Raw genomic sequence first — 288,358 nt, 5'->3', positions numbered from 1 at the left:
TTTATCTTAAGTAATTGAATTTAATAATTTCTATACAGTTGATTTTTTTCTTGATTTAATTATTTAAATCAACAAAAGAAATTCAACCTTTAAATATACAAATTACTGAATTAAATGATTTGTCATTTACAATTAAATGCTTAAAGACAATTAAATATTCTGATGTCATACTTCACCTCTACCTCTGATCCGCGTTGATTCAAAAACTTTCCAGAAACATGTGGATCCGCGTTATAATCCGATAACAATAACGAGTGACGCTCCTCCTCCTCATTCCTGCCACATGACACCGAGACGTCGCTCCGTTGGTGGAGATGACCTAAAAGTCGTTCAATATCACAGAAATGGTAGCGACAGTGCGTGTCACCGAAAGGTCGCCAACCTCAGATTGCCAATCAGCCACGTCAGCGAGCGCTTAATGTCATCAGAGTAACCTTTCAGGGCTGATATGACACGATTCTCCAGCATCTCTCCATCACCGACCCTGACCTTTGTTGACACTTTGACAACGAGGAAGCCACAAATATCAGCGTTTGCCTCAGAAATTAGCACGCGGGCTAATAGGACGTTAAAAACCCGTGTTCCGTGCTAACTGCCGAGATAAACTTTAACCCTGGGAGAACGTCATGCCGGAGTTGTTAGAGCCCCAACATCTGGAGGACACGTTTTGCTGCTTATGAAGATGTAGTGAGCGGAGATTAGAAGGTGTCGCTGACATGTGCTCTGGGAGGAGAAGACGAGCAAGAGGGCTGTTGATGGAACGTGCCTGACCTGAGAGAGAGGGAGGCTGCGGTGACCAGGATTCCCCGGTGAGTCGAGGATCAGATGGACCGTCAGGAAATGAACTAACGTCCGATACATAATATTTCAGGGCAAAAAGGATTGACCTCTCCGGTGCCCTTTCAAAGTGAACACAAAGGTCGTGGGTAAGAAGAAATGCATGTGATGTTAAAGTTCTGTTCGGTAGTTATCTACGGTACGACGCAGCAAAACACTGATGAACTTTTAAACACAATTAAAAACTTGTACTATAGAGCAGAGAACATGTATTAAACTCTAGACTGGGGGGGGGCGGGAGTGAGCAAACCGGGGCCACAAAAGTAAAAACCATATGCTTAATAACTCAGATTTATTTTTGGATTGTTGGGAATTTAATGAAAGAAGAAAGTATATGATGCCATATTCTGACAATTCTAAACTTTCTCTGGGTTGTTTGTTTATTAAGAAAGAGAAATTAATGAATATATCAATCAATTGTTGCACCAGGGTGCCCCTATACGTGGATTTCATGATAGGTACAAATAAAGATGACATACTTACAACAATACAATATGAAACATCTTGCAGAATAGTGCCTGATATTAACTAGTTACCAGTAAATACAGTTTGAAATTTAAAAAAAGACTAAAACATGGAAATATGATCTTCTTGGATCTAGAAATATTAAAGCCCCTACCTACAAGTTTTAAAATAGCATTTCTGGCTCCTCCTGGTGTCGGGACTGTGTAACTGCAATGTTTTGTATTATGTCTGTCGCCACATTTTCTGCCAACATTTTTTTTTATAACAAAATGAGTAAAAAGGCTCTTGTGCTTCCATGTCTAGATTTAATTTCCAATTTACTTCAAATAGTCTCTAAGTACTTCAAATGTTCTATGGTTTCCAAACAAAGAACATCATTAAAATAACATAAAAAGTTACAATTGTTTAAAATCAAAGCAATCATATTTAAATAGACAATAAAAGAGGTCTTAGTGTTAAGTAAAGTTGCTTTAATCATAAAAAATGCTTTTTGTTTTAATGTTTTAACTTTCAGCAATTATTATTATTTTTTTATTTTTTTGTTATGCATTGAGTTTTGTCCAACCACCCCCTTTGTCAAGGTCTATGACCCTCTCACAAATTCTCTATGATGGTTTGTCGTTTATCAACGGATTTCCCAAATTATCAGACAAACATACCTGCGACCAGACTGTATACTTCAGATTAAATTTAATAAATGCTAACAAAAAATATGCAAACATATGCAAACATTGAAATATATCGTCGCTGGCTTTACATACGTTATATATGTAAACACTCATGTAACGCGTCGAATGCTAATGAAAGTCTCCAACAGAGAACATTTTGACTCTACCTGTTCTTCAATGTGCTTCGTCTCCACAAGAAATATGTTAATGCGATACTTAATCTAAGCAAATAGCTAGAAAACTATGCCGAGTGAGTGGCTGTGTGGGACGTTGATCCTTCAGGAAACTGGTAATAAGCTGATTCCATTCTGCTAGCAGCATTACGACTGGTAAAGCTAGTGAGACATCCCACTCATGTTTCTCCGAGGGGCCAATGTAATTCCTCTCGGTTTGTGTTTCCACACAAACTCTCCAAATGCAATATATCACACAATAAATGTCTCTTTGCATGTGTCTTTTAATGCCGTGTTTCCTTTTGGCGAAGCTTCCTTCCAGCGGTAATCTGCAGAGACTCATTTGGAGCATGTTTTGCATTCATTACTTCAAATGACTCCAAATCATCTGACTGTAAAATGATGATAAATTATCTTAGCCTTGAGTAGGAAGAGTTTACAGACTAACGTATCTTATGTGTTGCTTTTCTTCTTCAAAAGAAAGTGCGGTTCTAAGAAGAGGTAGTTCTTTGGAATCCTTTAGTGTTCTTGGACCGACTGACCTGCTATATTTAGACTCGTGAGAGACATGGAGAAGATATTTTCCTTCACATGATTTGGACCAGTTACATTCTCAAATAAATGTTTTGATCCAGATTGACAGAAGAGCAGGTGATCTCTCCTTCTCTTGTCGTGTCCTTGAGCAAGACACTTTACCCGGGTTGCTACTGATGGTGAGCTGGTATGTTGCATTGCAGCCTACTCCCATCGGTGTGTGATTGTGTATGTGAACATTGCTATTAGTTGCTTTAGAATAACGTGTCTGGTAATGATACATGTATCATCGACTTCCATAGTCCTGTAGTATCAAGACTGATTATTAGCCTGGTTTTAGCATTAGCTTGGTCCTGGTTTTAACTTTGTCTTGGCATTATCTTAGTTTTAGCCTTCACATTATTGGCCTTAATTACCTTTAGCTTTCATAAACTTGGCCTTGCGTATTATCTTAGTCTTGCCATTAGCTTGCTCTCGGCTTTTATCAATTCGCATTAGCTTATTCTTAGCATGGGCTAAGTTGTTTAATAGCTTGGCCTTTAACATGAGCATTGTCTTAGTATTAGCTTTGGCCTCAATCATTGAATGTCTTTTTTGTTTAGTCTTGTTTCTCTCAAAATGATGACCCTTGTCATGATTTTGTTCCTCAATGATGCTTGTCTTATCTACAGATAACCACGTTTAAGAGTCTCTTCTGGGTCAGGTACTTCGTCCTAGTCGTGCATTCACCGTAAAATTAATAAACCTGTTTGGCTTTTGAGCTTCCCGACATTTTCGTTAGAACCAACCAGCTGTATTAAAGATCAGGAATCTAATATAGTCTTAAGAATGAACTACACTTTGAAACACTTTGAATGCATGTTTTCTTTTTACATCTATAGAACATTAGACTAACCTTATCGTGGTTCATCCCGTGCTGACAGTCCAGCCTTTCCCCGCCTGCATGCTCTTGTCATTAGCATGCCTCTGAACTCTGCCTCGCTCCGAGTCTTCAGAACAGGTCTGATGAATTATTTCATCCTGTGCAGGGCTGACTTCAGGGCATACACATGTCGCCGCTTCCTCTTTGTCCGCCTAGAGTTCTTTCATATGGACCCGGGACGGACACCTGTTCCCATCCAACCTGGCTTGAGTGTCGGCTGCTAAAGTGTAAAGATTGACTTGTTAAGACCTGTTGAGATTTAAATATATAGTGTCTGAATATTCTATACGGTCACCATGACATTACTTTGAATAAAATTACCTTAGATTACAGAACATTGGCTTCATAGAATTATTCTTAAATGTTCCTCTCTAATTATTTTGACTTCTTCATCATGGTTGATTCGGAATTTAATAATTAATCTCTATTTTGTTTTCATATTTCTACACATTTTTTCCTTTATATAATTATTTATATATTTGAAAAATAAAGTTTTAAAGCAACATTTTATAACTTTTAATAACTGTCTACCATTTAAAACCCCAATTAGACCTATTTTAATTCAAGTTTTTAGTGTAATATCGTCATGATTTATTAACATATGATTTGTTATTTTGTTTACTATACTTTATCAAAGCAGATTCTTAAAATGATAACTTGGTACCTGTCAAAAGGAACACTCAAAAATATTCTAGGCCCAATGAACATAAATAAATATTATAAAATAAATCATTCAAAACTTAAAATGATTATAATAATCAAAGGTTAGATAATTAAAGGTTAAATATATATGATGGGATCTTAACAGAATTCACTGATAAAATGACTTGGATAAACTTGTGACTAATTTTTGGTTATAATTATTTTTCACTGCTTCCTCCAGCTTCTCCAGGGGTCTGCAGGTAGACATCTATGCATTAGGGAGTCACCGGGGCTGACATGTTGCCCCGGCTTAGCAACCCCTTTTTAGCTCCGCTCGTCACGCTGCAGTCGCACATCTGCACCCATATATCAGAGAATTTCCACAAAAACATTCCTGAGAGCACAGCGAAGGTGATTTGTGTGCCTTTCTCCTTTTTCTTTTTTATTAAAATTCATCTGCGATCTAACTGTTCGCCTCGGCCTTCTAAATCAGTCACCGGTCCGGGCCACAGACGTGCGCCGACATTAAAAGCCTGCACTTACGTTTTTCCCCGACACACCTTCTGTCTCTTTCATATGGTCTCTGTCGTCCCGGAGATCTTTTCAAAAGTGTTTAATAAATGTAATACAACCTATAAAGTGTTGAAGAAAGTCATCTAAACCAGAACCAGCTGGGGGCCGTTAAGGGCCACGGCTAATACGGGCCAACATGTGGCCGGCCACGCTGGCGGGTTCACTTTACGACCTTCTTTGCAGGTTCACTTGGAAAACATGACCACTCTCTTTATTTATGGCATGATCTTTTATCCCTAAATGTTTCGGTACCTGAGGAGAAGCTGTAAAAGAATTTTCAGTGATACAGGAATGTCTTATGTGATTTATCTGGCAAATGTTATTTTGCTTTACAGGTGAATATATACGTCGGTGTCAAATTAAAGATGGATATTATGAGCCCACTGTTGTGATAAAACATTTCTCCAAACCAGAAAATGATATGTTCTAATACACACACGTTGTGGCTCCATGTTTTTAGTAACTGTTAATGCAAAACATGAGGGAGAAGGCGCCGCAGATGCATTAAATGCTATCTGACTTGGGTTCTTGCTGGACCTAATATTTCACTAAGCCTCAGCAATTCATTCAGAGATGTACTCTAGATAAATGTAATAATCTCCGTTTGATGGATGGCCCAGCCGGGGCCCGGGGCCAGCGGTGTGTACATACTGCACTGGATGCAGCCGAATGATAAAAAACCAGGCACAGGCAGGTGTGTTTGGTTAAGATGCACTTGTCAAGTGGGGTGACGAGCATGTCTGTGTTCATTCAAGTGAACCTCTTATCTCAACCTCCTTGTCCCACTCCAGAGACAAAAGCACTCCCCGTGTTTGTGTGCTTTACCACTACAGACGCAGGCATCTACCTAACAACTGTGATCTGTTAAGATCAGGAAATGAATTCATTATTGTAAATATCAAAAGATCATCTTTTAAAGTAACATTTTTAGGTCTGCAGCATCCACTTGTCACAGATTCAAATGCAGATGCATTAATACATAAATAGAAAACTCAAAAGTCGTTTTTTAAAAGAATCATTTTAACGTCTAAATTCATGATCACTATTCATTATTCCACTTCAAATAACTACAATTCGTTTTCGTTGTGTTGTTTTCGCGTCATAATGTTAGCCATGGAATAGTTCTTGTTGTTGTGAATTAATATGGTTAATATTGTTAATTAATATGTGTGGCTTTTAACAATAACTAACACAAATAAATATTAATTCAAAAATTGCATAATGATATCCTCTTATATATCATACACGGGAAAACATTTGATACATAAATAGAAATAAAACGATTTATTATTGATTATTTCGTTCTGGTGTCGGATGTGACGTCAGAACCAGGAATTGTTTCGGAAGACGACAGCAATAGTTAGAACCGGAGTAATAACAAAAGCCTGAACTAATATGAGGAGTTGTGAACCAAAGACGCGTTTCCCCGGATGCCTTTTATGAAAACGGGGTTCGTTGGAGGGATGACTGTCAAAATGGCAGCGAGGTAAGTGTTTCGTCGGGTAGTTTTGCTCGGGGATGTTAGCTCAGAAGTTAGCCACACAGAGCTAACCTGCAGCTGCACTGACGGAAACAATGACTGAGATTTATCCGGAGCGAGGGCGTGCGTTTGTTTTTACTCACAATAAAAGTAGTTTATCGCTCAGACCGGCTTGACAGTTGTCACATGTGAACATTTGCAAAAATTTAGCCATTTATTTTCCTTTTCGACTCGTTTATCGACCCGTTAATCGCACTTTAAACCTGAAACGTCCCAATACAAATAGTATTTGTTTTCACTATGGCACTAAATTCCAATTGTATTTGATTCCATAATGCCACTAAATTCACAATTCCCATATATATACTTCTTGTCATTTTGATTTGTGAATGTTAACTCGCAGGGGTGTGGGAGCTGTCAATAAAATGTTCTGAACTTAATTGTGTTTGTATGTGACTCAATAATATCCTTTGAGTTGGCTCCACTCCCATGTTTAGAACCAGAACTCGACAATAGATTCATGTTTAGCAGTGTTATTAGGGAACCCTGCTGTCACTGCACTGACTCATTCTTTTATTTACCGACAATGGAAAATGTGTCACTGGTGCTAGTCATCGTTTATTGGCCTGGATGTGCTTTATTTCCAGCACATTAAGACATGATTTTTCTATGATGAATGCATTCATCTCCTTTCGAAAAAAATGCTCTATATCTCATCTCAAGTTCTTTTATGGCAAAGAAAAATCATTATCTGCTTTACAACAATAAACCTTTACTGGCAGCCATAACCGGAATGTTGAGTTTACTTTAGTAGATCATAAAGATAACCATTTATAGTTTCAGGCTCATGTCTGAGCAACATTTATATTCTAATGCAGTTTTAACTAATTGAAGTTATACCTATCATGACACATAAATAATTGTTTTTTCCTAAATTACTTATGGCAGGATGTCATTTTTAGAAGCACTTGTAAGGTAAGGTAAGGTAAAAATTGTTTTTTTCCAATAGCCACAGAAAATACAGCAATTTTTCATAAAAAATAAATAAAAATAAAATAAAAACAAGAACATCAAGAGAAAGAACAAGATGACACAATCTAAGTCTAAAGACAAATGTTTTATCTTGGGTTTTGTCAGGTGACCTTATTGTACGTGGGCATTCCTCTGTTTTTAATCAACCAGATATTTACACGGGAGTGTTTTCTCAGCTAGTATCGTGAGCACTCTTGTAAAGGGTGTTCAGCCCGGGTCGGTCATGTGGTGTGTTGGTCATGTGGTTGTTCTGAGACAGACACTGAGGCTCTTCTGCTTTATGCGATTTTCCAGATAACTCACCAGTGGCTTGGACACCACCGACTTGGACACGGGTGTGATGCTGGCTCGGTGTTATGCGGGAAGATGAGGACGACAAACTTCCGTGAAGAACCATGATTTGTTGTTCCGCTGCTTTGCATAAACGACCTGACAGCGTGAGTTATTAACCAGCGGGCGACCATGTCTCTGGCCGAGCAGTCTCAGAAGTGGTTTCCAACCCACGTCCAAGCCACGGTGCTTCAAGCGACTGGTTTGCAACCCAAAGGCAAGAACGGCACCAACGATGCCTACACGATCATCCAGCTGGGCAAGGAGAAGTATTCGACGTCCGTGGCGGAGAAGACGCTCAGCCCTGTCTGGAAAGAGGAAGCGTCGTTCGAGCTCCCCGGAATACTTCTGGAAGGAAACCCCGAGGTGTACGAGCTCTGCCTCATCGTCATGCACCGATCGCTAGTCGGGATGGACAAGTTTTTGGGTCAGAAGATCATCAACCTCAATCAAATATTTGATAACAAGGAAAGAAAGAAAGTAGAGTAAGTATTAATTTTCCCTAAACATTTAAATATAAGTAAAAACCCTGAGTCTATAACATCAAAAATGAACAATGTCCATCATGAAACCTGTTCAGTTCTGTCTCAGTTCATGAAGTTTCCTGGCTGTTCATATCTGCATGACTAGAATAACCACTGTTCCATTCAGACAGAGTGCATTCACTATTGTATTGATTGTTATTCGGTCACTGACCAACACCCAGCTTGTGTGGAAAGTTTTAACTGCAATAATTGTTGGAAACAAATTCCTTTCTGTTGTTTGCAACCCAGTTTTGTTTTTTATTTCAATATGAAAAAAACATTTTAATTAGAGTCAAGTTGGAAAAGGCTTGATAATGTCATTATTTTCTTATATAATTGACCAACAAATTAAAAAAAAATTGAATACAAGCTAAACAATTCAATATAAATATGATCTCAGAATTTATTCCCCCTGTGATGTAATGTTTGTACTTTTTTTCACTGTAGTGGTCAGAACCTGTGTTAGTGTTGATGTGAGGTCAAACCAGTTTTCAATGAGTCATTATTTTATCCTGGCTTATTACTGGTTATTAAAATAACGAGATTTATAGGGTTCCTATAACCAGTTTTTTAAGACGATAATTGATTTGAACGCCAAAGAAGCAGAAGTAAAGGTCAGTGCTTTGATCAACTATCATCAGTGTCCAGGCGTGGTTTCCCTCAAATTGTTTGTCAAATGTGTTAAAAATGTAAATCCTGAACTTTTGACGACAAATCAAAAAAGTGTTGACTAAATAACTGAGTTAGTTTTTAGAAGATAAAAGGAAGTGGAAAACGTTTCAGTGATTAAGTGGACTGTGTTATTGTCACAGTTGTTTTACTGGGTCACATCTGCAGACCTGATGACGATGAATCATGTTTACACTTTTCATGTTCCTTATTAGAGGAGGCGCTCTGGTATTTTATGATGATACAATGTCGTGGATTTCCCCCCAGTCACGATCAGAGCGACATTGAACACTTGCACTTTCACTTGAAAAGATAGTTTTGAACCACTTTGGTGGGAAGTATCCTCTGAGGTGACATGTGTAGAACCACACAAAAATGCAAACTTGTGTAGCTGGACCAACACGTCTAGTAGAAGTGACGAGTAGTCACTTCTTGGAAAACATTTGTGTTGTTTTAGGTGTGAATGGACTAAGAAATGATTGTTTGCTTTTACTTCTGTCTTGCATTCCTGAGTGAGTTTGAACAAGATAAGATGTTAGCGACAGTAAGAAACTTTCTTTTAAAAATAAATTCAGTTTCGTCTCAAGGCTGTGAGGTTGAAAATATAATGTGCTAATGACACTAAAACTGAGATTGTGCTTAAGAAGTGTTTTATTCCACCTTCAAAAACATGTCATCATTCTTATATTTGGAACTCTCAGTACAAAAGTAGGGAGTTATGTCAAACAAAAAACAAAAAATTACTTTTAAATATTATAGATTGATGTGTGATTGATGTTCTCTTATTATTGTCTTAGCACTAGTTTATATACCTGTAGTTTATATGTTCTCTTACTCCATGCACTCTAATTGACTCCTACTTTAACATATAAAGAGGTTAATTGATGTCTTTTAAATTGTTCATGTGACTGTTCAATTGTTTGTCTGTGTTTTTATTTGTTCAGGCTTTTCCTTGATTTTCTGGAACTCCTGTTGTGTTATCAGTTTTATCTTGACCTTTAAAGTATATACTTTATTGAATATTGTTTTGATTGTTAAAGCGCTTTGTGACCCTGGTCTGGAAAAGCGCTGTACAAATAAAAATGACTTACTTACTTACTTACTTATATGTGGATGCTGTGATGAATTTATGACTTGTCAGGGTAATCCATACGTGTCCTGAGTAGCTGGGACAGATTCACTTTCCCAATAAGAAAAATAGTAAAATGGTCTCTCCTCTGGAAGATGCCATGGCTATACATCCTTATATATATATATATATATATATATACAAATGGAGTTCTGTCATTCTGTGTAACAAAATATTTATTTTTGGTCCGAGCATGTTTGTCCGGTATAAAGTGTAGTAACGGGTGGTTTTTTTTACAGCAGTAACTTTGATCTTCTTGGCCTTTAGCTTGTTCATTATCTCATCTTATTTCACTTCCAGTATCTCAAGGTCTTGGTTTCACATGCCGAACGAACCGGCTAATGCTCTCTGGCTCATTCCCATACCGGCTAAAGGCCACAACCATGACACAGAGTCCACGCTGTTCACCACCAGCAATGTTTTTCGAAGCGACACGTCGAGGAGTCGAGGGCGTCCTGATATCCGAGCAGGCAGCCCATAATTATCTCACACCTGTGTTTGTTGACCGTGAGGAGTTTCCCAGCCATCCGGGGGCCGAGTGGGTACGAGCACAGTGAGGTTGTTCTTGGCCTTGAGAGGCACTCGGGTGCAGCGCCTGCTGCTCAGCGACGCCCGTTGCTGGCTGCTGATCAGACCCGTGCACCACTGGGGAGCTGGAGGCCCGTCACGACTACAACTCTGGGGTCACGGTTCATCCGATGTTTGAGTTTTATTTTACGGAACCTTTTAATACAGTGAAGACGCAAGCATGTTCAATGAACACCAAAAAAAAAACGTGTCTTTCATTTATTATGATTGAGTAAACTAAACTAAATTAAAACGATACCATTGGAGACAGTGGCAAGGATTTTGCTTCTTTTGTATTTGAAGTAAAGGCTTCATTAAACTCAAATAATACACTTGATAATACACATTATATCTGCTGTACAAAACTGTGTTTTTTATTTCATCTAATGTAGCTTGTTTTGCTGCATAGTTCTGTTCATAGTTACCTTTAAAATTCAAATAATTTGCCCCAAATTGGTTTAAAATTCTCTGTAAAATAAGAAGGTAGTTATTGTAAATGGCTTTGAGTTTATTATAAATACTCCTCTTGTTCAAAGGGAAATTGCTGGAATATTCCTGATTTGTCTTCGGTCTAATTGTTTGGCAACTGTTGTGTTTAAGCTTCTTAGGATTGAAAGAGGGATTGAAAGAAGCCAAAGGCTCCAACAACCTGCATTTCGTTTTTTTTGTCTCGCTCCCTGGAGCCGACTGATTTAATTCCATACCGGTTCCTGTGTGTGTGTAACCGAGATACTCGTCTCATCTGTTAAGAGTACAAATACTTTAAAATATGATGACATGAATGAGTTATTGTTATTGGTTGAATTTGCGGCGTCGATCCAACTGTTTTTCCAAGAGGGTGGTGACCAGTCATGGGGGGATAGGTCTCATTAGCATATATTTGAGCCATTGGATTGTCCTGCGACTTCACTTTGCAAATTCCCAATTGCTTGTCGTTGCATTTCCGAACAAAGCGGAGATTTGTGCAAATGCCACTTTATTTTGCTGAGAGTGAAAGCATAAATCCCATTACTTCCAGCTGAAAAAGCAGAGGTTATACAAATACAAACCCAGGAGACGGCCTGAGCCGCTCTATTATTCAGCAGCAGGCGATTTCTTACCTTGGGTTTGCACGGAATAATGTTTATCCCTGAATGATGGATCGTGTTCTCACTTGTGACGGAAAAAACGATTAAAGCTTCATTTGTGTTTCCCTTCTGGATTAGCTCGAAAACGAAGCTTGTACGCGGCGACAAGGAATCGGGGTTTGATTGATGCCGACGTATCGCCTCGTCTTGCGTTTATGTCGGAGTAGATTTTTTTTGTGAAACGCACAATAATCCTTCATTATTCCCTCTTAATGATGTTGTCGCTCCTCCTCGCAGCTGGTACGCGCTGGAGTCCAGACAAGTGAAGAAGAAGAAGGAACGAGGCCGCATCCAAGTCAGCATCCAGTTCATGAGGAACAACATGACGGCCAGCATGTTCGACCTGTCCATGAAGGAGAAGCCGCGCTCGCCGTTCTCCAAGCTGAAGGACAAGATGAAGGGTCGCAAGCACGACAGCGGCTACAGCGACACCTCTTCAGCCATCTTACCTCGCTCCGCCGTCTCCGAGTCGGATGCCAGCAACGAGCCGGCGGTACCAGAGACAAAAGCTCAGCCCGATGCCAAAGCCAAGAGACCTCTACTCGCCGGGGCTCACAAGCTCTCCGCTGCTCATTCCATGTCGGATCTCATCGGATCACACTTCAGACCCAAACTGGACTCCAGCAATTCCATCGACGAGAGGGGTGAGGGTTCATTTGGTATCAGTGCATTGTTGAAGCTCATCAAGAGGATATGTGGACGTGGCAGACATACCTCAAAAATCCTTGATGGGAAAATGTATTAAAAAATATTTTAAACATTTTATCCCTGCAGGATTCACACTAGTTATACATAAGAGTCTGAACAGAGCCCACAGTCCTGATCCACTTTTGGTGACTTTTGGCTCCTGTTCATTAAGCATTAACCAGCCACAAAAATTAAAATTAAAATCTACCCATTATTATGAAAGTATATCAATGTTGTTCCGATATTGCAATACTATTAATTTAGAATTTAAAATATTTAAAATTTAAATCTTTAATCTCTAATTGTTCCAGCATTGATTTTTCTTTGGGGAATAATTTAATTAGATAATATCTGTATTGAAAGATTTAATTTGTTTTTGTTTAATAATTGAATTATATATTTTGTATATTGAATGTTTCATTGAATTAAGAAGTTGAAATGATTTCACAATTAATGAGTTTGTTTTACACTTAAAGTTTAATAGTATATTATATATAATTCTAATAATTTAAAAGAATATATACTAAATTATTTTTTTTTAACTTTGTGGCCTGAATTAAATATTAAATGATGGTAAAATTGTCTTACCAGCTAATACTGTTCAATCCATCATCCACTATAATGAATTAAAAGTGCAAATGCTTCTTCATCGACACATGAGCTGCGATAAAAGGTAACCTTTTTGGTTTTAATTTTATTTTATTTCAGTTAAAAAATTCCACCTTTCAATATGGAAATGATTGAACTCAAAAAACAAATATATTCAATATATCATGTATTGAATTAAATTAATACAAAAAACTTTTCAATAACCAATAATTCAACCTTTTCTGACGGCACTGAAATACTTCCATACATTAAAAGTTACAAAACAAAAAAGTTCAAAGCCAGTTTATTCAACCTTCCGCAGGTTCTCTCAAAAAGTAATAAACGCTGAAATATGACGGAACGCTTAACGTGAAACAAATAACTTTTCGACTTTTAATATCGTACCTTCTCGAACCATGTGGCTGAGCAGCAGCTCTGATGAAACGCTTAAGCCTTTGACCTTTTTAAATGAATGTTCTTGACCTGACAAGGTCACCAGCAGATAATCATTCAAAATAACCATCAAATATTATTCCTCCCGCCTAATTGGAAGCTGATGTAATGCCCTTTTGTTTCATCCTCCCGGCTCCAGCTGGCCCTCACCGGCGTTCCCAGAGCGAGGTGCCAGGCTACCAGGACGGCGAGGCACACGGTGACCCCTTCACTGATATCAGTGACACCCTGCCACAGAAGTATGCCACGCTCCCACGCAACCACAACCCCTTCGAGGGGGAGCACGGGCAGCTGTGGGACCGGAAGGAGAAAAAGGAGAAGGTCAGCCTCCTGGAACGAGTGAAGGGGAAAAAGGAAGGGCGCAAGAGCAGCGACGGGGCGCGATCCGGCAGCTCCGGAGACCTGCGCTCGCCCAACCCCTTCAGCGGCGACTCGGCGGGTGATACCAACCCCTTCAGTTCCAACTACAAAACCAGGTACTTCATCCTGTCGCACTGTAAACACCGTCTCACAGTATAAATGGTTATAAACGTCCTCTATAGAGGGAGTTGGATGTAACACGAAGAGGCTACAAAACCGCACAACAGAACCTCTTATCTAAGTAGATAACCTTTCCTCGATAGACTGAAGTGACTCGGTCGATACACTTTGATACGCCGTGTGGCGGAGCGGTCCTGATGCGGTGCTGAAGCGAAGGCGCCCACTTTCATTCTGTCAGACACACTATTTTAGCTAGAAAAAGCTGTGAGAACATTAAACCAAATCTTTTTTTTAAAAAATTAAAGCACATTCAGTGCAATTGTAGAGTAAAATTGCATTTATTTTGTGAAAGTTTTTCATGACAAATGAAGAGAATCTACATAAAATAATAAATGGAAATGGAAATGTTGTCACGCCTTTCGGAGAAAGTTTAAGACATTTATATAATGAAATGTATTGCGGAAGCTAAAGGGCAAACAATTCACAAGGATGTCTAGGAAATGGGGGGAAAATGTGATTTTGCTCATTCTAATTTATTTAGAATTAAAAAAGTTATTCACGTTACGTATCATGTTTAACGTTTTGTTAAAAAGAAACGTATAAAAAGAAATATCTGATAAAAAGTCTCTCACGTAAAGTCTTAAGGGAAGTAATTTGTTGGTTCTAGAGAAAAGTTTGGGGCTCTGAACCCAAGTTAAAACTTTAAAACACATCATTTAAAAATGTTTCCCTCATTCTTTCTTTGATACTTATATCAAGATAAATAATAATGTTAGTTTTGATGTCTTTTCCTTCATAGCAAAATTAAAATATGGAATTATGTTTTTGCTTGGCAACCCTAGATGTTGTGGCCCCTTTGGAAATGTATATTCTTAACACTAGATTAAAGCACCAGAGGAGTTCTTCAAGACACCAAATACAAACTGAAATGCGCTCCGGCAAACTTTTGGGATGCCTCCTGGTTGAGTTAATATATCAAGTGAAGGAGATTCAGGAGCCGCGTCACCACTTTGGAAACTATCTCGCCGGCTCAAGACGCTGGTGATTGACGACGGCATCGTCGGTAAGCGGTCGCTGAAGATCATGAGCATGATAAGCAAAGCGCCTGCAAACACCATCTGGATGTGTGAAAAGTAAAGGAGAGGATTTTAATTTTTTTATCTAATCGCTAAGTTAGGAATTAGTCTGAAGATTGCATGTGAGTAATTACGCTTCACATTTAACTGATATCAGTTTTTAACCTGCAGCCAGAGAGATGATCTTGCAGCTACCGTCCAGTCCTCACTGCTTATGTATATAAGATATAACTTTTACTGTAGATTTCATTCCTCGACATCGTTCCTGAGTTATTGATGCACTTCCATCCATGTCCGTGGCCTGAGCTGCTTAAAGAGTTGATGAGCTTCGTTGCTGGTTTATCATCACGGAAGGTGTCATTAGAGGCTCTTTAGAGAGACTGAGCTTGATAACAAGGCCCTCTGAGCTGCCGTAATGAGATCCCGTGCACAGATAGACCACCCAATTAACCACTTATCTCCACAGGCTGTAGTCCATCATCCTCTCTGAGGCCTTCTTCTGCTCCTCTGTGGTCACTTATTTGACTTGCTGGAGGAACGTATCTGTTCAATGTAACTGTCAGAGTACAAATGTTATTCTTGTTTATCTTTGTAAGGTTCTTATCACGTTCTTATTCTCCTGCTCTTTTAATTTGAAAGCCTAGTTAAGCCTAGTTTATTGTTCACCTTTATTAGATGGTAATTAAGAAGTATAGCTTAGAAACTGTTTAGGAATTAGTATTTAGATAAGCAACATATCTGAAGAAATGGATATATTTAGATTAAGAATATTCCAGGAAATACATTTAGAAAGTATATTTAATTAAAAAAAATATTTCATTAAACATATTTAGAAATATATTCAAATAGAAACAATTATTCCAGGAAATATATTTAGAAAGTATATTTAGATTAAAAAATATATATATTTCATGGAACATATTTATAAAATATATTCAGATAGAAACAAATATTCCAGGAAATATATTTAGAAAGTATATTTAGATTTAAAAATATATATATTTCATGAAACATATTTATAAAATATATTTAGATAAAAACAAATATTCCAGGAAATATATTTAGAAAGATTATTTAGATTAGATAATATTTAATGAAACATATTTATAAAATATATTTAGATAAAAACAGATATTCAAGGAAATATATTCGGAAAGAATATTTAGATAAAAAAAAAATATATTTCATGGAGCATATTTATAAAATATATTTAGATAAAAACAAATATTCCAGGAAATATATTTAGAAAGATTATTTAGATTAGATCATATTTAATTAAACATATTTATAAAATATATTTAGATAAAAACAGATATTCAAGGAAATATATTAGGAAAGAATATTTAGATAAAAAAAATATATATTTCATGGAGCATATTTATAAAATATATTTAGATAAAAACAAATATTCCAGGAAATATATTTAGAAAGATTATTTAGATTAGATAATATTTAATGAAAAATATTTATAAAATATATTTAGATAAAAACAGATATTCAAGGAAATATATTAAGAAAGTATATTTAGATAAAAAATCATATTTCATGGAACATATTTATAAAATATATTTAGATAAAAACAAATATTCCAGGAAATATATTTAGAAAGATTATTTAGATTAGATAATATTTAATGAAACATATTTATAAAATATATTTAGATAAAAACAGATATTCAAGGAAATATATTAGGAAAGAATATTTAGATAAAAAATATATATATTTCATGGAGCATATTTATAAAATATATTTAGATAAAAACAAATATTCCAGGAAATATATTTAGAAAGATTATTTAGATTAGATGATATTTAATGAAACATATTTATAAAATATATTTAGATAAAAACAGATATTCAAGTAAATATATTAGGAAATAATATTTAGATAAAAACAAATATTTCATGAAAATATATATTTATTAAATATATTTAGATAGAATAAATCAGGAAATGTATTTAGAAAAAATACTTGGATAATACAATCTTGTTGTAAGATATAATATGAGACAAAGTTTGAGAATATTTCTAAATAAAAATGTTAAAAACTGGGAAAAAGAAGATATTTATTTTGATTAAAGTTTGAGTGATAAAAAAATAATTCATGTTCATTTTAGTAACAAAAACATGTTTAAATGTTTGTGCATTGTTTTGTCAAATAATTGTTCTTCAAGAGGATAAAATACATTCTCGTCTGTCTTGCCTCATGAAATAATCTTTGAAATCTTCTCAAAGGTCATGATGATGAAGTTCTGGAAAGTTCAGATCAAAGGTCGAGCGAACACCACGATCATTATTTAAAACTTTTAACTAGTGACGACTTCAATTAACGTCGTCTCCTTTTCTCCGTGCTTGTTTTTTGCAGTGACAGGAAGTCCAAAATGGAGGAGCTCACCTTCGGTCACAGGAAGAAAGACATCTTCGGCAAGAAAAAAGTAAGAATCACAGCTCGACTTCACCTTCCGTTCGTCAGGAGCGACGTAGGTGTCGGGTGCGTCCGGGGGCAAAACACATCAGGTCGAGGACAAACCTCCTACAGTTGCAGCTCTCGACTGTACTTCTTGTCAATTAAAGCTCTCCAACGGCTGACAACCTCGGCTCTTAAGTGACACGGCAGCTGCCGACACTGATCTCTGTGGCCTCGGCGAATTCAGATGCCACTCAACTAATTAGCAGCTGCGCACTCGGAGCCATCGCGGTCGTAATCTGAGGCGGCGTGAAGTCCGGGTCCGTGAGGTCGCTTACAGTGGTTAGTCTGTAATTGGTGGGTTTGTTTTTTTTTTGTTTTTTTTTGGTGATGAGTCTGAAAAGTTATTTATTTGTTCTTTTTCATACCCGGAGAAATCCTTTAATTGAGCGCTACAGCACGACGCCGGTATTTACCAGGAAGCAGCGGGCGCATTAGCACAAAGTGTGGCCTAAATGAGAAGAAGGACGCGGATAATGGCTTTCCTCACCTTTCTCTGTGGGTGTTGAGGGCTGTCGGTATATCCACACATGTGGCCCCCGCAGGGCGGAGCCTCGCAGAAATGGCAGCTCCCATTTCCTTCTGCTTCAAGGCCCTAATTAACCGCACGCGGGGATGTGTGGGGGGGGATCGCACTGAGAGATTTCAAAGGACCGAGCTTTAAGATTGTGGAAGCTGAGCTCATTAGAAACGGTAATGACACAAGTGGAGAATGCCAAGTGCACGTCTTATCTCCTCCTCACCACCGATCGCGGAAAAACGTCCGTCATTACTCTGGCAGTTCACGGTCATTTCCCGGGCCTTTGTCACCAGCCACTCGCCCGCCCGATTATCATGTGCGAGCGCGAGCAAGAGTCCCGACGCTGACCGGCGCTCGCAAGTCATCGGTCAGGACACGAGATCCTTGTCGCTTTCTCCGACACGAAAAAAAGTTGACTCGATTAAAGAGAAAAAGAACCATCAACAAAAATGTGACGGTTGTTATTATTTATGGAGAAAACCGAGAAATATTCCAATCGACTATAGTTTCCCTTTTTCCGTTATGATTTTATATTTTAAAATAATACTTCTTTCAGGTTCCCCCCCCCCCCCCAATTTTATTAACTTCTTGATGACTTTTTACGTCCTTCTTACCTTCTTGATTTGATTTAAACTCGGCAGTCATCTTTACTATGGAATTATATATTATAATTAATTTGATTTAATTAAATGTGTACAATTTAAATGTTTTTTATTGTCATTTTTTTAAGCACTTAGTATTTTTTTAATGTATTATTTAATTAAGTCATTTCTATATTGAAAGTCTAAATTTGCTTTCAATACATTGGAATATTTTCAAAAACTTTTAACACATTATTTGATTTTGTTTTATAAATTCTTTCTGAATTAAAGTTTTTTTTAATTCATATTTTGTAGCCTTATAAAAGCCCAATAAAAAATTGCTGCCACTTTTATACCAATATTTATTTTTATACATTTAATTTCTTATTATGAAAATGGACTTTTGAATTATTTTAATTCCAAATCAATCTCTATGTGTAAAAATATAATTCATTTTGAACATGTTAATTTAAGTTTTTAATATTCTAAAAAATTACAAAATGTTTTAAAATACTTAATATATATAATGCAAAGTTTGATGTTGAATTCAACCATTCATTGTTCCGATGGCACTGATTTCCTTCCATAGTCTGTAGTCTTGTTCGACAGAGTCAACATATACGTCCTTATTATAAACGAAACTTTTTAAAATCACAGCTGCTTTTACAACCCAGTTAACTTCCGACCTGCAATTAACCTCGGTTCGTTCTAACATCCAAAACATGTTGTTTATTTATATTTCATATACAGCTCTAATTGACGGGGACTGAATTGTTCCTGATGATGATTCGAGGACGTGACGTGGTCGGATCTGACGGCAAGAGATTTTTTAAAAAACTGTCAATTAGTTCTGACGAACGAGACGTTTTAGTCACGTTTAGCCGACACGTCTAATGAGCCCCGTCGTTTTCGACTCGACCCCCGGCTGTACGTTCTCGTGCACGCACCTGCGAGTCCAATGGAAGATGACGCGTGTCACCGTCTCTCGTCAGCAGGAGGTGGCGCCGGAGAGCGTGGCGGCGTACAGTAACCTGTCCTTCGAGGAGGTGGCGCAGGAGCTCATCCGACACAAGGAGATGATGAAGAGGAAGGAGGCTCACATCAAGGAGCTGGAGGACTACATCGACAACCTGCTGGTGCGGGTCATGGAGGAGACGCCCAGCATACTGCGGACGCCCTACGAGCCCAAAAAGAAGGCGGGTAAAATCTCTAAAAAGTAGAAGAAGTCAGACGCCACAGAAGTGGGGGTGTAATTACGAGACACATGACTGTCAGCTCTACTGTTTACACACCAGGAAGTCACACACAAGGTAGAAGGAAACAATTGGTTTCCTTCATGTAGATGCCGGTGCGGCTCCTATAGTGCTGAACCACAACAACTCTTGTGCCAAATGTAAATAGAGAGTCATGTCAGTATTTTCCCCCATCAGTGTATTTCCGAGCCTGACGGATCAAACTCTCTGCAGAACAACAAAAAAACATCTTAAAAAACAAATGTTTCTACAGTTAAGAAGCTGTTTGTTTCACTTTCTAAAACCCCATGAAGTATGGAAGGATGTAGAAAGCGTTGACTTTCTTTGCACTACACATTCACGTCGACGATCAAGTCGTAACACCGGTCGAAGAAAACACTGGCGAGCTACTTAAGATGAACAAATCATTCCGCTTATTGTTTACAATTTTTATTTAATGATTCTTTAAGACGATGATTTTTTCCGCAGTCTTCCACACAAGCATAAAAGCTCTTGTCATACATACCGCTTGTAAAGTCCTCGTTTACGCTTTAAAAAAAACAAAAACTTTTTGTTTTGTGGTACTACTCAAATTCCCCTTTAGGTACTTTATAACTGGTGTTTACTCTAATTGATCACACAGGTTTGTTTATTACAGTCTAACTGATGATCTTTATGTTTACTTGTATGTTGATTCCTACTATTCAAAGATGCAACCTAGTTTGATGACCTGTGATTTAATCTTCTTTTTTTTCACATTCGATCTTAAGTCTATGCTTTACTACGTTTTATTTTTTATTTTATTTATTAAAAAAAGGTCCCTTTTTTATCTCATGTAGGAAAAAGTTGTCCTTTATTTTAATTTCGATAGTTTTTCCCATTTTCCCATTGAAATGAAATATATTCAATATGTTTTTTCACATTTATGTCAACATTTATTCAGAAACGATGGCGAATAATGAAGATTTATTCAGCGACCTCCACTGCTGTTGTTGCATATTAGGAAGAAGTCGAACGATCAACTGGTAGAAAAATGTCTCCTGACTCTGTCAATCAAATCAAATTAGCAACACTATTTGTAAAGCTTAAAAGGTTTGAACCTTAACTCGCTGACATGTGATTCACTGCTTCTTGTTATCGTCGGAAACCCAAATGCACTAAAAAAGAGAAAGTTTATGTTACGATCTTTGTCGCCGAAAACCGGCGGCTCGGTTTGCTTTTCTCTTTCACGACAACACTGCCTTGGAAACTTTATGAAGTCAACAGTTGTTCTCTCCGTTGACGAGGACTGACAATCAAAACTGGAACCTCGTGATCTCACCTGAGCCGAACCATCGAGATTTGTTTCTAACAAACTCGCGAACTCTACGAATCGACTCATCTCCACGTCGCGAGAAAAAACACTGACTTTACCAACATTATTACAATTTTTGTTTGTGTGTCTTCCACTGGTCTTAACTTTATATCTTTTATTTAAGAAAAAAAAAAAAGGATGTTGCACACTGCGTTTATTTATACGACTAAATCCTGTTGCTGTCCAAACGAAACCAAATGTGGCGAGGTGGAGTGCTGCACCGCTTCAATAGAATGTTCGATCCAAAACCTTTTTTCATGAATGTATCATGAACACTTTCTATTCTTTTCTATTTTCTACAAATGTTTTTTTTTTGTACTTCAAAGCCAAAAGCTGGGTTGAATGTGTTCTGGAGATCACCGGTGAAGCCTGGTGAACCTTCTCCATCTTTCGAGGGCACTCACACACTTGCCACGTTTGGTACGGACCTTTGTACGTGAACGCCTTTCATCTTCCAACAGTGGGTTGGACTATTGATGGACAAACGTAATATTGCAATTTACAATATTGTGAATAATTCACTTTTTTTTTCCATTAGTTGAACATTTCTAGGAAAAAAAGGTACAAAATTGACCAGGGAGTCTTTTCACACAACGTTATAATAATGTTACAGTAAATTATTTAAAGTTAAAAATAATTTAACGAAGTTTTGACGGTGATAATCTGAGCGTTTACCTGTTGACATGAAATATAACTCACGTTTTAAAGGACCTTAATGAGCTGTAAATACACTGCTGTCTCCGCTGTCACACACACGTTTGTGATTGACGAACATTAACTGTGATTATTACATTTACACAGAGGATTTCTCACCTTCATCCAGAGCGCCCCCTGCAGCATCTGCCCGCAAGGTTTTCATAGCAACAAAAAAGATAAACGTCAAGCGACATTGAAAAGTGACAAGCGAATACTTCAAATTAATTAATTTAGTCTGTCACTTTTTTGTCTCTTAGCTTGATTGCTACTCGCGGAATTATAATTTGCTGCCTCCGTCGATGTCACACTGAAACGTCTAAATGGAAAAAAAGCATTTTTTCTAAATCATGTCACGATGGTAACCGTGGTGATCGTTTGCGTCCAATCCAGAGGAGCGATGAATATGCAGATGACTGAAGAGCTTAAAGGTAAAATTGTCATCGGGTTTTGTTTTTTGGAATAACGTAAAACAAACCGACATGTTTGATGGATCTTAAAACAGTCTGGGATCTCCTCCTTCTTGAATTAATGACACCATCTTAGATAGAAACAAATCCTTGGAAGCAGCAGCTTTATTTAGAGGAAACTTTTTCACTTGCCTGATTCAGGGAGTCATTGTCGAATGTTGACTCGATTTAGGGTAACCAGACGAGTGGTCCTGTCAAGATCGGAGGTGTTAATGTATGTTTGGGTTCTGGTCACGAGTGAGTGACCGACGGATGGTTTCAGAGGAGTGAGGTTTGTCTTTTGTGATGAGGATAGAGCTGAGCCAAAAGGAAACGCTCATAGCATTTTGCACACCTCAAGAGGCCGGTCGAGTTGACTCTTCTTGGAGGCCTTTTCTAACGGGGATGAGATCAGGACACGTGAGAAAGATTTTGTTCCTCACTTGGCCTGAAAACCAAAAGATCTTCGGCCTCTTTACACTGCTAACCTAAACCAGAACCCTGAATCTCTAACCAGATTAGTGGTAAGAGATAGATGGATACATTTTCTTTTAAGTCCGGGTCACGGCACCAGTTGTTAGGGTTTTGTTTTCCAAATGAGTTTTCTCTCTTGACTGACAAGTTACCCTAAATCTAATCGTTCTCCTAGGTCACTTGTCGCTTCAACTCGTTGCCTACTTCTCTTTGTCTCTTCCTCAAACGCTTCCTCAAGCTTTCGTGCTACTTTATGACGCTGAATTGTATAAAAACCCATATATGAAGAAGGTTCGGGGCGTTGCTTTTTTACAATCACATGCTGGTTTTGTTTAAGTTGCTGAATGTCAAGTGCCAACAGTGTTTTGTTCCTCCTCTCGTAGTCAAAAGGCACAATGAGCTTGTAAAGATCTTTTCAATAAAAATCTCTGTAAATTCAAGCTTCTGTCCATCATTTCCTTGCACCTTCAACGTCCTCCGCGGCTCAAACACTCTCGATTCGTGTCGAGCTTTTTTTTTGTTTCCCCCGCTCCTCAGATCCGCTCTTCCCTTTGTGTCGCAGATATTCCCAAGCTTCCCCGGGCAAATTAGGGAATCCTGCGACGAGCGAGTAGCAAGATCTCTTGTTCAAACTCCACTCTGATGGGAGCAGAAACACTTGTGTTGTTTACCTCCTGCTGCTTTTGTTGGTGGCTCTGCTTCGCCCGGAGCAGGTTAAGACACGACCTCTCGTCCTCTCACCTCCGTCTAATCCCCGAGGAGGAGACGAGCATCTGCCCTGCAGAACCACAGCCTTAATGGAGGAAGTGGTGGTTGGTTATCTGATGCTGCAGGTGAATTAATCGTCTGTGCCGGAGAGAATAATTGAGCTAAACGTTCCTAATTGCAGCAGAGTTAAATGACTGCTTTGTAGGCCTCTAGTGGAGAAGCTGCGAACTGCAACTGTCAATGAGGGAAATAAACAGTGTCACCACGAGTTATATTTAATCGTGTATTACTTATACTAATACTAATTTATATAACGTTTTCTTTCCCCGAAATACACATTAAGCTGACTTGATTTTTAAAATGAATAGAATATTAACTTCATTTGGTTCAGAAAGAGAAGCCTGTATAGTAATTAAAGTTCAATTATTTTAGCTATTATTTTACCATGACATAATGGGACTATGAAGAGTGAAATAAAAAAAATTAATTGCACAATTTCGTCTGATTATTATCATTGTTCATTTATATTTTATCTTGTTTATTTTCAAGCCTATTGTGAAGTAAAATAAATGGTGTGGTTTGTAATGGTTTTTTTATGTAAATGTTTTAATTTTTTTGGTTACTATTTAACAACTATCATTTTATTTTAAGTTTCAATTTGTAATTTTTAAATCTTTTATTCGATATTTCACTTTATAGTTTATACATTATTTAACCCTTGTGTTATCTCTATTGTTTTCAGGCCTACACAAGGGTTGAATACAAAATACATTTATTTCTTCAATCATATTTACAAACGTTGTCCATATATAGTTTAATACATGTTCATAGATTCATATGTATATGTATTTTTTTAAACTTAAAATATGTGCTTCAATCGTCTGATGTTTTGTACCAAATAAGGCGCTTTTGATAATTAAATTGAGAATTATAGAACATTTTGGATAAAGAAATAGGTTGTCTTTGCAGTGTGTCCGGACTCTCTTTTAGAAAAGGTGAAGAGGTCAAAAAGTTGGAAAAGACTGACATCGCCATGAAGGGAGAAAAAGAAGTCTGGGACTCTTCACTTACTTCAGTAGATGACCCCACGACCTTTGCTCTGGAAAGGGTAAGAATATGGATTATTTTAAATTGAATTACTTTGCTACCTTCATTTTTTTCCCCCCATTTTTTGAAACATTTCTAATGAATAACCAAAAAGGATTGTTTCCAGTATCTAACCTGGCCCTTTGGGAAACTGACGTATTGATTATCAACTTGACATTTAACTCTGGGATGTTCGATGACTCACCTCTGAGCTGCAGTACGACGATTAGTTCCAGGTAATAAGTTGCTGCTGCCATTACGAATATAAATAATGAAGGCGTCTTTGTCTCGGGTCGGGGGTGGGATTCACTCCGCTCGGTATCGTGATTAATTTTTCATCACCAGGGGTCAACTCATATTCTGCTCGTGGACACAAATAAGTGTGTAATTGGGCTTTATGTCGCCGTCACCTGTTGTATTCATAAGCTAATTGTGGCGTCACACGCTCCTCGTAGGATCGCCTTTCACAGCGTGGCACGCGTCACCCGAGCGGCCCCCGGCTTCACCTGCATTATATCATCCTGCTGTAATTTGAGGAAATATCCTGAAAATGTGTTGTGGTGCGAGGGGGGAGGGGGGGGCCACACGCGTGCCACGCCGGGGCCACCCCAGAGCTCACCTGTGTTCCCTTTAAATATGGATGGGCGTCATGGCAGGGATCAGTGTCGCCCAGCACGCGTCTGTGGCCGCCCCGGGCTGTCGTACGCAAACTTGAATGAGGAGGAACCGGGGCAGATGGACGAGGTGTTTGAAGGCTATTTGAGCAGCTGGCCTGAACTTGCTGCATGAACGAGGGCCAGATGTCAAGTTTAGAGTCCCCAGAGCTGCAGAACCACACCCTCCACTCCAGAGTCAGACTCTTTTGTTGGCTACTCTGAAAAGGTGCTGGACGTAAATCAGGTGTCAGACGGGGATGTCGTGTCGCGCTGTGGTATTGTCTACCTGTGATCGCTGCCACGCGTCGGCTATCAGGTGAACAAAGACAGATGACAAGTACGGCGGGGGACGCTACTTCACCTATCGCACATCGTGAGCGAATCTCACACCTGGATTTGATCACTGAATTACCACGTAAAAATGAACACACACTAGCTGGGGTAACTGAAGATCTAGGCAAAATATCAACAGTAAATCCTACACCGGATTATATAAATATATTTCAGTCATTGTTTCGGACCCTAAATGGGCCCGATTCCCACAGGATGATGTCCATATGCGGCCCCCGGGTTGCACTTTCGAGTTGTACTATAACAATAAAAACAAATGAAATTTGCAACATAAAAGCTATTGGTTATCCTAAATAAATTAAAAATCAATGCCATAGTTGATTTTAAAAACATCTTCTAGTAGAAACTACATCTAAAAAATATCTTTAAGACTGTATTGCCTGACTTGTAATGCAACTTTATGGTTACATTTTATAAAAAAAAATATTAAACTATATTTCAAAATTACTCACTGCTCCGTTTCATCGATGCCTGTCAATCACTTGAAGTCCCGCCCTATCCAATCCTATGATTGGCTGATTCTCCTAGCACTGCAAGTGCTACATCGATTATGCTTTTTACTTAGCCTTTTAAAAATATTTTTAAAAACATTTTAAAGGTAAGTTGAAGCTGCTGTTGTCGTAAAGTTACAAGTATCTTCGTAACTGTCGATAATTTTCTTAAATGTTCAAAACATTTAAACTAGTGTGAATTGCTAATAAAGCAGCTGCTAGCTAGCCGGGGTAGCTATTGATGTTGTTGCTAGCTTACTTTTGTATGTGCAAAATAATGTTTTGTAACTCGGTCATAAACATAGTATACACTTTAAAATGTATAGTATTCAATTATAATTTGCGCAGTTCATTATTTTGAATAATTACGAAGACGGACGTTAAGTGTCGGAAATGACGTAAAACTGACGTAAAACTGGACCACAAATCATCATGTATGGAGAGCTAAAATAAATAAATAAATAAATGAATAAACAGTAAATAATAAGATTAATAAGATGTATTACTGCCAGCTGCCCCTCTCCACGTTCCTGCATATACAATACAAAATAGAACAATTCATATTTTCAATACATAACAACAAATTGAGTGGAACGAGACAAGAATAAAAATCAACACATATTAAAGCTATTCTCCATAAAGTTATAATTTAATACAACAATTAATATATTGAACATATATAAAACGTACTTGACGTTAAAGAGTACACTATTAAAAATTAAGTTTGAAATGTTTTACAAATAAATTTAAGATTCATTTAAGATAAAATGAATAGTGTTAATCGATCACAGAAAGAAAACACAAAATGATTTAGATTGAATATTTGCAACGTTGTTATATGCATATTTTATACTTCTACTATACTAATTAAAGTATCACAACATGAATGATAATAATTAATAAATAAAAAGTATATCTTTTGGTCTCTGTTGTCAACTTCAGTTCCTATTAAAATGTTATTATATCTAAAAAAAAACAAACGTGAATTTCTCTAAGGAGATGAATAAAGTATCTATCTATCTATCTAACCAACATAAATCTTTTTTCAGAGGAACCTTTATTTCATTTTTTCCGAGCTCTTTCTATAATTATAATCCCTTCATTTGACGGCCTTCTTGCAGGTGGTGCTATTGGCCTGGTCTCCGGCTTCATTATCAGCAGCACGTGTCGACCTCTTATCACCTAAAAGCCCTGAAACACGAGAAGTCGAGAAACTACACGTCTGCATTTAGTAAATTTTAGCCTTTAATTGTCTCGCGCGTTTGCTCTCAGGCAGATTGCTCGGGTGTCGAGGATGTTGTTCTTCCAGTGTCGTAATTCATTCAGTCGGGAAATAGTTTGATTTGGAATTATCTCAGCGGGTATGTGTGCTCCGGACTAGCTGCTCTCTTCATCCGTGGTATTCAACCGGCAGATAGATCACATTAGAACGTTACTGCAATGGCTTAGTAAAGTCATGCTAAAAGGAGAGTAATACCGTCAATCAATCAGTCGTCTCCTCACTTCACAGCACAGGAGAGCGCCGCTGGAATGCTGCTAAGCTGCAGATGTACCAGCCAAATTACTCCAGAGGGGAATTACCAGACCATAAATCTAGACATCATGACTGTAGCCTGTTTCACGGTAAGAAGAGAAAAAAAAAGAATCATGCAACTTGTTTCCATTACTTCTGTCGAGAAACTTATCGCGGCGGACAGATCTAAACATGCTGGCATCTTAACGTGTCCCGCAATCATACACACATCAGGAGAAAACTGCCGTAAAAAGCCCCTCCAAGCCCTGACAGGCCCCTTCACGATGAATAATGTGTGACACGAGAAGTGCTAACAATCACCTTCACCATCTTTTTTACTTTTGAAAAGAGCTTAGTTATCATTAGCAACAAGCTCATCCAGGCTAAACAGAGATAAGTGCGTCTAAAGACTCGCACATTATTACATGTTTGTGTTGGGATCCCACAGTCAGAACAGACACTTGTTCATGTGTGCAATTATATAAGTAGCAGGCAAACAGACACGCAGTCTAGTCGACGCAACGCGGCAAAAAACCACCGGCCTTGGCAGCTCCGGCGCGTCATTATTGCTAATTAAGATGTATAAATATGGTGTCTGGCACTTTACTTGTCGTTCGCAATATCAAACGAGAAAAGCGCCAAGGTAGACAAGGTGAGTGCACGAGTGCCGGTGTAGTGTGTGCTCACCCTCTTCAGCTCCGCTGGCACACACTTGATTGATGCCTCCGGGTGCCAGCGGCTGAACAAGCCCAGGTTTTGAGGGGGAACGTTGTGTGTTTGGAGAGAGCTGGAGCAAAGTCTGCCAATGTCTTTGAGTGTCTGGCTCAACGGTCGCTCAGCCGCGGATTCACGCTCAGCTGAGATTTTTTAGCGATAATGGGGGAACATTTTTTTTTTTGTCTTCATCCAAATGAATATGTTTCACTTCCATTAATATCATCTGCAATAATTAATCGTCACATTGTATCCTTAAAGGAACTTAAGTGAAAAAAATAAAAATTAAATGAATCTTATGTAAGAATCATAAATTTTCAATCCAGGTCTTTTGTTCCTCCTGACAGATACCTGAAACAACTGAAGGGCTCCAGGGGCCAGAAACAAAATATTTTACAACTTTTAACAGGCTTCATCTGAAAGAATGTTAAAAACATAAAAACTCATTAAAATACAGGTTTTCTATTGCTCTATTTAAGTATTGAGAGTGTGTACTTCTGCTGCTGGCTCTTCTGTTTGGGCCACAACAAATGATGAACAAGTCATATTTGAATAAGAGTGAACACATTATTGATGTTTGTTCACCTGGTGAGAGTTGAACTAGTCTTCAGAAGACCCAAGAATATATATATATATATATACAAAAGCTGTCTTGCCTGCAGCGGAAGCTTCTACCTCTGAGGAAGATTAACAAATGAGGTAAACAGTTACTTCATTAACTGTTTGTTCAGGTCTCTTGTTGTTGGACTTGTCAGCCTGGGGTTCCTTTCAATGCTAGTTTTCTTTTGTTTGTCAGTCTTCAGGAGATGTTGAACTTCTTTTGACCACTTCAGATGTACATAAAGTTATAGAATATTTAAGGTTTCTAGAGTTCATTGGTATCAACACACCAAAAATCTTTGAAAATAAACAATGCTGTGGCATCTACATCTTAATTATATATATATTTTTTATTATTTGATGGTTAAAAGAATTATAACTTATTTATAAAAGGGTGAAATTGTGCAATAACTTTGTGTATGTTAATATCTTTTGATGCCTTTTTAAATAGACGTCAGTTTTTTTCATCCCATCACAAATGGTATTGAGTATCTTCCTGGATATCCAAATCGAGTTTGAAATTTTAGAACCCCGACAACCCTATATTGAAACCCACTTACTGTCAGCTTTCACGCAAACGTCTACTTCATGAATTCCAGTGCAAAAATAATGTCCAAACCTGAAAATGAAACATTTCAAATGTCATTAGTGGAGAGATACGCCATCACTGCATTGTGATGTTTTTACCATTAAAATTCCAAAGGAAGGATTACAACCATAACAACCTGTATTTGCTTTAAAAAAATAAAATAGTTTGACAGGGTTTATGACTCGCCCGACAACCCAAGTGTTGTCTAGTTATCCAAGAATGAAACCGCGTGAAACCGCCATGCTATTCTGTAATCATCGAGGTCCTTTGTGGATTTTTGTTGCTCCAGTTACCGCAGTCGTCCAGGATTCCAAATTAAACGTGTGTAGGTTGACCAGCTGTGACGACCGCAAAAAGGTGCGAAGCTTGAATTAGATTGAGATTCAGTTTGAAAGGAAAATCTTTCTCGTAGCAAATGCCAAACGGTTTGATTCTCCAGTTTACTGGAAATTACTTTGAGCTGCCGCTCCAAACCTGCACGAAGAGTCCAAAATCACAAGTCTATACTTCCCTGTACTTTCAAATATTATTAAATCTCCTCAGTGTTTTTGGAGTGTCTGATTGCTGGAGGACGACAAACCCAGTCCTCGACTCGACCTTGTTTTCCAAAAGCACCTTCTCAGTAGTATTGCATCGGAGACTAATTCAGACGCCTCGGTTTGTGTTTGGATTCGGGTGAAGTTCTGGTGCAGTCGTGGTGGAGCTTTGGCAGGTCCATGTGAGTTCACAGAGCTGCACTTAATTACGAGGGCCACGTTTTGACACACATAATATTATGCTGTCACTCCCTCAGAGGGATCATGTTGATGTTCTTCTGAGAAAGTTCCCTGCTGTCCATCAGTCTGTGCCGGATCTTCAGACACGTTTGATACAAGTGGATTAGAATCATAGCAGAAATGTTCTCAATGTGCTGGTGATGCGTGAGCTAAAGCCCTGGAAAGACAAACAGAGAGACATTACGGTAACAAACTATGACATATTTATATAAATAAATGTCTGATTTGTTGCAATTATGAAACTGTGGATTAACACCAGTGTGATGTTTACCTTGTAGGGGAGTTTGCATTTGACGTCAGTAAAGGGTTTTAATAGCAATACATAGCATTTCTAGAGAGATTACAAGACAACTGGAGGACTCGTGACTTGAATCATAGAGACACACAAAACACTCAGTGGGGTAAAAAGACACACCTGCTTTGTGACCACAATCTCACCACATTATTTCTATCTCAAGAATCTTCCATGACGTCTCTTTTTTTCATTCATGTAACTGAGAGCAGGTTGCAAGAGCAGCAGCTTAAGAAAGTAGGCCTGGACTCCCGGGTCAGCTGAGATCTTTAAATGTTTCCAGTGTGTCCTCGGTCTGTCCCGGGGCCTCCTCCTGGTTGTACCTCAGACCTTCTTAAATTAAAGTCACCTCAACTGGCTTCTCTACATTTGTAGGATCTACTTTGAGTCTCTTCCTGATCAATAGAAGTTCATGAGCAATGTCTCCAACTTGTTATTAAAGTGATAGTTCACCTACAATTAAATTCACTCGTTTTCTACTCACCCTTATGTCGACTAAGGGTTGTCATTATTTTTTAGACTAATCCCTTTAGAATTATCGGCAAAAATGTACGTCAAATTTAACGAACATATGTTGACTTCATCTAATGTCTGTCGTCGTATTGAAGCCTCGACTAAAAGCATTGTTCCGAAAGAAATGAAACAAGTCTATATATTTTAAGTTTGTAGTTGAAGTTACCTCATTGAAACACATGGCAAAATTTAGGCTGATGTCATCGAAGCTTCGGCTAAAAACAAGCTTAAAATATAGACTTTGTTTAATTTTTTCTGAACGATCCCTAATGGCGAGTATTCAATACAAAATGGATGTTACGGACGATTACCTCTTAAGCTAAGAATTTGGATCCCAAAATTTTGATGGACGAGTTGTTTTCACTTTGGTTAGGAAATGCTGTCATGAGAATTCAGTTGAATATTCAGATGTTTGGACCTCAGAAGACATTGATCTTCACTTTTCACAGACCCTGCACACATAATCTTCGTTATTATAAGTTTATATCACAGAATTATATTGTCATATTATATTTTTTATAAAATGTATAATCTGTGTTTTGCTAATGGTGGTTTTGGCTGTTACAACTTGGAATTATATGTGACTATAGTGTTTAGGAATATTCAATATTGAAGCATAATACATAATCTGTATATATTTTATTTTTCTCGTATATTTTGTCAACATTTTTGCAATTTAGTTTTGAATTAAATAGCCTGACAGCAACATGGTTCTAATAAGGCTCGATGTTCCTTTGGGTTTGGAGGGAATTTAGATCACTATTGATATGTATTTTGAATTTTTGTTCTTTGAAAAGGTTTCTCACACCAGAGATCCCAAACTTGCAGCCGATCATCACATCAAATGTAAGCATTTGTAGTTAAGTTGATTTGATTATATAGTTAAGATGGAATAAATAACAAATACAATTAAACAAAAATAGCCCAAATTCACGGGGAAACCACACAGAAATGAACAAGACATTAAAAAAAAAACGACATAAAATATGTTAAAGACGTACGTGAAAAAACTGATGTAAGACCCTCCAGTCTGCTTCCTAGTCCACAACAACTATACCCTGGTGGCCCCCAGGCCAGTTAAGTTTGAGACCCCTGCCTTACAATCTAAACACATAGAGAGATTAATTGTTGTCTCCAATTTGTCTTTAGGTCTTTGTTCATAAATTCAGGCTATTTGACGCCAACTACCTGAGACAGGCCTTTACTTTTAAGGATGAAGTTTCAAAAAAATGAATGAATGGATGAAATAAACTCTCGGAAAACATTCAAACTTAACTTAAACTACATTTTTAGACAAGAAGGTTAATTACTGTTGTCCATTTGACGAGAGTGAAGATATCGGGATGGGTGTTCCGTGGATGTGGTGGTCGGTCTGTGGTAGGATTTAAAAAACATGCAGTCTCCACTCTCGGAGCATTGAACCAGAACCAAGTGGAGTGAGGCCGGTGGGCAACAAGAGCGCCATTGTTCTTCACATTAATCAATCCGAGGAAGGGCAGGTAGCATTTCTGCAGCCCACCCCGTCCGCACACCCTGCCAACCTCCATGAATGAACTGCTTTTTTAGCTGGCAGCGATTGGCCATCGGAGCTCAGAGAGGATGTGTGTCTGTTTAATTAGTGTGATGAGCTCAGCGGAGTTTATGTGCAGTGTCGGACACCAGGTATTAACCCCTCCGGTTTGACCCCGCGAGGGGGGCGGCCGGCCTCAATCTTGACATCTTTTTCTTTTCACTCTTCTCGCTTTCCTTCACTTCATTACAGAAAGACAGATTAGACAGGGGGAAGCGGACCGCAAGAGGGGGAGCTGTGCCCCGACTTCAGCCCTTTTTTAACCAGAGCCTTTTTTCCAGAAGCTGGAGAATTATTACAGGAATGAAACATCGAATTATGCGGCACACAGCCTTATTACAGATGTGGTCAGCGGTGATGTATTCATCTCAAATCATAGCAAATAAATGAATGTTGGATATAAAGCGTTCATGTATATGTCAAAGTACAGATTGGAATCCAGTAGGATCTGGAATCCTACTAGTACAGATTGGAATTCCATGATTCAGTTTTTTTTTCCAAAATATTTTCATGTAATCCGAATTTCTCCTATTAGAATTGGAGATTGTCCTGGTAAATTCCCATTTGTCCTAGGATGGATTTGAATTCCAATATTCAGATCCCAATACAGCAGTAGGATTGCAATCTCTCCTAGTAGAGATTAGAATTCTCTAGTAGAATCTGGAATCCTTCTAGGACAGATTGGAATTCCAATATTCAGATTCAATTTCAGTAGTAGGACTCCAATCCTACTAGTAGGATTCCAGATCCTAGTGGATTCCAATCTGTACTGTGACATATACATGAATAAGGAAGACAATTTGCTGTTATATTATTTTTCCAGATTATAATCATTAAAAACGTGAGATCCTGAAAGATTGCAGATACCGATTATTACACATTAAGTGACCTACACATGCAGTGGTGGTACATGTACATGATTTATATCCTAAAGTTTAAGATGATACAATGATACCCTCAATCCATCTTTAACTGCCAATGAAAGATTGGTTCAAGGTAAAGAATCCCCAACTCAAAAAACCTCCTCAATATTTCTTATTTTGGAAACACTGACCTGTCGAGTCAACATACAGTGGAGGACTAGGACTTCATGTACTTATAATGTAAATATAATTTGTATTTAAAGTTCTTTCAAATGTAGAACAGCCATCAAGGCTTTGCCAGGATACATCAATATATATCCTTAAGTTGTTGGTTCAATGGCTAAGATGCCGCACAAATGTATAGAAGGTAAAATAAGAGAAGACGGCGTATAGAAGAGCATTTTTTCCAAAGAGAAGACTTCTCAAGGCATATTAAGATTATTCCCTTTCCCTAGCCACTTTTAGCACCACCTATGTTCACCCTAGATCTGTCGCACTACAACTATTTAAAGGGTAGGTAGTTTGTATTTTGGCTCAAAGCGATAAAGAAGGAATAATGAACTCCGTCACCTGGTGAACTGTGTGGTATATTTGTCTGTATGTGGTAACAACCATTGTCAGCAGTTACATTCTGATTGATCACCAAGACAAGTCTAGTTGTGAGACAACTGTATTCGCAGAACAAAACATCCTCGGCGTACAGTACTAGATGATGCTAACATCACCCAGGGGCGACGCTTGGTAATTCATTAAACCACAGCATTGTTTGCCCAACAGCTCCATCAGGCAATTAAAAACCATGAAACGATATGAGAACATTCATAGCATGAAAGACGCACTTTGCACAAAGGTAGAACAACCTCTTCGGGCGCTATTGAAGCTCAGGAGATCGTTGTTCAGATTATTAGCTTTTCTAGACTACGGAGAAAACACAGATGGGTCGCTTTTTTATCAGGTGGTTGATGTGAACATGGGCATCACTGCATTGAGGCTTTCTTGAAGAGATGTCTAAACTCCTGGAACAGAAACTGTTGTGCCTTAAGTAAGGTACATTATCTAAAGATAAAACAACTTTAAACCATCACTTCTTTATAAGCAACATTTCCTTGAGACAAAAAGTTTTCTGTGGTCAGAGTAGAGCTGATTGAAACAGTGTAGTAGGTTGGCATTTACAAAACAGATAAAAGTCTAAATCAGCCTTAAAAATCATTTGGTCTACAAGATAATAATGAAACACTATAATATTGTGGTATTTAATGGCTCAGAATTCTATCGAATTAAAATTTCCTCAGGTTGTTTTCATTTAAAAAAAGGCAATGACGGGTTTACATTTGTTGTTACAGTGATGTTATTTTTCTACGGCAGACAAACTTCAATACTTTGGAGGTACGTTATTAAAACACCCGTTCATTGCTTTTGTTGCCCCCTGAACTGTAACTGAAGATTGAGAGTATACTGTTTGTAACAACAATCTGTAATACACATGTTAATTGTAGGGTTTCCGTATCACAAATCTTTTTTTCTCTAACAAAATGTGCTGCAATCGACAACTATTACAATCTTATTATATATGTTGTATTGCCACACCTGTACCTCTTCAATGGAAATATTTTAAAAGTTGTTATTGTCTGAGAGGCTTCACTGTCTCTGAGCTGCTTCTTTCTAAATGGAAGTTTAAGCAGATTTGAATTCAAGCGCCCCCTCAAGTGTGATTCATTTATTAAAAATGATCTCTGTCATGCAGGGAGTCGGTAACAATGGCTAAAGTCACAGCATATCATCTTGTCTAAAGGCTGTGTTTGCCGCACCCCCCTCTGAAAACACTTATTAATTGGATTTAGATATTTGGAAAAATTATCTATTTAATGGGATTACTACTCGTATAATGATCTTATTTATGAGGGAAGGCAATCCAAGCTTTGGGGCGGCCTGATAGTGCATTTCCAGCTCTTTGGCAGTTAATGTTGTGTTACAAGGGAAGATAAAGTTGAAGTTGTAAACGAGCAGGTAAGTTAGATGCTGAAATGGAGCCGCCATGGTGGCGGGTCAGACGGGCTTGAGTGGCCACACTTGCATTCCTGAGGCCTGTCTGGACCGAAGGCTCAGACCTGCTGAACTCCTCACAAGTTCAAGGTAGACACGAGAAGGGAATGAGGAGAGATAGAAGCCCCCGCCTCTCCACTTTAGCAGCATAATGGCTCTTTCTTACATCTTTATCCACCTCGATATCTGGCTGGAGCTTTCACAGACTCTGTTTCGATTCACATGCCTGGAGGTAATGTCCTACCTCTGCTTGTCAAGTACAGTATTAAATGAAAAGGAGATACTGTTAAATGCAGCTTTGGCATGAATATTGGATAAAGTAGCACAAAGAGAAAAACCTTAACTTGTTTAAATGTGTTTTTGCCAAGACATTTAAGCTGCTGCGTGTTTCTCTGTGTGCAAGCTTTTCTTAAACGTCCTGAGCCACTAATGGAAAAAAAAAGTAAATATGTAAATACACGTCTCTCCTTAAAAACATTTCCATTTCAATGCAACATCTGATGCGTTTAAAAAAATAGACTCTAATCTTTTACTTTAAAAAGGATGTATTCTTAAATGAGATTATGCTAATAGAATGTCATTTGCATAAAACCAGTGGAAATATTAAACCAGATTAAATGTTTTGAATATTTAAGGGTTTTAGCCGTGCTGTTAGTCAACAAATATATTCATTCTCCAGCAGAATATTAGAGCTTAAATGTGACATTCAAAAAAGGCGAGCTGTGTTTTCCTGTTTATTAGCGGTCCATTTGTGGTCCATAGAGGCGAACTATTCCATCCACTCCTCCGTTGATTTAAGGAGCATTAGTCTCAGGTGAAGGGCCGACGACAATGTATGCCTTTCAGCCGGTGGTCTCCAAACAAGTGTTTTTATTGTCTCCCGAAATCTCATTTTCATCACCGTCAATTCACTGCACTGACTGCAAAGCGTTTGTTCTCACGTTCCAGATCAGTGCATGATACTTTCCTTCTAAAACGGTTCTTCACCGCACAACAAGATGGTCATTCCAGTTTTTCGGGAAGCTCAACAAACATCTGGGATGATAATCAAATGTTCACCTAAATGTATTTCACATCTTTTGTTTTTCCTCGTGAATCAGTTGCTGTTTATTTATACAGTATATTGTCAGTGTAATGGTGATATGGATTATTAGCTTAGAACCATTTTTCTTTTTAAATAACTTTTTCATTTTCTTCCAAGGAAAACATAAAAGTATTCTCTAAATTAATAAGCATGAAATGACTTTGCATTTCTTATTTACTCTGATTTTATTTGCATGGAATTATAGCAACATTTTGTTATTCTCAAACCTCTTTTTTTATCCAAATGACTCAATTACTGTACACGTTCATGGATGCTTGAGTGTGTGAGAGCTGTTAAATTCACAAGTCGACGCACCCACGAGCCTAAATAACCTGGATTGATGTGCGTGATCCGACCCCTGCAGTGAATCAAATGTGAGAACAGCACCGCAGCACTAATTCCTCGTGTACTACACACTGCCCCTTGTGGTGAACTGCGAGCTGAGTTGGCAGCCAGAATCCCACTCTGCCCCGAGGCTCACACATTTGTACACTCATTTATTTATTGCTTTATTTGAATTGCCTTGCTATTGTTAACTTTGGATGCGTTTTATTTCCCCCTCACTGCAATCCAGTCCAGGACCATATTTCTTTTCCATCTGGCACGAGGCCCGTCTGTGACAGCTCGCTGCTCCACACTCTAAATTATCATCACAATATGTTATGCGAAAATTCGCTCTCATAATCACAGGGTGAGGAAGATCCTGCATTAAATTAGTGAGAAACTTGACATTCCTCTTTCCCCTCATTGTAAATTTGAGAGGCTTTAATGGTCCGCAGATGTGTGTGTGTGTGTGTCTTATTTATCTCAGTGTTCTAAATAATTGCTTCAGGGGGTTACCTTGGATGCTTTCTTGGCCAAGCCTGACCCGAGCTCACGTTCTTTAATTGAAGCAACAATATAAGACACGTTTGCTATATTATGTGTTTTTTGAAGTTCCAATTTGGGTTGATATAGATTTATGACGTGCCAGCTAGTGAGGTCACTGCCCTATTAGAGATTTATGGCATGCCCACGAGGGTCCAGGAGTCAAGCTCAATAAATCAGAGCTCAGACTTTGATTGTGGAACAATAGACTGCAGTCCGATCCAATGATTCTCTCGCAAGAGTTTCGTTTCTTCTCAGATAATTTACTGTGCATTAGTTGCTAAATATTGCTGTTTTTACTTAGCGCTGAAGCTATTTAGGACGTTTATCTGCCTGAACAATGTCTGACTACATCTGAGCGTGTAGCAGGACTTGTGTGAAGCAGAAACAAATGTATTAACAAGTTACTGACTGGATTCATTAATCGTTCACAAATGTTTGGCTGTATATCAGGCATCTTTATAGTATTTAAAGCACTTTCCCTGTGGCCTACAACCTCTTTGCAAGTTTGCAATACTTACATGGCTCAACCAGAAAATAAAAAATAGATTTCTAAAATAATTTAAATTAACTGTCATTTGGTCTTTATGACTAAAATATTTCAAATAATAAGACCACCCATTTGAGCTACTAAATACTGAAACCTTTTTCTAAATGAGATCATTCTTGGTGTGATGTCCATGCTCACTTGTTCTGAACATTTAATTTCATCTTAAAGCAAACATAGGGACTGTTTTTATTTTTTGGCAGAAAGTTTTTTCTCCTTAAAACAAAACAATTTGAGTTTGTTACATTTATACGGTTAAAACACTGATAGTTTTCCCACAGTTCTTTTAGTTATATATATATTTAAAAATATTGAATTATATTTTTGGAACTGAGCATCAGATGTAGTCTACATTTTTTTGCATGTATTTTTAAATTGGTAAACTTTAGCACAATTTATTATACATGCAAAGAAATGCATCGAGGCTGTAAACTGTATTTTTTTTAAAAGAGAAAAGTAAGTAAGTTGGTAATTTATATTTGTAGAGTGCTTTTCCAGACCAGGGTCACAAAGCGCTTAAACAATCACAACAATACCCAATAAAATATATACTTAAAGTGTCAAGAAAACACAGAACAAAAGGCTACTTTAACAAACTTTGGGAATACAACTGTGGATATTACATGGTTTTGCTCAGAATAAAAATGTAAGTTACTCTTGACTTTTCGTAAAGCAAGTCTTTCCTTAAAGACTAACAGTCTCTCTCTTCCTGGTTAAGATGGACTGCGTTACCAGAAGAAGAAGTGAGAAAACTGTAGCTTGTCTTTGGGGATCATCCGGGCACATTAAACACTCATGATGACAGTAGTATTCAGCCAGTGATAGCATAAAAAAACCTGGAAGTGGGTTTATCGTTTTTTTTTTAAACATTTAATTTAAAGAAGGTTTGTTACCCCAGAATAAAGTATCCAGGATCATTGACCGCTTTTTTAAAACACCTTTCACGGTGGTCGTATTCGATCCCAGAATTCATTCATACACACATACGTTTGGATCCCGATGAAGAACATCCTTTTTTTGACAGGGTTTGATAGTGAATATTTTTATAAGTGAAGGACATGTCAGTGTTTTATTACATACAGGCTTACGATGCAGTTGTTTTCCCCCGTGAGTGGTGGGTGTAAGTGTTGTGTTCTGGTGGGCAGAGACAGTTAATGTCCCAGATCTCCAGTAAGAATAAAGTCATATTGTGAAGTGTGTGGGCTGATGTGCTTGGCAGTCAACCCTGACAAGTAGATTAGCTCTTACTGGGCCACCTCTGAATGGCATACGCACGACACAAGCCTTTCCAGTCGCTACGCTGCATATCAAATATCTAACGCCCAGCCGAAAGCAGATGAAAGCACATCACAACAGAAAGGAACCTGCCGTACGTGATGTGTCGTCTCTCCGACGCTTGCCTCGGTAAACAGAAGTCAAAAATTGGCATGTCTAAAAAGTGGGATGATGATTATAAATGTGACAGGCTGAAAACTAATTACAATTGTCTCACTGTGTTTCCCAATAATGCCTCCAACAGTTGCATAAAACTCATTTAAATCTTCCACAAGTCCAAATTTCAGTCTTGCTCTGAAGCCATTTGGCACATTTTCTTCAGTTTACATTTAGCGAGGATTAGCTGAAGAGCTGAAAATAATCACACCAGATGTCTGCTGCGGCGAGAAGAGCTGCTTCCCTGGTGGGCATTTTTTCGATTTTTTTTTACCGAGTTTGGAATCGTTTCTCAAGTGAATACATTCGCGAAGAGGCCGTGTTCACAATATCCATGACAGTGAGAGAAACAACAATGACTAAAAACGTGTCCGTTGTCATGTGTGCGAGTGAATGGTTTTATAGTCGTGTTAAAGAGACGACACGTCGCTTGACGGGTCAGACTTATGGAAACATAGTCTACAATAAACCAGCAATGACAGGTTTCATTTCAAAACCACATCTGTACGCGTCATAAACGCACTCATGTTGGCTCATAAATTCGGATGCCATTTGTAAAAGAATCTACGAATCTCAGCTGAGTGTTCGCCGGATTGATTTTTTTTATTTTTTTTTTTAGCTTTAATGAGCTCCAGTGGAATGCAGTGTCTCCCACATGTCTTGCTGTGGGCGGGGTCATCTTATTGCTGCCACATGTGGAGCGCCCAGTGACTCTTCCAGGCTTGTGTGGTCAGCCAGTTCAAAGCGACTGCTCATTTGTTATACAACTTTATGTAACAACGGGCCGATGCATCAGGAGGCAGAAACCCCTTCGGAGAGAGACCCCCAGAGCCGCGATTGGGTCGTAGCGATGCACTTGTGTGTTCGGGTCTCTCTCTCGCTCTCTCTCCGGCGGTGTTTTCTTGGATGTTTTGGGGGTGATTGCCGGTACTTGATCACTGTCAGTCTGCAGAGTGGTGCGCCGTGCCGCATATGGCAACGATCTGACATGGTAATCCGGACTGGAGGTTATGAGTGACTAGGTGTGGGCCCTGCAGATCACACCGAGTGCATCATTCTTCGCTCAAACAGGGTTGCGGTAGTCAGCAGTCGAGCCCCTGCTGGTAGTTGACAGGAATTCCCAGCAGGAGCCGGCCTCGCTAAATTCCCTCCATGCTGGTTTTATGTGCTCGAAAATCTTCACTTACGGAGCGGAAGACAGATTAATACAGTGTCAGGGCAGGTGTTGTGTTTCTACTCACTGTTGACCGAATCTCCTCCAACGACAAAAGGGTCTTGACCACAGTCTTCCCTGTACACACATCTGTACAACAGTCCCCACAGACTCTTTCGGGCTCCAGTAGATTGGTTCGGGGACCTGGTCCGCTGCATGCGCAGGCTTGCAGGTTCCAGTCGCAATAATCTCCTTTTTACCATTTAGAGACTAATTATGTAACATTACACCTGCCTCTGTGAGCCGCGGCTCTGGCACCGTTCGGTCCGAGTCGATTTGTAGCCCTCACTTCTCTTAGGGCTGGTTAGAGTTTCTTAATGAGATTAGCCCAAAGCCAAAATCTGCTTTGTGTCCCCCCCTGCTATATGGCGAGATACTGGATCAGCGGAATCAAAGCTAAGAGAGGGGGGGGATCATTGGAAGATGCAGTTAGCCGACCTCTTTTTCTGTCACCCCTCCAACCCCCCTGCGTGTGACTTGGACGGGATTCGCCGCTATCACACATGACATTGTGTGCAAGCTTTGCATAGGAAATATCTTTGTCTCCACGCCGTGTTTGCTCGCCGCCATTTTTCCGTGCTTTCCCCTTTATCTTGCCGTCCAGTTTATATTTGCTTTCGGATCAAACTTCTCAATAGTATTTTTTAGGGAATTGAGGACAGATGGGTTGCATGTTGGACGAAGGCTTGAAAAAAAAAAAGAAACAATTTCTGCCGTCTGGTAAATAAACTTGTCTAGCTGTGGTCGCTTCACCACTGTCTCATTGTGTTTATTAACGCAAATTATCGCACCGCAACTTCTGAAGACTTTGTTTGTCAGTAACACCCAAATATACAAGACAGAGCTGTAAAAAAGACACAATTCAGACATCAACGATGGAAGCCTTTTCTTCATCTAATTTACGAGACTCCTAATGTCCCTCTGACTCCGCAGCCAGACTGGAGATGATAAAAAAAAAAGCAGCAACGGAACCGGGACAGAAAACACACGCTCTCGCTCATGCTGGGATTATACACACTTTTACTAGAACATCAGTGCGTTGCAAACAGGTTCAAGCCAAAAAATTTCCCAGAGCAAAGAGGGGAACTTCTCAGCGAGAGATAAATATTTTGCCCACATGCTGGAGAGTATGATGTTGATTAAGAGAGTAAAGGTTAAGGTTAGGGAAGGGGCAGGGATTAGAACCGTGGACTTCATCTAGGGTTACCATAACAGCCCGACTGCTGGGACTAGTAATAACAACAGAAGTAATAATAATCACAGACTAATTGATTGAACCCCGTGGCTTCCTTGCGAGAGTCATATTTGTGAAGCTCCACTAAAGCGGCTGCCTCGGTTACTGCTATTGTTGTAATTTGTGCCAGTCAGACTCATTTATTTAGTCAAGCGGGGTATATATTTCCTTTCAGCAACACAATAAAACACAATCAAAATGTCATTTTTTTTTTTTTTTGCGCCATCTTTCTTCACCGGTATTATATTTGCTCCTGCTCCTGAGCGCCCGGTGTCTCCGCATGAGATCCTATCATTGCATTGTAGTTTGTTGAATTTACAAAGAGGCCTCGACGCCCTCGAGCAATATACACAGCCACAGAGAGCTATTTGGTCTGCGTCAGCGGAGTATCCTGTCATGGAGAGAAAATCCCGTTTGAAGTATGGCCCCCGTCTTTCACACTGACGATAATGCTCCTGGCTTTATCATGTCCTCCGTTGCAAAGCCCATGTCTTCTCTTTTGTCCGTCTCCCTCTCCCCCACTCCTGCACACCCCCTGGCTTTCCTCTTTTGTGTCATTCTCTATCACATTGCTTTCCGTTCACTGCAAGAAAAGTGGTCCAAAGCGTATCCCCCCTGGGGCATGCTGGGAAGTGTAGTTAGATTCAAGGTTGAGAGGTTTATGGGAGCCCGATCACAACAGAAAAACTTCGCACGGTCCAATATTGCGTTGTGTGGAGTCACGTTTGGATTCTTTTAAAAACGTTAGTATGAGCGACAAGATTCACAGTTAAAGTAAATTCAAAGGTAAATACTTAGCATTTTAAATTAGACACATTATTAGTATTCATTCAGCTCCAGCAGTTTCTAAATCCACAGCTTAAATGCAAATGCACTGCAGTCTTTTCCATCCATGGCTTTGTTGGCCTCTCAGAAAACCTTAAGCCGCTATCTTAAATGGGGGCCTCTCATGGCATATGCATGTGCAGTATCTTATCTGGTGAATATCACCATCATCCTCTAGGACATCAAATATTTAGACAGACCATACAAACAAAGAGAGCAGGCCCGAGCGGTGAACAAGCTTTTTTTTTTTGTGAAAACAATAAATTCGCCACCAGCCCTTCACTATTTTCATATTCAATGACTGGTGTGATCCATATGATCCCGACATAAAGAGGGTCTGTGAACCCTCTCTCTTAAACTGTAGCAGGCATATATTACCAGGCTTAGAGCTTGCCAAGCTCCATATCCCAAAATAGATTTCAACAATACTCTATGAGGATGCATTAAATAAATCTCTGCTCGGCTAATCCGTGGAACAGTTCACATTTTCGAGAGAGACACTCCGGAAGGACAAAAGCGAACGCTCTGCTCGCCGCGCCTTCATCTGGGGACAGACGCACATAAAGAGAGATATTTAGAGAAAAGGGAGGGGTTTTTGGAAGGAAAAGAATCCACCGCTAATGTGACAGAGTATTTAAAAAAAAAAAAAGCATCACTATGTGCTCTTGCACTGCAAAGCAGATTCTCTATCGCACCATATTTTTCTCTCCAGCAAGTGCAATAACTTAATCTCGAAGGCAGAATGTGGACAAGAGGGCCATTTCGGAACATGTTGTAGATAAATGTTAATCACATTAGCATTTCCCAGACTTCAGTAAATCTCCACAAATAGCCCGCTGAGGTTGATCCCCTCTTCTTTTTTTTTTTTGCCCATTGAGGCAAAATTACGTTTGATGAATCGCTCTTGCCACGCATGTAGGCTAATGAAAGCTTTACTCCTGGACCTCGCCAAACAAAGACTTCTCATTCCTCCACGTTTTTATAAAGAATTAAAACCTGTTCCATTTTAATTAATAGTTTAGCCGCTCCTGTGTGCTTAGATCCACATTATTATTATTTTATTTGGCTTGGAGTGTCGAGTTGATACTTGCCTTTTTGGCTTGGATGGAGTCGGTGGTGACGCCACAACAAGTTGTACCTGTAACAGTCCATGTCTATCATTTGTGAATTCCCATTTATTCTGGTCCCAGGTCAAAAAACGTGTTCATCAAATGTCAAGTACGTCTGTGTTCAACAGGGGAATGGGTTTGCGTTCATGGACGATCTGATGCAATAAAGTGCTTTTACGTTAACTGGGAAAATGCATAGTTCATATTTTGTTCATGGGACATATTAACTATTTTCAATTGTTAATTGAAAATAATGAATAAAAATAGAGGTATCAAAAATGTAATTGAAATGAACACATTAAAACTACCATACCTACATATTTATTTTTAATTTTACTGCATTTTAAATTTACTTATTTAACAATTCTACATTTTATAAGTGAAAGACCAAACAAAAAAAATCGTTATCCGAAAAAAATCTGTGCGTTGAACGGCGACTACAGGGTTTCCAAATGGTTTCAAACTCACTCCACGATCAAAGGTGGTTGAGCCATTTAGACATTTTTCTATTTCCAGGCTGTCAGAACAAATCTGTCCTGACACAGAGCAGACGCAGCAGTAGCGGCTCTTAAGCACTACTGGTGATTTCATACCAATTAGTGCAAATCGTGGATACTTAAGATTATTGCTTGTGAGTTAACAACACTGACACCTCCTTTTGAAAGTGACCCGCGTTGGGTTTTTTCCTCCCCTCTCCGCGGTACTTTAGGCAATCCATCCGCACAAGATGATGGTGGTCGGCCTTTAACCGGCATTGAAGTCAATTGTGATATCGTTGATATTTATGATATGAACTTCTAACTTAAGTTTTGGATTTGTATTGTTATTTTTTTATCTTTGGATGTGTATACATTTTAGCCTCTTTATTACTAACATTCTGTACAGATGTTCCAGTTCTTCATCAAACAATATTTGTGGGTACCTCTTAGACATTGGATTAGCAGAAGTTGAAACTGCATTAATATATAGTTAAGGTACTCAAGAAAAATCATTTTAAATCTCAGAGATTATTAAAAAAGGTTGTCCTTGGAAGTGTCTAGAAAGGATAAGATCAGAAGGTTTGGTGTCAGGAAGAGAAAGTGTTTTATCAAGAATGTTGGAGACAGATATTAAATGAAAAAGGTAATGGAGAGACACCAATAAGATAAGATAAGATGTGCGAACGATGACATGAATAGAATAGGCTAAAGATGCGAAAGAGGAATTAAAATAAATCTAGGTAGAGGACTCTGAATTGATGTGGAAACTCTCAATCAACATTGTTAATTTAATGCCTCTTATATAATAGCATTAGCTCTATACAGAATACAAGTGACTGTTTATAGTCTTAAAATCGATCTACATTAGTGCTGCTTAAGACATTGCATATTGTCTAAAACATAATATTGCTGTGATAAAGTTAAACAAATCTGAAAATGAAATGTATAACGGACTAATAATGTATGGTAATAACATTTTGACTAAAATTACTAATTTCAGGTCAGCCCAATTCAGTACGTTTTACAATCTTTAGATGGAGCCAAGTCTCAGTTAAAGGAATAGTCATGTACTAGGCTCAGGTATATGAATGTCTCCTGGGTGACCAAACTTGTGTTTTCTGAACATCTATGCCATGTAATTTCAGCTATTTTGTTATAGCAGGTGAGTACTTCAGTGTGTTTTTATACTGCTTTGCTGTAGGTCCATGATCATGCAGGTGTTTATCATTACTTCTTTTATATATATTATATTATACTTCATTTGTACCACCACCAATTCTTTCGATTCTGAGGAATAAACAATACGGTTTACTCTAAAGCTGGTAATAACTGTGCATAATTACACGTTATTGTCATATAACCTAGAAAAAGTAATTCATATATTTTCCAAGTAACATTGCTTTTACTCAATGGTCCTGACTATCCCTTGAAAAAAGGCGATGTGACTGGTGTGGGGACAAACAACCTCTTCCTGGTGCCCCTCATTTTAGGGCTTTGGCAGAATTGCTCTGGCATGAAGGAAAAAGCCACCGTCTCCATGGTGACAAGTCGCTTCACCCAGTACCAGCCAGGAATCAATGGGCTTAAGGAGGAAATATAGGAAGGAAATATAATGTTTTCGCTCTTCCCCGATCGTCTTGATGGTGAAAAACAACCCATACGTGTCAGGCTGTCTTCTTCTTCTTCTTCAGGAAAAAAGGACGAGTAGAATGAGCTGGTGAAAAAAGCTAATGGATGCCATTTTTGGCAGCGCGTCTCTCATTGAGGACGGATAGAGAGAGAGGCACTCCCAGAGGTATGGATGGTGCTGCTGTGATAGTTGTGAACTCTCCATGTGTTTATGTGGCAGCCAACAGCCTCCGGAAGGAGACTCAAGACATTCTCCACACCGTCTCACAGCGAGGACTGCCCCCCCTCAATTAAAAGAGTTAATTTGAAACCATAAGCTTGTCCTTAATTAAGAAGAGCTTAGAAATGAAATATCTGAAATGAGCTATAGTGACGACATATGCTTTCGCTTTGTTCTGACCGAGAGGGTTCCCCCCCCCCCCCCAGTTCTCCACCCACCCTGACGGGCTATATGTAGATGCCGGTCCGTGCGGCGCCGAGATACGCCGGAGAGAGAGCCGTAACCTCAGCAAAAATTTATATCATTTCCAAGCAAGTTTCAATTTCAAAGTGGATCTGCGGCTGGACTCCCACCACGCCTCGTCTCACTCCCGATTCCCAGTCTGTCTGCTCTCCGCATCCCGGGTGTCGGGGAAAGGATGAGAGAAGGAGGAGAGGGAGCGAGAGATTGCCGCGTTAAGTAAATAATTTGTATGATAATTCATTACAGCGCAGTCTTTTTCAACTTTAATTGGTCTAAATGAAGAGACATTTCACACCATTTAGATAAAAAAGAAAAAGGAGGCCAGCATAATGAAAAGGGGGCCTGCCTATCGGACTTCAGAGGTTTGCTCTAAATGAAAATGTAATTGCAGGCGGAATGGTACAAGAGGAGAGACCCGCGCCGCAGATCCGGGGGTATCTTCAGACAGCCGAGCAAAAGCTAATGACTGAGCAATTTGGAACATTTACTCACCCCAAAGACTCTCATTAAGTCAATCACAGGCTTAGCCGAGACCCACTCGCTGCGTCGGAGCCGGCCCCGCATTTATTCCAACATCAATCAGCAGGGGCCGGCTTTCTCTCCTTTCAGTAGCCATGAAAAAAAAAAAAAAACGCCCAAGTAATTTATTCGGGATCTTTGAGAGGATAATGGCCAATTATTTGTTTATAACACTGGTTAAATTTTCATTAGGCAGATTAATGGAATATCATGTACTGTCAACACTGGACCGAGGGGTGGTGTGTCAGAGATAAACGGCCAAACAGATGATGTCGCTCACTTAGGAAATTGGTTTTTCAGCACCTCTTTCCCTGCATATGAAAATTTAAAGGAGTCAAGCAGCACGTGCTGGAAAAAAAAAACCCTTCTTGGTCCACCGAATGTTTAGTCTCATGTCAAAAATGTGTTTTTGCCTTTTTAAATTTAAGATACGCTACAAATGTGTGGCCACTTCAGTCCGGCTCTTCAATTACACTTTTTTTTTTTTATCACTCACCACAGAGTCAAAGCATCTCAGTGGTGGACACTCACAGAAGTCGCTGTTTGAAATGATAATATTTTTTTCCAACTGAGTTTTTAATGTAACTGTGGAAGAGATAGCTTCGTGTGACTTCTTGGAGGACTTCAAGACACCTGTTAGTGACAGTTTGAAAGTGACGACTACAAGGTTGGATCGCTCACACCATGTGACGCGCTGGGATTGGACCAATAGAAGCTCTATGTTGAGTCGTACCTTCACTTTTAGCTCTTCTTTCTGGGAACATGAACGAGTACAGTAAGCCCTCCCTAAATCACGGGATATTTTACATTAGTGGAATAAATAATTGGACATTATGTTGTATTACCATTTAACAGATTGTGTGGCATATACTTATTTAATTATTTTGGATAGATGAGTCTTGACGCTGTCAAGTATGTTGTCTTTAAGCTTTATGATCCGTCAACGAGGCCCTCTTGGCATATAACATCGGCACAAGTGCCGAAGAAAGACACTCTTAGAGAGTAAGTAAGTAAGTAATTTGTATTTATATAGCGCTTTTCCAGACCAGGGTCACAAAGCGCGTAAACAATCAAAACAATATTCAATAAAGTATATACTTTAAAGGGCAAGATAACACTGAGAATAACACAGTGGTTCCAGAAAGTCAAGGAAAAGCCTGCACGAATAAAAATGTATTTAGATGTTTCTTGAAGGAGTCAGTAGACTATAGACCATAATATACTAAGGGCTACGAGGTAGTCAGGTACGAACTTCTGAATATATTTTGTTATGGCTGATATTCCTCTAACACGATAATCACAATAGTGACCCTCAAATAAATACCAATGGGGCAACACGATCAAACATAATACAATCTATGTAAAATACTTTTTGAAAAAGGATCAAGGGCTACTCATTTGGTGTTCGCAGGCTATCCGGTACCTCGTTGGTGAACCTAGCTATACACATTCAATATTGACAAGAGAACAAATCCCCGAATTCTACACAAGAGCGTTAAGTAGTGACTTAAAATATAACAAAAGCTAGATGAGAAAAGCTATCAAAGATAATAATGTTGTTTTCCTAGGTGTGTGCTGCCGTTTTACTGCTGTGTTACCACCGTCTTATAAGCACTCACTCAGATAGTTATCGCCAGTTCTAGAACACAAGGTCACAACCATTGTTGACCTATGTCTGTCACCAGTTCAATGGTTGATATCAATGTTGAAAAGATTTTGGCTCCAATCAATCCTGTTTGGAGAATCAAAGGATTTAAAACCAGTTTTTATCCACTGAAGCTCGGACACAAAGCCTATTGTCGGTCACACTATGACTTCCCCATCTTGCGACCAGGGCTCTAAGCGACTCCTCCGACAGCTTGAATCTCACTTTTACAGCATAAGGTGAATCTGTAAAAAGCCACATTACACACGGATTCACATACATGTCAAAGTGTTCCTCTGTCATTTCTTTCACCTTAAGCCTTTGCGTCACTTAATTTGGACTCCCGGATCCTAATCTGTGCAGCTAAGCGCCCCATTTGCCGCGCTATCGAAATAATCATCAGCTGAAGGAGGTTATCGTGAGCTCGGGCTATCTGTCGCCCCGTCCACCGGCAAGCCAGCAGGACACAAGGAGCGTTTAATTAGGCCGACTGCTCCTCGCCGGCGTGAAAGACTCTCCGGCCCTTTTGATTCCCCGCCGCTCGACCCAGCAGGAAGTGGTTGGTGATAATTGACACAGGATTTCCTTGTTAACCAGCGGCAGACTCTGTGGATTAAAGTGACAGAGATCTCCAGAAGAAAGTGGGGAGGAGATAAGGGGGAAGGGGAGAAAGGTGGCGTTGGGGAAGCAACTATTTACTGCTCTTGAGAAAACCAGGGAGGAAATAGCAATATCAGAGCGGTGCACGGTCCTGCCGTGAGATGTAGCTCCCACTTATCTTAGCCATTTCAGCTTGACTGATCAAAGATTGGCTTTTCCTTAAAATAACCTGAGCCCAAGGTTGAGTACATGTGTCCACACCACCTTTTTTTAGGGGGGGGCGAGGGTATGGGGGGGCGGCAAATTATCAGCTCTTTTCTATCTTCAATAGACCACAGCACGAGTGTTTGCTGAGGCGCTGCTGAGATAACTCCATTTCACTCGTACAATTGTACTCCATCATGGAATAAAGGGATATTTGCAAATGACGTAATTTTCCGCTTTGTACCGCTCGCTTCGACAGCCCGGACAAAAACATAATTGTTCGGAGAAGAGCGAGTCTGCAGTACGACGGAGACGGAGCTTTTCAGAAGGACGTAATCCACTTTATTTATTTCTAGATTTTCCTTTCTGCTTATCCAACTACACACAGCTTAACACAAGTGGCCATTGGAAGGTTTTTAACTGACAGAGAGCCACTGTTCCGCTTCTATCTTGGTCTTGTATCACCGCTCCATCACAGATGTTGCAAAAGAACTTCAAGAAAACTTATACAGGAGCAACTCGGAACTAAAACTCTCGACACATCATCTCATCCAGAGCTGCCCACCGTGACCCACACAGTGTGTTGTCTGGTCACTCTCAAGTGTTTCTTGAGAGCTTAATGGGGTGATGGCGAGCTTCCAGCAGTAGGATCGGGTCAAAATCAGGTCCACCACATAAATCAAGATGAAAATTCCTTTCTCTTCGTTTTCCCCCGATTCCAGTAGACTGGACACCACAGCTGTGTGTGCACGAGAGGAAGATGTTTATAGCATATTCTATGAATAATAAAACCTTAAGATGTCAGCAGGAGGCAAAAATGAAGTTCTGGACAATGTTTTGATAGTTGACTTCTGCGCTTAAAGTGGTTTAAGATAAAAGAAAACGCATGTGTTAAAAGCACAGAGGTCTCTAGTGGCATTTATGGTGCGACTCAGGATAACTATGACTTACCACTTGGCTGAGCAGGTCAGGTACAAAAGTCTGTAGCCAACCCACAGTAACGTGTGGTATTTAGATGCAGAATAACCAAAATATTAAGTGCAAAAACTCACTGTACACATCTCCTCATCTGAGCTTCCTCATAGGGGTGCTCTATCGTAACCTTGCTGAAATACACCAATATAGGGGCATTAACATGGCGCTGGGTCCTTGATTTCACCACAGAAATGACTGCTTTACAAGAAGAAGAGGAAGCTGAAGATTTGTTCACATTGAAAAGAAAAAGAAAGGTGGGAAAACAAACATACAACCTGTACATTCTCAAGAAAACAAGCCTAGATTTGTTATAAATGGTTTAATTACAACTAAGGTTTTACAGATAACCAGCTTGTAACTAGCTTTAGTGCACACTAATAATAATAATAATATTGTTTTGATTGTTTAAGTGCTTTGTGACCCTGGTCTGGAAAAGTGCTATACAAATAAAAATGACTTACTAATAAAAATAATATTATGATAATATCAGTGAATATTAATGAATTATTCTTATTACCCTTAAACAGTTACCTCTGCCAAGGAGGTTATGTTTTCTGCAATGTTGATTTCTTTGTAAACAGCACAGTTGAAAAAAGATGTTGGATTTTGGATATTTATGAAATTTTTAGGCATTGTCTGAAGTTTAAATTGTCTTAGGTAGGTTTTGAGTATGTGTTTCTTCTTCTCGTCTTGTAATATGTGTCTACCATATATATATATATAAATATAAATATATATGTATTAATGTGAGTATCTTTTTATTTCTTCGTTCACTAGCTTATAGATGACTTCTAAACAGTATCATATCGAACATAAATTGGCCACAGAGAAAGTAAAACTAAACTTCAGCAAACAAAATAGTTACTGTGGGTGTATTAGAGTGTGTCTTCAAGGACATTACTCTTGAGGTGACACGTGACAAGTAATGTTAACCCTTGTGTTATCTTAGGGTCAAAGTGACCCAGAGGCAACACAAGGTATACCTCAAATACATTTGTTTTTGGGCCTCTGGGTCACCCTGACCATGAGATAACACAAGGGTTAAAGAAGTTCTATAATGTATTGTTGAGTATTTGGTGTTCCAGGTTTTATTCCTGGACCAGTGAAAACTGAACTTGCTGAAGATAAATTAATTATTAGATAAATTATCTTAGGTAGGGTCTTGAGCTATTCCATAATTCCTTCCAAATTTAGGAAAGTTTTGTCGATCAAAAAGATATATAAATGAATAAGAGCAGTTCAAAAAAACTATCTTTATATTTTCTTCTGTTTTAAAAGCCATCACTTAAACTGCGTCATGATGAAGGATTAACGATAGGATTAACCAGTCCACTAGTTTTAGTCGACTACTACTGGAGAAAATACCAACTGTCTTGACTCAACACATTTTTTGATATATTTAAAAAAAGTATTTTTGATGTTGAAACCCAAATCTAAACTATTAATAAATATAGTATTATACAAAGAAAACAATTTATTTAGAGCTTCATATACATTGTTGCAGCACCAGACTTAAATATTAGTTCTCCTCCGAGCACCTACAACATTCCACTTGTACTCTCAACAAGTGTCCTCAGTTCTTCCCATCGCTGCAACAGCAAATGACAGGACGGGGTCGCACAAGGTGATGGACTGTACACAGGAAGAGGGTTCATAAACATGCTAATATCTGTGACAAAAACGCAGAACCTCCCAAAAAAGAGCTGCTTACAGATGTCCGGGGTGTATTGTGTGAACCGTTTCTTCTCCAACTCAAGTTGAATTAACTAAAGTTGACCACAGTTCAAAAGGTCACTGGTCAGATGAGAAGGTGTTTCTGAAGTCAACATAAGTGATTGATTTATTTAACACTAAATGAATGCAAACATGTCTGAAACATTTAAAATGACATCGGATATGTTGTCACTATGAATTTTTTGGCTGGATGCTCGGCAAAGTCTTGAAAACAAACAGCAGCGATGGAGGGTTCTTTCTCTGGAGAGCAGTTTGTTAGAGTAAACACAGAGCAATAAAGAGATGAGAGATCCACTGATACCAGCAGTGAAAATAAACTCAAACAGCACTTGTTGTAGTTTTCATTTACATTTTTTAACTCTTGTGATAGTTTTTTCATACTTCTGGTCCCACCCCTCCTGAAGTGTTGTCAAGTTTTATTGAGGTCATTTGTTCAACTCCAGACGTCAGTGGAGTCATTTGTGCAAGAAAGTTGCAGGTTTGATTCCAGCTTGAGGCAACACTCTAATATAGGTCCTCTTTAACCTTAGCTTTCGTTTGTTCCTCGTGTTCTCGTTTCCTCTCACAGAAGTTGATTGGGTGACGAGATTGTTCTTAATACCGCAGACATTACTTCCTGTTGTAAGTGTATACTTGACGAAAAGCAGTTTACCGGCGTGTCAGGGAGCTCTCCGGCGGCGGGAGAGGAAACAGAGAGCAGGGAGCGTGACCTCTCTCGGGCCAGAGCACCTTGGCCAAAGGATTAACCAAACAGCGTCCTCTGTCAAACACTCAGGAAATCAGAACCACATGCCCGAAGAGAGCCGTGCCGCTGCGCTTATTTGTTTTGGGCAAATTAATGGGGGCTAATTGATAATATCATTACATCACGGGAGGGGCATGCGGAAGGGCAAATCAAGGAATCCCTCCCATCCATCAATTTGGAATACCACAGATGCTGTTCCCAGTCCCAGTGGGAGATTAAGGCGCTCGCTGTTAACTAGCAGCAGACCTGAACACAACCTGTCAGGGAAAAAAAGAATCTTGTCATTGAAGTGTTTTTTTTAAGCTTTCAATTTAGATCTTTTAGCGTTTTTAGCATCTGTGTTGAAGTTTGAACATCAAGTACTAATGTGGGTTTAACTCAACTCAAATATTTGCGAGTGAGTTCAAAGTTTCCTAACCCGAAGGTAGTGCAAGACATAATGGGTTGCAATATTTTCCTCAACTTAAAACAACAACAAGACACATATTTACCAACACAAACACAAATTGGTGTTTTTGTTTGTTTAGTTACATTTCAAACATGTCTGAAGACGTGTGGAGTCAGTTAAACTTATATTTTAGATGAACAACCCCAAACTGACGCACACACTTGTCCGCACACAAACAAACAACAACAGTTTTTTTTAGCAAATATACTCATGGTCAAGATGACAAACAATAAATAACACACAATACCTCGACAAACACACATCTAGAAACGTGCATAGAGGCTCTCTTTAAGAGTACTAAATGAAGAACTGAGAAAACATTTGTACTTGTAATAATTTAAATATATAATTTGTAGAATTATGTAGTTACTGTGTAGCTTCTTTAAATGCTGATGAGTATTTGTTTCTTCTTCTCGTCTTGTAATGTGTGTCTGCGAAATAATAAACAAGCACCTACTCTGTATTAATGTGAGTATCTTTTTATTTCTTCGTTCACTAGCTTATAGATGACTTCTAAACAGTATCATATCGAACATAAATTGGCCACAGAGAAAGTAAAACTATACTACAGCAAACAAAATAGTTACTTTGGGTGTATTAGATTTTGTCTTCAAGGACATAACTCTTTAGGTGACACGTGACAAGTACTGTTAACCCTTGTGTTGTCTCAGGGTCAAGGTGACCCAGAGGCATCACAAGGGATACCTTAAACACATTTGTTTTTGGTCCTCTGGGTCACCCTGACCCTGAGATAACACAAGGGTTAAAGAAGTTTTGAAATGTATTGTTGAGTATTTGTTGTTCCAGGTTTTATACCTCGACCAGTGAAACTGAATTTGCTGAAGATACATTCATAAGCACCTGGCTTTCTTTTAATCTTGTCCTTCTGAAACTTTAAAACCTTTGCCAAGCTGCTCATTTACACCCATATTCTTATTTTTTAAATTTGGAAAATAACATATACCGTAGGTGTGAGCAAGAACTCCTTTTAAAAGAGATTTTTTCTTCTATAGTTGATTCATGGAACCAAATAGTAATCACCGAAACATGATCATCTTCTAACCTTGTCCTATTATCAACATTTCCTGATAGTTTTGAGTTATTTTCAAACAGGTTGAAACAGTGTCGGAGCCTCAGTGAGGGCCTCAAGTGCCTCACCGGTGATTTAGAGGCAACAAGTTCATTACACTTCCACGCATATCACTCCCTGTCACAGCAGCAGCGAGCATCCTTCCCTTTGGAAAAAGTTACGAGAAGAACCCCGGGGGGGCTGAACATGTCATTTACCATTCTTTAAGCTGGACCCTTGACCTGGAACTCTCCGGGGTCACCCCTTCATTTGTTTGTGTTCACTCTGCCGCTCACCAGGCACAACTTTCATGCTCCAGAACGGCGTAAGCCGCTTTGGGTTGCGTGTATCTGTGTAGGTTGCAGGGGTGGTGTGATGGCAAATGATTACAAACGTCGTCGTTCTCGCATAATTGGATCAAGCTGACTCAGAGCTTATTGAACAAGATCTCGCTTGTTTCAAGGCAGATGGATTAACAATTAAATTTGTTTGCTAATTCCGTGGAATACACCTTGAACAGAAAATAAGACGCATTAACTGGAATAAATTACAGTCTTCCCACAGGGAATATCATTAGCGGGAATTTCTACTCTCAGCCTCCCAAAAGACTTTGTCTTACTTTTCATCTCGTAAATGGGTGAAATGCCTTCACACACACTCGATGCTGTAATGAAGCATGTCGGGGTTGATATTTGCATTCAGCTAATCTTTTTTTTTTCTTTCTGGCAAAGCTTGTTATGAATGTGTTTGATTACTCTCTCACTGTTCTCGAGGGGCGGGTCCAAATATCAATGTGGGAAATGTCTTCGTTCATGAGATACAGACACACCAGGGACTGATGTCCATATTTCAGCTTTGTTAATACAGTTTTTTAGTGCCGTTTTTATCACTTTAATGTCACCATCGGGAATCCTGGCGTGTATTTACAAGCCTAGAAAAGGATTATTCTCAATTCACAGGCTAGCGCTACACATTCTAGGGCTTCATCTTTTTTTTCAGACAACATGTTTGTTTGAATCACAGTTGTCTCATTGGTTTGCTCTCATTTTTTGAAAGTCATGTGAATTGAACTTCTTTTGGCAGAGGTGCATGCTGTCTTGTCTTATCATCTTTCTGGCTGGCTTGAAAAAAGTGGAACTAACGTGTAGTAAAAACGAAAGAAAGTATATTCTTGTGTGAAAACCTTACATAATTCCGCTTCAAAATATAAAGTTACCATGCACGATGAACAAAGAGATCTCAATAGGGTTGCAACAGCTACTCAACAAAAAAACAACTACACAATCTGTTGCCAACAAATGAATCCGTGCATCATAGTCATAGCTTGGCCAATGAATGACAGGCGAAAAAAGGAAGAAAAAAAGTGAGCCAAACTTCTAAGGTTTGAGGGCATTTTTCTCTAAGCACCTCACAAAGAAAGCTAACAACACGCTCGATTTGTTAAGCAGATGTGGCATGTCAGTGAAGTGGCAACATGTCGGACATCTGGAAGGTACGTGCTCCGACACAATGGAGAGAAACAAGTGTATTAAAAAATAAAAAATGTCCATATGCGTCTTTTTTTTAAAGAAGAAAAAGCATCTCAAGATGACAGTCACTTCGTATTCTGATTAGTCGACCAAACGTGGATCATAATAATGGTTAGTTGTGGTCCTGGATCTAAGCAAGAGGTTTACGTCTTGTGACATTAATGTATCCTCTTGCACCTGATGGTATGCAAAGTTGAGTCTCCTTTTTTTGACGACAAAAAGAACAAGAAACCGACTTGAATACATGAGCTGTAAGACAATGATAACCACATTTGTGTCAACATGCACTACATATGTGTAAGAACATTCGTCAGCGTGATTTTAAAACCCTATGACGCACGGCTGCTCTGGAGTCAAACGTAGCCGGTCAACTGAGGAAATATGTGGGTTGAAATGGACGGTGTCAGCAGGATGTTTTACTGTGATGGTAAACACACCTGGTTAATATTAGCATCCTCCTAACTGTATACTTTACATTCCACACGTCACTTTTAATTTGATTTATCCCGCAGAGGTTAGCGGCGGATTAAAATAATACCGCTTTACCTCGGAGCGAATCAAAGATCTCTGATAACGGCGGATTGAGATAAATACGCAAAAATATTTTACAAATGATTTCGGTGCAAGGTCATTTTTCGGAGATAAGTGTAAGTGTTGCAATAATGTTGTGATCGTGATTTACAGACGACCTCTGGAGGTTTGTCATCTGTAAATGATTCCGGCTGAGGGACTGAGCCATTTCATGTGGCGAAGATCTTCAGAGAACTTTATTCATCGAGGCTGTTTGGAAATGGAACAGCTGCAGCAGTGGAAATAATTTATGTAGTGTGCGCTCATCTTTAGCCCACTTCTCCGTCAGACAGTCGCTGTGTAGAACGTCTTCATCCCGACATTTCAATACACAAGATAGAAATCTTTGTTCAGCCGAGACCGTTTGGACATGGCAGGACCGAGGCCGCAATAGGCAGCGGCTAATAAAACATTCCAAAATTAGTTTTGCCCTTCCCCCTCTCGGTGAACCTTGCTCCAACCCCGGACTCCTGAACCCACTTGTACATTTTAGTCCTCGATAATAAAGCAACATCTGCAGAACTTACAAATGCTTTAGCAGAGTTAATTGAGTAAATTGAAGCAAGCTGCACAGCGGTGCTGATCTATGATCCCCCGTTGAGGGCCCAGAAGGGAGACAACAGATTTACTGCACGGACAGTGGGCGGCCTTTTGTTCGGGTTCTGGTTCATGGGAAGTTTGAGGTCGGCCGGGATTAAAATATCTGAGGGAACAAATGGAGTAATTTGAGTGCGATATTAAGTGCTCTGCCAGTTTTAACGTGACTCCAGGTGTGATTTATTAGAATTTAAGCCCGTGTCCTTCCACTCACCTGCTTTTTTTAAAATGTAAATATACAACACGGTCGGTGCATTTAACCAGATATTGACTTTGTGGCGAGAACGATGTACTGACAGGTACTTTAGGTGTCTGAACGATGAGGCCAGTAATGGTAGTTTGACTGAGATGTATTGGAAGTTTTGGAAATGTTAATGTAGCTGATTTTCATTCAGTTAGTTTTTCTGTTAATTTTGTCTGTCAAAGTTTTTTCTTTGTTGTTACTTTATTGAACACTTGTGAATACAATTCAGTGAACGCATATTTGTTGTGTTTTTTTCATTGATGATGATTCAAATGATGTCATTATCGTCATCACCATCTTTTCTGTGTTGCTTTTTGTTGACTAAATATTTCGTTGTTATTTTGATTGACAACCTGATCCACTTCTCTAACATTTTAATGGCAAAATTATGTATAATATATCCATTAAAGGCGTGAGTTTTCGTCAGACGGTAGGGTTGACAAACTTCACGGAGAACACTGGTAAAAAAGAGTCATTGGATCTCAACCTATACTTGTTTTTCTGCATCAAACTGGGTCACCACAGACAACAATATCTCAAGATATTCAAGGTTTATTGAGACAAGATGTTGACGGCTTAAGCTATGCATTCAAATTTGTTGTTTGATTCTAGTTCGGAAGAACCATTACTCCAAAAATTAAACTTGATTGTGTCATCTCATCATTTTTAAATACTGTTTTTATAGTTAAAGCATAAGGCAGTTACAGCGGTAAATGGTTTTGTGTTTAATTAACTTCAACAAATATTTTAGCATAAGATACATTTTTGAGAATAAGTGTTTGTTTCCATTCAAAGGTGTGAGTGTTAAACTGTCATCGCCGTCAGGTTTCAAATAAAGGATTCTGAGGTTTTGTCATTTCAAACACAAAGTCATTGACAAAATAACATTTAAATAATCTGTACATTTGAATTGAAGAAGGTAAACATTCTTTGCAGAGAGTTATAGAAGCGGTGGATATTAAATCCTTTTTTTAAGTGCCTATAATTTATAGTCTTCAATGACTTTGACGTATCTTCATGTATGTAGTAGCATTATATGATTAAGTCATAGATCCTTGTAGATAAAGGTGGTGGGAAAACAAGTATTGTAGAAATCAAAGGAAAGTTTTTTTTTTTAAACCCCTGTGGAGGAAGGAAAACTGTGTGTAATCTCTTAAATATTTGTGTGTATAAAGAGCCAATCATTGTTGGACTATTTTCATCTCAAGGTGAACTGGGGATTTGAGTTATGCAGGTCAAGAGTTTGGTCCCTGGCCAAGTTCTTTTCCCAAAGAAAACCATCCAGGTGGTTTTTTGGCTGGTACTTCCACACACTGATTGTGTTAAATTGAGCATTAAAAGGAAACCACTCAAAGGCTGCAGTAAAACGCGAGTGGGAAGTGAGTGACATTAATGGCACTGTAAAGAGCAGGCGTGCTGATATTTAGTGAGGTGTAACATTTAGTGTTTATATCGCCACATAACCTCAATTAACCACGAGCTTAGATCACATTTTAGCCGAGTTTAAAGTTTCCCCTTCATGCCGTCCCGCTTTTATGACCTTTGAAGATTAGCAGTTGATTAGATTAGTAGTTGTGTAGTTAGTTGTCGTTGCTTAAAGCTTTGCCGGGCCCCGCTCTTTTAATCCGCTGCGCTTGAATGGGCTCACACTTTCAGTGGAGTGGGAGGCGACCACGTGACTCAGGAGGAGACAAAGACGGGGAGGATTTAAACGTGGATTTGAGTTTTGGAACAATGGGGTGATGGAGCAAATATGCCTTGATGGCTCAGGAGGCCTTCACCGTGCAACAAAGAGAGCTGCTAATTTCAGTGCAGCCTGAGCGTTCTTTGACGTCGCCGCCACCAAACAATGACTCACTCGACGTTAGCAGGGATTGATGAAAGTTATTTTTGTACTCTTAAACCTGTCTTTGTGGTGCGATTATTTTTGTTAGATTTATTAATATTTAAGTTGGTATTATTTAGTCATGTGGGGCCAATCAAGCTAATGTTTTTAGCAGGTTTTAATGTGGGCAGGAAGTAGGTAAATGATATTTGTAGAGTTTGTTTTTCACTGTGCATCATTTGCTCTCCTATGTACTCTGGTTTCCTCTCACAGTTAAACAACAAACAGAGGTTAACTAATGACTCTTGAATTGATTATAAGAGTGTTAGCTTTTCTGTCTATATTGTGGACAGGAGATCTGTCTATGGCAATGTGTGAAACTAGTGGATAATTCTGGCCTGCTAGCTTATTTTATTTGCCCCGCGAGAGATTTAAATGAATAGATAGACAGACAGACACAGTCAGGTGGTAAAATGCAACGTTCAAAACATCCATTATAATAATGATATCAGAATGATAACCTAACCTTGTTCAAGCTCAGCTGTTTCAGAGACTGTTTCATTTTAAATATCCACAATTAATCTGAAAACGTCCCAAAAAATCAAATGCAGTTGGACGAGAAATCAAAGAAAGAAGAGGAAGCAGATGTGCTTTGATACGTTTCTCGTGTTATGAGCTGGAGTTGATGTTGAACAAACCAAAAGAAATGCTTTAAAAGTTAGCGTTCGAGAAATAAAGCAGAGGCTGTTTGGACTACCTGTGAAAGGAGGGCCATTAAGTGGGAGTTGTTTGGTCACCGACATCAGCCATTTGTAACATTTTGTCCCCCAACTCTCGCCCCCAACTAGCTGGGACAGGCACGTAATGTATAGACAAAAGAGCGACAAACTTGCTCCAAGTGCTGTTTCACAACTAGATAAATACATGAAGCCTAACGAAACCAAACGGACCATCTGTCAAGACCACCGTTTGCTCTGTTGACGCACTGTTTTTTTATTTGTTGTTTGTTTGGGCAGTTTTGGCAGTTTTGCTCTTCTTTTAGTACACACAAACCTTTTGGTACATCACCCCCAAGTGTCTTGAGAAAAACAAACTTGTAAACATACATGGCTCAAGTGTAAAGAAATGCAATGTCTCAACTGCCTTTTTAAAAAGCACTTCCAACTCATTAAGAAATACTAGTTTTTTGAAAGGGAAGATATATTTTAATGCAGAAAAATACCACAATATTATGGACATCTTGTATCATAAATGGAACTATTACTTTTCTGTGTATTATGACACCGCAATTACCATGTTTAGTTTTTGGAAAAAGGTTTTTTATTACATTCTGAATTACATTCAAATACAACGTCCAGTTTTATACTGTGTAAATATGCCATTTATTTCTTGTTTGTACACTCAAATAAACAAAGCCTTTATTTGGACACTTGCGGAAAAGGTTGTGAAGCAGACACAACAGGATTTACACCGACTTCATTAAAAACCTGTAGAATCCCTGAGAAGAGATTTGGGTCCAGTCGGTGTGTGTGTGTGTGTGTGTGTGTGTGTGTGTGTGTGTGTGTGTGTGTGTGTGTGTGTGTGTGTGTGTGTGTGTGTGTGTGTGTGTGTGTGTGTGTGTGTGTGTGTGTGTGTGTGTGTGTGTGTGTGTGTGTGTGTGTGTGTGTGTAACGGAGCCTCCAGGTTTGCGTCGAAGACACAGATCCATTAAGGACACGAGTGCATCTACAGTCAAGCATGTCATTACGACGAGTCAATTCTTTTTGAACTGGGGAAAACGAGTCACGTGACCTTGAACCAAACGTTCACTTGACTGGTTCTGATGAAAAGGGTACATAAACATAAACAGCTGTTTTGTTTGGAAGAACTCTATCTCGGAGGGGAACGAACGAACGGGCGATAAGGAAACGGGAAGGTTTGGAATGGAGAATAATCGGAGTCGGTTGTGAGAGAATATTGCTCTAATTGCTGCTCCACTTGGAAGCTCCCACACACTCACACAGGCCCATCTGTCTAATGAGCACATTCACATGCACAAAATAAAGCATATGCTTTTATCGCCGCGGATGATTAAACATTTCATCCCGATCTGGCTCGCCTTCCCGAGCAGATCTTTTTTTTTTTTTTCATGTCGCGCGACGAAGCACACGCGTCTCCTCGATATGTCGCCCAAAAATACAAAAGACCACTTTCCCCGGTGCCAAACGAAAATCTTCTTCACGATGGGGACGCAAATAGTCACGGACGATAATTAGTCATGTTGCATCACGGAGCGCTTGCCAGCCAACGCCGTCTCATTCGAGCCTTTTTTTTTTTTTTTCTTCGCACCCGGGGCCGGGGCCAAAACGTTGGCAGGCGAGAGCCGTCCTCGCATCATACAGTAGAGTCAGAGAGCAGTGCGAGGGTCTCGCTGAGGAGAGAGAGGGGAGGTGGGAGGGGAGAGAAAATAGCAGGCCAAACTCGTTTTCCGCTTGATGGGTTAGCAGTAGAGAATGCGCCTTCACTAGGTAAATGATTAAGGGGGTGGGGGTGTGGGGGGTGGTCCTGGCCGCACTGCTATTATGCACTTCAAAGGTCTCCAAAGGCAGGTTAAATGAAAAGCAAATGTGTTGCCCCGCTGCTCAAATACCTCAAATGTTTTAGCAGGTGCAAGCAATGAAGAGGTGGGCTGTGCTGCACCTTGCTTGGGAACCCTGGATCCTCCTGTTGGGGGGGAGGGACTCATTGTGTAGGGAGACAGTCCCTGGGTCTGTGAGTGTCCGGGAGGTCCGGCTTCTGCTCAGTGTCCTCGGCACTCGGCGGAACACAAGTGATGTGTTTGTGACCTCTGACAACATGTGGAAGTCCATCTCAATAAACAGGAGAATCAGTGAAAAACTCACTTTAAAATAGGTTTATAGGTTTATTATTATATAAAATATTGATCGCTGATGTTAATTTGTTGATATTCAATTGCACAGTATCAATTTATGTATATATGTGTATATATATATATATATATATATATCATGGCTTATCATAGTCCCTTTATGGTTTATATTTTAAAATGTGAAAATGATTCTATTCTATACAATTTTCACATTGTTTGTTCATTTTTGTGTTGATATTTGAACTTCCCGCCGCTAAATGACAGCGATCTTTATCATAGCATACGCAACTAAAGGATCAATGAAATCCTGCTAAATCCCGATGATGACTGAGGACTAGAGGAGATAGTCGACTCAAGCAAGTTTTAAAGCCGATGTTATACATATTACATGTACGTATTTTTGTTTCAAAACTATTTGAAGCTATTACGACTTTGTCAACATTGATGCGGTTTGTAAAGTTCTTAACAATACCACTTTCCTTTTCCTACAGTATTACAATATATCGCAATGTATCTTGTTGGTGCCCCTGTATCGCGATATGTAGCAGGTACTTGCCAATACACACTAATAATGATAATTTCACTTATTTTGCGTCACAATTCAACAGATCCATGTTTTCGCTTTTTTTCTGAAAAACACATTTTTAGCTTATTGTCATGTTTAACTTCTCAAACTGAAGCAATTGTAGTGTAATGTAATAAAAAAAACAAGTAATTACATCCAGAAAAGGTGGTTTAATCTTGAATCTGCAGCTTCTTCTCAGAGGTGTTGAGGCCAATTAAGAAGAGCCGCAGTCATCAGATTGTGTGTCCTATTAGGGCTTCACACGGCGCTGTAATCACACTGTGTGTTTACAAGGATCCAACATTTACTGCCTTAATTGCAGAGTGATCTTTTTGTGAGCGCATGCAAATGAACGTCCCCCGATGTTGACGCTCCAAATGAATCCACTCGCGCTTCACCTGCTTCCATATCAGGCCCGGTTCTATTACATAATGGCAGTGATTACAGCAGGTCTCCTACCAGCCTCGCCGCGGTCATTATCACCTCCTCACATCATGTGCCGCACAACATGGCTGTATTCAGCGCAGTGTTAGGTCACGGCGCCGCTAATGCGGTGTAATTTCCTCATTATTATGCGCGTGAATGGAAGAGGTGTAAGTGCATGATGGGTTCGTTTGACGTACGACTCTTTCTCACGTCTTGATTGGACGGAGGAACAAAGAGAACAACGTTTTTTAAAAACCTTTTCTTAATAAGACTTGTGGTTTGTCTTCTGCTCGCTGTTGATGATATTTAGAATATAAATGAGACAAATAGAATATATATATTCTTTCATGCTTTATGTCTTTTATTTAGTCATCATAAGCCATATTTTATGTTTATGTTGTTATGCTTTTCCTTACATTCATTCTATGGATATTTATGGACTTTTTTTTCACATGTATTTATATTTTTAGCTTCAAGTTTATCGTATTTTTCATGAATAAAAATAACAACTGTTTTTTAACATATTTAATTGTTTTTATTTTTAATTTTGTATATATTTATTAATCTATTATTTCTAACATGCAGTTTTGTTTTTGTTGTTATTATGCAAGAGCAACTAATGTGTTGATTTAAAAATATGTTGGACTCTATTGTACTCATCAGTATGTATCTGTTTGTACAAAACTCTATTTTCATTGAAATATTTACATTATGATGTTAAGTCCCGCCCACTGAAAATACTGTTTTCTTGTTTACCCAAACCACACCCACTCTCCTGTGATTGGTCGATCATCAAAGTTCGTCACCGCTTTTCATCAATCCCGGAAGTTCTTACCTCCAGTGGACTCGTTGTATAAACAAAGCGGGGCGTGATTACAGCCGGCTGCAGGAGGAGTGAAGCCCATTATTACATCATAATGGGCTTCACTCTTGTAACCTCTTGTTCGCCGAGATTTCAGTAGTAATAGTAAATTGTGTTGCACAATATAGACTCATTTGGTTATGCAAGGTAAAACGACATAAATTGTACCTACACTAGAAAAACAATTATAAATATATTTATTAATAAATACATGTTTTGCATTTTTGTTGTAGGACGATCATTTTGACTTGATCATATATTTTAAAGTCGCTTCAGGATGAAAAAGTGTTAAGTAAGTGCAACAAAGTCATCCCTGAAAACAAAGTGCACAAAAGTGTGTAGTTCTTTTCATTTTCTGTTAAAAAAAATAAAATGTGTAAATGAGTGTGTACTTACTCCTTTGCACATTACACACCCAAATCTAATGTCACTGCATAAATATTTAAGAATGTATAATGTAACCATTATTGTGGTTCAGGCAGAACAAACCTCACTTCCTGTCACTGTGTGTGCAAATAATTCTTCATTTGACTGCATGTACGGCGCCGGATAATCCTCTCGACATTCTCACAGGCAGTCTTTCATTGGTATTGACATTCTTGATGCTACCTGGAGTGGATCCTGTGGAATGGAAGTGTAACCCTCACATGTCACACTTGCATATTTGCAAGTGAGATTTCTAGTGTCGTGCGGTTAAAAACCTTATCCGAAAATAACACTTATTGGCATTGTTGTTTTTGTGTTTTTTTCAAGTGTTGGCTCAGGAAACGCTGTTAAGAATGAAGACAATTTCAAAAAGCGACTGATGTTTCAGAATCTGTCGTCCTGAAACACACAATTTCTGGCTAATACTCGACTACGATTCCGGTGTGACGTGCAGTTTAGAGCGCCGGCTGTGATTTCATGCAGAAATGCATCTTCGCCATAGATGTTTTTATTCCGGGGTCAGGTTGAGCGCTTGTGTGGATAAGGCGGCACGAGGAATCTTGGCTTGTGCACTTATCTGGTGTGTGGCATGAGGGGAACTTCCCTCCCTCTTCCCCTCTATCTCCGGCACCAAACTTATCAAAATAATGTGCAGTAAGATCGTTTTTGGCTTTCGCCTGACAAACTGATATAAATTTCAATCTGACTCTGACAGAAGTTTTCATTTTGTCAAGAGTGCAGAAAGAGGCGGGTGTGTGTGTGTGTGTTTGTACGTGTGTGTGTTTATTGGTTAACCACATACACACACACCCACACATATTGAGAGTTAACATTTTTTAGTTTTTTTCAAACGGTAAACTGAAATATACATTTTAATTCAGGAGTACATCAATATATACCAAATATCGGTAAAATATATATAGTATAAATATATATGACGATCAAATTTTCCACAGTACTGTATCTATATTCAACAGCAGTGTATTGTTTTTTACAATCACAATAAAATATATATTTTATTCACGGTTTTGGATTCATATTTAACTTTTACAATTGTTATTTTGTGGTTAATATTTCAATAAAACTTGTGTAAAATGAAACAATTCAGATTTTTTTTATACAACTAACATGCAAATATTCTGTGTTGCAATAATACTTCCGGCTGCTATTCATTACGTCCTCTGCAGCTAAAGCAACAACTATATGTCGCGATGACTGAGGACAAGAGGATACAGTCGATCCCAGCAGCTTTTTGAAGTTACGTTTGGACATTTTTTGGTTTGAAAAAAAATAAAAAGCAGTTACGACTTCGTCCAGAGTCAAGTGGTCTGTAAATTGTCAAGAGTGAAGTACTTCTGCATATATTACAAATATATTCTTGTTCCTACAGTATCGCAATAAAACATCCGGCTGCTATTCATTACGCCTCTGCAGTTAAAGGAACAACTGAATATCGCGATGACTGAGGACAAGAGGATACAGTCGATCCCAGCAGCTTTTAGAAGTTAAGTTTGAACATTTTTTGGCTTCAAAACAAACGAAAGCAGTTACGACTTCGTCCAGAGTCAACTGGTCTGTAAATTGTCAAGTACTTCTGCATATATTACAAATATATTCCTGTTCCTACAGTACCGCAATAAAACTTCCGGCTGCTATTCATTACATCCTCTGCAGCTAAAGCAACAACTATATATCGTGATGACTGAGGACAAGAGGATACAGTTGATCCCAGCAGCTTTTAGAAGTAATGTTATATATATGGTATATTCTTGTTCCTACAGTATCGCAATAAAACTCAAAATGTTTTGTGATACGTATTGTATTCTTGCCGTCACTATCACTAGTTTAAATTGTTCCGTCCTGCAGGATTATTAAGATTATTCCTCTGGATTATTACTCCACATGTTTGGAACAATCTGTTGGTCTTTGGAAACTCCATCCTCCAAACCCTAGACCTCTTTAGCACCGCTCGTCTTGTCAGGTGTCCTCGGGTGCAGATATCAAGTCTCTGGATCGGGATGCCAATCACCAACGTGCCACCAGGTCCAGTTTGGCTCCGGCCTCAGGAATCTTGCACCCTCATTACACCTCGGCCACTCTAATTACAACCTGCTCAAGAGCTGTTATCCTACACCTGACGGTGACAATGACAGCGGCTCCTCTTAGGAGGCCCTGCATGGTTTTCTGGACGGAGGCGCAACACAACACCCTGTAAATAAATGACGGCTCTGAGAAAACTACGCGGCACGTACCAATTACCAACCCAACCTTGTGATCTGCCAGAGACTCGTCTGGTTCTGACTAAATAACATCGTGTTTTTGTGAGGCTCCCCCCATTCAGCGATGATGAAACCAGGCTTAATTCTTTCTGGCCTTCGCTTCATGGAGGAAGAAATCCATTTACACAACAGGCGGCGAATTCGCCAATGAATGTGTTGCACGGTGTCCTATCACACACACATTATTGTTTGAGATCCTGTGTTATGCTGACAAATCCCCTCGTGGCAGCAGTCACCTAAGCGTCTTCCATGAAAGGGATGTACATATTCCTCCACTTATTTCAGAATTTATTGTGCTCATCACTAATCCAAAGATGGGTTCCTCATGTAATACCCGCCATCTAATCATCCTTAGGACTGGGAGAGCTTGTTAAACAAGATCCTTGCAGACAGTAATTGTTTTGTCAATTGATCCCACGGAGCAGCGGAGATAGCTCACGGAGCAGGAGAGACGGCAGATCCTAATTTTAGACGATAACATTCTGAATTCTGTCAAATTAAAATAAAAAACGGCATAATCGACCATCTGCGCGAACACCTTGCTAGCTTAGACATTGTTTCCGGGCGAAGTTAAGCCGTGTGACAGCTTCTGTATGTCCCCCCGTCGCCATCTAAACATATTACACAGCATATGTATAAAAAAAAGTCCATATTAGGCCGCGGAGATCCTAAAAGGTTTACGACGACCATTAAGCGTCGTGAGAGGGAAGCTTAACGTGGCCGTGTCAAGATAACATGGAAGCATCCGTGTTGTTTTCACTGGCTGTCAGCACGGATTTTACACTGGCTGCAAGGAAACGGGGCACATGTGCTTAAGACTGTCGAGCACCGGCGAGGAGCCGCCGAAATAGAACGAGGGAGACAGATAGCTCTCCTGTCCAAAGAGATGATGAGGAAGAATAGAGCAGGGTGGATAATGTGACTGGAGTAGGGGGGATAATATTTTGTTTGAAACAGCAAATCTCTTCATTCATGCTGCTAGAGAGCTGGAACTAGGTGGAGCCACCGCTTACATCTGGTGGGGCCAAACGAGGGGAAGAAGGCGATGTTTAGGAAATGAACCACGGTGCACGGCGGGGTCACGGGTGACGGCAAGACCTTGCAGGGGTGCACCTGTCACAGTGGAGTCCAGAAGTATGAGGAAAAAATATGCCTCAGTGGTGCATTCTTTATCGAGCCGGAGATGACACCCACCAGAAACGTAATCTATAGGCAGATTGTGTTGCAGTGAAGTGCCGAGCTGGAATTTTTTTTGCGGGCGAAAAAAAAAATTGCCGGTCGGTGTTATCTGGCCCATCAGGCGTGCATCATAAAAGCTTTAGTAGGAAGATGAATAATCTCGCTCCAGCATGCCTCTCTTCTGCCGTCCCCCCCCTCCTCACGCCATAATCGTCAGAAGGCGAGCCAGCTTAGTCAACCCTGTGCTACGGGCCAGGATAATAATTGCTGTATTAATTGGTGTTGTCCAGGCTAGACAGAGGAGAAGAGATCCCACTGGGGCTAATAATTAATGTTTTTTACCCTTCACTTTTCTCTCCCGGAGCTCGGCGGCACCCACGCTCGCCGCTTTTCCAGCGCCATCGTTAAGAAGGTGCTTTCATACGTCGAGCGATTTGATGATCTCGCAGGACAGAGCTGAGAATAACAAGTGTCTCGTGCTACTTTTACACCTTATTTAAGGATCTAGTGTTTTGGTGTAGTTACATAAAAGCTGCTTGAATATAAATTTGTTTCTACGAGGGGTTGAGCTTGATTAAAAAAAAGTTGATCTAATCGTTCTAATGATTAATTCATCTCAGTAAATCACAATAGTATCTTTCACAAAAATAAATGTTGATAATGATGCAAATTCAATTAAAAACAAGAATACGTGTTTACTACTACTACTGTAATCGGTGAGGCAAGTGAAAAGATTTACCAGATGTCATGTAAACTTTGATCTTTCCCCAACGAAATAGGATTTAAGTCCATTAAGATCCATCTCACCAGTGGGTCTAATACAGTGTAAACTGCTGACACCACTTGCTCAAACCTAGAATGGGCCCAACAGGCTTGGCATGAAGGTGGTTATGGAAGATGTGACTTGGTGCCATTTAGTTGCGTAAAAATGATTCTTCACTACACTCTCTGTAATTTAGTTTGAAAAAGTAAGTACGTTTTGACGCGTAATATTGATTTCAAATGTCAAGAAGTTAAAGTATCTTGCGGTCTAATGTGGGTAAGATTGAGCTAAGACAGAAGATGAAGTCGTTGATCACCATGGTCATGGGTTCTTGGAGTGTCTTTCCTCGGCCAAGAGAGAATGAAAGTTCTGTCTTTTTTTTTTAATAATATTTGATTGTAAACAATTTGGTCGGTCATTGGTGAGGGAAATTAGAATCAGTATTTCTGTGCTTTTCGAAAGTGTACCACGAGTCCGAAACGAAAACTGTTTATACCAATATTATGAATCAAAATAGGTCAATAAGGGGTTTCAAATAGGTTTTCAATAAATGTTAATATCAGCTCGAGGAACAGATTCAAGCATTTTTAGTGGAGTTTGTTGGACAACCAGCTGATTCAAGAATTTTATGAAGCATTTCTTACACAAGCTCCTGTAACTGTGTATGTTGAGCCAGTTCTTAAATGTTAGTGCCGCCTGCTGTGCACTTGAAGTCTCCAATTAACGTCAAGAATGACATCTTAATAAGTTATTATTGGTTGAAAATCGCAATATGGTTGCGAGTCATTAGCTTGACGTTCTCTTGAAAAAAAAATTATTCCCAAGAGATATTTTGAGCTGTTTTTTCAATTTAATCAGTGAGATTTTTATGAGATTTTGGTTGCAGTTGGACCAGTATGTGAAATATAACTTCTTTGACTTGATTGATAACCAATAGGGATGCACCGTTCTGACTTTAGTGGTCCTGATACAAACACCGGGGCTTTGAGTATCAACCAGGCAAGTGTCAAGCTCTTTAAGTGAAGCACAAAAATGCCATAACAAAATATAAAGTATACAAATATTTACAGGATGGCAGACAGTATCGTGGTTCTAAATATTCAACAAGATGACGAACCCTCCCGAGTTTTGAACCACTTCTGGGACTCTCCGTCTAAATCAATAAGGACGCTTTACATATATATTTTTGACACTTTTATACGGTCGACTGGAAGATTCGCTCGTCTCTGCAGAAAGTCTCTGCCCTCAAAGTCAACTGCCTTTTTTTGTCTGGTGTTTGCTGCTCATGTTCTTTGGTGTAATACTTCTTCAGAGGCTTATTTGACTAGTATTTATGTGACTAATCCTTGAAACATCTGCACACTGCAGAGTAGCTGCTGTTAGCCGCCGATTTCTTTTGTCGATTCAACTTTTGAGAGGCTGTATCGGACCAAAACCAAGATTTGTGCATCCATTATAGCCAATGTTGATTTCCAGCCTGTCTCCTCAACTAAAGGTTACACTACTGATTGTTCTTTATCACTCAAAGTGTTTCACCAAAGTGTTCATTTGTATCTTTGAAAGCATCCTGACGAGCCTGTTGTTGTTTTGTTATCATCCTTGGCATTCATCTGCAAGCGTCAACAACTTTGTAATGAGGTCGGCCGACTTGTGCGTCACAATGTTTTGATCTACGATTTTTAAATAACGATGCTGTTCAACGACTGTAGGGGGAGCCGAGGAAACGAATACCGTGCGGATCCGAACACTTGTTAGTTATTATTTTGAGACAGAGGACGCTTACGTAATGAGGCTGAACCTAATGAGCTCATTAAGTCTGATATAATTAATGTCAAATTTTGAGTCATTAACAAGTCCGGCCAAATGTTGAGTCACAAAAGAGGTGCGTCTGCATTTTTTTTTTCCAAGCGTCTTTGTTCGTGGAAGCAGATGGCGGCGGCGTGGCTGCCCCTCCTGGTGCGAACCTCCTTCTTTTACAGTCGTCACAGTGACTCAGCCGGTGTGACGGGCCTGCCGGGGAAGAAGGGAACGAGGTTTCATGAAAGACACCCGGGAGCTCGGGGTTAGTTTCTTTAGCGCACCTTCAGGAAACGGATAATTACAGGCTGCGTTGGGCTCTGTAGCATCATGTCAGAAAGTACAGTGACTGCACATTACAGCATGTGTTCCATTTGTAAAGCGATGATTATACTCCATCATCCCTTTAATGACAGATATGGGGATTTTTTTTTTTTTTCAGATGGTATTTAACACAATTCTCAGTGTGGTGCCTCTGAGAAGATGGAGGCACCAATTTGGACGACGTTTAAAGGAAAAATCCCTCAATGGGAAGCCTGAGGCTTTTTTTTTTTTAACTCAAATAACTTTTAAATATTATCAATCGCCGATTAGTTTTTTTTACGTGTTTAATTCCTCTTTTTTTTTCCTTTTGGCTGAAAGGAGAGGAAATAACTGTCATTTTAAAGAGAGCCTCTCGTGAAAAGATTCACCCGTTAATTATATACTCTCCAGACATTTATGGCTCTTATTTGACAGATTTATGTTCCGGCTGCGACCAAACATCCTCTTTGTTGTTCCCCTAACCAAGCCTATTTACCACACACCATAATTATAGCTTCAGCCTTAATAAGCTCCAAACTGTGTGAAGAGAAAAAAACAAGTCCTCTGTAATAACGTGCACGGGGAATTGACCGCGTCACAGCTTGACTTTGTAAATGGGGATTAGGAGCGAGCGGCTAGTTAACGGGTCTGTTTGACCATCTGCTTTAATTACAGGTACGGACTCACTCGCCCGCGCGCCGCGGTATCATGCGAAGGTGCAAATTAGCTTCCATTAGAAGCAACAGGGCGTGCTCGCTCATCAACGTCCGCTGGCCTTTGACATCCATTAAAGCGTCTCATCAAAGCGCCATCAAGCCCGAAAAAAGCGCCGTCTGATATCATCGCAAATTGATTCTTTTTCTTTTTCTCAAAATTGATCCGTGAGAATGGCGCCCCCGCCGCCGTACGTGTGCGCACACGTAGAGCAGTGCGAGACAGAATGTTGCCACCATGGTTGGTATTTTTCAAAGTTTTAAAGTTTTATGAAGCCCGCGGGGCGAATTAAACAGCTGCATTCTTGACATAACGTGTTTCGCTCCCGACACCGGCAGTTAACTTAATAGGAGCCTTTTGCTTTGATTGCACGTCTTTCGTCGAGCTCGCCCCCCCAACGTTCTGTTTGCTTAGACGACTAAATTATTAGAGTATAAGTGTAGACTGATCATTTAGTTCAGCGTTGCAGGTTTCCCCCTTTTTTTTCACATCTGCACATCTGACACGTGGGAAGTCTGCGGTGTGACTTTTCCATCCTCGCCTCCTGACGAGACGCATCAGCTAATCAGCTCTCGACACACAGCGACCTCGCGTCGAAGGAAGGCCAAACTAGAGTTTTGCACCTAAATCAAGCGGTCATTAGCGCAGGAACAGATGTCTTCCCTTCCAGGACCTCTGTCCTCCAGATATACAGGCCTGAGCGCCGACATCCGATCCTTCAGCCCATCCTGACCAACCGTAGGGCGGGATAGCAATCAAGGGAGGCAATCACGTGGACGTCCCTCGGGACGTATATCATCCATGAAATGTTTGGGAATAAATAGATTATTAAAAGGTTAAACGATGACAAGATATACATATATATCTTCGTAATGAAGTCTTGAGAATCGATGATGGTTCCGTGGCAGTCGTTAAAACAACTTTTATTTGTTTGCACAGTCACGCTAATGGCTACGTTCTATAATTAGACACGTCTCTCTTTGCGCTTGATGGAGTCTACTGACTCCTTTAAGAAACACCTTAAGACGTTTCTATTTGTTCAGGCTTTTCCTTGAATTTCTCGAACTCCTGTGTTGTTCTCAGTATTATCTTGATCTTTAAAGTATGTACTTTTTTGAGCATTGTTTTGATTGTCTAAGCGCTTTGTGACCCTGGTCTCGAAAAGCGCTATATAAATAAATATTACTTACTTACTTACTTACTTACGTCAAACGTGCAGTGGAATTATAGTCGACACACTATTCTGTCGTTCACTTTATTTTAAATAAATATGCTCTGATACTATGTACCCATAGTACGACCAATCGTCAAAACTACTCACTGACTTTGTTTTGTTGCAGATGCTTTGATGATCACATTGTTTTTCTTACAGGATGGAACATTTCTGGTACACAATGTTCTTACCCACCTTGTTGCTGTGTTTGTTAAGACTTTTCTTCCTTCATATTTTTCCTATGATAATTGCTTTCACTTTGATGACACATCACTTGCACTGTAAAAGATATTGTAATAGTGCTCTTCATGACACAACCTTGCTCAGGCGTCCCTGCCCACGCACAACATGGCTGCTATACTTTTTTTTTATGGCAGTGGGTCACAGCATTTTTTTTCTATCGTGGCTAAAGTACTGAAAGTGGCATTTGAAGCTTGTAGGAAGAGAAAACTGACTCAAACACAGCCTTTCTCTTGTTTTGCAAACAATCACATTGAGGCAACAGGGCTGGAGACGCTTCTGTTTTCACAACAATCTCTGTTCTAACAGCAGACAGCAATACAATTACTACTGTTATCTCCAGTGCAACATCAATTCCAGTTGTAGTTACATAAATGTAAAGGTTTTAAAACACAGTAAACACCTATGGAGGACAAAAAAACTTCCATCCACCAGGATACAATACCAATACCATTAGCTACCATAATATTAATACATTTAAGCAAATCTAAGAATTGTTATTTCATTATATTGCTAACAACTTTGTAAACATTTATTTAAATATTTTTATAGAAAATAATTAACATTGTAAATATTCTTAACAAATACCTAGCAACAAAACATTTACATCTATTTTATTTCGCAATATTTATTTATTTCATAGTCATTTACACATTTCTAAATAAAGCTTTAGTTATTTCAAGAATAAAAATAATTAATAACTGATGTGACTATTAATTACAGCTGGCGGATAAATAGAATATTTGAAATTTCTAATACGTTCTACATTATCTGTTTTTAAAATGTCCCTTGTGGCCCTATAAAGCAAAAGGTCTGCTAGGGGGGCTGTAGATCATGTCTGGATTACAGGATTGGTCTCCTGTTATTGGCTTACTTAACCCTTATGTTATCTCTGGGTCAATGTGACCCGAAGGCCCAAAAAACAAATACAGTTTGTTGTATCCCTTGTGTCTTCTTTTGGGTCAAGTTAACCGCCCTCCACCCCTGCATATGTATTTCTGGAAGACAGGGAGCTCCATTTCACCTTGACCGAGTGACAACACAAGGGATACCACAAACACGTTTGTTTTTAGGGTCACCTTGACCATGAGATAACACAAGGTTTAAGGTCATTTTAATTTACAGACCCGGCTGCTCCTGCCTTCACCAGCATCTTACCCATTATGGGCTGATCCATGTTAGCATTACATCAGAATGATGTATATTAGCGGATGATATCAGATTAATGGATGATGAATAATCACTTTTTAAAAAAAGATAATATTAATCTCAAATAATTGTCCTGTGTCTATCATAACTGAAGATAATCTGAGTCAACTGTTGACTAACTCCAACAACAATCTCCGGAATCTAACGCTTTCAAATGCCATCTATTAATCACCCTTTGAATCTGACTAATGAGAAAATGAAAACACTTTGCCAAGTGTTCTCTCAACTGTGTTTTCTTTGTGATCTCCTCCTGCCTCACCCAGGCAGTAACTGTCATTAATTAGCCTGATAAATTACCTCTAAGACAATGACGTCTTTAAATGCTCCAATTTAGCACAAATCTTAAAGCAGATATGACATCAAAAGACTTTTTTTTTTTTTTTCTCTCTCTCTTTTTTTTCCCCCAGATTTACTGAGGCACGCCGGCTTCCTGAAAGTGTTTTAAAGGTTACGATTGCCTCAGATGATAAAGCGCTACCTTTTAATGGAATTCTAATTACTAATTTCATGGACTTTGTCACCGAGCATATCTGATTAGTGCACATTTTCACAGCCCACTTTAATTAAGCGCACTTGCAGTGGCGTTTTTCAAACGCGGCCCACTTGAAGACGGAGCTCAGCTGGTAAGCAAAATAAGGAACTTAGTCAACACCGATGTTGGTGATTGGATTTTTAATTTTTTTGTTAATGTTTGTAGTTTTCACTCGGCGAGCACTTGATGTCAAATATTGTCGCCCGTGATAAGCGCTTCATCGCCTCGAATGTTTCCGTGTGATTGCCTGGTTGACTTTGGCGAGCCATTTGGAAAGTTAAGAAGTCAATTGTTCTTTTTGACTTAAATAAACAATTTGATTTTTAATAGTTTTTAATAGCGATTATATTAATAATTTAAACAATTTGATTTTTAATAGTTTTTAATAGCGATTATATTAATAATTTAAGGGAAAATACTATGTGATTACGGCTCTTGATAAAGTTCTTCGGCACCGTTGTACGGATCCACGATAAGGTCGTTTTTATGGCGAAGGCGTCGTCCTCGATCCATTTTGTCTTTCATTACTTACTAGTCAAATGAACCGGTGTGGTTTGTCACAGTCTATTACCGAGCGAGTGCAGACTGGAGAGCTCACACACATAATCTGATTCCACCTTCATTCAAATCCCTTTTTTTTCCCCCACTTTGAGATCTAATCCCAGTTTCACAACGTGACCTCCGACCCCCGGGGTCTCGCCCGGGTTTCCAGTCAGGACGAAGTGTTCCACTCACCGCCGAGTGCTTTTGACGTGGCCTTCGCCAAACCGGGGGCCCCAGTGGACCCCTGTGCAGGTCCCTAACCACACAAGTGTTTCCACGGTGGCGAAACTGTTTCAGTGTGACTGACGTCCCAGTGTTGGGAAACAGTCCTGGGAAGCGTGACGGACCACCGTGGCCCTTCCTCCTCCTGCCCCATCTCCCTTTTCAAACATGGAGTCCACCCTGTCAAGTCACATGCCTGAGCCGTAATTTAGACTAATAATTACCAGACATCACCACAATGAAACATCAGTGTCTGAACTTCTTTGGACCAAACTGAATTTTAATACATTTGGAAAAGGTTGGCCGGAGGCAGGAACCTCTCGCAGTGAGAACGGCAACATGTGGAAGCACTTTGGGAAGTGATAAATGATTTGAAATCCACAGCGTCCCCCGAAAATGGAAATTAGGGCGAACAGGTGTTAAATGGGAACCACTGGTGCATTTTGAACAGGGGGGGGGGGGAGAGAAGACGTCCAGATGTGACAGGGCCAGCAGAACCCCGGGATGGGCGTCGCTGAGTGGTCATCGCCCGAGGTGTGCGATGTGTGGAGGCCCCGGTGTGGCCCACCTTCCTGCTGAGGAATAAGGCATCGCTTGTGTCAGCTGTCCTGGAGGATAATCAAACGAATACTTGTGAGGAAACATTGTTTGGTTTAGCGTCAACCAACTAGCTAGCTGCTACACCAGCAAACTAGCAATGGTACACAATTAAGACATTTTTTTTAAAGTAGATAAGTTGTTTGGTGAATATTCTTGAGTTGTTGGATCATTTATTAGCTTCATTTTGTGAAATAATGGCAAAAATCTTCAGGTTTGGTAAACATTTTTCACTCATTCATCTGACGCTTATTCCTAGACTATCCCAGTTTCTCGGGGCGAGAGGCAAGGGACACCCTGGAAAATCTCACCAGTCTTTCGCAGGGCACACAAAGACATACAAACATTCATACACACTATTATCTACGATCAGTTTCACCAAGTTCCCGATCAACCTCTGTATGTATTTGGATTGTGGGAGTACCCGGAGTAAACCTAGCAACACAGGGAGAACATTAAAAAAATCCTGATAAAAATATATCATTATTTGTTAGTGTTTTTATTATAGATGTAATATTTATAATGGAATACTAGACAAACAAGAAAAATAACACGTACATCAAATTAAAAATATATTTTTATATTTTGTTACATTAAGTTACAACAATAAATAAGTCAAAACTTTAAGTATGATGAAATATATAATGATAATTTAATTATTATGGACTATAACAATAACAAGTAAATATGTGGGACAACAAACACAAACATTGAATAAAACTATCTTAAAAAATAAAGATTTGTTATTATGTTAAGATACATAAACATGTCTTTTAACTATAAAAAAGGAACAGATTACTCTGAAAATGAGTTGAGTGTTAAAGTTAGCTGGGTCACTAAATTCTTTTGCGTTTGCTTCCCCTAGTGAAGTTAACACAGTTCTTTAAGTCATATGTGTTTCTGATGTGTTTCATTTTTATGTGACAACAATGTATTTTTGTCTCTATGTCCTGTTGTGCTAGCTCCACTTACCCACAAATCAACATTATTTTAAAATCCACATTTTGGGGTTGAAATAGTCCCGTAGTAACTTACGACATTATAAAACATCCAGTTTTATCAATAACCGAAATATCTGGTTAACATTTACATTTAACCGCATCATCCAAGAATTCTTTAACGTCATTATTTAATCAAAAAAGCGTTTATATAAATCATATATATCACTGTAACATAAAACCGCGTAACAAAAGCATATGTTTGTTCGTCAAGAACCCCGGGGTGTAAATTGTCGTAAGATAGTATAAAAGTGTAAACGCAGTTCTGTCACCGCAGCATAAATATGAGCCACTCAGCGAAACGTAAAGATAACACGTACGAAGGAGGGGGTGCATGAGGTGCAGGGGAGAATGATAATAGCAGCTCCAGCTCACACACTCTCATCACCTCTGGCATTTTCTCCTAATTTGTATGGGTGCCGTCTTTAACGTGGATAATTGCCATAAATTGGAGCTTTATTCACAGCGGGTCAGGAAGTGGCCAAGTATAACAGCCGTCAAGCTAGGACGACTAATTTATGCTCTAATACTGGAATTCTCGGGGCCAAAGGGGAACTGGGCCGCAGCCTAAATGCCCGTGATTTGGCTCACGTCAGGAACCCGGGCCCGCGATCACCTTTGGGAGCGTTTTTAAACCGTGATGAGTCATTTACATTGTCAGAGATAATGAATGAATAACACAACGGCAAAACGTCTGCTGTCGTGAGGGAAAATAACCCCAGATCGCAAAAAAAAAAAAAAAGGGTTTTCGGTTTCCATTTCTGGACAATGAGGGATTCTGTCACTCGGGACCTGCCGATCCATTTCCTGGTCACGTCGAGTCCGACCGTGTTTGGTCTGGTAAAGACGGACGCGGAAAATAGAAACCTTCTCGGGGAGCGTTTGAATCGTCCACTTGTTGGAGATCGTTCGCTCGCAGCTGTCAAAACACCAGAAAGTCGTCATCCGGCACGTTTCGCCGTCTTGACTGACGGGCGTGTGTTATGCAGACTTGGGGGGGTTGGGGGTGTGGGGGGGGGTGCCTCGCAGGTGATAGATGCTGCCGAGATCTGTGCTGGTGTTTTCAAGAACATGCTGATGCAGTGGCACCGTGCCCAGATGGAGTTCTAATCCCGCGCCTATCTATACATTAACATAAGTTAACCATTTCATTAACCCTGCCGGGCTCACCCCCCCGGGGGGCTGTGGGAAGACGGCATTGTTTTGCCATGACACCACTGTTTGGGAGTTTAATTGGCTCTCCCATTAATAACAAGGCAAAACTCATTTAGCGCAACCTGTCCTTTTTTAAAACTCGCCGAACAAAGAGTAGGAGGGTTGGAAATCAATCTCGGCTTTGTGCCTGAGCCACTGACCCGTTCACGCTTTGAAGATTGCTGTAAAAAGAAAAAAAAAAAAAAGAAGCATCTGAGAAGTTATTTAACTACAAACAGAGCCTACCTTCCCCATTCCAGCTGCATAATCAGGCATAATAAGTGACTTGCAAAGGTCCACTTAATGTATTTCTAACACTGGAGACCTGCTAATCCTGTCAGGGGGGCGAATGAAATGGGGGGTGCAGCAGCAGCAGCGGGGACCGTGGCAGCAGCAGCAGCAGCTCTAGCCGGGGCCACGGAGCCCGAGCGTTTAACTCCATAACCACGGCCGGCGAATGCTTGAGCGCCTCTCGCACACACAAAAAAAAGAAGAGGAAGGAGCGGAAGAATAAGTCCGGCTTCATGTTTCAACCTGGAGTGGGATCCGTTTTTCCGCTTTAGTAGCCGTCGAGGAACAGCAGGAACAACAACGGCGGCGCTAACAGCCGTCTCGCCGGCTGAGTGGTTGTAAACCTCGGCCATTATCGCTCTCTTTATGAGCCTTAAATAGAGCGAGTGGGATCAGCCATGTGTGCTCAGAGCCCCCCGCACTCACAGCTGTAGCTAACTTTCACATGTACTGACAACTTTTAGAAAACCAAATGTTCATTTCAACAAATCATGTTTTATTATGTTGCCTTTTGATCCGTCTGCATCTGAAGGGTCTTCCCACGAGGCCCACATATCAGCCACTGAGGGTCTCAGTGCCACCAGGGGGCAGGACGTCCTGATAGGGTAAGTGTTCCACTTGTCCTCTGATCCCATTTGACAATAAGTGGCGGGTTAGTGACACAGCTACGATTCAACGAAATACTATTCTACTACTGCTACTACTGCTCATGCTACTGCTACAAATTATACTACTACTACTACTTCTACTACCATAAGTATAACTACTACCAATACTTTATAAGCTACAAGTTCTACTACAACTACTACTACTACTTCTACTACCACAAGTATAACTACTACCAATACTTTATAAGCTACAAGTTCTACTACATCTACTACTACTACTTCTACTACCACAAGTATAACTACTACCGATACTTTATCAGCTACAAATTATACTACTACTACTACTACTACTACTTCTACTACCATAAGTACAACTATTACCAATACTTTATCAGCTACAAGTTCTACTACTACTACTACTACTACTTCTACTACCAAAAGTATAACTACTACCAATACTTTATAAGCTACAAGTTCTACTACATCTACTACTACTACTTCTACTACCATAAGTATAACTACTACCAATACTTTATCAGCTACAAGTTCTACTACTACTACTAATACTACTTCTACTACCAAAAGTATAACTACTACCAATACTTTATAAGCTACAAGTTCTACTACATCTACTACTACTACTTCTACTACCACAAGTATAACTACTACCGATACTTTATCAGCTACAAATTATACTACTACTACTACTACTACTACTTCTACTACCATAAGTATAACTACTACCAATACTTTATCAGCTACAAGTTCTACTACTACTACTTCTACTACCAAAAGTATAACTACTACCAATACTTTATAAGCTACAAGTTCTACTACATCTACTACTACTACTTCTACTACCACAAGTATAACTACTACCACTACTTTATCAGCTACAAGTTCTACTACTACTTTACTTCTACTAATATTTCTGCTCCATCTATCTACCAATACTACCATTACTACAACCACTTCTCTTAATACAAATATTACTAGTAATACTACCTAAGCTAGAAATAATTGTGCTAATACCAATACTAACACACTGTAACTACTGTCTTTGACCACTGCTGCTACTACAAATAAAACTAGTGATACTATTGTTGCTACTACCATTCTTTCTACAACAGCTACAACTACGATAACTGCAACAAGTACTATGTCTACTACTAATAAAACTGCTAGTAGTACTAATACTACCATTACTACGGATATGAATACTTCTGCCGATGCTACTAGTACTTCCACATTTACTGCTAATACTAGTTATACGACTACATTTATAACTACTGTTTCTACTACTTCTACAAACAGTGTTAACACTAATTCTACTTGAAGGAATCTTCTTACTACTACCACTGCTGCTACTACTACTATTTAATCTACTGTTATTATTATTACTTGTATTACAACTACTACAACGTCTTGTTCTGCCATAATTGCCACTAGTACAACTAAAATGACTAGTTCTATTATTCCTCCAATTAGTTCTTTTTATAGTACTGCAATTACTATTACTGGTATTACTACTACTGCTACTCTCACTGTCAACCTTTTACTTCTACCACAACTACTACAACTATACTAGTTATAACATTACTGGTCTGGAAAGGCGCTTTACAAATAACTATTACTTATTTACTTACTGACTTATAATAATAATAACTACACCATCTACTAGAACTACTACTTGTATTAGATAGTATAATTACAACTACTGCGCTTATTTTTTCTTGTAATACTTGTACTACTACTTATTCTCTGACTATTGGTAAGACCCGAGAGAAAGTTTTGTATTTTCTTTGACTGACCTTCGATGATAATGAACGGACGTCATGAGTTATTTATGTCGTGATATTAAGGAATCGGGTTTGTCTCGGTTCTGTACGTCACAATGTATTAAAGATATTTATGTATGTCAAATAGAAAACTCTGGTTTTCATTCAAGGTATTTCAATGTATTGTATGTACTGTAGCTTCCATATGAGTGATTGACTGATATTACAAACAAATGCATTCACCATGTAAAAGGAATTTGAAGAAAAAAATGAATTTTGTTCAAACTTACAGTACCATTAAAGTATTTTGAGTTCACCCTACTTTCTATATCAGCTGCCACGAGAGTACCAGCATCAATAAGTACTTGATAATAACACTTATTAAGGCAGGAGATGAAAGAAAAAACGAGCCCAAATCAATTTCCTAATCAACATTAAAAACCTTCCACCGCCGCGTTTTCTTTCAACTCTTGTTTGTCATAACACCTTTTATGGGGCTCTTTGAAATGAAGGGGACCCCATTAACAGTTCAAGCATATAATCACATCTCTGTAATGAGGTATTAATTAAGCGCGGGGCATCTATGGGCCCCGCTAAACAGCCTCATAAACAATTGACAGGAGATTTGCGATTTTTGACTCGCTGACACCATTAGACAAATCAATATTGAGTTTGCAGACATGCTCCCCGTCTGGCTCGCCACAGTCTTTGCCAATCAGCTCTGTGGAATACTAATGAGGGAATTAAGCGCCTCGTATTCCGCATGTGTCCCATCAAACAGATCCTTATCGAGAGAGACTCATTTGCATCGATGAAGACTTTGCTTTGTAGGTAAAGATTTCACAATATGTCAGTCATTATGCCCCCCCCCCCCCGCCCCCACACACACCCTGACTTAATCTTCTATTGCTGCACTCGTCCTTATTTTTCTAAACATCCCTCACTCACACACACACAACAAACAGCCTGTCGTGATGTAATATTGTGAAGAGTCAACAGGAAAGTGTTTTTTCGAGTGCCGTGTTTATCCTTCCACTGCCGAGATTCTCTTTTATAGGCACGTCCTGCTCGTTGTCGCCAGAGTGTTCGGCTAATCTTGTTTGATGAATTTTTGGTTCTGGGGCGCATGATGATGTTTGCTGTTCAAATGACTGATTTGAGAAACTGCCGTTGTTCTATCTGAGAGGTACACTCTTAAAGAAGGTGGTTTTAAACAACATATCATTGTCTTAAATATAAAAATATTGAACGTGCCTTTTGTATCTTGTTGTCTTGTATTTTTGCGTACATTCCACGGATGTCCATCGTTTTTTTCAGGGTTTCTGAATGATAAAAAAAAAGTTAGGAATATAGTTGGATACACAACAATTTAAATAATAGATTGTGTGTTTCATAGTTCATGGATTGCAATACGGATGGGTTTTCAGTATTTAGTTGCTATATAAATAACATTGTTATTATTATTATTGTTGTTGTTGTTGTTGTTGTTGTTGTTGTTGTGGTTGTTGTTATGTAGTACCTCTGAAACACTCCAACAAATTGTCAACAGTACTTAAATCATGAAAAACAATACATTATTAGTATTAAATGACTATTTGAGTTAGACAGGAATGTTGATTTAAAAAAGAAAAAAAGTTTAAAACAACCTCTTAGTTTCTTTTTTTCTACATTTATGATTTGTCTCATTCTCAGTTATTTAATAAAAATAAAGACATATTAGATATTTCTACCTGTAGGAATAGTCTCAGGTTTGAAGAACTTAATTAATGTTAATTTTTTCCTACCAGAATGTGTGTAAATGGTTTAAATTACGATATGTATCTCAACAAAGGTGTGTTTGTTTTATAAGACTCACGGTGGCTCTTTTTGATTCATTACTTTAAATCAAATTAAATTACCTCGAGTCTGTGATGCTAGGTGTCATCGCTAACTGCGGTGTAGCATTACCTAGCAATATTGTGTTGGTCAACAAATATTAACGTAATGACTTGAGAAAAAAAATCCTTTTATATTTGTGTGATTATCAACTTTTTTGTGCCAAATTTAATTTACTTTTTTTTTTAGCATTTGAAATATACTTGATGACGATGAGTTCAATTAAAGGGAAGGAGTTTGTACAAGTCACATGGTAAGAGCTTGTGTCGCAACTGTGACCACAGTAAAGATGGATCCCTCTAAAGATTGAACCCAGATGGTTATCTGAAAAGTAACGGCTACTTTTTAAATGACTAAAATTTACTGAAAAATATGTTTTTTTTTAGATATTTAGATGAACACAGACGAGAATGTCTGCACTGGAAATGAAGGTTTGGAATGTTAAACATGTCGCACACAAGTTCAGTTTCCACCAGGTGAGCCGGACTCCCTCGTGCTGGAGAGTGAGTGACAGGAGTCGGCCTGTCGTCTTTGTGCTGCGTGTGTGGCCGGGGGGAGGCCACGGGTTAATGCGGGAGATTGACTCTTAATTGCAGCGGGGGGGACGTGGGGGGGACGTGTGGGGGGGACGCTCATCTTTTCTCATTAACCAGTGCAGTCGGGAGGTTTTTCCCAGGTTAAGTGCCGATCACATTATTGGCTTCCCCGGCTTTTTGATTTTTTCCTCCTCACTTTGTCTCAGATCGTGAACACGAGGTAAAGCAGAGTGACTGCAGAGGTTAAAGGGAACACCGGTGTGTGTGTGGAGGGGGGGGGGTTCTAGGGTCTCTGAAGTGGGGCAGTCACATGTGCGACACCGGTCCAGCTGAAGCAAGGGGCTCAGTAGCGACGAGACCTCTTCATTGGGGTCTAACGAGGCAGATGAGAAGGACCATTTACCAGATCACGTTTCATTTGCATTTTGTCCTGCCTTCCAGATCAAAAGACCACCTTAATTTGAGGCCCGCACCGACAGAAAGTGAGTGTTCCCCGATGGATACAGATGTTGTGGCGAGGCGGTGGAGGGCTGCAGGAGTTTCTGCCCGTCTGTCTGTCAGCCTGTCGGTGCGTCTGGGGCTAGTGGGGGGGGTGGTAGGGGGGTTAACCTCCTCCTCAAGAAGGACCACCAGCTCCCCGTGATGCATAACCGTGAGGGATTAGAGCGCACAAAGCAGCAGACTGTTTGGTGGAGCACTAAAATGTGCTCCTCCGGGGCTCATTGAAAAATGATTGCCGATTAAGTGTTTGAAGTCGTCCAAAGACGAGTGTGCGTTTTTAGTGGGATGGCGATGAAACTCTATCTCTCCTGCTTATGCAGGCAATTTTCCCCTCTTTTTTTTCCCCCACTAACTGTACCATGATGTGTGTTCTCCTGTCGCGCCTGGACTTGAGGTTGCCAAACTCATTTCACCTTTTGGACCCCGGCTTGACTGCGAGCCAGACAAGCAGAAGTGATAAGAGTGAATTAAGCCGTTACTCTCCGGCGGGAGTGTTATTATACTGCCAGAGAGTCTTCTATGAGAACAACAGGTGGAGAAAATAACTGCAGTTTACACACACGGCCGAGCGAGTGTAAAGATTATATTACCTTCACAAGAGCGCTTTGAAAACTGCTGCTGGAATATGTCGCTGTGTGATTTGCTCCCGAACACCGTTGGCCAAGTCACTTAAAGTAATGCATTACCGTAATACACCTTTGTCAAACGCAGACCCAATTTCTACCTGCCAAGATATATTTTTGTGGCCTGCTAGAGACGTAAACACCTGTTGCTAGTTTCACGTACGTAAAATACTAGTTTGCCTTCCAATGCAGGTCAATATTATGACTGCTGGTAACTGTAGGAAGTTGCTTTCAAGAAGGTGGAGGGGATTTGTGGAAAAAAGAGTGAGAAAAGTGCGCTTTTGGCAACTTATTCCAATTTTAAGTTTCGTATTAACTTGATTTTAAATGAGCTTCTATATTTTTTATTTGGCTCCAGGCTTCGATTGAGTATGAAACGTTAGCTCCCTGCATCATTTGATACCTTACAATTACTTTAAAATAAAGTTTATGTTTTGAATGTACCGTTCAACATGTAGGGGGAGAAAATGTGTGCGAATGTAATCCTACTATATGATCCAGATTGTGACGACTGTGACAGGTACAATTGATTTCCTGGCGAAACGTGATGTTGTTCCAACTTTCTCTCTTCACTTAAAAACACGGTTGTGAAGTGAAAGACGCGAGAGGGATTATGTTGACGTTTTAAAGCGATTTAATTTGTTTGTCGAACAACACGGTACTTCCAAGTCTACTTTAGTATGTTTTGTTTGTGATGATTTTTCCGAGAACTTTAACAGATCAAAAAAAACTTTTTTGTTATTTTTATAACGACTTTATATCTGTGGTAAATGTAAGTAAGTAAGTAAGTGATTTTTATTTATATAGCGCTTTTCCAGACCAGGGTCACAAAGCGCTTAAACAATCAAAACAATATTCAATAAAGTATATACTTTAAAGATCAAGATAAAACTGATAACACAACAGGAGTTCCAGAAAATCAAGGAAAAGCCTGAACAAATAAAAACGTGCTTTAAATAAATAAAAAAGGGTGAATAATATGATGACAATGATTATCATTTCATTGTCACTATGGAACATGAAATATGTAAAACTAAGTTATATGTAAAAATAGTGAAAAACCTTTTAATTTAGAGAAGTAATAACTAGTGTAGAATTATAGTTTTACAATTTTATATGCATTATATAAAATTGTAAAACTATAATTCTTTATTCTCTATTACTTCTTTAGGTAACTTGCCTCACACTAAAAAAAGCATCTGACTGCTAATTTGTTATTTTTTATATTTCTTCAGCATGATTTATTCTTATTGTCTTTCTGAATTGTGTGTTCGGAGAGAACTCCGGGTCAGGAGTAGCCGCTCACAGGCATATGGAACCGGGCTTCCTGTGATTAATTACACCCTCGTCCTCCGAAGTGACCCGGAGGAAATCATTTGTGCGAGAGACAATGTCGGGAGTGATGACAAACACAGCTTAGCGTCTCCCTGGTTGCACCTCCATCTCGGAACCACGTCGGGCTTTGAACGCGCGGCACTCCTCGGTGCGTGATCGTGTTACACTCATTTGTTTTCATTATCGCATCAAAGAGCATCTGATCACGGGGCGGCCATTTTCCGCCTTACGGAGGCGGAGTGAACAAATGTGACTCGGAGTCACTCGGAGGTTAGACAAACAACCAGGAATCCGCAGTCTAATAACGGGTCAACCTCACATTCTTATGTTACTACCTAAAGAGATGAACCTTCGCTGCAGGGGAAGAAAACCTATTGCCGTCCACACACTTCACTCTTACCCCGATATAAAAGAGGGATTTCGTAGAAAATATAAACAACGGGGAAACATGCAAAATACTAAAAATAAAGATGAAGGCAGTCTCTTTATTGGATACTTAAACGTAGTATTTTTAGTTCACAAGTAAGTAAGTAAGTAAGTCATTTTTAATTGTATAGCGCTTTTCCAGACCAGTGTCACAAAGAATAAACAATCAAAACAATACTCAATAAAGTATATACTTTAAAGGGCAAGATAAAACTGATAACACAACAGGAGTTCCAGAAAATCAAGGAAAAGCCTCAATTCAAGGAAGTGTGCGTCTCAATTCTTAGTGTGCAAAATGTAGTACACTAAATAGGCGTTCTAAAACGCCCAAAAAACGGTTTAAAAAGTTGTAGAAGAAGAAGTTGTCGCGTCATTTCCAGTTAGTGCGTAGCGGCAGTGTTTGATTTGAAAAATACTATCCGTCAAGAATTTGCGTACTAGTTAGTACGTACACTATCCTGATGCATACTAAGAGAAGTATGCGATTTGAGACACAGCACTGGTTTCTTCTCCTCAACATGTGACTCTATTGTTATAGAGGAAGTATAAGGAACTCCAACACTAAACTCTTGTTTGAGTTGCTAAAAAACAAGTTAAATATTGAATAATCATGTTTGAGGCTTTAAGATTTAAATGGCGACCAAAGCTGGTGGAAGCACATATGGATTTCTGACAAACCTAAGTATGAAATATAATGATTAGCTGTGTTTGTTATAATTGTTTTCACCCATTTTTGAGTAACTTTCTAATACATTTCAGCATAACCCTAAACCTATCCAAGGAATTGATGAGTACATTAAGGTGTTGCTAACCTGATGCACTTATGTTGTTCTTCACTTACTTAACACTACTCCCTCTTTAAGCTCTTCGCTAACAATTACATTTTAAACTGCTGGAAAGGTTATCAAATTTGAAAGAAATTGTTTTGGTTAATCCTGATTAAAGTAGCATTAATATTCCTCTATTTATTATTGATGTTTTTTTTGCACGACCAAACAGACTCAAGAAAGAAGGCCATACAATTATTCACTGAATTTGTGTATTGATCACAACTACAACTTATATAGTATATATATGTATAATTGAAATCATATTATTGTTACCAGATGAGCTAATTTGTTGACATCGTCCAAGAGAATGTAGAATCACTTCCTTTTTATAATAAGATTATAAAATAAAATTCTTCCAGCTCCTCTGAACATCAAGGTATGTCAAGGCCACACTAGGAGACAAAGTCTCTCAAACTAGTACCGGGTCTGCCCCAAGGACTCTCACGAGTTGAATATGAATGAAGACCTCCTGATGGAGGCGTCATAAGGCGCCATTTAATGCACCCACCAAGTATTTGATGTGGCCCCTCAAACAAAGTGGATGTTCATGTTATCTTTAAGATAAGTTCGGGAACAGAGATGATGGATGTCAACAATAAAAGTAAAACTAATGTTGACGGAAAGGATTTAGTTTGGTGAAGGACAACAAACACAGAGATAATTAGGATAAGTTGATCTTCAAATTATTAAAATAAAGTATAAATTCTGCTTGCTGTTTGATAAATACATTTTGTTTGGACTGCTCAAATGTTTCCTAATTGTTTAGTTGAGTATTAAATCTGCCCTAAAGTAACAGTGGTTCCACTTTGAGTCTCTCACGAATACCTGCAGTCCTTACTAAGGAGTCCAAACACTTGTTTATTATTTGCAGAATAATTGCTGTAATTTGTGTTTAATCTGATTGATAAAAGATGTTAAATGAAAGTAGGTCAATAGTATTATGAAGAGGAAAGAGGAGCAGGTGAGTTAGTTCTGTTGTCATGGTGTGATGATGAAAGACAATTTGTTTAAGGAGTGGATTTCCTTAAACAAATGAAGCTCTATGTGTGTCTCGGGCGCATTGTTGGTAAACAATAGTTTGGTAAAGCAATCTGAGGTGGTATGTTAAGTAGTCTCTTAGCGGGTCTTCAGGGTGAAGGGTGAAGATCTGAGTGGAACCCGGCGCAGGCAGGTGGAGGTAAGCTGAGAGCCGTACCACCCAGACGGAGGGATGAACTTGAGACGTGTCCCTCACCGTCCGGTGAACACGGAGGTCATCAGACAACCACCACAGATACCCCAAAAATCGAGGACTCGTCTCCCACTGATAAAAAAAAAAAAAAAAAGAGAAGCCACCGGCAGGTTCGGGTCAGACGCAATTAGGACTCATAAAAAATAATCAAAACCTCCAGAGCCGGGCGGTGGATCTCAGGTGGTCACCGCGGGAACAGAGAGCATCTTTGTCCCCGAGACAGACACACCTTGTTCCAACGAGTCGAGGAGCATCTGCCGATCGTTGACCTGAACCATCGGACGCCGGGTCCAGCGTCTTGACGGGATCGATTGAACGAGCGTCGACCGCCGCCTCTTCATCGACTCATCTTCCCCAAGACATCACAATACGGAGATAACCATCTGCACGCCAGGAGCGTGTTTGTTCGCAGGCAGATGTATTGTTTGTTTATGAAATCCGGTAATTAAGGCAGCTGCAAATTTGTATTTGTGTTGTCGAAGGCCTCGGGCCAGGATTAGCAGCATTTAGCGACGTCGACGCGGCTCCGCCTCTTTTAAATAGTGGAGATAATGAAAACATAGAAGGCTGACATGTTTGGGGAAAAATTTCCACGAAACAATGTCTCATGAATTTACCGACCATGACCCTTTTTTTTGAATGATTCGGGATTCCAAAGAAGACTCACGTTGACATTGACGCAAATTCTTCCGCAACACCGTTTACGAAAGTGACGCACGATGCCGAAAGGTATTTTGAAATAGCCGCCGCCTCGTGACACTCATTACTCCGGCATTACACGAACATGTCAAGCATGAACATATTTCCCATTTCTGAGTTGCGACGTGAACAAAGAGTTACATTATTTACCTGGGAATTCTGAAGGCGATCCGCGAGCCCCGGCTTCGCCCCCGGGGCTGCGCCCATAGGTGACGACTCAACTGCGCTGGCTTATTACACCTGCCCGTCAAAAAAAAACGCCGGCTCCCAGCGTCTTGCTCAATAGCAAACATGATTCGAGCTGTCGTCGCGAATGAGCCAAGAGGAAGTTTCCTGTTAGCAGGGCTCTTGTGAAAGCTTGATGGCGGAGATAAACTGATGTGAAGAGGTGATCACTCATTTTAACTGACACGCTGTTATCTCCCCTGATGACTTTAGCTACAAATTACAGGCTGTGACAAGATCACATTTACAGGTCTGGACTGCTGATCGTTGAGACTGGAATATATGTCGTACAGTTTGCAGTTGATTTGTGTTTCCAGACGAAACGGTAAATTACACATTCCCAGCATTCACACGTTCCCTGCTTTTGATTCTTTGGATATTATGTGTTAAGTTTGTGTCAGAGCTGACCCATCGTTTTATCTTCAGATTATACGGCAAAACCAGAGAAAGATATCCACCAAAAACTGGATTTAAAGTTATCAATTATTGATAAAAATGTCCCTCCTGAAATTGAATTAAATAAAAATAATCCTAATCCTTTTTCCAATTTAAATATATCATCCATTCCACTTTATTTGCGATATTGATTGTTCAAGAGATGAAATGAGATAGAATTTCTATATGTTTGAAAAAGATTTCTGTAAAAAAAAACATAATTTACATTGTATTTTGCATTCATTCATCTATAAATCTTAAGTAAAACATCAGTTCTCCACAAAACAGGTATTTTCCAAACCATAATTATAGGTGTAAAAAACTAAAAGTTGACGTTATTTGCATGAAGGACAAGAGCCTTGTAAAAAGAAAGATATGTATCCAGCGACTATGATTTACAGCCCAGTCTGTTGGTCTCCTTCACTGCCTGCACCGCTGACAGTGGAAGGTGTCGCTCGCATCAACCGACCGATACAACATGTGGAGCTTCTTGCTTAGGTCGACAGACCTGACGTGTGTCAGGATGTCTCAATGCTTTAAAGGTTTTCATGTTATTTGGAGTTGATGCCTGATCCCTGAGAAACACTCTAGTGTGTTTATTTTAAGATCAATACTAACAAGTGCGGTTCTTGCTTTTATTTAGCAACGTAGTTAAATTGACTACTTGACAAATACACAGAGCAGAATATATTCTTTATTTATTATTTAACAGCAAAAAAAAGGAATCAGTGAATTATACTTTTCCAACCTTAACAGGCTATTTTAGCCGATTTTCCAAACGCTTCCTTGCCCATGTGTAAAACACCTTTAGTGTTGCTGAGGTATTTTCTGTGGGAGGACATTCGCCAGTAACAGTAAGCAGACATTCGCACAATGGGGAGAAATTAAACCATTTTCCCTATCAGGTAACTTATTTATAGGAAAAGGTTATTTCAAGACTAGGGCTGCACGATTTTGGAAATAAGTGCGATATTCAATATTGGTGTCTTGAATTGAGATATTGATATTAATACAATATTTTTTTCTGTCACTTAAAATTGTAGCCGATATTTCCTTTTCGTTTATTTCCCGTTCATTTTTATTAAATATCACTTGAAACGCTCAGTTTCGCGGGACTTGCATCAGTTTCTCGCGAAACTGAGCGACATCAGAGAGGAGCCGCCGGCTTGTCGTGATTTCACCAAATAAATAACAAATCCCACCTCGTTCACACACATAACAGTTTATGAATTACCTGATGCTAACAACTTAGCTCATTAGCATACGGCAAAGACGGACAGGTTTTACACAGGATCTTATAAGAATGCTGAAAACTACTAAGACGAGGTGAAAAGTACTAAGGGGGTTGAAAGAAATGAAATGTTAATCTTACTTTTGTGTATATACTGAGCCGCGTTAAGTCAGCGCCGGCAAGACGCGTCGCCATAGCAACCGAGTCTATCAAGCTTCGCCGCACAGCTCACAGACAGACGGAGACGTAAACAACAACGAGACATAGGTACAACTTTACAGAACATGACACTGATTGGTCAAAGTGATATGAAATGTTTTTTTTTTTTTTTAATTATCACGTGCCGATATCGCGATATCAATATCTTTTCAGTATCTCGTGCAGCCCTATACAAGATGTTTTCTCAGGCAACTTTTCTTGTTTGTGACTGAGAATGAGCTAATAAGCTTTTACTAAGAATGATTTTACAGTGAATAGAAATCCTCAGAAATAATACCTTTATGAGTATGAGTGAATGAGTGAATAATCTTTCAAATTAAGTGTACTTAAAGTACCTTGTTAGTTCATTCTTTGTTGTTTGTTTTTTTGTAGTTAACAGTTAGCTCTAGCCGTCTCTCTCAAAATGATTCATTGATGTCCTTTATCAACAGAACACACTTGAAGAGTTATGTAAGCAAAGACTTGCCGACATCAATGCGGCTAAACTGGAACCATTTTGCCGTAAATGTCACAAACTGTGAATGTCAGGTTACAAGTTTGAAGCTCAAGTTGTGTGGAATTCCTCTTCGGGGGCTGCAGGCTTTTAAGTCGCAGGGTGTTTAACTCATCACTCATAATCCTGTCTAATGAGCGAGGATCTATGGCTGTGGGAGCAGAGACGTGATGAGAAGAGAGGCAACACCTTCCTAAATCTGTCCTCACCTGTCATTGTTCAAAACTCAGACTTTTATGGAAGGAAAGCTTCAAAGTCGACTGACACTAATTATGAGTCGCTGTGTGTTTCTCAGAATTCAAAACATATTTGTGCAACATAGTTTTATCTACTTGAGAATATTCAGTGACGAAGAACTCAAGTTAGTTTTTTTCTCACAATTAAAACTTTTTTTTTAAACCATAATTAAATATGTTTGACGTGAAAACTGGAAGTATTGATTATTTAAAAATCGGTATGGTATTTTTTAGAAATAAATGGTTAATAGGATTGTTTACATAAAATAAAAGTATAAAATAATGTACAACTATTGCTATGATTTAATAGAAAAAATGACCAATATAAGGGATTTTTGATAATGTAAAAAATGTCTTTTTTAAATTTAAAGTGAATGTTCAGTCCTGGGATGGTTGCAGCAGATGTACCAGGTGATAATTTTAACAGTTAAGCCGATACATTATGTTTACTCTGATGTTTTGCAACTTTGAATCCAATTAAACAAATGTATAAATGACAATATCCCAAAAATCAGTTTGTGTTCATATATTTCAATTGTTTATCATTTGTTTCTCAAAGTTGTTTTCATTCTCCATGAATAAAATACATAATAAAAATAAAAATTAAATTAGTTTGCACCAAAGACATGAAGACATAACACAAAAAATACAATGAATTAATTAATATTTGCAAAAAAACTAAAAGTTTTTGTTATTTACAATTATTACCATATAATTTGCTGCTAATGTGATACTGTTGCAGTGTAGAACCAGACGTGGATGATAGCTTTGACTATATTAGTATCAAAATAGATTTTCCTTCTTTTTTAGTAATGTTTGCTCAAGGAATGATCAAACTGGAGTGTGAAACTTGAAAGTGATATTGGTTCAACAAACTTAAACAAACTGCAGATGGAGGAGAAGCTTCTGCCGCGTGGAGGCTCCTGAAAAAAGTCGAGAGATGAAAAGTTTATTTTTTTTCTTTCCTCATCCACCTCGGCGCTGTCAAGCTATTTTCTGCTCCGCTGCAAATCCTAATTGATCGAGCTCAATCTTGGCTTTACATTACATGGGCAGATGACATCATTTGATACCGATATTTTGCTCCGCTCTCGCCGGCTAATGTTGTTTCCTCAGCTTCCGCGTCTACCGGAGGACGTGTGTACACAGAAATCCGACGTGTCAATGTTTAGACAATCATTACTTTTCGTTTTATAATGTTCGGGTTGACTCACCTTGGGGAGGGAGGTGCCAGAAGAAGGGAGGGAGCTTGTGACGGGAGCCTCTGGCAGAAGAAGTCAAGAGTGAAGAGACAATAGTGTCGTTTATGAGATCAACTTCTGTCAGTCTTAACGATACACTCGTCGCCCGCTGTGGCTAATTCGTGCTGCTGTGTGTCTGACAGCCGGTGTTCTCATCAGATCATTCTTTTATACGAGCCCTAATCTTTTAATGCTGCAGACATCTGACAGCTAAATGGTTTTATGTGAGGCTTTATTTTCCAAGTGGAACTGGAAGGTTGGGTTGTTCCAGAGGGCATATACAAGGGGAGCTGGACGGGCTGGATGTCGATCGCTCGGCTTCAACTTCGATTATTGAATGTTTTTCTGAGGATGGTTTGATAGTTCTGTTTGTCTTTAAAATGTTGAAATGAAGCTTATATTGCTCTTAATTCATGAAGGTGGTTTTCTCGAGATGTACTTATTTTAAAATCACTTCAATCGGTGGAGGAATGCGAGTAGTACAGAGTTGAAATGACATGACTCACACACAAACATATACAGAGACCCAAACACACCCTGGATATATAGACACACAGAAGAACACAAACATGCACACACACACAAGTACATATGCGTCCACCAACTTGCAAACACACACATACTGTACATACACACATCAAAATGCAGAAACACACACAATTATACTCACATCCACTTTAAATCGCACACATACAGCACATATACACATCTCAACACGCAAACACACATCCGTTTAAACACACAAACATGCAAACACACATACATATACACATTAGGGGTGTGTAGTGGCAAGAATCTGGCGATTCAATACATATCACTATTCAGGGGCAACACAAATATATTTGGTAATATATTAGGAACAAGAATATATTCGTAGTAGTATTGTCCTAGTATTTGACTCTGGCTTTACAGACCACATGACTCTTGGCAAAGTCGTAAATCCCATAATTTGTTTTTAAACCAAATGATGTCCAATCATTAGCTTTAAAAGCTGCTGGAGTCGAGAGTATCCTCTCGTCCTCAGTCGTCTTGCAAGATTTGTTCCTTTAGCGGCGGAGGACGTAATGACTGCTGTCATCTAGTGGCATCTAGTTTCATTGCAACACAAAAATGAACAAATCCCCTAAATATTTGAATGTTAATTGCAAATAGAAATTAAGTGCAGAAAGTATAAAGTTGTTCTCTTTAATTCACAGCAGGTAAACTCAACTTTTACTAACCTGCCAATGATAACTACTGGTTTTACAAAACTTTGTAACTTACAAATGTGAAGACAGAGTCCTGCTCTGAGCTTCAATGTGTGTACTGAGCCCAGGAAAGTCCATTTTTTGTCGTCGGTCAACACTACCGTCAAACAAACGTTTACTTTTGCGTCCAGTCGCCCGCGGAGTGTCTTTACATCACGACAATTAGGATGTTTTTTAAACATCTCTCACTGAGGGCTCTGTTGGCGTCCATCTCTGCAGGGGCAGCACAGCAGGCTCCCCGGGGGGGAAGGTGGGTGTGTGGGGGGGCGGTCTCCTAAATCAACCTTAAGACCTGAGACTAGTGCTCTAACCCCTCCACCACCTCTCCTCCCCCTCCTCGACGCTTGTCCTTTAGACATTCACTAATAAACAACAGGTCAGCACCTGCGATGGCAGGTGATTTATTTGACCCTGAGCAGCCGTGACGAGTGCGCGGAGGTTAAGGACGGGGAATGTCTGCGGCACGAAAAAAACCCCACCCCTGCCCGCCCCGGAGGCCTGGAAGTCGACGCCCCCACTGTAAAGCACTTACCACTCACTTAGTTCTGCTTCTCATCTGACTATTTTCTTTATTTCCTCACTCAAAGAGAGCCGTCGTCGTCGCCGTTTAGCGCCATGAGCTCATAAAAACCCAAGAGGATCCTTTAATCACCTCGGCGGCGTGTGTGTGTGTGTGTGTAGGGGGGGGGGTCCCCAGAGTGTGACATCATCGCGTCGGTCAAAATAACCACCTGTGAGGTCAGGCCGGACCGCTGACCAGTGATAAACGGATCAGAGCCTGCATCTGTCTAATGGATTGAGCTGATCAGACAAGGTACAGCGCAGGATGTTGTCCGAGAACAAAAAAAAAAAGAAAAAAGACTAGAGCAGAATTATTGAGTAACAGGAAATTAAAAAATTCCTGCGACGCCGATCCACCACTCGCAGCAATTCTTCCACAATCTGCCTCCTGCCCTCTGCCTGAACCCCCGGCCATCGGGGGGTTCATTTTTTATGTTGTTGTCATCCGTCGTTCTCCGGCGTCAGCACAACAACGTGATTCACTTACTGCTCCATTTCCCAGAGCGCCGAGTCTCGTGTGTGATGATGGCTTGTCGTTTTTTTAAAACTCTTAATTGTCCCGTCAGTGATCAGAAGATTCCAACCTCCCCTCGATCATGACATCATAAAGTTGTGGGATTAGATCAATCTTAAATGGCTACACAGACCACCTACTTATTATTTTCCTCTCCGACTATATTGTAGCTCAGAAGATGTTTTGATTTAATACATTTCCTACGTTTCTTATCTTTATATTCAGCGATGGTGGTTCCTTGTGTTTGTTTCTAGATAAATAGTTTTTTTTGTTATGTGTTCTCCATGACAGACAACAGAAGGAGGAGAAAGTGTTGTCATTTCCTATAAATAGAAAAGTCTCCTAATAGGTCCAGTTACCCAAATATTACCCATGAGCGCAGCTGTCAAAATCATTTAATATTCTATACTAGTTTAACCCAAACCTCCACAGAAGCTCAATCACCTACCGATGACCTGCGATAAGTTGCTAAAGTTGCAAAGTTCGAATCCTGCTCCAGGCGACTCTTGGACTTAACCTGTGTCCACAGTCCAACAACCAGGCAGAGGTCAACGGGTCTAAGTTGTGGTGATTGTCCTGTGATGGACGTGTGACATGTTCAGGTGGTTTCTCCTCACCGTTTGTAGCTTTGAATCTGAGTGGATGATGAGAAGTGGTTGATAGAAGCTTCAATATGTTGCATTTATCCATGATTAAACAAAAGTCAAAAGTTAGAGGAGTCGCTCACTTTAAACTAATGCTCATATTTTGAAACAGGCCGATAAAATTATTGTCTCACATCTGTGTGGAGGTCCGACCGTCAGGCCTGTCAATCATTGATGTGTGTCTCTACCACCCCTGACTGAAGCCTGTAGACGTCTGGGTTTACTCTGCGAAAATAAATATAAACCATGGATAAGTATAGTTTCAAATACAGTTTCAAATCCTTAGACCTTGCTATATAAATGATATCATTGCATCAGACTCACAGCCACATCTGTGATGATAATTCACTTAATAAAAACATTTTGAAACACAGGTTAAATGTACTTTTTGACAATAATTTCTGGTCTGCTAAATTGATGTTTACTTAGAATATTTGTTGTTGTTAAGATTCAAACATTAGGACTTTTAAATTAAGATATTATTCATTATAAATCGTTTTTTTCTGTCTAATAATAAAAGTTTAAAAAGTTATTGTCAGATCACATTTAGGAATTGTTTTGATGGACTATTTTATTTGTGTAGCACAGTATATAATTGAAATTGTTTTAAATAAGTGTAATGCTCACACACACATCATAGAGAATCTAATAAATTATCCGCAAATGTTGCGATTTACATCTGTGAAGTCGAAAAAAAAAAAAAAAACGTAACCGTTGTCCTTTAATCTGTATCGACCCGGTCCAGAGCTCCGGCTCCGGGTGTCAGTCAGCAGCAATAAAACTCTCATCGGCCACGAATGAAAAGTGAACATAAGCGTGACCCCCCGTGACCCCGGACCCTCCGGACTCTTAACCGCCTCGGAAACACGACGTGAGTTATGAACGAGCGCGTGAGAGCTCACAGGTGCATCCATCAGGTGACATGTGGGATCGGTTAGAGCGTCGCGGCGGCTATAGTCTCATTAGCTCAGAAGGACTTTCAATTTGTTCAAGACATCAGCGGGAGGATCCCTCAACGTCCACGGATCCCCGGGCCTTCGGCTCCAGCAGCTGGAATCACGTACAAACTCCATCACTCCACTGTTACTTCATTTGAACCCAGGGAAAAAACAGATGAGAGGACGCTAACATGTAGCTCGTCTGTTTTCTGCCGTCATGGAGCCTCAGGCACGCTTGACTCGACCCCAACTGTCCAGACGAGATGCTTTTCTTAAATAGTCCAAATATTTCGCATCATCTTTCACCCATCTGAGCAAGAGGAGAGGGATAAACGTCTGCAGGAGACGACTCATGTGTGCGAGTGTGTGTGTGTGTGTGTGTGCAGGGCTGCAGAACATTTTTAATTTCAAACGCTCGCACCACAACAAAGCCGGTCTGGGAGTGCGCACATTGTTTGCTCTCCTTAATTAATTCTATTATTCTCTGTGGTGGACAAATTTGGAAATGTAATCCACCCTTCTTCTTCTTCTTCTAACTTCTTTAACACAGCGCGGGTAATTTCACACCGCTCGCTTTTTTTCGACGGGGAACATGAAGGAAACATTGCCGACCAAAACGTTTGTTCCCACTTACTCTTGTTACTCTTGTTTACTGGATCCGTGCGACATTTGGACTCCTGATCAGGAATCTTGCAACCTGTGACAGAACCGGTTTCATGGTCGGTGGATCGACACAGAAGAAACAAAAGAGACAACATCAATTACTTCACTTAAAATTGCTAATCAAAAGTCTTAACAAGAAGAGTTTGTTTAGGCCTTGACAAGAGTTTTTTTTCCAAGAGCTAATGTTGCTCTGTGTGTTTAATACGGCTTCACAAACTGCATCCATGTTCCACGTTGAACTGCCGTCTGTCCCCAGATGATACACATGGTGGAGCCTCTTGCACTGCAAAACCATCTCTAGAGGGAGTTCATTGTTACATTTTGCTCCCCAGATAATATAAGTAAGTTAGTTAGTAAAGGTTATTTCTAAGGCTGGATCAGAGGTTTAACGATCGTGGAAATGTGAGTTCTTCTACTAGAGCAGGTTAGAGTTTTTTGCTACGAACGCTTAGACCCAAAAATAAACTGTTACAATGGTCTAAACCATACAACTCACTTCAACCTTTCAACGTTCTGATTTAATAAACTAGAATGGGTACGACATCATCTTCCTTCTAATACTTCTTATATGCTCATTTTACCATAATTCCCTCCGCCAAGGAGTGGCAGTTAAACTTCCTTCATGTTTGTTTGAAAAAGTTTTTTGTGAAGTTCTGGATTGGTTAGAAACCTAGCAGTGATTATTTTATTTGTAGGTTGTCTTCATTTTTATATTTGGGTTAGAAATGTTGTCAAAGTTTAATCATTTACTTGCACTCCCTGCTGCGTTACAAATAGAATTGTTTTAATGATTTGTCTCAAACTTTTGTCACATTTTTTCCTTCTTTTACTTAAAGTTTTCATACTTTTTTTCTCTCAGGAATGTTGCTTTTCCCTTTCTTTGATTCATTATATCAAATTTCAAACCATTTTTCTTCTTCTTTTTATAGTTGTTTTTATCATCAAACTTAAGTTGTTGCACAAGACGTGTAAATATAATATTGTTTTTAATAAAACCTTTCAGTAAAATGAATCAACTTTTATGTGACTCCGGTGACTAAATGTTGCGCAATATTGTTGGCAAACGGCATTTTGCATTTAGAATGTTCCACAAAAAACGCTCAAATTTTCCTCGTGCACGGAGAAAAAGACGAGTGTGAGGAGAGTATGGCAGATTTGTTTGATTGACATTCAACCCCGCTATCATTTTGAACTGGCTACTTAGAATGCTGTTTTCTCCACAATTTTTGTGTTAATGCATTTTATTATTTGACAGCAATAAAGGTGTGGAGGGCATTGAAAGCAATATAGTCCACAAAATACACGTATGTTTGTGCACTTCGGTCTTTTCTCAGGTTGGTATTGATCGGTACAGACGTCTCATTATTACGTAATGACTCAGTGTTCCATGTGTGGCTTGAGTTCGACACAAACAGAAGTTGGGTGAAGACAGTTTTATGGTATTTTAATGTTGTTTATTTGTGACTTATAATGTGGAAAAACGTTGCACAAGCAGGAACAATGTTGGGTGCGGCGTTTGTGTCGTCAGCAATAAATCTCTAGTTAACACAGTAATTTGGCTTCAACCAAGGTGGTTATTAAGGTTCAGGTCTGAATACACACTCACTTGACGCTCTACTTAGAGTTGTAGCTTTCATTGACAGGAGTTGTTTGTTTTGGGTTTTATTTTTACGTCTGCCAAATATTGAACTGCTAACACCCAATTACCAGTCATCCACTTTTACTTCTGAAGTGCTGCCATTTCCTCAGAATCAGAGGAGCTGCTGGCACAAGTTTTTGTTTTCTCCTCCTTCCCTTTTAGTTTTGTTTATTACGTTTTTTTGTTATTATTTATAAGTGTTGATGAGTCTCAGTGAAGTATAAAAGCTTGATTGATGCAGTAAATAACAAGCGACAGTGTCACTTTTTTCACACATAACCGACAAGGATTGAACTTTTTGGATGATAGAAGTTTACCAGCTGAGATTTCAGGTGTTGCCGTGGTTTAATAAATACCTGAATAAGAAGTTGAGGAGAAAAATGGCTCGTACAAATTTTTGTGAAAATAATTCTTATTAAATATGGTATACATTTCATTGAAATTAAACATATTTGAGTTTTCACGACATCTACAGCCTCACTATTCTGGAACCTTACATAGTATATTATATACATGGTTTTCATTTCAAAAGTAGTAGGTTGAATTCGTTCTGCAAATCAAATCAAACATGGAAATGTATAAAAGCACACTTGTATCATGCAGATAAAACACAAAAATACACGATTATATCTAGACATTTTGTGTGTCACTTTCCTTAACTAATACTGAGAATGTCAACACATTCCACCATACTTGACTATGCTATTCTTGTTTTATAAACAAAGGTTTTATTTAATTTTTATTTAAATTGAGTTTTGGCTTGTGTAATATATCACTACTGGAAAAATAATTATAATTAAAATATTTGGGGAAATGTGATTTCTAGGTGCTTTTGCCAACCTGAGAAAAATGACTTATTTCACATTTACCTCACATATGTGTTGTTTCTTTTATTCTTTTTCTTAATCTACTCAATCATTTTCTGTCACTAATACACATTTTGCTTATCATTTCTCTTTTATTCATTTTATCTAATCCTAATTTAAAGTATTCCTATTGTTTTTAAATCATTGCACAAAATTGTTTAAAATAATCATTTTATTTTAATTTTATTAAAGTCTTGTGGTCAATAGAATGAAAAACTGGATGTATAGAAATTGAAATAATTTTGCTGGTGAAAGACATTGTTAATAAATTTATATCATAAATTAACCTCATATTTTGGGGGATTTATCTACATGTTTAAAAGTATCACGATGCTATTTTGTTATTTTTCTACTACACTTACTGAACGTGTTTATGATTTTTTTAAACCCAATTGTATCGTGTTTCTTTTCCTTTCTTCATAATACTTTTTTTCCATCAAATTTGTCAAAAATCAAAATGTCCAAAAACTTTTTTTCTATCATCACACGTCACTTATTTCCCTCTAATCATTTTTAATCCTCAAAACATGCCTTTTTATTATCATATTCTATACTAATGGTTACACTTTCAAACCAGTAAACGTTGTCATGTGGCCTCCTAATAATCCTGCACAAACTTCCGCAGACATGTTAAAAAAGAACCTTCTTCATTCACATTCCAGCTTCTTCCCGTTTCCTAACACGACGTTTTTACCGACTCAGCGGATATTTAATTCCTCTGTCAGGTAGATTACTTCAGCCTCATCCTTAATTCCGCTCCGTCCAAAAAACAATCGTCGGTACGCATCCGGTTTATTTCCTTCTCCGGTGCCGTTTTTTTGAGAGGCGCTGACGCTCTTTCATTCCCGAGACTCTCTTTTCGGCGGCGTGAGCGACGGTTCAAAGGGTGACTCTCTGACAGGGGCATGTGATCGCTCCGCCGTCCTTTATCTGCCTCCTCACATTAGCACGTAAATGAGGCTGCACTCTGGGTTTTTTTGGGGGTGATGTGGGGGGGGGGGGGAGCCGGAGCGTGCTCAGTGTAAACAGGAGTTGTACTGTTATCGTTACCGGACAGATTTCTGACATCCCGACTCCTCCGTTTCATTAGCATTCTAAAAGGTCGGGGTTTTTTCGCTTCTGTTTATACAGACTTTTTAAATACTTTACAGGGGAAGTAACACGTGATTTTTTTCTCCAGAAATACATCCTCATGGTTGAAGTAACGACACAACTTTCCTGCAGATGTGTTGCTCCAGTGTTGATATGTGTCGAGTGTGTTTCCCGGGGCCTACTACGGTGGGGTGACGGCAGGGTCCCCCCGAAACTCCCATTGTGATTCGAGCGCAGCTTATCGCATGGGAGAGAACTGGCAGGCTCTTAAAAAGGTATTATATGTGCTCTCGTTCTCCTTCCCTCTGTCTGACAGGAGCCCTTGGGATGAAAGGGAAAAAAGCAGTGGAAAAAGAGACATCGGTTCCCGACATGGGGAAGTCTTTTGTTTCTATTCTCTCCATCCAAAGTCTCTCCAGGAATCCTAATTTCCACCATTCACCTACCTATCGGCAGATAAAAGCCGCTGGAAAGTAGGGAGTGTGGGGGTGTGGGGGGGGGGGGATTTCCTCAATTGAGACAGCTTGTAACCAGTCTGCACAAAGCTCTCGAGTGAGAGGAGGCTGGAGCGCACATTACTTTGAATTTCAACTCGCCGCAGAGCCACCGGTTCTGAAGGAGCGTTTCACAGATCCAGGGGCCCGGGAATCTCCCGGAGTGACACACGACTTCCAGACGCAAAAAAAAGGTGCCGTTTGTCGAGGGTCTCGTCGGGAGCGACGCCGCCTTCTCATTGTGTTTTTGCCCTTTTCCAGAGGGGGGGCGGCGCCCCGGTTGCCCAGGTTCAGGGAATGCCAAGGCTTGGCAGCTGATGTCCTGCTTGGCATTTGATTGGAGGGAGGAGGGGAAGGTTTTGGGGTGGCGGGGGGGGGGGTCCGTGCCAGTCTCCGGGGAGCAGGGAGGTGTTAACTTCTAATGGCTTTCTCTGCTACACCCTGACATCTGCAGAGCTCCCGGGCGAAGAGAGAGTGAGGCCGTTTTGAAAAAATTAATGGAGCCCGAATCTCACGGCGAAGGAGAGGGGTTCGGATTAATCAGCACATTAAGGGCTAGCTCGGGATTCCGAAATAATTATTGGGGCTGACAAGGTGCAGAGGTGTGGGGTGCCGGCTCCTTTCAGGAATGCATTTTGAAAAAAAAAAAGCAGTTTAAAAAAGCCTTCAGATGTTGGCATTATCTCGCGTGACCAAATTAGGCGCAAATGAGAAAAGTTTATCTGGCATTTTGGAGTATTGAAAGAGCTTAGGCTTTATAAATTATACAGTGTGTGTGTTTGTGTGTGTAAGGGCGCTGATAGTGGGGGTAGGGAAGCAGGCAGCAAGAATTATGGGTAAATCCTTTTTCCGGAAAAAAAAAAAAAAGCGACGAAACAGAGGTTTCAGATTAAAAGGGGGTGGTTTATTTTTTTCGAGAGGGGCTGCACAAAACTTTAAGGGGGATTAATTTTTTTTTTAGGGGGCTCTTGAAACTTTCATAGTGTTTGTGCGAATGAAAAGTGGACGTCTTAACACCCTGAAAGAGCCCGACAGTAAACTGATTACTGTTGACCACCCATGAAAAGCAAGACGACGGAGGGGAGGGGGGGCCATGATTTAATAAGCGGCATGTTTGTCTGCCTTTCAGAAATAATCCGCTCGGCGAAGTGATCGTTACACTCGTCATTAATATTCACTTCATCCCAGATGATAGCAGCCTTCGTTGAAATTAATCAAGGTGATGCAAGCGGTGTCACATTTAGGGTTTAGTATCAGCATCAGTGTTTATCTTGGCGTGTGAATTTATCATGCTCGGGATGTTTTTCAGTATATTCAGTGATGTAGCTTCATTTATTTCAAGTATACTATACAATATAATGCGATACTACTCGGGGAAATTGTCCGTTAGTATGAAAATGTGTTTGTAAATAGTTGTATGTCCCTGTGGCAGACTGGGGTCCTGTTCAGGGTGTCCCCTGCCTCCTGCCCGAAGAAGCTGGGATAGGCTTCAGACCCCCCCCCCCACCCCTATATTATATAATAAACTATTTTCAAAATAATGTTTATTACATTGAAATAATAGAATTTAATGTCAGAAGAACATAAAAAAAAAATAAAAAAAAGCCTGAAAACAGTAAAAGAAAATGAAATTAGAAATAAGGCCTTCTAGATAGAAACGTTAGAACTACTCACAATATACTTAAACTATTACCAGTTCAGTGACTTAGTTACCAAAGAGCTGCATGTAATTTGCCCAGATGTTAGTAAGAGATTCAGGTTGTTGTACATGTTCTTCTGATAATGCTTTGTAATTGTGTAGCAAATTTTTCGCAGGATCATCTTTTTAAAGAAAATGCTATGAACCGACACCGCGTTTGTCAGTGTCTTTTTTTTTCATCAAGTTAACTCTGGAATAACCCAATTCCATCTATCGTAAAGGTTAAACCCGGTCAATAGTCCGAGCGACTCGTACTTGGCTTGATCGAGAGAAAACTGTTGGACTTGTTTTGTTTTCATGTCAGAGTTTATAGTAAGTAAGTAAGTCATTTATATATATAGAGTACTTTTCCAGACCAGGGTCACAAAGCGCTTAAACAATCAAAAATATATACTAAAAATATCAGGATAACACAGAGAAAAACACAGGAGTCCCAGAAAATCAGGACAGACTCGGGAACTTTCATGATGTATTGTTTGTCATAGTCAAGCCCAGGAGCCACATCTGGTTCACCAAGTCATTTTATACGAGCTTTAAACACCTTTTCAATTGCTATAAATGTAAATAAACTTTTCTGTTACTTATGTTCCCATGTTAGCCTTAGACATACAAAATGCCAGTACTTACTATAGCCTACTTAAATAGAGACTAACGTCATCTAAAGTTTGACATCTCTGTTTTAGAAGCACATTTTAAAAGAGTGAGAAATTTAAAAAAAAATGGTGAGGTTATCAGTAGTTTATCGACAGTTATGGAATGTACTGGCACATAAAAGACAGACAGTGTTATAGCGTCCTTTTATGATGCGTGTTTGTTCCTAAATCTTACTCGCAGGTGTAAAATTAAGGATTTGACTTTCATATTAAAAAAAACCGAGATACATTCAAAGTGTGATTTAAGATTGGACTTTATTGGAGTGAAATTGGCTCCGCCAAAGCAAAACCTCTACGATACAAATGGATTAGCGGTGATAATTGAACCTTTATGGTGGACCAAAGAAAACACCTTCTGATAAGAGATCACTTTGCAGAATCAAGAGAAGCCAGGGGAAAGAGTTTGGAATGTTCGCCCGAGCGTTTGATCTGTAAAAGCGGCGTCCATCCCATACATAGAGATCTCCATCATCCTCTTTCAACTGCAGCTGCTCTCCAGGTAATGACGACACCCTGCAAAACAAATCGTAGCTGGTTGATTGGTGTCTTTACAATCTGCATTTTGCCTACAAAGAAAGAGGTTCTACCTGGAGGGGTTAGCGTTTCCTCCTCCTGTCCGTGTAATCCCGACGTCCCGGTGTAATCTCTCCACTCGAGAAGGTAACTGTGTGCAATCGAAAAGAGCGATGGAGGCAATTTAGGTGACACAAATTTGATTAAGTTGTCTGGGCGGTGAACGCAGACGAGTATCAGTTAAAAGTGCATCGATTGAAAGAAAAAAAACAGAACAGGGATCATCGTAATTACCTTGAAATTCCACTTCAATTTCACGCCTTAGAAATGTGAACTAGGTGAGAGATTAAAGATGGATTGTGTCGCTGATTCTGGGACATTGTGTTGAATTATACGGCAGAATAATTGTTTAAGTCAAAACCAGTGTGGAAAATATGATGATCCAGAATTAATATTGAGAAGTTGCTCACCTCCGGTGTGTGTGTGTGTGTGGAGCCTGAGGGTGTAGAACTTTTTCTCAGTGCGTGAAATCCAACTGGATATTTACCACCTGTACATGCTTACATTTAGGCAAAACTCTTAAGTTCCTCAAATCCATGTGTACGATTGTGTTTCTCGGGCTGCCCCGGGGAGGTTGAACGGATCGTGATGTTGCTCCTCAGATCTGCTCCACCATCACCCGGTGTCTCTTTGTCACGGGGGTCGTCTTTTGATAGCGTTTTTGTCTAAACTCCAGACGATTCCACATAAAAGCTTCCAGAAATGAACGATGCCCCCGGGGCATGACAAACTTCACAAAAAGTGGGTGTTTTTTTTCGGAAAGCTTGTGTCAAAGCTTGTCATTACTGCCCCGACCCACCTACCGTTTCCCCCCCCCACCCTACAAGGCGGCCCCGGTTCTGCCCCACAGCTGCTGCCACAGGCAAGGCATTCTGGGTAGTGATTGAAGACACCTTGGGTGTTCAAAAGCCGGATAGATCAGAGGAATATTTATGGACGTGAGAGCGTCACAGACATGAACGCTAACTCATTATTGATGGACGTGTTATTGCAGTTAGCAGGCATAGAACGATAAGTGTGAGTTCAATCAGCTTTCCATTTAAATTTGTTCTGTCCACGAGAGATTGTCTCCACCTCTAGCTAAATGCTAACTTTCAGGAGCTCACATATAAAAGCAAAAGCCAGTTTATGACTCCTACTGACACTTGATTTTCAGGAATGTTGTACATTAAACTTAAAATAAAACTAAATTAATTTAACCCTCATGTTATTTCAGGGTCTAGGTGACCCTACCGCCCTGGCTTCTAGAAATACATATGCAGTGGTGGAGGTCGTTCACCTTGACCCAGAGGCAACACAAGGGATACCAGAAAAACATTTGTTTTGGGGTCTTCAGGTCACCTTGACCCAATGACAACCCAAGGGTTAAGAGGATAGTGGTTTGTAATATACTAAATCTAGTGTCCTGTGAACGTCAAGACCTTTACGAACACAGATGCCATCCTGGTCATCTCCTAGAGGATCTCGATGGGAAAGGGCTACTGCTCTACATTGAGTCTCTGCCTACTCTACTGTATGAGTAGAAAAGGGGGAAGAAAAAAGCAATTTCAGCCACTTTTGATGAAATCCTTTTTACGATGGGACGATACAAAGTAACCGTAAGTAAGGAATATTTGTAGAGCGCTTTTCTAGAACAGGGTCACAAAGCGCTTAAACAATCAAAACAATACCCAATAAAAATAGATGCTTAAAAGGTCAAGACAACACCGAGACCAACCCAGGAGTCTCAGAGAATCAAGGAAAAGCCTGCACCAATAAAAGTGTCTTTAGATGTTTCTGGGCTGATCGGACAGCAGGGGGGTCTCCATCCTTGTATCATCAGTGATGTCAGATGTGACGCCTCTTTAAACGTTGCTTTTGCCTGATGAACAAGACTCAATCGCAGAAGCTGGTCACTGGGAAGTCTGCAGAACTTGCTGTGAACCTCCGCGAAGGGACACTCTGGAAAGGAATATATCTCACCCGTGATTGTTACAAGCCTTCTTTTCTACTAATGAATATAAAAATAACAATCTCTGATTTAAAGAAACGCGTATCTTAAGAGCAAAATACGTATATTAAGGGCCCTCATGTAAGCCAGCAATTAACCCCGTTTATAGCATCCAAGATGTTGTGCGGGTCAAGGGTCGTACGTGGGTGCTGCCATGATGCGGCTGGTGGTGCTGCTGGTTGGCAGAGCGGAGCTGTGATACAGGGCAGCTGCCGGCGATTTAATGAGGGAGCAGGGGATGCTGTGTACCCCCCCCCCACCAACCCCACCACCAACACATCTCCTCGCCACTTAATGGTGCCACTAATCCCTGCAGGGATGGTGGCTGTACACAATTGGTCGGCCCTCCATGTGGCGAAAAAAAAAAATCCTAGCAACACTTTCTCACAAGCAGCGTCGCCAGTGAGCGGTTCACAACCGCTGTGGCACTGTGCCGCATTGAAAAACACCTCATTCAGATTTTTACTTGGTACTTTTCCCATCCTGTTGTAGAGGTGTCAGAGTGAACATGAGGATTTAAGGCCAGTTTTTTTTTTTTTTAGCACAATGACTTCTACATGGTTTCCGTTCGCCAGGAGCCTCAACTCCAGCTGAGATTAAGTATTTATAGGAGCAAACAAGACGTGACTGTGTTTGTGAAAGAGAAATCTTACTAGTTATAGGTTTGAAACCACGTAAAGTTGCATGATGATGAAGTTAGGGTTAGAATCTTTGGTCATGCCACCGAACCCTGAAGTTTGAGCTGAATTACTCATCCGTAATCCATGCGTTTGTTTCTTCTCGTCTGGACTATTGTAACAGTTTGTTTTCATGTCTAAACAAGAAGGATCTGTCTCGCCTGCAGTTAATACAAAACTCTGCAGCGAGAATTCTGACCTGCTCTAGTAGAAGAACTCACATTTCTCCGATCCTTTAAACTCTTCACTGGCTGTCAGTTTCTTTCAGGATCAACTTTAAAATTCTTCTTCTTACTTTCAGAACTATTCATGGTCAGACCCCTCCTTCCATCAGTGATCTGATCCAGCCTTACACCCCAGCTCGGGCTCTTAGGTCTGTGAATCAGAATCTGCTGATGGTTCCTGAACACGGTTCAGGACCAGAGGAGAGAAATCCTTCCAGGCTGTTGCTCCTAAGCTTTGGAACGATCTTCCTCTGTGTTTGATGATCTACTGACTCCTTCAAGAAACATCTTAAGACATTTTTTATTCTTGCAGGCTTTTCCCTGATTCTGAGACTCCTGTGTTGTTCTAGGTGTTATCTTCACCTTTTAAGTATATATTGTATTGTTTTGATTGTTTAAGCGTTTTGTGACCCTGGTCTGGAAAAGCGCTCTACAAATATAAATTGTTTACTTACTTACTTACTTACATATAATGATTTAATTCACAGGTCAAAAGAAACATTAGTTACATTAGTTTTTATGTCTTTTTACTCATGGTAGTTGGCAATTTAGCTCTTTTTGCTATTTCACATGTATAACCTTTATTATTTCAACACAAACATCTCCCTCATCCATATTTAGTAACCCTCATATGTATTAGAATTTCCTTGGTATAGAGTCCATTATAGAGATGTCAGTGCTTCTTGAAATTGGCAGAGCCAACACTTGTGCCTTAATCAACCACATTACAACCACTAGATGGTGCCAAATAAAGTCATGTTTTTCGTTGGTATTCGTGTACAAATGCAAAAGCATGTGACACCTGGAACTTCATGTTGAGTCAAAATACTATATATTTAGTCCTGCTAGACAGGTATTTAAATTCTAAACTTGATTTAACGTTGATGTATTAGTCTGGATCGGAAAGAAAGAATTGTTCGTTCGTAATGGAAGCCAGATTTCTGACCTATATTTAAGAGTCATTAGAATACGTGAGTGACACTATTTGAATATCTGGACCAGGAGCTACACTCGCTCCAAAAAACACGACGTCGGTACAAAGCGCAGACGAACATATGGAAATTGATTTGCAAGTATAATTTAAAAGCATAAAAAAATCCAAACCATCCCATGCTGGAGACATTCCACATCTGACTTCGGTGGTCTTGGAGAAGTAGGGGGCGGGCGGGGGGGAATCACAGTTGCAGGGAGGTAATGTGTCTAGCAGGAATGTCAAAGCAAGCATGTTCCATTTGTACAACATCTCAATAGTGTCACATGTTCTCTGCTGATGGTTGGTTCTCCTGGACTGTCTCATAACTTTAACAACACACCCGTCCCTTCGCCCTCGATCCTCCAGCCTTTATGACTTTTGGGATTCTTCACATCTGCATGTGTTTTTGTTCACGAGCAGCTATGTTTCCCTTGGAATTCACCATGTCATGTTGGGACACAAAGCAGGAAGGATGTGCCCCTACATGCAGTGTTGCCCACCTGCCCAGAGCTCCCTGACACCACCACCCCTCCCGTTACCCCTCAGATCCAGATGTGCCATGCTCCCGGCAGAGTAGGATCTGCCAGCTCAGAGGAGGACCTTGGCAAAGAGAGGGGCCATGTTCCCTCCCACTTTTATTGGAGCCTGCACTTGCAGACACTTGCTAAACATATTGGACCTATAATGGATTTACACGACAGACAAACAGTCCGTGCTTAGTTCCCTTAGATCCCTAGTGTTGAAGTGTGAGAGGCCTTCAACTGCAGACACAGTGAATCAGTCATTAGACAATACAAAAATTAAGTTCATAATAAAATAAATAAGGCTAAGTATGAGGTATAATTGATTTTGGTTTTTAAATTATTGTTCCATGAATGAAGGCTTAGACCTGCAGCCCAGGACTGAGTTTGCTCAGGTCTGCCTCACTTAGACTTTTAGACCAGTTGTTTGTTTAAAAGTAAAGATGTTTGAAGATTAACACTCACAAATGCTGGCTAAACAAACTGTAATCAACGTAAACAAAACTATAAATAAACATATAGAGATATCTTTTTCAACTGAGAGGATTCTGGATCCTGATTTGGATTAAAAAATAATTCTTGACATCAAACAAAAGTCATTAAATTGACATTTTGTCTTGTGGTATTAACTTGTTTTTATTTTCATTTTGCTTGTTTTCTATTTAACCTTTTTGTAGTTTTCTGTTTCACGAGTTCTTGATTAATTTCAGTATAAAATAAAGTTAAAGCACATTTTAGTCATTCAAACTCATGAACTTCATAACCTAAGAAACTCAAGTTCTAATCTCAGTACGGGCGAGGTGCAGGTCGGGGCCTTTTACCGTATTTTTGCGGCCCTTGTTTGTTTTAATTATTAAGTATACACTCGAAATATGATTTTTTTTTCACCGTATCCCTTTTTTGGGAGTATTTCGTGACTCTCAAAATAACGGTCCCTCACATGTGTCATAATGTGGCCCCTGATGTAAGATGTAAGAAATGTAAGAAGTGTTAAACAAACTGAATCTTGAATCTTTCCAGTGTGAGAGTAAATCTCAAGAGGTGGTGTTTTTCCCCTCCAAGAGGATTATGGGGGATTTCTAGCACAGACACCTTCCCCTACAGAAAAAAAAGGTCAAAACCAATCAAACATGGAGCAGATTGTTTTTATATATATATATCCAAGCTTCTTTTAGGATAAACACACCGCGGTTACTTCTTTTATTTTTTATTAACGTTTTGATCAATGTGCTGCGGTGCGACTCCGTGATGAAAACCTCTTCGCTGCCACTGCCGCGCCGTCATCGCTGACGAATGGCGCCGCAGTAAGAAAGGCCTCTTTGAGTGAGTTGTAACTTTTGGCAGCCCCTCGCAGGTGTGGGTGATCTTTCATCCTCCTCCGCCTCCATGTCCTATCTCTGGCCTCCATCAAAAGTGAACGTGCTGCCCCAGGTTGAGATTAACTCCCCCCTCCCCTCCCCCTCGCCTCACCCCCTCGCCTCACCTCCACCACTCACACATCAGCTCCAACAGGGGAAATTAGGGCCAGTTTAGTAGATCTTACAGCACCACTAAACGCCGCCCCAGATTGCTGGCTGATTGCTTGGCTCAGTCTATTGAACCTCCACCTCCGCTTCCTCCTCCCTTCCCTTATCTTTACCTTTTTTGCCAAAAGAAGCAGCTCCACACTGACACACACACATACACACACACAAACACACAATCCTCCCGTTCGTCCAGAGAAAATATATAGCTTACTTATTGTGCGTGGTCGGAGCAGGGTCGGGAGATATTATCTCTTCACACTGTTAACGTGTCACCGTGTTTGTTTTGGGCTCCGACAGCGGAGGAAGTTAATGTTTCTTTTAATTGCAGATTAAAACAGATGCTCTTGTTGTGTTTATGACACACTATGAGAAATATTTGGTGAGCGCAAGGGTTCGTCTGAAACGTTTAAATCTTTTATCTAAAACTGTAATAACCACTTCTCTAAGCATTATCCTCAAACTGTTTTTTACCTGTTGACAGGATATCTCGAATTAGCTCGGTTGAAAAACGTCTGTAGTTTCGCTGGACGACTGGCTCGACCAGTTCTTTTGTTCAACATTGCAAGTGGTGCAATAGATTGTCGAGTGGCTCTCAGGCGTGCTATTTTGAAGGGATTTGAACCACGGCAGATAACAAAACCTGACCCTTCCTTTAGGTAAAAGGTGATTATTGTATCTTATACTGGTTTTATATTGTGTTTTTCCAGCCTTAAGTTGTGTACTACTATGTCAGCCATGTGCAACTTTGACATACAGGTAGTAAGCGTACTTTTGCTAATGATAATTGAATATTACCATACTATTATCATAAAAAGGTAATCGTTCTATTAAATTTAGCATTGTTTATAAGTGTGTTTTGGCAAGAATCTTGTGATCCAATACACAACGCGATTAATGGGGAACTAAACAATATATTGCGATACTATAGAACAAGGACATATTTGTAGTTTTGCCCAAATACTTGACTCTGGTGTTGCAGAATTTACAGACCAAATGGCTCTTTTAAAAAAGTAGGAACTGCTTTTATTGTTTTGCAACAAAGTTATGACCAAACATCAGCTTTAGAAGAGTCGACTGTATCCTCTTGTCCTCAGTCGTCGTCTGAATCTAGCAGGATTCCATTGTTCCATTTGCTGCGGATAGATTTTAATAGTAATTTAAAAGATGTAATGATATTATTTTGTAAACATTTATCCTTTAAATAACCCCCCAAAAAAAGATTTTAAATAAAAAACAACAGTGCTGTTAAATATGTATACAGTATTGTCAAAACAAATGTCGCAATATATATTGTTGTATTGACAATAAAACGCTTTGTTTGTAGTTAAAAGCAATAAACTATCTTATTGTTGGTTAGTTTGTCATTGTGTTGCCTTTAGTTTTTGTTAAGCTGTAATATCCTTTTATATTGAATTTACAAGATGTGTTTCCACACATTTTAAATGTGGGATTCATATATAAATACTGTATTTTTAACCTACAACTATCAGGACAATCATACTTAATACCCACTGACTGGTGATACACGGAGAGAACAAGTATGTTTATGTTCAAAAGACGCTTGAGGAGACACAACCGAGGCCAGTGTTGGTTCTGATTGCCTCGGCCTGTGAGTCAAAATTACTCGACAAATAAGTCGTGATATAAATCAACAGCAACTATCAGCAAATCAAATAAAGGGTTAAATGCTGCAATTAGGAGAATGGTGGCTGGATGTTCACTCTGGCAGCAATTACACATGATCAACCTCACAACGCTCCGACCTGTCATTTGTCTCTCTTGTCAGTTTCCTGTTTTCCTGAGCGACTCCCCTGACCCGGTTGCCAGGCCCGCCTGCCCCTTAAGAACCACTTTCCCTTTCCTCATCTCACTCCGTGGAAGGAGGGGCAGGGGAGGACAGCGGGGGGAGGTTGAAGGCAGGCGGGGGGGCGGCTAACTTAATCTGACCTATTGCTCAGGTCGCTGAGCTGCTTACTGGGTCTAACCAAACATGGGAGCTTGTTTTGCTAAAGCTGGAGGCAGAAGAAGTGCCCTCTTAAGTCAATGCTGTGCTCAGAGCCCAGTACATGTGAGGTTGTTATGCGTGAAACCGCAGGAGGCAGAGCTGGCGCGCAACCAGCGGCTCCTTTCGACATCGTATTAAAAAAAAAAACACTCCTGCCAAGAGACTAAAACCACAACTTGTATTCGCAACATTTTCTCGTCGCAACAATTTACCTACATGGGAGCGCTGAACCGTCCACTGTGCTGCTCATCGGACGGAATTAGGCTTCAAAAAACGCATCCAGCTGCGCACACTTATCTTTTCTGTTGACTTATTTTTCACAGATTTCATCAAAACACACCTACGATTGTCGGACCTCGAGGTGCGTTGTATCAGATCATCTCGGGAGGAATGTAGAAATCAGCCAGATTTATTGTCCCCCCCCCTCCCTTGTTTGATGGAGTGTTTTCAAAGAACTGTTTCCTCTAGCTGGAGGAGGCGTTTAACAGCTTTTGAAGAAGCAGAAGGACTTTCCGGGGCACTAAACCTCCCGCTTTCATAGACCAGCAGAAGCAGCACTCACGGACGGAGGTGAACAGTCGTTGAGATTGAAGTTTTATGAGCGGCCACGGGCTGCGAGGAGCTCCGGGCTGTTTGCTCGCAAAAGAGAAGAGCGGGTGTTGTGAAGTCGAAGTGAAGCGAAAGGAATTCGCATTATCATGTGTAGAGTCGAACCTAAAACACCTGTGAGAGGTATGTTAGGAATATAGACGCGGATCAACACAACAACAACAAAGATTATGAGAATATTTCAGGATATAAAACACTTTCTGCCTTGACAATCTTTTTTTTTCTTCTTTTTTTTACACTAAAAACATGTCGATTTTGTAGCCACCCTTTATTTGGTAAATTTGTGTACAATTTTAATTTATTGGACTAACATGTTTTATAATGATACTTTGTGAGTATTAAAGAAATATTTAGATGCAGATGATAAGGCGGACTGGTCTCTCAATAGAGGTTAAATATCAATAAACTCAATTTATAAATGGTTTTCAAGCTTTTTTTTTCTCTTGTTATTTTGTAATGAATTTTCTTCAAGGTTCACAAACTGTCTTACAACACTAATACTCACGAGTCACTCATATTTTTAAGTGCACTCAAGATGCTATTCAAACTTCTTTCAACAACTTAAAAGCATGTTCAACTCATTTAAAAAATCTCTACAATCTCACATTTAAATTTAAATACTCAAACGACTTATGTAGCTTAGCTTAGCTTTATGTACAACACACCGATGTAGCTTTAAAGCGAGCAGCTTACGTTTTAAAAAGTAGCTTTAACTTTTAAACAAGCTTGTGTTTAAAGTGTTGCCGATATAAAAGCAAATATACATCTAGTTTTGAATTAATGATAGAATATACGTATTTCAAGTTTGTACTTGTAAAGTGTAGTTGTTTATGCACGTAAAGTTATTTATGAATAACTTAATACTATAATATAGGCCTTCTATTTTTTTTTCTACTTGAATATTAGTACTTGTCCATAAAAATTAGGCCTGTACTTGTAGTATCATAATAAAATTACATTTTTGTGATACATATTCTACCGTGAAATACAACTTTAGATGGGTTTAGCTGCGACATGAATAAACTTAATATACATCTAGTTTTGATTAATGATAGAATATACGTATTTCAAGTTTGTACTTATAAAGTGTAGTTGTTTATGCATGTAAAGTTATTAATGAATAACTTAATACTATAATATAGGCCTTCTATTTTTTTTTTCTACTTGAATGACATTGACATTAATTGACATGAATAATTTGTATTTTTCATTGAAAAGGTTTTTTTTTTAGTTTAACTCAATGTGATTTTTATTCAGCAACTTTTTTAGGTCTAAGTTGGTCGTCTTTGTGTTGATAAATAATGTCTGTAAAAGCTCTGACAGAGTAAGTCATGGTGCTTCGGTGTGTGTGTGTGTGTGTGTGTGTGTGGGGGTGTGTGTGTGTGTGTGTGTCGACACAATCAACAAAGCTTATTTGTTTCTAACCTCTAACTTTCTCATTGCTGCCTCCCTCACTCCAGGTTAAACACCTTATCAGTGACTGCAGGGATTTATTAGCACACCAGAGATAATTGCTATTCATAGGCCACTGGGGGCTGATTTACAACCACTAATATTTGGGATTCCTTCAGACGTTTTTCTGCTTTTTTTTTTTTTATCTGCAGCCCCCGGCCTGCGGCGTGGAAGGCAGCGAGGTCACGCTGGATGATGAGAGATGGAGCAGAGCCTCCACTCAGAACGATCGGCGAAGACTAATGTGCGAGGAAGTGGACGACATGAAAAGGAGCTCCAACCACGTAGGTCCTGCCTGCAGCTGACAAACACCTGTTCTACTTAACCTTTAATGAGTCTGCGGATCCGTCTCGAATCTTTTTCCTACCTGTGCACGTCGACCTCCGAAAAATGTTGTTAGAACTCCCCTCGCGAGCGCCGGCACCTACGACGCAGGTAGATGTTTTTGTCCGTTTTTTCGCGAAACAGGAAATGAAGAGTTCAGTGCTCGTCTGTCCCATTGATCCTCCAGCTGACTGGGAGGCTTTAGCCAGAGCACTCAGCGGCGAGGTCACGGGTTCACGGCCCAGGTGTTGTGTCTCGCTGCGGGAGGGTTTCCAGTCTTTTTAAGAAATGGAGAATTGAAACTTCGCGCATAGAACATTTATCTCCCGTGAAGTGCAGCGGATCCTCCGCGAGAAATTCAACATCTGCTGTAATCCTAGACTCCACCGGAGGAATTTTTACTATCGCATGTAAATTATCTTAATAGAGCTTGTTAGTTGTGGCGCAGTTTTGACATGTTTCTCAGACAGCTTGTCAGACTTTTATTGAAAAATGAATCACGCCGGTCCGTTCCAGCCCCGCCGTACGATCGTCTGAATGGAAAAAACGGGGTGTTTAGCGGGGTGCTTTACAAGGACTGCACTGTGGACACGAGACAGTTTAATACTATCTTTCGCTAAACCTCACGACCATTTTATCATTAAATAGAGAAGCACGCAGGAGAGTGCAGACCTCTGCCAAGCATCTCGCTTCCACACATATTGTTGGGTTTTTCAACTACATATATTTTATCTATGGAAAATAATACTTTTTAAGCATTTGAAATATCGCTAGCAATGAGCTCAATCTGACAAAAATGTGTCAGTATTGTTCTGGAAAATTGCATAAATCACACGACGAAGCAGTTGAAACCTTCCTGGATCAGCTTGAAACTCCAGAACGCAAACATTTAATCACCTTAAAGTTTCATTTTGCAAACCGCAGAATAGAAAATCTAAACTCTAATCTGTCAGACGGTAGCTTGTATATGCCGATGATGTCGTAGTAGTCAACTGTGAATGCTTTTTTTTTTTTAATTGTAATTCCAGGCACTAGAAATGGAGAGGAATTCACTTTTGGGAACTGGTATAAACTGGTATAGCAGCAAGAAAATCGAGTTAAAAGCAAGCTATAAATAATAAACTGGTTACAATATTCCTCGAAAAAAAAATGTAATAAGGGGCCCAAAGAGTGAAAATATAAAATCACAATCACAATTATACATCCGGTTAAAGACAGTTCCTTAAATACACTTTATTTATTTTTTTAACTTGGACTGTTTAAAGTTTTGTATTGAGTTTGAAACACTCTTGTACTACTTGTATCTGTGACCTTCAGGTCAGTCATTTGACTTGTAGGTCTAGATTTTTGTCTCTGGTCCTCACTTTGTAATCAAGACCCTTAAAGTAAATCCACCTATTAATGCATTTTAAAAAAAGGTTAAACAAAACCAACAAGTCATCTTTATACCTCTTGGCGGCCTAATCCTGGAGAAGAAAAACAACTTCAGTGAAGTCTTTTTCTCTAGTCGAGGTAACTGTGTATCCGCCGGTGAAGACTTTGATTCCAAAGCAAGAAAGGGGGGAAATAAAAAATCTTCCTCTTTGATTCACTTTCATCGATTATACTTCTGTCTCCGTCAGAGATGTCACTTTGTCTACACAAACGTCCACATCCACGCTCGTGCCACCGCTACCCGCCGCTAATCTTCCTGCCGGAGCCCAAATCTCACGGAAGGATAATCTCAGATAAATATAGTTAATTGAGGCCAGGTGAACTTTCTTTATCAGCCGCACAGTCAAGCAATCTTGGAGTGAAAGTGATAATTAGACCGGAGATGTCTCGGGCTGAGAACCGCTCCGTCCCCTCCAATTATATCGGATTCATACGTCGCATATATTATATAAACAAGAGCCGGCCGTCTTTAAAATTCCACCCTCGTTCAAAGGGCTTTTGTGTGACCCGTTTCCTGTGAGGAGGTGGATCTCCGTGTTCTCCATACATCCCGCCTGTGTTCCTTTGAGCCTGACCAGCGCTAACACCCCTGAGAAACTGCTCCTAATTACTCATTCAGCTCGACAGAAACTCCTTAATTACAAACTTCATTAGCCTGCAGGACTTTGTTTTTCTCCAGCTGAGGAGGGAGCGAGGGGACGGCTCGGGCCAGGGTGCAGAGGAGGGCGAGCGTGGAGGTGCCGCCGCACCTTCTTCCTGCTTTTTCCTCCTTGCTTTTTTTTTTCTCTTAAAAAAAAAAGATGTGAGGACCTCAGTCAGAGATCTAATTAGATTCACGTTGAGAATCAGACACCTTTTAACTAGACTCCGGAGTCCCGACTAAAAGGACAGCGTGATCCGGGGGTACCGGGGAAGTGAATGGAACAACAATTGTGCTTTGTGTGGGATGCGTTTGTGAGTCTCCTCGTCCTCACCTTTTGAACGCACAATAACCGCCGCCACACTGCTGCGGCGGCCATTAAAAGTCAGTGATTAACAGCGGAGAACACGGTGGTGTAATTATAGTTCACTTGTGTTCTCTTAAGTTTATTGTTTTTGATTTGCAATGACACCACGTGATATTTATTTGTTATATCATGAACTTGATGCAACAGAAGTCCATAAATGAAGCACCTGAAGGATGATTGGTGGAAGTGTCTATAATAATTATATAGAAAAAATAGGCTAGAAAATGTAATGTAAATACATTTTAACACAATATAATCATAAATATGTGCAGATTTTCCTATTAAATGCTAACATAAGAGTCAAGAAAATTAGGGGAAAACTGTGAGAATAACATTTTTCAATAGGAAAACCAAAGAAAATGAGGTCCTTAGACAAAGACATTTTTAATCACTATGAATTTAATGTACAATTTAAAGGAACAGATAACTACTGGACCACAGGCCACATATTGGTACAATAATAGGAAGGTACTAAATAAGTTTTAGGCGAGAGCAAATACAACTTAACTTAACTCTAGATCAGTGGGAACCCCCGGTTTTGACTAGTCAAAAGGCACAAGGGAATGTTTCGTTGGATCGAATAATGTATTGTTTTCAAAATAAAACCCCTTTAGACTTGTATGATCAGTGCAACATAAACTTGTGTTAACAATTGTTTTAGTGAGTTTAGTTACAATTGTAACCACTACCTCGGTCCAGTGGACCTGAACAAACACTCTTCTTCTACCTGATCTCAAGGCTGAAACAAGTCAGTATTCCACCTTCAATCTCTGCAAGTTATGCTTGTTATTAATTAGAAGAGCGATCTGGAGATGGTTAGACAAGCCGACAAGTCTTCGCTCCAGTGGATGGAAGAAGAACATCACGAGTCAGCGAGAGTGAATGATTAGCAAGTATAATTTGAGTTGTGGAGGTGCGACTCTGCTCATCGGCCCATAATAGATGTCACCGGCGGAATTACCGAGACCAATCATTAACACCTTCGGTCGAGCGGCGCCGCTGCCCGAACCCATCGTCGGAACAATGAACCCACGCTTCTGGTTCGGGTCAAACCATAAACTACACTTGTTGATCTTTCATGGATCTTCAAAGGCGATGGATACGAATTCTCGATATTTTGAGCATTAGGAAGTGAAAACTGGAAAAGTAACGTGATAGTTCATACCGTGCCAAGGAGCTAGTACGTTAAAAAAAACCCGTTAAACAACGTTTTTAAAAAAAGAACTGCGAATCAAAAGCAACAGCAACATAGGCGAAGGTTTTGACTCTTAACCAGACTGTAGGTAATTTATTTTAGGTGAAGCTTCTCAGTTGATATTTCCCCCTTTGCAAAAAAACTTCTCTTTTTTGAGTAGCGACTGTGACAATGTCTAATTTCAAAACCATAACCAAAAGATATTCATGGAGTATGTGGTCAAGATACTTATGTTGCAGACCCCTGACTTAGATTTGTATCGGCCTTTTTCTACTGACTCGTCTTATGAGATTCGACTCGACCCAGTTTGTGTTTTCGTTTCCACCAGGAATAAAAAAAATCACTGCGTAAAGGAATATGGTATGTCGGTCAGAAAACACCTTTTAGTGACTGGTAAGTACACCACCAGCCTACAAGTATCGTTGGTCTACGATATAATGGCCCCGCCCACCGTAAGTAGTAGTAGTTAGTTAGAAGTTGAGTATGGCTGAGACTATCTCTTACACTATTAAGGCACTAACAATCTTACCTTTAATGTTGAGGTTTCATGATACACTATGATACATTGTCACCTATTTCTAAGGCCACTAGATGGCGCTCTCTGCTCTAGTTCAATGAAACCATACTTGATTTATTTGAATCACATCGCCACCTACTCTACCTTCTTCTACTCGTGAAACCTCATTTCTCCTCCCTAAACAACCCTAAAACAATGTCCATCGATCAATAACAAAACATTGTGTCACCACGGCCTCGACCTTCCTATAATCCAGATGATCCGTCGACGCTCACCGAATTCTCATTTTCATACATTCCTAACGTTTGTCCTCATTTTGCTAAAAGAAGCAACAGCGACCACATGACCTCCTTGGCGAAGGTAACTGGATTTGAAGATCAAAAAGAACGCTTTTATTGAATCATACTTCATAAAACGTTAATAAAGTGGTACTGTGGAGCGAGCCGGGGCCGGTTATGTTCTCCAGACTCGTGTTTACGTCCAATAAGAAATCAAGACGAACACGTCTTAAAACCTCCATCTGGACAGATTCCCTCCACAGACATCAGAGAAACTATTTCGATGAGAAAAACGACGATCGGCTCCTCGAAACATGTCGGTGTTGGGATGTCATGCACATCAGCGCTCCGTAGTTTCTCCTCCTAACACGTTTGGAACACATGGCTGCAATATTCTTGTGGGGATTGAAGAATGTCTGCCGCCGAGCCCGAGCAACAACAAACACAAAGCGTTTCAAATTTATTTTCCGACATCGTATTCACGATATTACATTCATGTTTTGTGTTGAACTCGTCCTTCATCTCTGCTGGAAGTCCCGGCCCTCCCGGGACCGAACCACTTTTCTTGTCCAGTGTTTGTGCTGAAAATACAACTCCAATAATTGCAGCCACAACCCGGGACATCCACGCTCTTCAAAACAAAGCCACAGACTATTTTGTGATCCTCGCTGAGAAGCTTCTTCTCTTCTCCCATAATGTAGAAAACACTTGACGTGGAAGGATTTGTTGGATCCGAGCTGGACTCGCGTTAAGGCCACAAATAAAACAAAGTGTTGCTTGAACGGATGATGTGGGTCGACAGATATGATGGCTCAGCACTTTTATGAGAACAGCTGACTTGTCATCTTTTATCAGGAACATCTCCGGAGGATCTGCTCAGTATCAGGTTAAACTTCTGAAGCCGACGAGTTTTTAGCTAAACTGTTTACTTTGACACTTAAATCATCTTTCATCCTTTTGCCTTTTTTTTCAAATGTGTGTTACCCTCAGAATATTTCAAGTTGATTGACACCAACTACCTAAAGTATATTTTAAAACTATCAAACACAAATGTCACAGAAAGGGGGGAATTTATAATTAATTGGAATTATTTGGTACAATTATTATTCACAATTTAAGTGCAAAACCAAATTTGAAAACTCTGAAACAGAATAACAATTTTCTGAAAGAATATTTACAAACTCATTAAAAAAAAATTAACAAACTCATGAAAAAAAAAAGAATTAAACTTTAAGGAAATTTTCATTATTTACAGAGTTTGTATATTAATTTCAGGAAATTGCAATTTTGTTACAGAGATTGTAAATTTGTTTCAGGATTATTATTAATTTTTTTTTTACAGAGTTTGTAAATTTGTTGCAGCAATATTTTATTTATTTTTACAGAGATTGTAATTTTGTTTAAGGAAATTTAAACTTTGTTTCAGGGTTTGTAAAACATTTTCAGGAAAAAAAAATTGTGTCAGAGTTTGTAAATTTGGTTTAGAGTTTGTGAATGTGTTTTGCACTTCTTGGGCGACTGTAGTAAACACAATAATAATAAAGATAGTTACTCAGATAACATCACGCAATTCTCTTAAAGTATATACTATATTGAATTTTGTTTTGATTGTTTAAGCGCTTTGTGACCCTGGTCTGGAAAAGCGCTATACAAATAAAAACTACTTACTTACTTACTCTTTATTATGTGTACCGTATTCCTTACTAAGCCACGGGGGGCGCCAGCGAGCTGGTATTTTCCATGTTGAATAGCAGTTGCACTGGTTTACTGGAATTAGCTCAAAAAGATTGACAGTTGTCACACGTTTGTTGGAGGAATCGAACGACAAAAAAAAATACTGTCATTCCCTCGGTATGACAGGAAGTATTTCAGACGCACGGTACACAATGACTATTCTCAGCAGGTGTCTGGATGGTTGTGACAATAAACCGTTTAAGAGTCCAGACCGACTCTTGCCTCCAGCAATTCCTGGACGGCCTGAGGTGCAGTGACTCAACAAGAAATGAGAAACAGCTTGAAGGCTTTCGGTAGGTTATTAGCTTCGTCTGCTTTCTGGCTGCAGTGATGTTGTTAAACAAACCATTTGATGAGAGGCGTTTGTTTCCTTCGCCGCAGAACCAGTAACTGCAATTATGACTCGCAACTGTAATGAGAGCGACGCTGCCTTCAAGACCAATGTTATGATTGTATATTTATCTATTCGAATGTTTTTACGTCTAAAGTGTTGACGACTCTTTAACGCCAACCGACTGTTTCTCTAACGGTCCAATCCAGTCGATTGAGAGCCGGACTGTGAATCGATAACTTTTTTAGAATCGAAAATAATTAAATTAAACAAATTAAAATGAGTTTGTGCGGCGGGTTTTAATACTTTTATTTCCCTTCTAGTTGCTGAGTTAGTTAAAGAAACAATGACATACATATTGTCACAAACTAATTAACAAGTTAATACTCATTAGTCTCCTTTTAACTATTAATGAATGTGACAAATTGAGGGAAAGACTTGACATCATTGAGAATTATATAGAATATTCACCGGTTAAGTTTCTGGGAGCAGGTGTTCCCTGAACACACCACGGTCAGCGTTTTGTTTGTTTGTCGTCTTCTAGTTGAAAAACCAGTAACACAAGAAACGTTTTGGAGTGAAGTAATAATTACGTGGTTACTAATATACTTACTTAGAGTTACAGACTGTTATAATCCGATTATAAGAATCAGGGTCAAGTTTATGTGGTGGTTTTTGGGCACATATATGTATCAAACTTAATATTTATATGTGTCATTTCTACTGAGTGCTAGTTTAATTTTTACCACCTTCTATGCATGGAAACATCCTGATGGTGATTTGTTTGACAGCAGGTTGGATGGAATTTGTTCAAAGTAAACGGACGATTCTGCTTTAACGAAAAAAGAGAATGTCTTATGGTGAAAAAAAGTTTTTTGTCTTTTTCAGCCTCGTACAGTACAATTTTCTATTAACCAGAAGCCAAATGAACTACCTTTTTTTTGCTTCTACTTTAACTGATCCACCTGCTTAGTCAAGTTTGACATCCCTAGAAAATAAATGTCAATGACGATAGCGTGATCATTAACTTGTACCAGTTCTTTGCAGAGTTTAAATGATTTTAAATGTGTAATAAGTAAAAAAAATGAGTTGTTTAGCTTTTTTAACTTTCACGTCTGCTATTGTGTTCTCGGGTCCAAACTCTATGCCGAGCGGTCAATCATCTGTCGTAGCCGTAGAACGATCACAGTTTATCGTTTGGAGAATATCTCGCGATCAAAAGCAACAAAGGACGTATTTTCGCAGTTTGGTTTTCTGGCCCGATGGTGTGACTTTGACGGCACCTTTAAGGTCTTGAAATGAAACAGATCAATCATGTGAATTAATAACAGTGGACGATATTATCATTTTTTATTTTATTTTAAACCCAATATTCCTTTAGCAGATGTATATTTGTCTAGAAATTCCCGATCCAGCAGCTTGAGGTGGATTTGAAGGCTCTCACTTTACAGTCATGTTGGAACAGAAGAGAGAAAGCTGATCCATCTGTGTGTCTCCCCCCTTCCCTCCCTCCCTCCCTCTCTCACCCCCACCTCCAGTTCAACCCCTCTGCACATGCGAGGGGTCTTTCAGGGGGTTCCATTTGTCTTGGAGTCACCGAGAGGGGGAGACAGAGAAACGTCAAAGCAGGTGTTCACCTGCAGACGATGGAATCGTTGCCACTTTCATACGTGGGGATGATTCGGTGAAAGGGGTTCCGACGGCCCCGGAGGATCGGGTGCCGAGACCACCATAACAAGGACCTGCGTCGGAGCTGGTGATGAGAGGGGCGACTGGCGGGTCAAGAGACTCGCAAGAGTTCAGCAGGCACATGTGATATATTTAGGGAGGCCATTGTTTGTTTTATTTAGGGAGCCAATTGAGGATTTTCCAAACTGCAGGGCCCCTGAGGTATTTTATCAGGTGTACAGTCCTGCATGTGGTACACATTAGAGAGGAACGTTGCTCCAGATACAACTTATAAAATAACTTGAGAGGGGGGCGGGGGGGTACAGTTCTGCCCCGTCCAAGCTGGTACAGAACTAGATATGCTAATGAGACCGAGGGAAGGGATCACCTGAGCTGACGTCAGAAGGAGACGTTTATAATTATTACACAAGGGGTCACATGACCTTCCAACACTACTGCTGATTTCTTTCTTTTTAGAACATTTTTTAGGAAAATATGTCCTATTATTTGGTTATTGAGAAAAATATATTACTTTTTGGTATACTTGCTAATACAATTTGACCATATATATAATAAATTAACAATTATCAAGGAAGTTAATGACAGAAAAAAATAACAATATATTTTTATTTAATTTAGCTTAATATAAATGAATATAAGTGAATATAATTTATTTAATTCTCACCAAAAAAAATGTAAGTACACACTTTAAATAACATGGTATTGTTTTTATTGAAAATGTTTTTTAAATACATTATAAAATACAAACTTGTTTTGAATATGAATATAAACATTTTCTTTATTATAAAATAATTATCTTGATTTTATTTATTTATTTTTCAATTAACCCGTGGAGAACCGCACAGAACCGCAACAATAGTTTTACTTACTTTATGTATTTAATTTCACTTCACACTCTGGTATCTCTTGTATTTTAAAAGTACTCGAGCAACTCGTATTCGTGGTTAATATAAAGTTTTAAAATGTGTATGTATATTTAACTGTGTATTGTTGTGTCGTTCAAGCGTTTTGTGACCCTGGTCAAAGGCTTTTTAGAAATAAAACGTACTTATTTACTTAATACTTAAATACTCAATAAATAACGGACAGAAAGCTATTTTATGAATTCTATTTTATTGTAATTATAAATGATTGTTTCTTAAATAATTGCATTTTTAACCGAACAAAATTGTTATTTTTTTTAAATATGCGCTCGAGGACGCAGCATTCCTTAGTTTTTGTGTTTAGTTAAGAACCGTTGACTTTTTTTCCAGCATGCACTTGAACGCAGCAGTGTAAAGAGCAAATCTGTCTGAATACACAAACATTAAAACATCATCGAAGATCATAAATAATAAGTGGTTTGGGCTGATATCGCTGCGCATGCGCGGGCGGGCCCAGGTGAAGTCAGTAAAAGCCATCAAAAGAGCTGTCAATTGAAACACAGACGCTACTCCTCGTGTCTCTGCGGGTATCAATAATAGAGAAGATTGTGGGATGTTTCTTTGATGCTGATGTCACACTTTGAAAGCTGATTGGACGATAATTGCTCATTAGTCGTGTATATTTATCGCAGCACCGTATGTCAAGGCCGAGGGACCAGTTTGGCTCTCGTTTCAAGGATCCATTTCACAGGTAATTTGTGAAACAGGACAGATCAAGTTTGTGTGTTTTTTTCTCCTCCTCTCTTATCGAGGCCTGGTCCGGCAGGTGCATCCCCTCCTCCTCCTCATCCTCCTCTTCCTCCTCCTCCTCCTCCTCCTCCTCCTCTTCCTCCCAATGAAAGACTGGCGGATAAAACCCTAAACTGTCCTTTCAGAGTCCACTTGTGCGGACTTAAGAGATTTCAGGCCGATCAATTATTGACTTTGTGCTCTAATACCGGGCCTGTCCCGGGTCCATCTCAGGGCCCACATTAGCTGCTGTCAGCGGACCTCATTATGTCTTACTAATTGCAGATTAGAGGGTTCTGGGTCAGTGGGGGTCACTTGATAGGAGCCGCTACTCTTTTTCAAGGGACGGATAATTATTTCACGTCTCAATGTTTCATGTCGGGAGTTGGTGCGAGGATGGAAAACGTGGAGGAAGAAGAAGAAGAAGAAGGAGAAAAAAAACGGAAATGATGCATCAGAAGCGGCGAGAGATTGATGGGAGGGTTGGAAAGGGCCCTGAACGCACCACGGCAGCGGGAGTTTAGATAAGCGGGTCACCAAAGGTCCCGCAGCTGCGTGGACGCTTTTTTCACACACCGAACTGGAGGAATGATCTGATGTGTGTGTGTGTGTGTGTGTGTAGACTTCGGACTATAGACACACACACAGATATTCAGAGATCTGTTCAAAGTTATAAAAAAAAATAACGAGCATTCACTGAGAAATCAGATGAATACATTTTTAAAGTCACTTTTACCATTTAAATAATTTAAATAGTAAAAAACATTATTATTATTGTTCTTTATGTAGTATAATTATAATTATATTCATACTATTTGCGTTACTAAGTCAGTATTAAAATACAATTATAGGCATCTCAACATCCCATTTAAAATGCAATTAGAAAATGATGGCAAAAAAACTACAATGCAAACATAATAATGATGATAATAATAATAATAATAGTGACGTCACTAAGTGTATAGTACACCTGCTAGTTTAACTTGTGCGCTCCTTAAAATAATTCCATCATGTTCTTATGATTGAAATTTAAAAAAACAGAATACAATTTTTAAAATGAATTAAAACTTGAATAATAACATGACAAAACGTCTATATATTATTTTTTTCTTGTTGTTTTAAATGTATCCGCAGGTTCTAATGAGACCCCACGTCTCCAGCGTGTCCATTATACGCACAGTGGATGGGGAGAAGGGAGGGGGGTTCCCCCAAATTTTGTTTGCGGCGGATCAAGGCTCATCGCCTCCCCCTGCTCTCTCTTTATCTTAATTCCAACTTGAAAAGATATAATTATCTAGTTTGAGCAGGAGCTGCTATCAAATCCCTCTTTCCACGCAGGCCAGGCAAAGCTGGAGTGGGTCGTGGAGCGGGTGAGCCGGTGCTCGGTGTTGGCCGAGATAGGAGTAATGAAGTTGTGGAGTCCGCAGATACAAAGGGCATTAACCTCATTAGCATGAAACCTTTTCTTCTGACTATTGTGGGATTCTTTCAGGGCCTCTAATCCCGCCACTTTCAAAGCTGCCGTGTAATAAAGCTGCGAGTTTCTCCCTCCACTCCCCGCAGCCCACGCTATTCTGCGCACATTTTTTTTTTATTGCTCTTATAATCTACGATTAACAAATCCCTGTGTACCCGCGCTACAATAAACAAACACAAGCGCGTGCATGTGCTCCCCCTTGAATAAATATATACATGCACACTTTTTATATCTCGGATGGTGCAAAAAACAAGATTTGAAACAAAGATCCTATTTTTTTTGTTGCGGCACATTTGCAAACCTTCTCTTATCGCGTCGTGAGGGAGTCAGATTGTACTAAATTATGTCCAAGCAGACCCCCGTGGATCTGTGGATTAAGAGATTAAAGAGACCACTGGGCAGTGCACCCCCCCCCCCCCCCCCCCTCATATTAGTCGCATGATAATTGCCCAAACTGATTTGCACTTTCACAAAAGCCTGCCGTGCGTGCGCGTGTGTTAAAAGTGCGTGTGCGCAGACCCGTGTAATTTGTCGGGTGTTATAGCCACTCGAGAAATTTGCCAGAATATTGTCAAAGGTTCATTTATTTTTATTCTAAAATTTTTAAATTCAATAATATTTGCGGGAAATATTTAATTGTTGTTCTAATTCCCAATTGTTTTGCTAAGAATGACGTAATGACCGATTCACGAATTTAAAAAAAAAGAGCAATTTAACATTTTAAATCGACACTGCGATCAAACGACTGAATTGCAATTTCAACAAACGACAGCCACGTTTAAACCTTCAGTTTGTTTTTAAATAAATAATTAATTATTTCCAAACAAAAACTACAAGTTTAACAAGTACGATTTTAATTATATGGATGTATTATCTTTTAAAACCCTAATATATACCCTAATATATCTTTACTTTCTGTCTCATTTCTTTTTACAACGCGGTGAACTTCCGGTGTTGCCATGGTAACACCGGAAGTAGAAGAGATCTCGTATTTCAATTAATTCACAAATATAAAAAATGTTATATTTTATGTCGATGTTGTGACACGATCACGGGCAACATAAATAAATAAGATAAGATAAATAAATGTTTCGTGACTAACCGTCTGCGCATGAGCAGTGATTGATTAAAAGTGGCGGAAAAATAGCTACTGTGTTTATTTAGCTAACGCTGTTTAGCTTATTTATCGAATGTGTTTAAATGGCGTTTAAAGTTCGTTTTGAGTGAATATTTCCCCACTTTGTCGAGGCTTCTGTGCGTCAGGCGTCACGACATATATGTGAGTATTATTGTTAGTATTGTTAGCGACTATAACGACTTTCGGTTTGTGTCAAATAAATAAAAAATAATAAGAACAACCCGCCGATAATAACACTGCTATTACTACGCGTCTCATATTGATAAAACTTTATTGACAAAATATTGACAATGACTTCTTGGAAGTTTCATTTGTGTTAAAATTGTAGCAAACTTAACACAAACACAAAACTATGTACAAGTTGTGTAAAAGAGAACAGAAACATTTATCATTTCTGTACATGGAATACGATCAGTGCTTCTTCTTTTCTTTTTTTTTCTCTTTTTTTTTTTTAAATTCCACTCCTCAATTCCTTCGTGGCAACGTTAGAGTGGAGGATCCACGGCGACCCACTGTAAAGCTTTTTGGGAAAAAGTTCCACCAGAGAGTTTGTGGTCGCGTCTCTATGGATTGATACTGAAACACCAAAAAATCACGCAGCACCGCTACTTCATATGTTTTCACGATCACTTTTACACGAGAATCATCAACTCATGAATTCAAGACTGCACACTTTCTAAAAAAAAAAAATAGTCACGACATGTCTCCGTGGGAAAATAGAGTCCAAAATGTCTTCTTCTGGTGAAAAGAAAAAAAAACTCGGCCATGCATTTCAAGTTGTACAAAGTTTTGGTTTCTTGCGTGGAAGTGTCTGTGTGTCTCTTTTAAATAAAAACAAGTGCAAAGTGTGTCGGGAGGAGAATGAGTGTCGTGGGCTCGCGCTGACATCAGTCTCTCTAGCTTGGATTGTCAGAACCGAGCAGAAGCGGTGCCACCAGCTGCCGGTCCACGCAGGTCTGAAATGTGTCACGAAAAAAAACTCCTCTCACTGCGGGGGGTGTCGAGTTCCTCCGAGGTCCAGGCGCGGGTTCAATCGTCCGAGGTGACGTCGATCTCCTCCGGACTGGACTGCTTGGTCGCGAGCCTCCACCGGTTTATGTGGTGCGAGCCTTTCTTCTTCTGCTGCGACTCCGAACCTTCCTCCTCTAACTTCTGACGCTTGAACTTCGTCCTCCGGTTCTGGAACCAGACTTTTACCTGCAGGCAGAAGACACCGGGTTAGAACCATTTGTTTGGTGTAAAAAAAATAACCTTTTTTTTAAAATAAATTATACATTCATGGTGAAAATAATCTCGATATAAATGTTCAACGAAGTCTTAAGCAACTTTAACAAATGCCAGTCATATCTTTATATATTTCTACTCAGCACAAAATGATGTTAAATTAAACGTGATCGTTTCCAATACGAGAATAAACATGTGGAATTTAAAACAACACTTCTTTATTAGGGTTAAAAAAAAAAACACGAATATTTTTTGAAAGCCACCGTTTGATTTAAAAAAGCGACTGTTGTAATGAAAATATATTTCCACATCTCACAATTGGTTATTTTGAAAAAATATATATATTGAAAGTGACAACGTACAACAATATAACAGCAGGGAAATTACGATCGAATTAACGATTTAACAAATGAATTAAAAAAAGAATTAAAACCAAATTGCTATTGCGAGGCATTCCTATAAAAGTGGTCTTTGAACGCACCATTACGTGTATATTTAAAAAAAAAAAAAGAAGCGTGTATTTATCCACGCAGGTGAGTTCAACCACGCATGGGTCAAGTCCACACAGGCCCCACTGTGGCCCTCAGACAGCATCTCAAACTACCAGGGGGGTCTTTGTCAGCCCCACGTTTATTATAAACGGCTTAATTTGTCCTCCTTTCACCCCTCGTGCACTTCAAAAAAGGGGGGATGATTAAAACGATTCGACGAGGACAAAAAAACAACAGCACACTATCCAAACAAATTGCCATAGAATTATTTACCTTTTTAAAAAAAAACACTTTTGTTAAAGTTTTAATTTTTTTTTTTTTAAAACCGTCCGCCATTTTGGGGAACACCTCGCGTTAATTGTGGGTCCTCACCTGAGTTTCCGTGAGGCTGAGGCTGTGGGCCAGCTGCTTCCTCTCCGCGCCCACCACGTAGTGGTTCTTCTCGAACGCGTGCTCGAGTCTCAGCAGCTGGGACGGCGAGAACGCGGTCCGGATTCTTTTGGGCTTTCTGGCCAACGCGTTGTGCAAAAGGAAACTCTCCGGACTCGTTTCGTTCCCTGCGAGCCAACATGACGAGATATTAAAATTAAATAAAATAAAAATAAAAAACGATTAATGTTGTGTTATTAAAAACACTCACTGCGACACTTTAAAAATAAACAATATATAGTATTCAAATGATTTAAATTAAATCGCTCGGTAACCGTTATTTATTATAATAATTATATGTAAGCGATTTAATAAACCCCACACCACGTACAGTTCATATATATATTATACATTTTCAGATCCTAATTAAATTTATTATTTTGACAAAATTAAAACCGGGTGATGATAAATTTTGTAAACGTATTTTAATAAACACGTCTTTATACTTTAACATAAAAGAGTAAGATAAATACGACTAGATAAATGAAAAAGAAAATTACAATATCAATGTGTTTATTTTTTAACGATTGATCATCGACTTTAAATTAATACTATGAAGAAAAGTAGATAATTGTCAAATAGGTTTTTAATAATAATGTTTAGTCTATTTTTTTTTCAAGTTTCAATCGTTTTAACGTTCTTAAAATTAAACCTGTTTTTTTATTTTTTTATTTTATTTTTCCTTTAAATACGTATCGATCACAAAGATGTCGATATTTTCGATTTTCGTAACTTCCTTACATTTCAATTTAATTTTTAAACGTCTGACTTTGTTTTTATTTAAATAAACACCACAGTTATGGCTGTTTTTAAAATTATTTTCAGTGAGATAATTGTCAAAACTAAGCTCGGGCCTGATGTGTTTTTTTATTTTATTTTTCTAAATTCCATTTTCACCCCCCCCCCCCCCCCCAAAAAAAAACGTCGTACACGCGCGATATAGAAGTAGAAACATTTTCGGGGCTTCAACTCACCTTGAAATCTGTGTCCCAAATATCTATATCTGTGTAATAACCAAGGGTAGAACGTGGACGGGTCTCTCTGCTGGCTCGCGAAAAGTGGGTGCGGACTGTGCGACGAGGAAAGTGGGTGAGCGAGCGCGTGCGGCGGTGGCACCGAGTGGACCGGCACCCCCGAGTTCTGCTGGTGAGACACCGCCTCGGCGAACACCAGGTCCGGGTTCGAGTAGACGCCCCTGCCCCCGGAGTGGAAGCCGTTGAGAAAAGGGTTCATCTGTCCGGAGTTTGCATAGCTGAGAGCCGCCGGCCTGATGGGCTCCTCGGAGCGGGACGCCGGTACCGGACTGTCTTTGGCCACTAAGGACTCTATCGTGAAACACCTCTTGGGTGTCGGCTGGAACATGGTGCGGTGCTCCGGGTTCCCCAGCTTTCAGTGGAAGTTGTCGCGTTAGAATACTCCACAAACAAAACAAAAAAAAGTTAGTGAAGGAAAAAAAAGACGCAGGGAAGGAAGAAAAAGGAAAAAAAAGTGTCCAGCTGTGGCGGACTAATCCATGGAGGTTCGGTTCTCCTCGGTTCGTCCAGATGTGTTAGTTCATGAGTGTAATTACGGCTGCAGCTTCCTCCACACGCACTAATAACATGGTGATTGGACCGGAGCGGCTGCTGCCTAAAGCTGCTCACAGACGCTTAAAAAGTGCGTCAGTGGGAAGAAGCGGGCGAGGAGAGGCGGACTCGAACGCGACCCAGAGAGAGGAGCACCCCCCCCTCACCCACCCCTCTCTCTCGTCCTCCCTCCCCTCTCTCGCTCTCTCTCTTTTTTGACTCAGGCGCGCGTGCACATCCCATTATTGTCGCGTATTCAATCAGGGATCGATGACATATTTCTCAGATTATTCATCTGGATTTTTAATCCCAAAAGTCTCCTCCACGCCCTCGTGAATCTCTCTTGTGTTCACGTCCACGTGTGTGATCTGCTGGGAGGGTTGTGTGTCTGTCACACTATTCAATAATGTGTGGGTATTTATTCCAGGTGAGGCCGGCACAGGTGGAAATATTTTTACGTTATTCCACGTTAAACTATATTTGGATCAACCCTCGTTTAATCTAAAATATCTAATTTGTTTGTCGTTATAATGTGGTTTATTTTAAACTGGAATACAATGAAAGCTGCATTTAATATCCCTTGTAATGTTATTTTTTAATGAACGAATAAAGAACACGAGTTTTACGAGTCAGTTAAAAACATATAATATTTATTATAGTAATGAATCACAATGAATGCGTCATTACGTGATGCTACAGTTAAAAACGCTATTAACCGATAATAAAACCGCTGGTATAGTGTGGCGAGGGAAGTAGTATTAGCTAAATATATTTTTCTTTTTACTTAATGGATATTTGTAATTTACACGACATTAAAATATTAAGGAAATCCAATAGAGATTTATTTCTGAATTAATCGGGATTTAATTACCTTTCTTGTATTCTTTTTGCTACATTTCAATTGTATAACTACAAAAAAATATGTATAGAAATGGGTAAAACAATACGTTACGCAATAGTTTTTTATGACAATTTAACACACACTCACACCTGTTAAGAAACCAAAATTCACGCGCCCACGTGTGTGTGTTTGTGTGTGTATTGTCGGCTGCACGAGCAGGAACAGCGGGAAGTGGAGAGTGTAGATCATGAAGGACCTCTAGCGGCTCAGACAGGTATGAGATAGAGAAGTTAAAAAATAAAATAAAACACAAAAATATTGATGCGTTTTATCTACTGTTGCCACAGTTAAAAAAACAAAAAAACATAAAAGAGGTTCATAATGTATAGTTTAAATCACACACTTGGTTTCCACTCATCGTCCTGAACCATGTCGTCTGATTCTTAACTTGTATTAACGTACAATTGGTCTTAAAAGGCGACATTTTTTTCACATGTAATTCAAATTTGTATAAATAAATCCATTAAGATCAACTTTATTGTGACATATGTTGATCGTTCTTTAAAAAGTAGCGCTTTTTTGTTCAGTCAACGTTTGAATGGACTGTGTTTGAGTCACGTTGTGTCGTTAAACCTGGTCAAGAATGTGAGCAACTAGTTTGTTTTACTACTGCAGGATTTTTTTTTCGAAGTCTCAGTTACAAGGGACTGTTCTGGGTAAAGTGTTGCTCAGGGGCCACATGTGGCCCTCTACATGTATCCATGGTGTTAAATAGATTAGGAATATAAATTCAGTCTCTTTTGTTTTGTGTGAAGGAAAAATGTCCCTTTTGTTTTATGTGTTGAACAATATTGACATTATGTGATGGCATTTCTTGTTCATATTATCCAAGTATTCAGAAAAAAAAATAGATGTTCCTTTTTTTCACCATTTTGTTTTTATATCATATAAAGTATCATATTTTACTTCGACAAATTGGATGCTTCATTATGCAATTATTTAGTAGTTTGTAAATATTAAGCGATTGAATTCATGTTTTTACAACATGTGTTAAATACTTATTAAAAAACATGCATCTATACGTCACTTCACGACTATCACGTGACCCCTCAGTGGATTGAACTACCGAGCCGTGACCTTGACTCGTCGGACGCGCGCAGCCTCAACTCTACACGAGCCTCACTAGGGAGTCATCTGAGGATGACGCTCAACCTTTTGTTCGCTTAGGGCGCCATCTGGTGGACATGAACATCACTGACGCGCATTCATTCAAACTGTGTTCATTTAAATGGCTCCAGTTTTGAATCATTCATTGAATCCCAGGTCCCTACAGTCAAATCAGACTTGAATCTGTTCGACAGCAGGTTTCAAACTACTTTAGTGTTTCCTAAAAGCACCAGAATACAATTATTAAATGGTTAATGATGAGACAGGCGAAGCTTTGATCCATCTTTATTATTCATTTATTTCTTCAACACATACAACCTGGGTGATGGCAGCAGGATGGAAGCCTGGAAGTATCAGACGAGCATGCGCACAATTATTTCTGCTCTCAGACGGATCAAAAGCATCCGCTAACCATCCACGGCTCTTCTGGTCTATTTTTGAAAGTTACGTTGAAAGCTGTAGTTTAAACTCCGATCCACTAGGAGTCACTATTGCAGACAATAGTGAGATTAAGTGTTAAATAAAAATGAAAAGAAAGTAATTAGAAGCTGGTTATTAACTCATATCTGTGGCCAAACGGTTGAAGGTCATGTGAAGGTCGGTGTCGGTCAGCGGCGAACTGTGGTCCAGCCGTCGTCGTCCGTTTCGTTCTTGATGCGACGAGGCATGTCTTTGTCGGAGCGCCAGGCCTTGTCGCCCTCGGTCTCCAGTTCGCGCTCGCCGGGAATCGCTTTTTCCTCGCGCTTCTCCTCGCCTCCGCGACGCCAGGATCCGCCTGTGAAAGGTTCCGTGTCAGTTCATCATCTTACAGATTACGATGGAATCTTAATGTCTCCTTTTACAGGAAACAGAAGTAGGAAAGATCATGTGACCTTTAACCTCGCCACAATAATTCATTAACACTAGAATCCAACGGTCGTCCTGTGAACCACCAGCTCCCGTTTACCTGCATCTGTGGAAGGAGCTTTTTGTTCCTGATCGTCACGGCGATCGCGTCTGAAGTCCCTGGCACCGTCACTCTCGCGGTCCGTTGGGCGGTCGTCGCGCTCCACCCTACGCTCGTCACGCTCCGGCCGGCGTTCGCTGCGATCGGTGTCGTCCCGGCGAGACTCTCTCCAGCTGTTCGTCTCCTCGGTGCCGCCTCCTCCTCCTCCTCCTCCTCCTCCTCCTCTCCTCCAGCTGCTCTCCTCCCTACACACCGATCACAATGAATCCACTTCCACCTCCTGGGACTCCGTCAGGACTCACCTGGGCTGCTGTCGGTCTCTGAAACTGGGGCGCTCTCCGGCATCTTCTTCATCGCGGCCTCCACGGCTAGGAGGACCCCAGCTCTCCTCGCGCGCCTTCTCCCGCTCACGCCATCCTCCTGCCGGAGAGAGAAACGATGACGACGGTGAGACGTGTTCGCTGTCGAATCTCCGCGGGGTCACGATCCACATACCTGGTCTATTGAGGGGCTTCCACGGTTTGGCCTCGTCATCGTCGCCGCCGCCGCCGCGAGGAGCGTCGTCCATTCCTCGCCGGCTCCCCCGGTCATCGTCCCCTCCTTTCCTGGGACCCCAGTCGTCGTCGGCCGTACGTCGGGGAGCCCTGTCCTCCATGCCTCTGCGCGGACCGTCGTCGAAGCCCCGGCGAGGAGCGCGGTCCTCGTCGAAGGCGCGACGCGGCGCACGGTCCTCGTCCCCGCCTCGTCTCATTGGGCGGTCCTCGTCGAAGGCGCGGCGAGGAGCGCGATCCTCGTCCAGTACTCGGCGCGCCGGGCGCTCCTCGTCGCGGCGAGGAGCGCGGTCGTCGGCGAAGGCTCTGCGGGGCCCGCGGTCGTCTCCTCCCCGGCGAAGACCTTCTCCTCGTCTGAAGGAGCCATCGTCCTTCTCCTCCTCGCGGCCGCCGTCCTGCCTCCATTCTCTGCTCAGACCCCGAGTTAACACCTGTCCCGGTCTTCCAGTCGTGAACACACACACCTGTCAGGTACAGGACGACGCCACTCGGAGTCTCCTCCCCCCTCGGTGCGCTTCCTCCAGCCGCCGCCGCCGCCCTCCTCCCCACGATCAGCCCAGTCCTGCACGGAGAGAAACGGATTCAGCAAAACCCTTGAACCCCTCGTCGACCGGGGTTCCTGTCGATGGTTAGAAACCACACCTTGGCCTTCTCCTCGGGCGGCGCTCGCCTCTCCTCCTCGCGGCGACGCTCCCGCTCCTCGATCTCCAGCTGGCGCTCGCGCTGCTTGCGCTCCTGCTCCTGTAGCTTGGCAAGGCGCTCCTGGTACACCCGCTCCTCCTCCTCGCGCTGCTCCTGCTCCAGGCGCTCACGGTCCTCGCGCTCTGTGAGCAAAATGTTTTGTTTTTTTGTAATCCAGGTCTTTCCAGCAGGTCGGTTCAGGTGAGCTCACCTTTCTTCAGCTGCTCCTCGTGGATACGTTGTTCCTCCTCTTCCTTCTGGCGGTAGTAGGTGGTGCGTCTCTCCTCCTTGCGCTGCCTCTTGCGCTCCGCCAGACGCTCTTTTCGCTCCTCCACCAAACGTTCCTGGAATGTTTTCAGTTTTTCCTAAAGAAACGGCAGGAAAGGAGTTAAACGATGAGCAACACAAAGAGAAGAAGAGACCAAATCACCTCGTAGATGAAACTGCGAGCGGCTGTGATCTTAGACAAGAAGTTTTCTTTGTCCTCCATCATCCTGGACATGCGCGTCTTGTGCTCCAGAGCCTTCTCTCGCTCCACCTTCATGTTGCTGATCTGCAACGTCACACGACACACTCGTCAGCTTCAAGAACCCGCCGAGGTCCTGGGCGAGCTCGTCTCACCCTCTCCTCCTCCTGGATCTCCCACAGCTCCATGTCCTTCACGCGCTGCTCCTCGTAGGCCTGCTTGATCAGTGGAATCTCCTCCAGTCGCTTCGCTCGCTCGAAGTAGTCGATCTTTTTCTCCTGGTTTTTCAGGCGCTCCTGGAGTTCCTTCTTCTCCTTCTCCAGTTGTTCCACCTGCTTGGCCATGATGAAGTCCGTGTCCAGCTCCTCCAGGTCCTGTCGGGAATAAGCAGATTACAAAATAAAAACACAAGCTCTTGATTACAGAAATCCAACTCCATGTCTGGATCGTTCTGCCTCCACTTCACCTCAATATCGATGTCTTTGAAGGCCTTGGCTCCCAGCTCGGTCTTCTTAATCTGCTCCAGACGCTCCCGCACCGTCTTCTTCTTGATCTGCTCGTGCTCCTGCATAATGCGCTCCTTCTCTCGCTCCTTGGCTTCTTGCCGCAGACGCTCCTCCTCGGCCTTGCGGACCTTTTGCATCTCGGCCTCCCTCTGCTCCAGCTCCTCCTTCTCACGCTGGATGTTCAGACTCTCCAGGCGCTCTTTGCGCTCCTCGATGGTTTGACGTCGGGCCAGAACGCGCTGATGATCCTTGCGGGCGTTTTTCAAATAGGCAGCGATGGCCTGCTGGTTCTGCTCCTCACGCTCTTGCTGCAGGAGAGGAACATGCACTTTTACTTATCAAGGTTTGACAATTCAGGCTGGACTTCAACAAGTCAAACTTTTTGAAGATCATAGTGCAGATGTTGTCAAACTCCATCACACCAAGCTTTGTTTACCAACTTGTCAGTGACAGTAATTCTGAGACTGATTGTATTACTTTTATTATTGGAGACTTAATATATCAAAAATAATATGTTCTTCTCCATAACTCGTCTTACATCCACAAAGAAAATGACTCTGTTAATTTTTACAATTTTTGGAAGTCACTGTATAATTGTTGACACCAATGGACGACGTTCTTTATCATAAACATTAGCAGCTTCATAGGTCACAATATCAACATGAACAATTATACAAGTATAAGTTTTCTTGTCCTTGGAATCAGGAGCATTGTTACTCACCATGATGGAGGCCGGCTTGATGACCTGGGTGGCCTTGGCCAGAGCAGCAGACATGGCGGTCAGCTGGTTCCTGATCTGCTCCGAGGGCATGTTTTGCAGGAACGGACCGACCGGAGCGTCCTCTTTAGTGGAGTAGTTCAGGTCCGATCCGAAGCTAAGGGTTTTGGAGGTGTGGTCGATGCGCACCTGAAATGTGACGAGAGGGAAACAAATTGATTGTGACAAAATGTCCTTCATTTCAGAGACTTGACCTCCCTCGCCGCACTCACCTGCAGATCACAGTGTCTGGCCGCGTCCACGATGGAACGCTCCAGCTGGAAGGCGTCCACGAACGGAACCAGGGAAGCCAAGCGATTGAACTCGATGCTCTGGTAGATTTGTGCGACCTTACAGAGGGGAAGAATAAAAACCGGTGAGTGAAATGTACATTTCCTTGGCTATGATTTCAAGCTGCTCACCTGCTGCAGGAGCCTCAGGATGGTGTTGCTCTGCAGGTGAGGGACGTAGTGCTGAAGGTCCGAATCCTTCTCCGACTGCTCCTTCACCCATTCCAGCACCTAACGCCACACAAGTGTGTTCAATAAGACGAAGAACGGGCGACCAAACATCAGCTTACCTTGGTGACTCGGCCACTGAGCTTCAGAGGGTGAAAGTCCACCTCCAGCCAGTTGTAAAGGTCCTTCACTTCAGGCACCACATACTGCAGCAGGTTGAATCTCACCTTCAAAAACAGAAAAGTTCATTTTGTCAACTCCGGGGAAAAAAAAAAAAAAAAAAAACTCCCTGGGATTGTTCCTCTTTTTCGTACCATGTCGTTGATAAGAGACTGGCGGGTGGGTGGGGACTGCAGACCCAAGAGCGTGGCAAGACGACGGTGCTTCTCCACGATGATGCCGTCCATGTCCAAGAGCCGAGCGATATCCGTGCGCTCCGGGGTGATGGGGATGGAGAGGGTGGCGAGGAGGACTCGAGTCGACATCCTGTTGATTCATAGTCACCGTGAGACAAGTTGGAATCTGTGTGGATGTGACGGCGGATCTACCTCTGCATCTCGTCCTGGGTCAGATTCTTGCGCATCTCCCTGGAGAGATGGTAGAGGCGGTGGAGGGTGCTGGCGTGGAAGAGAGCGTTTCCAGACTTCCAGAACACAGTCGACACCTTGTTGTAGTAGTTGGCCATGAGTTGAGGTTTGGGGGGCTTCTTGGAAAGAGCGAAGAGTCCGTGGATGTCCTCGACGGCCTTGAAAGCTTCCTGGAATAGGAAGTAAAGACGATATCATGAGAGAGAAAAAAAAGATTTGTGGACAACATCATAGAAATTTGATACTTAAATAAACAATTAGTTTCCCTTGAAGTGTGTCTTAAATAGATCTTGGACTCATCAGTATGCGTCTGTTTGTACAGAACTGTCTTTTAATTTAATATTTACATTAGAAAATGATCTTAAGCCCCGCCCACTGAAAACACCGTTTTTCAGGAGATTAAATCATGTTTACCATAACCACACCCACTCTCTGCTGTGATTGGTCAAGTAAGGTTTGTCACCTCTTCATCAATCCCAGAAGTCTCAAATTCCAAGGGACTTGTTGTTTAAACAAAGCGGGTGTGATTAAAACTGGCTGGAGGAGTGAAGCCGTTATTAGGTCACAATGGACTCTCGTAATCTTATATAGTATTTACTTCAAAACATGGTCATGATGAGGGGTTTACTGCTACTACTTTGCCCTTTAAAAGTGAACATGTTTTAAAAAAAAAATGTGTTGAAGGACGAACCTGCCAGAGCTCCATGCTGATGGCACTATCCAGCTGCACCAGTCGGGTCTCCAGGTGCATGGACTGACTCTCGGGGTTGTTCAGGTTGATGGCCGTGCTCTGGTTGTGGTGGCGCTGGATCTGGCCCAGGTGCATACGCAGATTGTCACAGAGTTTGCGAAACTCTGCTTTGCGAGTGTACTGGAGGCAGAACTTGAAAGCTGTGGATAACCCAGAAATTAGTTTGTTTCATCCAGTTCTCGTGGAAAGTTATAGTAAAAAAAACTTTCTCATATGATACCTTGCTGGGCGATGTCATGATACAGCCGCTCCACCTTGGAGTTGTTTCGCAGCAGGTCCAGGCACTGGCGGTAAGACTCCCACAGAAACTTCACCCACGGTGTCAACAGCAGACGATCAGTTCGGTCCTGGGTGTCTTCACCACTGACAGCACTCAGGAGGACGCTGCAATCACACATTAGGTTTCAGATGAAGAAAAAAGGGAGAGAAAATACAAGAAAATGTTTGAGTAATATACGCCATTGAATAAATCTAATCTTGAACCCTTTACAAAACCGTTTCAGATGATGGTGGAGAATTGTATTATCATCTTCACCTCTCTGGAGTCTGAATGTTATCCAGATCCTCAATGTCCAGGACCATTTGTTGGGACTCCCCCTTAGCAGTCTCAGTCTTCTCCTCCGCCAGCTTCAGGTAAGCCCTGACGACATCCTCCAGAGATTTGATGTTCACCTACACAAAAAAAAGGTTCATATTTAACCACGTAGACTGTGTTGTCAAACAAATCCCATCACAGTGATCACAGACCTGCTGGCAGATGTTCTTGTACTGGTAGAGACCCTCCTTGGCCAGGTGACTCTTGCGCAGATCCACGCAGAGCTCCAAGTACTTGAGCATAATCGGCTCGTGGATCTTCTGCCATGTTCGATGCTTCTTGCTTTTGATGACATCGTACAGAACATCCAATGCTGGCTGCTTTTTGCCAACTTCCAAAAACTCTATAGGGGGAAAAAAAGTGAGATAATGAACCACAAGGCTTAGCAGTATTGACCATCCTGGCATCTTCTCATGGAAACATGAATAATAGCCAACTCTTTGGAAAACAAATATATCAACAGAAAAAAACATCATTAGTGGATCGAGGGAGTTACAAACTCATTTTAGACGACCATGTTAAATGTTATGTTCTGAGAGAAAAAAAAGCCTTAATTTAAATGGTATTACAATCTCTGGATTTACACATCTTTTGATCGCTGCTCAATAGTATAAGTAAGTAAGTAATTTTTATTTGTATAGCACTTTTCCAGACCAGGGTCACAAAGCGCTTTATCAAAACAATATTCAATAAAGTATATACTTTAAAGATCAAGATAATACTGAGAACAACACAGGAGTTACAGAAAATCAAGGAAAAGCCTGAACAAATAAAAACGTCTTAAGATGTTTCTTAAAGGAGTCAGTAGACTCACTCACAGTAGGAACCCTGATATTTTAATATCCAAGAGTCTTTATTGACATTATTTTTGCATGTTTAAATGAAGGATAGCGAAAACATGACAGTTGGGCTTCACTTGAAGATTCTTATCAACTTTCTGTATCGTTGAACCCCATGAAGAACGGCGCGGAGTTGGCATTATTATAACTTTGTAACTGAGTGAACTAGTAAAGAATCTGCAATAGTTTAAAACACACAATACTGGCTTATGTTGTAACAATGCAGGGGAACTGGCCTTATCCCGGCAGGCCTTCAGAACAAGGTGATGCACTAAACAGTGGAAGAAATGGTGGATGTGCACTAGTCGACACTTCTAAAGCATTATTTTTATACCATCATGAACAATCCACTGTAGTTGTGACTTGTTATCACAAACAGATGGTGTAGCATGTTAGCTGCACAAACCAACATGGCCTCCGCGCCACTCTCGCGGTTTAGCTAGCAATGCTAAGGTGAGCTAGCTTCACCGGCTGGAGAGACGGAACAGAGTCTTCACTCACCGTTCGCTCGTTTCAGAGCATTCTCTGGGCGCTGGAAATACGCCGGCATCCTGGCTGCTGTTTAGAGACAATCCAAGTATCCGCGTTTGAGTTTTTTTGTGTCAGATTTCAACACTCCATCCAGACCACGCAGCTTCGGCCACGGTGCTGACTGTAAAGGAAGAAGGCAGCGAAGAACTTCCGGGTCACCAAAGCCGAGGGTCGCTCAGACCATGAAAACAAAAGCCTGTAAAGTGTGTGATAATGTCAGAGTAAAGGCGTTGTTTAGAACGATTTACTCATCAATATAACATAATAACGACGTTAAGCAGTAAACGGAGAAAACGTTGTATTGTAGAAATAAACCAGTTGAATAACGTGATAATCTATGGGGGAAAAAAATAACATTTTGCGACACGATTTTGGGTTTCGATCGCAATTAATTTGGTTACATAATATAATCTTAATACGTATGTATTAGAAATGGAGTTTAAACTGATGCGTTCATAAAAAACGAGACTTTATTTTAAATTCGTCTTGATAATCAAACCATGAGAACAGCTGGTTGATAAAAAATAAACTATAATTTTTAGTATAGTCTAGTTTAAATGAACAGTGACAGACCACCTTACATTTCAATTTTAATAGTTTTTTTTTAATCGGTGCGGTTTTTAAAGTTATTTATTTCCACGTACTTGAACGCAGCACCCTTTCCCTCCCCTGATTGGTCGGTTATAGCACATGATCTAATTCCCGGAAAAGGGCAACCTTTTTTTTTCTCCAGCCTGACAGAAGAAGGTTTTTCCCTCCAAAGTAAATCGCTTATTGACTTTTAACATTGGATTTTATATCTTCTGCAACGCATATGATTATTGTGGAGCCCATTGAGGTGCGTTATCTTTTTTTTTAAATGAGAAAAGTTGTCGATTTTGCACCTAATTTGTCTTTTTTTTCTGCTCAGGTATGGAACATGGCAGCTATTGAAACACAGCTTATGTTAAGTGTCGGCCTGATCGGTAAGTTTTTTTTTAACTCCCTGTGGGGTTGAAAGTACGAAATCATCACATGACTACAGTGTGACTTAGATCTACCCCCTCTTCAGTGAACTTCCTGTCCCTGCTCCGGCTCTTGCACAGGTCCCTTCTTAGCAGATTCTAACCAAAGTGTTTCACCCAGAAAAGGATGTGAACGGAGACTCCCTGTGGGTTTGGTGTTACCCCTCGGTGGGCACCGACCTGAGGGAAGTGCTGCTCAGAAAATGCTGCCTGACCCAGGGAGGACACTTCCACACCTTTGTGTTCGGCCAGTTTAGTCGTATATGGTATTACATCACCACACTCGAAGTTCAGGAACCTACGGCCCTGAACAAGGTACGGCATCTGGACTCAGTCACGCATCTGTTTTGGTGCTTAAAGTTGGCTTAAATATCTGTTATATCCCCTCAGGTCACACACTTTTCACTAGTTATTACTGCAAAAGACTTCAACCCGGAGAAGTATGCAGCACTGAGTCGAATATTATGCAGGTATGTTTCCTACTTCGTCTTCCAGCTGTCAAACATAACCACGATGAGGGCTGAGCCGGTGTTTGTCAATCGTCAAAACAACGTTTAAGTTTTCATTATGATACATTTACCTGTCAAAATTGAGAATGTCTGTTATGTATTGTATCTTAAACACTGTCATCTTAGGATATCTTTATCAATATGAACAATGATCTGCATTAGATTCAGTTTGACATCAGCCCACAAAACTTCCGTTCATCTCAACAAGGTTGTTTTATTTTCGTCTTCAGGACGTACACAAAACACGGCAGCCCAGTAAACATGATGGAAGCGTACGTCGGCGTCCTCACCAAAGGCGTCTGCCAGAGCGATGAGAACGGCTCCTTTGTCATCCGGGACTACGACGTCAGGAAGGCCTACCTCGCGGGTTCCATCAAAGGTGAGACGCAAGAAAAATTCCAGTCGTTTAAATCGTCGTTCAAAAGGTAGCGACGATTATTGTTAATACACTTTTTAAAATCATTAAAAAAAAAATGCTGATCATTTATCTTCAGACGTGGTTTCTCAGTTTGGACTGGAGACCATCATCCTCTACACTGCACTCATGCTGAAGAAGAGGATTGTGGTCCATCATCCCAGAATAGAAGCGCTGCTGGAGTTCACCAGGTTTGACCAAACTATTGAAGCATCTTCATAAGTGTATCGTGCTTTATTTATATACATACTGTATATATTTACATAAACAAGCCTATAAGTGAGTTATTTAAATATGTATAACTGTATTATTTCTATATTTATTCATACTATAGTTTAAATGAGTAATACTGTATGGTATAATATGTAAAATAAAATACATATTAATATAATACAATATATAACACCACATTTGTATACATGAAAACAGGCAAACGTAGAGAAAACCAAACCATGCATCTTTAAGCCTCAAAAAATCAAATGTATTTTGACCAAAGACTGTAACATTTCTTCAGAGTTCTTCCGGCTCTGACCTGGCACAGGAGGGACTGGTCCATCCTCCACCCCAACGTCCACCTGACAGACGCTGAGCTTGAGGATCTAAAGAAAGTCCCCGGTGAGGCGCCCCCTGCTGGCTCCTGTTGGTCTAACACTGAGAGCTCATCACCTGGTCTCCGTCGTCTTCTGCTCTGCAGGTTACGTGGCAGGATTCGTGGACCCAGAAGTGGGCAACAGATCGGACTTGTTCGATGTTTACGTGAACCTCCCGGACGGCGTCATCACGGTCTCCCAGAGCGCCAAAGGTCCAGTCTGTTCCTACAGGAAGTGTGTGTGTGTGTGTGTGAGCAGCAACACTGATCCTCTCTCTCCCCACAGAGGCCTTCAGCATGGGGAAGCTCCACAAGGACATCGGTCACCTCATCGTCCAGTCGGCCGAGGACCCGGAGAAGTCGGACAGTCAGGTCATCAAGGTGAGGAACTACAGCAGAAGTAGGCTTGTGGGTCTGACCGTGAGTGTGTGTTTGTAGGACATCTCCGTGAAGACGAAAGAGATCCTAGCTAACCTGCAGGCTCTGGCCCAGGAGTGCGAAGACTCCAAACTCACGCTGGACAGTCTGAAGAGCCGTCACTTCCCCCCGCACACGGAGAACTTCCTGTTCCACCTCGCTGCTGCCGAGCAGCTGTTACTCATCTGACACATCTGTTCTCAGGTCAGTTTTCTATCACCCCGAGGTCGAGTGATGGAAAACACACACACAAAATCACACATACTCAGAGACAACACAAATACAATATACAGGGGAGCAAAATGACACATGCAAAAATCTCACAAATAAGTGATTAATGAGGTTTCATGATACAGTGTCTTCATTCAAAAGTAAGTAATTCTTATTTATAGAGCACTTTTCTAGACCAGGGTCACAAACAATAAAACAAATATACTAAAAAGATCAAGATGACAACACAGAAGTCCCAGAAAATCAGGGAAAAGCCTGCACGAATAAAAATGTCTTAAGATGTTTCTTAAAGGAGTCAGTAGATCCATCAAGCCACTAGATGGCACTGTTTCTCATGTTTGGCTCAAAACCACAGATTGATTTTTCACTGAGAAAACTCACTGAAAATTGACATCAGTGTATCATGAAACCTCAGCATCTGATTCATGAAACCTCATCAACACATCACTCATACAAGATCAGACATGTACACACAGATGCACACACGCATAGCAAGATCACAAAAGAAAGTGACACTACAACACACAAGTGTTTGCAGAGAGTGTAACACATGGTGATGATTTCACACACAACATGGAGTCGCTTCAATGATGGTCGAGACACGGATACAGAATTTCTACTTTTATCAACACGTGCCACCGTGAAGATGGATTTATTTCAGGGCAAAGTGTATGTTTTCACCAGGAAGAACAAACGGACCAGAGCGTGAAGACGACTGGAACCACCTGAGAGTGTTTTCTAACCCTCGTTGTCGGCCACAGTGCCTCAGACACACACACATGCTGTATTTTAATTAACTTATCTTATAAAAATGTTTCCACCTCAATAAACCTCGAGACGAGGGCGATCCACTCAAACTCCTCTGTGGTAGAAGAGTTGCGAGTCCGACGCCGCGTCCCAAAGCTCCTTCTCCAGACTCTCCTTCTTTATCTGAAGAAGAAAATGTCGCTGGTTTTATTTCTACTCCGTGAAAAATGTTCATTCTTTCTACGGGGAGGAGCCTTATAACTCCTGTGACATCACTTCCTGTGTAAACAAGACTCGTTTTTTTCAGTGTTTTGGGCAAATAAATAACAATTTTGAACAAATCAACGACAAAATAAGGTTTCAAATAAAAAGGTTAAAAATCAAAAGTTCTAAAACTGTCATTGTATATCAAACCAAGATATAATTATCAACATATACAAATGGAAATATGTTTTCAGAAACTCATTCACTTGTCAAGTCATGTTCCGATGAAGTCTGAAAATGTGTTGAATCACTGTATCTTGGTATGTTCATAATATACAAACAGAAGTAGAATGTTGTGTACTTGCAATTCTTTTTTGAAGTTATTACTTTTTAATGGGTAGGCTTGGATTTTGTCAGCTATTTGTGAAGAAATCCAAAATTAGCGTTTTTTTCTTTTTATGGAGACACTAGTGCTGTAGTGAAACATTAATAATAATAATAATAATATTCTCTATTTATATAGCGCCTTTCTAGACCAGGGTCACAACATTCATATCGTGAACGATATATTTCAACACACTTGGATAGTTTCACAACGATTTTAGAAAAAACTGAATTGAAGCGACAGATCGTTTCACTCTCTTGGGTTGAATGAATAGAATTGAAAGCCAAAACATGTTCAAAATCGGCTTTTGTTATCCCAAATGCGTCTGTGGTATCCCTTGTGTTGTCTCTGGGTCAAGTTGTTCACCTTGTTCCAGAGACAACACAAGGGATACCTCAAACATTTTGTTTTCAGGCCTTGACCACGAGATGACACAAAGGTTTTACAACGGCCCGAGTCGACTGCATCCTCTCATCCTCAGTCATCTTTGAGATCTCGCAGGAATTTATTGTTGCCTAAGCTGCGGAGGACGTAACGACTGCTGCCATCTAGAGGCCCGGAAGTTTCATTGCAACACAAAAATGAACAAACTCCATCAATATTTGCACGTTAATTTTACAATTAAAGTTGAATAATTGTGTTTAATGGCCACTTAATAGAGCCCCCCTCCCCCCTTTATATATACACACACACAGCAAGTGAACTGAACTCACCGTTCCCAGCTGAGGAAAGAGACTGAGCGACACCGGGATCATCAGTCCGAACACAAACAAGGTGCTTATATGTCGCAGTGGAGTCAACAATAAGGAGAACTTCTGGAACAATCTGGTTCTGGAAGGTTCATCACCATTAGGTTTAAAGAAAGAAGAAAAAAAACATAAATTCTCAGACGTGGTTGACTGACCTTCTCGAGAGAAAGACGAGCAGCTGAGGAATGGCAGCCGTCGATCCCATCATCACCGCCCTGGACACGGCAGTGTCCCTCACCGCCTGGACCACACAGAGCAGAGGAGCCATGAACAGATGGAGATGAAGAAGAGGAAGACAAAACCATGAGGTTCTTGGATGTAGTGGATGAAGAATAACAAGAGATATGTTGTGGCGAATACATTTTAAAACACCAAGAGAAAGAAAATATACCAGAAACTCTTAAGCCGACGCTACAGGTTTTACCTTCTGTCCGGCTGCAGGTGAGATTCCCACAAGCTTCCCGCTCTCGTCGAACACCTTGATCCCAGTTTCAAACTCTTGGCTCCGGATGAGGTACACGGAGAAGGCGGCGAGAGCAGCTGGAGAAGAAAAGGTCTCAGTCGTCACGGCTGGAGATCGAAAATAGACGGAGGAGTCCACCTGAGATGGGGACCGGACCGACGTTCCTCAGGAACGTCTGGACTCCTGCGTCAGCAATCCTGAGTCTGTTGATGGCGATCTGTGGCAGCGACTGAGGAGACGACAACACACACAAGTCAAATTCAACACCGACTGAGTCTGGAGATGAAAGAAACAAGTGTGTTTGGTCTGAAAAGATCAAATCTTAGATTCTTTCTTGTCAAAAAACTTTTCAAAAGTAGCTTCTTACTAGTGATGGTCTGATGAAGCAGTGTCATTATTAGTCCACTAGATGGCGGTCTCCACTATTTTACTTTGTTTTGAATGTTTGATTGTTTCTAATGAAACATCATTTTTGAACTGAGGGCGCCACCTACTGACCTCTGAACAACATGACACTGCTTCATGAAGCTTCATCAGACCATCACTACTTGATAGGTTAATTAATCAACTGTAGCTTATCAAGATAATGAATATTAGCTTAAGGCAAATAAACAGAACTTTAGCTTCTCCGGCTAATAAATAATAATAATAATGTCTATTTATATGGCGCCTTTCTAGACCAGGGTCACAAAGTGCTTTGACAGCCATTCACACATACAATAAACTTTAACTTTAGCTTATTGAGCTAAAGAACAAAACTGTCATTTCTCCATCTAACAAACATTACCTATAATAAACAAGCTAATGAACAAAAACATTAGCTTGTCAAGCTAATGAACAAAAACTGTAGCTTGTCAACTATTGAACAAAAACATTAGCTTGTCAGGCTATTGAACAAAAACATTAGCTTGTCAAGCTATTGAACATAAACATTAGCTTGTCAAGCTAAGGAACAAAAACTGTAGCTTGTCAAGCTATAAACAAAACTGTAGCTTGTAGAGCTAATAAACAAAAACTGTAGCTTGTAGAGCTAATAAACAAAAACTGTAGCTTGTCAAGCTAATAAAAACTGTAGCTTGTCTAGCTAATAAACAAAACTGTAGCTTGTCAAGCTAATAAACAAAAACTGTAGCTTGTCAAGCTAATAAAAACTGTAGCTTGTCTAGCTAATAAACAAAACATTTAACTTGTCAAGCTAATTAAGAAAACTGTAGCTTGTAGAGCTAATAAACAAAACTGTAGCTTGTCAATTCCAGTTAATGAACTAAAACTAAAATTATGTGTCCACTGAAATTTCAACCTAAACTTGTTTTAAAACCTAGTCAAGGAACGTTAAGGAAAACATCGGCAGTCAGGAAGTGACAAGAGCTGAGAGAACATACCCCGGCACAAGTCGCATAAGAGACGGTTCCCGCCATTATCAACATCTGGCTCAGGGTGGCGTCTTCCTGAGAGATAAAGAGGCAGCAGATAAGCAACAGTCACAGTTGAAGAAGGTCGGCACACTTTTATTCATGACCCCAAGATCTCTAGGGTCTTTTTATTCAACTAGACGACAGATCACATGACCTCTAGATAAACACACGTGTCAAACAAACTTATGAACGAGATTCTCAAGCTAATAATAAATTCACTTTAGCTTCTCAAACTAACAAGCTTTAGATTTTAATTCTCGTGACAAGGAAAATTACATTTAACTTCTCATGGAATTAAACTTTTGCTTGAGCATCTCAAGCTATTAAAGAGTACATTTAAACTCTCAACCCAATGAATATTAAATTCATCTTCTATCAAATGTTTACTTCGGCGTCTCAGACTAATCAATGTAAACAAGAAACGTCTCTGTCTATTAAACCCGAACTCTTGAAGCTAATGTACGTTAAGTTCTCCAGCTATTAAGCATCAGCGTTAGCTTCGCAAGTTAAAAACTAAACTTCAACTTTAGCTCAACAAGACAATGAACCTCAACCTTAGCTTCTCGAGCTAGTGGACTTTAACTTTAATTAGCTTATAAACATGAACTCTCTTCAAGCTAATGGACATTAATGCTCAAGCTAATGAATATTAAATTTAGCGTATCAGGCTAATCAATTTAAATGAGAGCTAGTCAAGCTAATAAACATAAACTTTAGCTTTTCCAGCTCAAAAATGTTAACCTTAGCTTCTCCAGCTAATGAACGCTAACCTAGACCTTCTCTTGCTAATGAACATTTAGTTGAACCACACAAGCTAATGAACATTAACTTGAACCATACAAGGTAATGAACGTTTACTTTAGCTCTATAAGCTAATAAACATCAAGTAAAAATAATGTTAACATTAGCTTCTCTAGCTAATGAACATTTACTTGAACCACACAAGCTAATGAACATTAACTTGAACCATACAAGCTAATGAACATTTACTTGAACCATACAAGCTAATGAACATTTACTTGAACCACACAAGCTAATGAACATTAACTTGAACCATACAAGCTAATGAACATTTACTTGAACCACACAAGCTAATGAACATTAACTTGAACCATACAAGCTAATGAACATTTACTTGAACCACACAAGCTAATGAACATTAACTTGAACCATACAAGCTAATGAACATTTACTTTAGCTCTATAAGCTAATAAACATCAAGTAAAAATAATGTTAAAATTAGCTTCTCTAGCTAATGAACATTTACTTGAACCATACAAGCTAATGAACATTAACCTTAGCTCTATAGGCTACAGGTTCTTAAACGTAAATGTTCTTGCGAACTAATGAACATGAACTCATGTGAACAAAACATACGTTCATGAGTGACATGTGGCATCATACTGACCTTTGAAGAGCTTCTGTTAGCGTGTGTGAAGCCTGCCATGCACATGTGGAACGGGAACTATATAAATAGATACAACTTTATTGATCTGTGACAAAAACACAGTTGACAGCTGCACATGAACTCAGCACAGCGAGCTCACCTGACACAGCAGAGCACCTTTGACCGTGGTGTGAGGTAGAAGACTGGCGATGACCTGGACACACACACACACACACACACACACACACACACACACACACACACACACACACACACACACACACACACACACACAACACACTTGTTCAGCTTTACCGCCGTTGGTCATTATGGGATGTCAGACTCACCATCGGGGTGTATATTGGCATCAGCGCTGCGAAGAAAGAGCCGAGTCAGCGGATGATTCAGAGTTGAATGGGTCGGGTCGGTACCTACCTGGAGGTCGGCACACCAGAGGAAGCACAGATCCAGAATCAGCGTGGACCGAAGACTGTGAGTACGAGCGAATATAATTATTATAATGAATGAATGAGTGTAGTTTGTGTGGAAGTCAACACTCACGAGAGAAAGACGAGTCGCCTGTTCATTCTAAAGAGAAAGAAACAGTTATTACTGGACCTTGTTATTATTATTAGTGTATAACACTGATTTCACAAGACCTTGAAAAAATTCAAACGTGATTAAAAGATCAAAACTGTTGATTCAAGTGTTGAGAATGTTAATCTACAATAATAATTTAAAAAAACAAGTCATTAATAGTTTTTTTTATGACAAGAAAACGATAAATATGTCACTATAATAAGACGTTAAAATGGATCCTTCAAAATGAATGTTTGTGATTCATTAGAATGATGGAGGTGCAGATGTCACTTTACCTGTTGGCCGTCTTCACTCTCCAGAAGAGCGCGAGCGTTCCGGATCTCGGGCTGAGACACGCGGATGAAAGGTTAAAGGTCACTTTGGATCAGAACAGGTGAAGAAGACTCACCTGTGACGCGAGCAGGATGGCGGGATCCAGTAGATCCGCCCAGATCTTCAGCCGGCTGAAGAAAGACTGAACCCCAACTTTTTAACTCCGAGACACTAAATGAATGAATGAATGAATGACGTTTTTTTTTCGTTACCTGTCCATGCGTCTTCCAGTAAAGCAAGTTGGTATCCATGACAACGACGCCAGTTCAGTTTAATACAAGCAACATCCTGCACACGATCACGCTGCTGAGGTCAAGGGCGGACACTTCCGCGTTTGGTCACGTGGCTAAGACGTATTTTTGTCACTCGTTTAAATCCATTTGGATTAATTCTGTACAACTTTGGAATCAATTTGTTTTACGTCATTAAATAGTATTGTTATTAATGTTTAATATTGTGTGAATTTCATCAAATCCCCGGCATTTTTTTTAACAAATGTATTTTAATATTTATTTAAAAACATATATATATTACGAACGACAGACTATTATTTTATTCTAAATATAAAATAATATATATATATAATATGAAATAACAAGGTTAAGGTTAAATCCTTTCACGCGCGGTTCGGGATCCAGACGTTAAGATCGCCCCGCCCTCTGACGTCATCATCCAACATGGCGGCCAGGTTCTCAACACTGCTCAGGACGTCTGTAAGTTTAAACTCATTCAAACACGAGTCTGCGTCACTCTTTTTCAACTTTTTATTTCGTGTCTTTCGGTAGATATTGAACTCGTTTGCGTGGATTTCAAAGCTTTATTCAAATTCAATTTCATTCGCTGTTTTTCATTTTCTGTCGCGCGTTTATAAAACCGTTGATAAAAAGAGTAAGAATATAAAACACATTCAAAAGTCACTCTTAAGAAAAACACATTATTTAAAAGTTTTCTTATGTATTTATTATTGTTTTCCATCTTTGTCTTTTTTGGGGAATATTGCCCCTTGAAATAATGGGGTCGTGGAAAGGTCACTCAGAAGGTGACTGACCCTCTGATGTGTTCCAGGTCAGAGCCTTGGCTTCGGCCTCTCGGGCTGAAGGTCTCGCGGCGGCTCCGGTTCTCCAGAGATCCTGCTTCTCCTCCGGTAGGTCTTCACAGAGATGTTGGTCTTCAGGTGAGTCGGTCTCACACCTTCTCTCTCAGGCCCTCACAGGTGGGCGGCCGCCGTCACTCAACCTGCGCCGCCCTTCAAAGCCACCGCCGTCCACAACGGAGACTTCAAGGAGATGAGTCTGGAGGACTTCAAGGGCAAATACCTGGTTCTGTTCTTCTACCCGCTCGACTTGTGAGTCCAGATCATCTGGTCCTGGACGGAGACCTTGACACGTGTCTCTCTCCCACAGCACCTTCGTGTGTCCGACCGAGATCATCTCGTTCAGCAACAAGGCCAACGAGTTCCACGACATCAACTGTGAGGTGGTGGGCGTGTCTGTGGACTCGCACTTCACCCACCTGGCCTGGACCAACACGTCCCGCAAGGTCAGTCGGCGACCCCTGCCTCGAGTGTGGTGAAGGCGTCACAAGACCATCCATCACTCAAAGACTTGTGAAGTCACTAGAAGTCTCTAGACCTCCAGAAGTGGATTAACTCTGGTTGTTTGCGACAGGCCGGTGGTCTGGGCAGCATCCACATCCCCCTGCTGGCCGACCTCACCAAGCAGATCTCCAGGGACTACGGCGTCCTGCTGGAAGGTCCGGGAATCGCACTCAGGTCGGTTCAGAACTCGTCCTCGAAGGCGTTTCCGTGAGTTGAAGAACTCTCGTCTGTCTCAGGGGTTTGTTCATCATCGACCCCAGCGGCGTCGTGAAGCACATGAGCGTCAACGACCTGCCGGTGGGCCGCAGCGTGGACGAGACCCTCCGTCTGGTCAAGGCCTTCCAGTTCGTGGAGACGCACGGGGAAGTCTGTCCCGCCAGCTGGACGCCCGACGCCCCCACCGTGAGTTTTTAAAACACACACACACACTTGACCTTACGACCTTACACTCAACCGCTTGTGTCCCTCAGATCAAACCCACTCCTGACGGATCCAAGGAGTATTTCGAGAAGGTCAACTGAGTCGAGTCCGGAGCTCGACGTTGGACTTTATAGTTGAATTAAGTCATAGTTAACTGGACTCTTGCTGTCGTCGACCATTATTTAAATAAATCTGAGCTTCAGTTCACACAAGTCTGACGTTTCCTCCTGTCAATCAAAGTCTTGCATTTTCTCTTCAGTCGGAACAGAACCAGCGTCTGAAAGGTTTCTATACTTTTGAATCGACTTAGAAAGTGGTTAAGTATGTTATTAATGTGAAATAGTTATTACAGGGTAAATTGTTACTGTTGTTTATTGTACTGTTACTTCAGTAGGTTATTTGTAAAGCGCCTTCTAGACCAGGGTCACAAAGCGCTTAGTTATACAGTCAGTAAAGAGCAACACTTTTTTCACTAAGCCTTGAATCCCAAAGGTACAGACAGAATTAATGTGATGCCTTCAGGATGGTCTGTGAAAGGAACTTTATAAATAAAGATTACTGAAAAAAACCCTTCAATAAATTGCAGTCTGTAAAACAATTGGAAAAACGATTTTCTCAGTTTTTCCTTCATATTTTCACTCAAATAACCATTAAGGAATTATATTAACAACAAACATTAAAGTGTTTTGTTTTGGTTCACTTTTCATCCAAATGTATTTAATCCTTCAGTCTCCGACTAGCGTTCACCACGTGCTTTAGCCTTTAACTTCATCATCCACTCTGACGTCAGCGGCGACTTGCGCTTTTGTCGCAGCCTTCCTACGTTTACACGAAAAATGGCGCCCTCTGGTGGGCTGAGCGTGTTCTGCAGCTCCCGTCGTCGTCGCTGAAGCTTGAGAGGCAGACGAACCCTAATGACCCCTGTACATAAACATGTTTATTTCTCTTTATACAGCAAGTTAATAAGCAGATTAGAGACGTCTGAGGAGGCGTCACAACAACATGAGGTGCCGAATTCAAAGGGAGAAAACTGCAAATTAGGCGGGCGGGGGGTCAGGGGTCGAAGACAATCCTCTTCACGTCAGGAACAAACTGTATTTACACGGGATAGAAACACTCGGCAACGGTGTGGCTATGAAAACATCGAGTGCACATAAACGTCACGTTGCACAGTATGTTTGCAGAGACGCCCGACTCCTTCTGACATTCGCAGGTGACTCTTCAGGTTCGGCAACATGATGGCGGGGGAGAAGGGGGTCCGTTCAAAGCTTCGAATGATAAAACATGGCTGAGCTGTACGTGGTGACGACTGGCGGCGAGAGGAAGCCCGGCTTTGCCTTCTTGAGACTTCATGCAAATTCAAGCAGGATGAAACCTTAAGCCCCAACCGAGCACCAAAAAACAAGGAAAAAGAACAAACCGATTTGTTTAAAAAAAAAAAAAACACCCTGTAGTAAATCTGTACAACGAAAATACATCTGGGATCTACACCTAAAGGTACATTACGGTTATATACACTCTCCCCGTCCATATATTATCTTTACAAGTAGACTTCATTCGGACCCAAACATTTAGAAAAAAACAAGACTCCACTGGAAATGAGATCGGTCGTCCATTTTAAAAAGCCGCCGACACAGCGGGGCCCGCTCTGATCTGGATGGACTGCTACTGTAACGGGGGGACGTGAGGGCGTTGTGGGGGCGACTCAACATGTGGACCTTTTTTTTTTAGGGGATACTTCTGCAGCGCTAACGTTTTGAAGAGGATACAAAAGAGAAATCAAGTCCGAGGCGGGCGACTCCTGGCGCGAGAGAGCAGAGACTTCCAAACACTCTTCACTGAAGAGAGCTACATTGTTCCGGGTCTTCTCTGGTGTCGGGTGGGACTAAAGGTTGGAGGAACTGCAGCCGGGTCAGCCTTAAAACGTGTGTGTGGCCCCCCCGAACGTCTGTCTCCTAGCAACCGATAAAAACAGAACCTGGGGGTGTCAAACCTCGTCCTCTCGTTCACGTCGTGTCGCAGCGTCGAGATTCATTCAGAAAAAAATGGAAGGAAAAAAAAAAACTACAAAGTGAGATTCTCACGATCTCTTTGCAAGAAAGGAAAGTAAAGAATGAGTTGTGCCTGCCGTCTCCCAGGATTAGCGGCGGCAACTCCGTGAACATCCCTGCGATGCTGCTCCGCTCTTTAGTCGATTTTGACGTTTGTGTAGATCTTCCTCACGAAGGCACTTGTTCCCATGTAACCCACCGCACCTGCAACACAGACGGAGGATCAGCATCTACAGACAGTCACCTGCAGTCCAGAGTTAATCAGCTTTTGAATTAAACACTGTATGAAATCTGGCGATACAGATACAACAATACAATATATTGCAATACTGTAGGAACAAGGATACATTTGTAGTATTGTCAAGTACTCTGGTATTTACTAGTGATGGTCTGATAAACCTTAATGAACCTTAATGAATGTTTCATTAGAACAGCTGTTCAAAACAAATGAAAATGGTGCAGAGACCGCCATCTAGTGGAAAATATTTGACACCATTCATGAAGCTTCATCAGACCATCACTAGTATCTACAGACCACATGACTCTTGATGAAGTCATAACTGCTTTAATTTGTTTTGAAACCAAACTATGTCCAAACATCAGCTTTAAAAGCTGCTGGAGTCGACAGTATCCTCTCGTCCTCAGTCATCAACAGAATCTTGATGTAATGGCTAGGCCGATAGTTAAAACATACAAATGAACCAACACTGTAAATATTTGCATGTGAAAATTGAAATATAAACCATAAAATAAAATTAGATTAAGCAAAAAAAAAAAGCCCTACCACACAAGCGAAAGTTAAAATAACAGAATAACATCAGAAAAAGTATATTATTTAAGTCTAAGAGTGAAAGTTTATAAGTTTAACTCATCATCTCTGTTTGATTTTTCATGTAGTTTCACAGTTTTCTTACCATCTTCTAAGGCTTGTTTTTAAGATTTGTTATAGTTATGTATTATTTATTTCGCTTTAACACCATTTAAACCACCACAAAATCTAATTAAACCTGTATATGACTGAAGTCATGAACCCAGGAGTTTCAAACACATCAGTTGGTGGAAGGAAATTATTAATCATCACGTCTTCTGGACAAATGTTTGTACCAAGAACCAGAAGAAGCGAAACAAGAAACTGAAATGATTACATGAAAACTACTGTGAAGATGGTTTGAGTCCTTGACCTGACAGACAGCTGCTCTCCCCAGTTTATCCTCGTTGCATAAGCACAATGACAACAAGCCTGAGGAGACAGATGTCGACGCAGTTGCACTTTGTTTTTTAAAAACTTTGATCTGTTCTATTTCTGATCCCTCTCTGGAACGGTGACGCAGCAAAATCCTTTTTCCCTCTCCTTAACGAAAACAAGCGCGAGTGTGAAGGTCACTCACCACACATGATTCCCAGAGCGGTGCTGAACACGGCCATGTAGCCGAAGTAGAAGGACGTCTGGAAGAGTCCGTACATCCTGAAGCGTAAAGAAGACATCTGAGCTGGATTTTCATCCTCCATCACAATGACATCTTTAGTTCCAGGAGCTCAAATGAAACGAGTTCACCTGCAGCTCAAACTACCAGTTCAACAGGAAACTGCAACTTTAAAAAAAATGCTTTTTCTTCTTTTGTTTTCTTTATGTGCGTCACTGGCAACAACTCAGCACTGTTGTTGCAACACAAACGCAACACAAATCTAACACTTGAACAGTGACTCACGTACTCAAGATGCTATCAAGTACTTTCTTGATTGCAATAAACACGCCAACACGACTTACTTGGTTTTGAAGAAGTAGTAGTAAAAGGAGTACATGTAAACGTAGACGGCTGTGGATGCAGCCGACAGGAAGCTTGTCCACTGCCTGCAAAATAAAACAACCATGAAACTCATAATCCCATTCTAACTGTATATTCTAGGTATGAGTGATGAAAAAATATAAAACATAAAGAAGAAATTAAGTCTCATGAACATTTTGCAAAATGTATGATTAATTTGATCAGAAATTGATTTTATAGGGAAGATGATTAAATCGTCTGCACAGAGAGAAAGTTTGGACTCTGTCTTCAACCGTTTCAAGCGACACCTGCTGCTGAGATTTTTTCATGACTTTTCTCTCCTAAAGCTGCATCAATGCCATGGACTGTGATCTGCATTAAGTTCTCAGAAATGTCTGAGGCTATCATGTTGATCACATGATGGTTGTACGATAGGACAATACTGAACAAACCAGAATGATCCATTTGAGATTTAGGCTTTTGAAAGAATTTCAAGTGCGCCTGATAAATGTAAAAGTTAAATAGATAACAAAAGGTGAAAACAGTTGATGTTTTTAACGTGAGATTATAAAAATATATATTGAGGCTATATATTGAGGTTTAATAATATAGTAATATAATAAATATTAGACTTAATATATCGACAAACTACTGTCCATCATGGATGATGACAGTTGTCCTCTGAACAGAGAAGCAGATGGAGCACGAATGCTCCTCCCATGATGCAACACTAATAGACTCAGGGACTCGTTCATTCCTTGTGTTATTAGGCTGTTTAATTCTGAGTTTGGGGGCAGGAGTGAAGTGAAAAGATGATATTCCACCTTATTCTTTGTATCCTTTTCTTTGATCTGTGTTCTTTAGATTTAGATTTTGTCATCTTAGTCTTTCTTTTTATTGCACTTTGTTCTCGTTTCTATGAATCTATTGTCTGTGTTGCTGCGAGCTGGAAAAACAATTTCCCGATGAGATGTCGAGAGGGATCAATAAAGCTCATCAATCCATCTCAACTCTAATCTTTATTAGAGTGTTCATTTTTTTTTCTACAGCTCTAATAGATTTTTTACAACATTTAATTACTTAACTGCTTAACGTTAAGTAATTAACGTTGCTATAAGCTTAACGTTGTTACACTTATTGCTGCAGTTACAAAATCTGAATTTGAGTATATATTTCACCAACACTAGTTAGCTGTCCACTTTATTTCCCGAAGGAGATCTTCAGAGGGATTAACAAACTCAATCTAATCTAATCCAATAACCGTGTTGTACCAAGATAATGTGCAATTTGAAAGTCTGATCAGATCCCAGGCCTGAAAATCATCTCTCACCATCTGTAATCCTCGGCGTTGAGCAGGAAGTACGTGCACACGATGGTGACGCACACGGTGACGATGCACAGGATGACCAGGACCAGCATCATGAAGCCGTACACGTAGTAGATCTTGTACGCCCAGAACGACGTGAAGATGAAATACCTGCGTGAGAAAAGCGGTCAGAACTGTCTGTAGGTTGCAAGTAAACATCTTCCGTGAGGCCGGACTTACATCTCGATAAAAATGGAGCCGAACGGAAGGATCCCTCCGAGGCACACGATGACAGCCGGCTCCATGAACCTGAGGACGAAAGGTTGGAATTCATCATCGGCCGCGGACCCGCGTATTGTTTTAGGAGGCAAAGGAGAGTGTTACGCTCTAATGAAATCTAAAGTCACATCCAGCCGGGTCTCTTGGCAGGCGGCCCATGAGCCTGGCAGCAGATCTCAAACATTAATTCTGACTTTATTGCAGTAGGACTTTTTATTTCCCAGATGCTGAACGGTTTCGTCCTTCACACCCGACGTCGACGCCGGCTGGAACTCACCATTTCTTCTCCGGGATCGGCCGCGGAACTGCATTGACCCGGCAGGGGAAGTTGGGCTGGCCGGAGAGATTCCGCCCCAAAATGGTCCCCACCAGGTTTAGAGGCAGAATCACAAAGAAGCAAATGCAGCAAACGGCCACCTGCGAGAAGACAGACGGTCATTTATCCGAGTCATCTCTTCAACAAATGCTTTAACTATTCATGGATCACATTTCAATCATCCATTATTACAAAGGTTTTCAAAGTTTTCTCCAGTAGCACTAGCAAGCGGAGGTTCCCTGCTGTGACGTGAGTCAAACCCACCATGGTGCCAAATGGAATGGCTCTCGAGGCGTGGTAGTAGATGGCGATGAAGTTGATGAAGAACGCCGTCCCGCACACCATGGCAGGGATCAGGAAGGCACCGATGAACATCTGTTTTATCCACCTCCTCCCTGCGTTTAGTCCAATCAATATTACTATTCAAGACACCAGGTGCTTTGAAAACACAGCAAATAATTTACCTCCTTGTTTTGCGTACAAACTCCCACCAAAGTAGCCATTGACCGGGGATGTTGCAGCGTAAACAAAGATGGCTGTACTCAGCATGGAGCCTCTCCTGCAGAGAAGCAAAATGATTCTAGTTCTTGAAGCCTGCAAACCACAGCATTTCGGGATTTTTGCGCTTGCAAGGAACTGCTGATTTCGAATGAGATGTTTGAATATGCAGAAGATGGAAATGTATTTAAGAACAAAATGGGCATCAGGGTAATAAAAGTATAGAAGGATGTTTAAAAGAAGCAATTTCTAAGAATATAAAAGTTGCCTTTACTAGAGCAGTGTTTATGAGCCTAATAAATGTTTGTGTCTTGAATGAAGCGAGTCTACAAAGACTCCTTAAAATGAAGAGCAAAAACTATTAACTATTAACATTAGGTCATAAAAGAAGCAGCATCTGATGACGCTCAAGAAAAGCTCGAGTCACTCACTCCGTGTACAGGTCCTCCACCATCGCTACGACGATGACGATGAGCGACACCGAGAAGATCTGGCAGCCGGAGCCGATGAGCGAGGAGAAGATCAGCGGATGGCTGGAGGGTCGGAACACGTCTCCGTGGACCTGCTTCCAGCCGTACTCGTCACCCAGGTCTCGGTCCTGGGCAGATCCCACAAGAACAGTCTTACCTTCAGATGAACATCAAGACGTGCGATAATGTGCCTTAAAATCAAACGCACCATGTCGTCCATTTCTTCCTCTTTGCTGTATCGGGCGTAATCCTTCCTGAGGGTTCTCATCAGGATCATGGAGACCAGGCCCACCAGGAAAATGACCATCATGAAGGAGTTGAAGATGGAAAACCAGTGGATCTGGAAGGAGAAAAGCATCCATCATTGAAAAATGATAGAACAACCATCTTGTGGGAAGTCTCTAGAACTGGTTGCCGGACAATAGATCTAGAACTGATAGAGTTTGTATTCCTCAGTACAAGTGTGAGGTGTTTTCAAGCCAAGTTTTAAAACCTTAAAATGTATGAGGAAATACATCAATAGACACTCCAAAGGTAAAGCACCAAAAATTACAAAAATAAGAATAAACATAATTTATTTCGTTTTAATTAATCATTTACATATTAAGTTCAGACTCTGGGGTCATTTTCTTTAAAAGGGAAAAACAAAATGTACGTAAAAGAAAAACCTTTTTAAATATATCACTTTCACATGAAGCTCCGAAGTTACTCCATATATATTTAAACTTCTATTCCATTCATTCATATTCCATTTGATCACCACACAATCAGGGAAAACGTTTAACATTGAAACTAAATACTTAAAGAGTAAATGAACTTATGAAATGTGTTAAGAGCAAAAATTTGTGCAAAAAAAATACTTATCATTAAGACGGAAATTAATGTAAAAATTAATGCAAATATATTGTCTCCTTGTTTTTCCAATACTATTGTCGTCACATATCTTCCGTATTTAAACCTTGAGGGAAAAAACAAGTTGTTGATAAGAGCTCCACATTCACAGTGTTACACCAAGTATTTGTATTTTGTATTTAACTTGAAGTAAAGTTAAATGTGTAACAAGAAGCATGATATTGGTGCCAATAAAGAAAAAAGTACCTCAGCTGTGACAGCACATCTTAAGGACAAAGGCAAACTTGTTCCGAGACATTTCTTACAATGAGTTCTTACAAATTGCGTACATTTGTTCCTAACCTTGACAAAATAATACATATTTGAGCTAACAAGTCAGTAACAAAGCTGGAAGAACAAGACAAACTATACATTGTAGACAGTGATTTACAAATCTGTCTCGGCTCACCCTGTGCTGGAAGAAAGACGGGTCCAGGTACTTGTCGAATCTGTCTTCAAACTTCACATCAGATTTCTTCCACTTCACCTGTGACGGAGAGGTTTAGACATGCAGCCGTATTGATGTGGGGGGGGGGGGGGGGGGGGGGGGGGGAATGCTGGGCTAGTTACCGAGTAAGACATTGCAATCCTGGTGTTGGGCACCAGTCGTACTTTGCTTTCACTGGTCAGATTCACATCAACTATTCTGTTGCCGTTGAAGCCGATCTCCAGTTTCTTGTAGGTCCACAGGTAGTGGTCCTCCCCGTTTTCATCGGCCTCCCCAACAATACCTGAGAAAATACACACATTTTAAAACAAACACAAATATAAATAACGTGTCAGCCACAGAGATTTTGAAGAAAGATGATGTAAAGTAAGCAAATAAATAACATTACATAACAATACGATTACAAAAAACAGAAAAATCAGTTGATTATAAATAATAGTGACAGTTCAAATGATGCCAGGTTTCATTTAACATAGTGGACTCGACGTAAAATGTTAGAAAGACAAACAAAGCTGTCCTAAAGAAAGAAACGATGTTCATCGTCAAGTTTATCAAATATCAAAGCCTTTACGAGTCAACATTGTTTGCATTGGTAGTGCTCCACCTACGACCAACAGGCTGACACGCTGGTGTTTGAAGAACTGCTGGAGCGGTACCACCCAGCACTTTGTACCACAACTAGTTAAGCCATAAATGTCGCCCCAGAAGAAATTACATGAAAAGCTCAATATATTTTTCCCTTTTTTTTTTACATTATTGACAGAGTCTGTCCTCATATTTACCAAAAATAAGGAGACCTACAAAAACATTGATCATGTTTTTTCTGACACTTTAAATACAGTTTTAGAAAGAGACACCGTCACCAAACAGGACTAACCGCAGATGCATATCTCAGGAAACAGAACAGCAATGCCACACATCCACACACACAAAGTATCAAGGACTTTGTGACCCTGGTCTGGAAAAGCGCTATATAAATATAAATTATTTACTTACATTCTGCATATACTGTACAGGGATTAAAGATCAATGCAATTCTGCTGTAAAGCTTGACCATTATGTACTATAACAACTTAATACCACACCACACAACAGGTTTCTCTAACAGGTTTGACAGGTTTTCCCATGATTTAGAAACTTCTTCTTTCAATTGGAAATATGAAGTTATGAGAGTAACTTCCGACTGAAATCCCAGAGAAAAAGGAACTGTATGACTTTTAAGAAACTATAATATACTGTAATACTATAATATTGTATATTATAGTTGATAGTTTTACAGAATAACAAACATTTAGTAGAAAGAAATAAGTAATATGTTGAAGCTTTGGTTAAAAAACATCAAACATAATATATTTTGCTTCAGGGAAAAGTCATTATGGAAAGAACAAAGGCTTGCAGACGTTATACTGTATATGGTGTAAGCGTTTAAGCAGTTCAGCTGATAAAAACAAAGAACCATAATGAACCTCAAATTCAAAAGCTTCAATAATGAATATTTTTAGACTTCACATAATCATTGTCGTTTTTAAACACTGCATGCTGTAAGAAAAATTGGCTTTTTCAGTCTCTGCGGAGCACAGAGCTTGACAAATGGTTCGAGCTAAAAATCTCAGGATAGAGATCCACAAATGTCAAGCACTATGTTAAACCACAGTTACTCTTGAATAATGTGAGGTTATTGATTCCAAATCACAAAATTCATTGTTCCATTTTAATACACCACATTTTGCAAAACAATGAACCAGCTAACCATTTCCTATGAAATCCCAAGATGGATAGAATAGAGGATAGAAGGATAGAATGCATGCAAGACTGAGAGGATAACATCATCAAGATTCTGCATTTGAAAGATTGAAACTAGAACTGATCGTCTACCCTTTCCTCCATTTAGAGTCAATAGAATGTCTCCCCCTTATCAGCATACATCGCAAATATTTAATGACTCACTTCAGCCATTGAGTTACAAGTACAAATATTGTGAATTCAGTGTGAAATATCTCCGCAAGGCACTTTTATTCAAAAGGTTTGATACGCAGTCAGTGTCAAGACTTAGGCAGATGTACCAACAAGTGAGTTATTAAGACCTAAATTATTCAACACTTAAAACATTCAGACATTGTCCATCCAACAACACACGTTTGTTTCCAGCGAGTCAGCAACTTCGCAACTTAGTACTCACCCCAGATGGGAAGGTCATCGATGTACATTTGGTACCAGTAGTGGTTTTTGATAGCGTAGACAAAAGCATCTCGCTTGGCTTTGTCCAGATCAATTTCACAATACGTGGTCTGCATGACCTCATCTGAAAAAGAGGAAAACATTTGAAGATGTGAAAGCCATCCTTTTATTCAAACATTCTAGCCAAGCGCATAACACAAGTTCACGTTTGTTACCTTTGAACTTTATGTCAAGGCCACTGAACTCCAACTCCACTCCCTGCAACGCTTCTCCGAGAGTTTCATGGTAATGACTGATGGTCTTCTTAGAGCCCACGCAGAAGGGCAAAGAGAAATACTTGTACGTCTCCTGGCGATTGTGGTAAGGCCCGACTGTGTTCATCCATAAAACTACCTCCTCCTTATCCATGTACTGCGGGAGAAAACAAGGCTTGAATCAGTTAAATTCACTTGATATTCGCTCGTTGTAGAATATATATTCAAAATAACCAATAAGAACTGTTGCCCTCAATAATTCCAAGTCAGTAAATACATTTATGTTGACGTTTCTCGCGTCTGTTCAGCTTGTGATAAACGTCAAATATAACTTTTGATACAAATGCCTCCACTTTGAGATAGTAAGTAAGTAAGTAGTTTTTATTTGTATAGCGCTTTTCCAGACCAGGGTCACAAAGCGCTTAAACAATCAAAACAATATTCAATAAAGTATATACTTTAAAGATCAAGATAAAACTGATAACATAACAGGAGTTCCAGAAAATCAAGGATAAGCCTGAACAAATAAAAAAGTCTTAAGATGTTTCTTAAAGCGCAAAGAGAGAGGAAGATAAAAGAGAACCTGAACATATCTATATATATTATTGTTATTTATTGAGGTGGGTCATTTATTTCAAGTCTTCATAATAATAGACACTAACAACTGCGTAATAAACGTAACTATAGTATTTGACGTGTATATAAAAAAACAAAACAATCGAATTCCGAGAAGCTAACTTTCTAAAGCATAACTACACAGATGTCATTTTAACTGTCATTATTGTAAGTGTTTTGGATACAAATCAAAGTTAAACAACAGCGTAGATGGATTTTTATTGAGGCCGTTCTAGTCCAAAAAAAAAAAGTGTATAAAAAAAAAAAACAGGGCCCGGACGTGAAACCCGGTATTCCGGTATAGCGTAACTAAACTAACAAATGCCACAGCTCACTGCTCCACCGTTTGAAGTCGTACATGTTGCCAAACCCTCACACGTACAGATGTTGAAGTCGCCATTGTTATTTCAACTCACTTATGAAGCTAAATCGCATTTTTTTTTTGGCCGGTGACAAATGAAGGCTTTGTGCTAACATGCTAACAGTCATTGGACTCTAGCGTCAATGCTACAAACGTTACCCTGTTAGCTCTCAGGCTGAGCACATTCTCACATAAATATTGTGAAACTACAGCATAAAAAGCCGGCTGTGTCGCGACCATTTGTTGTTAAAAACGCTGTTTTCATGTGTAGCTTGCAGCCATAGCTAGCTACACCACAGCTAGCTCCACTTCACACTCGGCCTCCTCTCACCGTGTGTTGGTGTTCATCCGCCTCCACAGGTAATACAGATCCCGCGACAATGAGGAACACCGCTGCTGCTGCTGCCACCTTCCACCGGGAAGATCCCATTATTTTCGGGGGGGAAAACGCAGAGAGATCGGGGGGACGTAGAATGGCTATCCCACCTTCTTCCTGGTTCTATGACAGGCAGTTTTTTAGGATGCGCTCGTACGCATATGGCGTAGTGCTTTACCCACAGCCAGCGTTCGCGTCGGTGATTGGCCAGACCTCGTCACGTGGAATAGTGTAGCCAATCACAGGGCGCGCTGGTGAACAACCGGTGAGTAAAGAAACTCTGTCCGCAACCTTCAGCCACGTCACCCGAGAGCCTGGAGAGGAGCTTCACCTTTCAGCGAATCTGTTCTCCACACCTGACACGTATGTTCCACCTGTACACCTGTACACCTGCGAGCCCGAGATGAATATGTTCCGCTTAAACAAAATGAAAAAAAAAAAATCCAAGCGGGATCACATAATGTATTGTGACTAGTTGAAGGAGCCACCAAGTAAAATAAGTATAAATAAATAATTCAACATTATTTTAAAACTTTGAAATAAAGGTCATTCTATATTAGGTTAGGTTAGGTTAGGTAGAAGTTTATTGATCCCTCAGGAGGTCTCCTTCGGGATTTTTTTTTTCCAATTAGACATAGCAATACAGCAATTTTTCATAAAAATAAAAATAAGAACAAGAACAAGAGAAATAAAGATAAAGAACATAGATCAAAGACAAAGGATACAAAGATTAACATGGAACAGAATGTCAAGATACTTTCACTCCACTCCTGCCCCTCAAACTCAGATTTAAGTAAGTAAGTAAATAAGTAAGTCATTTTTATTTGTATAGCGCTTTTCCAGACCAGGGTCACAAAGCGCTTAAACAATCAAAACAATATTCAATAAAGTATATATTTTAAAGGTCAAGATAAAACTGATAACACAACAGGAGTTCCAGAAAATCAAGGAAAAGCCTGAACAAATAGAAACGCCTTAATATGTTTCTTAAAGGAGTCAGTAGATCCATCAAGCCTTGCCTATAATTGTATTTATTAAAATGTATTTCATAAAAGATTTTAAAGAAAAACAACATTGTATATTCATACATGTAAATACAATTTAAGTTTTATATTATTCAATATAGAAATATAGATGGATTATAGTGAGACAAAGACATTTTACTCTTTATATTAATTTATTCAGATCCACAAACATGAATGATAGTGAAAGGAACATTTTAAATGATAACAAAAAAAAACATTTTTAAAAAACTAAAATAATATTGGGGGTTTGATCAGTGCAGCAATTCTAGTTAATATTCCCTTTTCACTTATGCCCCACTTAAGAACATATAATCAAAACAAGTGACAAAGTCTTTGTTTCTTTCTTTCTCTTTTAACTTTTAAATCAATCAAAAGCCCATTGTTATGTCATTTATTCAATATAAACAAGGACTCAATTTTTTGCAGTGGTTTCATCAACAACATACAGAAACCTTTCTCCATCACGAGAGAATTTCATGGATAAGAAATAACCTGATTTAGATGAAATAATTCCACATTAAATATTTGATATACATTTTCTCTTCCACAGAAAACCGGTTTATTGCCGTGAGACACATTTTGTTGCGGACAGCTGCAGGATAAAAGCCATTATAAAATTAAATGACACGCGTTTATCTTCAGGACGTAGCCACACCAGACCAAATATTTAGTGATTGTAAGTGATTGTCTATCCGACACTGAAGGAACCTTTAATGGATCCAGGAAATCAGAACATATATTTTCCTGATTAACACTTTTCTTTTCTTAACATTGCAGACATGAATTATCACACCTTTGTTTGCTGGGACATTTCCAGCCGGTGGTCAGATGATGTTCATCACGAGTGTCTGGGTTCCTTGGTGACGTCACCGACGCTCCTCAGCCCGTCCCTGCTTCGTTTAACACATTAGTGCTGGAGACAAACATTGTTTGTAAGTGTTTCTCTATAGAATCGTCAATGGGAACAACATTATTCTCATCCATAAAAAGTCTGTCACAGGCCTGGTGATGATGGCATGTCAAACATAGACAAGTAACTAAGTAAGTCATTTTTATTGGCTCAAATCTTTAAAGTAAGTAATACATAGTAAGTAATTAGTATTTATATAGAGCTTTTCCAGACCAGGGTCACAAATTGCAAACAATCAAGACAATACTCAATACAATATATACTTAAAAGGTAAAAAATATACAAGTATAACTCTCACTTCCTGTCTTGGTATAATTTTCAACATGATAATATCTCTTGCTTATCTTGTTTTAAACACAAGCATCCGTTTGGTCACATAATTGACATGTACTTGGATTGTATCCAAAATGATGGCGGAAATAAAATGAATAATCCAGAAATATAAGCAAAACTGATCCTATTTTATTCCATTATAATGAGTTTTCACTCAATTATAGAGCAACCGAACAAATGAAGATAATTACTGTCATGTATCATCCGGCTCCTTTACAAGCGCTCCAAAAACTCCCTGTAGAGACAAAGAAGCAGCGTCAACACACAGCACTGTGGCGTCGACCGAGAGCCACAGAGATGACCATGCTTGGTGAATCTTACTTTATGATTCCAGGCAGTCTGGAGTCTCTCCAAATGCCGTTGTGCAGATACCCGAGAGAACCCTCGAAGGCCACCATTTTCACTTGCTCAGCATTCTGCGCCTTCACCGCCGACTCCCACAGCTGTCACACCGCAAACAGAAACGTTCCTCCAGAAGGGTTCACTTCTCCGTATATAAACCAACTTGGGATTTACCTCCTTTGCAACCCAAATAGGAACCCCGGGGTCATCCTCAGAGTGAAGGAAGAGGATTGGATTTTTCATTTTCTTCAGACTGCGGCAGAGCATCAAGTCATAAATGAAATCAACGACTTATGACTATAAAAAAAAACATACTTTTCCTCCGTAGGAAACACCAGCTTGTTGTTTGCCCACGGTTCTGGAAAGAGGAGCCCGTGACCGGGTATCTTCCAGTAGAACTTAAAAAGAACATGTTAGAGGTGAAGTTGAAATGAAGACCGCTGAAGATGTCTTGACGTTACCCAAGAGAAGGTATGCTCTCTGATGTCCAGTCGAACAGTGCAGAATGCAGAATCAAGGATCAAGCCGTCGTAAGTTACACCTGTCACAGCAGCAGATCAACATTCAACAAGAGAAACAGAGGAAGTCAATATCAGGGATTATTTAACTCCTTCCTACCTTGTTCTAGGAGTTTGACGGCAGCGTTTGTGGACACACTGCAGAGAAGAAGGGAGAGAAAAATGTCAGCTGGTTTTCCAATAAAACTTTGGAAGACATTTATAAATCACTACGAACAGCTACTTTTTTTTGTGATGTATAGAAGTGTGTGTATTATTGGAAACACCTTCAGTTGGTGATTAAGTGATGCCGCCTGGAGCTGTGTGTATAATCACTCACACACACAAACAAACAATTACACACACGCGCTCACGCATACACACACACATATTTATTGACTGTCTCTCAGTCCCTCTCCAGTCTTCAATATAAATAAGGATCTTGTTATTCTCCAGCAAAAGTAAAGGTGTAAAGATTTGGATATCACATGCTTCACAGATTCTACTTTTGCATTTTCAAACTTTAAAACCAGGAGTGTGAACCTGAAATTCCCGAAATGATATAACAGTAACAAGAACACACAGTAAAGTAAATGTATTAATGCAGGGTTTCACATTGTCACCACATTGTTCAAACATTAAAGTTAACCCCTTAAAGACCCATTTAAATGTGTATTAATTGTATATATTCCATTAAACATAGCATAGGTACTTCTTTTTATTTAGGAGAGAACGGGTATCAAAATGGTTTTGGGATAACATGTTATTACGTTATGTTTCTGAATACATAAAAAACTATTCTTTCAGAAAATAGTTAATTTTACTTTTTACTTACCAAGAATTAAAATCTTTAGAGATAAAAAAAGAGATTTTGAGCACATGCTGCTTATCATTTTATGACCACATGTGGCTCCCAGACCTTTGCTTTTCCTCACACATCTGTTTTGGTTCGACCTTTTTTTAATTTTTTATTAACTGCTCATCTGGTTCCTTCACTGACGCAGTATCAACTTTACTCTGAGTGGTTAAAAACTGCATGTCTGAACAACCAGTACTTCAGAAGCTTACTTATCATAACTGAAGATGGATTATTGAAGGAGAACGGCTCCTTGTTTTCTTTAATCGAAGTTCAAATCAAAGCTGTTGTTTGTCATTTCTATGCAAAGATTGTTGAAGGAGAAAAGCTCGCAGCACTTTAGGTCGAGCATAAACAAATATTAATTCCCTTGACTGCTGCACACTTGCATCTATTTATTCTGTTTGTAAGCTACAGTTTGATGACCTTTTTTAGGAGGACGTCTTTAAATAAACACTCCGTTTCCTCACAACAATGGCAGTTCGTGCACTGACCCGGTGCCAAGTGAGTGACCCCAGATGATGACCCGGCTGCTCCCGCTTCGGGCTTTGACCCAGTTGTACACGTGGAGGAAGTCAGTGGTCAGGCCATCCTCAGTGGGCTCCCCCGTGGAATCCCCAAATCCTGTCAGAGTTCCTCACGTCAACCTCACTGCTCTCTTCACAAAGGCTCGAGCGGCGTGACGACCACATGGTGGCAGTCACACAGAGGAGAAGTTTCACACAAGACTGGCTTTCATTTGTGAAGATCTCAAGACAATCATTTAAACGGAAGGGAGAGATATAAAAGTCAGAACGCACCTCTGTAGTCGGGCACCACCACATGATAGTCTTGTTCACTTAATAGCTGTGAAGAAATGACAGCGGCGCTCAGGCTTTATGTTACTCTGTTAATCCTGCACATGATGGATTTGTTTGCGTGGGTGATCACTCACTTTTGCTACTCCAACTCGATGAGGCGCTGCCCTGTGGCGATGAATCACAGACAACGCAAATGACAATTAATCGCTCTGCGAACAACTCCTGCGCATTGTTTCGTCAGCGAGCAACACCACTGCATTATTTATCTCACCTTGTTCCCGTGTTTCCATGAAGATATATGAAGACCGTCCTGCCGTCGCCTAATGAGTTCTGGTGCCAAGCCAGGTCTTTCCCTTGAGCCTCTTTCCAAAGACTTTTAGGGAGTGTTTGCCTGTTTAAAAAACAGCATAATTACAGCCACAGGTAAACATTAAGTGCATCCTATAACCTTCTTTTTAATGTCAGACTGGCGAATCTCACCAGACGCCGAGAGAGATTCCATCTTCCGGAGTCAAGTAGAAGTTGGCAGTGTGATGTAAGGAGAGCTCGGCGGGTCGGCTCAGGTCGATGCAGAACGGCAACCGGACTACAGACCAGAGAGAGAATGAAAGTTGTACACAATATGAAGATCTGCCAGTCATCTCCATTGGGCCCTCATGAGAGGAGACTATAACTATAAAACTGATAAGAAATAAAAATTAAAAATGGCACAAGACATTTTTAATGTTAAACATAGCAATTCATTATATACATCATACAATTTAAAGTGCATACATCTCAATAAAAACTCAATCAATAGACTATGTTAACATATTTTTTTTTAAAAAGAAAGTAAAACAAAGGTACTATCTCTCTGTAAGCTTTTGTTTCTGCTGCCACCTATTGTGGAGTCAGCGTAGCATCGGCCATTTTGAAAGTTGCATTCAATAAATCACAATTTCTATTTGAATTCAAAAAAACGTTGAGCCCTAGTCCCTTTCAAATGTTGGCATGTAGGCACCTCGCAAATGAAATGTGGCCCATTAATAATGTCATTTTCCACCACCTTCCTAGGGTTTACTTACTTCTGAATTTATCGGCAAAGTACTGCATCAATTCTGGAGCTTTCATTGCCACAAAAGGCACCAGGAGAAGGACGACAGCGATCAGAAAATATACACTTCGTCCAAACCCTAAACTGAAGGGAAACACAAGAGGCAAAAAATAATTTGAAATAATAGAATATTGGGAACATTTTTTTTTTTTTTAAATGCTGCCGATTCATGTCATGGGATTGTAGGAAGCATGAGTGTAGCTCTGGGTAATCATTAGAGTGTTATGGGATACCCGAGGCAAACATGTACTTTTTATAGGGTTGCTGGTAAATTCTTAGTATTTTGAGGGGGACAAAAATTGCATGTGTGCGCAATGGCTCATTCTACAAGGAAGTTTATGAGAATCCCTGGAAAAAAACTGGTCATCCCCAGGACAATAAGATGTTGTCTGTGTAGCACTTCGGAAAAATAGTCTTTTTGTTCTCTTAATTGTTATTATTAGTACTTTATTTAGCCAGAAGTCTCCGGCGTCTTCCGAGGACTCGGGGTGCTGTGGATGAAAGATGATGCTCTGGAGTGAGGAGCGGCACCATCTGTGTTCAGTGGTATAATCATTATTGATTAATGTGTCTTCACGGCAGCTCGCACCGTGAGAGATCAATCTGAACATGTGGTTAGACAAGTGAAGGCAGCATGTTTCAAGATGTTGTTATCTTATTACATTAATGCATAAGCACAGTCCATTTTCGATGGCGTCTCCTTTCAAACCCGCCGAGTCTGTAGAGCAGAAATAAGTTACACTAAAAAGAGCTTTGTCAGTTATGGTAAATGGATGTGTTCAGGGACTGGTTTGGCTGCCGTCTTAAAAGCAAGAGTGTCCCTGAATGTCCCACATGAATCTGCTGGTGTAGAAAGATATTCTTAAAACCTACTTCCAGGATGGATGTGCAAGGGAGGGGTCCAGTCCATTCAGAGGTGAGACATGAAGAAATAATTGGTATTTTATCAAGCCATTGGTTTAATGTGCTTTTATTTAAAAAGGGCAAAATAACAAAACTGCTGTTTTCAAAAGCTTTGTTTCTACTTTTCTTTATACATATTGGACATTTTCAGTCTTATACTATGTTATTACAAGATTTAAGGGGCCATAAAGTGCGTCATGGCTCAGGTGAATAGTGAATAGTGTCAGAATAGTGTAACTGCAAAGCATTGAATGTTATCTCCATTTCCCCCGTTTCCAATTTTCTGTGTTTACGTTTATTTACAAAACTAGTAAAGGCTCTTGTTTTGTCACCGTTTTATCTTTCTGGTAACGTCTCTCTGTACCTTATATGAAAACACAGCTCCAATTACTAGCTTGGAGGTCATGTGGACACTCACAACGGGCGGGTCGTCTGGGCAAAATTAACGAAGAGCAATACTCGGGGTACTCCTGTTTCCACCAAAAGTCCCACCCATAAAAAAACATGTCCGTAGGTGTGAATGTGTGTTTGCGTTGTTGTGTTTCTCTGTGTGCCCTGGAATTAATTTATTATATTTACTTATTTCTAGAACACTTGGTTCTTGATATCATTAACCAGAACAATGACAAAAAATGTGAATACAACATTAATAACATAAGTATGTAAGTCATTATTTGTAAAGCACCTTTCTCAGACCAGGGTCAAAAAGCACTTTAATAATAAAAAAGAATACATAGTTAACATGTAGCTAACATGCTTTAAAAGGCCAAGATAACAAAGAGAAAAACAGAGCAGCCCCAAGAAAATTAAGAAAACGCCTGCACAAATAAAAATGTCTTCTTGAAGGAGTCAATAGACTCCATCAATCGCAGCGAGAGAGAAAGATCGTCACAAAGCTTAGGAGCAACAAGCTGGAAGGATTTCTCTCCTCTGGTCCGGGTGCGGTAGCAAGGAATCATCTGTAGATTCAGTTTTAAGGATCGGGGAAATGTGAGTTTTCCTACTAGAGCAGGTCAGAATTCTCTCTGCAGTGTTTTGTATTAATTGCAGGCGAGACATATCCTTCTTGTTTAGACACGAAAATAAACTGTTACAATAGTCTAAACGAGAAGACACATGGAGTACAAGCTCCAGAACATGTTGTGACATCATTTTTCCATTCAGTTCAGAGATTTTTCTCAGTTGAAGGAAACAGTTTCTTCTCAGTTTTCTGCAGTGTTGAACTAGAGACATGTCTTTGTCAAATACAACACCCAGGTTTCTCAGGCTCAGTTGGACAGACTGACCTAAGTCACCCAAGAACTGACTCAACCGTGGAACCTTATCATCAGGAGTAATAGCCAGAGATTCATTTTTGTCCACATTTAGCTGCAACATGTTTTCACTCAGTCATTGTTTGATTTCTAGCAAACAATTGACTGAACTGTTCAGCCTCTGGGGCTCAGTTGGATCAAAAGAGCACTAGAGCTGGATGTCATCAGCAAAAATGTGGTAAGAAACACCAGAAAATCTATGAACGATTTTACCCCGGGGGAATCAAGTACAGCAAAAATAGTAAAGGACCTAAAACAGAACCTTGATGGACTCCACACAACAGATCCGCTGATTCAGACCTTACTTGAATTCCAAATTCCCCCTACAGTACTCTGTACTTCATCCCTTGCCTTCACCCCTTACGCTGTGGAAAAACCCTGGTGAGAACCCATATAGCAATAGTATATAATAATAAAATATAAATATAGACAGAAAACAAGAAATGTCTTAGAAATATTAATTTAATTTAGAATTAATTTCTTACAGACATATACTGTATATCAATAGATTCAGCCAAAATTAAGTGAAAAAAAACACAAGAGGAAATAAGGGCATTACTCTGGGTACTTCGGTTTTCCCCAACAGTTTGAAAAAACACATATCTGTAGGTTTATCTCATGCAACAAAATAAATGTTACTTTTTACAATACCTAACAGTCTATTTACTTATTTTCTAGAACACTTGGTTCTTAATAGCTGCGTCGGAACAATAATAAGAAGGTGAGTTAGCGTCAAAGTTAATGATTTGAGAAGATAACTACAGTGTGGAGTCCACGATTGTAGACGTCCAAGGATACAGACAAACCTACTGAAAGAAACAATGTGTTTCGTGTTACAATCCAAAATGAGAAAGTGTCACACCACAAGGCTTTATACGACTTTGTTTAATCAGAAACACATTACGAGTCCAAGATAATAAAAGTGTATCAAGGTTAATGACGTGAAATCTAGAAGCATTATCTTCAAGCTCCATCGTTTAACCTTCAGGTTATGAGGCTGATAACATTAGAAGGCCATTGTTCTGGAAGAAGGTGAGTTAAGACGCAGACATCTTAGCTAGTTCTCATAGAAAATACGGTTGCAAACATTACCATGAGAGAGATGAATGGAATGATCCAACTAGAGAGGGTGTAACTGTTAATGCTGGGACCATGAATCCCCGCAGGCAACATTATAATAGAAGATTTTAGTCAGACAATTGCGATCTAATGGACAAAACATCCCAGGTTCTCTTTTAACACTCTAATCAGCCAGAAGAGCCCTTTTAGTAAAAGACTAATTTCTGCACTCGCTCTGGGGAAACATCGAGGAGGTGATTATTTCAACAAGCATCACTCTGCCTCCTCTCCTGACCAGAGTTAGCACTTTTGCATCACCTTTTGAGATCTTCAACAGAAACGCTCTCAAGGTTCAAGGATGTTATTATGCCGCTCGGTTAAAATGTATTCTTGGGGTTTCTTTTATTAGAATTCTTGCCGGTTGTTTTATGCAAAGTGAGAATCATGTTGTATTTTTTTTTTTTTAATATGAGAATACTTCACTGCTATAGCTCCAAAGTAACACAAAACATGTATCAAAAATGTATTTAAGTTTAAAACACTTGGTGGTTGTAAATGTTGAGCCACACAAATGCCCGTCATGCTCTTCAGAAATATTGAAGATTAAAATATTTCTTCTATAACAAAACGTTTTTTTATATATACCTTTACTAGGCTAAAATGGAAGTGCAACTTTTATATAATTTATTTTTATACATTTTTGCTTTGTTTTCATCACCAACAACACTATTATTTATTTTTAAATTATTTTAATTTAAACATATTTTTGGCGCCAAATGTTCTATTCATTCATTGATAAAATGATTAACATAAATATAACAATAATCTTGTTTCCAGTTTCTTTGTTTAGCAAGCTTTCCTATGATATAAGTATTTTTATTTGGCTAAATATTAAACAAGTTATGACATTTTGCAAGTCGGATTTAGCTAAAATATTGAACTTGAACTTGACTTAGTATTAAGGAGGGTTGACCAGAAGTTAGTGCATTATCACCAGTTTTAATAATCCATAACTTTCTTAATATTCATCACAAGAAATGATACTGGTTAATGGTTCAATACTCCAAAACAATGCATTATTACTATTATTATTATGATTATTACTATTGTTATTACTATTATTAAGTCAAGTTGGTGTAAACATGATGTACTAGTCACACTGTTGAGAGGAGTAGCATATTAGCATATTAGCATCTACTGGTTGAGTTACAGCAGGTTAGCGTTGTTGCTAGTTAGTTAGCAAACTCACTGTTTCTGCTGCTTCCTCTGCGCTGCTTTCTTCGGAGCTTCTCTTCTGCTGAAGGGAGAAGAATCACTTTTCGGGATTCTTTTCTTCATCTTGTACCTGCACTGTATCACGCGTGAGGAAACACATGCACGCTTTTTATCATTAAACCGTTAACCTAAAGTGAAGAATCATAACTTGAATCCAAGTCAAAGTTCAGTGAACGGCGGAAGAAGTTATTTCTTAAGGTGGCGACTGTTTGATCGTTATAATCCCACTTTAAAATGCCACGCACTGGCTTAATCCACTGGTTCTACCTTAAAAGATAAGAAATAGTTTATTTACTTTAACCAACGGTAAAGTAACAGGGTGACATGTTGCGCAACTCCTAGTTTTAATAAGTAAGTAAGTAATTTTTATTTGTAAAGCGCTTTTAAGTAAGTAAGTAAAAGTTATTTGTAAAGCGCCTTTCTAGACGAGGGTCACAAACAATCAAAAACAATACAGTTAAAATATTTACTTTAAAAGGTCAAGACACATAAGACAAACAAAGAAAATCAGGGAAAAGCACAAATAAAAATTGTCTTAAGATGTTATTTGATGGAGTCAATCATACGAGGGAAAATGTTGTCAAAACGAACTGGTTTCACATTAAAATAGGGGAAAATTGAACGTTGATCGTTTAAAAAATATGTTGCAGCAAAATGACAAACGAATATGTTAATTAAAGATAAATAATCGTTCAGCAAGTCAGAATTTGTGCATTTGTGAACAAAAATCTAAAATGTGTGTAAATAAAAATAATTGATAATGAACATATTTTATATATTTATTGAATTTTAATTAAATTATATATAAATTGGTCAATAACTAAATACATAATTGGAATTTGGTTATTAACAACAATATAACTATATAGCGAACACAAGAACACACTTCATTAAATCTTTTCTTGAGGGTGAAAATATATAGACAAATATGTACAAAATAAACTTGAGATTTAACATAAAAATAAACATTTACTTTAAGTGTCGTAGTTTTTTTATGAAGTCTTCATGTGAGCCACAGGCAGTTTTAATCAGCAGAACCTATCCAACATTGCACATATATATAATTGATATACTGAACATATATTTAAACTCTCTAGCAAGAATTCTGACCCGCTCTAGTAGAAGAACTCACATTTCTCCGATCCTTAAAACTCTTCACTGGCTGCCAGTGTCTTTCAGGATCAATTTTAAAATTATGGTTCTTACTTTCAGAACTATTCATGGTCAGACCTTCCATCAGTGATCTGATCCAGCCTTACACCATCAGAATCTACTGACGGTTCCTGAACACGGCTCAGGACCAGAGGAGAGAAATCCTTCCAGACTGTTGCTCCTAAGCTTTGGAACGATCTTCCTCTGTGTTTGATGATCTACTGACTCCTTCAAGAAACATCTTAAGACACTTTTATTTGTGCTTTTCCCTGATTTTCTGGGACTCCTGTGTTTGTCTTATGTGTCTTGATCTTTTAAAGTATATATTTTATCCGTGTATTGTTTTTGATTGTTAAAGCGCTTTGTGACTCTAGTCTAGAAAGGCGCTTTACAAATAACCTTTACTTACTTACTTACTATTACAGTTATTATCTATCTTTAAGCAGCCCGTCGGTAAATCTAACCCCTGCTTCACCTGCGGGTGATGAATTCTGCCCAAATCCCACTTCAACAGACCAATAACCTCTAAATATTCATATGTAACAGATGGGATTTAAAGGAGGTACAACACAAAAGCCGCCACAATGTTGTCTCTGATGTCTTATGAGGTTTTAAATAAAATGAACAGCATTTAAAAAAAGAGTTACAATTCTCAATAAAAAAGGACTCATCAACACAAGCCAGTCCAGATAAAAAGTAGTCACACGTCACACATTGGAAACAGCAGACAATGAAGGACGGTTTCAAACCATCGTTTGCATAAACGGATAAAGATATAAAAACCAAACATTAGTAACAGGAAAAGGGTTGCAATTTCATTAGAATGAGCTGATTATTCACCACACATCATTCTCTCCTCTCTGGAGTTGTCATGAATATATGTGCAGAACATCCTCCATTTTTTCAGTTAACTATTAACCCTTTGGCATTAATTAAGTGGTCCACTGCAGTATCTTAATAACAAGCTCATACATAACACAATTTCTTGTTTTCTCGTCTCTCCCAGGAAGAAGATTTTGGCAGCGCTTAAGAGGACGCGTTTGGAATAGAAAGTGCAGTAAATCTCCACAGGAGTACCCGACAGAAAGAAAGTTTTGGCAGGATAACAAACAACAGTGATTAGTGCGTCAGAGGCTGACATGTTTTCTCTGCAGTACCAATCACACGTTCAACGTTCAAATAATTAACCCTGCGGAAAAGTGTGAATGTTTTGACGACAAAGGTTCGTCGCCAGAGAAAAACTTACAGAGGAATAAAGAGTCCTGCGGTAAAAAAAAAAGAAAAAAAAGATGGTAACTAATCCATTTAAATCCAACAGTGTTTGATCGATACCTGTTTGTATTTTTCTCTCAAACAAAGGTGATCTTGACCAAGAATGACTCTGAGAAAAAAATCGCAGAATATGTCCAGGAGACGTGAGGGAGGCTCACGGATGGTGTCCTGCAGGAGCCCGGGCTTCGACGTGCACAAGAGACCCGACGGAGAGGAGTCCAGCCGAGGTGGAGCCCTCCGGTAGATGGTGGGTCAGGTAAACACCGAAAGTCACCTTGTGGAGAGGAAGAAGAAATGTGAAGTCATTACATGAATTGCTTTTTTTCCCTCGCAACCTTTAACTTGTGTTAATGTAGCAAAACGACTCCGAAACATCATGTAGAAAATCCTCATTTTAAGAGACACTTTTCATATTCATGATGAAAATCAGACACTGACGGCAGCATCGCAACATGAGGGAAGTTTCCTCCCACAGATTCTATTCATCCGAGATGAACTGAAACAAATCCAATCCTCCTGATGGAAATAATTTCAACTAACAACTGAAGATTAATGATGAAGATTTAAGAGTGGTTTGCGAAAGTGTTACATATTGGATAATAAAATCTTATTGCAATCGTTATTGCTGGAGTGGAGCAGATGGCAAAGTAAGTAAAGTAAAGTAAAGGTTATTTGTAAAGCGCCTTTCTAGAGCAGGGTCACAAAGTTCTTTTTACAATCAAAAACAACACTGGAGGAGGTTAACATTCTCACTGCAGAGTTTTGTATTAACTGCAGGCGAGACAGCTCCTTCTTGTTTAGACACAAAAATAAACTAGTCACAAACTCATGGATTACAAGCTCCAGATCGTATGTCATAAATATTTTCAAGGTCCTTTAATTTCAGCCGTGACCGACTGATAAAAAAGAAACATCTCTTCTACAATTGATTCTGAAGTATTGATGCTGCTTTTGACTATAAAAATAAGAAATAATTTTGCAGAACAACTTGAATAAGAAAATAAAGTGGGTCAAGAAATGTTTTATATGTTCAAAATTGGGGTGTCCAAACATTTTATCGTAAGCAGGACACATTTAATGATGTTGAAAAATTAGCCTGATAACATTTTTAAACGACAGACACAAATTTACATTTTTAGAATTTGAGCATTAGCATCTAAAGTTTGTCGCTTCACGTTGTCAAGTTCTCATTTGACTCATGTTCTTGTCCTTTTTGCATTCTCTGGTTGAATAACATACAATGTTTAAAATGTGTGATTCTTTGTTCAGTTCATCATGAATATGTTTGGTTCCTCTGGAAGATTTTAAAATATTTTTTAAAAAAAAGGGTTGAGTGAGAATCATATTAATGTCATCTTAGATTAAAAATGTATGAATTGGAGAAATTAATATGCATGTTTAAAAAAAAAGAAAAAGGTTTATTTAAAATAAAAGTCATAGCCCAGGTTTCAAATTCGGATGAATGAAATCCAAATCTAATTTATATTTAGAATTATAGTACTTTATTTAATAAAATTGAATGCATTTAATTTATGTTAATTATGTATATTCCATATTATGGTAATATTTTGCATTTGTATTTCATTATTTTGTAATTCCATCACAAAAAAACCGTGTTATGTTTACAACAAAAGAAGTTCTGATAATGATTATGACTGTAAAAGAGTTAGTATGTGTCCAGGAGGGATTAAAGTCATGTATAGTCTTGGATCAGTTTAAACCTGTTTACTGGTTAGAAGCAAAACGTTTCTCTCGACTGATCTCAACCAGAAATCAAAAACCCATAACATCTTGAAATTCCACTCAAGTGTATTAACCTACGATGAGTCATACTGTCGCTGCCATAAGGTCACATCTTTTCTTCAGTTATTCTCCACAGAGCGCCAGAGTCAGAGTTCTGGGCAGCTGTAGGACCGGCACTCACACCTTTATGACACTTGTGCAGCAGGGGTCCCCATCTTTTTTGTTTTACTTTTCTACGGGCGGCTGTTGCAACATTTATGAGGAACCAAACTCATGTTCTTGAACGATGTGTGCGAAGGGAAATACAGCTCTGAACTTTACCCGTCAGGACACTGTGGTGAACATGCAGGTGAGCTGTCAGGTACACAATTCTCCTTGATTGCATACGACGGCAAGTGATTCTAAAGCTGAGACTTCATTGTTGTTCAGAGCTTTTTTCTTTAACACATTTCAATCCATCATCTGCCAGTTAACGCGACAAATAAGTTAAGCGAGACTTTTTCTTATCTTGTGCTATTTCACACTGCTTATTTGTGTGGTAGACAAATTTAACATTATTTATTCTCAGTCCTCGACATCACACAGGGGACTTTTTAAGTGATATGGTCAATGCCTAGTGCCCCGTGTAGCTGGGATAGGTTCTGAAACCAACTCTTGATAACTTCCTAATAGACCCTTTAATTTAGTTTTAACCCCAAATTGGTTCTAAATAATACCAACATGAAAAAAATGCAAATATAAATGAAACAAAACATTTAAATTTGAATCGATGATCTTGATTTCATACGTTTAAAGTCTTAATTGAAACTGAACATTTATCAATTGATCACCATCCTATTTTCCCTGAACAAAAAAAACAATGTATTTGAAGCTGACGAGATGAAGTCAGTCAGAGGATATCAGAATATTTAATTAAAAAAATATGAATAAAATGTATTGAATTTTAAAATTAATTATCTTTTTGTACACGCCAGACAATGCTAGAAGTGGATAAAAGCTACTTGATCAAACTTTCCGCCAATCATGCGACACACAGGCGATCACGTGACAACGTAGAAGCATTGGTGTGAGGCGATAACGCCCATGTACCACAATGCATTGCGGATTTCAATCCTCAAAAAGATAATGTCAACATGACGCCTGTGATAGCACTAACATAAGAATACATCCTTACTTACTGTGGGGTCTTTATATAGGCTGACAAGGACAGATAAGGAATGTCAATATATCATTTTTAAACTTAAATTCAATTATAAAAATACAAAAAAATCCATATTCTCATGACACTGACATACTGCCATTATTAATGAACTCAAAATGTAATTCATGATACATAAGAGTCGTTCAGCATTTGTGTGCGGAGACAGGCTAGGAATCACTAATATTTAGAATCAACATTCAAGTTCAAGGCCAGAGTTCAGGTGCGATATAAAGAAGAATAAATGAGCCTCTTGAAAATCCGCCATGAGGTGAATGACTGATTATCTTTTAAGAATATTTTCTCAGTTATACACGTCGATGTATTACTCAAGGACTCTGATTGATTCAGACGACATCAGATATGCCTGACACACACACACACACACACACACACACACACACACACACACACACACACACACACACACACACACACACACACACACACACACACACACACACACACACACACACACACACACACACACACACACACACACACACACACACACACACACACACACACACACACACACACACACACACACACACACACACACACACACACACAGACTGTTCAATCGATATGTTTTGACTGACCTTCCCAGAACGAAAGGAAGATAGAGACACCAGTGGCTCTTTTGTTTTGTTCCCAGAGTCCTGATCCACTCCGATCATCTGGCAGCGTCCACATGGGCCTCCAACCTTGGGATAAATCACAATGACAACATACTTATTTCTAGTTCAACACTGCAGAAAAATGACCAGAAACCGTTTCCTTCAACTGAGAAAAATCTCTTAACTTGGGAAAATGGTGTCACAACACAATCTGGAGTTTATAGTCCATGCGTTTCTTCTCGTTTAGACTATTGTAACGGTTTATCTTTGTGTCTAAACAAGAAGGATCTGTCTCGCTTTGATACAAAACTCACATTTCCCCGATCCTTAAAACTCTTCACTGGCTGCCAGTTTCTTTCTATTCATGGTCAGACCTTCCATCAGTGATCTTATCCAGCCTTACACCCCAGTTCGGGCTCTGAGGTCTGCGGATCAGAATCTACTGATGGTTCCTGAACACTGTTCAGGACCAGAGAAGAGATTGTCCAGGCTATTGCTCCTAAGCTTTGGAACGATCTTCTTCTCTCTCTGTGTTTGATGATCTACTGACTCCTTCAAGAAACATCTGAAGACATTCTTATTTTTGCTTTTCACTGTTTTCTGGGACTAGTTTGTCTTATGTCGTCTTTGCCTTTTAAAGTATGTATTTTGATTGTTAAAGCGCTTTGTGACCCTGGTCTAGAAAAGCGCTTTACAAATGACCTTTACTTCATTTCAGTCCACAGGTGAAGACGTTCAACTGGAGGCTCACCGTGAATCGAGTGTTGCCAATGAGCAAGCGTGACCATTTGTCCTCCTCGAACGGTTCGACGCCAGCGAAGACCATATTCGCTCGGAAGCGACTAATGACGTCGTCGGCGTCGAGGAGACGATCGTCCTCCGAGCCATCCAGCCTGGAAAGAGCAAAACGTTGGAGTGTGTGTGTGTGTGTGTTTTTATGTGAACGGTGGCGCTCGTGTTCGAACCTGCTCCTCATCAGATCTCGAACGTGCTCCACGCTGGCTCGGTTGATCATCAGATACTGAGCGACGTTCACCAGAGAGAGAGACGTGGAGGCGGCGGCGGCGGCAGCTGAGAGAAAAACACTCCACATTACCCGGATGATCGTGTCTCCTCCAGGCAACGTCACTTATCTCAGCATCAAAGCGCCTCCAAGAGACGGCCGGGGCTCGCGTTATTTGACTTTACAGCGCCGGTGCACGAGTTGACTCGAGGACACGGCTGCGACTGAGCTTGAGCGCGAGCCGCCCTTTATGCATATTGCTGTAGGATTGCACCGGCGTAAACAAGAGCTGGAGGTCAGGACCGACAAGGTATCGTCCGTGACTTCTTATTTGTCGAGTGAATATCCTAAATCAACGTGATGGGAGTCTGTGCTTAGAGATGTTGATTTGAAAAGAGCCGAGCTCGTGCACCATAAGTAAGAAAGCCTGATCCACCTGTATACACTGTAGCCATACATACACACTTTAAGATAATACACTCTAAATAGAAAACATCTGTGATTGCAGGACATAAAAAAGATGTTAAAGCACTAAGCAATATTTATTTAAGGGTTAATGTGTGACATAATTATGACAATGTCATCTTTCAAAAAATAAATTCATTTTCAGGTTGAATTTTCCTCAAGTGATCAATAAAGTCCGTCCATTAAATGTTTGATTAATTGGTTATATTTTGAACCGTCATAACTGGCGCAATCATGCAGCTTTGATGATAATGTTAGTGTCATGTGACCACCAAACTATTTTACAGCAGTAGGTCAGAGACGGTGTCGTACTGAGATACTTTGTGAAGTTACCAGGAAGGATAGAACCAGAATCTGAACATTTCTGACATCGCAGTTACACTACCCAGACACTAGGGGGAAGCTAGAGAACATATTTCATGGATTGGGAGTTTATTTCATTATTTTAATAAACATGTTATTTCGATGTTTGATTTGTTTAATTTTTGTTAAGAAATAAGTTATTTTTGCTTTCAGAAGAATACTTAATATCGATGCACCTAAATATCGCATTATTACAATAGTATTAACCTTATATTTTACAATTCTCATTCCCAATTGAGCTGCAACTATTCAAAACTTTGTTCATTTTTCTGTTGCAATTAAACTTCTGGTCGCTAGATGGCAGCAGTTATTACATCTTAAGCAGCTAGAAGAAGCAGGGAAATCTCATAAGATCCCAGAGACAACTGTGGACGAGAGGATACAGTCAACTACAGCAGCTCTTAAAGCAGATTCTTGGACATATAAAGTTAGTAACAACTTTGTCAAGAGTCATGTGGTCTTTAAATTCGGCAACACCAGCGTCAAGTACTAGGACTACGCAACAATTATGCTCTTTTTTTCCTTAAGTATTGTAAGATATCATACTTATCCCGCGTTTATCATGATATGTATCATATCGTATATAATCATAATCTCCAGATTCAAGCCAATACACTTCACTAGTCAAAGACAAGTCTTCAGAGATTTTTAAAGGAGACGCCCGACAGGACACACACATATGTGTATGAGAAGAAAGGAGGAAGATGCAGCCAGAGGCTAGTTAGATTACTGGGCCAGATGGTTTCATACAATTTGAAAAGAGAGACAGTTTTGGACCATAACATGTTGAAGATACCAGGAAAGAATGGCAAAGGAATACATTAAAGATTGACTTTCTATTTCAGATAGAAGACTAGCAGTTTCTGTTTTTTTTTTTTTTTTACAAATCTCCAGAGTAGGAAAGTAATCAGAAGTCAGCAGGCATTCCTCACGAGGGCTCAGTGTTACCTGTGTCGGGCCTTTCCTTTTTGTCTCGTGTGAAATTGGGATTTTGTTTTATCAACCGACAAGGCTGTCCAAGGAACTCTGAAAGCCATGCTGCTGCCTCGTCCCCACAGTCCACCGTCTCCACCCTGGGATCGACAGAGAGTATGATAGCCCGAGTTAAAATGCAGATCGTGATCATATCTCGGTGACAAACCTTTGAACATCAGAGGGACAAAATGTGTTGCTATAACTTCCATTATATATGTACTTACCAAAGTGATTCAGAGAACATTAATGCTTTGTCTTTCACCTTTTTCCTCAGGAAAGTTACACAGCTTGAACTAATATCTTCCAATGAGAATTTTATCTAACCAACTATGGCAGAACATCATTGCCGTCAGAAAATTAAATGTTTAGATAAATTATTTTAAATGTTGAAACTCAAAAACTTTTATTTAAATTATTTTTAAGCATGTTTTGTTTGATTAACAACCTTTTTAAATATGCTTTTTTTTTTTAAATAATTTAAAAAGGGATTGTATTTATAATTATATTTTAAATTATTTTTTTTTTACACATAGTTTGATATTCTTATTCAAATATTCAGTTAGAAAATATATTCACACCAAGCTTTAAAACTACCATTAGCTGCAAAAAAGCCAAGTACTGTATTGGTTTGGTCTTGTGACACTGTTATACCAACATTTTAAATTGAATTTTAATGGCTATGAATGAGAATATATTGAATTTAGAAAATTTATTTTTGAATTATTGAAATTGGAATATATATATCTAGAAAAAATTAATTAATTTGGAAAATATTCCTATTGTTTTATAAAACTGTAAAAAAAACACCACCAAAATTAAACCTTTGAATATGGAAATTATTGATTTTTTTTATAAATACTCATCCATTCAATATTCTGATATCCTCTGCATTGACCGCTGCTAACTGTAGTACCACCCGAGTACATCATTATTATAAGGTATTGGTCATTTCAATGCCAACTTTCTTCTTCTCTTCCCATTAAGAGAGTTCTGCATCACTACTGCCACCTATTGTATCAATGGGTTTACTGCATCCACATGTTTGTAATTTAATATATTTCAGAGTAATTAAAGGGAAATATCAGTGTTTAGAAAAACTGAAAATTAAATGAAGCGAAGGTCTGCGCTCGTTTTGTGTTATATGATATGATTATACAGCGACAGGTCTGATCCACATCTTGGTGATGGCGAGCGAACAATCATATGCAAATGGTTCTCATCATTCACGCTGAAACCATCATTTCTGAAAGATGATAATCTCTGCTTTTTGTTGCTACAGACTACAATTGTGACAAAAGCAGCGTAGCTATATCGCCATCATCAGTTGCCATGACAAATTCTTCTCGTTGTGGGATTCATGTTTGTAATCTGAAGCTTGAAACGGGGAGAACGGACGCCTTCTTCTTACCATACAAAAATCATGTGAAAACACAATATTGATTCGGATATTTCTCATCATATTTGCTTAAGTGAATCGTCGCACCTGTGTCCACAAACTTTTCTCTGACACCCGGGATAGTTTTCCGCCGTTGGCCCCTCGAGTGGAACTGAGATCATCTCCATCCCTGCGCAGAGAGAAACGATAAATATGTGCGAGCTTGTATTATTCAGGCAGTCGAGGCGAACGAACCCGTCGCCCGTAGCAGGAGTTTGTTGGACGGAAGGTGGACTTGAGGGCGAACCAGACACAGGCGCGGCTCTCGCTTCTGACTTAAACACACGCCGTTCCCATTCACCGCCATCCAGCCTCGGTCGTGCAGCAGACCCTGAGGTCCCACCGGCCAGTTGGACACCTGCAGGACAACAACATAAAGCAGGTTCACACTTTTGAGTGAGACACGACAGACGCTCGCTCTCACCTGAAACGCTGCACAGGATTTAATGGGATAAATGTAGATGTTGGTCAGAGTGTACGGCTGGTCACGGCCGCCCGGGTTGATCCTCTTGGATCCCTCCGGCGAAGCCGCGAGTCCCTGCGTCTTGTCGACTTTCTCTGTGTGGTTTGTGACCGGAGGATTGTTGTTGTGGAGACTCTGGGATGCCGCTGTGGCCTTTAGCGCCTCCAGTCTGGCTCTGTCTAGCGTCACCGGTTTCTCCACAAAGCACTCCGCTATAAAGCTCAGCAGCCTTTGACAATCTTCAAATGTCGACATGTAGCCGAAGGACGCGCGGACCGATCCGGTCGGCCGACCGTCCACCAGGTCGATAGCGTCTCCACAGACATGGCCAGCCTTAAAAAAAACAGAGAATCGAGAACTTTTTTTTTTTTAAATCTCTTCTGCTTCGAATTTAAACTATTCTCTCCTGCTCGCACCTCCAGGTTCCTCCTGATCTGCTGGTTGCTGATCCCCAGGAAACTCTGACACGCACCGGTGTTGCAGAAACAGCCCGTGCGCACATGGATGTCGTACAGAGCGGCCATCCGGTCCACCTGTGACGGTTCATCAATGAGTCAAAAAGATAACTATTGTGCATAATGTAGAGAGAGCGGCGGGCACACCTGAGTATAGCCAATTATTTGTCCGCGGGAATCGATGAGGTTGAAGTTAAGGAGGGCGCCCTGTGTGAGCGGACTCTCAAACTGGCCTTCTGTGTATATGCGAGCCACCGGTCGACCGTTGCCATGGCAAAGACTTGACAGCAGCGTGTAAGTGTAGCGCGCCAGACCGAACGTGTGCTGCTGGATGTTGGTCATGCCGCCTGAAAGCAGACGAAGGGATAAAGACGTGAAGATGTGCCTTTTCTTAATAGATTTTAACGATAATGAATGTGTTGTTAGTTAAGAGTATTTAAGGCAAATAAACAATACATTGGAAAATACTTTGAAAAAGATAATACCGACACTATAAGCTACAGCAGGATTCACTTTTTGTGATACAATACAGGGGCAACAATACAATATATTGAAATATATTGCGATAGTATGGGAACAAAGATATCGATTCCAGTATTGCCCAAAGTACTTGACTCTGCTGTTGCAGAATTTACAGACCACATTACTCAAAGTAACAACTTAAGTTAGTATTCTAACCAAAATAAGTCAAAACGACAGCTTTAAAAGCTGCATCCTCTCGTCCTCGGTCATCACTGGGATATTGTGAGACTGCATTGTCGCTTTCATCCATCTAGCGACCAGAAGTTTAATTGCAAAATAAAAACGAAAAAAACTATGTGAATATTTGCATGTTAAAAAAAAAGATATATATATATATATACTGTATATATAAAACAAAATACAAACTATGATTCGTTAACCATGAAATATAACAAAAAATTAAATATGATTAAAAGCAAATGTATTAATTATTTATAATTATTATTATTTCCTTTAAATAAAAATACATTGCTGCTGAATATTGATACATTGATACAAAATATTGCAATATAATGGTCTCTTGAGCTAAAGGAACAACTAAATCGTGCAACAGCCTGGTGATGACTGAGGACGAGAGGATACAGTCGACTCCAGAAGCTGTTTAGACATATTTTGTTTCAAAACAAATGAAAGCAGTTACGACTTCCTCAAGAGTCATGTGATCAGTACATTCTGAAACGCCAGAGTTAAGTACTTGGACAACACTACAAATACATCCTTGTTACTACAGTAACACAATATATTGTACGATTGTCTATGTACTGTGATACGAACTGTATCCAGGCAATACACACCCCTAGTTGCAATAGAGTCAAAACCAGGTCCCTTGACGTACCTACAGACCTTTACAAGGTCCATGTCATTTTTAAAACAGGGTTCGTAGTAGATTTAAAAAGCTAATACCAGTCGGACCAAAATGTATAACTATTTGAAATTAATAAAAATATTTAGGTAGTAAATGTAGGAATACCCTTACATTATTTTATTTAATTTTTCCCTGATATTTCTGAAAGTTCTTATGTTTTTCCGGTGAATCCCATACTTTTTACATAAAAAAGATCAATTATTTTTTCACCAACTGTTAAAAATGTTTTAAATTACTTTGACTTTTTTAAGTTTGCTATTGTATATTAAACTACTATATTAACACACAACAGGGGGATCTCACCTGTGATCCTGTACAGTGCTTCAAAACTGTGATTCAGAGCTACAATTTCCAAGAAAGACACAGTACCGTCTTCAAACCTTGACGAGAGAAACACAGCGGAAATATTTCAGTACGTGAAGGTACAAAAAAATACTGGAATCTTCAGAGTGAATGCAAGGTTCTTCACCTGTCTGAGATGCTTTCTGTCTGCACATAATAATCTTCTCCTGAAAGGTAAGCGGCCGCTGAACCACCTCCAAAATAAGTCTTTTTTAGTATGCCGGCTGCATCCCTGCTCGCCAAAAGAGCGCCAAGGCCGGTGGGGAAACCGAACATCTTGTAGAAAGAGATAGGAATGAAATCAGCGGGACAGTCTCGGAGGTCGAGAGGCGAGCAGCTGACATAAGAAGCCGCGTCCAGCAGCACGAACCAGCGTCCTGGGTGTTTACACGCCGGGTAGAGCCGCCTCGCCTGGATGGCCTTCACGTGGTCGAGGGGGTATTTGTGTCCCGAGAAGTTGCTCTGTGCGGGGTAGCAGAAGAGGTGCGGCGTCAGGCAGGCGTCACCGTCACCATCACCCAGACCCCCATCTTCTTGGGCTCCGTTCTCCACATCCGACAGGGTCACGGGCAGGATGACGGCCCCCCCGTCGGACGCCGGTCCTCGTACGCCCACCGCCGAGGTATGATTATCAGTCAGGTGGCAGAAGCGACTGGCCGACTCTCGCCCAGACGCCGCCGTCCAAGGAAAGCTTTCAGCAACTAATTTGAGAGCAGCTGTACACCCAGAAGTGAAAATAACACAGTATTCCTCCGGGTCCGCGTTGAAGTGCTGCAATATCCTGAAAGGCGGGGGATAGGGAAAAAAAGTTCTGTTTTCAACCAGCTTTTTTTTTATTCTTAAAAAGGAAAGTTTGGACGAGACTTCACCTGTATCTGACCCTCTCGATGGTGTCATGTGTCAGTCTGCTGCTGGAGCTGCGGCTGTGAGGGTTTCCTGTACATGAAACATACATTTAAACATGAAAAAACTCATATATAATCGACTTCTTACCGTAAACATTCCTGGAAATATCCTGATAATATTCTTTAACCGCAGATTCTGGGTATAAAGTCGCAGCCGCGTGATCCAAGTACGTTATCCCTGAAACAACTGTCATGTCAGCGAGCTCTTCTCTTTTCTCTCTTCCCTTTTACAGTTATTTCTTTTATTTCCTACCTTTCATGCGCGCAAACTCTCTCTCCACGACCTCGTGAAAGTCTCCTCCATAACCATAGTCACCGCAGAGTTGCTTGAATGTGTCGATGTTGTTGATGTCGTCCATGCTGGAGCGGCTTGAAAACGTTGTAAAACTTTTGTTTAAAAAAAAAAAGGGAAAAGGTCTCGTAGTCGCGGTCACGTGATCGGGGTCAAAGTCTGCTGACTACGAATGATTGGCACGCGCGAGATCTGACGAAGAACGTGCTTCCCATTCTTCTCGTTTTTTGTGTCAATAACGTTTTTGAGTGACAGGAAATGGCAAAAGAAAATATAACTTATTTGTTGTTTTTTTAAATACATTTTTGATCCGAGCACAACAGTGGATTCGAGTAAAGATAAAGAATAATAATTATAACGTTTTTTTCTATTTGGAATTTAAAAAAAAGAAAAAGTGATCACGTGACACTACTTTCCAGCACCCACCAGCAATTCCAAGACTTTTTATTTGATACGTAAACAAATGGTTTGTACAAATGATGGTGTCCATAAGTTTATACATTTAAAACGTATGAAACATTACATTTATAAGAAATAATCGCATCCTTCATGTACAGTAATAGTCAAACAAAAAATGTAATATTTAAAAATATTATTTAGACTCGAGTTTAAGTTGTTTTTTATTTCATATATTTACATGTTTTCTTCACCTTTGTATTTCTTAATCCCTAATTAATGATCAAAATAATATTCTTGTCTATTTTTTATGATATTATTTAACTGATATTAATTACATGCATTCAATAATTAATACTTATAATTCATACATGGAAAAAAGACATTTGTGGTTTATGTTTTTAGTGTTATATTAACACTAAGTTTTGATAGCTATAATGTTGTTGTTCTTCTTCTATAATCTTTTTTATTTTACTAGTGAAATGATCCCATTTGAAAAATAATAATAATAATAATTCAATTTGCAAGACCTGTTTGCAATGAATTAGTTTAATTAAATGATGAAAAATGACTCTGTTTAAAAAAAACACAACAACATTATTATATAAGATACGTAGAGACAAACATTATAAATAAAGGTCACAGGCGTACTATCAGATCCAAAAGTGACACCCTATTTTCTTTAAGTGAGAAAAGGTAAAGTGATTTGGCTCCATTTAAACACGGGATAGAAAGAGCTATTATGTTCTTCTATCGTGTATCTGTAAATGTCTTACATTAATTGAATAGTATCAGTATAATCTCATTTATTTAAAAAGATAAACAAGACACCACAAATAGTCCTCCTAGAATTGACTCACGAGGTGAAGAGGAAGAAAACAGAAATGACATGTAAAAGAGGTGACGGAGCAACACTGCTTGTTTTCATCTCCATCTCTGGTCTCTCGACCTCCGACTGTGAAAGTAAATAAGTTCGCCACCGAAAAAACACACATTGTTCCACCTCTGCTACTGGACATCATGACTCCTCCGGTGCTCACCTCGCTTCACTGGAGAACAACAAAACAACAAAATTATTAACATGTTGTGATCAAATATGAACTGAAAACATCTCGGATTCTGTGAAAGACTTAGTCCATTATTTGGGTTTTGTACGACTGTAACGCCTGTTATCAAGGTGCAGTTATTGTCGACAGCAACATCCGAGTAATCACTTCACTGTAATCCCATTTCACATAATCCCGGGCTCTTTAATCTCATTGACACAGAAGGTACACAGAAGTAGTCCATCTCCGGAAGAAGAAGAAGATAAAGAAGAGGAAGCCTTTTAAAAAATCCACCCAAACTTTTAAATAAATGATCTCGCCCCTCCCTGAGATAAAACAAAGTAATTTAATCACAGAACTTGAGCGTTATCTTAGAATCCGAGTGGAGGAGCGACTGTTATGTGGCTGCTTGAACGCCTGATAGGCGACTGAGAGTCTCACAGCAGCCGTCATTGTTTCCGTGCAACACAGTGAATAGTAATTAAATATGCCACTTATGCTTCACTGATTCATTTCCTTCGCCATTTGCAGGCTGTGTTGAATACATTTTTCTGTGCAGAAGGGCTGTATTGTATCCACTATGGCCTCATTACAAGAGCGCCGTGTGGGGGGGAGGGCGCCGCAGATAAGGGGGAGCAGCACCCCATGAAGACATTGTGCGTAACATCCCCATATTCCGCTAACACCACATTGTCCCTCCCGGTCCTCAATTAGTCAGGTTCCTTGTCACCAAAATCATAGGGAGGTTTATTTTTAGGGAAGGTTTGGCCCAGTGCAGGCGGGAAGCTCTCTGAAAATCTAATAAAGAACACAGCAGTCATGTGGTGTTGTTAGTCACACAGTAGCATCAGTTAACAAAGCCTCTTTTCTTTTGAAAGACATTTTTTTTTTTTTCAAGTGGTGGTGACTGCTGGCTGGTGTCCTGCAGAAGACGAAGTGCCCTCTGGCCTCTCCAGCCCCGCGGAGGAGCAGAAGAAACGCCCGTTTGGGTGGCTGTGACAGGGAGTATTAGGCATGAGACGCGGGTTCACTTGCCCTGCGTAGGGGCTTATCTTGGGCTAAGCTGAGGGACTAAGAGCAGAGCCAGCCTCCGCTCGAGCCGGTCTGAGGGCACAGGGAGCCATCTGTCCACTCTGTGGATAACTGACAACAAAGGGGGCACGGAGTACCAACAGTGTCTTCATCAGAAATAAAGAAGCCGAGTCTGGAGTCTCCCTCATAAGGTCAGTACTTTATCATAATTACTCTTGTTACAGGCCCCTCTCTCCGCGGCAAAGGTCAGCGCGTGCTCTCGGTATAACTACAAAATGTTGCGATTCTGCTGTGGAGTCATGCATGAAACTTGAGAATTTAGCTTCCATGTTTTTTAATAGCCAGGAGACAGAGCTTCTTTGTTTTCACCAGCATCTCCTGACATCTATTAGTAGGAATTAATTTGAGCTTCCTGCTGCTTTTTTTTTTTTTTTTTAAAGCCCAAGAGTTTGATTCATGGCCGAACTGATTAGAATATTGAAGAAATTAAATAGAAACACATTTCAATCTGACATGTTTGAGTGTTTTAATAATCGTTCGTCCCGTTATTTACGAGCGAGCGCGAAGTGTGACCAACTCGCATTGTTCTCCGGGATTATCGCCATGTTTTTCGCCGCACGATGCCAACGGTGGAGCTGCGAGTTCCTCTGGATTATCTTTGTTATCATGTGTGCTCGGCGGGTGACGTGGTGGCTCCAGTGTTTTGTGGGGAAGTCTTGAGTGCACACTGACATGCTGGAGGTGACAGAAATGGGTCAAAGGGGTTTTAGCATTAACCAAACAAATCCCGGCCTATTGGATTAGACGGAGATGTTGCCGTTTACGGTGTAGGCGATGCTAAAAACTTGGAAATCCATCATGAAACTAATGGCGCTTCCGAGTATCCTGTGGGGGTTGCGAGGGGTCAAAGGTCATGTAGATAAATGTTCAACACAATGTATATATTTTCAGGATTGACGTGAACTGAAAATGTAAAGACCGAGTCGCTTGTTGCCCTCTGGTTAGCAACTCTGTCGACATAGCAACGCTCAAAAATCAATGTTAATGTTAAAACCTTACAGACAACCGGAGGCACAAACCTTAACCCTTGTGTTATCTCAGGGTCAAGGTGACCCAGAGGCCCGAAACAAATGTGTTTGTGGTATCCCCTGTCTTATCGTTTATCTTGACCCAGAGATAACACAAGGGTTAAAACGACTCAGTTGAGGCAGTTGAGAGGATATTAAAGTTAACATTTTTTATGCAAATAAAACATATTGTTTTGAGTCTGAATTTAAATATATATTGGGTAGGAAGCAGAAGAAAAAGAAAAAGAAATGTACACCATCAATATAAATTTAAATCCTCCCACAGTTCTCTGTCAATGACTCTAAACTTTCTTGACGGAATATTGAATAAGAAACACAGATTTTAGAGATTTTCCTTTGAATTACTTACTAAAAAACTAACATTGTGTCAATAAAGGAAAACATTTTTATTTAATAGACTGTTTCTCTGTATATATCAATTCAATTCAATTCAATTCAAAATTATCTCAAGACACTTTACAGTTGAATTTACAGTATATATATATATATAAAAACACCTATATATAAAAAACGTCCTCTTTAAAAATTAATTTATTAATATTTAATTTCTCTATTTTGAAAATATATAAGATTAAATAATCACTGCCTAGCTAAAATACCGTTTAATATTAATTCCTTAATAAAAAAAATGATTTTCCTTAATAATCTGATTTCAATAAAATCTGGCTCTCTGCAACCATTAGTGATGGTCCTATGAAGCTTCATGAAGCAGTGTCATTATTTTCAGAGTCCATTAGATGGCGGTCTCTGCACTATTTTCCTTTGTTTCAAACAACTGTTCTAATGAAACATCACACATTTTGCTGATGGCGCCACCTACTGACCTCTAAACAACATGACACTGCTTCATGAAGTTTCATCAGACCATCACTACAAACCATGACCATTAGAGATAAAAGACCAAAGTTTTTCTCTTTTAAGAACAAACATACTTCGAAATTTCTCAATTGGAAGAAAAAAAATGTATTATATTGTCCTGAATCAAGAATGTTAGCCTGTTGGTGAGTTAGCTCTGTTTGAAGCTGTGTTGGCTCTTAAAATATATAACAAAACTTCTGTAAATGTAACAAATACTGTCTCGTTGGTATGTTTAGAATCACCTCTGATGTAACGTCTTGAAAAATCTTGATGTCTAAAAATATGCAGAATTATAAGCTTCGGTGATGAAACACAATCAAATATCATTTGGGATTATATACAAATGTATGTGTGAAGACCTTTAAAAAAAAAGGCAAAGAATACAATTCTCGCTGAGATTAATGCATGAATGAGTTTCCTCTAAATGCAGTGACATTTAACAGAATGAGATTAAGTCTTTAAGTTTTCTCCATGTTGTCAGTGGGATCTGGTTATAATTGTGATCCAGAAGTTCTGGTCGACGGATGAGCGGAATGATCCGAGACTCTATATCAGTAGTTTGTTTCCGGGTGGGTCATTTCAAGGGCGTAGAGGAGAGAGGGCGCACGTTCACAACATCTCGTTGTTGAACTTTAATACGGGAAAGATCCAATTTTCAATCTCAAATGGACATATTATCGCCAACAGCGTGAATAAAAAGTTAAAAAAACAACAGATTTACTGTTCAGTTCAGCATCTAAATACAGCAAGATGTCCTTAATTCTTAATTCTATTTGTTCAGCGAGTACAAAGAATTAGCCACGCAGTCACAAGAGAGACGCCGTTGTGTTTCCACGCCATGTTAGGAAACACACACACACACACACACACACACACACACACACACACACACACACACACACACACACACACACACACACACACACACACACACACACACACACACACACACACACACACACACACACACCCCTCCATAGAAACAAGTGGTTTCTTTTGTTTTCTTGCCTCAAGAAGAGAGTCACACACGTTCCTGGGGTGGAACGAAAGATCCCTCAGCATGTGACGATGGAATGTTGTGATAGTCCTTTTATCTGGATGTTCTCGACCGAGATAAATATATAAACGTGAAGTCACACAATGTATGCACAGTTATCATGTTAACCATTTAAATAATCATAATTTTACACTTATGTTTCCATAATGTATTCCCAATAGAATATTTGACAGTATTGTTGTACTGTATTTAATATAATTAACATATGTTATATTATATATGTATTATTATGTTATATGTTTTTAATAAAATCCTGTGAGTTTCTACAACTTTGTTCTCTGTAATATTACATTTAATTCAAATAATTATTTGTTAACGTTATTAATTTATTCTTGATAGACTTAATTACAATAAACCTTTAAGACCACATATTTATTTAGTGTTTTTGACTGCTGATTTTTTGTATATATATGCAAATTACCGATTTATTTTCTTTTCAATGATAAGTATTTTATTCTGACTGGGAAATATTCAGAATACTTTGATCTTTAGAAATCACTCACATCAAACTGCCACCAGACCATTTCAGTAAAGGATTTGAAAAGAAAAATCTAGTTTCAAAGGTTGAAAAATTCTTCTTTCTTTAGCAGATTGTTTTCTTCAAAGCACAAAGAGAATGTCAGACAAGGAGGAAATGGCATCAGACGGGAATCTGAACGTTACCCTGACGCTCCGGCTCCTGATGCACGGGAAGGTAATTGGAAGTGGAAATAGCACAACTAATTTTCTTCATGATAATAGCCGAAAAGTTTTAATGGCCGCTGTTGAAACAATTACTTCCTGTCTGGCTTTTGCTGCTTCTTCAAGTCTTGTTTTCTCTTTATTCACAGGAAGTTGGCAGCATAATTGGAAAGGTATAATTATATTACATCCATTAATTGATTCACAATGCTGTCGTCCTCTTTTGCTCTCTTTTTTTAAAACTAATCCAATTAAACTCTAAAATATGTGTCTTCTTACAGAAAGGAGAGACAGTGAAGAAGATGAGAGAAGAGGTGAGTAGCAGAATGAACAGTGACTAATATTCCGATCACTTTAATCAAATTAATACACATTATTATAATGTAACTAATGTAACTATATTTATTTATTTATTTTTTAAATGTTTTTCCTACTTCTTCAATGTTTTTTCATCATCATAACATATTTTATTTAAAATATTTATTACATTTTGCACCATTTCCTTTTCCATAAATAAAATCCATATATATGATTAATTATGTTATCCCCTTTTTATTTATTAGATTTTTTTGTATTCAATTTTGTACTTGAAATTCTTTATCCCCTAATTGTGTTTATGTTTTTACATTTATTACAATTAATGCTTCTTAATACATTAATTATATTTTTCCTTTATAATTTCAATCTTAATTATCTTTAATAATTTTCATTTTACATTTGTTATTTGAAGATACATAATTTCTTTTATAATACTTTGGCTTTGTATTTTAATATTTAGTTACTTTTGTTAAACTTTTAAACTAATAAATCGCCTATTAAAAAGAGAAAAAGAAAACTATTTAAATTAAATCTTGAATATTTTATAAAGCTATGTTAGCTTTTTCATAACTTTCATAGTGGCTGATATTATTGTAAAATGTTTTTGTCTTTCACTGACATGGACTCTTTTTTTTAGAGTGGCGCTCGCATCAACATATCAGAGGGTTCTTCTCCCGAGAGGATCGTGACCATCACTGGACCCACGGAGGGAATCTTCAGAGCGTTCTCCATGATCGCGCAGAAGCTAGAGGAGGTACACAAAAACTCCTGTCAATCAAACTCAAAATTTTCTGGGAGCAAAGGTTATGTCTGGCTACCATCAGTGATGACATTTTTTTTATGTTTCCCTACATTTTACTGTCTTCACTTTCACTAGTCATTGCTTGTCCATGTTCCCCTGAAGGAAGAGATCCTCACAGTGTGGTCGCCTGATTACACAGAAGTGAAACAGAGAAATAAAATGAAACCTACATGAGTTTGTGTCCAATACGGCAGGCGTTAAAACATAATCAGCCTCAAGCCGAGAAGCTGTTGGAGGATTTTTATTGTTTTCTACCTGCTGTTCTTGTGCCGATTGTTTTTACTGAAATCTCTTTAAACAGCTTTAACGAGGCGTAATAATCCGTTCTATCCAAATGTGAAAAGGTTTCTAAATGATTTTGCTTTCACAAGCCTCATTCTGTCTCTTTATCGTCAAGTTATCATTAAGAATCATATCATCGCTTCTTGATCAAAGATCATAGCTTCTCATTGGAATGACCGGAGCTAACTGACGATAAGTCAAATTAACTAAATATATTAAATACATGTGGTCATGTACAGTCCGTCTAAATACACTTGATAGACTGTAATATCAAAAGTAATAGAAAACAGAAAGTCATCATTTTTTTTAGGGCAGTGAAAAATAGAATTGGTACGCTATCAAGTCAAAACCAAACTTAAACCATAAGATCAACAAAAAAAAAATTTAACTCAGAAAGTCAACAACAGGCTTGATAAACTAGAAAGTCAACACTAGACTTTATTAAATATATAAAGTCAACAATAGACCTGCTAAACTGGAGAATTAAACAATTCTTGTTAATCCAGACAATAAATAATAGACTTGGTAAACTAAACAATCAACTATAGAGTTGGTTTTCTAGCAAGTCAACGATAGACTTGCTCGACTGAAGAATCAAAACATAAATGGTAGTCTAAACATTCAACGAAAGGCTTGGTTTACCGGAAATTAAATTTACTGGAAAGTCAACAATAGACTTGGTTTACAGCAAAGTCAATGATAGACTTGGTTCACTGGAAAATCAACTATAGACTTGGTTTAAAGGAAAGTGAACTATAGACTTGGTTTAAAGGAAAGTGAACTATAGACTTGGCTTACAGGAAAGTCAACAATAGACTTGGTTTACCAGAAATTAAATTTACTGGAAAGTGAACTATAGACTTGGTTCACTGGAAAATCAACTATAGACTTGGTTTACAGGAAAGTCAACAGTATATTTGTAAACTAGAATCAATAATAGATATGCTTAACTGAAGAGGACAAAAATACTTGCTAAACTAGCTATGCAAAATACAGTTGGTATACTAGAAAGCCAAAATAGGTTTAACAAGAAGGTCAACGATAAACATTATAAAGTGGAAACTTAGAAATACACTTGGAGAGTCAGAAATAGACTAAACTGGAAAATCAGCTATAGGTTTGGTAAACTACAGAGTCAACAACAGACATTGAAACAGAAAAAAACAGTAATGGACTTGGTAGACTAGGAAGTCAACAACCGACATATTAAACTAAAGAATCCAAAATTGACTTGTTAGACTAGGAAGTCAACAACAGACATATTAAACTAGCAAATCAGAAATGGACTTGGTAGACTAGGAAGTCAACAACAGACATAGTAAACTGGAGAATACAAAATTGACTTGATAGACTAGGAAATCAACAACCAACATATTAAACGAGCCAATCAGAAATTAACTTGGTAGACTAGGAAGTTAACAACAAACATGGTTAACTTGAGAATCAGAAGTTTACTTTGGTAAAATGTTCGTCTACCATATAAGTTATGCTTAATTGATCTAATGACAAACACATTAGTGTTTAAGTGGCTACAATCTTTTCTTAACCTTCTCTGTGTAGCACAAGAGAGTTGGTACCTTCTATACATCTTATGGGAAGTCATTGTCTCTAAAATGATTCCAACATTCAAAGCAGTTGCTTAAACAATGCTTTTCTCTATTATTTATAACCGGCTGCTCTCTTGTCGTTCTTGTTGGATGTGACACTCTGTGACTGTAGGCGACAGCCGGCGATGCCGACGAATACCTCATTAAATCTCTGCCGACACTTCCCTTAAAGAGAATTTCACATTGTTTACCGTTTTCACATTTACATCCGACGCTGTAAGAGCTTCCATCAACGTGCCAAAATGTGACTTTTGTTGTGCTTTCTTTGACTGCTAGCGGGAAATAACAAGGTATTTCTGAATCTCCCCTCAGGATATTAGCGCGGCGATGACAAACAGCAACGTGACGAGCAAACCACCTGTGACTCTGCGCCTGGTTTTCCCGGGGAGTCAGTGTGGCTCCTTGATTGGAAAAGGAGGCTCCAAGATCAAGGAGATCAGAGAGGTACGAGCTTTAAGGCACGGTGGTCACGAGAAAACTATACTCTTGAACAATTATTAAGTGGTGTTTCATCTAGATCAAGGAAGACCATTTTCTAAGTATTGATTCTGGACTGCCCCCTAGGGAGCGCTCACACTCACCATGCGACTGGTAAAGTCGATGAAGAGGTGCTGTTACAGCAACAATATTGTAGGAAGGGCATAAACCTTTGTTTTCTCAGTTTCAATTTGTTCCTCGGGAACTAACATCTATAGCTCAAACACTCGACATCTTCATTGATCTGAATCAACCTCGCTAATGATATGGTGACAGAAAATAAAGGAAGTTAAATGTAAGGCGGATCGCTCCTCTGATGGATCTGAAGTTGAAGTTAGTCCACATCTTTTTAAAACTTCTTTTAACACTCCTACATTAGGTAAGGATCTATAATACCGTCTCACCGATTTGCCATTTTGACTCTTTCCCGACATAAGACCGCCGCCAACCTCCAAAATAAGTCAAAAGGGTGACTTAACTTTCTTAGCTTTAGACTTTAGACTTTCTTTTATTGTCATTGCACAGAAAACACAGCGGTGAAACTGGCAACGAAATGTTGTCGCTTGGCAACCGTTAAAAAACCCATTACAGTAAATGTATATATAAAAGTATAAATATAAATATTAATAAATTAAAAATAGTGCAATATAGTATAAACAAAATAAATAAATAACGTTTTAAACATTGCATAGAATTAATATATATAAAATAATGTATATGAAAGTATAAATATTAATGAGTTCAAAATACTGCAATATGGTATAAATAGAATAAATACATAATATTTGCATAGCTCAAATTTTATTTCATTCGACAAGCTGGGGCTTGAGGGGCGACTGGAACTTGTTCTGGTGCCAAATACCAGCCACTACGGAAAGGTCATCCAAGCCTTGTTTGGTTTGAATGCACAATTATACAATAGATACATTGATACGTTTAAAAATACGCTGACGAGCCGAGACATTCGTGAAGGACTCAAAGTAGAACCACTGCTAATACTGCTACTACTAACCAGCCCAGAACACATAGTTGGCCTAGAAACCACTTGGTATTCTCCCAAATCACCTAGAAGGGGTTTATGGGAAGAGGAAAGTCTAGACCACTTTGCTTTAACTATCTTCACATCCCAATCTCTTATAGGCACGAATATATGTTGTGACTCTCCATGACTCTCTGATATTTGCGTACAGAGGTAACATGGTAGAGCTTCATCAAATCTCACGCTCCCCCAACTGGTTTCCATCCTCTCTAGTTGGCTTAATATGTGCGAGGCGGACGACATCCTGCCTCCCGATAATTAAAAATCCTTCCAAACTAGCCCGTTCTGATCATCGGGGAACTCAAAAACCGACGTGTTAAAATGTCTTTCGGGTTCCCACCTGCTCCCAGCGTGCTCACTGTAATTTATTTGAAATGGGACTTCAATTCCGGCCAGAACTCATCTTTTCGAAACACTCTTCCTCCCTCCACAGACCACGGGCGCTCAAGTTCAGGTGGCAGGAGACATGTTGCCGGACTCCACGGAAAGAGCTGTCACCATCTCGGGAACCCCGCAGGCCATCACTCAGTGTGTGAGACACATCTGCTCCGTCATGCTGGAGGTAAACACAGTCAGCCCACGCTTCAACCGTCACACCAGCAGCTCAAGAGTGTCACTATTGTTTAGCATAAGAGACAAAATCCACTGTCTCTGTGGGACTGAAAACTTTGCTCTGATTGAGGTTGTAAGTGAGATCAGAGGAGCTACATGATCGGGGTTTCAGTTTATCAGTTTACTCTTCCAAGGCAAAATAGCGTTTTTGAAAACCTCACTTCAAACTTTACAAGTTACACTGATGAGTCACATCCCAGGATATCTTTAGTATCTCTTATCTTGTCTGGATCAAAAAAGCTCATTGCCTTGTGTTCTCATTATTTCACCGACGTTCTCGTGGTCACTCTCTCCAGAGAAGACGTCTTAATGGAACCGCACATTGTCTTTGACGAGAGCTCGGAGCGAACTTAATGAGATTATTATGAAAGCAGGAATCACCGACCGAGGAGAATTCTACCATATCTCGTCTCTGGGCTTCAAAAACAAGCCTGTCACGATTTGCCGAAATCCTAAATGGGAAAGTAAACAACGCAAATGAACATCCGTCCCTTTTGTGTTCGTGCCACATCCTGATGAAACCTGCTAAATGGATTTTTTACAAGGAAATTGGATGAAGGCTCTTTACAGATGAACTTTTTTTATTAGACGTCGTAAGATGTCGACGCTGCACTCGGATAAATATTTTTTCAACTCATCGCAATTACTGCTCAAGTGGAATGCTAAATTTAGCTCCTGTGTCATTTCCCGTCCTCCAATTACAAACTCTGATGGATGTACGGGATTATTTGAAGAGCCCTCGACACGTCGAGAGCCCCTTTAAGTCTTTTTTTTTTTGGTGTTTCCTTTTCAAGTCTCCACCTAAAGGAGCGACGATCCCGTACAGGCCGAAAATTCTACCTACAGGAGCTCACGCCGTGCTAGCTCAGCCACACCCTGCACAAGTAAGTCTGCTTTTCATTTGTTTGCCATCATTTAGACACACACACACACACACACACACACACACACACACACACACACACACCGTGCAAATACAAACATGAGTGTATGATTATTAATAAACATTTAGACAAAAAAATTAGACCACTTTTTAAAATGTGAATGATTTCTCTAGTTGTGTATCATAAAAAAATAAACATAATAATACTTATTATTATTTATAAAGCACTTTTTAAACTGTAGTTACAAAGTGCTTTGCATAAAAGCAAACAAATACAGTTCAAAATAACACAATCCATTAAAACTGCCCAGAACTGAAACAAGATAAAACAACAGGTGTTCCATTCAGGAAAAATATTATTAAATTCAATTTAAAAAACTCTGAAAATAAAGGAGAGTTAAAGCCCATTCGTGAACCCAAGGGTTAAGGGTTAAAAAGGCGACATCACACAAAAGCCAGTCCGTAAAAGTGTTGTTATTGTGTTATTACTTACCGCTTCATTAAAATCAGCTTTTTCTGTTTGCAAATGTTCGTGGTATATGAATGTTAAGAACTCATTAATCTTTATCTGTATTCTTTTTAATTAACAATATCCGAACTTGGATTTTTTTTTAATTTGGGGATCTTGTCTTTTTTCTGGCGCGGACCTCTTGAGGTCAGACTGAAACTATACAATTGACATTCTATTTTGTCATATATAACATACTTAAATGTTCTTTACTATTTTTAAAAATGTGTTTTTTTTCTTGTCCTTAAATAAATATTTTTTTTAAAAATAAAATAAAATCACTTGAATCAATTGTTCTTTTAATATTTATTTAAAATCTACATTAAATGATGTACATTTCTTTCATGAAAACCATGAATAAGTTAAATAACCTTTAATTTTATAAAACACTTCCCACACCCCCCCATAATATCTTCTTGGACACTTTCCTGCCGGTGTGTAATGCAGGCACTTACCAAACCTAATTGCCCACCCATGCTCTGGAGGGAAAGATTTGCGTAATTGCTGTACTCTACATTGGTATTGAAATGACGGAGGCGAGCCACACCTGAATGAGATCTGTGTTAGTAAATGTCCCTGCAGCGCGAGATATGTCGTGACTAATCCTCGTGTTTTTTTTTCCGTGAGCTCGCTATCTGAGTTTGGCACGGTCTCGGTTGACCTATCCGACATCTGCTGGTGTTATTGAATGTTTCTAAAAGTGAGAGAGGGGAAAAAAAAAAAAAAAGGGAGCGCGGCTCAAACGGAAATTCCATAACATCCGCACACATTAGCCGTGAAATGGATTTTATTTTCTGCAGCAGCACTGAGTGTTCTCTTTGCTCTTCACGCAGGCCTTCGCCATTCCTGGCCAGTACGCGTTCGCACATCAAGATGTAAGTATCCGCGGCGACTGACACTCGCCCACCGACCCTCCTCCTGTCCCGACATCCTCCTCCGTCCCACCGGCGACGAACCGTCAACAACAACCCCCCCGATCTGTGGAACTTCACTAACACTAACAGTAGCCGCATGCGTCGATGACTCCACGTTCTTCCGAGTAGACCTTCATGATCGAGTGCTAGCCGTGTAGCCCAAGATGTGACTGTGATTTCAGATCGTCAGAATCCAGCATGCTTTCTGAAGGGAAAACCAATCTCTTCACACTGACTGTGATGTTTGTGTAATGAAGATCAGCTCTGTATTGTAGCTCCTCTGAAATAATCCACTTTGATTGGTTAGCTCTAACTTCCTTCCTACCCTGCAGTTGACCAAGCTTCACCAGTTGGCTATGCAGCATATCCCCCTCCCCTCCCTTGGGCAGAGCAACCCTACCTTCCCTGGTACGTACCCACGGATCCCCCGGGGAAGTCCATGTGCCCTTCTGTCTTCACTCCTCATCATTCACACCACCGAACACCCCTCTCACTCCACACAAGACCGACCTCACTGTCCTCCTCGATAGCTCCATTTACCAGTTCAATTCTCAACAAATACCAGTAATTATGACTTTTAAAGAACCGTTCTATGATGTATTCAGACGTGAAGATCTGATTTTTTTTAGTCAATTTATCTGGAGTTGCTAACTTGTGTAAATTTGAAATTTCATTAATGACAAAATAATAATATTATAAACAATTGAAAGAAATAGTCATGCTAGTTACTTCATAAAACAAGCTTTTTGTTTAATTAAAGAAAAATAATAATATCATAAAGGTACAACACGTTTGTTCTTGCAATTATTTATAAAGGATATATATTATTAATAAGAAAAACAATTGGAAAAAGGTCAAATGGGGTCAATTGCCCCTATTCAGATTTTATAATGACTAAATAAAACATAATAATTAAGTGATTAAATGCTCTTTGAAATAAGTATTATGAAAATTTTCACTTTCATTTTTCAGGTTTAAATATTTCTATTTTTGGGTGGTAAAGAAACATAAAAAAGTAGCTTAAACAAGCCTGACCAGATATTATTTTCCTTAATATAAAAATGAAAAGTATATGTATATATATGTTATGTATATATATAAATGAATCAAACATCAACAAATGATGTATCGTCATAAAGTTTCTATTATTATAATGAAAAATAAAACATCCATATTATTTCAGTATTTGTATTAGTATTAGTAGTATTGTCAAGGATTTATTAATGTATATATTTATTTGGATTAGAAATAATTAAATTTAAAAAGTAATAAAAAAAAAGACAAAAAGTGGATATAACCTGAATGTACTACAATACAAAACATATTTAAAGATACAAACCTAGTAAGGATCTGTTAGTGAATGCTTGGTGAAAAATGGTTATTAAAATAAATATATGTATTGATATAAACATTATATTAAACAGATACAAAGCCGAGTGATAGGGAAAAGTGAAAAAAAAGAATCCCCTTAAATGACAACTTCCCTCTCCAAAATCAAATCCTAATCTCTCACCCTCGTCCTCCATCCTCAAATCTAACATCGGCCAAACCGCCCGCCCCGAACCGAACCCTGTACTCATGAACTAACTCAGGAACATGACACCGTCACACACATGATTGTCATCTTCGTAGAAATGTAAGGCTTGACATGTACGTTGCTAGACAAGGTCCACATGTAGCTGTGATGAAGTAGATAAAGTAGGGCAACATGTCAGATGATGAAGGCGAGAACCATTAGTGTCATTGTGTCGTTAGCGTCTCTTGTCCTACTTTACAGGTCTGGATGCTTCAGCCCCCACCAGTTCACAGGAGCTGGCCATACCTAATGATGTAAGTGTCATTGTTTGTGTTCTCTCTGCTCTCACACGCGACACACTCCATTAACAAAGTGCTGGAGGGCGCATTTAATAAGAAATATTGCCTTGACATGTGGAGCATGAATTCTACTCTCTTGTAGTTTCAGTTCGCTCGTATGTTTGCTCAAATGTGTTCTATGCTATGTTGTGCTAAGCAAATCTAAACTATTCTAAAATATTCTGAACCAAGAAATGCTATGCTAAGCTGTTTTGAAATAGCAGGACATAGCCGTGTTATACTATATCATACTGTAATACTGTAATACTACATACTGTACTGTACTGCACTGCACTGCACTGCACTGCACTGTACTGTACTGTACTGTACTGTACTGTACTGTACTGTACTTAACTATACTGTACTGTACTGTACTGCACTGCACTGCACTGCACTGTACTGTACTGTACTGTACTGTACTGTATTGCACTGCAATACACTGCACTGTACTGTACTGTACTGTACTGAACTGTACTGTACTGAACTGTACTGCACTGTACTATGCTAAACTAAAACTGTATGCTATTTTGTACTGTACTGTACCTTACTGTACTGTACTGCACTGCACTGCATTCAGTGTACTGTATTGTACTGTACTGAACTGTACTGCGCTGTACTATGCTAAACTACGACAGTATGCTATACTGTTTTGTACTATACCTTACTGTACTGTACTGTACCTTACTGTACTGTACTGCACTGCACTGCACTGCACTGCACTGTAATTTACTGTACTAAAACATACTTTACTTTACTATATTATACTATACTATTCAATACTATAATACACGGAATTAAACTATACCAAACTATACTTTACCATACTGTTCTATACTATACTATAATATGCTGAATTATACTATACTATACTATACTATACTATACTATACTATACTATACTATACTATGCTATACCACTTCTCGATACCTAACTTAGCTATACCGTAATACTTTTTAAAACCCTATTTTAAAATATACTCATATTAGGATATATCAAGTAAACATCAGATCCATGTTTTTCCACCAGTTTCTAATCCTGCATTTCTGTTACCAAACAACAAATATCAGCGAGATGTTTTCTCTGGTGGGAGTAATGACCTTCTGCTCCCTCATTACTGCCATTTTGAAAAATACACTCACACGCTCTCCAGTAGTTGAGACCATAAATCATGAATCAAATAATACGTTAGATGGTTTGACTTATTAAGTGTCACTCAGAGCTGTTAAAGGTCACGTGATCATGTGTTGGACGGCGGAAACATATCAAGCGTGTAGTAAAGACACGTCGTCTCTGCGACACATTCTGCAAAAGTGTTGCAAAATGTATTGAACATATACATCCACAGACATCTGATTATTGCTGACACCGACTCCCTTAAGAGTAAACAAAAAGCTACTTAGATGGATCATGTTTTAGACAGTGTTTTATTTAAATATATTTCAAGTTCAAAATGAAAAACAAAGTTTCCTCCACACTCATGTTGATGGTAAATTGACTGAGGCCCAGGGGCCACATGTAGCTCATCTCCTGTATTTACGCAGCCTCTTGAAAGGAAAAAATACAGATAAAAGCCTCATTTTATTTACAGTGATATACTTCAGGTCTTACTTTTTTCTTGTATCCCTGCAAGCATTTTTGATATCTTCATTCACAACATTTTATTAAAAATAATGTGATTTACTTTTTTTTAACCATTGTGTTTTCTGAGGGTCCGAAAGCCCCAAAACAAATGTAATTGTTTTATCCCTCAAGTTGCTTTTAGGGGTCAAGATGAACGACCTCCACAACTTCATATATATTTCTGGAAGCCAGGGAGGTCGTTCACCTTGACCCAGAGATAACAGAAAGTATAAAACGGGTCACCTTGACCCAGAGATAACACAAGTGTTAATGCCTAACAATAATAATAAGAGTTAATGAAAAAAAAACATTTTTTAAGGAATATAGTCAAAACTTCTACAGGAGAACCTCGAGTTCTTGGCCTCGTTTCTCACTTAACATACATAATTTTTATGAATAATTGCTGTATTGCTGTGGCTAATTGGAAAAAAAAGAATCCCGAAGGAGACCTCCTGAGGGATCAATAAAGTTCTACCTAACCTAACCTAACCTAACCTAAATTAACCTAGCCTCCTCAAACTGCCTCTTGATTTATTCCCCCCTAGAAACAGACTATTTAAAACATGCAAACAAATGTTCTTCACTATTAAAGCTTTTGTGTTTAAAGTGGATTTAACTCTTTTGCCTGCACCTAAAAAAATCCATCACATCAGCAGATGTCCGTGATTTAATCTGCATGTGAAGAGGTGAGGTTTGTTTTTTGTGCAGACACAAGATTGCAGTTCAACGAAGTGTATCAGTCAAATCAACAACAAAAGCACATTCTGCGGAAACAGATTCATTTTTTTTAAAGGAACATTAGCAGCACATGAGGTGTGTCAGAACAAGATCCAGACCCACCAGTGGACTGTAGTGGCAGAAAAGAGCAGGGAATTAAGATATATTTTTCGTTTATTAGACCCACAAGGGGAAATTTTGGGAAATTTAGAGACAATAAAATCAACATTTCTTAATAACTGTCTGCAGCCATACTGGATTGTGAACTCTGAGTTTCTTTGACTCTATCTCTCCTCTTCAGTGCCGCTGGAACAGACCAGAATTTAAGTTTGTTTTCTAATCACGACTGGCTCTAATCAGCCAGTTTGCCGCGTGAGCGTACATGTAATCTGCAGTCGCCAGCTGTTGACAACTACTTCTCTCCCCTCAAAGTCACTCCAACTCCGCTTATTAATTTCATTCCTTGCCCTGCCACACCACAGACGATACTTGGAAGAGTCGAATTCCTGAGGAAGCCCGAGAGTCACAAGCTGTTGTTGGTAACTCTCTCTCTCTCTCTCTCTCTATCCCTTCCTCCTCCCTTCCAGTTTATCGGCTGCATAATTGGCCGTCAGGGCAGCAAGATCAACGAGATCCGTCAGGTCTCCGGGGCCCACATCAAGATCGCCAGCGCCACCGACGGCTCGGCCATGCGCCAGGTCACCATCACGGGCTCTCCGGCGAGCATCAGCGTGGCCCAGTATCTCATCAACGCCAGGTGAGACATCACGCCGTTTGTTCCAGGGGGGCAGATTGGTGTCGGGCGAGCGTTGGATTTGTTCCAGCTCACTCGCCGCGGTCCCTCGACGGAATATAAACCCTGATTGTCTGAGCTTTCTTACAAATTCCTTCTTTGATGTTTATGTTTTCTCCTCTCTCTCTCCCTCTCTCTCTCACCTCTGTCTCCTCCTCTTTTCCCTTTTTTTTTTTCCTCCACGTCTCCTAACCCACGACGTCACGTCCTGCAGCTTAGAGATGGCTAAATACACCATGCAGGCGGCGTCGGCCGCCACCGCCGTCGACCTGACCAGCTACTCCCAGTCCATCCCCACCGCCTCCACAGCCGCTACCTCTATGGCCGTCCTGGCCGCCGCCACCCAAGCACCCAACACCATTAACGTCCACTCCCCCTCCGCTATACAAGCCCTCCAAAACCACTACGCCGTCCCCGTTTCCAGCCTGCTTGGCATGAAAACTCTCCCGGTCCTGACCGTCCACCCCGCCGCCGCCTCCAGCCTAGCCCAGGGTTTGTCCGCTTACGCCGCCAAAATGCCCACGGCCGGCGTGAAAAAGTCGGACCGTCAGAAGTTCGCTCCGTATTGACGCGACTCGGAGACGATGACGTTGTCAGTAGCACTTTGGCTTTAAAGTATTTGAGACAATCAAGACGAAGTATTTTCTACAAATATCTCAGGTGTTGACAGTGGAACTGAGGTTCGTTCCATTTCTCAGCGTTGGCTCTAGGAACCTTTTTTTTTTTTTTTTTTTCCGTAGCGTCGTGTAGCGACGGGATGTTTCGGAGATATCTCGTTTAATAAAAATGCAAGTTAAACTGTTGACTGATATTTATAGGAATTCAAGCTAAAGAAGCGGAGCTGTTTTGTAGCCTAACCACGGCGAAGTATCAGGGTTTGGCTAAACTAGCTGGTCTGCAGGAAACTGGATTACAAGTCATGTGATCTGAAGACGCATGAGAACAATATATAAAGTTAATTTCTCTTACATATTAATTATAGTTGCATTTCTTTTGCAAATGAAATGTGTTCACGATTTTGCTTTATTTAACTGAAAAACGTCCTCAATATAAACTCATCACTAACACCTGTTTTTTTTCATTAATACCACTTTTTCACGTCCAATGCCGATATCACAGAGCATCCGCCGGTACCATTTTTATCTTATCATCTTTAGTTTTCCACATGTCGTGTAGTTAAGTTATAGTTTAGGCTTATGAAGTTTGAGAAATTTGTGTTTGCCAATTTACGATTTTGCTATTTTTGGCCTGTGTGGTACCCTATTCTACAAAAAATTCAAAAATACGCAATAAAAAACCCAACAATTGTTTGAGCTAAGAAAGTATAGTAGGGTCAGTCTGATTATAAAACTCACAAAATAGCAACATTTATGATGGTTTTTGGCATCAAGTGAATTGACTGTTGTGCTTGAAGCTAAAACCTTTCATTTCAACAACATTTAAAATTGAAACGTATATGATGACGTTTTGTGACAGACTTCCAACAAGCTGTGAGTTTACACTGTTATTGTGACTTTTTTAAATTCTTCCTCCTTATATTATTGTTGTTTATTAGCTATTTAATACTTTTTTTTAACATTTTAAATATTGCCCCTCAATAATCCTCCAAAAAGACAAAATGTACGATACTTTGTTGCTAGAGTGAGCCCTGACTGTACATGTGTTTCTTACTATAGCACATTAAAAGCTTGTCATTTTATATACGATAAATACCCTAAACAGTCTGATCATTTCCCGTCTTGCAACTCTGGTGAAGCAGCTCCTTCTGTACTGATCGTAAAGAATTATCAATATATTTGTGGATCCAGATGGTTATTTGGAACGATTACAATACGATTTTTAGTTTGTTTTACTTTTAACTTTTAGTAACATAACGTCATCATTGGTGGAGGTAATACTAGCAAGAAATGTATTCAGGAATCCTAAATGTTTCATGTTTAAAGATGATATTTAATCAAATTTGACTCACAATCCAACACATTATTTATCAGATTGAGATTTTCTCTACAGTATTTACCATCTCCTGGAACTTGCTCTTTATTTTAATGGTACTGAGCTATGCTTGTTAGCACACTGTACTCTTGACTTAACCAGGCGAATTTTATGGACAGTTTGATATTAAACATTTTAAAAATTATTCTGGTAAAACACATGGTTTTATTTGGACCACATGACTTGTATCCGCAGATTAATCTCAGAGCTTTACACGGCATTTCCTCGACGAAATGTTTATGCAACTTAGTTTTCTACTCGTGTGACTAGATCTTGTGTTAGAGTGTCTGTAGAAGTGAGGTTTATTTTTTCAAAGAACGCTCCACACTTGTGTCATGATTCATCCTCTCCCTCACTTCAGGCTGTCGTCAGTGCTAGCGGGCTCGGGGGTTCTGTAGTAGCGTTGCACTGTTCTGGTCCTGGATTATCCTCCAGCCACCCTGGATTCTGGTGGATTCCACACAGCAACTGTAATCCTGACCCAACAAACTCATTTACTGTGTCGGTGCGCCCCACTTGATTCTTGTTTACTCTCCAACCCCGAAAAGAGCGAAAAGGTTCCGGCGAGTGTGTGGGTCGGACGCGGCACAATTATTGTATTAAATGTTTTATTCATGCGCTCCCGGTGCGGGTCCGCCCCACCATCCATGCAGATTTGTAATATTTGTGATGAAATGACTTTGAAATAAATAGGACTTTTTATGAATACAGATTGGATGTTTGGCTGTGATTTTCTTGACGATCGCCGTGACATCGGGGCTCGCTCACGGTGGGCTCCCGGGGGGAACCACTGCACGTAAATCAGAACCACTTCCCTCACCGGGCTGGATAATCGCCCGCAGAGCATAAAAGTGTCAGCGGTAGAAATGATGGGAGCTCTCCACACCCCTCGAAAAAAAACAATAACATGAGAAGTTGTTGTAAAACAGTCTGGGAATGTTAATCAGGGTAAAGTGTCATCTTAATTAAATGTAACACTCCAGGTCGTCTCAAGCATCATTTATAAATACATCGTTACAGTTGTCTAAATAAGTCATAATTTTCCCCCCTTAAATTAAAAATAAAAAACACATTTTGTCCTTTGCATAGATTACCAAAGTTTTTTTTCTTTTATTTTAATCAGAGGGTGAAGGAAATTTGCAGGTATATAGTAAAAACTGCTAACTCCTATCCTGCTATTGATGCTAGCTCAAATACTGCTATTGCTACGATGAGTGCTGTTTTATTTAAGCCTATTATTTCTTCGACTACTACTTCTTATACCTTGACCATGCCAACTGTTTACTATTTTTACTAAATGTTTTAGTAAAACTACTTCTGCCGCTGCTACTACAAGTAAAAAAAATGTTGTGCTGCTATTGATGCTAGCTTAAATACTGTTATTGCTACTATGACTGCTGTTTTCTTTTAATACTACTACTACTTTTTATTGCATTATTTCTTCGACAACTATTAATTATACCTTGACAATGACAACTGTTTACTATTTTTACTAAATATTTTAGTAAAACTACTTCTGCCGCTGCTACTACAAGTAAAAAAAATTTTGTGCTGCTATTGATGCTAGCTTAAATACTGTTATTGCTACTATGACTGCTGTTTTCTTTTACTACTACTACTTTTTATTGCATTATTTCTTCGACAACTATTAATTATACCTTGACCATGACAACTGTTTACTATTTTTACTAAATATTTTAGTAAAACTACTTCTGCCGCTGCTACTACAAGTAAAAAAAATGTCGTGCTGCTATTGATGCTAGCTTAAATGCTGTTATTGCTACTATGACTTCTGTTTTCTTTTACTAATACTACATTTGTTTTGCATTATTTCTGTGACTACTACTCTTACTACTTTGACCACGCCAACCGTTTATTATTTTTACTAAATGTTTTAGTAAAACTACTACTACATAACATACTAGTGCAACCACTGTGAATACAGTTCCTTTCTATTATTTCTGCAATTACTTATACTAATATCTAAAGATATGTAATATATACCATTTGTAATTAAAGGTAGGGTAGATAATATTCAAAATGGCATCAAAAAATGATATTTCAACACAGAGTGGGACAAATGATGGTTGAGTTTGATTGACTTATCAATATCCAATCATTTTGAACAGACGCCTTAAAGTAATTTTTCAATGTTTTTATATGACTACTTGATCCACAGGTGACTAAAATGGTATTTTTTTGTGTATTGTGCATTTCATTTATTAGTTTTATCAATCCGAAATTAAAGTCAAAAAAATAATAAAAAAAAGCTACCATTTCAGTGATGAAGAACGTGTCCAAAATATATTTATTTTATAGTCAGTAAAATGTATTACGACTTCAAATACACCACATTTCAGCCAAGTGCAGCTTTTATACAATAAAATCAATCATGTAGAAATTTTTCTGACTATGATTTTTGCACTTGCTTTTACTTTTCATGTGAGAACGTTTGATTTCTTCGTTGTCGGGCTTAATGATCTGCTTTTTTTTCAGTATTTCTTTTTGAATAAGATTCAGACACAGTAAAATAACATTGTTTTTGTGTAACCGTGATATACAGTTTGTAATTCAAATTGTTGTTTTCACATCTTACTCACGGCCACAAAATATAAAGTGACCCATTAGGAAATTAAAAAGTCCAGCTCTGTACTATACTGAACTGATGCCTCTACTGTTACAAATACTTTACATCTGTGTGTATTTATGATGAGATGAGAAACTTTTTTCCAGGCTGCAAGAATTAAAAAAACATCATTCTCAAAATGCCATTTTGGTTTTTAAAGGTTAATTTTTCGTTCATATTGAATCATCCCGCTTCGTCACGCCTGATGACAAACTAAGTTACAATTCAAGTCTCGTTAGAGTCGCGTTTATCCTGATTGACATTTCATGTGGAATTATGACGAAGATGAGTCACGTTTTTGTTTATGTACAGTAGATTCATGTTGAATGTCAACCCGAGAGTTTTTATTTATTTTAAATCAAAGCACTGACATATTTGCTTCTCATGCTATAGTTAAATTAAATGTTGATTTATTATTAATTTATTTACCTAGCTAGCATGATGACATTTCAATCCTGTAAGACATTTAGAAGATTTCTCTTTCAACTCTGGACCATGTTGACGCACCGCGGTAAGAAACACAGCCTGAAACAACCGCGCAGAGAAAAGACTGCCCGCAAGTAAAACCTCTGCCAGATTTTTTTTGGAACAGTCCGATCCCACGGCTTTGAAGGCCAGCGATAAATAAACCCCACGCTAGAGAGGTGTGAGTGAGTATACGACTTTGTGTAGGATATAAAATAAATGTGACGGATGGCCTGTGTCGAGTCATCAATATCGGTGAAAGTCTGGAGAAAAATTGACTTATTTTTAGGGCGGAAAAGTTTTTAAACTTCAGATCCTTGCATTGATTTATTGTCGGATCACTTCGAGATTCCACTGATGAGCTTCGACAGATGAGAGTAAAAAGAAAAGACAACACGTAATGAAGCAATAAAAACTATTCTACTACTTTTACATCTGTTGATTACCTTATGTGTGTCCCAGCTAGTTGAGGCGAGAGGCAGGGGATACTCTGAACAGGCCACCGGAGACCAACAAGACCATGGGAGTAAACCGGAGTACCTAAACACAGGGAGAACATATGGCACAATGTTTTTACTTTTTTAAAGAAGTAAAACTTGTACAGGAAAGTGAAATTTTGAAAATAATCCAAAAAAAGTGTTCTTCTTCATCGCTTTTTGAATCTCATTTAGACTCTACAAAGAGTCATTACTGCCCCTCAGGTCATCTGGGGAATTGCACCCTCGAAACAGATTTGTTGTCCCGTCTGATGATAAAAATGATACATTTTATTTAAGAGCTCAAATCTCTCAAGGTCGCCGCACAGATATAAGAAAGCGCCATCTCAGCTGAATAAATATTACATCAGCCGGAATCAAAGTGCAACGACCGACGCACAAAAATGACACGTCATTCATAAAATAATGATAATAACATTGAAGGAAAAAATCAATAACAACTTTATATATACAGTTTTTTAAGATAAGATTCGTCCGTCTTTTGAAAAACTAACTCTCACTTTCAGCGAACGACTTCCTCTAATACTCTCTAAGTAACCGGTCAAGGTGACGCGTAGGCATGAAAACAAAATGTGTTAGTGGTATCCCTTGTGTTGTCTGTGGGTCAAGGTGAGTGGAAGGCCCGAAAACAAATGTGTTAGTGGTATCCCATGTGTAATCTCAGGGTCAAGGTGATTGGAAGGCCCGAAAACAAATATGTTAGTGGTATCCCTTGGGTAATCTCAGGGTCAAGGTGATCGGAAGGCCCGAAAACAAATGTGTTTGTGGTATCCCTTGTGTAATCTCAGGGTCAAGGTGATTGGAAGGCCCGAAAACAAATATGTTAGTGGTATCCCATGTGTAATCTCAGGGTCAAGGTGATTGGAAGGCCCAAAAACAAATATGTTAGTGGTATCCCTTGGGTAATCTCAGGGTCAAGGTGATCGGAAGGCCCGAAAACAAATGTGTTAGTGGTATCCCATGTGTAATCTCAGGGTCAAGGTGATTGGAAGGCCCGAAAACAAATATGTTAGTGGTATCCCTTGGGTAATCTCAAGGTCAAGGTGATCGGAAGGCCCGAAAACAAATGTGTTTGTGGTATCCCTTGTGTAATCTCAGGGTCAAGGTGATCGGAAGACCTAAAAAAAAGGTGTTTGTAGTATCCCTTGTGTAATCTCAGGGTCAAGGTGACCCAAAGGCCTGAAAACAAACGTGTTTGTGGTATCCCTTGTGTTGTGTTGACCACCACTGCATATGTATTTATGGAAGCCAGGGAGGTCGTTCACCTTGATCCAGAGACAACACAAGGGTTAAATGTGTGGGTTTCAACACAGCAAGTTTTTGCCCAAGAAAACAATTTTTTAATTTTGGTGTGTGTGGTGTGCAGTTTACTCTCAGGGACTCTCGAAGAACGATCTACGACTCTGGTCAAAAAGGAAGGCAAATATTATGGATGTGTGGGACTTACAGGAATTACTTGCGCTCCCCGCTGTACCAGGACTGGCAGTGCTGCCGACATGACTACAAATTATTGGCGATAAAATAATGAAGAACGCCTCTAGAAGACTTGGCACCAGATCCAGTGAACTACAATAGCTGGAGTGAGTTCACATAATAATTTAGGTTGTTCCTAAAACTGCCATGTCATGATTTAAACTCAAATGGTGGATGTATTTATCTGTCTATATGTTGGTAATTCAAACGTTAGATGTTTGTGTTTTGTTCATTTCATTTCTCGTCTCTATGGAGAAGATTTTGAACTTTAAAGTAAAAAAGTTATATCAACAAGTTATATCTTCGAGTTAAGTTTGTGTGTTTGTCGCAGGAATAAGGTCAGAAAAGGTTGATTCAGTGACAGTATCTACAATAAAACAACTTTGATGTGACTAATTTGTGATGTTTTCAGACCGTGCCTAAAACAGACGAGGGAAAAGCGCTTGGACTGTATTTATGCGAGAGTAGAACTCTAGAACCCTCGCATAAACCTTTTTCATTTGCATTCATTTTAAACAAAGACTAGTTGAACTCTAAATAGATTTTTTTTTCTTAAGGACTTTTTTCTTTTTCAAAATAATTTGAGTGAATATTAAGAATATCTTTGTAAAGGGCAACTATTGTGAAAATCTCCTGACTCACTCACATCTTTCAAATGTTAAAGTATTTCTCTCCAAGATGCAGTAAGTCTCTCATCATGACCATGTTTTAAACGTATTACTTTATAATGTCCTCCCTCGTCTGAAATATCGGCGAACAAGAGGTTACCAGAGCAGAGTCTATTATGATGTAATAATGGCTTCACTCCTCCTCCAGCCAACTGCAATCACGCCCTGCTTTGTTTATACAACAAGTCCCCTGGAGGGGGAGACTTCTGGGATTGATGATGCGTGGTAACAATTCTTGACTTTTGACCAATCACAGCAGAGTGGGTGTGGTTATGGTAAACAAGATTCAACCTCCAAAAAAACAAGTGTGTTTTCAGTGGGCATGGCTTTAGACCATTTTCAAAATATTAAATTAAATAGAGTTTTGTACAGACACTGATGAGTACAATAGAGTCCAAGATATATTTAAGACACACTTAAATCAACACGTTAATGCCCTTTAATTAACGGTATATAAAAATAAAAAGTAAACATTATAGGGTGTTGGAATGTGGCACATTGTTCCGTTGATCGTATGCAGTGTTTTATGAGGACAGGTGAAATGAGGCCCTTGGCAGGAGTGTGCGCAGGCTTAGTGCTCTTTCAGTTGTAAATGTTATAGCAGCAGAAAAGCCACAATTTAGGGAATAGTCTTTAATCCTTTGTGGCATTTACAATATTTTTTGTTTTCAAACATACCAATGTTGGCTTGTCGGGGGTAAAACTCCCAGTTGGAGGTTTAGCTACAATCTAGCTCTTTCTGGAGGGAACTCTACCTTTCCCAGGAGCAGTGGTGGGGGAAGCGTTGGCAGGCGAGCTAAGTCCACAGCAGAGCAACATATTGTGGAAGCAGTTTGTTGACAGAAAAGGTTGCGCAGCCTTTTTTTTTTTTGCCCAAACAAACTTTTCACCTGCTTCTCTCGGGGACGACAGAAGGTGAACCTCGCGGTAAATATGCAGCACATTCGAGCAGAGAAGTCCTTCGTGGTCCAGGAAGAGAACAAGTTAACCTGCGGTTTTGTCTGCTCAAGCATGGAGTCGCTCGCCACGTCCCCCCAGGTGACTCCCCACTTACTTATTTCTCCAGGGCTTCTTCGGGACCAGGGTTGCGGCCCACTCTGCCGAGTCACGTGGGCCGGTGCTGGAGATGATCAATAGTTAATGGGGACATAAATGTAATGACAGTGAGGGAACACATTTCCACCTCAGGAGAGGTGTAGCGGTGTAGAGCAGGGCCGCTGCCACGCAGACGTGAGCCCAGGGCGGTTATGAGTCCACAGCCAGCCACTAATGCTCCGTTAATGATTTCCTTTTTTCCTGCCTGTCAGGCGATCGGACGGGTTCTTTCATGCAGCACTCAGCCAAACGCTCTTTTATACCAGGAAACTAAAAAAAAAAGAGGCAGCTAGTGGGTAGTTATCCGATCTGCTGACCCCCCAAAAGTAGGAGTTGTTTCCCTCTTGATGATGGGGAACTTTTAGAGGAAATGACGAAAAGGTGAAATAAAAAATATTAAATGTACGGCTGCACTGCAGGTAAGTTGTTCGATTTATGTGCTTCTCTATTAAAGGCATTAAGGTAGGAAACACCACAGTTCTGACTTGTTGTTTTTTCCACTTGATACTTTTTGTATGAGCTGTCCAAAGAAGAAAGGTTTAAGTTCCTCTGTCATTATTATCATTACATTACAAATGTTTCAACTTGTTTCAGACAAAAAGTGTAGAAATGCACATTTTGCCTCCATTTTTATCAACCACTGAATGTTAAATTCAGGCTTTAAAATTCAAAATTAAACGTTGATAACAAACAATACATGACTCATAAGTTAATAATAAAAAAAAACTCCCCCACAAAGTCAAGCTGATGTTTATGTTAATTCCGCAAATACCGAAACTTTTTAATTGGTGATTAATGAAAAGAAACGTCACATTTCACATCTATATATTTAAAAATGTTTTAACATAATTTCATGTTTTAACATAATTTCATCTTTTAACGTCTACTCTATTGTTTTTGTCTTTTTTGATTAACTTCATTCTTATCTTTGTTGAATAATAATTAACGTTTATTTTATTTTGACTTTCATTTTATTTTGAATTGATTCATTTGCCATCATGACTAATAAAGTGATTAAACTCGGATCAGGAAGCCATGAAACGAATGTGCTAATTACCCCTCAAGGTATTTATACGATATGTTCTGAGATAAGGATGGCAGGAAATTAAAAAGAGTGGCTCGCTTGAACTCAATTAGAAAGGCAACGTGACCTTTTGTGTGTAACACACAAATGTGTCAACCATCACACGCAGAACCGTTTTATTTCACTCTTTGAATGGAACAAGGACCCTTGAAGGTGATGTGGAAATGATGTATTTCTTTTCACCAGATCGTTTTCCACATTCATCATCCTAGAGCCGTGTTGTAAAACGGTAATATTTTTCCAACAGCCTTTAAATGGAAAATAAGAATAATAATTCTGCATTTCAAGGAAAGAGTTTTGAATAAAAGCGCAATCCAGGGTTATGTGACCAACCAGGAATCCTGTTGCCTGGAAACATGGCTGCCATGTTCCTGTACTAATTGGACTGAGGTGCTGAAGGTTGAGTTTCTAGCAACACGATTCTCCATTTTACTCTAAATAACAACTAGATTTAATTGAACAACATTGGAATTTTCGGACATTATTTACGACCGAGTATCTTTACAGTGGAAGGAACAAGTGTGCGTTTACCATCCTCTTGTTTGTAAATATGTTTAACCATATATATTACTTATTTATTGCTACAAATCATCATCTTTTAATTTTTAAACGTTTACAACAGTATATTTATGTTAACATGTATATTGTATTATTTAGATGACATCATGTCTAAATATTTTATAACATCAGATGTCTCGAAAAAAAAAGACATTTCTATTTTATTATAATTATTTTTAGAATGAAAACAAAAACATTGAAGGTTCCTTGAACCCTTTTTAAGCATGAAAAATCTAATTTATTTGGTCCCTGGTTTGTATATCATAATATTAAATAATTTAAAGCTAAATCCGACAGCATGTAAGCGTTTGAAACTTCGAAACACAAGCCTGACCTTTATCTTCTAAATTATTTAAGGGAAATTGTTCCAGATGTGACCCCGGATCGGACCCCTCCTCCATTTGAATGGCGCCCTCTGGTGGCCGAGAGCGGCACCGCGACGCTCCATTTATTTAATAATTTCCATGTTCGGGGGAATAAAAGTGTCAGTGTGCAGCAGCAGAGGCAGCAGCAGGAGTGTCGGGCTCTGAGCTGAGCACACAGACACGGACCTCCCTCTCTAAAGTTGCGTGGATCACCCACGGAAACAGCCTTTTCGTGGAGCATCATCTTCATTTGTTGCTGTTTTTCAGTCCGGCATCAGTGTGAGGACGTGCACAAGCTGGACCGTGGATCACAGGTGAGAATAATCTGCTTGGGGAATTAAATCATGTTGTGTTTTAATGAAATAATCCTTTTAAATTAATATTTTAAATTCAATGTGTTGATGTTTGGGGTCCAATGCCGATCTGTTGCCTGTCGCACCTGTGGATGCGTGGCTGAGTTTAGATCCCAGGGTCTGGGATGAACAAAAAAAAAATGCAACACAAACATAAGACACATTTTTGTGTTGCTGTTGTGTTGTATCTCATGTCCTCTGGTGCACACTCGCACACCTGACTCAGGCGCCAGCATCTTAAGACAGTGTGACAGTTTTTTTGCAGGGGTCACTGGTCTTTGTTTCGCGTGTTTTTAGTGCAAAAAAAAAACTTTCATTAGATTTAGGTCAGTGGTGAGTTTTACAGTCGGAGGATAGGATTCAATTAGACAGCCCGGCAGCGGTCCCTGGCAGATGGCCTGCGACTCTCGTGTCCTGCCCTTATTGCTCTAATTAAACCCCATCATTTCTCACCCTTTTTTTTCCTTCTTCTTCCTCCTCCATCCATAGGAGCGACTTTTAAACGTGGCATCATTAATCCAATAGTCTCTCAGCTCCGTCAACGCCGAGCCCACTAGCCTGCGCTGTCCAAACATCTCACGTCTCAACCCCCCCCCCCCACCCCCCCATGATCCGCCCTGGCACCCATTGAAGAAGACCTCAAAGTAAATAGTTGCATCCCCCTCGTGCTGTGTGTTCGCGGGAAGATGTTTTATTCAGGATAATTGAAGTGCACAGAAGTGGCGGAGGCAGATTGTCTGTCAGAGTTAATTCTAGCCTGGGGGAGAGCATTTTACTCTCGCTGACTTCCAGTTTGATCCTGCAGAGGGACATTAGTTTTTTGCTCTCCAAGATAAGTGGGACGTGACGCCTGTGTCTTCAGCAACTGTTCCGAGTGGATGAGTGGGAACCGAGCGTTAGTTCCACGTCTGTTGGTGTCGTTAAGAGGCTTTATGAGGGGGGTTTGAGTCTGAATCTACCACTGAACCACTTGATCTCTGGGATCATTGATGTTTACGTTTCAACTCACAATGTTTGATTTGAGCCTCAAAGTGTCTTAAATCAGCTCTAACTGGGCGATATAAAGCACAAGATTTACAGGTGAAGACTCTGTTGAATGTGTCAAACTACAAAGTGAAATGCAACATTGTTCCAGACATGTGGTATAAAATATTGGACGATTTAAACTCAACAATAAGTCGAGGCACATTAACCGATCACACATTAGATTTTATGGTGAAGTACATAGTCCTTCAAGGCACATCTCGGGCTCTGAGGTCTGTGGATCAGAATCTACTGATGGTTCCTGAACACGGTTCAGGACCAGAGGAGAGAAATCCTTCCAGACTGTTGCTCCTAAGCTTTGGAACGATCTTCTTCTCTCTTTGCGCTTGATGGATCTACTGACTCCTTTAAGAAACATCTTAAGACGTTTTTATTTGTTCAGGCTTTTCCTTGATTTTCTAGAACTCCTGTGTTGTTATCAGTTTTATCTTGACCTTTAAAGTATATATTTTATTGAATATTGTTTTGATTGTTTAAGCGCTTTGTGACCCTGGTCTGGATAAGCGCTCTATAAATAAATATTACTTACTTACTTACATGTAAAAAAAAAAAGAAAAAAAAAGGAGTAAACGCTCGTCTGGCCGATCAAACACGTCTTGAATGTTAATAACATGATCAGCGCAGCATCTCAGCTCGTCATATTTTTTCCGTAAATGTTACTTGTCCGGATGTTAAAGTTAGTCGCCTGAACGTGAAAGTTACTCATCCTTCGTTAAAGATACTTCTATTGTAAAAGTTACTTGTCCAAACCTGGAAGTTACTCATTTTAATATATAAAGTACTCGTACTCTTACGAGAAAGTGACTTGTCTGGACTGGAAAATTGCTCGTCCGGTCGTGAAAGTTACTCCATCTAATGCTAAAGCCACTTGTCCTAGCAAAAAAGTTACTCGTTCTTACGTATAAGTTACTCACCCTAACGTGAAAGTTACTTGTCCTGACAAAAAAAGTTACTCGTTCTTACGTAGAAGTTACTCACCCTAACGTGAAAGTTACTCCATCTAATGCTAAAATCAATTGTCCTAGCAAAAAAGTTACTCGTCTTAACGTAGAAGTTACTCATCCGGACGTGAAAGTTACTTGTCTGGACTTAAAAGTTACTCATCCGGACGAGTAACACCAGGACTAGTAAAGTTTCTTGTCTGGTCGTGAAAGTTACTCAGCCTAACTTGAAAGTCACTTCTCCTAGTATAAATGTTACTCGTCTTAACGTAGAAGTTACTCGTCCTGACGTGAAAAATACTTGTCTGGACTTAAAAGTTACTCAGCCTAACTTGAAAGTCATTTCTCCTAGCATAAAGGTTACTCGTCCTAATGTAGAAGTTACTCATCCGGACGTGAAAGTTACTTGTCTGGACTTAAAAGTTACTCATCCCGATTAGTAACACCAGGACTAGTAAAGTTTCTTGTCTGGTCGTGAAAGTTACTCAGCCTAACTTGAAAGTCAGTTCTCCTAGTATAAATGTTACTCGTCTTAACGTAAAAGTTACTCATCCGGACGAGTAACACCAGGACTAGTAAAGTTTCTTGTTCGGTCGTGAAAGTTACTCAGCCTAACGTGAAAGTCACTCGTCAAAGCATAAAAGTTACTCGTCTTAACGTAAAAGCTACTTGTCAGGACTTAAAAGTCACTTGTCCAAGCATAAAAGTTACTGATCCTAACGTGAAAGTTACTCATCTTAACGTAGGAGTTATTCATCTTGACGTGAAAGTTATTCACAAATCTACTTGTCCCGTCCGGATGTAAATGTTACTCGTCCTAAAGTGAAAGTTTCTTGTCCTCAAGTGAAAGTTATTTGCTGGAAAAGAGAATGTTTCTCGTTCTGTATGCTTCCACATTAGACTAAGACTTTCCACTAACTTTAGACAACCTGCAGTGTGACTTGCATTTTTAGATGCAACTGGAGAAGTTACAGATAAAACCTTTCACTATAAACTTAAGAGTTGTTTTTCCTCCTGAGGCGCATAAATAATATCTTGCAGAAAATATTTTTTATTCTCTGTAAAACTCCTTTTCTGTTTATGAGAGCGAGATTATCATCAGGTGTCTCTGAGGGCGTCATCAAGCCATACCACAAAATAAATGTCCAAAACATCAAACCTTTCCTCACACAGAGGTTGATCTATTCTCGTTTGCTCCATCAAAAGATCTTCAAGATATTCTATAATTATCATCCCACTGTTGACACCATCTGTTACCAGTTAGCCTCAACCATGGCAATACAGTGGAGTGGTGTACCGAAAGTGACTTTCAAAGGCAGGCTTTGAAATTTGAACTTCAACTGACTTCTGTTGATGTGGAGGTGTTGTTGTTCTACTTTGAATCTCTCCCAGATGACAAGCTGTCTTTTAAGAAACAGTCCACACAACCTGTCCAGAAAACTCTTGCTCTTGAGTGAGTGAAAAAATAAAAATAAGTCAGAATCGCGTTCACTTAGCTGAGCTCTTACTTCAGAGCGACAAGTACTCGATACTCCTCGTTGCATTGGTCAACCTCCTTCTTTCCTACACATGCGAACAAGACCCCAACATAGTCCTCCACCTGAAGAAGGATCTCGTCTCCAACCTGTTAACACATATTTCTTTTTAAATTTAAATAAAAGTGCACCTGTTTTGTATGAATAATTATATATTTCTCATAAATATGGAAGTTTAAAGTATCAGAAATACTGCTTCTATCACAGTAAATGATCAACTATAGTGACATATTTAAAGCTACATTGCTAATGGGGATTCTATTTGCAGTTATCCTGACATTTATTTCTAAAGAAATAAACACATTCCTGTTGTAATTACACTTAATATATATTTATATTGAAAGGAAACATTGACTTGTTTTGTAGAAAGCGATAAAAAAGTAGTTTTTGTCACCGTTTGTTAACTCGAGAAGCTCCAAGTCTCTTCCAGCGTCAACACTAATGGCTGGTTGTCAGACAGAATGAACTCAGATGGCTTTCATCGATTGTTTCAGATTAAGTACTGGCGACAAATAGAGCTGCAATTAAAAAGAAAAAAAAAAAAAGAATCCAATCACAGCCTAGAATGCCAATTTATGAATCACATAGCTCATCTGTCTTATTGTTTATTCGTCCATTATGTTGCAGGGATTTAATTGCTAACACAAATCATGAACAGATAACTGAGAGGTTTTTATTTCAAATGCAGCAGTAAAATGAAACACAACCGCTTCAGATTTTAGAGGAGAGATGTTTTGACCCGTGCTAAAAATAAAAACTCGGATCAGCACTAGCTACAGGAGAAACATTAGTTCGATGTTACCTTGTTGACACTATATTTGTGACACCTGACCCTTATTATGTCAAATATTACACTATTATCTTTTTATGAATTCATTTTTATAATCAAGAATGGATTTTTCTATTTGTTTAAGTCTTTTGACTATTGTTTATTATTAAAATATGTCTATAATTTCGTGAATTCCACTGCTTTTTTATACGATAATATATTAACATTAGTTAACTCTGTCAATTTTACGTTGTTTTTAGAGACGCAGTGACAATCTATGGACGCAGGAATGCTACAGAGCTAAAAGCTAATTTATTAAAAAAAAAAATCTCCTTGGCAGAGGTATGCGCTGTATTATCTAATAACTTTTTTCAATTTCACATCCTTCTAAGAGACGCAGTGACCAACTTTGGACACAGGAATGCTACAGAGCTAACGAGACCATTTTTTTCAAATGTAAAAATGATCTCTTTGGCAGAGGTATGCGCTGTATAATCCAATTACTTTTTTTTTCATTTCACATCTTCCTAAGAGACAGAGTGGCGATGTAAGGACACCATAATGCCACAGGGATAACGGTCCTAGCTTTTCATGTTGAATGATCTTCTTGGCAGAGGTATTATCTAATTACTTTTGTCATTGCAATGTTTAAAGAGACACAATGGGGAACTATGGACACGAGAATGCTACAGAGCTAACGTCGCTACTTTTTAATGTGAAATCATTTCCTTGGCAGAAGTATACGTCGTATTTTCTTGTCACATTTGTAATTTGACATTCTTCTAGGAGACTGAGTGGTGAACTAAGGACACGAGAATGCTACAGAGCTAACGTCGCTAATCTTTTATGTGAAATAATATCTTATTTTGTGTGCTATTATTTTTACAGATTGTTTAGATATTTGGGTCGCAGTGGGTGGAGTATATCCCAGCTACTGTGTTGTTTATATTCTCAATAAATCGAAGGACGAGAGGAAACTGAATCTAAACTCTGAAGTATCTCATGAACAATTGAGTTTAAATTAATAATAACAAAAATAATAACTTTAAATTTAAACAATTTCCCGAAGGAGACCTCCTGAGGGATCTATAAAGTTCTATCTATCCATGAAGACATTTGTAAACACGTCCGAAACATCACCTTGAACTTCTTTCCTTTAGATGTTGTCCTCTATATCTCATCCTTTTCCTCTTGACTGGCGCTTCATGAAGCATTAAGAATGCGCAGGGTAATGAAAACAACAATAATTTATGAGCGTTTAATCAATGCAATCGGGAGCATCACTGAACCGTGAACAGCCAGGTATAGTCTCCGCTTGATTTATCGCTGCGGCTCACGAGTCCAGTCCCGGCGCGAACATCAACTTTGGACTTGGATTTATTCTCGTAATACAAGTAGGGCGGAACACGCTCCTGTTGCCAAAATCGAGTCGCCTCTATTCTTTTGAGAGCAGGAAGTGGTTGCAGCTGTAATGGTCAGTAGATCAAAGTCTGACAGAGCTATTTGCACTGTTATAGTGAGTTAACAAATCACTTTCTTTCCTCCGAACAAATAGCTCCTGCTGTGTTCGGATCATTAGAATTCCGCAGAGATCCATCAGGGCACGTTTAAGTTGAGAAAGAGCTCATTTACTTTGTAATATCTGTGACTCGCCTTGTGATCTGTGGTCATTTGATTTTGGGTGTTTAACTTGTAGGAGAGAAAATGGAATCTCTATATCAGCATCAAAGTGCTTTCAGGGCAAATATGGAGAAATAAAAAAAAAAAAGAATGTTCAATTTGCGGGGTGGCGGGAGGCGAACCGGATAACATGGAACCTTTTTCCTTTATCTCTTTTGTGGTTGTTTAATTTCCCCGAGCTTTAATGTCAACACCAGGTTTGTGCTGCGAACCCCTTAATGTCACCTGCCGGTTTGTCCCCTTGGACTTGCTAAGGAGCGTCTTTAATAAACGATAAATATTCATGGAACCTCAGGAGGTCAGTGCAGAGAAACACCACCAAAAAAAAACAAACATTTTCTTTCAGCATTTTCCGAAAAAAAAAGGGGTCGTAACCTTCTTCTTGCTTTCATCACCACATCCAAGAATCTAATTTGTCTTCATCTTCTTCCATCTCCAACACTGCCTCACTGCCCAAAACCATCTGTCCTCCTTCCCGCTTTCCCTCCAATTTACTCTTTTTTTTTACTTTACTTTGGTTCTTTTCTAGTAACTGAAGACACTCAGTTAGTTCTGAACAAGTGTGTATCTTCAGCTTTTTGAGGATTTAAATAACATTTGCCGGATTAGTTCTGAGGCTGTTGAGTGCTTTGATCTTTTTATGAGCTTATAACCCTTGTGTTATCTCTGGGTCAATTTGACCCAGTGGCCTGAAAACAGATGTGTTTGAGATATATAGAGATACATATGACCTACACAAGGGATACAACAAACACATTTTTTTCAGGCCAACAGGTCACCTTGGGTTAAGAATTAAATCAAGGCGTTGCCAAAGTCTGTTTTTGAATAACTCACTTAAAACGGTGGCATCGATTTAATCCGTTTCAGGACCACAGCGGTGGACAGCTCCCACTGACTGCTAAATGGCTTGATTTTAAGGTTCTCCTAAAAGAAGACAGTTAAGAGCGTGACTGGGAAACACCTGTTTCTTATCACTCCTTCTTAGGAGTCTTCTTATGTCCTTAAGAATGATGAGGAAACCCAGTCATGGTCAGTTGCAGTGAATAAGAGGAACAGACCGAGTATATGACTGAGGCCAGAGTAAAGCTATAATCCAAGGTTTTTTTTACTTGGTGTATGTTGTTTATTTAACACTCACAACCTTTGAAAATTCTGCTTTGATATTAGTTTTGTTTTGTTTTATCTTTAGAAATCCAAGCAGTAGTTTTTTTTTGCTACACTGTACATTAGCTGCTGTGGTGGAGAAATCAAGCTACCCAATTTCTCAACTAGAGTAAGAGTAAGAATATGAAAAGTGCGATTTCTTTGGTAAATTTTAATTTCATACGCTTTTAATGTGAACTCACACTCTTACAACAGCGCCATCACCAGGTGATCATATATCTACTGTCATCAATGCAGTTTCATCTTGTGTACATCTTTGGAAATCACCAAAAAACTAATTTCATCTGGTGCGACGTTTACGTTTTTTTTTTGTAACGACGAATGGCTGTTTCCATTGAAGCCTAATCCTATAATAATATATAATCCTGTTAGGAATCGAAGAACTTTATTTGTCACGACAATATTGACAACTTTAGTCCCGTTGATCCATGATGTAAATAATTAAATGTAATAACACAATAACTATGAATGCTGCTTGTATTGGACCATTTAAAAAATGGAAATGTTTGCTCCATTATCCTTCTCGCCGCCGTGTGCTATAATTAGAGTCATTACGACGACGCTGGATGTTAATTGGTTACATAACACCCTCGTCTGTAATGTCTGTACCTAATTGTGAAGCTGTTCGAATGGCAACTGTAAATTTAACAAGGAAACATAATGGTTTCATTACATTTGTTAAACACATACTGTTAACAAAAGAAGAGATGTTTATTGTATTTAATTAGTCACAATCTTAATAAGGTAGAACACGAGTGCAAATGTGAGTAACCGGCAGATGACACAGTGTACAGCAATAGTACACAATTTAGTATCAATAATGGAGGCCAATATCTGCAAAAATAAGAGTCTCAATATCTCAAAAGTACAAAAAAGTAGTGATGATCTGATGAAGCTTCATGAAACAGTGTCATAATTTTCATAGTCCACTAGATGGCGGCCTCTGCGCTCTTTTCCTTGGTTTTGAACAACTGTTCTAATGAAACATCACATCATTTTTAAACTGATGGCGCCACCTATTGACCTCTGAACAACATGACACTGCTTCATGAAGCTTCATCAGCACGTCACTAGTAAAAAGTCCAAACTGGAAGATCCGAGAAACACGACTGCAATATCATATTTAGATTTTGATTGTTTTCGGGCGATTGTTTACAATCTATAAAAAATATAAAATATATTTTAAGAAGTAGGTTAACTAAATTTAGTTTTGAAAATTATTGTTTTACTCATGATGCTCGAATGAAAATGAAAAAAATAGTGCCAGGTAATTTATTATCAATTAAGGTTACTTTTCAAAAGCCAGATATATTATATATATATTAAATATATATTGTATTAAAAAAAAAAAAACCTTGTCAATTGTTTATTTAGTTTGTTTCCATTATTGACGATAACAATAATCATCGCGTTTATATGTTACAGTTCATAAATGAATGAGGAAAATGTATTTATTTAACTTTATTTAATTAAGGCGTAACAGACCATACTCAAGTACCGAAAGAGCCAAGATATGATATCCAATAGTCTTTGACCTTGGCTCCTGCATGGTTTGGAGTAATGCTATCTGTTGTCTATGATTGCAATTAAAAAAAAGGTGATACAGTGATGGTTATAAAAACATTCTTAACTTTTTAAGAAGGAAAAATTGATAATAGAGAAATTTAAATGATACATTACGTCATTCAGTTTTATTCTAAAGAGCTTAGGAAACACAAGACACCGGTTTCAAGAACGACAATGACGTAAATTAACATTTCTTCTTGAATAATCAGGGAGTATATATATTCACATGTGCACGACAGGTCCTGCTTCTACACTCATGCAACCACCAGCTCTGTGTGAAATTCTAAATCCACTTTAATTAAGATTTATGTTCGATCCTCGGGGCTCCCGCTTTAACGTCATCTATATTTAATACACCACCAAGAAGGAAATTAGTCATTTGCTGACTAGTGACTGACATCATCATTTATTTACAACAAAAAAAAAAATTAGAAATTAAAGCGCGGAAAAAAAAAACAGGTGACGCATAATTACGATGCGTCCAGAACCGCATGAGGATTGAGGCGCCACTAACTGTTTCTGGGTTCATCCCATCGCTGCAAAAAAATACAAATGAGTTTCTGCCTCACGATGATTTTTTTATTTATTTTTTTTATAATTGGCTATTTGAACAACACTTGGTAATTATTTGAGCTGCTAAGATGTTTGGAACCAAGCGGAGTTCTATCAGCAGGGAAAGCCAGAGGGAAGCAGACGGCGCCGCGTGGTGATTTTAAATATTTTAACGACGCCTCTGCTAATAAAAGATTGTATTCGGGCGTCAACAGGAAGTCGAGAGAAATTCCTGTTGGACAGAATTCTGCGGCGGAGAAGGAATGTTGCGAGAAAATATCAGGACAACAGGAAGAGCGTTTTGAAGAGGCAACAGTTGTATGATATATAATGTATAGACGCAGCACGATGGTGGTTAGTTCTGCAGCCGCTCAGCTGGAAGGTTTGGATCCAGCAGATGTGAGTCAGGATATCAACAAGAGTAATCAGGCCATGTTTAAAATATGATGGAAGAAAAGTTATTAAACTCTCAAATTCTCAAAATTCATTGCACCAATGGAAATATGATTAAAATATACTTTACTTAAACTTTTTTTTCTTTTTAAATAATTTGAATCCATTATTCTATCTCGTAATAAATCTCGTAATAAGTGTATAATACAACTTTTATCCTGTTATAAATGTTTTGTATACAACTTTAATCTTGTAATAAATGCATTATAAATTACTTTTATCTCATAATAAATTGTTTTATATACAACTTTAATATCATTATAAATGAATTAAATACAACTTGAATCTCTTAATAAATGTATTATATACAACTTTTATCCTGCTATAAATGTTTTGTATACAACTTGAATCTCTTAATAAATGTGATATATACAACATTAATGTCTTAAATAAACAGTATTATAAGTTAGTAAGTAAGTCTGTCTTAACATTAATCTTGTAATGAATTATAATATATGCAACTTTAATTTTTTGAATAAATGTATTATACACAACTTTTCTCTTTAATAAATGTATTATAAATGACTTTTATCTTGTAATAAATTATCATTTATGCAGTGTTTATTTTGTAATAAATGTATTATATACAGTAAGTAAGTAAGTAAGTACACCTCGTAATAAATGTAGGCACTTTACAAATGACTATTACTTACTCAATTATTATTAGATACAACTTTTATCTGTTAATAAATGCATCATATATCACTTTCACTTTGTAATAAATGTATTATATACAGTACACCTCGTAATAAATGAAGGCGCTTTACAAATGACAATTACTTACTTACTATTAAATACAACTTTCATCTCTTAAAAACGTGTTATATGACTCTCATTTTGTAATAAATGTATTATATACAGTACGCCTCGTAATTAATGTATTAAAATACAACTTTTATCTCGTAATAAATGTATTATATATGACTTTTGATTTTTAATAAATGTATTATATACAATACACCTCGCAATAAATGTATTACGTACAACATTCATCTAGTAATAAATGTATTATATACAATACACCTCGCAATAAATGTATTACATACAACATTCATCTAGTAATAAATGTATTATACATGACTTTAATCTCTTATAAAACGTATAATATGGGGCTTACATCTGTAAATAAATATACTATATAAGATTTTAATCTAGTAATAAACCTATAATGTATGATTTTAGTCTTGAAATACGATCATAAATAACGATTTTTTACCCGTACATACTAACACTTTTTTTTTAAAACAAGTCCTAACACTTTGAGCCAGTTGAACTTTTCTCTCTGATGATCAACGCACTAGTGTTCTTCAAGTCAAGCTGGCAAATGTCTCTTCAAGTCATAAAATATTTGCCAGCTTGACTTCAGTGTAGCAGAGACTTGAGAAAAGTGAGTATATACAGTACATGGCCTTCAACAGATGAGTGAGAAACGACAAGAGAGAACAAATGTTCCTGAAAAAAAACAGGAACATTTCAGAAGTAAACAGTACAACGTATTACTTCTGTACTCACGGCGCGCTGACCTTTTCTCTTAACGGAGTTTATTCAGCGGAGCGGCGCGTGTTTAGAAGTCTGCAGAGGAAGCGAGGACAGATGGCGAGGACGCGTGGAGAGGAGAGACAATGTTAATCAAATGAGGACAAAAGATGGAAAGTGAACAGCGTCGCCATTGTTTGTCTCTGTCATCACCTGACGGGCTGAGGACGAGAACAGCATCTGCTCCGAGAAAGTGGTAAATAGATGTAATTAATGTTGTTGATGTGAATCTGAAAGTTTAAAGTCTCCGCCGGCTCAGCGGGACGCGAGAAACATCAGTGGTGGAAATAGCCGACGCTCAGATGTTATTCTGGGATGGCCAGAGTTGAAGACATGTTGAAGACGTCCACGTGGGCCGGGACCGCCGACCGACTCTGTTTAAGTCTTGACTTCTGAAGCAGCCGAAGTTAAGAGGCTCAGAATTCCTCTCTCCCCAAGAATCCTGCACCAGCTGGTGGAACGCCGGGGTATTCCAGGTGAACCGAGCATCGATCACGATCTCTGTGCATCTAAGGTCTTCATGATCATCTGCACAGGTTTGATGGAAATCATATCTTCTGCTGAGAAAACAATAACAGCTCAGGTGTGTCGAGTGATTCTGGCTCATATTGATCAGAACGCTCACACCTGATCGATCATCACTTTCTTAGAGTTAAAGTCACTCGAGAGCCTAAAAGCTGATTCAGCTGCATTTATTATTTAATTCATTAAGTTGAGATTCTTGTCATGATTCTTTAAGACACTTTTGAAATAAAACCTCAGTGTATCTGTTCCAACAACTGCTTGATGATGAAGCTGTGAAATAATACATTCAAGGTCATGTCGCAGAGGCAGCAGTTGTTAAGTTGAGTCAGACTTTTCTGCTCTTTACAAACCTACAGATATATTGAGATGAAACTCCATCCATCCATCCATTCATCCATCCATCCATCCATCCATCCATCCATCCATCCATCCATCCATCCATCCATCCATCCATCCATCCATCCATCCATCCATCCATCCATCCATCCATCCATCCATCCATCCATCCATGCATCCATCCATCCATCCATCCATCCATCCATCCATCCATGTATTAATACATCATTCCATACATCCATATATCCATGTATTTATCCATCCATCTGTCCATGTATTAATACATCCATGTATTCATCCATCCATCCATGTATTAATACATCCTTCCATCCATCCATCCATGTATTAATACATCCTTTTATCCATCTATATATATATCCATGTATTAATACATCCTTCCATCCATCCATATATCCATGTATTAATACACCCATGTATTCATCCATCCATGTATTAATACATCCTTCCATCCATCCATCCATCCATGTATTAATATATCCATTTATCCATCTATATATATATCCATATATTAATACATCCTTCCATCCATCCATATATCCATGTATTAATACATCCTTCCATCCATCCATATATCCATGTATTAATACATCCTTCCATCCATCCATATATCCATGTATTAATACATCCTTGCATCCATCCATCCATGTATTAAAATATCCTTTTATCCATCTATATATATTTCCATGTATTAATACATACTTCCATCCATCCATCAATCTATGTATTCATCCATCCATCCATGTATTAATATATCCTTCCATCCATCTATATATATCAATTTATTAATACATCCTTCCATCCATCCATATATCCATGTGTTCATCCATCCATCCGTCCATGTATTTATACATCCATCCATATATCCATCCATGTATTAATACACCCTTACATCCATCCATCCATCCATCCATCCATCAATACATGTATTCATATCAGATTTTTGATTTTGAAATGTTTTGTAATATTATAATTTTGTTTAGGTAATATTTGCCCAAAGTGCAGATGTTTCTCACTAATGTATTACTAAATAATAATTGTTCTTATTCAACCAACTAATGCAGCCTTAAATTTAACAAATGTTTCAACATAATAACAAGTTTTATATATTTGTATTTCATAATTAAGGGTCATTGGTCAATAATATGTTTTTTTACCTCTTATTTCCAATAACGTCTATATTTCCTGTTCGAGGCAGAGCTGAAGAGCAAAAAGAGCAAAAGAACAAATGATGCATGAAAGCTGATAAATGACTTGTAAAGACACACATATATAAAAGAAAAACTCTTCGTTAACGAGTTAATGAGCCAAGTGACTGAGATCGCCGGCTTAGTTTGCATTTGTCGTTTGTTTTTGCAGGAATAATGACTTGATGTTGTCGAGTGTTAATTCGAGCGTTATTTGTTCCATTCACGAGATGATTCCCTTTTTCCTCTGGAGAGGCTGATCTTGAGGCGTCAGAGAAAGTGAGAGAAGCCGCCGGGGTCGCCTTCTGTAATCCTGATTGATGGAAACGAGCAGCCGGGGCCACTCCAGGTCACACCTCTGCACAATGAAGTACAGTAACATGATGGATCAGGCGTGGCCGTAACAGAACCACATCCTTTCGTTCACATTGCTCATCTGAAACCTGCGGCACATACAGACTGTTGCTGGCTGCTGGATGTGTTTTCTACTCCGGGGCAGTCAAGCAAAAAACATTGAATTCTCTTCAGGGCTCTGGAAAAAAAAGGTAAATCAATGACCCTTCAACATTGCTCACAAGCAACACCTGGATGCCCTGCTTCCACCTGGACTCCACCAAGAGCCGGGAAATGATTTAAATGGAGAGTTTAACGGCTTTGGCTGTGATTGGATGATCAACATTTTGAGATGTAAGATAAGCAGCACGGATCTCATTTGCCTCATTTAAGTGCTTCAGTTGTTTTTATTTTCGCTCATTTAAATCTTAATCAAAAATTAGGAAAATAGAAATTCAATGTGAACACAATTAAGCCGCTGACTTAACACAAACAAAGTCTGCAACTGTAGGAAGACGTTCAAGAAGAATCTATTTGAACCTATTTTCCCACCAATTTATGCTTTTTTTCTATTCTTGAAGCACATATTTATGCACCATTTAGGCATCGACACCAGTTCAAGAGCATTAGTACTGTGCAAGGAATTATCAAATAATTTCAGACCTTTATTGCATCCATCAATGTATTCAAATATGTTTTTATCCATCCATCCACCTATACATGCATCCATCCACCTATACATCCATGCATTCATTTATCTGTCCATCTAATTATCCATCCATCCATCCATCCATCCATCCATCCATCCATCCATCCATCCATCCATCCATCCATCCATCCATCCATCCATCCATCCATCCATCCATCCATCCATCCATCCATCCATCCATCCATCCATCCATCCATCCATCCATCCATCCATCCATCCATCCATCCATCCATCCATCCATCCATCCATCCATCCATCCATCCATCCATCCATCCATCCATCCATCCATCCATCCATCCATCCATCCATCCATCCATCCATCCATCCATCCATCCATCCATCCATCCATCCATCCATCCATCCATCCATCCATCCATCCATCCATCCATCAATGTATTCATATATCCTTCCATTTATCCATCCAGCTTGTTCTATTTCTTCGCAATCTATTTAATCTTCTTGTTAGTTTATTTTATGAAAATAAATACAGCATCTTAAGTCAAAGATCATTTATTTTAAAATGTTATTAATAAAGTTTAGTTTAAGTTATCTTTGAGTATTTTTTTTTCATTAAGTTTGACACATCGGGCTAAAGTTCACATTTAATGCAAACATTTTTGACTATATATTCTACCCTTCAAATATATTCTCTAAATTTTGAGTGTAGGAGCTAAATAAAACAAGTGGTGCCATTACAATTCTTGATTTGTAAATAATCCTGAACATTTATAGGGAGTGATTATCAATGAAATGCTAGCAAGTTTCACGTTGTATATGGTCCATGTCGTTTTTTTTCACTTCCTGGTAGACCCTATCTTTGAGAGCGAATTATCTCTTACCCTAGTTTAGATTTGTGTCAGAAATTGTTTGACATTTGATAGATTTTCTTCAACTGGTTAACGTCCATCCAAGTTTTAATCATGCAAGTGTCAGGGGCCTCCACGAGGTGATATTAAGTGGGGACAAGCTGGTCAGTTACGAAAAGAACAACATAAATAAACCTCTTATTAAGAAATGGAAATCATTTGAGCATAAATACTGCAATGGTGCTGTGGGCGAATAACTACAAATCCATCAAATGTTCAGACTGCAGAAAATTAAAGTGCAGTGGGAAACAAATGATCTTCAAAACATGTGTTGCATAAAATAGTGAGTGATTATGTGTTCAGACACTTTTGTTTTGTTTTTGTTGAGCGTCAAGTCCTCGAGGAGATCGCAGCAGTGCCAGGAACAGCTGTTGAGGTGGAGAGGTAGTGCCTAAAAAAATAAAAAAATTCAAATCAAATCTTTTCCACTAATGAGGCGAGATCTCTCATTTCACTCTCGTCTGGTCATCAGTATTCAGCCCAGTCTGCTTCTTCTGCCTTCTCCAGCGATGTCAAGGAATCTGAAACCCTCGCTCGGCACCGGTCAATTTCCACAAGTCGGCTCTGAACGGATGAGAACTCATGAATATCAATTAACACGGCTTTAAACAAACAGAGCGAGGCGTCAGGCGTGTCGACACATGAGGCTTAATTGTTCTGCCGAAGATTCAAAGATCCTCCCCAATCACTCCGAGCGAGTAATTGTTGCTTTGTTCATTGTAGTCGACGCGGGAATCGATACCTTGAAACCAAACAAATGCTAACAGCACTTTACAGTTAATTGACCGTCGAGTCGATACAGAGTAAGCTCTCTGTCATTCACGGACGTCAACATGGCGAACCTGCTGAAATGAATGGAACTAGGCCAGTCGGCGCGGCGGGAGCATCGTGGCGACCATTTGAATTTCAAAGTAGTTTCCAAAGACAAACACAGAAATGGCGTTAAGGAGTTCAGTTTGAACAGAAAGTGATGAAAAAAAAGAGATATCAAATTGACAAACCAACTGACATTTCGGTTACTGTCCAGACTATCATTGTCTGCCATTTTTAAAATCAATGTTATCTACGACAGCTGCTCCAAAAAAGATGCTGTATCACAAATCGAGTGTCCTGCTTTGGCCTTTCTTCCCTCTCCGCGAGGAGATATCGATGCGGGGAAGTGTTACAGCACCATCGATTGGCTCACACCGACGCGTGAATACTCCCTGATCCAATTCACCGATCTCAGACGTCACGCTCAGCAGGTTGTTTGCTCGACATGATGGAGCGGAGCTGGAGGCGCCTGCTGCTGTTTTATTATTTGGCAAAAAGAAGTGAAACGTCAAAAGGAAATATTGACATAAACAGTGACAAAATAGGAAAGAAAAAAAGTCTATCTTCGCTGTACACATGAAATAGGGATCCCAGAAAGCCGCGACGAAGCGAGGCCACCCCGTGACCAATGGGTGTTGCGAGACCTTGAAGGGATGTGGAGGATTGTGTCGTGCAAGACGCTGAACTCACAAGGAGATAAAGCCGACTGAAGGCGAGTGAATGAAAGAGAAAGTGGGTTTAAAAACATGTCTTGAGTTAAGGGGCATCTGAGGGTGAGTGGAAGCTTCTGAACTATTCACACCTAAGAAGTAAATACACAGTTCTTGCATCACTTTATTGCGAGCTCACTGGAGGTTACTTTCGAGGTGGTTTGGTTGTTGTACGCTTAAGGCGATTGACATTCTGCACAAGTTTAGGTGACGGCAACTCGTAACCTCCTTCTCATTTTCTCCCTCTCCAGATGGACCGGCTCGCACCTGAGATGTGAAGAGTGTTATGTGAGCCAAGGTGTTTTCCCACCTCGCCGGTGGTGGGGCGAGATGCTGCACTCCGTCGCCATGACAACAGAAGTACTCCTCGTCCTCGGGTTCCTGATGAGCAGCGCCGGGTGTAGTCCCATCACGACTCTGCCGGTGAGCCGCGAGCGCCTGGAAAGGGTGCTGACCCAGGCCAGGGAGGACAAGGACGAGGCGGTGGGTTTCGCCTCGCAGCGCCAGAAGCAGGACGGCGACGCCCCGGGTGGCAACAGGACGGCGGCGAACCGGGTCAGGCCCGACTCGCGGGGATCCAAAGACGGGAAGTCGCAGGAGGTCTGGACGGAGCGGAACAGCCTGAGCGAGATCGACGAGGGTCCGACGAGCGACGTCGCCCTGTCCTTGGACGCCATCGACGAATACGCGTATCCGGATTACCGCGGCAAAGGCTGCATGGACGAGAGCGGCTTCGTGTTCGCCATCGGGGACGAGTTTACGCCCGGTCCGTCCACGTGCCCTTGCCTGTGCACGGACGAGGGTCCTCTCTGCAACCAGCCGGAGTGTCCCAAAGTTCACCCGCGCTGCATCAAAGTGGACACTAGTCAGTGCTGCCCGCAGTGCAAGGAGAAAAAGAACTACTGCGAGTTCCGGGGCCAGATCTACGGCTCGCTGGAGGAGTTCACGGTGAGACCAACCACTCTTGACACGCCGAGACCTAAAAGAAGTGCTGACCCAACAGTCGACTCGAGCTCATCGCGCCGAAGCGGTCGCGTTGCCTCGCAGCTCGCCCGGTGAGCTGGCAGGCAGATTTATAATGGCGAAGGTCAGCACTTGTCTTTCGTCTCAAACAACACTAGGAAATCACCGCGGGCAGTTTCTCTCTGCGGCTTCAGCATTGTTTTCGAATTGTTGATACAAGCAGGAACAGTCGTAGTAATGGCTGAACTCTGCTTCACGTGGGTGTTTGTGAAGAGAACAAGATCGCACCACGATTACAGATGGAACACGTTTTTCTTCTCACCGTCAGCTCAGCGGGAGATGATCATGTAAAGCTTCAGTAAGAAGCAGCTCGATGTACAGTGAGCGTCTGCACCCTGTGCCGGGAACGAAGCATAGCAACAGGCAGGGTGATTGTGACTTCTGGACCATTGTACTCAGAGATGCTTCACTGCATTTTTCAAGTGCCTGCGGAGGCACGAGCTGCCGCAATCGGTGGCGGCGATGCTGGAATTAACCTTTGCTCTCCTGTTAAATCCAAAGGTGCGATGCTTTAAACCAGCAGCCGGCAAATGAAACAGGAAATTTCAGACGGAGGTGTCATTCGGCGTGTTATCAGGCCGCGATGACCGCTTCACTAAACACAGCTTTCTCTTCCACTTCACGCTCGGTGGAGAATAAGAAGATTTGCTTTTTTGATTTCTCCGTAAATATGGGTTTGATCCTGGAGAAATACTAAAATGGGATATGTAACAGGCACAAAGGAAAGACACTGAATTTTCCTTTTGAGTATTTTAGATTGTATTCATTGTTGAGGAGTTGAAATTAAGTAGAATACTGGACAAAATAATAACGACTGATGCTCAGTTGTTTTCGTCTTCATCTCTGCCAAAAATACGAACTTAAAAAAAACCAAATACCTTTATGCTACTCATCTATAACGTCCATCTTGTTTTGAAGCCTCAACATGAGTTGTTGTTATGGAAAATTTTAAATAAGTCCATATTTTTTTCACTCGTTTATAGCAGAAGTTTAAAGAATAACAAGTGATACAGACTGTAAGTACTAGTAGTAGTAAATATTGTGAGCTCTGGAAACGCTCACAATATTTACCCGGAGTACTTCCTGTCTGTATCGCGTGTTATTCTTTAAAATTCTGCAGCAAACAAGCTTCAAATATAGACTTATAAATTCAATACAAAGACGTTACAGACGAGCAGTATGGAGGTATTTGGATGTTTTCAAGAGTGTATTCTTGGGTGAAGATAAAGACGAAGATAACGGAGCTCCAGTCCCTACATTAAAATAAACAAACATTTTTGTCTATAACTCTAAAAAGGAAGGGATTACTCTGTTGATAAGCACAACCCTTAGTCGACATGAGGGTGTGTAGAAATATGTGAAATTTGAATATTGGCTGATCTGTGACTTAAAAAATCAGAACAAGCGTTCAAGGTTCCAAAGTCAATCCTTAGTCATGTATTCTCTAGTTTATTAGTATTCTAGTTTTGGCAGTACCAGGCCACCGTTGCTCATAGAAGCCCTATGAGAGGATGAAGAATGTTTCTAAGCCGAGTCATATTCCAGATCATTCATGAATGGAATCTTCGTTTCAATATGTTCAAGACTGCATGAGTTATGTTGCTCACAGAATGACAAAAACCTTGTTGATAGAATTAAATATCACGCGGATAATAAGTCACATGACCATCTTTTCCTGTTTGTCTTCGAAAAAATTTCCCAATTTTATGCTCAACCACTTTATCTTAGAGTTGAACTTCTGGTGGATAACATTCTCAGCAGGCTGGTCTTTCTCATTAATATTTTAAGTCCACAGAATTCAGGAACGATAAACCACTTCACTGCACAGTCAAACAGAAAGAACCAGGAACTCTCTAGGTTGTATTCCGGTGCAGGGTTTTTTGACCAGTTTTCTCCTCACGGAAATCATACAGAAAACAAAGCAGCAATGAATGAATAATTCATTATCAAAGTTAAAAACTTGTTTTAATACAATAAACTTTTAATAATTATGTTCATATCTACTGGCCATGAGTAAAACTTCGCCAAACTTCATACTTCGTACCATTTCGTAGTGATGGTCTGATGAAGCTTCATGAAACAGTGTCATTATTTTCAGAGTCCACTAGATGGCGGTCTCTGCACTAATTTCCTTTGTTTTGAACAACTGTTCTAATGAAACATCACATCATTTTTAAACTGATGGCGCCACCTACTGACCTTTAAACAACATGACACTGCTTCATGAAGCTTCATCAGACCATCACTACCATTTCGGTCCGGGAACTTCCTACACAAAACCCTGTAAACACAAATTACTTTTAAAAAGCTTCATGAAGCAGTGGCATTATTTTCAGACTCCACTAGATGGCGGTCTCCGCACTATTTTTGCAAAAGCAAAAAAAAAAAGCAATTGTGATTTCAGCTCATGCCGTCATCGGTTAGGAAGTGCCCGGACCGAAACAGTACCAGGTACCAAAATGATACCGACATCTGAATAAACAAACATTTATCACATCTTTCATGTTATTTTGATCCTAAGTTATGTATTTTTTGGATCAATTTGTTATCGGAGACTTTGGAGTATCGATGGGTTGATGAGGTTTCATGAAAGAGTTTCAGAATTATCAGAGGTCAGTAGGTGGCGCTCTCAGTCGGAAAATAATGTGAGAATTAGTGTTTCAGATTCAAAGATTACAGAAGAGAGAGAGTTCCATCTGATGAGGTATTATAATGTATCATGAAGCCTCAATAAACTAATGCAAAGTCTCACTCTGAACACAAACAAACAACTAAATGATAGGCAAAAATGTTTGTTCATTTTAATGTAGCGACTGGAGCTCAGTCGTCTTCATGTTTTTCCAAAAAGACAAACTTCAAAACATCCAAATACTTCTGTGCTGCTTGTCTTGCATTGAAGGTTGGAGGTTTTTCTTCACACCTTAGATGTGATTGATCTAAAAAAGTTTCAAGTTTAACCTTTTGCTTTGTTTACTTCAAATATATTGTGAGAATATGTGTTGATATCTTTGCAGTATTAGTGAGTGACACTCTTTGTCGTCCACGCCCAGGTGTCTCCGTGCGAGAAGTGCCGGTGCGAACCCAACGGCGAGGTCTTGTGCTCGGTGTCGGCCTGCCCGCAGACCGAGTGCGTGGACCCGGAGTACGAGCCGGACCAGTGCTGTCCCATCTGCAAGGGCGGTGAGTGCAGAGAAAAAGTCTGGCTTTTTACCTGTGATTACCCTGATGAAGCGCTCGCTACATTAGATCAGAGATCTGCTCAAGGGCACCTCAGCAGGCCACGGCAGAGACGGAGCTTCCATCAATCAGAAAGTGCTGCTGCACTGCAGTGTTGCCGTCTGTGCGCTTGGCGGAGCGTTTTAACTCACGTCGTTCGATTCGACTTTTCACTCAAGACGTTAAATACTCCTGTAGTCCAGGTGAGACGGCAGCTTTGAGTGAAGGAGCCGAGAAAACCCGAGCAGCTCATAGTCGATTATCTGAAGCAGCGTCCGACCGTTCCAGACAGCGTGTCCCAGATTACGTCCCCTTGTTGTCCTGGCGAGACTCTAATGCGACGCGGCGTTGTCGACAACTTTGCTTCCTTCAGCAAAAAAAAAGAAGTGATGACTTGCGATATACGTATCTACGGCCCTACGATCTCGAAGCGACGGCGACCCCCCGCCGCCGACTACAAACAATGCAGGAGACGTTTCGTGTGCGATGGAAGGAAGATAAGGAGTCTGTTGCCTCCCCAAAGAAGAAAGTGCTGCTTCTGTGTGACAGCGCTGTCTTTGTCTTTTCAGAGACAAGCCGTGGTTGTTATATTCATGCTCTGTTGACACTGGCAGCTCAAACCTGTGTATTTACTCTGCAAATGAAACAAACAGAGATCATCAGACGTAACTGCCAGGCCACATGATTAAAAAAACATTACTTCCGTCAATATATTGTGGTTCTGTGTGTCACTAAAGGGCCTGTTTGGTGCAAAGGTTTTATTTTTTTCATGAGTTTCCTATCTCTGCCTGCGTGAGAGATATGAAACAAAACTATCCATGCAGTTTTGAGCTCGACACAGATTTCTAAAAGCCGCTGCAGTTGAGCGATTCTGATTTTTTTCAATCCTCCTACTCTACTAGAGAGTCGGTACATTTGAATAGTCAACCAACAAACTCTCAGTTTCAGCAGAGAATACTTTAGTGATGAGATGTTCTAGACCTTTCCATGTATTCTGGGCTCGGAATTATAGTATAGAATTCTAGACACTGTGACACTAGACACTTCTTTGTACTGTGACTGTGTAAGTAAGTAAGTAATTTTTATTTATATAGCGCTTTTCCAGACCAGGGTCACAAAGCGCTTTAACAATCAAAACAATACTCAAAAAAGTATATACTTTAAAGATCAAGATAATACTGAGAACAACACAGGAGTTCCAGAAAATCAAGGAAAAGCCTGAACAAATAGATAAACAAATAAATAAAAAAATAAAAAAGATAAACAAATGTGTCTGTGTTTAATGTTTCACTTCCTCTCACTTCACTTTTTGATGAGCTGATCCTCTATAGTTCTTTTTCATTTTTGTTGTTGGCGATATGGGATGTATTTACTTAAACAATAGTAATAAGACATAAACATTTTTTTTATAAAATGTTTAATATAATAAACTTAATAATTGTATATAATAATTTATATATTAAAAGTCTGATTTAGTTTTTATGTAAAAATTATATTTAATGATTTTCATATTAAAAATCTGAATTCGTTTTTATTTAATAATTTATTCTATAATTTGTTATATTACAAGTCTCGATTTTTTATTTATTTAAAATACATTCAAAGTCTGAACTTGTTTTTTATTTAATAATTGTATTGAATAATTTTCATATTAATAGTCTGAATTTGTTTTTATTTCAAATTTTATTCAATAGTTTGTATATTAAAAGTCTGATTTTGTTTGTATTTAATAATTGTATTCAATAATGTCTATATTAAAAGTCTGAATTTATTTTTATTTAATAGTTTTATTCAATAATTTGAATATTAGAATTCTGAATTTCTGTTTTATTTCAATATTTTAATGAATCATTTTCATATTAAAAGTCTGAATTTGTTTTATTCAATACTTGTATTCAATAATATGTATATTGCAAGACTGATTTTGTTTTTATTTAATAATTGTATTCAATAATTTGTATATTCAAAGTCTGAAATAGTTTTTTATTTAAGATTTTTTTCAATCATTTGTATATTAAAAGCTTCTTTTCCATTTTTAAATATACAGTTTAATATTCAAATTCCAACAATAATAATATTGATGATAATAATAAACTTAATTGAATGTTTTCTGTTAGTCTTTTAAATTCAACATACAAAGGTTTGTATAATAGCGGTTCTAGACAATACCGTTGCTTTGGAAACCACCACATGGTTCTTCATCGTCACATGATCGTTTGCACTTCGCATGATTGGCTCAAAGTCCGATGAAGTATCTGGGTATTCTTTTATTATTGTCTGGTGAAATATAATATTTGATTCAAAAAGGCTATGAATTAAAAAATCTACATTTAAGAAAATATATTGACCTTATTTCACACGGTATCAAAAACTAAACTAAAAACAATTCCAGGTAAAAAGGAAAGAAAAAAATAAAAAAAACTCTCAGGTCCAGGAAAAAAGTGCTGGTTTGATTCCAGGAAGTTACAAAGATCATGACTGACAAGGCCTCGATGAAAAGCAATAAAGAGCATTGACATGGATCTGACATCACATCAACAACAAACTGGCAACAGACAGAGAGTGAGAGAGAGAGGGAGAGTGAGAGAGAGAGAGAGAGAGAGAGAGAGAGAGAGAGAGAGAGAGAGAGAGAGACAAAGGAGTTAAACAGAGACCAGTGCTGTGTCTCAAATCGCATACTAGCGTACTAAAAGTTTGTATTTTTAGTACGTTAGTGTGTCTCAATTCTTAGTATGCGAAATTTAGTGCGCCATGCACACTAAATTGTCGTACTAACACGCCCACAAAACTAGCATGGTTCGATGGACACTAACCATACTAAACAGCTGCCATTTTAGTGACGTTTTAAACGGAAGTTACGTCATATATAAATGCATATATATGCATATACTTAAATGTGTATTTTTAAGCAGCAGTAGGAGGATAAACACGTCTTCGCTGCTGATACCAGCTTAAATATCTCGCGATTATTTCGATTCTCATATTTTTTCTTTATTTCTTTTTCCAAAGTTGCAATACGTGCAGCCAGCAGGTGTCGGCGATAGCGTTCAAACAGCTGCTTGAAACATCGTTAAATAGAAGTAGAAGAAGAAGCTGTCATGTGATTTCCGGTTAGTGTGTAGCAGTAGTGCGTACTAGTTAGTATGCATACTAAACTGATGCATACTAACTTCTAGCATACTAAGATTAGTATGCGATTTGAGACACAGCACAGGACAGCCGAGGATAACCACACCAGGTGCAGACGATGATCTGACAGGACAGAGAACAAGACAGACATGGATCTGACAGGAAATATTAAATATGCAAAATCTCAATTAAGAAAATAATTAAACAACCATAAAACAGTGTTTGGTGCGTTTTGAATGGATGGTGTTTGTGTTTAGAAGTGACTCAGACTGAGGGCAGACACTGAACTGTTTATGAACGAAAGGATTAACTTGAAACGTGTTATACTAGAAAAATGGACTATAAACTAGTTATGACTACAAAAGACCAAAACACAAAGTTTCTTCCATCACTTATCTTGAGATTCCTCTAGAAGGAAGAGAATGAGCGACAGAAGATATCATGCATGGAGGATATTGGAGACGGCAGCGTAAATAAATGACTCAATTCAAAGGGACTTCAATGGCTACTAAAAGCAGTTTGATCCATTTTAACAATGACTGTTCTGGTCGGCTGGTTATAGTTTCTAACTAGTCGTTACAAGCACTGTTTAGAATAAAAACATTATTTTAATAAAAATGTAAACAATCTTTTTGTTTTAATATCTCAATACCTGCTGCTAAAAGACTGATGCGACGTAAATCTACTATTTTACATTCTTTATTGCGGCTTGTATCCAGGTGCATTCTATGGTCTGAATTAACGGTGACTTTATTCAAATGTTGTCGTTTTTAATGGTTCATTCTCTGGAAGAAAGTTGAAATGACCTGCAATGTAACGAAGGAATAAAGGATAAAAACTGAGTCTATTTTGTGAAAGCTAATGGTAACATGGTGTTTATAGACCATTATAAGTAAGTAAGTAAGTAATTAGTATTTAAAGAGGACTTTCCAAGACCAGGGTCACAGAGCGCTTAAACAACAATAATATTTTAATGGCAACTAATGTGTTGATTTAAGTGTGTCTTAAATAGATGTTGGACTCTATTGTATCATCAGTATGTGTCTGTTTGTACAAAACTCTCTTTTCATTTAAATAGTTACATTAGAAAATGGGCTTAAGCCCCGCCCACCGAAAACACTTTGTTTTTCTGGAGATAAAATCTTGTTTACCATAACCACACCCACTCTGCTGTGATTGGTCAAACATCAAGGTTATCAACCGCAAGTCAGGGACTTGTTGTGTAAACAAAGCGGGCATAATTACAGCTGACTGGAGGAGGAGTGAATCCATTATTACGTCATAATGGACTCTGCTTTCGTAACCTTTTGTTCGCCGATATTTCGGATGGAAGATAACTTTATAAAGTAATAATTTCAAAACATGGTCATGATGAGGGACTTGGAGAGGAAGACCTCAACATTTGAAACATGTGAGTGAGGGGAGTTTTCACATGAGTAGCTCTTTAAACACTAATAAATAACGTCCGGTGCAGCATCTGCCTTCTTGACCTGCTGAGTCTCTATATACCTAATATATAAAATGCTGCTCCTAACTAATAACAACATGACAGAACAGTTAGCATCAATGCTAACATTGTGCATCAATCAAGTGCATTATTGGACTAATAACGGATCAAATTGATACACTTCTTCATCTCTTTCACCTTAAGTCACCTTAACAAAAGCCGAGCTTTTCTCTTCCAGTGCTGTGCAAAGTTGAATCTGCATGTGTCACAATCTCTGGGATGGAAATTGGTTCACTCTGGCTGCGTCCCAACCAATATCCTTCTGTATACAGCAGCAAAGTGCACACCAGCGCACCGTCCACAGTGTTTTCCCTCACAGTAGTGGCTAGTATTACTCATCAGCGCCGTCATCAAAGTACGTTTACGATCAGAGAACTCGATTGTCTCGAAATGTCCGAGGTATGGGCATTTGTAGTCACACGGCGGCTCTTATTTGCTGACTGTAATCCTGAAAAACAAGTCGCAGCGAAACTACTTTTTATGCACATATTGATCGAGCGGCGAAAGCTTCTGGGCCGAGTTTGGGCACAGATCCACTTTCCCTGTGCTGGATCGCCCCTCGGGTTTATTGGGCTGCGTCCGCAGGCGTATTGGAAGGAACGCACTTGGAGATAAAGGATGAGAGGAGCATCTATAGTCAAATCCATGGTTCGTTCAGCCGAAGAGAATATCGGAGTTTTAGCCCGTATCAGCATAAAATCTTGCATATTTCACCCGGGCTTAGTTAATGTGTGGGGTCATGTTTCCTGTCCCAAAATAACCTACGGTGTGTTTTAAGAATCTTGTTTTATTTATTGATGTTATATTAGATTGTTCTCCCCAGGGTTTTTTCTAATGAATGGTTCCAAAACTTCTGTCTCCATTCGACTCTATGAGCTCGCGAACATGTTGCAAAATGTATTTTTTGAAAAGGTTTTCAAAAGGATTAATTCATGATACCTGCACGGAAAGATAAAACCATTTATATTTAATTAAATTCCACTGAAAACATTTTTTTTTTTTTTAAATAAACTGGATTTTGTAAGTAACACTGGCCTGGGACACATGACAAGTCAAGAGGCTCATGTTAATAAAGAAAATAAATAACTATCATACATTTTGTGAGACACAAACTCTATTTGGGACCATCTTGTTGGGGAGAGAAAAAAAAGACAGAAAACTCCTGATTTTAATGATTTAATGAAAGTTTCATTGTCAATATAAATCTACACTTTTTAATTAAAAATTCCTAAACAAGAAGTTGCACAAAAGACAAATAAAATTCAATACTTTTTTTAAACCAAATTTGGAATTTCTAGCTTTAACTTTAAACCTTTTTTTTTTTTTGCTCCACACTTGAATAGTTTCTCAGTAAAAATCTCTAAACTTAGGAAAATGATGTCACAACTTGATCTGGAGCTTGTAATCCATGCGTTTGTGTCTTCTCGTTTAGATTATTGTAACAGTTTATATTCGTGTCTAAACAAGAATGATCTGTCTCGCCTGCAGTTAATACAAAAACAAGAATTCTGACCCGCTCTAGTAGAAGAACTCACATTTCTCTGATCCTTAAAACTCTTCACTGACTGCCAGTTTCTTTCAGGATAATTTTAAAATTTTAGTTTCAGATCTATTCATGGTCAGACCTTACATCAGTGATCTGATCCAGCCTTATCTCCGGCTCTGAGGTCTGTGGATCAGAATCTACTGATGGTAGATTTCTTTTTTTTCCATGTCACTTTAGGGGCTCCGTAGTGAGTAAGTGAGTCATTTTTATTTGTAGAGCGCTTTTCCAGACCAGGGTCACAAAGCGCTTAAACAATCAAAACAATATTCAATAAAGTATATACTTTAAAGATCAAGATAAAACTGAAAACACAACAGGAGTTCCAGAAAATCAAGGAAAAGCCTGAACAAATAAGAACATCTTAAGATGTTTCTTAAAGGAGTCAGTAGACTCCATCAAGCGCAAAGAGAGAATAGCAAATGTTTTAATATGATATCTTAGGAAATATGTTGCAATTATTATTTTGCTTGAACTCTGAAGGATGATGGACGAATGGATTGTGTATTTAGTAGTAAACTAAAATATTAGGCCATTTGAAAAACAGTTTGTTGATGGAGAATCTAATCATTTTTTCAATCTAAGTTGTTTTTCTGTCTGTTTATTTATTATTTATATTATATTTTTCACATTCGGATTCATGGATGTTCAAGTGTATAGTCATTTCCATTGTAGAGGTTGACCTCTGAACTCTAAGATCCATGTACGATGAGTCATGTACCAGACATTCAACTGAAACAACAAAAGGTTGTCGACACATGTGCTGAACGCTGCGATTTCTGGGCCCCGACCTCTCTGATTGCGAGTTCCTCCTTCCCTGTTCCTGCCATGATAAACGTCGCCGGCGCCTCTTTAATCACGCCGCATTATTTCCCGCCCTGGATCTCGCTAAATCATCAGGTCAGTTGCGACGTCATCATAAAAAAAAAAGTTCTGCCGGCTCAGACTCGCACACTTTTTTTCCGACGAGTCTGCCCGAGCTCAGCGGGTCTTCGCTGGAGAGAGAAATTGCTCTCAGCAGTATTTATGCTTCATTTGTGCCGAGTTCAGGTTGATGTGGAATTCTTTTTTTTTTTTTTTTCCTGCAGCAGGTAATGCGTGGAGATGCAGTATGCATAACCTGTCTCGCTCTCCTTCCTGCTCAGGTCTTGACACTTGTGATATACAGTTAGACTTTGATTTGTGGAACCTATTACAGTGAGAAAATGATCTGGGCCACCACTGGTCCTTCATACCTCCAGACCACCACAGAGTACAGTTAGAAAAGTTCATATCTAATCGATTCATTTCCTTGGTGTCAGCTCTAGAGGACAGCAGGTTACAGAGCTCGCTCACACAACAGACATAATGAAGGAGAGAGTGGGAAGAAGACGAATGAGAGACAAAAGTTCTCGATGGTAATCCAGAACACCATCAGAAGGTGATGGTATTAAATGTTGATGTTCTGTTCCAGGTCCAAATTCAAAAACACTAGTGATGAGTTCACTGAGAGAGAGTGAGGTGAAGGGAAAGAAAAGTTTTACAATCTTTATATAATATAATAATATAATATAATATCAGTAATATCAACACTAGAGGTATTAGAAAAAAATGTTTTTGTCGATACTGTATCAATTTTATTTTTTCTTCAAATCTCTTTTTTTTCTTAATCATAGTTCTTTAATGTTTTACAGTTTAACAAAGTGCGTTTGAAATAAAAAAGATAGATTTTATTTTGTTTTCAACTAACTAAATATTAACGTTGTTTGATCACTAGATGGCAGCAGTCTTTATGTCCTCTCCACGACTAAAGGAACAATAAAGCTCTGCGAAATCCGGGCAACTGAGGACGAGAGGATACAGGATATGGTTTCAAAACAAATGAAAGCAGTAACGATTTCATCTAGAGTCATGTGGTCTGTAAATTAAAGAATAAAAAGTCAAGTGCTCGACAATACTACAACTATATCATTGTTCCTACACAATATGTTGCAATATATTGTGTTGTTGTCCCTGTATCGTATCGTATCGCCAGATTCTTACCGATACCCAGCCCTGATTAATACAATATGTATAACTTGTTTGTGTTTGTTCTCTATGTTTGCTCATTTAAAGACATTAAGTTCTTGGTACATTAAGTCCTGCTGCAAGTCATTTTTCTCCATCATCGGTTGTTTGTCAGGTAACTCTGTCTCTCCGGCAGCAGCTCTTCTGACTTCATCCTGGTTTTTAAGAACATCATTTCCTTTCTTATCACGCTGCTGCCTTGTTCAGTTTTTGACTTGGGCACTTGTCTGCTTCAGACAAACATTTCTGTTTCCCCTCTGGATGCTTGTCCTCCTTCTACAGTCCTCCCTATTCTTCTTCTTTTTATAGCTCTCGTGGGAAACGTAATGGACTCACTCACATTTAATAAAGGTTCTTATCTTTGGCTAAATTAGATTTTAATTGAGGGTTAAGTGCAGCTCACAGGGGATCGTCGTGACCATCAACACTGCCTTTAGTGTCTTTAAATGCTTTAATCAGTTTATCTTTTTTTTAAGGTGGATACTTTTTACTGATGTTGCCTCCAAAGTGTTTTATGTTGTTAAAAGGTTTCACAGTCATTGGTGCAGTTGATGATGAGAAATCAAGCTGTACAGGAAAGACACTCAAAATATCTCAACACATTTGATGACACGTGGAAACAAATGAACAAACTCTTGATAGGAATAAACACACAAAAATAAAAGTGTAAATTGTGTAAAGTTTGTTTTAGAGATTGCTTATTTTCTTGTCTTTTCCCCCCCAGGATTTTAAAGAAGTTAAATTAGTTTAAATTTGTGACTTTGTTAATATGTAATTTGCTGTACAGTTTTCCAATTTGTTTAAGTTTGTAAGATTTTGTGAAAATCTTGAAATATTTATTAAAATTGTTAAGTAATTACTAAGTTAGTTCCATTATTATATTTTAAAGCTGTAATGAAGATTCAACTTTACTATTAGAAAACTGAAAACGGCAATTATGTTGTCTTGATAACCATTTTGTGTTCAATTTCATGCGCCACTTCACACCAATAAGACTATCATAAAACTGTGGTGGAATAATGACATTAATAATTGTACGCAGTAACGTTATAATATGATGTGCTTTCTTGTGGTGACTAGTTAAAATGTGACTGATAAAGTTGTGTCTCTGTGTCAAGGTGAAAACACAAAGGACAAAATACCAAAAATAATGGTGAAGAAAACAGTGACAGTTGGTAACAGTTGCAGAAACATCATACTGATACAGTTCAACATCGTTCCACGTTGTGCAGCGTCTCTGAGGGAACCTGCAGCCGCTCGATTAGATCCTTCCCTCTTTGTTTGCTCTCTCCCGGGCGCTGCTTGACATTGACCAAGAGGTGAGATACACCCCGAACACATCCCCAGTTTATCACGCGGACGCTCTGAACAATCACCTTCCTGCGAACGGAGCCGATTCTCAATTAACCCGAAGAGGTCTCGATTATCTGGGCGTGCATCATTCCCGCCTGGAAGCTTGCCACGCCCGTACTCCCAGGATTAAACTGTAGTGCTGCTGGTTTCATTGGAGGTTGATGTGACGGGGTCGTCGGTGATAGGAACAGAGGAGAATTAAATATTGTGAAGACCATCTTAACGGTGTGTATTATTTAATTATTATCACCTTGTTTTTTTTTTTTAAAGCTTCTCCATCAGTTCATTCACCTGCTTTAGAAGTTACCGACCGACTGATTGTCTACGACGTCCAAATTAGACTCGATTGGTTTTACTGACCAAAGTCGATTTAGGAAAACAAATGATCCAGTGGCTAAATGGAAAATACTCAAGGGAAGGTTTTGACATCCGGAGAATACGCAGTGAATTTAAACGGGCTAAAATATCCTTCAAACAGTCTAGGAAATCAGAGTTGTGTAAGGAAACTAGGAAGTACATAATAGACCCAGTAAACCAAAAAAATACCCCAAACTCTATGCCTGAAAAAAGGGTTGACAAAACAGTTGAGCAGTGAGTCCAAAACACTTACACTTAAGAAAATAATGGTTGAGTAGTTGTGTCTAAACTAGACTTTTAGAATATATTTAAACCTGGTAAACTAGATGGTTTCAAATAGAATTTGTCAATTTGTATGTTTTAAATGTAAAGATTTTATCATGAACTGAACTAAACGGTCTAAAACCTAATCTATATACACAAAGGGACACTTGTTCGTAAGTGTACGGTCAGCATCTTGATATACTACACTTGACGGGTGGGATGGATGTGTGGGCAAATAAGAAGTGCTCACCTACACATGAACACAAACCATATTTTAGAAAAAAAAGGTTTCTTTTTTAGAGTTCAGCTTGTAAAGTATAAAGTATACTTCTGTGTGTATAGTGGGATTGGTAAACTGTTAGGTCGAACAGTTGAGACTTTGTATCTTATCTGAAATAGTCTAAGGTAGTCCTGGGTATATTACCAGGGGAACTCATGTACTAAGTAGATTAGGTTGATTTCCTACTAAGTACTTGCGTGGATTTCCAAGCAAACTTTCTTTGTACATCCCAATCAAAGTGAAATTCAGCATGTGTTCATCCCTTTCCACGGCCTTATTAAAAGATGTCAGTCATATTTTAATAAACCAAAACCTGTGGTTCTCCTAAAAACAAGATGAAAATATACACTTTTTATATAAACTGGTTTATTAGTTTCTATTCGTTCATTTCTCACATGATAAAGCTTTGTGAAGCAGTGTCATTATTTTCAGAGTCCACTGGATGGCGGTCTCTGCACTATTTTCCTTTTGTTTCTGTTCTAGTGAATAATCATTTTTAAACTGATGGCGCCACCTACTGACCTCTAAACAACATGACACTATTTCATGAAGCTTTAACAGACCATCACTACTTGTTAGATATCCATATTTCAGGAGATAGGTCTGGTAGAATGAGGAAAACGCCTCTTGCTGCGCTTTAATCTGAACCTATTTATTTTGTTTAATATGACTGGCTCTGGCTCCATTGGCCGAGACTCGGTCGCTAGTCCCGTAGTGTTTTATTTTGAAAACTTACAGAATTCTCTTTGATATTGCCTGAATCATCGAAATGAGAATGTATTATAAAGCTAGTTGAAAGTCAAAATGGTGGATGGAAGATGCAGAATTGTAGCACTTTATCCTTTATTTGCTGCACTTAGTAACAACTTTACATTGAGTTTACATGTAGATCCGTCACTTTCCCTCACAAACATGGAGTCTCTAGCTGTGTTTTTCTGGTCTACATCAGAAACACGATTGGAGAGATCCAATAAAAACTCCAACAAACCAAAGAAAAACTGATTTATTTTTGTGAAAAAGCAGAAATCTGTGTAGAGTTTGAAGCGTTCATCAGTCAAATCAAGACATTGTTGCTTGTAAGGGTGATTGAAGTGGACAGCAGCTACTCCCCGTTTCCTTTCAATCTGTAAATCAGTGCCGACGATCGATAGAACGAGTGGTTGGTAATCGGCTTGTATCGCGCGATCTACCGCCGCCACTGAGTGGAGTCGTCCTGGAGAGAGAGAGAGAGGAGCCCCCGATGTGTGGAGGAAGTGTGAGGCGGATCAATGTGGGTGTCTGCAGGAAGAGCGTGAGAGGAACAGCAGGAGCAGCTGGTTTCGGAGCTCAGAGCATCTGCGATGATAAAAGAGTCACAAGCAGAATCCAAATAAAAATGCTGCCCTTTGCATACGTTTTTTTAAAATGTAAAGTGCTGAATCAGCATAACAAAGAATTACTGCTTTTATGTGCAATAAAACACGCGAGAGGAAGAGCCTTGTCATTTTGTGTTTCACTTTCCAACTGAAGAAATTGTGTGCGTGAATAAGAAGAACTCTCCCTTTCTACAATTGAGGCATAAATTGGAATCTCTTGTTGCAACTGGACAATAAAGTCCAACGTGGCTCAACGTCAACAAATCACATTAAATCGTAAATCTCTCCTCCCCATAAAAGTGGATGTTTATTCATCCATTTCTGTGTTGCATGAAAGTTTTATCGCACATCTTTGGGAACATGATGGCGAAAACTGCTCTCCTGTGAGTAGCTGAGAGTTTTATTTCAGTTTGGCACGGAGGTCTTAGATGTGCAAAGCGAGTCATTGTATTTATTCACTGCCAGACTTGACTCATCAGCTATTTAACCGTTAACTTGGATTATACTTCGACTTTTCGTGAAAGCTGGCAAAGAAATGTGACACAGAGACATCGTTCTGTGATATTTATGCCACTTTCAATCAGCAGGACCACTACAACTCTTTCTAAATTACCATCTGGATCCACAAATCACATGAAGATCTGTCTGTTGATGGTTGTAAAATGAGCTCTATGTAGTATGTGTGTTGTGCCATTGAGATACTAAGCAATGTTTAAAACTGTAAAAACTTGAGTCGATTAAATGAAGGTCGGACATTAAAAATGGGTTGAAAAAATACATTATGAATGTAAATTATAAATTTCAATCATGGAGCCAGGCAAAAAAAGAATAATTACTTATACAAAAAACTGATTTGGAAGTACAGGAACATCACAAGACAGCAATATGAATGCACACTAGAGTGATAGTAAGAAGATGAAGTCAATGAATATATATATGTTTGCATGGGGCCAGTTACTACAGCAGCTACATAATCTATGATTAATGCATTTGTTATTATCACACACACACACGTCTGACACAACACCCCACGTATATTTGTTTAGTTGTCTAATGGTGTAGAGTGTGTGACTCTCACTAGATGTAAAAAGATTCCCTGATTTCCAAAAATAATATTATTTTTTAATTAACTCGTCTGTTTCCAAAGTATGATGATTGTTTAATTTTAAAACCAAATTGATACGACCAAATATTGTGTGCAGTATGATATAAATAATGAAACAATGATCTAGGATTAGATTAATCTTGTCTGATCATCTTTGTCGTTTCTGATGACGACAAACTGAGAAATTCTAGTCACATTGTGGACATTGCAGGGTGTAGTACCTCACACTTACGCTAGAGGTGTAGAGTTCTAGATTATAGACGGATGGGGGGGGGGGGGGGGGGGGTATCAGGGGTTCGAGGGGGTCACAGTCACTTACACTCTCAAATCTCAAATAAGTAGATTTTGGAGAAGGAATTCATGTTGGAGCATGTCAGCTTAAAATTTTTGTCCTCAATAGGCACGTCGTTCTACTAAAAGGGTATTTCCAAAAATGTCCCCAACACATACACACACACAAATACACACACACGCAAACACACACACACAGAGAACGTCTAAAATGTATTTGGGGAAATTAAGTTGTTGCATTCATATTGAATGTAATATTGACAGTGTCCACTTACATTAGACACACTGGAAGGATCATGTCTCATAGGTGTCCAGAGAACAAATCTTTCAGATAAAAAAACAACAACAACATTTTGAAAAACAATCAAAGAGTGCAGACATCTGCCAAGCAGCTCCTTTGCACCCATATTGTGCTGAACTTGAACTGAATCCTGTTTGTTTTTAACATATTAATATCATCATTATTTTAATAATGCAGAAAATAAACGTTTCTTATCAACATAAACCTATAACTTATACTAACGTACAGGCCTGTAACTGACTGGCCTGTGAGGCGACAATGACTCAGAACGACTTGGACGAGTCACGATTACTTAAGCAGGATCCAAATAGTTTTCAGTGAAACAAAACTGAAGAATTTGATTTGCCTCCTTTTCCAGCTCTTTGCCCAGAAGACGGTTTAGTGTTACAAATAAAAGGAATAACATTGCATCACTAACAGCCACTTTAGAAGAGCTGATCTCTTTAGTTACCAGCTTTCATGAGACAAAAGCAATAGAAACTGTTCTCTTATAAGGCAGTGTTGAGAATGTGACAGGGAGCTTGTGATCTGCGTTGTATGCAGGGTTTTGCTTCTTGCGCTGAAAATCTTTCTCTTTTGTTCTACACTCATGTCAACACAACACGACTATCGGTGGGTCTTCCCCAGATGGATGGGAACACTTCCACCGCAGACTTGTTGACTGTATCCTGGCTATGAGCTTTAAAGAACAACAGGCAGTAGTGTTTTGATAGTTATTATACAATCATTATCAGCTCCTTTTCCAACACAAGGCACAAATCCTCAAAAGACTCCTGGATCCAGATGGTAATTCAGAAAAATCACCAAATTTGAATCAATTTTTTTTTGAAGATTTAATGGAAAACTCTTCTCACGGTTTTGAGTTAGGGATGGAAAACTGTTGGTGATCTCAGACGGTCAATGTACGAACAACGTGGTCACCATGGCAACCCAATTAAAAAATGCTTGGGTCTAAAATTGATGTAAACATTACAGATATATAACCTCAGATCGTGACCTCTTTATATAATTTTTATTTTATTTTGTAATATTAATTTTTCTTGCACAACACACACACAATGAGTGGGAATTTCCCAGCATCCTCTGCACCATATGGAGTTACTTATATCTATCTTATATTTATTTAAATCAGTTACTTTTCTTATTACCAAAATTTCCGGGAAAGTCTCCAAATCCTCTCATCCAAGTTATCTTTATTTAGACAGACAGAGAAACCTGGAGAATTGTCACGATTAAAATCAGATTTTTGGGGTAATAAACATTTGATTTGAAATAAACGTCAGAGACACGTTTTCTTGTTAGTTAAAAGATGCAGCGGTCTCTTATCGTCGCTCTTGTTTGTGCCGTGTACAGATGTTGTTTCATCTGTACGACAGATGTTGAGACCTCAGAGGACCTCAGCGAGATCTGAAGTGTCACATCAAAGCTAAATTATGGGGGAATAATGAAACGAAGGCGAAACACGTCACGTTTCGGGAGAGAGGAGGAGAGTCGCCCTCATTAGACCAGACATCCCCCCGGGGTCATCGCGTTACAGCCGAACAGCTCTTCAACATTCCCTCCGCCATTATAAGTCCAATAAAGTATTTCAATGTTTGATAAGTCCATCAATTATGCACAGGCTTTATCTTGGACTTCTCAGGCGTGCGATAGCTGCGCTGGTGGCTGTGCACTCCACCTCACACTTGTTTCTCCTCTGAATGGTGGGGAGAGCCATGGGAGGAAGATGAAAGTGAGAGGTATCGCCAACATCCACGGCAGACAGTTGTTCATGAATATCAAAGACCAGCTGTGAATGGAGGCAGGTTCTTATCATCTCGACTCATTATCTTAAAGGGCCGGAACACACCGCAATTAAACGCTCCCGTACCCTCTAAAGTTTCATTCCGCCGCCGTCGTAACGAGGAATTGAGCGACGTTGATTCACGGCGTCAATATTGAACGGTTCGGATTCGTGGATTCAAAGGCAAGGCGGAGATGTTTCAATGCCCTCAGCGACGCCGCCCCAGCCTCCCTCTTGTCCTTTGCACTTGTTTGCATCTCCTTGGCAACGCACCGGGGAAACAAGAGGCGCTCTTCAAGCAGACGTTGGGGTCAGCGCTAATCTGGGGGGGGAAGGCGATCGACGGCATGACCGAAATCTCTTTAAACACCTGCCCCTGAGAGGGATAACAAGTCATCTAAATGAAGATGATTCATCGGCAGCCTTTCAGGTTGTGTTCTTCTCAGAAGGTTTCCCACCGAGCAGAAGACGGAAGCCGCTTTTCTTCCAGGCGGAAAACGGCGATAAGCGCGGGTGCAACCCTCGTGGATGCAGAATAAATTACGCTTCTTTGAGAAAGTCTTATCACCGAGTGTTGCACAGGCTTTATTTGCTGCCGTCACAGTCAGTCACTCGAGGAATATGCAGACTTATGTGACCTCAACTGCTAAAATAATATTTGGACATGACGCAGAGTCGGGTTGAACGAGTCTGCGGCAGAGCGGAGGAAAAAAAAAAACGAGTATTAATTGGACGCTTGGGCTCTGGGAAATCTGGCATCCTTTGAACACATTTTTTGGCAAAATGGTGTCGAGAGTTTGGCAGCGAGGTGGCATGGTGGTGGAGGCAGCGACAGCCTCGCATCGGGGTCACGTTGGTTCACTGTGCGGGGTTTGAATCCTCTCCCGATGATCGGGCACTTCTGATTGCCTCCCAAAGCCAGGAATCGATGTGGGGTTGATGAGACATTGTTCAGTGGTTGGTGGTCCGATGATGACAGTAAAACGCACACGGCTGTCGTGATGAGTTCACGCCATTTAAATTGGCGTTGCTGTCAAAGAAACTAAAGAAACAAAAAAAAAAAGGAAACAAAACCTAAAGAACTATCGCAGTTGAAAGTAAGATGTTTCTTCTTCACATACTTGAATTGTCTGTGGACATGTCTTCAAATTTCCGGGGGAAGTAGTAAGTAAGTAAGTAAGTAATTTTTATTTGTATAGCGCTATTCCAGACCAGGGTCACAAAGCGCTTAAACAATCAAAATAATATTCAATAAAGTATATACTTTAAAGGTCAGATAAAACTGATAATACAACAGGAGTTAAAGAAAATCAAGGAAAAGCCTGAACAAATAAAAACGTCTTAAGATGTTTCTTGAAGGAGTCAGTAGACTCTATCAAACACAGAGAGAGAGGAAGATCGTTCCAAAGCTTAGGAGCAACAGCCTGGAAGGATTTCTCTCCTTTGGTCCTGAACTGTGTTCATGGAACCATCAGTATATTCTGATCCACAGACCTCAGAGCCCGAGCTGGGGTGTAAGGCTGGATCAGATCAGTGATGTAAGGAGGAGTCTGACCATGAATAGATCTGAATGTGAGAACCACAATTTTAAAGTTGATCCTGAAAGAAACTGGCTTCGGCACTAGTGAACAAGATAAAACCCTCCTCTTGCTCAGATGACGTCCTTCCTTGTAGGCTTTTTATCAAAGTATTTGTTGTAATTGGCCCCTGGGTTACCAATATGGTGAACCTCTCCCTTTCCACAGGGGCTGTGTCCCAAATTGCGCCCTTCTCTGAGTGCACTGGTTTATAGTTCACATTCAGATGGTGCACGTACTTGCACATTGCGCAAATTTACTGTTTCAAACGCTACACCAGAAATGACTCGACAGCTTCTTCTTCTACTACTTCTTAACGCTGATCACAACCGGAAGTGGGAACACTATCGTCGACAGTTTTTTTTGGCACTTTTTGCCAATTGAAACAAGTTATTAAGTTATCTTTCATTGTGTTATTACTGTTGTTTTGTGGTATAATTTGCGTTTTATCGAGAAATTTACGCCGGTATCTGCCCTGAAGACACGTCGTCGGTGACGTAGCTTCTGTGTAGCTTCGCACTACATTGGGACGCAAAAATATTTAGTGCAAGTGCGCGATTTGGGACACAGCCTGGGTGATTAAAGATAACGCTTAATAAGATGAAACGATAGGCAACACATTTGATATTTCTGCTGACGCAGCTCGATGACGCTGCTCCGAGACAGACAGCAGGGGTAAGAAACGGAGGGTTCAGCGGCAGTACAGTCTCTGATGAGCTTCAGGTGATGAAATAGCTGATCATTTAGTGCAAGAAACTAACCGGCGGCTAATGAAGTAATTCTGTCAGAGAGGGGAAGTGTTTGGTCCTCTGATCAATCATGAATCAATCATGTTTCCCATTTTTACGCCAGTGCAGAAACACACTGATGATAAATCAAAAGTCTGAATCACTGCAGAAGTTATAATTTAAAACCACTCAAAGTGCTTGTTTGTTTATAAATCCACTTTCCTGAGGAGGCTTACTCTCTCACTGTGTATGTGTTCTACTGTGAGTCTCTCACCTGATCTTTCAGGAGACAGAGGCGTCTCTATGTACGATGATGTTGGCTCCAGTGATTGGTTGTAAGGATAAGGAAGTATAGATTGAAGCTTGATTGAAGTGTTGGTTTTCCAACAGTTTTGTTCTCAAGTGATTATTTTCAATAATCTGTTCCATTTTAGAGTTATAGACAACAATGTTTGCTCATTTTAATGTAGCGACTGGAGCTCAGTTGTTGTCGTCTTCATCTTCGTCCAAAAAGACACTTAAAAACATCCAAATACCTCCATGATGCTCGTCTGTAACGTCCCTCTTGAAATGAAGCCTCAACATAAGGAATTGTTCAGAAAAAAAGTCTGTATTTTAGGCCTGTTTGTACTGGAAGTTTTCGGTCTTTGAGATCATGCCTAAAGTCTTTCCTCATAGTGTCAGTGCGCTAGACTTTGACTGATGGCCTGGCAGCTTGCTCTAAAAACAAGCTCAAAATATAGACTTATTTCAGTTTTTCCAGGGAATTCCAAACGTTGAGGCTTCAATACAAGATGGACTTTACAGACGAGCACCACAGAGGTATTTGGATGTTTTTAACCCTTGTGTTATCTCAGGGTCAAGCTGACCCGAAGGCCGGAAAACAAATGTGTTTGTGGTATCCCTGGTGTTGTCTCTGGATCCAGATGACCGACATCCACCACTGTATATGTATTCATGGAAGCCAGGGAGGTTGTTTTCCGTGACCCAGAGTCAACACAAGGGATACCACGAACACATTTATTTTCAGGTGTAAGGGTGTGTCTTTTTGGAAGACGAATAAGACGAAGACAACTGAGCCTAAATTGCTACATTAAAATAAACAAACATTTTTTTTCTATATCTCTAAAAAAATCAGATTAAACTCCAAATAATCCCAACCCTGAGTTGACATGATAGTGAGTAGAAAATTGGTGAATTTGGAGTGAACTAACCCTTGAAATGACATTAAAAAAACTGTTTTGAAAAGAAGGATCTTTCCTACCCATATTAACAGGTTTGGTAAATCTTTATTTCAGAGTTACATTATTTTTGCAGGAATGTATTTCAAACATTATACAATCAAATGAAAAGATTGGATACATAATAATTCTCTTTTTTCGTTTCGCATCACATTAAAACCCCTTGTTCTTTATCTTTTCTGTCACAACAAAAGTTAAGGAGGTCGACTTGCTATTAGAACTCGTAACTCATAAGATATTTCTGACGACTTTTGTGTTTTTACCTTGTGGGAGTTCATCAAAGTTCTTTAACCATATTCATAATACTTGAGTACATCGGACGTTATAGCGACTTATTTAAAGAAAATCTCTCAAACAGACGATGACCTAGAAAATTATAACTACCCTTCAATTACACTGTTCTTACCCATTTGACTTCACCATGGCAACCAAATGTTATGTATCCCCGTCAGAGAAGCACACGAACGAGGTAGGCCATATTAAGTTGTCTGAAAAACAGTTTCCACTTCACGCATGGACAATACCGCCTTTTTTTTTTTACAGCCGTACGAGGAAGTTACAATACGCCTGTAAATGTCACCATAATTGAAGATAATGGCTGCCGCGTTAACCCTCGGCAAATTAAATAGCGAGGGGTCAGCGAGTGCGTCCGCGGCTCTTGTTTGTGATGCACACTTTAAATTGGCACACCTGACTCCCCGTGTCTGCGGCTGTCAAGGGCGTTAGTATTATCCGACAACGTATGCAAGTGTACGTTCTCATGACACTGCACTTCCACGAAACCTCCCTGCCCGCACATTTTAAAGGAGACGTTAATATTTAAAAACCAAGCACTCGCAGGAACATTTTCTACTCACCAAGTTCTCAGAAACACTTTTTGATAATGGAGGTCTACTTAAGAGTCGCATTAGGATGAGTGATTTCTGCTGTTTTTGCCTCCTTTCATTCTGTTTTAATGGAGCTCTCGAGGGTTCAGATTTAGACGCGTTGGTGATCGGGAACGTCGCCATTATCGTGCCGCTGACACCGAGCCAATCTCCGCAGGTGCTGATGGTCCTTCACACTTTTACACGCCAGTTTTTAACAGGTTGCGGGGACAGTTTCGAGTCCAACTGCTCATGAGCAAGTCCATTTGTCTCTGCCCATTAGAGCGTCGGTGAGAAGGTCTGACGTGTCTATAAACACCTGCTCTCAGTGTTGCTCAGATCGCGCTCCACATTTCACGTGCGAGGGAAAAGCAGCGAGTGGGCCCAGCTGGTCGGGTTTCTCTGATCTCGTAGGTTGGTAACGGTTAATGGACTCCACAATGAGGGAGTCTATATGTTGAGGTAAAAAAAAAAATGCTTTCCAAGATCCTCAAACAAACTCAATGGATTCGAAAACATCTAAGTAAGACTTCCTTTTAAAATCACGCTGCTCACCTTCAAAGCTCTTGAAATCCTTCCCCTCCATGTCTGTGTGAAAGCCTCATACTCCTGGATCCTCCTGCCTATCTTCCCGAACAACAAACTCATTACCAACCCATTAACAGAGAAGTTGTAGGATAGACGTGATTTATTCACAGACAACATTAGTCGGAGGAGATATTTAAGTTCCTAGAGCAGGGTTGCACAGCAGGAACGCTTTACTTTATCAAGTAGAGAATTTTCTCTGCATCTTCCTCAGAGATGGATCGCTCTCTCACCTGTGAGTAATCACGAAAACAAAAAGGTTCTTAATAAACGTAGCAAACGTTCACACCTACGCCGACGTTTAAATCTCCTACCTGAGCTACTAGAAGGACATTTTTCTGGTGACAGAACAGTTTAATAAAATGATGTATGGAAGTAGCAGCACTTGATCTCTTTATCTAATGTGAAAAAGATTCAGAAAGACATGTCTTAAGTTAATCATGTTCTTAAGAGGAGCTTTCAGTTCACTGAGCTTCATATTTGGCTTTTTCTTCTTGTTTATCCGATGCTCGTATTTGTCAAAGTAAACTCTGGACCTGTAAAATATTGATCACAGCACCTGTCAGTTTCAATTTTGTCTTTCTCTTCACTGGCTATTTTCTTTCTATACTCCTGTCTCACACTATTATTTTTCTATCAACTCTCTTCTAGATGTTATCAGTTATAGGGACAGTTAGATAAGCTTCGCTGACGAGCTCTCGTGATATAGTGTCGTCGTTCTTTTTTGAGCTAATAGATTTTACCAAATTAGTATTTCAGAACCCAAGATTATAGAGAAGAGATTGACTAGTTCATGAAAATAAGAACATAGTATCATAATGTGTCATGATACCTCATCCAGTCATTGGTAGAATTTATTTTATACAAAAGAACTGATGAGAATGAATTGGAAAACAGGGTTTTCTAGTCCATTTTTCTGTATTGTTATTGGAATCTTGGACCAAAACTCTAACTCAAAAAAGGTGAGCTTGAGACTTTTGATCTATTTCGCCATCCACCTTAGTGTATGGACTTGGTATCTTGATACCTGTCAAAACTGAAAGTTGTAAAATCAGTATTGGAAGTGAAAGAAGTGATGAACTCATGAAGCTTCATGAAGCAGTGTCATTATTTTTTCAGAGCCCACTAGATGGCGGTCTCTGCACTATTTTCCTTTGTTTTGAACAACCGTTCCAATAAAACATCACATCATTTTAAACTGATGGCGCCACCTACTGACCTCTGAACAACATGACACTGTTTCATGAAGCTTCAGCAGACCATCACTAGTGAAAAGTGATATTTAGCCATACTAAGGCAACTAAATATAATTATCTTTACTCCATCGTGGTTTCAACATCATAAAAAAACAACTTAGAATTGTGTTCCACTAGGATCTAATAACAATTTTAAATCTAGACCCTGACCAATCACAACAGAGTAGGCGTTATATTATACTTTACTTTATTTCAGATTTATTGGGGATTTTATCATTAGTTACACAGTATTGTGGGTTAAATATTGAATATTAAAGCCTCTTAAAATGACTGTAATCAGAGGAATCTCTTTAAAATGTTTCAGAGAATCTGGTAAGCCTTCCATGGAGAAACACATCAGTGGGTTTGAAAGTTCATTCAGATCTCTACGATCAGAGCCACAGTCAGCAAGAACCAGGATTCAGTGGGTGTGACGAGAGCAACGGCGTAATGGGGTGACTTGCTGTGACTAAGCACAGCGTTGCCGGGTCCATTAATTAACACAAATGAGCGTCAACTGCGACAGTCTTGCTGTGTAATTCTGCTTCAAGAAAAAAAAAAAAGTATTTATTAAAGTCGGTTAAAAAAAAAATGCTTTGCGTGTGCTTGTCGACACGTGTCTCTAAAGTGTGGCGCCTTTGTCAACTGAAAAGCTGCTAATGATGAATCAGCAGCGACAGCCGCCACGGCCGCATGATGACTTGTTATTCAGATTGGGTGTGTGCGTGTTCATCTGAGGACTTATAAATGTGTTAGGGCTGACATTTTGACAGGCCTCTGCAAACTGTTCACGCTGATTGATGTGCCAGCCTGCTCCCTTCTGGCCGTCCAATGAGACGCCGCTGACAGACTCAACATTTATCAGCATCGCAATTATACGGCGCCGCGGCTCAAGACCTTGTTAGCAAAGAGGAAATGACCATTGTTACACATACCTGAAGGCAGGGATGCAGTCCCCGGCAGTGTTTATATTTTCACTGTGGTTTTGGGGAGATAATGGATGATTTAGTGAAGCTTTTTTTTGTTGCAGCAGGTGGTTGACAGTACCACTTTCCAAGACAAAAGCAGATGGTGTTACTTGTTTGGCCGAGCGGGTGAAGAGGTTTCCCGGGTATCTGAGAGTCAACACAGAACAAGCCATCTGTAATTTCTGTTTAGAGCTATTTACAAGGCTCAGTTGCTACAAATAACGTCCCAATTTCAATTACGAAGAAGCAACTTCCTCGGAAATAATAGGAAAAGAACAATCCCTAGAGGCTGCACTTGAGAAGTTTATTAAAGCTCCGCGCAACAACCCGTAATTTGTTTTTTTAACACAACGTTCCTTCCCGGAGCAATGCTGAGAGATTACCTTGAAGTGCGTCGGGGGTCTAACCGTGTCCGGAAATAAGCAAAATGGAATTCCAATCAGGAACTCTACGGAGTCAGCACAGGTCGACACCCTATTCTTACTTCTCATAGACACAATGATGAAAACAGTGGTCCAGCATCACAGGTATCTGGGGGGTCAGTGATGGCCGGGTGTGTATTTGCCTCAGGCTATATCACAACAACAAAATGTTTTCGGGATTCATCGAGATCCATGGAGAGAATTTCCAAAGATACATGTCTTAAAACATAATCCTTAACTTTATTGTTTGGGTCATAAGCTTTGGGTTTATCCCAGCTACACAGGGTGAGAGGCACACTCTTAAACTGACAAAAGACAGTGGGCTGGCTATTTTTGGAGACAATACTACTCACCCACTCACTTGTGGATGCTTTTCATCTTTCAAGAGACACAGATTGTCAACCCCTGCTGAGAAGATGCTGTGCTGCTTCCCCAGGCCTCCAAAAGTTCCTTCTACATCAGCCACAACTTTTTAATGTCTTAAAGCAATTGTTGAATGATCAAGAACGAAACATTTAAATAAAAGATGATTCATTTTTGTGATTTTATTCTGTGCCCTTAAGAACCATCATAGTTTCCTACCAGAACATTGAAGGCCAACATGTGCATCATCGTACAATGTTAATAACAAGACTTTACATGCACACCACACTATTGTTAACCTGCGTGACTTCCGGTGGATGCACTTCTTTTCTAGTATCTGGGTCATGTCTTTATATATCATCATGTCTTGTTCAGCTCCAGATATGAGCCGGATAAATTCTTTCTCGCCTTGGATAGCTGGCGGACCTGCTGGTCTTGCCACTGTGCGTCTTGATTGACGGGTGACACATGTCAGGGTCATCGGGGGAAACCTGTTGATGAACTTTTACACCTCAAAAGAGGAACGCTGCTGGTGAATACACTTGTCCATTACAACCATGTTTGACATTTGACCTGATGGCAGGATGACTCTTTTACTTTGACCTGTTTATCCTGGTAATTCTGTATGTGTCTTAGAGGGCTTCAGACGACCTCTCATAACTTAAACTGAAGGGACCAACAAACATGTTACAGGTTGAACAAAATGTATATCTATTGAACAGTACTCGACAGTAATGGAAGTCTCTCTGATAACATTTTAAATTGGAGGCTGAGAACGTAAGACATAAGGAACGTTTATCTGATCTATATTTGCTCAAGTCACTTTATGTTTTGTCTTTAAGTGCATTTCTGATTCCATGTAGCAAAATGAGGGAGAGGAACCTTGTCTGAAGATACTGAAGCAATGAGACCGTGGAGAGTGGACTGTTTAAAATAAGTTCGACACGTGAGATTAGTGTGTTTTTGTGGATTCAGGAAGGAAACTTGAGGTAGAACATACAAGATGGAATCAAACTCAACTAGTGATGGTCTGATGAAGCTTCAGTGTCATTATTTTCAGAGTCCACTAGATGGCGGTTTCCATTTTCCTTTGTTTTGAACAACTATTCTAATGAAACATCATTTTTAAACTGATGGCGCCACCTACTGACCTCTAAACAAAATGACACTGCTTCATGAAGCTTACCAGACCATCACTAGACTCAACACGTTTGCACTGATCAATTTGGATTGAGTCCAATGTTGTTGTTTTTTGCCTGATGACACCATTTGTTTTATTTCTAAATCCTCTTCTGTCACTCAAAATAACTACGGCCTGCACCATAAATCGGTGAGACGTCGTCTATCGGCCCATAAAAAACGCAACCTTGATAACTGGCGGCTGAAGAGTCGTGATGGATTGTGGGAAAGTGTCCTTTAAAAGTCTCTGGGGAGTCATTATGTGCGGTGCATGGGGTTGAATCTCAATCTGTCTCCGTCAGGGCAGGTCGTTGACACCGACGGAGCCCGGTCAGAATTCCTCAAGCTGGTGTTCATATTCATCACGTTTTCTGTCCCAAAACTATTTTGGGAAACAATCGATGCAGGAGCAGACGAGAGGACATGTTTTCCTCCGAGGAATGATGAAGGCCAGCCTGTTTGCGCTCAAGTCTTCATTTGAAAAGATGACGTTTGATTGGCTGGAATGCTCGGAAAGCCTATTCAAGAGGGAATGGTGTGCTCCGTGTGGATAACAACCGCAAGGCCATCTCAAAGTAGCGTTGATGCGACGAGTGAAGTCCTGTCCTACTTTCCTACCATTCCCATGAGCCGTGGCTGGACTGAAATCTCAGGGAAAAGTTGTTTTTTTTAAGTCTTTGTAGAAGTAAGTTTGAGCTAAATTGCTTTAAAATCCTGAGATATCTCATCCTTGTCTTTTCAACTGCTCTCCAAGATGGAGAAAAGGCCACATATAAAATAAGCAAAACACTGAAGTAGAAGAATATTAAATTCTCTCTGTACATTTTCTTGAGATAATACATTATTATGATGTCTTGTGTCTCATAATAAGCTTGTGAGCCTTAATATTTTATTTTAAACTGAATGATTTCAAGGTTTTTTCAGTTAAGTAAGTAAGTAATTTTTATTTGTATAGCGCTTTTCCAGACCAGGGTCACAAAGTGCTTAAACAATCAAAACAATATTCAATAAAGTATATACTTTAAAGGTCAAGATTAAACTGATAAGGTAAGGTAAGGTAAAACTTTATTGAAATTGTTTTTTTCCAGTAGCCAGCAATTTTTCAGAAACAAAAAAAAAAAATAATACATAAAAATAAAATAAGAAAAGAACATAAGCGGAAGAAGAAGATGACACAATCTAAGTATAAAGATAAAGATAAAGAACATAGAGTCAAAGAAAAACAACAAAGACAAAGGATACAAAGACTAACATGGAACAGAACATCCAGATAACACAACAGGAGTTCCAGAAAATCAAGGAAAAGCCTGAACAAATAAAAACATCTTAAGATTTTTCTTAAAGGAGTCAGTAGATCCATCAAGCGCAAAGAACAACATATTTAAGTTCTTACTCTTTAGACCTTAGACCTCAAACACACTCATACCTTCAGACAAGTTCCCCAAGTTCCTAATCAACCTCTGAATGTGGGAGGAAACCAGAGTGCCCGGAGTAAACCCACGCAACATGGGAAGAAAATACAAACTGCTGGGAGGCGATCGCGCTCACCACTGCGCCCTCTACATAAATCGAATCATTTTAATTAAATAAAATGATTGTTTTATTTACCATATCATATCTGGAGCTCTGTAGCTTAATGAAAAGTCAACAGATCAAGTAAACAAGTTTGTCACAGCAAGAAAACGTGTTTCCTAGCGATTCGTGCCTCAGGCAAAATATCACACCCCTGCTGTTTGTCCTGTGGTAAATCCACTTCTCCACATAGACTTAAGTTAGATCTCTTGTTCATTTGTGTTCACGTCTGAGATTTTTTTTTTTTTTTAGCCAAACTGGTTTGAACTCGCGCTCGTCTGTGCAGAGTGAAATCCACATCAAAACTCTTAATCAATAGCCCAGTTCTGGAAAGACAAATCCTCTGTAATCTTATCCGATCTGAAATTCTACCATGCTTCAATAATAAATGGAGTAAAAAGCAATTCCTTTGCAGTTGGGAGAAATCTCAAACAAAGACGCTGCACTGTTGACATCCAGCTGTTAACCTTGAGGTTTCTTGACATGATTGGAAAAAAAAAGAATGAACAGAAAAAAGAACTCCACATATGGCATAAAAAAAAGATGAAAACACATTCCAGGACTTGAAAACGACTGAGAAACATGATGAGTATGAAAAATTAAAGAAGAACCACCAATTTATATTGAGGGATTAGAAAATGAACATTGAATGATAGGGACGTCAGGTTATCTTTTGTGTTTGTTGTTGTATTTACTTTGAAAACATCAAACTATAATGTTATCTAGATTATTATTCATCTTGTTTTTTTTCTTGAGATCATTTATTTTAATATACCTGGTCGATTTAAGTAGTTATCTCTTTAGCTCTCGCCAGCGAGGTTATGATGTTCTTATTGATCCCTTGATTTAACGTGTCCCTCAAGAGTTGCATGTAAACCACTGTAGTTATAATCTTGGTTTAAGAAAGAATTTCAAGTTCTATTTTTTAAAATTGAATAGAACTTGTTTCTTGTGTTCTTTTACTTTAATACTCAGTATTTGTTGACAATTAACCAAGGTAGACCCAAGAATGAAAACATGAATGATTCTGCTTTGTTTTCATTGTCATTTTTGACAATATTTTTTTGATGTTTTAAATCTTTTTTGTTCAAGTAAAATAGTGTTCCTGCACGGACCGATTCAGTTCAGTTTCTTTGCGCTTGAATATCGGTGCAACAGACAAGAGAAGAAAATTTGCATCAGACGTCTATTCATCCTGGTATGAAAACGTTTTTTCAAAACTTTTTCCATCCTTGATACACAAAAGAAAAAAGACTTTTGAATGCCTGCAGAGAAATGACCTTGTTGTGTGTGTGTGTGTGTGTGTGTAGGTGTGTGTGTGTCTTTTAGAGATTGTGAGTTCAACATCACGCTCCCGACTCCTGAATATTAATGTCAGGTTTAGGGCCGTGCAAACATTCTGGGCGACTTGCAAACAAAACACTGCTTGACCAAGTTTTGCTCCAGCTTGTACCGGCGAGTCAAGTCCTGCCCGTTCACCGTGACCTCGATTCTGTGACACAAATGAAAAAATATGTTCTCCTCGGAAACACATGAAAATGATGTTCTTACTTGCTGTGAGTTTCAATTTCCCACCTCTTCCCCACAGGTCCAAATTGCTACGCGGACACCGCGGTGATACCAGCGGGCCGAGAGGTGAAGATTGATGACTGTACGATCTGCTACTGCACATACGAGGAGGGGACGTGGCAAATCGAGCGCCAGGCCACCTGCAGTAAAAATGAGTGCCAGCGGAGCTAGAACATTGGCATGCAACGCCAGCGCCAATCCGCATTTACACTCTCGGACTTCCACCCAGTTTACCGGACATCAGGGTCGTATGGCAACCCAAACCACGTCAGCATTTCTAATCTCCTTTTATGAAGGTTTATAATCCACAAGAATATATTTATCTATGTATTGACTTATTTATGACGTTATACAAATCTAGGAGTGGTGCTGGACTAGTTGAATATTTTTATAGCCTCGGGAATTTTACTAGACGATGTACTGTCACTTGATCAGAATGTATAGTTGTAACTCTCACTGCTCATCTTGAAGACCCTCATTGACTAAACTCTCCACCACTGTGCAGATGCCACTTGTGCGGAACTCTTCAACCATATGTGTGTTTAAAATGGACACAGAAACATGACTGTTATGACGCCAACCGTGCAGTGGTCGAGGACTCGTTCTCAGCTTGTGTGTAGTCTTAGAACCGGAGGGATATCTTCGAGAAAAATATGGATTTGTGTTTTAATTTAAAAGTGCTATTTTGTATTCTTCTTGTGTGTTCATGTTTGAAATAAATGCCGGTCTGTGCTCTCTGTACAAAAGAAGTTGTGAAGGATGATAATAACGCTCGATACTGCTGTTTTCAGTCCACTGAATGCTCTTCCCATTGAACCAATCCTCCATTCATAAGGGCCAGTAAGTTCCTACTGTACCTTTAAATGGTCTGTTTAGATCCTAATGTCCAGCCTTCAATACAGAGGGACGTTACAGACGAGAACAATGGAGTTATTTGGACATTTTAAAGTCTTTTTGGAAAAAGTCGAGGATGACAATTGAGCTCCAATTTGTTTTCGGGCCTTCGGGTCACCTTGACCCTGAGATAACACAAGGGTTAAGTTACACCAGAGCTTGCTTTTTAGCAAAGCAGCGCCAAAATATTGACTTGCTAAAGTTTTTTTTTAAGTTGAGCTAAAGTATTTTAATTTAATGTATTTTACTTATTTTCTTTATCATATTTATTATATTAAACGTCCTCAATGTACATATTAAAATGGATTAAAGTGCGAAAATACGGTAAAAAGTAACTTTATTTCATAAAAAGAATTGGATTAATGTATTACAGGAAACACTCAAATACAGAGACAAAGTCCTCGAAGAACATTAAAATGTTTTATTTACAGTTGAACTAGTTCCAAATGTTTTGTTTTTTTAAGCGCAAAAAAAAGTTCTTTAACATTTTAAAAATAGTTTTTTATAGTATTTCTTCGGCCTTATGGGAGCATCAGAAATGCTGTGAAAAGAGACCCATTTAAAAAGATGCATCATATCTTAAGAACCACTACTACTACGAAAACAAAAGACCAAAAACAGGCTGAAACAAGCAATACATTTGGGGAATAGAACGACAAAATTATTTAATACTGAGCAAGCATGTGAGACACAATTCCATCAAAATAATGTGGCTTTGCTGACACTTTACTGATTCTGTAGGTGGAACCAGTTGGTAGCCAAAACTAAACTAGGAACCAATACTGGGAATAATCTATGGACGAAGAGAAACTTATGTTAGTGTTGATAGCAGACGAAATGATGCCAAATCTAGAATCACCACAAGCCAAAAAATTATTTCTGAAAGAAGGATTGATGGAGTTCGATGAGTGAGGCAGACTTAGTTTGTCAGAAGTTACTTAGTGCCAGAATGGATGCGTTGAGTCACTCATCAACTCCGTCGGGGGTCACTGTGGTAACAGACGGTAAACACACACGACCAGTCGATTCTGTTGACTCAGCCTCGGGTCAGTGAGTCCAAAAGATAAACAAACTGTTGGTGAGGGTCAATAATAGAGGCGGTCCAGACACAAAGAAGGAAGGTAGAAGCAGAGGTCGCTTCCTGGTTTAAATGTTTAGATGGAAGATAAATAAGCTGAAATAACAGACTCACATCAAGTCACTAGCTGAAGTACCCGGCGTAGTCCGAGGAATTTTACAAGATGCAAAAAAAGAGGAAAATATTTACAAACTGACAGATGTCAGACAGATTGTTATGATGACTTGTTTTAGTGTATTTTTCGCCCAATCCAGACAGAATAAAAAGCTGCTAATGGCAAAATGAAAGCCGAGAACGTTGGAGGACTTGAGACTTTTAAAAGGCTGTAACTTACTTAATATTCGAGCAACATTAAGCCTAACCCCCCTTGGAATGAAACAAAGAAAACAAGCCTTTTCCCTATTGTAGCAAAAAATAATAACAGCGTCATATGTGCAGAATCGTTTCAGCTTTTTTGGCCTTTGGGAAGGAATAAGGTCCAAAAACATATAGACTGTGTCTAGTTCATGGAGGTCACTTTGAGCTCTGTAGATCCTCTGTAGCACCGCGAGAGGGTAACCATCCTCATAGTAGATTTAGATAAAAGGTGTTTAAGGCGAGCTTGGTTGCGCATCATTTTAAATGTAGAGGGAGGTGATACGATTGTGCTGGGACCCGGATGTCAGTGTAAGATTAAGATACTTTCCTTTTTTTTTTTTTGAAGGTTTTCAGTTCAAGATTGACCAAATTCATTAAACTATGAAAGCTTAAGTTGGTCTCTCGATTGCTATTAGGACAAATACACCGGGAAAAGGTTCCACATCTCCACAAAACTCGTTTCAGCGTCATGTGTTCATCTCTCTCTTGGCTTCTCTGCTGTGCCATGAAATGACCGTCAGAAGGTGAGTAGTTCTTGAATCCAGGTTGGGGTTGTGAAGTAGTATATGTAACATATTTATGACGCATAACAGTGCCATCAGGAAACTCAATGGTTGAATCCTTGAAACTTGAAAAGAATACCAAGCTATTTGATCAACAGTCACGTGATTGTCTGCGCCTCTCAGGATTGGCTGAAAGCTCGATCAAGTAGCTCGGGGCTCTTTGGAAGTATTGTCTGATGGCACTATTTTACCAAACCAAAAGTTTACATTGAATTTAAAGTAATGGTTTTTGATGAATTCAGAAATTTACTTTTGAATTATTTGAATCAGAATATCAAATTCGAAATATAAAAATAAACCCAACCAATTTATATACAAAATGTTCAAATTTTTAATTCAAAGGTTTCATTAAAAATGAATTCACCATTACAATTTCGAAATTGCGCCGTTCATTCATACGAAAAAGATGGCGATGTGGCGTAATCTGACCGGCCTATAGAGCATTTGATGACCAGGACTTTATGGAACCTGCACCATCATGAGAGAACAAAGATCTAAACATAAATCTCTCCTCAAGTCTCCTTATTTTGCCACAAACTCACAGGTCTAACGTATCGATGTGAGTAGATGTCAGCAGTTCGAGGTTTATGGAAAATCATCTCTCAGCCTGACATTCTGCAGTTAAATATTTAACGAGTTCTCACATTAGTGTTGCAGTCGCTGTGAGCTTCACAAACTTGACTGACTCCAATGGTGTTGTTTCAATCAAGCCAGACTTGTTGTCTTTCGGAGCCTCTGGGGAACCGCTGACCAGCGAGCGAACGCGCCGGTGAATAATTGCGGTTGGGGTTACGAGCTCTGACAGACTATGTATTCCCCTGACATCGCCTGCGTCGGCCACAAAAAAAACGCCGTCGCCGAGGGCCAAGCATCGGTCACAGCTCGGTGATGGAGAGGTTGCCAGACAACGCCGCAGCACCTCCAGCGGAGAGACGTGCCTTCCTGCCGGCCCGCCAGATTGAAGTAAATGGGCCTAAATGCGTGTACATGCTACCTGGCAGGTTCCTGTCGAGCGGCTGAGGAGAGCTGGAACTGATCTATTGAGATTTCCGCTTCCCATTCCCATGACCGGGAGAATCCTCGCTCCACCGCTCGCTCACAGACAAGTGTGTTTCTGCATATTATCAATTCATTACGGCAGATCTTTGTTCTGAAATTCCTTTTATTTATCTTCATCTGTTTTTTTTTTACCTGATTTGACTGAATAACCTTTGACTGTTATACATGCTCGATGAGATCTCTGATGAAATATCAAATTTATAATTATAGATCAATGTATGTTAATGCTGTTATTGCTAATAGATGCTCTTGGGGATGTTATGTGATTTTCTGCGTTTATCTGTCCGTTACGGAAGCCCACTCGTGGACAAAAAGACAAAAAAAAGGTAAGTCATCAACCAGTTGACGTACCTAGAATGACGATATATAGACCAGGGCTTATTCGTTCTAGGGGTCATTAACTTTTATCAGACGAGGTAGTTGGCCGAACAAAATGTAGATGAAGCTAACTGTCTGTCATAGGTTTTTATCTTTTTTTTGCTCCTTCACTAAACACTCCCACATTCCATTCCCTCGTCATCTTTACTGTTGTTTGAAATACAATTGTTGACATCCATGATCTACATTAATTAGAAGACAACCATCTCCCGGGCCACATTAAAGACTTGTGTGTGTGAAAGCGTTGGTGGGCTAACCACAAAAAGAAAAGTTCTGCACGTATAGTAATGGACGAAATATTGGCATAAATATTGATTTTACCTTTATTCAACCAGATAAAAGACCCATTGAGATCAAGATCTGGGCGACCTGAGCCAAGAAAGGCAGCAGCACACAATCATAGTTGAATAAAAGGAAGACAACAACTACAACACTTTAAAAACATAGGTGCTGTTCAGTGGATTTTTGTTGTCGGTCTCTTAAGATGGAGCGGAAAGCTCCTTGTGAACTAAAAGCTAGCAAATTTACCTTCAGTTTGGAGAGTATCCATAAAAGACGAGGAAGAGAAACCGAAAGCTTTTTTTTTTGCCATTTCGGTCCTAACAAACATGTGCAAAATGTCATTGGAACGTCAGGCGTAATGGCCAAGCCGAGGAGGGTGTTATAAATTGTACACATGGCCAAAGGGCCGGAAAAGAACTCACTGACTCCTGAATAGAAACGGCTGAAAAGCAGCTCCAAAAGAATACTTGCATTTGGCCAAAGGGCCACAAAAGAACTGACGTCCGACTCCTCACCAGAAATATGTGAAAAGTCAGAGAAAAAAACCTGACGACCAGTTTTTTTTGCAGGAAAGTTTTCTAACGGTCAGGAACCACAGTCTGGTTCTATGGTGTGGACCTCTCTTAGACACAGTCCACTGTAAATGTCTATAAAATAAGTCCGATGATTTTGGAACAATACTAATGTCGCTTTGGCGCTGCTCAATAAACTGACTTCGATAAAAGCCAAACCTCTGTCACCTCCTTGTATCTCTGGCCGAATCTTCTTGCTAAAGACCAGAGTCATCCAATGTGTGTAGTGTCTTACTCACAGAGAAGACATAGAAGCTGTGGCAGCTGCAACCAGTGATGAAACTCAGATCCCAATGTCAGGACCTTCCTAGCCGTGAGGGAGAAACAAAGACTTGTTTCTTTAACAAAAAGAGCATTGCTCTTTATTTTCAAATCTAATTTCTAACATGCACTTGGAAAGAAGGCTGCTGATCAATAACAAACCCCAGGTGCTTATAACCATAAACCAGGTTAAGTAAGTAAGTGAAGATAAATCCTCAGATTGATCCACATTTATGTACTCAATGTTTATCAAACGTTAATGTTAACAATATTATCTATTCTATAAGAACAAATATTGAAATATATTCTTGTATTTACCTTCATGACATTTGCTTTTGTTATACACAAACACAGGTTGAACTATATCACTTTTAACATCCTGCATTCAAATGTGTGACGGTGTGATGAATGTTTTTCTGTTCCAACATTCTCAACAAGCTGAGCCAAGGAGGACCACATGTGTGGGTTGACTGAGTACAGGGGCATCTGCTCAGAAAGGTATTTGCCTAAGAGGCACATCTTTGTTAGTTCAGATTATCTCTGTTCCAGTAAAATGTTTAATACCCAGAAGTGATGTATTTCTATGGTAACCATCACAGGTTTAAGTGTCAAACAGAGGATAAGGCTAAAGTGGGTAGGGTATGGGTCGATAAGAAGCGAAAACGGAATCGAAACATGTAACGAGGAAATAAAATCCTTATTGTATTCTGAGACGGAACTATATCGGAAAAGACACCTTCTCCTACCCAGCCATAGCATAATGGTCATAAATCAACTTAAAAAGGGAGGCTCTGGAGGTGTATGCAAGGGAGACAACTGTGAAGGTTCAGGGCCACTCTCTGGAAGGATGTGGTGGGTGAACAGGGATTTGAAGGAGAGTGGACCGAGCGCTCACACTTTTAATAATAGCTTCTACATTTCTGAATAATCTGCATTTTTGTTAACTTTGTATCGTGATTTTTGTAATTGTACTTGAAGTCTTGCATGGCCTATTTTTTAATAATCATTATGTAATCAATCAATGTATTGTTTAATTTGAGTGAGTTCTTCAATATAAGTAAGTAAGTAAGTAAGTAAGTAAGTAAGTAAGTAAGTAAGTAAGTAAGCAAGCAAGCAAGCAAGCAAGCAAGAAAGAAAGAAAGAAAGAAGAAAGTAATGGTTATTTCTAGAGTGCCTTTCTAGACATGGTTAAAGAGCAAACACAGGAGTCCCCGAAAATCAGGGAAAAGCACAAATAAAAATATCTTAAGATGTTTCTTGAAGGAGTCAGTAGATCATCAAACAGAGAGAGAGAGGAAGATCGTTCCAAAGCTTAGGAGCAACAGTCTGGAAGGATTTCTCTCCTCTGTTCTGGAAGCGTGTTCAGGAACCATCAGTATCAGAATCAGAATTTTAAATGTATCCTGAAAGACATTATGCTTATTAAACCATTATTGGTATATTTCGGCACTTAAAATCAGTTTTCAATGTGTCTAAAGTTACATTTCTGTTAAGGGATCTATTATCTTTGCCGCAAGTTCCTTATACCCTGAAAAGAAATGAGCTCCTTGGCTGAGGTATGCATTTTTTTTAATTGATTCTCCGGATCACATTTCTCAGTGAAATAGTTTATCTTGTGTTTTGCTTCCTCGAATGAAACATTGAAAAGAAAGCGCGTCTTCTGAGAGTCCAATCCTCGCTGGAAACATCCATCATTGTCACTGCTTCCTGGGGATTGGGAAGCGCTTCGACGGGAGAATCGGATGGATGGCAAAAAATTTACTCTGAGAATGAATCGTTAGCAATTCATTTTGTTACAGGATGTCTTGAGTGAGATTGAAGAGACCTTCGGTTGAGCGTTGAATACCTCGCAGGTGTGACAGGTTCTCCCGCTCACGCACCGGTTGTCCGCCCCGGGCTCAACCTGCTCCTGACCCCCCTGTGGTCCCTGGTCAGCTTGTTAACACTCACAGCTGCCCTCGGATGATCTGAGAGTCCTTCAACACGGTTGCAGCCGCACACCAGCGACGTGTGATTAAAAACCGGCCGTTACGTCGACTCTTCAAAGATGACGAGCAGAGGCTTCGGTTTTGAAATCCAATCTCCAGCGAGGGTGCTTGTCTGAACCGGTCTTCCTTCAAAGATGTGCCATTAATTGGGCACATCTGTCGAAGAGAACCACCGGGGACCACGAGTGAGCTACTCATCACTCTAACTATGTTATTAGACTTGTGCCAAGATCCAGACAATACACTCGCCTGCACTTATTATCCCAGCAGGTGATGAAATTATGAATACAGCACAGTAATAATCGCCCTGCTGTAGTGGCACTATTTAGTGTGAAGGTACGGATAATGATGCAAGCATCGATGTAATCATTTTGAATCGAAAAAAAAAATCCTAGCAGGTGTCTCAGTGAAAAGAGGTCGAAATGTCAAAGGAAAATAATTATTTTCATTTTAAAATCTCAAGTAATAGGTTCAAAACATGGCCATGATGAGGGATTTCAACATTTGCAACTTGTGAGTGAGTCAGGAGAGTTGGGTTTTAACACTAGTTGCCCTTTAAACATTCTATAAACAAATCCAATTTAAATGTATTTATTCCACTTAAACAAAGGTTTAAGGCCCTGACTATGACTATCAGAAAAGTTAATCAAAGAAGATTGATCCATCTCCGTGCAGGATGTTGTTCACTGTCACTGATCCATGATTCATCGGTTCAGGAAACTCAACCCCAAAAACCCAAAAGAGAATTTATTGGATTTAATAAAGATGTTCTGAAGTTACGCAGCATAAACTCCAGAGAACTATAAAAAAAAGTTTTGGATCCATCAAACACTGCAGGATTGTGTAAACCGACACGAGGCATCAGTGCAGAATCAATGTTATTAAACGTGGTCCAAAGTTCATTAGAAGCTAGATTTTTCTGATTGAAAATATTCATAAGCTTCAGCTACTGTCTCTGTTAAAGTTGCTGCGAACCAGACTGATCAAAATACATCTTTATAAATGTGCAGCAGAAAACTGAAAAATAGTAATAATCTTTTAATTCATCCAGCAGCGGTGACGTGAAACCTGTACAGGAAAATGAGGTTGCTTTTGTAAAACTGACGTCATCCCTGTCATGATTTTTTTTATCTCTCAAATTCAGACTTTAAAGTGAGCAGGTCTTGACTCCTGATTCTTGTTCCTGCCAATCAAAGCATGGCAAATCGATCCCAGATAACGAAGACAATGCACTGTTTAATGTCGGGGTCAGTTTAATCTATTCAACCTAATTTCATCCAATCTAATCTACAGGTAATCTAATTTTAATTTAATTGTATTTATTTATTTATTTTATTACTTCACAGCAAGAAAGTATTGTTTTCCCCATGTTGCGTGGGTTAACTCTGTTTTCCTCCCACAGTCCAAAAACACACAGAGGTTGATTGAGAAATTGTCTGCAGGGATGAGTGTGAGTTTGGTTGTGTGTCTCTTTGTGTCCTGCGACAGAGTGACGTTCTGTTTACAAAAAAACTGAGGATTGGATTACTTCCTTTTAAAATTCATTCTGAAGTCAGTGTAGGTCTGAAAGTGCGGGAATCGCTCTAGCAACCTCAATTAATACCTTTGCTTTGCACTCTACATTTTCTGGGTCAGTTGGTCCTTCATCCACGTGCTCTTGATAGCAGTGGAAAATAACCTTTTCAGTCCGGGTGTCTTGCTCTGGATGTTCTGCAGCTTCCTGCCGGAAGGAAGGGAACGAAAGATTGGCTGTGCAGGGCGGGTTTAGTCTTTCTGTATCTGATATATAACACAGGTGTTTCAAACTTGGAGTCAGTGGGCCATTAAAGGCCCGTCATACAACGTAATGAGGTCCTCAAATTTACAGTGGTATGAAAAAGATTGGGCACCCCTGTACATTTTCATGATTTTCCTTTATAAATCATTAGTTGTTTGGATAAAAAATTCCAGTTAAATATATCTTATAGGAGACAAACAAAGAAGTGAAGTGAGAAGTGAAATAAAGTTTATATGATTTACAGAAAGTGTGCAATAATTATTTAAACAAAATTAGGCATGTGCATACATTTAGGCACCCTTATATCTTATTGATTTTAATACCTTTAGCACTAATTATTGGAACTCAAAATTGGTTTGGTAACCTCAGTGACCCTTGACCTCCATACACAGGTGAGTCCAATCATGAGAAAGGGTATTTAAGGAGGCCAATTGTAAGTGTTTCTCCTCTTTGCATCTTCTCTGAAGAGTTGCAACATGGGAGCCTCAAAACAACTCTCAAATGACCTGAAAACAATGATTGTTCAAAATCATGGTTTAGGGGAAGGATATAGAAAGCTATCTCAGAGATGTAAGATCTCAGTTTCAACTGTGAGGAACATTGTGAGGAAATGGAGGACCACAGGCATAGTTCTAGTTAAGGTCCGGAGTGGCAGACAAAGGAAAATCTCAGATAAACAGAGACGCAGGATAGTGGGAATAGTCACAGTCAACTCACAGACCAGCTCCAAAGACTTGCAACATCAACTTGCTGCAGATGGTGTCACTGTGTATCGTTCAACTATTCAGCGCACTTTACACAAGGAGATGCTTTATGGAAGAGTAATGCGGAAAAAGCCTTTTCTCTGCACACGCCACAAACGGGGTCGCTTGAGGTATGCTAAAGCACATTTGGACAAGCCAGCTTCATTTTGGAATAAGGTGCTGTAGACTGATGAAACTAAAATAGAGTTATTTGGGCATAACCAGGGGCGTTATGCATGGCGGAAAAGAACACAGCATTCCAAGAAGAGAACTTGCTGCCTACAGTAACATTTGGTGGTGGTTCCATCATGCTGTGGGGCTGTGTGGCCAGTGATGCCTAAATTTATGCACATGCCTGATTTTGTTTAAATAATTCTTGCACACTTTCTGTAAATCAAATAAACTTTATTTCCCTTCTCAAATATCACTGCTGTTTTTCTCCTATAACATATATTTAACTGGAATGTTTTAACCAAACAACCAATGATTTATAAAGGAAAATCATGAAAATGTACAGGGGTGCCTTTTTCATACCACGTATGTCTAAGTATAGTATGTTTCCAAGGTACTCAATTTTTGATGAGTACTGATTGAAGGTTGATGAAGGTAAATGTTATTTCTATAGCTTGATTTGTTTTATTTTAAGTGATACACACAAAGTTCAACAAAATATTGTACAACAAAATATAGGTACATTTTGTGTCAAAGACGAAAACGACTCGTATGCTAGCTAAAAGTTCCACACGGTCTCCTCAAGAATTGCCCCCTGTCAGCCCACGACTAACTGAGTTTGAGACCCCTGGTACAACAAGAACATTCCAATGACTGCGGTATCAGATTCTAGCAACACAATTTATACCGTTTATTTAAAGGGAGAACTGAGATGTCAGATTAGCCAAACCAATTATTTGATGACAAATTCATTCACTTGTCATCCCGATCACGGAAAAGGATAAAGAGCGGCGAAAATTAACATAGAAACGCATTTGAAGTTTGATTTGAAAAACCGTCGCTGACAACTTCAATGAGACCATTTGAAAGCCCACGTTTGCTTTCATGATTGAATCCCGAGCGCCGGCATGTGTCACCAACACCGCCGGCCTGTCCTGGAATTGAACGCACGCCGAGTGACAGAAGAGGTAAATAATGTGACAAGACAAATGCATCATGAGGTGGTGTTTGTTCATATAACAGGGAAATTTTTTAGAAATCAATTCCAGATTTAAGAGGTCAGTGATCCATTTATGGGGATGATTTTGGAAATGAAAAAGTCTTATTAGCAGAGTTTGGCCTTTATTTTAACCGGCTGTGTCCAGAGCCAGCCCCTCATTAGTGGATGTTACAGCGAACACAGCTTTCCAATTTCAACTGAGCTCTGAGCTTAATTGCGCCATTTTCTGAACATCACAGCCTTTTTTTAAAAAACTGATTCAAGCCACATGAAGCCAAATCCGTTGAATATAGCTTTGAATCTCTTAACAGTTGGATGAGTCACCGACGTAGTCACATGGATCATTCCCAAGTGATTACGACGCTCCTTGATCAATCAAAGTGAATCACTTTATGATTGAGCCGCTCACTCTCGAGAGTCTCTGGCCTGAAATTGTCCTTTATAGATTTGGAATTATATCTCAGAGGCGCTCCTCCTCTGCCATTAGCCGCCAGACATTCACATTTTCAATTTCACCTCCCAGCCATGCCTCGCCTCCAGATGAGGGTGACACCAGTCCCACTGTGTTCAAATTGTCTTCCCGGCCGTACATCTGAGGAGCTTCGAGTGACAGACGGCCTTCTAGTGAGTGCCATCAAGCTCTTAAAAGGACAAATCAGAACAAGTGGATGTGCGACGCCCGACACTGCTGCCGGACTACAAGTCTATTTCTGACCTGAATGGCGAGCGTCGGGGAGACAAATGTACCCACGGAGGCATCAATCACGGTGTGTGTCTACTCTGACTCTTATTGAACTATTTAGTTGTCACATTATTGGCATTTTCATAAAGGACTTCGTTTATTTGAGTGGTTTTCAAACCCAACCACGTATTAGCCAGTGTGAAGTCAAAATATCTGTTTTGAACCTTCTTGCAGCAGGAAAATAAGAGCAAAATATTTCAACTCTCCTTCATCTTGGTACCACGAGAGGTTTTCTCTTACCGTCCCATCAATTTTTGTCGAACACATTTCTTTAACCTACTCATTTGCTGGAGCTCAAATATTGCACATGTGTCAAACTTATTTCCTGGCTGCCAACACTTTCCTGTCAAGTCATGTTATGTGACCAGCTTAAGGGTGGTTTAAAAATGACAGGTCGGCCACAAGTTTTTACAAAAAAACCCCCCACAAAAATAAAAATAATGCAGGGTTGCCAAGGTTTCCCTTGAGCAGGTGTCGCCAACCATTTCTGCACCTCGGAGCTGTTTAATGTCGACATTACTTTCCCGGACGGACGGGATGAAAACATCAAAAGTAAAATGGCACGACCTGCAAAAGGTTAAGTGCATAAAAAATATGGCTCGCCATAATATTGAAGGCTGGTTTCTCTGATATAGTTTTTGTGCTTTAGAGTCGATGTTAAACTCATCTTCAGTAGTGACTTGTACTTTTGTAAGTTGAAAAAAATAGGGTCTAAGATAATATGAATTTAGAAAAAATACTTTAATTAAACACCTCTTAGACAATAATCTATGACTATAAAGCGCACTTGAGTCAGCGGATGGATGTCCTACAGATCTCTTCTTGGACTCAAAACAACCACTAAGAACTAGTGATCATCTGATGAAGCTTCATGAAGCAGTGTCATGTTGTTCAGAGGTCAGTAGGTGGCGCCATCAGTTGAAAAATGATGTAAATTTTCATTAGAACAGTTGTTCAAAACAAAATAGGAAAATAGTGCAGAGACCGCCATCTAGTGGACTCTGAAAATAATGACACTGCTTCATGAAGCTTCATCAGACCATCACTAGTAAGAACCAAGAATGTCAGGAATGCGGGGAAAACGAGGAAAACGAAGAAACGAACGGGAACTGCGAAGGGTGCAGACAGTCACTGGCACTGAAGACGAACGAGATGAAAAAGAAAATCAGAAAACTATAATTACCAACAGAAAGCGCTGACAACGTCAGCACAATTTGTCCAGGTAGTGCTAGGAAGTATTCCAAAACGATCGAAGAAGTCATCAGGAAGTTACCAGGGCTGTGTCTCAAATCGCATACTACTCTTAGTATACTAAAAGTTAGTATGCATCAGTTTAGTGTACGTACTAACTAGTACGCAAATTCTCCACAGATAGTATGTCTCAAATCAAACACTGACGCTACACACTAACCGGAAATCACATGACAGCTTCTTCTTCTACTTCTATTTAACGATGTTTCAACCAGCTGTAGGAACACTAGCGACACCTGCTGGCAGCACGTTTTGCAAGTTTGGAAAAAGAAATAAAGAAAAAATATGAGAATCTAAATAATCGCGAGATATTTAAGCTGGTATCAGCAGCGAAGACGTGTTTATCCTCCTACTGCTGCTGAAAATGCACATTTAAGTATATGCATATATATGCATTTATATATGACGTAACTTCCGTTTAAAACGTCACTAAAATGGCGGCTGTTTAGTATGGTTAGTATCCATCGAACCATGCTCAGTTTTGTGGGCGTGTTAGTACGCCAATTTAGTGTGAATGGCACACTAAATTTCGCATACTAAGAATTGAGACGCACTAACGCACTAAAAATACTAACTTTGAGTACGCTAGTATGCGATTTGAGACACAGCACAGGTCCTTTGACGAGATCCACTGACGATGCGTTCAGGGAACCCAGGTTCTTTTCAGCGCCGGTCCATAATTGCCAGATTGTCCGCAGCTGCTGCATCCTCTCTTCTGTCTCAACAAAACAAAAACAGAAATAAGTCCCGGAAAATTAACGCTTGAAATAATAAGTGAGGACAGAACTATGACATAATTGATTGATTTTCAGTTTTTGTCCTTATTCGTCTGAAAAGGCTAAAGAGCCCAAAAACAGCCTTGTGCTAACTACTCCTTTATTAGTACAGCAACAGCGCGAACTAAGGTTTTAAACTAAATTAGAGCTCTGTAGCTTTAATATTAAGCAAGTTAAAGCCTTTTTAAAAGTCGTAAGTCTTCCCATGTTCTTGGCCTTTTTTAGCCCTTATCAGCTTTCGTGTCCTTTTACCGTATCGGTGGCGATCAGCAGAAAAATGAAGCGCACCCCTCAGAGAGGGTGTGGTTATGGTAAACAAGATTTAATCTCCAGAAAAATGATGCATCTTTCAGTGGACGGGGCTTAAGATCATTTTCTATTGCAAATATTTATTCGCTTTTTGTTGTAAGGCTGCTCTTTGAATGCGTGTGCAAGTTTAAGCGAGAACAACTTGTGGATATTTTTCCAATCTCTCCGCGACATTTCACGAGGTAAAATGCCAGAAGGAACGTTTATAAGTGTGTGCATGTGAGTCGGTGTGTGTATATATGAGTAGATATAAAGTCGCCTCTAATCTGGAGCATTAGTCTCCGACGTCTACGGGTCGAGCAGGTGAGCGATGAAGCTCAGAGCATCTTCGAGGACGGACTTCCGTCAACAACAAACCTCCAGACGTGACTGTGGAGAAACAGGACTGGTTAAACTCAGCCGGGAAGAGCCGGTCGTTCGCATCTGCATAAATAGCTGTCAGAGCGGAGATAGCATTGTGGAATGTTGTGTTATCATAGAAGAGGCTGCTTTGCTCCCCGCCTCTGTTGAATGCCAAGTATGGGCTTTCCAACATTCCTTCAGGATCCCTCTTTATTTTCTCTCATTCTCCTTCTCAGGTAATTCATCATTCAGGTTCTGAAACATGCGGCTAGTGTCCCCATGAATGCATTAGTCGCCGGCTCACATGCAGCGGTGGAGTCCCTCGGGATATGCGCTATATAGATGAAAACCTCAGGGATGTCAGGGCTCTTAGAAAACACTGCCGGTAGATTTATTTTGTCTTTTCGCGAGACAAAAAAACATGAAAAAAAGATGGCTGTCACAGAAGGAAATAGAGGTGTTTGCACTCCCTTTTTTTTGTGCGGGTTTGAGAAGCAGGTAATTTTACTTTGGTCTGAGCAAATGGAAACAGCCCGGGTGGACATTCGCTGCTTTAATAATGGAAACGAGGTCTCCAGGCACAGAAAAAGTCCATTACTCTGACTGTGTCTTTGCCTAATGCAACATCTTTTGAGTAATTGAAAATCACAGACGCCTCATTCTGCACGGAGCAGAGCAAAAATTCAGAGCAGGGTGTTAAACGTTACCTGAGGGCAACATCCACATTAACGTCTTTAATTCCCGGTGTTGGATTTGCTGGCTTTGAAGGTTGCCGTCAATTTAATAGTCGTGCGACGAACACCTGTCTGGCAAAACATCTCAGGGCCTGACACTGAGCTTTTGTTTGCAATCCTGCTCCTCGGTGGACATGATGTAACTAAGAATGTTACACAAAACATTAACAACTTCTCGGAGACAAAGGGACGGAACAAACTGCTGTCGAGTTAAAGTGACATATCAACAACCATCATAACTAAAAAAAAACAACTAAATGGATATTTATATTTGAAACTGATCTGTGGTTACGATGCATATGCAGTATGATTCTACACATTTTTGACATTATATTAAGTCAAAAATAGATGAACTTAATTTTTGGGGGATCAAATACAGGCAGAAACTTCCTGGTGAGGCAGGACAGAGCTGTGCCTCCCTTGTGACATCCGATCTAATACCATTTTTCCATATCTATTGATTGTTTAAGACAGATTAACATTGTCACCCAATAAATAAGGTTTTTGAAGGTTTTCATATTTAAATTATATAATAATAATCAAAAAATACAATTTCCTATCACTTGAATTTCAGAGAAGTACAGTGTACTGTCAAGCAGTGCACTTAGTGAAGTGCACGATTTTTTTTGTAATTCTCTAGTACAACACTGCAGAAAACTGACCAGAAACTGTTTCCTTCAATTGAGATAAATCTCTAAACTTAGGAAAATTATGTCACAACATGATCTGGAGCTTGTAATCCGTGCGTTTGTGTCTTCTTGTTTAGACTATTGTAACAGTTTGTTTTAATGTCTCGCCTGCAAAAGTCTGCACCGAGAATTCTGACCTGTTCTAGTAGAAGAACTCACATTTCTCTGATCCTTAAAACTCTTCACTGGCTTCCAGTTTCTTTCAGGATCAACTTTAAAATTCTGGTTCTTACTTTCAGAACTGTTCATGGTCAGACTCCTTCTTACCTCAGTGATCTGATGTTGGTGTTGGATGAGTAATAAGGACTAAACATAAACAGCCGCAGAGATGGGATATATTTGAATAGACCTTATTAATGCAACATGTTTCCCATCAAACAGCAGTTAGCCTGTCATACTTATGATGAGAGTCAAACTTTGTAGAACTTTCATGCTTTTGCTGAGAAACATGACAGGTTAGCTGGATAATTAGAAACATCCTCTGTGTTTTCTGGCTTGTCAAACAAGATGCAGAATGATTTAACTAAAGCAATTGGTGATGTGATCAGCAGGGATATTAAAAAGGAGATTAATGACGCTTTATCTGTTGACAGAGAAGTAGATGAGAACACTGATGTCACAAACAAATCCCAGATTTATGTCATTCTGTCACTGATGCCTGTGAAATGAAGGGTTTACCTGACAACAACCCTCAATCCTCCGACTGTTAAAAAAAGGTATAAATTCACTTATTTATTCTTTTTAGTTTTACCCTTAAGAGTTGTATGTCTTGTCTTCGATTGAATATTATATTTTTATTGTGACATTTCTTCTTTTTACTGCTTAGTCCCTTTAGATCAATTTATGTAAAGCTATCAACAAATACAATGTAATTTCTTATTATTATTATTAATATTATAAACTAAATTGTTAGCCTAAACTATTTTTCTTATTGTTTCATTGGCGACCTTTTTAAAAATTAAATGTCACTGTGTATATGTTTGTGTTTGTGAATATGTCATTGAAAGACGATGTTTTTACGGTCCTGTATAATCCACAGAAATGAATATTTGATGAAGAGGAAAAAAGAAAAGCTCCTACATCACATTCAATCACTTTTTTTTATTGACATGTTTTCTTTTAGATAACAGCAACACAAGTCTAATGGAAAATCTTGTTTAAAAAAATAATTCTCATTATCTTAACAACCATGTTAAACACGTCTTTAACTTCTTTCTACTGAATTTGATCCGAGGCTTAATCAAATGAGCCCGAGGCTAAAAACACGAGTGCATCTTAATGAGTTCTCCGGATGGCTAAAAAAAACATCCTTGTGATGACAAACACAAATAATTAGTTCAAGCTTTATATTCATTTTGTGTCTGTTTGTTTGGTGTGTGAGTTTTGCGAGTGTGTGTCTATTTGCCATCACTCGGATCAGCAGCATCCGCCCCTCCATTAGCATGAGACGTCCATGATTTATTTTGTCTAATTAAATCTAATCTAAATGGATAAATTTCATTTCTAAGTCCGCATCCGTTACCAGAAACAAATTAAGAATCATTCCTTTGAGTAATTACAACATCTGTATAACTTGTTTTCAGACAAATAAAGCTTGTTAAAATCGCATCAATCTTTCCTGCTCACTTTGGCTGTTTTTAAAAATGATCCATGAGGCCCTAAAGAAGTGACTCGCGCAAAAACATCGACCGTATGGATCCACTTCTGAGCCGCGGCGGAGTTATTTCCTGGACGCTGTTGCTGAATTCTGACAGCCATTGAAGGCATCACCCCTCCATGATTGGTGATCAAACCCGCATCAGTTTTCTGCGCTCAAACTTGTTTTCACGGCTCCGCAATGTGACAGAAATACATTTTCTGCTTAGTTTGAGTAGAATTGAACGCAGAAGTTCAGCAGGCTGGAATGTGGACGTGAAATGGAAACTGCAGAATTGAGATTTGGGAGCAGAGCGGCAGAAAGTGGAGAAGGAATTGGCATGTGACATAATTGCAGTAGGTTCTGGTGTGTGAAAGACATTCCCGTGGTTTCATCAACTGATATATTCCATGACAATTCAAGTGACATTTTTTTGCATTCAGGTTCACATTTTCCACTTGACAACCTCAAGCCATCCTGACCTACCTTAGTCGTCCTCCTCACACACTCACTCCATCCTCTTTTTCTCCTTTTTTAACACAACTGTAAATATCTTATAGAGAGTGCAAGGCATTAGTGTGTTTTATGGATTTTTTTTGCAAATTTTAGCAATTTTGGTCTCGCTATATCCGTTATTTGATTTAAGAAACATCAACCTTTAGTATATAATGAATGCTATGTAAATGATACTTTTTTCTTTAACCAGCCCGTGGACAAAATATAGCTCACCACGTTATTTAAAGTATCATCCAAACTTTACTAAGTGTATTTCAACTATATATTATACAATGTATTCTACATGTATTATGCTAGACTCAGTTTTAATAGCTCTCTTTATGGAATTTAAAAGATCTTGCTCAACCTAATGTCAATTTTGTAAAACCAGCCATTGTAGATTATATTATATTACATTAGATTAGATTAGATTAGATTAGATTAGATTAGATACAATTAGATTGACTTTATTAATCCCTCTGGAAATCTTGTTCGGGAAATAAGGTTTCCAGTTCACAGCAGACGATAGAAGGTAGAGTAAGTTTCATAAAAGCAAGAACAATAACAAAGTGCAAATAAAAAGAACAAAGTGCAAATATAAAGAGCATAGAGAGAACTGAGCCCATGTATCCTGTTGAGAGAAACTCCTGCCTTTCTGTCAAAGTGATTGGTAACTACTTCTCCCATGGGAGCGAGGTTTAATATCCACCAAATCCACGCTTGTCACAGCATCTAATTGACACCAGGAAGAAAAGAAGGAAGGAATAAATGCATACGCAGAAAAGGACTTGAGTCAATAAAACAGTAAGTGAGTTTTTTTTGGAAATGCAGAAAGTAAATATATACATACATGTCTCTTTTCCAGTCACTTTGGATTCTTTTTTTTGGTTATTTACCTATTTGTTTGATTTTTTTAAATATATATTTGTGGAATAGTTGAGGGACTCTGTGGACTCCAAGCATGGTCATGACTGAACACAATTTAGATTCACTGGCAAATAAGGACAAAGTAAAAATCTGGATAAAAGTCAGCTAGCGTAGGATGAAAATGGTTAAGTATAGAGTGATTACATTTGACATTTTCAGTTCATGTCTTTTATGTGCAAAAAAAAAAAAAAATTCTCACACAAAAGAACATCATTGGCGGCTTCTCAATATTACACCATTAAGAGGTTTCTTTGATAGAGCTGAAGGAATCAGTAAAATCACCCCATTTAATCCATGAAAGATGTGCAAAGCCATGAATGAAGAGCAGGAACTTTAGATATACCTGTTTAAAATGAACATTGATCAACGTTTTATTAGAATATTCCAAATAAAATATTTTCAATTGCTACCTTTCTAAAGTATCCAACTTGGGGGAAGAGTCCTGGGACACTCTGGAAAGGATGCCAGACATCCCCTCACATTTCTGGGAAAAAGGACTGGAATGGAACCTCCGATCTTTACGCTGTTATGCTGCTTTAATAACCACCACCTCAGCCTCTAGAAACTCTTGTCATGATCAACATCAAGTCATAAATGCTCCATCAATCAAATCTGCATCATTTTGTTCCAACTCAGTTTTTCTCAACCTCTTTTTCTCATCTTCCATCTCTTCTTCTACTCCGGCATCTCCCTCGCAACCGAAACCACTGTAACATGTGACCTTTAATCTCATTACAATCTTTTGTGTTTTCCTTGAATATGTCGCTCGCTAAAAAAGGTTCATCATCAAGAATCCAAACTGACTCGGGTTCTTCCTTGTGCGTCTGCTGGAGTCAGAGTGACATTGGCTGCCTCCCCCCGAGGGGGGGATAACAACATTAGACGCCATGCTCTTGCAGCATGTGTGTAGCCTGTAGGCTGCCTGGCGGGGGGGCTTGTGCCGCGGAAAACTTCTATACATCAAAAAGCGGCGGATTTCTTCCCCGCAACCGCACTCATGCAAAAATGTACAGCAACATATTCATGACTTCGCTGAGCTAACCGGCTCTGACAAGCAGATAGATGTGGGAATGGAGGGCGAGGATGCGGCTCCACCACCATTGCGCCTTTGGCTACTCCCAGGGGTCACCGCTGCCCCTCGCTTATCTTCATCTGTGTATTTCATTAGTCCAAGAAGTCGAGGTCAGAGCTCCATGCTTCGCTCCGATGATAATGCATTCGTATGGATTTATTTCAGCCACCTCCGCCATCCTTCTGAATATCTGCAGACATTGAGAATCCTTTCAACAAAAGTGGAGATTCAAGTTTGGAGGCCAAAGAGTGTTGGGCAGAAAAGTGTGACGAAATATCACTGCAAGTTTTATTCAACTCTGTCACATTAATGTAAATAAAAACTTTCAACTAAAGCTGCAAACTCATGGCCTAGCGGCCGAATAAAGCCTGCCAAGTCTTTTGATCTGGGCCGCAAGAGCTTCAAACTTCAACTAAGTTTGAAAAAATGTCCATGTTTAAGTTGAGCATCCAACATAGTTTCAATGTTGAGATTTAAGAATGTTTATGGTTTTGACATCCAGTTTAGGTTGACATCACGATGTACATGTCAATCACCTAATCGAGAAAACACGTCATGGTGTACCACAAGGCTCTGTTCTCGTTCCAATCCTATTCACAATTTATACTTCATCACACAAAATGTCCATTTTAATGCTGATGACACCCAATTGTATTTATCGACGAAGAGACAAGATCAAAGTATTTCTTCACGATAGTGCACGAGTTCGTTTCTGTTGAAAGAAAGTTTTTCTTCGCCACTGTCACTCATTGATTCGCTGGGACCTGAAATTTAAGTTCTATCCATCCAGCCTTTCATCCATCATATATCTATCTACCCCAGTGGAATCTTTGGGATCCTTTTCTCAAGTGAATACAAAGTTTCCCCTACATTCGTAGAAAAATGTAATTGTATACATTTATTTCGAACGCAATATTTTTAACATTAAATAGCTGCGACCTGCTTTGTTGCCAGGTAACAATCCGAGTACTATTACGAGAGCCCAATCATATTATGGGCTGAATGTTCTTTTGCCACATACTCCCTTTATCACACACAAAAATCAACAAAGATACGGTAAATGTTCTCAGAACTAGTTATTTATGAATAGATCGTTTTCTGTGAAAGAGGCACATGATTGGTCTAATGGTGATTCTGCAATGACTAGATGGAAGGAGCCATTTATAGTTATAAAATTCAGAAAAAAACACAAATCTACTGTGTGCATAATCCATCACCAGCATCTCCAAAATGTGTCACATGACAGTGAGTAGAATTTTGTCATGTTGTTTTGGAGTTACAGACAGATTTGTACTTTTACATGACAGTCACTTCCACTGCAAACAAACTTAAAATAAATAATGACTTACATTTGTTCAAAATAATTACTTTTGTCGGGACTTTAATACATAGGAACGTTACAGACGAGCATTCTGGAAGAATTTGGATGTATTTTTGTGTGTCTTTTTGAACAAATATATGTGATCAGCTGTGGCTAAAATTATATATGGATCCCTCTATAACCCCAAAAAGACACTGATTACTCTGAAATAAATGTATTTATTAAACAATTACTTTTTGAAATTTATCTTCCACCTACTACAAACGCACTACAAACCTACACACTTGAACTCATCATGAGACTCTGCAGCCGTTTT

At 39.5% G+C, this 288,358-nt stretch overlaps 11 protein-coding genes across 14 annotated transcripts; 5 read left to right on the top strand and 6 right to left on the bottom strand.

Moving 5' to 3' along the window:
* The first annotated feature begins 6,162 nt into the window (after positions 1-6,162).
* rab11fip2 (RAB11 family interacting protein 2 (class I)) lies at positions 6,163-23,165 on the top strand. Of its 2 annotated transcripts, none has more exons than XM_087802815.1 (6): positions 6,163-6,300; positions 7,621-8,141; positions 11,910-12,316; positions 13,540-13,876; positions 17,321-17,390; positions 19,519-23,165. In XM_087802815.1, the coding sequence occupies exons 2-6, from the start codon at positions 7,789-7,791 to the stop codon at positions 19,741-19,743; spliced, it is 1,392 nt and encodes a 463-aa protein (XP_087658941.1). In that variant the 5' UTR covers positions 6,163-6,300; positions 7,621-7,788; the 3' UTR covers positions 19,744-23,165. The 2 variants fall into 2 exon arrangements, with proteins under 2 accessions (XP_087658941.1, XP_087658940.1); XM_087802814.1 differs by having other exon boundaries at positions 19,516-23,165.
* Positions 23,166-127,409: 104,244 nt separating this feature from the next.
* On the bottom strand, positions 127,410-131,038 carry emx2 (empty spiracles homeobox 2). Its single transcript, XM_087803066.1, has 3 exons — positions 130,274-131,038; positions 129,243-129,427; positions 127,410-128,352 (listed from the first exon to the last, which is right to left on the bottom strand). Exons 1-3 carry the CDS (start codon positions 130,659-130,661, stop codon positions 128,185-128,187), a joined length of 741 nt encoding a protein of 246 aa, XP_087659192.1. The 5' UTR covers positions 130,662-131,038; the 3' UTR covers positions 127,410-128,184.
* Positions 131,039-133,141: 2,103 nt separating this feature from the next.
* On the bottom strand, positions 133,142-140,671 carry eif3a (eukaryotic translation initiation factor 3 subunit A). The gene is made up of 21 exons (XM_087802260.1): positions 140,511-140,671; positions 139,323-139,513; positions 139,111-139,247; positions 138,796-138,959; positions 138,516-138,715; positions 137,786-137,994; positions 137,552-137,723; positions 137,360-137,464; positions 137,202-137,300; positions 137,013-137,129; positions 136,744-136,929; positions 135,983-136,330; positions 135,672-135,890; positions 135,481-135,603; positions 135,262-135,415; positions 135,012-135,193; positions 134,834-134,931; positions 134,314-134,777; positions 134,121-134,238; positions 133,819-134,063; positions 133,142-133,647 (listed from the first exon to the last, which is right to left on the bottom strand). The coding sequence occupies exons 1-21, from the start codon at positions 140,557-140,559 to the stop codon at positions 133,481-133,483; spliced, it is 3,747 nt and encodes a 1,248-aa protein (XP_087658386.1). The 5' UTR covers positions 140,560-140,671; the 3' UTR covers positions 133,142-133,480.
* Positions 140,672-141,059: 388 nt separating this feature from the next.
* Positions 141,060-145,818, top strand: dennd10 (DENN domain containing 10). Of its 3 annotated transcripts, none has more exons than XM_087802953.1 (11): positions 141,060-141,378; positions 141,451-141,505; positions 141,666-141,859; positions 141,935-142,014; positions 142,284-142,432; positions 142,548-142,659; positions 142,983-143,083; positions 143,163-143,270; positions 143,344-143,438; positions 143,496-143,678; positions 145,737-145,818. In XM_087802953.1, exons 1-10 carry the CDS (start codon positions 141,355-141,357, stop codon positions 143,661-143,663), a joined length of 1,086 nt encoding a protein of 361 aa, XP_087659079.1. In that variant the 5' UTR covers positions 141,060-141,354; the 3' UTR covers positions 143,664-143,678; positions 145,737-145,818. The 3 variants fall into 3 exon arrangements, with proteins under 3 accessions (XP_087659079.1, XP_087659078.1, XP_087659077.1); XM_087802952.1 differs by lacking the exon at positions 145,737-145,818 and adding an exon at positions 144,390-144,615 and having other exon boundaries at positions 141,061-141,378; XM_087802951.1 differs by lacking the exon at positions 145,737-145,818 and having other exon boundaries at positions 141,062-141,378; positions 143,496-144,615.
* sfxn4 (sideroflexin 4) lies at positions 144,522-150,381 on the bottom strand. The gene is made up of 14 exons (XM_087802954.1): positions 150,180-150,381; positions 150,044-150,109; positions 149,931-149,981; positions 149,617-149,643; positions 149,491-149,545; positions 149,403-149,428; positions 149,216-149,269; positions 149,077-149,133; positions 147,636-147,701; positions 146,392-146,482; positions 146,215-146,330; positions 145,946-146,031; positions 145,755-145,872; positions 144,522-144,635 (listed from the first exon to the last, which is right to left on the bottom strand). Exons 1-14 carry the CDS (start codon positions 150,216-150,218, stop codon positions 144,558-144,560), a joined length of 930 nt encoding a protein of 309 aa, XP_087659080.1. The 5' UTR covers positions 150,219-150,381; the 3' UTR covers positions 144,522-144,557.
* Positions 150,382-150,621: 240 nt separating this feature from the next.
* On the top strand, positions 150,622-152,196 carry prdx3 (peroxiredoxin 3). Its single transcript, XM_087802458.1, has 7 exons — positions 150,622-150,680; positions 151,033-151,111; positions 151,171-151,312; positions 151,371-151,506; positions 151,635-151,738; positions 151,801-151,966; positions 152,035-152,196. The coding sequence occupies exons 1-7, from the start codon at positions 150,645-150,647 to the stop codon at positions 152,083-152,085; spliced, it is 714 nt and encodes a 237-aa protein (XP_087658584.1). The 5' UTR covers positions 150,622-150,644; the 3' UTR covers positions 152,086-152,196.
* Positions 152,197-152,903: 707 nt separating this feature from the next.
* tm9sf3 (transmembrane 9 superfamily member 3) lies at positions 152,904-163,970 on the bottom strand. The gene is made up of 15 exons (XM_087802813.1): positions 163,749-163,970; positions 162,403-162,598; positions 162,189-162,311; positions 160,132-160,292; positions 159,971-160,048; positions 158,879-159,010; positions 158,632-158,798; positions 158,167-158,261; positions 157,967-158,097; positions 157,664-157,803; positions 157,348-157,416; positions 157,132-157,278; positions 155,804-155,887; positions 155,424-155,500; positions 152,904-154,239 (listed from the first exon to the last, which is right to left on the bottom strand). The coding sequence occupies exons 1-15, from the start codon at positions 163,845-163,847 to the stop codon at positions 154,172-154,174; spliced, it is 1,767 nt and encodes a 588-aa protein (XP_087658939.1). The 5' UTR covers positions 163,848-163,970; the 3' UTR covers positions 152,904-154,171.
* A 981-nt stretch (positions 163,971-164,951) lies between these two features.
* On the bottom strand, positions 164,952-174,379 carry LOC148069243 (lysophosphatidylserine lipase ABHD12). Its single transcript, XM_087803138.1, has 14 exons — positions 174,174-174,379; positions 169,621-169,733; positions 169,037-169,142; positions 168,828-168,947; positions 168,691-168,721; positions 168,557-168,602; positions 168,251-168,380; positions 167,022-167,059; positions 166,865-166,944; positions 166,719-166,801; positions 166,578-166,656; positions 166,383-166,504; positions 166,253-166,296; positions 164,952-165,731 (listed from the first exon to the last, which is right to left on the bottom strand). Exons 1-13 carry the CDS (start codon positions 174,260-174,262, stop codon positions 166,275-166,277), a joined length of 1,059 nt encoding a protein of 352 aa, XP_087659264.1. The 5' UTR covers positions 174,263-174,379; the 3' UTR covers positions 164,952-165,731; positions 166,253-166,274.
* A 1,442-nt stretch (positions 174,380-175,821) lies between these two features.
* On the bottom strand, positions 175,822-188,870 carry mocos (molybdenum cofactor sulfurase). The gene is made up of 15 exons (XM_087802812.1): positions 188,231-188,870; positions 188,066-188,155; positions 187,942-188,008; positions 187,200-187,853; positions 187,034-187,110; positions 185,491-185,690; positions 185,305-185,421; positions 184,850-185,221; positions 184,621-184,783; positions 184,474-184,555; positions 182,964-183,088; positions 181,150-181,255; positions 180,936-181,077; positions 180,167-180,271; positions 175,822-176,897 (listed from the first exon to the last, which is right to left on the bottom strand). Exons 1-15 carry the CDS (start codon positions 188,334-188,336, stop codon positions 176,778-176,780), a joined length of 2,526 nt encoding a protein of 841 aa, XP_087658938.1. The 5' UTR covers positions 188,337-188,870; the 3' UTR covers positions 175,822-176,777.
* A 1,150-nt stretch (positions 188,871-190,020) lies between these two features.
* Positions 190,021-209,558, top strand: LOC148069241 (poly(rC)-binding protein 3). The gene is made up of 13 exons (XM_087802816.1): positions 190,021-190,934; positions 194,334-194,440; positions 194,577-194,600; positions 194,709-194,741; positions 195,383-195,499; positions 197,749-197,880; positions 199,386-199,514; positions 200,359-200,448; positions 201,789-201,830; positions 202,202-202,277; positions 203,647-203,699; positions 206,649-206,818; positions 207,069-209,558. Exons 2-13 carry the CDS (start codon positions 194,363-194,365, stop codon positions 207,421-207,423), a joined length of 1,299 nt encoding a protein of 432 aa, XP_087658942.1. The 5' UTR covers positions 190,021-190,934; positions 194,334-194,362; the 3' UTR covers positions 207,424-209,558.
* Positions 209,559-217,894: 8,336 nt separating this feature from the next.
* Positions 217,895-267,365, top strand: vwc2 (von Willebrand factor C domain containing 2). The gene is made up of 4 exons (XM_087802817.1): positions 217,895-217,991; positions 235,019-235,715; positions 238,841-238,970; positions 266,645-267,365. The coding sequence occupies exons 2-4, from the start codon at positions 235,098-235,100 to the stop codon at positions 266,794-266,796; spliced, it is 900 nt and encodes a 299-aa protein (XP_087658943.1). The 5' UTR covers positions 217,895-217,991; positions 235,019-235,097; the 3' UTR covers positions 266,797-267,365.
* The last annotated feature ends 20,993 nt before the right edge of the window (positions 267,366-288,358 follow it).

This window comes from Callionymus lyra, chromosome 11, assembly GCF_982586985.1.
Source record: "Callionymus lyra chromosome 11, fCalLyr1.hap1.1, whole genome shotgun sequence".
Classification (NCBI taxonomy): domain Eukaryota; kingdom Metazoa; phylum Chordata; class Actinopteri; order Syngnathiformes; family Callionymidae; genus Callionymus; species Callionymus lyra.
This window is presented reverse-complemented; position numbering and strand designations above follow the sequence as displayed.

What these genes read in the sequence shown, in the direction of transcription:
- rab11fip2 (XM_087802814.1), top strand. Translation starts at nt 7,789, where the DNA reads ATGTCTCTGGCCGAGCAGTCTCAGAAGTGGTTTCCAACCCACGTCCAA. An exon ending in AAGGAAAGAAAGAAAGTAGA is followed by an intron (nt 8,142 to 11,909) that starts GTAAGTATTAAT and finishes TCCTCCTCGCAG; the next exon opens with CTGGTACGCGCTGGAGTCCA. An exon ending in AGTTCCAACTACAAAACCAG is followed by an intron (nt 13,877 to 17,320) that starts GTACTTCATCCT and finishes TGTTTTTTGCAG; the next exon opens with TGACAGGAAGTCCAAAATGG.
- emx2 (XM_087803066.1), bottom strand. Translation starts at nt 130,661, where the DNA reads ATGTTCCAGCCGACACCCAAGAGGTGTTTCACGATAGAGTCCTTAGTG. An exon ending in TTTGGGACACAGATTTCAAG is followed by an intron (nt 129,428 to 130,273) that starts GTGAGTTGAAGC and finishes GTTGGCTCGCAG; the next exon opens with GGAACGAAACGAGTCCGGAG. An exon ending in TCAGCCTCACGGAAACTCAG is followed by an intron (nt 128,353 to 129,242) that starts GTGAGGACCCAC and finishes TTCTGCCTGCAG; the next exon opens with GTAAAAGTCTGGTTCCAGAA.
- eif3a (XM_087802260.1), bottom strand. Translation starts at nt 140,559, where the DNA reads ATGCCGGCGTATTTCCAGCGCCCAGAGAATGCTCTGAAACGAGCGAAC. An exon ending in CTCGCAGTTTCATCTACGAG is followed by an intron (nt 135,416 to 135,480) that starts GTGATTTGGTCT and finishes CCGTTTCTTTAG; the next exon opens with GAAAAACTGAAAACATTCCA. An exon ending in CGTCGTCCTGTACCTGACAG is followed by an intron (nt 134,778 to 134,833) that starts GTGTGTGTGTTC and finishes GGGTCTGAGCAG; the next exon opens with AGAATGGAGGCAGGACGGCG.
- dennd10 (XM_087802953.1), top strand. Translation starts at nt 141,355, where the DNA reads ATGATTATTGTGGAGCCCATTGAG. An exon ending in TTATTGTGGAGCCCATTGAG is followed by an intron (nt 141,379 to 141,450) that starts GTGCGTTATCTT and finishes TTTTCTGCTCAG; the next exon opens with GTATGGAACATGGCAGCTAT. An exon ending in CCTCGCGGGTTCCATCAAAG is followed by an intron (nt 142,433 to 142,547) that starts GTGAGACGCAAG and finishes ATTTATCTTCAG; the next exon opens with ACGTGGTTTCTCAGTTTGGA.
- sfxn4 (XM_087802954.1), bottom strand. Translation starts at nt 150,218, where the DNA reads ATGGATACCAACTTGCTTTACTGGAAGACGCATGGACAG. An exon ending in AAGGTGCTCTGCTGTGTCAG is followed by an intron (nt 149,134 to 149,215) that starts GTGAGCTCGCTG and finishes CTATTTATATAG; the next exon opens with TTCCCGTTCCACATGTGCAT. An exon ending in CTAACAGAAGCTCTTCAAAG is followed by an intron (nt 147,702 to 149,076) that starts GTCAGTATGATG and finishes TTTATCTCTCAG; the next exon opens with GAAGACGCCACCCTGAGCCA.
- prdx3 (XM_087802458.1), top strand. Translation starts at nt 150,645, where the DNA reads ATGGCGGCCAGGTTCTCAACACTGCTCAGGACGTCT. An exon ending in TTCTTCTACCCGCTCGACTT is followed by an intron (nt 151,313 to 151,370) that starts GTGAGTCCAGAT and finishes TCTCTCCCACAG; the next exon opens with CACCTTCGTGTGTCCGACCG. An exon ending in GGTCCGGGAATCGCACTCAG is followed by an intron (nt 151,739 to 151,800) that starts GTCGGTTCAGAA and finishes CGTCTGTCTCAG; the next exon opens with GGGTTTGTTCATCATCGACC.
- tm9sf3 (XM_087802813.1), bottom strand. Translation starts at nt 163,847, where the DNA reads ATGGGATCTTCCCGGTGGAAGGTGGCAGCAGCAGCAGCGGTGTTCCTC. An exon ending in GGATTGCAATGTCTTACTCG is followed by an intron (nt 160,049 to 160,131) that starts GTAACTAGCCCA and finishes TCTCCGTCACAG; the next exon opens with GTGAAGTGGAAGAAATCTGA. An exon ending in GGCTCCATTTTTATCGAGAT is followed by an intron (nt 157,279 to 157,347) that starts GTAAGTCCGGCC and finishes TTTCTCACGCAG; the next exon opens with GTATTTCATCTTCACGTCGT.
- LOC148069243 (XM_087803138.1), bottom strand. Translation starts at nt 174,262, where the DNA reads ATGAAGAAAAGAATCCCGAAAAGTGATTCTTCTCCCTTCAGCAGAAGA. An exon ending in GGTCACTCACTTGGCACCGG is followed by an intron (nt 167,060 to 168,250) that starts GTCAGTGCACGA and finishes TCTTCTCTGCAG; the next exon opens with TGTGTCCACAAACGCTGCCG. An exon ending in GAGAGCATACCTTCTCTTGG is followed by an intron (nt 166,802 to 166,864) that starts GTAACGTCAAGA and finishes GTTCTTTTTAAG; the next exon opens with TTCTACTGGAAGATACCCGG.
- mocos (XM_087802812.1), bottom strand. Translation starts at nt 188,336, where the DNA reads ATGGACGACATCAACAACATCGACACATTCAAGCAACTCTGCGGTGAC. An exon ending in TATTTCCAGGAATGTTTACG is followed by an intron (nt 188,009 to 188,065) that starts GTAAGAAGTCGA and finishes TTTCATGTACAG; the next exon opens with GAAACCCTCACAGCCGCAGC. An exon ending in AGATCAGGAGGAACCTGGAG is followed by an intron (nt 185,222 to 185,304) that starts GTGCGAGCAGGA and finishes GTTTTTTTTAAG; the next exon opens with GCTGGCCATGTCTGTGGAGA.
- LOC148069241 (XM_087802816.1), top strand. Translation starts at nt 194,363, where the DNA reads ATGTCAGACAAGGAGGAAATGGCATCAGACGGGAATCTGAACGTTACC. An exon ending in TTGGCAGCATAATTGGAAAG is followed by an intron (nt 194,601 to 194,708) that starts GTATAATTATAT and finishes GTCTTCTTACAG; the next exon opens with AAAGGAGAGACAGTGAAGAA. An exon ending in AGATCAAGGAGATCAGAGAG is followed by an intron (nt 197,881 to 199,385) that starts GTACGAGCTTTA and finishes CTCCCTCCACAG; the next exon opens with ACCACGGGCGCTCAAGTTCA.
- vwc2 (XM_087802817.1), top strand. Translation starts at nt 235,098, where the DNA reads ATGCTGCACTCCGTCGCCATGACAACAGAAGTACTCCTCGTCCTCGGG. An exon ending in GCTCGCTGGAGGAGTTCACG is followed by an intron (nt 235,716 to 238,840) that starts GTGAGACCAACC and finishes GTCCACGCCCAG; the next exon opens with GTGTCTCCGTGCGAGAAGTG. An exon ending in CTGTCCCATCTGCAAGGGCG is followed by an intron (nt 238,971 to 266,644) that starts GTGAGTGCAGAG and finishes TCTTCCCCACAG; the next exon opens with GTCCAAATTGCTACGCGGAC.